The following is a 288,358-nucleotide window of genomic DNA, read 5'->3' on the forward strand; positions in this document are numbered from 1 at the left end:
AGATGCTGACCGTAATAAGCGCCTCTAGTTTTGTAATTGGGCCCGTCAGAAATTGAGGACAAACCCAACGTTTTTCAGTATTTACATGCTGTGGACAGACGAAGCAATATTTACAAGTGATGGTCAGGTCAACCTACACCATGCGCATTATTGGGATGCGGAGAATCCGCACTGGACACTACAGATCGACCGACAAAGACGTTGGAGCATCAATGTGTGGGGTGGTATCATTGGAACACATGTAATTGGGCCCTGGTTTATTGATGGAAATTTAACATCGGGTCTGTTCCATCAATTCTTGACAAAACATCTACCGCAACTGGTGGAAAACATCCCATTTCATGTGCGGCGTAATATGTGGATGCAATTGGATGGTTGTCCAGCACATGCTACTCGTATATGCAGAGGTGCATTAAATACTTTATTTCCGCAACGTTGGTTAAGAAGAGGGTCCAATACTCCTTTCCCTCCTCGCTCTCCAGACCTTACGTGCGTGGACTATTATTTCTGGGCTTGTTTACACGCATAGACCAACTAGGCCTACACCAGAAGATATGAGGCAACGTATAATGACCGCATTTCGAAGCATAGGAGAGACAGAGCTTGAAGCTGTGGTCTATAATTATTATCGCCGTCTGGACCGATGTCTTGCTGTACATGGACGACAATTTCGGTAAAACGTGCTGTGTAAAGTGCACATCTGTTACATAACGGACAGCACCCGTCTCCAAGGTAAATATGATATATCCTTTGTACGTTATGCGATGGTAAATTAGTTCTTAGAACAACGTTAGACGTTTCAAAGTGTTGACTACGAGACGAGACAAGACAACACTTTTCAGTAGTGTCACGACAAAGGACTGAACAGTCTCTGTAGTATTGTACCCGGAAAAACGTATGTTACCAACGAAATATAGCTGTTCAAAATGTTCAGGGTCTTCTCTCCAGCACAATCAAACAACTGCTAATTTGGAGGTAGACCCTGCCTGGATATCTAGAACTGGTTACCGTGGTATGTTGTACTTTTGAAATAATGAGACACTTGTTTTTCAGTTTTTACGTCTGGCTGCCCGTTTCAGATTTATAGGGGTGGCCATATTGTTTTCAATGCAAATTTTGATGACATTTTGACCCGCCGCCATTTGGCATAGGGTGATCGTAGCGAGTTGTTGTAGCTTCTTCCTTTTTACAGGAGCTTTCAAGCGATATACCACTTGACCCCTCTTTCCATTTGACAATTTTGAGTTGGACCCCGTGGGGGACTGTGCGGGGGACCCGGGGACGAAACTTTTTACTTCGCTCTGTTGTCCTTTGCAACTAATGGGATACGTGTTTTTCAGTTTGTACATATCTCAAACCGTTTTCAATTTAAAGGCCTGGTACGGACTAACTAAATCACCCGATATATATAACACACAATACGTATATATGTATTTAAATATATGTCTGGGCAGACTTACCTTTATCTATAACAACATTACAGTGACGTGGCGTGACACTTTGACGATAGTTACCGGTTGCTGATACTACAAGTAACTCTTGTTTCTCAATAACAGAAAATTTAGTAAGTTACTCACTTTTTCTTTCAGAGTATCAACCATTTGAAACTATAGGCATTGGCAAAGGGGTCAAATCCCACTTCATTTACTCTTGACCTTTTTGAACAATGTGACTCTTCAGGTTCTTTCATTTTTTTACTAAATATTATTGAAACTGTCTCTCAATGATCTTAGACATTCTTCAAACTCAACTGTTTTCTTTCTGCAGTAACCTACATCATGAACTTTCTTTTGTAAGATATTAGACAAGATTTCTTATCTTGATGCTATAACAGAAAACAGTTCAAGTAAAAAATTGAAGTCAAAACTTTGAAATGTTTGATAGAATTTTGCTACACAAACTCTGGTTTGAGAATCCTGTTCGTCCGTTTTATCCATCATGGATTTAAAGACTCCTAACAGTTCATCTTTAAAGACATACAACACATCATTTACCCTACTTCTATAGTTCCATACCCTGTGTTTGAGACTGTTGGTATACTTTTGTTGACTAAATAATCCAGAGCATTTGTTCTTTTTGAAGACTTCGAGGAAGAAGAAGCAAGTCCCAACACAATTAAAAAAACAACTTATACCCTTTTCCAGTAGCGTAACTTGAAGCTCAGTGCCCCCGCAACCTAGTTATGCGCCCCTAGTTTCGATATATTTTGCGACCCTGGAGCTCGTGCGTCCCCCCCTCCGCCACGAGGATTGCGGGTGTGCTATTTACGCCTGTCCCTTTTGTATAATCAACGGACTTTTCTAAAACTAAATTAAGTCTATGGGCATAAGAATGAAAATATAATTAAAAAGAGGCTGCAGTTCCCTACCTCACCAACCATAACTGGAGTTTCATCGTATGTTTGAGCAACAAGTTTTCCGTATTGAAAATTAGTCAGTCAAACTGCGGCACGATGAAGACGATTGCACAGTTCTTTTACAACACATCAAACTGCATCAAAGTGCAAATTCAACTAGTAGGCTAGCGGCTAGAGTTGGAAATTTGTTATATCGAAAGTTTTCTATACTAAATTAAAAACAAAATATTTTCAACTTAATTAGCATAAATCCTAAATAATAATAATTACTCGAATTGGAAGGAGCGCGGGCAACATCTCTGCATCGCTCTAATTATTACTATTCCCCTTGCTCTTGAAACAGTTCCCATATAGCACAATGTGTTTCATCGATACGCATTTCTATATATTTAATGACACTTCAGGGACTGACAATATCTTTGCTCCTTCAGGCATGAGACAACCATCTAAAGTTATATACTGTTTAAACAGAAATAAAATCTCAATTTTTTTTTAAATAATGCCCATAAGCTCAAATTAACATTCAATGAGAAATTTTATTTTGAATCAAAGTAAACCTATATTAAATTTTTGTTAGAATATCCTATGGAATATATTCTTCTTGTTCACTGTTGCTGTATTATTCAAATTTAAAGATAACGTATTATTAACATACAAAAGTCGTGTAAAAATGATAGATTAACATATAAATAATGCACTGGAACATAAGTCTCACAGTAGCACGTGTTAAATGCTATTAGTATGAAAAACCTGCTACTTATATTTGTCCGAAATTGTATGCTGTTAAGACAATGAAATAACCTTATGAATACTGAAATTGCATTCCAGTTTATATCCTTAGAATGGGGAAGCAAACGAAACAGTATAGTAGAGTCACCGCCCGCTCGATCCTCTACAGCGAGAGGAGAGCGAATAGACTCCTAAGCGGGTGGTGAGTAGAATATACATGTTGATGATATTCTAGATTCTCCTTGTTTTGACAGGGAACGTTCCTATTTTTTCCTGTTCCACTCAGCCGAACGGTAACATAAGGGCTATTCCAAAAGTCCAAATACGAGCTCGCAGGATGCTTCTGGCTGGCACGCTAAAAGGTGCTTCTGGAGTGAACGAACGCTATCGGGGTTCGCGTTACCTCTGAAATCTGCGGTATCAACAACAGTATGCTCCTATTTGGTGTTGGCATGTTTCATTCGTTCACAATGTAAATGAAGCATAGGCCATCCAAACTTTTTTTTTAAAAAAAAAGAAAGAAAGAAAGAAAAGAAAAAGGAAAATGTAGACATCTTCCCATGTCGATAATGAAATTTGAAGATATATGAAAACAACGAAAAACTGAAATATTTTTACCGTTACCACCGCTAACAGCGGTAATATGCACTACACGTCCCTGCAACATTATATACACTTGTACACTAATTATTTATTCACAAAAAGTAAACACAGTAAGGGCGAATCCTCGTCCTTACATAGCACTTCACGAACAAAAAAAGAAAAAAATCTGATTCCTCGTCAGTTCAACGTCTCTCACTGTTCATTCTGGAATCTTTCTATTCTCTCTTTTTTCATAAAAAACACTCAACATTCACAAACAAACACAATTCTCAATTAAATCACAGAACATAAAAACTACATATGATGGTTTCACTTCTGCCTAGTCGAATGTCACGAAAACATTCATAATTTTCCACTTCACTGATTATAATAACAAACACTGCTCTTCCTTCTAGAGTTCATAGTTCCTAAAAAATCTGCACCATGAGTCTTTTAGAAGGATAGTTTTCTAATGACTGTATCCTTCCCTTTATTCTAACCTCGAGAAACTTCCCTGGAGTTACTGGAATTTCTTGGATCTCGTCATCGCCCACACAGATGGACAATACATCATCTAGGTCATGTTCGTTGTAACCTAACGAATTAGATGATCCAGGCTTAGGGTCCTCTTCATTCCGGACACTGAATTTACCTCTTTTGAGAGTTCTAAGTTCCTCTAACGTACAAAATCTCGGGTCGATATTTGAATTGGATGGTACTAGTTCTTTCCTCTCGCTATGGTCCTCCGGTTTCCTGCGGTCAACTCGAAATAGTAGCTCTAGTTCAAACGGATTGTCTGAATGATGTCTACAAGAAGTATATACTGATCTTCTCTTAGGAAATGTTTTTTTTTTAAATAATACTGCCATGTCAGAGAAATGTGCTGCTTAACCTCAGAGAGACTAAACAAAACTAAAGTTTTCTATTATGCTAAGAATTTTTTAAACTTCCCCTTCCCCTACTGCCTTTTATCAGTGAAAGAGAGTTTTATTCTAGGGGCATCTCTCCCTCTTCCCACCATTTCAGGAGCCCTGTTTACGAAGTCCTCTTTCTGTTCGGGAAGATGTTTCGCAAATTCTGGTGGACTCAAACATTTTCATCTGATCTGTATTGACTTTTACGACTTTGTTAGTAAACGTGTTTCTTGCCAAAAATGTATTCGTTGCTGTTTTAACAAGATATGGACCTAGGTACTTTGGTAATAAACTGCCAGAAATGTTCTTTGGTGCACAGGACAATCGCACCGCTCTTACACAAACTTTCTGCCCAACTTTAAAAGAATGTTGTCTTCTTCCCTTGGCATAAATTTTCTTCGAAGCCTCGTGTCTCTTCCTTTGCGTTATATTTGCGCAATCTTGAGCTGCTTTCATTCTCTTTTTAAGATCCGTAACAAACTTGCTATAATTGTGTTCAATAACTTCATGAGACATCTCGGCTGTTTCAGTATTATCGTAGGAAAGTCCTACCTCCCTCCCGTATGTCAACTGAAACGGAGAAAAACCAGTGGACGAACAAGTTCTAGAATTTATGACAAACTCCAATAGTTTGATATCCTTAGACCAGTCGCTATGTTTCTCACAGTACATAGAAATACTAGTTTTACATTGTTTTACCCATACTTTACTTTTATTCGCACAGGCTCTATATGTGGATATATATATATCATCTTAGAATTTAAAATCTCTAGCGTTTCCTTCCATAACTTACTGTTAGAGATTGCAGGATTGTCGCTCACGACTTTCCGAAAAAACCGTTGTCACTGAAAAAACTTAGGAGGCAATTTGCCACTGTCTTAGAAGTAACCTTCCTAAGCGGATAGAATTTCATTAATCCAGTGAATGCGTCTACTATGACTAAACAATATAAATGACCACCTGTGCTCGATCTACTTAGTGGCCCCAGAGAATCAACGTAGGCCCACTGACCGGCAGCTTCCACTAAGGAACTTGACATGAAGCCGTACTTTGCCTTTCCTGAGTTTTTAAAGATAAAACAAGCTACACAGGCTTGGGTGAACTGTTTTACGTCCTTATACATGGATGTCCAAAAATACTTTTTCCGGATTCTTAGTAGCGTGTCTTTAAAACTTGGGTGTGCAGAGTACGTTTTATTGTGCGTCAAGTCACACACAGCTGCTCTTAACGTATTAGATAGCAAGATTACATCTCTTTCAATTCCCTGAATTTTCACGGTTTTCACTGCTGCACACTGACCGGCGGCTTCCACTAAGGAACTTGACATGAAGCCGTACTTTGCCTTTCCTGAGTCTTTAAAGATAGAACAAGCTACACAGGCTTGGGTGAACTGTTTTACGTCCTTATACATGGATGTCCAAAAATACTTTTTCCGGATTCTTAGTAGCGTGTCTTTAAAACTTGTGTGTGCAGAGTACGTTTTATTGTGCGTCAAGTCACACACAGCTGCACTTAACGTATTAGGTAGCCAGATTACGTCTCTTTCAATTCCCTGAATTTTCACGGTTTTTCACTAATAATCCATTTCTTGAAATAAACGATTTTTTCGCGCTCGATTTTAGCTTTTTAAGTCTGCTTTTGCTAAAATCATATGCATCGTTTCTTAAGAATTTAATTACTGGAGATAAAGAGGCATCTTCCTCTTGTAGTTTCTTAACTGCCTTCAAATCAACTAGGGTCTTATCTGAGTAAATCTCTTTTCTCTAATTTTCTCCTCTCTCTTTCTCCTTCCTATCTTCTTCTGATACTAAACAGAATGGTAACTCCAACAAATTAAGTTTTACATCGTCTTTAATCTCTAATTTTCCACTATAGGTTCTATCTGGTTTCTTCTTTGTTTCTGTAACTTCTTGAATTCCTTCATTCTTTTAGTGTATTCAAGATCAATTAGTAGACTTTTTTTCTTTCTAAAACCGTCGTAATTTACTAGAGAGCCATCTTTCTCTTGAATTTTAAGAAATTCTGGATCATTTTCAGATTCCAAAGGAAAATGTTCATTGGCAAGTTTTGAGCCCTCGAATTCTATTGGTTCCGTATATCCACTATCTATTCTAGAAAGATAGTCTACATAATGTTTTGTTCCCTTTCTATACTTCAATACAATCGGAAATCTCGCTAATCTAGCCGTCCATCTGGTTAGCATCGCAGAAAGCTTGGGAGATTTTATCATTGTTAGCAGCGCTTCATGATCTGTGTAGACATATACAACAGGTGCATGAATTAAATAAACTTCGAATCTTTCAGTAGCTAATACTATTCCCAATAATTTCTTCATGGTTGTGCTATATTGACGTTGTCCGTCAGTTTCTTGGAACCATATGCAACTACACATAATTTATCTTGTTCATTCTTTTGAGATAAAACATATCCGGCGCTGACATTTGAAGCGTCTACAAACAGGAAAAAATCCTTCCCTTTTCTTGGAAGTAAAAATTTTTTGTCTGCAATTAAAGACTCCTTTAATTTCTGCAGAGCGTTCTCATGTCTTTCTTCCCATTTAAATTTCTCTGTCTTTTTAAGAAGATCACTCAAAGGTGCCGTGATTCGTGCCATGTTTGGAATATTTTGTCTAAAATAAGAGAAATATCCAAGGACTGTAATTGTTTTCTAGTTCTCGGTCTTTGAACTTGTCGTGACATTTTCTTCTTTTCTTCTGTGCATGACACCATTCCGCGTTTTATCTGAAATCCCAAAAAATCCATTTCTTCAGCGAAGAATAATGCTTTGGAAGGACTGACGGTTAAATTAGCATTTCTAAATATTCTCAAGACTTCTTCTAAAAGTTCTAACATTTCTTGTCGGGTTTCTGTCGATATTACGAGATCGTCATAATAAGTTATTACTTTTGTGTAATAAAGTTCTCCTAGTACCAACTGCATTAATCGGTTTAGACTAAACGGTAAACCGATCAAACCGTAAAATCCTCGTTTGTACATATACACTCCCTTATGAGAAATGAAGGCTGTATATTTCTGACACTCCTCTGCTATTTTTATATTTGCATACGCATAAGTGAGGTCAAGCTTAAGATAGAATTTCTTATTTCCTAGGTATTTAATGCTTCAAAAATCCCTGGAATATTCGTCGGTTCCTTCTCCGTGGCCCTATTGAGGTGGCGACTATCAAGTACCAGCTTGTAATTACCATTACGTTTTTTATGTAAAATAGGACAGCTTATATAATCCGACGTAGTTTTCTCAATGAGACCTTTAGCTTCCATATCATCCAATAATTTCGACATAATTTTCTTTTTTCCTCTGATAAAGGTCTTAATCGCGAAGTAAAAGGTGTTTTATCTTTTAGCTTTATTGTATGTTCAATTACGTTTGTTAATCCGGGCTTTTCCGTAAAACTTCTTTATATTCATATATAATTTCCCTAAATTGGTCCATCAGAGGGGGTTCTAAGTTAACGTTTTGAATCATACTCTCTATGTTATCTACTTTCTCGCCATTAACCAAGTTTAATTCATTTTCATTCATTCTATTATCTTCTCCCCTTGTATCAAATAGACATACAAGTGTCTCATTGTTATCTATACTCCATCCTCCTGATTTTAAATGAATCGAGATTCCTGCCTTCAAAATAAAATCTCTCCCAACTAAAATAGATTTTATCAGTTTAGGAATCAAATGGAAGGTCTGACGAACCGTGTGACCATAGAATTGAACATTTACGGTTATTGAACCGTTCGTCCTGGCAGAACCAGAAGCTAAAAGTATTTCTAAAGATCCTTTCTTTATTTTGGCACCCGCGCGTATCCATTTTTCGGCTGTCTCTTGGTTAACACATGAAATAGTACTGCCTATATCTAAATACATTTTATCCTCCATCCCCAAAATACTGCATTTCACAAGGGGATCCTTTAATGACCTTCTCTTTCTCATCGTCTTCCTGGTCGAAGACGAGAAATGTCCCCGTTTTTTGTAACTGTGTCTACATGGTTACAAGAATTCTTTCTTGTCCTTCGTTTCTTTCCTTTATTTCCGCTACCAAAAAAATCACCCCTCCTTCTTTGAGGTTGTCAACTTGAGCACGTACCCTAGGGCTATTGTGCCTTTTTCCTTTGACCTTCTGTTTAGAACCATACGCTGTTCTGTTGTTTACTTGTCCCGTTAGGATGAACGAACGAAGTGATAAATTTGTCTTTCTCGAATTTCCATCCACATTCTTTAAGGTGTAATGATATGCCAAGTTTCCGCATCAGGTCCAAACCACAAATTAAGGGAATATTAGTATTACGGAGGACGTAGAACGTGTGTCTAATTTTACGTGTTTTAATACAAAAAGTTGGTATAATTACTGCAACACTCTTCGTATGTCCACTTGCTAAGGTAATCTCAAATTCTCGCTTTTCATAGAAGGCACCCCTTTTCTCCATCTATTCGCCGTTCTCGTATTACATAAACTTATACAAGAGCCGCTGTCTAAATACATAACTTCCTTCTCTCTATAAAAGAATCCATACAAATAAGGCTCAACTGTTTTCTTATTAATATGGTTCTTATCTAGGACTGACGCTGAAACGTTCTCTCTCGCTCGTTCTTTTTTCTTTCCTCGCAGTCATAGCTCTTGTGGTGGAATTTTTTGCAAGAGAAACATTGGATCCTTTTCCTATCTACGTTTTGATTACTTTTTCGCCGAATTTCCTCTTTAGAAACCCTACTGAACTTAGCCGGATCTAAAGTAGAAATTGCTATATCCGCAGTAACTGTCGTTTCACTTTTCTCTCTCGTATTTATAGCTGCTACTGAGTGAGAATAATTGGAAATTCCAGTTCTCGATTGCTGCACGTAATTATATTCACCTAACAGATATGACTAAATATTAAACGATTCTTGCTATAGTTGCTCCAGAGAACCAAATTCCTTCCCATGCAAAAATTGTCTAAACTTCAGATGCGATTTCCCTATAATTTTCGAAATCTGCTCTTTCTCCGCCGGAGGATTTCTGAGTCTCGAAAACAGGGTTGCCATATCTCTTATAAATTTGACCAACGATTCTTTTGGATTCTGTATCTTAGCCGCAATCATGCTCTTTATTTCTGAGTTATAATCAAAACTAAAATGCTCTTGTAAGAAACTATGTTTGAATGTTGCATAGTTTTCGAATGGTCTGCGGAACTTCGACCATCTTCCTGGTTCATCAAGTAATATTTTCGGAAGTACTAGCTCTAATATATCCTTTTCAGCGATCTTTTTCTGCTTCGCGAAATCTTCTATTCAATCTAGAAACTCAAATGGACATTAGTTTTTGGCTCCCGAAAAAGTTGATGTCGATAATTTAATATTAATCATATCGTCTGACTTACTGCAATTACAAGGTATTTCGCTTCTAACCTCATCCTTGTTTGTATTTTTCAATTTTCTAATTTCTTCTAGTATAGTTGACAAATTCGTTTCTTCACTTTCCTCTAACCCCAGAGCGTTTCTAAGCTCTTCTTGACTTATTGTACTCGCCACGACTCCTTTCTTTACCCCTCCTGATCTTAATAACATAAACCTTACTATTATCTATCTATTTATACGCTTCTTCTGAAATCATGAAAAAACTCCGGTTACGAGCCCCCAAATTTGTTGTGGTTTCCTCCTTCCAGTCTGTTACGGCTCTCTAAGGGTACCCACTCACAATTTAAACCACAATCAAATTACTAAAACTTCCATCAAATAGATGGGTTGTTATATTCTCAAATGGAAACTACTAGTCACATCAGGGTAGATAAATATTTATTTAAATAGTATGTAAATCGAAGTGATTCGACGAAATTCTTTAAGGCAAAATTTAAAAAATACGGAACTCTTTCACTTCAGAGCCCTATCCCTTAAGTTAGATGATCATCACTCAGACCAACAGACTTCTACAATTTTCTTAGTCCACTCCGTCATTCCTCCGACTCCACCGATCCGTCATTCCTTCACAGTTTTAACTTACGCCTACCTCTATCAGGAAAGCCTGACTAAACTTTCCGTCCATAAATATGAGATCCTGTTGTCAATGGACATCACTTAGCCCAATGACTGAATCTCTTTCTCTAAAGAGAACACCATCACTTAGGTTTCTCTGACCTAGAAAAAAAACCTAAAGAAAAAAACTTAAAGTGTTTCTGCCTCTGAGGTTAAAAAAATTATAACCTACTTCTCCTCACTAGAAGATAACGGGAATCACTTATCCCAATAAGCAATCATTTAAGCTTATAACCTGACTAGCTAAATGTCCTCCCTCTAGCCATCACTTAGGCCAGTCCCTACTATTTTCATTAAAATATCAGAAAATTCTAACGCCATCACTCAGGCTCCAGAGAAATAATTTATTCTCTGTCATCGGTCATCATTCAGACCGTTCCCTACGAGATAGGAAAGTTAAAAAAAGGTAGGACCTTAATAACGTAGAATGGCTCTAAAAGCCGTAGTCAGCCAGCAGTATCTATCCCTATGCGGCGAGCGGCTTCCATTTATATACTCGATGACCCTTCCCCTTTTTAGTTTACTTAATTTTATTTTCGCTAAAAATCCGCAAAAAAGTCCTTTGAAAACGAGTAACCGTTACAAGCCTCTGGAAAATTCCATCGATCACTATAAGAGAATCTATATGGAAAAAACTTGAATATTGAGTTCGTTAAATAAAGCTGAAAAGAAATCCAAGCAAGAATACACAGCTTAAGCAAATATACACATAGGAATAAGCAATAACCAAGATGAAATTATATATATATATATATATATATATATATATATATATATATATATATATATATATATAATACGTATATATGTAATTAAATATATGTCTGGCCAGACTTAACTTTATCTATAACAACATTATATACATTTGTACACTAATTATTTATTCACAAGAAATAAACACAGTAAGGGCGAACCCTCGTTTTTACAACTCTCTCTTATGAGGAGATTTGTATTATTTGCAATACATGGTGGCGAGGTAAGCGAGATATCCTGGAAGAGTCTGAGAATTTGAAATTTCTAGAAAAGTTACAGAATTCTCAGAATTTCTGCTACTAGTCAGGGAGATTTCAAGCTTCCGAAAGCATAGTGCCGTTGTGTAACAGAGTGGACATTTTTTTATCATAATTTTTCGTCATCGTATTCTTGCAGTATCAAACATTTTATTTCAAGAAAAAATTTCTACTGCTCCTTTAGTCTGTCATTTGGAACCGACAGTAGTTGGCGGAATAATAAAAACAAAAATTTGTGTGGAAAGTTCTGTTAGCATTTGATTCAACAGAGAAAGGAACGCAGATATTGAAAAATAGTTTACAAGACATTATTGAGTATGTAGCTTTTATAATAGTGAATATGTAGGCTACTTTTTATAATAGTTGAGGTCATAATGAAAGGAAAATTGTTATATTTGAATAAACTGAGGAGGGACGTAAATATTGTAAAACCTTCAATACGTTTTTTTATTATTATTTTACTCAAGATTCCTTCATAGTTTGTTATTAAAATACTTGCCAACATATCCTCATTTTATTGTCCTAACAAACCAATATATGTTGATAGTAAACTAGTGTAGATTGATCAAGCTCCTGGGCCTTCAGAATTTCCTGCCACGCCCCCCACACCTTCACGAAATCCTCGCTACGTGCCTGAACTGAGCCTGGTATGCGAGATGGAACATCTTTGGACGGGATTCACGGCAAGAGTGATATTGATGTTGCAAACACCTTGTGTAAAAATTGTTTGTCATGTGCAGGGCAAATTTTGTACCAATTTCTATGTCAGTCTATTGTTTTAATAATTGTTATAGTAATTGTATACAAATATGCCTTGTCTTTACCATGCACACAAGTGAGATGTGAAAGGTGCTTTTGAAAGTTAAAGTTGGTGAAAATAAATCTCAGAGCTAGTTTGTCTGAAGACATTCAGGACACATTTTTACTAATGAGTACGGAAATAGACATGTTAAATTTAGTGTTCGTGGATGAAGTTACTCAGGAACTCTGCAGTTCATCGGAACTGAAAAGAATCTTATCTTCGTAAAATTATTAGTTGTTTAGTGTTTCAGCATAAAAGTGCCGTGTTCATTCCTCAGTCAAAACTTATTTGTTTAATGTTTCAATTTTCAGTAAGCTCTCATGTTCATTTCATAGTAAAAAATTATTGGCTATTATTTCTTTAGTGTTTCAGCTACTATATGGCAATAGAATAATTATTATGAAATATTCTCTTGAGACTTTGTTCCTCTGCTTTGCTGTTTCATTAAAAATTGTTGTGAGTAGTAAGGGGGAACCCTATCTAACTTTTGATTATCCTCAATGAAGAGCCCAAGGCCCGAGGTCAATGGCCTATGGGTACTTAGGACTACCCCGTCTAGATTTTGGTAGGGGTACCTTGGCCCACCCCGTAAATTTTAGCAGGAGTACATAGGATCACCCCCCTTAAATTTTGGAAATTGCCAAATCTAAAAATTTGGTGTGGTAGCCTAGGACCATGGTATGTATCTCTATCAGTATTGGAGTCTATCTGGTTCCCTTTCATGGGTAAAAAATTGCCAAAAAGTCAAATTTCGGGGGCTATTGACCTAATTTATCCCTTTGATGAGGTTTAATTACCCTATATCAGTGGTTCTCAAACTTGATGTTACCGCGACCCACATTACATATTAAAACTATTTTGTGGTTCACCTACTTTTATTCAAATACACATCGTGGTGAATTCCAAACCAATTAAATTTTGGAAGTCATATTTATAATTTTTCCATAGAAAGGTAACACAGATCTAACAATATTCCCAACGCAATGCTCTACCCCGTGACAGATTTTTGACTCACCCATTCTCTTTCCATCCTAATCCAGCATCTCTACTGATTGTACAATCACGAAAGAAAGTATTCTTCCGTTGACAAAATTTGTTTTCCTAATAACTCAGCAAAAAATAACCTATTAGAGTACCGCTTTTGACAAGTTATTAAGTTATAACTAATCTAAGGATAGCAACAAAAAGATCCAAGTTAATTCATTTGTTCCCGAGTTATTGACAAAAGAAAATTTGTCAACTGTCAAATACTTTCTTTCCCATGTGTACAACAATGCGCTGAGCAATCACTTACTCTTCACCTCATTAACAAACGCTTCGAATTTTCATTTCCAGAATGGTACTTACTATATAACATATGTTTCTGCATCAAAATAAAAATTTCATACTTAATTTCTCTCGACCCACAAAAACATGGCCTGCGACCCACACTTTGAGAAACACTGCCCCATATCGTTATATGGGGCGTATACAGGGGTCCATTCCCTTTCATAAGACATGGGTATATTGATGCACACCTTTAAATTTTTGCGAGGGGTACCTTGGCCCACCGCTTAAATTTAGGAAATTGTCCAATTTAAACATTCGGTATAATAGTATAGGACCCTAATATAGATCACTATAAATTTGGGTGGTCCACCAACAATTCTCAGCCTTGAGGATTGGTATGTTTCCTCGGTCGAGTCACACCACACATTAAATCTATAATATTGGATCCATGTAGTTCATTATCGTTGATGTATACTGTTCCTTTATGATCCCATGTAATTGCGTCATCTTGTTTTAAACGACGGAATAGTAATTCCGCTTTCTTACTATACATTTGTGGTATTGCGGCTAAAATTTATTGCTTCGTGATATCATCAACATTCGGAACGTCGCCATCAGGTTTCATTGATGTAATTGTGAGTGGTATTGGTTCTTCTTGGTTACGTATGACACAAAGATATTTCTGTAATATTCTATTGCACTGATTCAATTTTTCTTCATCAGTTGGATACGACGTATTCAATATAGATTGCATTTCTCGATCGAGATTAGATTCTCGTTTTTCACTCACACGGATGATAATGCATGCATTCGTCGAAGCATTTCTGGTTTCACTAAAACCATCTTCTTGCTATGTTCCATGATGTTTATTGATTAAACAAAATACTGGATAACACACTTCCTAAAATAGGTGCAAGTAGTGCAGATAAGAATCCTCCTTGTTGTACAGTAAGGGACACTTCTGGATGGTACAGCCACGAACATTAGAAAGTGAAGGTTGTATATATAAGAAATGTAGCTTTTTCCAGTAACAGCATAGTTTCACTGTATGTCTGATAGTTGGACAACCAACATGACAGCAAATACATGCCCGAAAACATAGCATGCCAGGATATTCATCCACTTGGAGGAAAAAGTATTACTATCTGAGAGCATCACTTAGAGAAACAACCACGAGATAAATCTCCAGAAATTCCATTCACGTTAAGTTCAAAGAGATAGGAATTAATGCAAAGGAAACGAAAAGAATAATACGCATGATACAGAGACCGAAAAAGTATGGAAAGCTAAGCAAAATGAGAAAAGAAGGAAAGAGCAAAAGACATGGGAATAAATTAAATTTTAACACTTAAGGATAAACAGTCTCTGTCTGCCCCCCCTGTATTGTCTTGGTTTTTCTCCCTTCATAGGATAAATCTCTTTCAGTATCAAAGGCGAACATCATTTATAGTGTTTAATTCCTTGAAAAAAATTAACTCAGTCTAGGCTGAGACTCGAACACAGAATCCTTAGAACGACAGTCACACACGGTACTCACTTATCTACACAGGCTCTATCAGCTTCGTTTATAAATCAGCCATTACACGCGCTGTTATCAAACGTGTTAAATCAGCCATTGTCGGTGAGTTATCCCAGTTACATTTGAAGTTTAAATTTTATTTAAGGCATTTAGCCATCTACGGCAACAGGCCCCATGTTTTCATTAAAAGCAAATGTTCTGTAGATTAAAATCAAGAATAAATTTAATCTATTATGAATTAAGCTCTTGGGTGCACTAACACACACACATACATCGTGTATATATATTATCGGATTGATTAAGGATTAAATGAGTTATTTCGTAAATTTACGAAACGGTCTTGAAGGAGGTCGTCGCAACATTAATGACACCTCGTAGCGTTGTTACTTAACACAAGCAATATAAATAAGGCTCAAAACCAGAAGTTACAAGTTCTGCCGTGGGTAAGTGGGTAAGATGTCTACTTCTTGAGTGGAGCAACGCGGGTTCAAATCTCGGATGGTTCACTTTGATTTTTCTTTCTCTCAAAATACATTCCTATATGTTTGTATTTGTCATTAGTAATTGTTTTATTGCATTTTTTGTAGATTACCTTAAATTAGTGGAGGTTAAGTGAACTCAGGAAGGTAAAGATAAATACATGACTACTTTATACGTGTGTGCAGTCCAGAGATGGAGTGAGTCAGTGGGTCAATTGGGACAAGATTTGTAAGTGGGTCGTGGGTCAACAGGATGTATCTCACTGCGACACACAACCCACCGTGACTCACTCTGACCCAACAACCCATTCTGATCCACACTGATCCACTGATCCACTCTGACTCACTAACCCATTCTGCTCAGTGCATTGCAGACAGCTTCTTCTGAGCACTGGTGAACTTGTCTATCTTTTACTTTCAAGGCCTCCCTTTTTCTTCTATTTTCATTTGTTTCTATTGAAGAAAGAATAAAAACGACAGTGTTACGCATTTTACATCTACTTCTTTTTATTATAATAATTGCTGAAATTTGTGTTTATATAAGGAGCGTTCACAGCATAAGGGTATCAGGGCATAAAGTTGTGAGGAAAATGGACATAAAATTTGTACTGTAAGCTTAATTACGTGGGAGTTATAAATTTGTACGCGTCGCTTAATTGTATGGCCAATTTTAGACTTCTCTTTACTTTGGTCTACTTTACCTTGATTTGAGACTTTCAAATTTCATCCTATTTTCCACTGAAAATGTCTGTAAGTCAACAAAGAAATAATTATATATGATAATTAAGTTCAAATTCATCGCAATTTGGCCCATGACAAACACTTTATCATTGTATATTGTAAAGATCAGATCCACCGGTATTGTAACAGAGCGGTGCTTGAGCGTTGGACCGTAGAAATTCAAACTCCGATTACTGATAATTTCACAGCCTTGTTTTATTACCATTGTAAACTTTATTTAGTTTAGAAGAGAGCGTGCATCATGGGTCAGAGTTGATGACGATGGGTTTTGGTGGGTCGGAGTTAGACACAAAGTGAGTGGTGGGTCACAGTGGGTCACATGCTGTTGACCCACGACCCACTCAGAAAACTAGAACCACTTACCCACTCCAACTCTGATTAACGCTTCAATATCTGGAGTAAACAAGTTCTGCCAGGAGACCTTTTTTCTTTCAAAATATATTTTTACATGCTCATATTTATTATTATTAATTACTTTCTTGCATTTTCCCTCATTATCTTAGATTAGTGACCGTGGTTTAGAATAGATTATATAAAGTGAAATACGGTTATGTATGTTTACACTTTCGTTTCTTCCTTTCAAAAACACTCCTATCTGTTCACGTAGTCCAAAAGTATGCATACACCTCTGCATTGATCAACATTCTAGTTTATTTGCTTCGGCTCTTCTGAGCTTAAGATGTAAGTAAAACATATTAAGAACAAATAATAAAGAAACTAAGTTCACCTGATGGATAAAAGTAAGAAATTATATAAAATGCAATGAGCTGATCAGAACGATATTGTATTCTTATTTTTGGGCCACCCTGTATATTACTAATAATTTATTTCTTGCATTTATTAATAACTAGCTGAAATACCCACTTTTCGCATGGGTCAGATAAAATATCTACGGAAAAAAACTGAACAACAACACGAAAAGATATCGGTCATTTTCTACTACTTTTACATATCCCGGTAAACGCCCCCTGAGACCCTCTGGTTCGAAATTTAAAAGAACGCCTCTCGCCCGCAAGCGATTGGGCTGTATTTAGAAGTCAACACCTCTGGAAGAATCATCATTCATCTCAGCGACCGTGAAGACTACAGATTTGACACTAATATTGGCCATTTTGGAATACTTTTATATATTTCGGTACCCCCATCCCCCGGGTGACACCGACCCGCATACAATGGTAGCCGATTTTCAAAGTCATCGCTAATGGAAGTGTCACCATTGATCTCAGCGACCACGATAACTATGAATTCAACACAAATATCGGTCATTTTCTACTATATTTACATATCCTGGTAAACGCTCCCTTCCTTTGAGAAACTAGTTCGAATTTAAAAAAAACACTTCGTCCTGGTCTGGAGCCTGGATAAAGGTATCCGTAACAAAAAATTAGTAACTTTCGGTCAACTCGTCTGATTCCCAGGCCGCACAAAGTGAGACACACAAACAAACTGGTATTTCATACACACAACTGATAGAACAACCCAGAGCATTTTTTTACATAGCACAGCGTACTTTGCCATAGAACGTTGCTATGTTGCTTGCACTCAGTTAAGCCTTCTACTAAGTGCCTAAGGCATTAGTCTTTTATACGTAAACACGTGTATTGAATTTGCCTCTTCTATCGAAGTAATGGGCCGCGTGCACTCCTAGTATTAGCTATTTTGTTGATGTATTGACCTTGAAGAACCAACAAATGGATTTTCATTAAGTCACGAGTCGCTTTTGTGCGTGAAGGTGATATATAGTATAAATGACCTATGCATTATTAACCCGATGTAAAATAGGAAGATTATATTGGTTTTACCTGAACAGCAACAAATTGGATATAACAAGAGGCTTTTCCACAACTGCTTCCAATCCGGCATAAATTTCACGGCTAACTTTTTGAATTATACACAAGAGTATCATTGATATCTTAGTGTTAATAATATTTACGGAACTAGACAGGTTTTAAACTTCCAAACTATGCCGTGCATAAAAGTCCGAAATCTTATAGAGTGGCTTCATCCGTGTGTGTGTGTGACAGATACCAGAGCAAACGCAGTAAGTGATATCGAGAATTGCTTTTCTGCCATTGATTCTGCATCCAAATAGGTTCCATCTAATCTAACTCTACATTCAAGCAAGAAGTGGTTCAAATTAGCTATTTCTAATGTTGCCCCTAGACGAGGTATTTCTAGTGTCTCGTCTCGTTTTCGAGACAGGTCACGAGACAAGACGAGACGTCTCGTCAAATGTCTCGTCTCGTCTTCTGTCTCTAAATCGCAAACACAGTTTTTGAATTTAAAACACACACACAGCAGTCGTAACGTTTTCGATGTTACTCGGATGACACATTAAGATGTTAGAACATTGAAACAGTTACGTTTGCTCTGCGTTTTTTCGTTTTTTAAACGTGACTTAGTTTTTACGGTATATTAAATCCTTATTAGAAACGAGTAAGCACAATCTAAGCATTTTGATAAATTTCGGTATGAAGTGAGGAAGAGGGTTAATTTCTATAACTTTCTTTCTTTTAAGAATGATGACAACGAGCTTGTATGTCTTGTGTTCACATTAAAACGGATGATCTTCTTGAAATGAATTCTTTTTTACTATACTGTATGTAGCATTTGGCTCCAGTCGAATTTTTATAATTTTACATTCATTGTAACATTAATGCACAATTTTACAGTACACATGTAACATTGTATAATCTTACATGTGTACTGTAAGAGGAAGATGAAACTAGGTATATAAATATATTGGTTTAAAATGTAAGTTCATTTTCCATTGTCTTCAAATATCAGTTTTGAAGGGGAGAGGAGGCAAGTTTCAAATAAGTGGTGAATATGACAAAGTGATATCGCGATTTTCTGTCTGATCGAATAACATGAGTTGTTCTTAAACCTTTGATTCACAAGTTTGTTTCTTCTCCACACCAAACTACAGACTTAATTCTCATACTCTGCATTTGTTTCAAAGCAGTCGCTATTACCTGATCAAAGACTTCTGTACAGACTATACAGAAAATTGCCCTCAATAAAAGAGAATTTAAAAAATGCTGGAATAAAGAATTAATATACTGAATTTCAGCTCTCCAAGTTGAACGGCTTGTGAGATACCACATTTTTCGCAAGAATTCGGACCCCCTTAGAATACGTAATATAATGAAACCGATATGCGTATGATAACTTCCCAGTTGGAATTGGGACCTAACTATATACCAAAAAACATTTCATTTGACTTTGCAATTTGGATGTGATGATCACGACACATAGTTACATTCAATTTTTTATATAATAATTCATATATTACACATGATTCAAACATTTTTTCCCTGTAGTTAGCTCATCTAAAAAGTCACAGACGGCGTCTCAAAGCTAAGTAATAAGTCCTATTGCTATTGTTCCAATTGCAAATATCAATATCTAAAATTGCCTGAAGTTCTTTTTTCAATAGAAACAAATGAAAAAAGAAGAAAAAGGATGCCTTGTAAGTAAAACGTAGACAAATTCACCAGCGTTCAGAAGCTGTCTACAATGCACTGAACAGAATGGGTCGGTGGGTCGTAATGCGTTGTTAAGTCAGATTAGATTGGTGGGTCAGAGTGGGTCCCGGTGGATGGTGGGTCGCAGTGGGTCACGTTCTGTTGACCCGTGACACACTGACCCGCTCCATCTCTGGACTGCATATACGGATAAATCAATCATATATTAGTTTTTCAACCTTCCTGACTTTACTTAACCTCCACTAATTTAAGATAATTTACAAAAATGCAAGAAAGCAATTATTAATAACATATATAAAAATATAGATATGTACTTTGAAAGAGAAAGTAATCACTGTACTCGAGACTCGAACCAGCACTGCCCACTCAAAGGGCAGACACCTTACAGACTTATCCACCTCACAACTTGTACCTTTCGCTTTTGAAGCTTTATTTATATTGCGTGTTACATAACAATGCTACCAGATGTCATTACTGTTGCAACGACCCCCCTTCAAGTTGCGTTTCGTAAATTTACGAAATAAATCATTTAATCCTTAATCAATCCGATAATTTACATATCTATATATCTATATCTGTCTATCTATCTATATATCTATATCTATCTATCTATCTATCTATCTATCTATCTATCTATCTATCTCTCTCTCTCTCTCTCTCTCTCTCTCTCTCTATATATATATATATATATATATATATATATATATATATATGTATGTAAGTATGTATGTGTGTGCTGTTGGTGTTGGTGCATCCAAGAGATTAATTAATAATAGATTAATTTATTCTTGATTTTAATCTACAGAACAATTGCTTTTAATGAAAACATGAAGCCTGTTGCCGTAGCTGGCTAAAGGCTGTAGATAAAGTTCAAACTTCAAGTATAACTGAGGTAACTCACAATGGCTGATTTAACACGTTTGATAACAGCGAGTATAATAGCTGATTTATAAACGCAGTTGATAAAGCCTGTGTAGATAAGTGGGTACCGTGTGTGACTGTCGTTCTAAGAATTCTGTGTTCGAGTCAGCCTAGACTGAGTTACTTTTTTTTCAAGGAATTAAACATTATAAATGATGTTTGCGTTTGATACTGAAAGAGATTTATCTTATGAAGGGAGAAAAACTAAGACAATACAGGGGGTAGGGGAAAGACGGAGAATGTTTATCCCTAAGTGTTAAAATTTAATTTATTCCCATGTCTTTTGCTCTTTACTTTCCCTCTTTCCTTCTTTTCTAATTTTGTTTAGCTTTCCATAATATTTCGGTGTCTGCATGATGCGTATTACTATTTCCCTTTGCATTAATTCCTATCTCTTTGAACCTAACGTGAATGGAATTTCTGCAGATTTATCTCGTGGTTGTTTCTCTAAGTGATGCTCTCAGATAGTAATACTTTTTCTTCCAAGTGGATGAATATCCTGGCATGTAACGTTTTCGGGGATGTATTTGCTATCATGTTGGTTGTCCAACTATCAGACATACAGTGAAACTATGCTGCTGCTGGAAAAATCTATCATTTCTTATATATACAACCTTCACTTTCTAATGTTCGTTTCTGTATTCTCCGTCAAAAAAGTTTATGCAGTTTTCCGCGGATAGTATCTTGCCCTTTGCTGTTATGAAAATTAAATACTACACATTGCCCCATATCATTTTGCCAATAGCTGCCTATTTGCTCATAAATTAAAACAGTATTCCTGGGCATCGTGGCAAAAAATGTATTTGCTCTTTCCTGCTTTCTACGAAAAACACGAAGAGTGATCGCAATAAAAACGAAAAAACGAAAAAAAATGCGATGTAAAGTGCTTAGACTCTCGACAAATCACTCAATGTAGTGTTTTTCTTGCAAGCAGGTTTTCATTGCGTAATTGGCAACACCGTGGGCTCAAGTTCACGTGGTACTCAGATTGATTCCGCCTGAAGATGTACTTTTTATTTTCCTCACAGCAATAGACATTTTTTAAAGTATCCAGTCATTCGAGATAAGGAAATATGATCATTTCTTGCAGTTTAAACCCTAGACAATAAGTTAGCGAATAATAATTTAGACGATAAGTTAGCGATAATGTCCAGTGTGTTGTCGTCGGCAGAGCTCTACACGTGGCAAGTTTCTGAGGAAAACAGTGTCCATTTATTATTATTGTTATTATTATTATTATTATTATTATTATTATTATTATTATTATTATTATTAGAATGACAAAAGAAGAAAAGAAGACACATAGTCGAAGCTATTGATAGGAACAGAAGAAATATACTTTATGTCAGATTGTTTTTAGGTTTACAAAACAACGTAATAATATTATTACATTTATGGATTGACAGATAGTGTTAGCTAGTGTTAGCTGGTAGCGTTAATGAATTTTGTTTCGCCTTTCTTCTAGATAGGTTGAGTTGATTTTGAGTTTAACATCCATTTCAGCAGCAAGGATGTATGAGATGGGACCTACTGATTAACGTGGAATCCGAACCACATGAGCTCCTGCCGGGAATTGAACCCGGGTCTTTTCTAGATAGAAAGGTGAGGTGACACTTTGAATAGAATCCTTCTTGTGACTAGAGTTGAAAGTTCGATTACAATTTGTAATTCGTGTTATTCCTTTAATGCTTTATCAATGTTGCAAGTAGCGTTGAAGCTAATAATAAACTTGTTAGCAAAGTCACGTGTAAATTTTGAAGACCGAGTTAGTTGTGTAAATTCGCCACAGATCGAAGCCAGAGTAATGTGCGTATGTCTCTTAAAGAAAGAAATAGTTTCTTTGCTCTGGCCACTCCCCCTCAGAGTATTCGATAGCAAGGCAGTCTGAAGATCTGGTAGTTCAGGGCTGGATTCCCGCGCGCGCAGAACCATTTTTATTTCTTCAGCACAAGTAGAGAAGGAAAAAAATAACCGAGACGCATGAAGTTGAGAGCTAACAAGTAAGACCTAACCAAATGTGTGGGTCATTACGTGATTTGTTTAAAGAAACAGTAATATGGAGGAATTTTTTTTGTCTGTGTAGGAATGGAGTATAAATAAAAGAAGAAACTACACTTCTGTCCAGAATTTCTGTCGCATGATTTTCAAAGTTACATAAATAGAAATAACTCTCTTCGCAACACAACCGGCTCGAGCCGATGGCTCACTTAAGAAGAGCCGAACCGAGCCGGCTCGAGCTGTTGGTTCAGTTGAACCGAGCCGAGCCGGTTGACATCATTATTAGACTGACGATCGCGAGGTTTTCGAGCCCCCGGTAGTACGAAGGGAAGAATTTTAATTGTCCTCGATGTTTCTGAATTCGTGTCTCTGTCGATTCTAGGAGTCCTGAAATGTGATTGAAATAGAGAATAAGACAGGTAGTTAAAAAATGTACAGTGGTCACTTCTGGTGCATAGTGTCCCTGGTTCGATCCCAGCTCGCGCCAAGTGAAGTTTGTGGTGGACACAGGTGTGTGAGGGGTTTTCTCGGGGTTCTGTTTCCCCCCACTTTCTTTATTCCACCATTTCATTGATTTCTCATAACCATCGCCTTCTTTACCCTACTCGGCATAACTATGGGACCCAAAACTTAGATTGCTTATTCATTGTGTTGTTAGTGGTAAATGACTGTAAGTAAAGTACTGTAAATAATTGTGAATAGAATTTTTTTCCTCAGATAAAATATTAGCTTTCAACCCTTCCCGTTGATCTAGCGAGTTGCCCGTGCGTCTTTGGTGTATACGTTTCCGGGTTCTATTCCCGCCAGAACACAAAAAGTAGTAACCTTTTTATTTACTCTTATTAATTGTCTATCATTTTTAATCTGAAGAGCATAAACGTGAATCATTAAACTAAATAAATCCGTTTTAATATAGTCCAGTGATTTCATTGTCTCAATCAACAATTGTTGCGATCGTACTGTATATATGAGGGAGTATGGGAGATAACTAAATTTTAAATGGAAACCCCAATTTTTTATTACACACTTCTATTCTCCAGATTAGTGACAATGATTTCACTCAAAGTTGAAAACAGTGCCTTCACGGATCACACGTGAATCGATCGACATACCCACAAAAAAGGAACGCAAAAAGTTATGAAAATGTGGTAAACTTTTAGAAACATCTTAAGAACCTTGTCGGAGGTATGGAAAATTGACCTATTAACCTTCTCCTCCTACCACATGGTAGTGAAACAGATACTTTCTCCGAAATCAGATGTTGCCAAGAAATTCTAGCTAGCTGACAATTCTCGACCAGAGGAGTGAGTATTCCTGTCTGTCACTTGAGAAAGGTTTTGGCGAAAAAGAAAAAAGTAGCGTAGAAACTCCGAATGGTTTGTGTTGTTTTGTTATTTGACACTTTGAGTTGAAAAATCTTCCTTCTTCCTTCGGAGAGGAACAAAATTCGAACTGGACGGCAGCTCGGCGAAAATAGGGGGTGAGCAAAAGCTGATCTCCTCCGTCACATGAATAAGGAATGGAATGTCTTAAATGTTTTGGCGAAGAAAAAAGTAGTCTGGAAACTCCGAGTGCTTGATGTTGCTTTGTTATTTGACACTTTCAACCTGCTTTCAACAGAATATTTCTTTTTCCATTGAGAAGGAATGATCTATATATGCAGGCAAGTTGGTCAGTGTTTGTTTATTTCCCCCTCCTCTATATAGACAGAAAGAACCCACATGTGTAAGCCATTAATCACAGTGTAATGGGGACCAAAGCTATGGCAACGTCGTTGAACATAAGTTAAGTTACAATGTCCCTAGTAAGAGGATATGATTGTTCGGACAGTTCCGATTACCACCCACTTAGGTTTTCAAGACTCTGCCAGTTCTATATCTCGGCATCTTACTCTGTGGTCATGCAGTTAGTGTACTGGACTGTGAAACCACAGGTCGCTAGTTCGATTCCCGCGCAGAGTAACATTTTTATGTGATTTTTATACACCCAAATAATGAATTCATACATTTTAACTTCGATCAAAAATAATGTATTTGTCCATATTTACAAGAAAATACAAATGGCGACAAAAATGGTATATTTTTGTTGTAAATAACCCTATTACTAAGAACTACTTCATAAAGTTAGTTTGCAAAACAATAATCGAAATTTGTATTCTATGTAACTTCAAAAAAGTATTAATTGAAGTTAAAACATATGGAATTTATTTGGGAAAATAAAAGAAGATTGCCTTGAACGCGGATCGAACTCACAACCTCTGACTCCGTAAGCCAGTACGCTATCTTACGGCCACAGAGAACGGGACTGACAGTTTTCATTTTCATAACGTTTTGGTGCACCACCTTTTATTGTGTGTCGATTCAACCGCCATCTGCCAAGACATTGTTTTCAATTTTGGGTGAAATTACTGTCACTTTTTCTGTAGAATCCAAATATGCAGTAAGAAATATGGGTTCCCGTTTAAAATTTTAAAGTTACCCCCGTACTTCCGAAGGGGGTTGCATTTGGTATCATTTGATAGATTTTTAAAACCAATTTAACACGTGTTATTTTTGTTTTGCTGATCTTTATACTTCGCGAAATATTGGACCGTTCCGGGACTTTACCGCACCCTGTATATATATTATGTGGTTTCCGTTTTCTGTATATTTCTAAGGAGTCATTTAACATTTTCTATCATAAGAAAGAGAGTTATTTCTACTTATGTAATTTTGAAAGACATGCGACAGAAATTCTGGACTGAAGTGTAGTTTATTTTATTTATACTCCATTCGTAGACACAGACAAAACAACTTTCCTGCATTTCATTGTTTCTTTATACAAATCACGTAATGACCCATAGTTTTGGTTCGGTCTTACTTGTTAGCTCTCAACTTCATGCGTCTCGACTTTTTTTCCTTTTCTAGTTGTGCTGAAAAAATAAAAATGGTTCTGCCTGTGCGGTAATCCATCCGTGGACTACAAGATCTTCAGACCACCTTGCTATCGAATACTCTACGAGGGAGAGTGGCTAGAGCAGAGAAACTATTTCTTTCTACAAGAGACATACAAGTTATTAGCTTCAAGGCTACATGCAACGTTGATAAAACATTAAAGGATTAACACAAATTACAAATAGTAATCGAACTTTCAACTCTAGTCACAAGAAGGATTCTATTCAAGGTGTCACCTCACCTTCCTATCTACCAAAAGACCCGGGTTCAATTTCCGGCAGGAGCTCATGTGGTTCGGACTCCACGTTAATCAGTAGGTCCCATCTCATATATCCTTGCTGCTGAAATGGACGTTAAACTCAAAATCAACTCAACCTATCTAGAAGAAGAGCGAAACAAAATTCATTAATACTACCAGCTAACACATATTTATACTCCATTTATGTTCTCATAAAATAATAATTCTACCTGTCAATCCATAAATGAAATAATATTATTAAGTGCATGTGTAAACCTAAAAAGAATCTGACATAAACTATATCTTTTCTGTTTCTATCAATGTGTCTTTTTCTTTAATTCTTTTGTCATAATAATAATAATAATAATAATAATAATAATAATAATAATAATAATAATAATAATAATAATAATAATAATAATAATAATAATAATAATAAGACCAAAACATTATTGGCTAACTTATTGCCTAGAGTTTGAATTGCAAGAAATGATCATATTTCTTCGTGATAATGTGAATACAGTAGTGAAATGTTGTGTTTCTACACAATTTCCTTTTCTCGAATGACTGGATAGTTTTAAAAAACTTCTATTGTTGTAAAGAAAATAAAAGGTACATCTCCACGGGGAATCAATCTGAGTACCACGTGAACTTGAGCCCACGGCATTACTGATTGCACCATCAAGATCTGCTAGTAAGGAAAGTGATATATTGAGTGATATGTCAAAAGAGTCCAAGCACTTTATATCGCATTGTATTTTTTCGTTTTTTGTTTGTATTGCGTTCACTCTTTGTGTTTTTCGTAGAATCCAGAAAAAAGCAAATGCACTTTTGCCGCAATGCCCAGAAATACTGTTTCAACTCATGAGCAAATATTAAGCTACGTGCGAAATGATATGAGACAATGTGTAGTATTTTATTTTCATAGCAGCAAGGGGTAAGATACTATCCCGCGGAAAACATGCATAAACTTTCTTGACAGAGTATACACCCATATGGAGATTTACGGGAAGAGTGCTCCACCAGTTGAGTCCAAAGCATTTGCCGGGAAGAATTGCAACCGAATTAGCTTTAAAAGTAAGTGGGTGGCATAATCGCCAGGCACTGAAAATTTCCGTACATTTGGGTGAAATTCCCACTACCGTCTACAGCATCATTTCTCCAAAATGAGATGAATCTTAGACGTGTAGTTCTTATGCCAAACATACTACTTGATATTCGTCCTATTCGTGAAGATAAAGCTCAACAAAAAATGAAAGTCCAATCCTGTTGCTGTTTGAATGAACACTCTTTCAGTCGTTTGATCTGAAATGACTTTGCAGAACCTGAAAAAATATTCTGTCACTTCACGAGAGGTAGGAAAAGCGAATTCTCCCCTCCCTCAGTATGAAAACATACTTTTAATCAAATGCTTAGCGAGAGTGAGCCCATTGGTATAGCGCTTTTATGATTTGAAGTTTTGCTCCAAAGTCATCTTGTGTCATGGTTGAAGACATAGGAGAATGGGAGGTGCAAATATGATGAAGGAGAAATACACTCACATGTGCAAATTTAGAATTGGAGAAAAAATGATAGGATAGCATCCATATTTGCTCGAAAATTTTTGATTTTGTAAGTAGACACTTAAAAGCTCACCCGAACCTGAGAGCATCCCACTACCAATTGTTGAATTCAAGTGGAGGACTCAGTTAAGAGTATCAGATGATTACGGAGGGAGAGAAACATCTTAAGATACCGGGAACGAAGAATGAAAAAAAAATCCTAACTCCTCGACCGGATTCGATCCATAAACCTCAAGATTACCAAGCAACGCCTTTGCTCACTCATCCAGGAAGCCACACAGAACGATAGACAGTCACACGTCAGGCACAAAGCATTCGTTACAACCAGCGATTTATTTGTAGGAGGGAAGCTTGGGAAATTCCCCGTCTCTAGTTTTTCTTTCACTGGCACTAACGTAATTACTGTTGTCCCTGCCTGGGAAGAACATTTTTCACCTCTCTAGAAAATTTCCTAACAATCTTCATACATTTTTAGCAACACAAAACATTTATTCATGGCTGTTCTGCATAATTGTACTTACAGAAAATAATTACTTCCAATTCTATGAATTCCCGTACCAAATACACAAAAGTATTGAGTAATAAATTCTATATCTCGCGAATAGTTTTGCAGAAAATACCCAAACTAAATTTTCTATTTGGAACAGGAGGAAGCTCATACGCGGGGCTCAGGGAGCAGATTGCCTCATAAGATTTGTTTTGGGGATTAGGGGACATAAATCTACATTCAAATCTCACAATCACACGTTTAATCATACCATAATTTTATTTTTAAGAGCGCCAAATGCGTAGAACGAATGCATTCTTTTTGGCTTGGAAGAATAAAATTATGGCTGAATGTGGAAGTGAACAGACTGATTATAATCAGGAACAATGGATGCTACCAAGCAGAGGAGTAGTCAGGAGGTCTGGAACCCCCGACATTTGTAAAAGTTAGCATAACCGCCTAAGATTGCGATTTCATTCACTTTTCCCGGGATGGACCCTCGGACACCCCCCAAAATGAACGTTTAGCCAGCGGTTCCCCTGAAGTCAAATCCTGGTTACGCCCCTGCTACCAAGTGATGGATTCTCTGTCACATAAGAAAATGCTTGTTTTCTGCGGTATACTATCTTTTGCCCCTTACTATGAGAATGAAATCGGTACACATTCCTTGCTACCACATCGCCATTTAATTAAATGTTTTAAAAGTTTTTAAAGCTCAGTCCCTAACCAAATTGATAACTGCATGATCTATCTATGCAGTTCACAGAAGACGCTATAGAAATATCGTAAACCTTAATAAAAGGAAAAAATGTTCTTTCACAGCGTACGGTTATTGCCATATATTTATAGCGTATGTCTTGTGTATCTTATTCCGTAGCTCATTTGATCCGTGCAGAATTCCCGTTCCCGGGACCCGTGTTGGAATCTTTGTCCCCCTACATTTTTATTTTTATTTTTTCATTGATCAGGTAGGACTCCACTAGAAAGAAACATATGGTTACAGTTTAAGGTGTGATTCAATATTCTGCAAGTATTTATTTATTTATTTATTGTGAAGCGAAAAAATGAAGTAGAATTTTACAACCGTAAAACTGTTCTAGATTTGTCTGCTAGTAAAAACTATGAATAAGTTTACAGCTCAAAAATAAATTGAATTCTCTTCAATTGTAGTTCTTAATTAGCTATGGTCAAAGAAATGAATTTCAGCTGTTTTGTGTGTGATCAGCACATTGACTTCCATCATCCCTATTTCTGGAACTAGATATCACTAATTTTGCTTTTTCGTTTATATATAAAATGCTCAACTTTTACTCCTTAACAAAACAGATTATAATTCAAACTGTCACTGTAGCATTACATTTCATTATATAAAGAAATGAATATATATATATATATATATATATATATATATATATATATATATATATATATATATATATATATATGGTGATCAGAAAAATGGAAACACCTGTAGTTGGCAACACGTCAGATGTATGGGTTGGCAGTGGTGTCGTGGCGCCCACAGCGCCGCACCGCTGCTGGTGGTGTGTTAGGTCGGTCTCCATACTACGTCAGGCGCAGTGGAACAGCAGTGTCCAATGGCTGCAGCAGACGGAGGTAGTATTAAATGGGAGACCTCTCAGATTTTCAAAGAGGGCAAATTGTTGGTGCGCGGTTATGTGTAGTTAGTGTGACGGCAGTGGCTACTGTGTTAGGTTGTTCGCGTGGAACAGTGTCGAAGGTGATGACGGCCTACATAACACACGGGAAAACCACATCGGGGAAGCGGAACAGTGGGCGGAAGAAACTCATGAGTGACAGGTCACGCCGGGTATTAAAGCGCATTGTCACGCAGAACCGTTGTGTCACTGCGAAGCAAGTGACGGAGGAACTCAATCAGCACCTCCCCCACTCTGTTTCGACAATCACAGTCCGCCGCGAATTACATGACATGAACTTACGGGGTCGTGTTGCACGGGCCAAACTGCTCATCAGGGACCATAACGCTTTCGCAGGCCGCAAATGGTGCCGCGACCATGCAACTTGGACCGTTGAGGACTGGAAACGTGTGATATGGTCGGATGAGTCATCCTTCACCCTATTCCCAACACGGGCCGTGTTTATGTGTGGAGAACGCCCAAAAAAGCTTATGATCTGCAGTATCTCCGCCCAACTGTGAAACATGGCGGCGGCTCGGTGATACTGTGGGCCGCCATATCATGGTTTTCATTGGGTCCTGTGGTCACACATAGCGGACGAATCACTGCCAACAATTATGTCGCAATTTTAGTTGATCACTTGCATCCTATGGTCCGGATGTTGTTCCCGGACAATGACGCCATCTTCCAGGATGATAATGCACCAATTCACACAGCTGGCGCTGTTGCAGCGTGGTTTGAGGAACATCGGGATGAAGTTGAACACCTCCCCTGGCCCGCCCAATCCCAAGATCTCAACATAATTGAACATATGTGGTCCGTCTTGGAAACACGACTCCGGCGACGATTTCCACCTCCATCCTGTCTCACAGAACTGGCAGATGCCCTGCACGAGGAATGGTGTAAAATTCCACTTGCTACCATTCATGACCTCTATGCCTCCCTCCCACGTCGCATCAAGGCTGTTCTGAACGCGAAAGGTGGCCCGACACCATATTAATCTGGTAAGTTGCAATTTCGTTCAGGTGTTTCCATTTTTCTGATCCCATCTGTATATTAGGGCGGCACAAAATAATTAATTAATGCAAAGGACCCCGCACTTTTCTTATGGAAAGTGGCTTTCGGCTAATGTTGTTGAAACTTCGCTGGTTGATAGTTCTTAACATGTGGATCAAAAGTCTCAATGGGCACAAAGACCGAAATCCACTCCTTCCCCCCAAAAAACCGCCTCCAAGTAGCTGGGGGGGGGATTGAACTGATTTCAGCATGTGAAACAATTTGTTGTTTTAATCAACTCAACAAGGACCCCAAACAACCACATGTTAGACTATCAAACTACCCCACTTGACACCGCCCTTTGCCCCCCACATCCCCCCCCGCGAATTACCTTACGGATGTTCCATATTACTGTAGTTTATAGTTGCGTGTATGTGTTGAAATATCTACAGTTTTGGTCTCGCCGGCGATATAATGGGTTTCACGTATCGCTGATTACGAATCTGAAGTGAGAGTTCTAGAATTCAAGATGGATGATCAATATGGCGGATCAAAAACACGGATCTCCTGAATGTAGCCACAAATAGCTGTTTACTAGGGTATTTTGGGTCGTTGGTTACGAATCTGAGGTCAAAATTCTTGAATTCAAGATTTCAGATCCAATATGGTGGATAAAAACGTCGAAGCCACAAATCGTAGTAGACTAGAGTGTTTTTAGATCGTCGTTTAAGTACGCAACATTCCTTGATACTTCAGCCACCATGTAGAATTATTCTGCACCCTTGCCCTTTACTAAAACCCACCACAGATATCTTAATGCTGAATGGTGTTAAAATAATTAATCAATTATCTGTTCATTATTTTCATCATTTCGGTTTGCAGCATCTAATGTGGTACTTAGCAATGAGTCATCGGGATATCTAATATTCTGTAAATGTCGTGCATGGCCTAAATACCACAAGACACTTGCAACGTGCGCACATGTACCTAATGTACGAGCACCGCTTTGACATGTACAGTAGTAACCTTGAATAACATTTTGATCATAATCCTGGTCATTGTGTTAGTAGACAGAGGATACCGCGATGCAATTCCTTTACTGGAATATTTAGGAATTGATCATAGAATGCCCGCACTCCTACTACCACGTGAAAGACAACTATCAACAGAAGAAGCGAATACTTCTCGACTAGTTACTAAAAGTCGATGGATACTCGAGGCAAGAAACGGGCATCTAAGATCTGTTTTTAAGTTTCTAGCACAGACGTTGAATCTACAACATGCAAAGAAACTGAATAGTTTCTATCGCATAGCTGGAGCTATTTTGAACAGATACCATCCCGTTATTTTCATGCAAGATGCAACCATTGAATTAGCTAGAGAAATGAGAAATAGGTCAATCATGCCGAACGTTGTTAAAGCAAGAGCGGAGGTAGATAATCTTATTAGAAGGAACGGTCAATGGGTACCGCTGAATGATAAGGCCTAATTGATTTCTCTGCACTTAACTTAAACTACTTACGAGATTTGACTGTAGGCACATATCAAGTAGATCTCTCATCCTCTTACGTCCAAGATAAACTAATACGAGATAAGGATGAGCAATTCCAGCTTGACAACGTAACTGAACCGGGATTCCTGCGCATACGTCTCTACTCAAGGTTCCGCAATGCAACTAAGCATCAAGTTTTCATAGCATATGTAGCCAGTGATGAAGATGACCAGGATTATGATCAAAATGTTATTTAAGGTTACTACTGTACATGTCAAAGCGGTGCTCGTACATTAGGTACATGTGCGCACGTTGCAAGTGTCTTGTGGTATTTAGGCCATGCACGACATTTACAGAATATTAGATATCCCGATGACTCATTGCTAAGTACCACATTAGATGCTGCAAACCGAAATGATGAAAATAATGAACAGATAATTGATTAATTATTTTAACACCATTCAGCATTAAGATATCTGTGGTGGGTTTTAGTAAAGGGCAAGGGTGCAGAATAATTCTACATGGTGGCTGAAGTATCAAGGAATGTTGCGTACTTAAACAGCGATCTAAAAACACTCTAGTCTACTACGATTTGTGGCTTCGACGTTTTTATCCACCATATTGGATCTGAAATCTTGAATTCAAGAATTTTGACCTCAGATTCGTAACCAACGACCCAAAATACCCTAGTAAACAGCTATTTGTGGCTACATTCAGGAGATCCGTGTTTTTGATCCGCCATATTGATCATCCATCTTGAATTCTAGAACTCTCACTTCAGATTCGTAATCAGCGATACGTGAAACCCATTATATCGCCGGTGAGACCAAAACTGTAGATATTTCAACACATACGCGCAACTATAAACTACAGTAATATGGAACATCCGTAAGGTAATTCGCGGGGGGGAATGTGGGGGCAAAGGGCGGTGTCAAGTGGGGTAGTTTGATAGTCTAACATGTGGTTGTTTGGGGTCCTTGTTGAGTTGATTAAAACAACAAATTGTTTTACATGCTGAAATCAGTTCAATCCCCCCCAGCTACTTGGAGGCGGATTTTGGGGGGGGGGAAGGAGTGGATTTCGGTCTTTGTGCCCATTGAGACTTTTGATCCACATGTTAAGAACTATCAACCAGCGAAGTTTCAACAACATTAGCCGAAAGCCACTTTCCATAAGAAAAGTGCGGGGTCCTTTAATGAAGATCATTGCTCTTGCATGTGCTAATCACACTTTCAGTATGATTTCTAAAAAAATCGCACTTCTACTGGTCGCAACTGAAATTTGATTCAGTAATTTTATTATTTTGTAATTTTCCAATTTCTCGCTAGATGGCACCACAAATGTCAGTGTATTTTTGTAAATCAAAAGGTTATGCGTGTAGTTGCAGAATTTTTTTACCACATATTTTAATTATAGTTTATACATATTTTCATTTTTCTCTTGTTTTGCTTTGTTCGATGCAATTAACGCAGTTTTATCCCAAAACTTGCAACAAGCTTTTACCAAATCTTGCATTTATATCTGTACGCCGTTATTTTTTTTATGGAACTGGCCACCTGGAATCTCTAACCAGGTAAAAAATAGGGTATCCGTAGCTGGCGGAGAAAAATAAGCAAGTCACTTAGGTATTCATCCCCATTGGTTTATTTTAGTCGCGATATTCGTACATACGGTTGGATTACTTGCCTCTTTGAGGCTGAGGAAACAACCGTCGAATTATATTTAATACCTCCACGGAGGTTAACGCACCACATTGATATTATCTGTTGACGACCTTGCAATTTCTATTGGCTAAACGATTTCTTAAGTTACTCTCCTCTTCGGAGGGTAGCTTATGCATTTGACATCTCAGCTTCACTCGTCATCTGAGCTCCTATGATGGCTACGTCCAAGTCAGTCATCTCGAAAAAGAAGACCAAAATCCCAACGAAGATAGTAAGCCGATCTCAATACCGGCCTGAGGACTTCCTTGTTCCGCTGGGGCGGCCCTCCACCTCCGGCGCTACTGCCAAGTCACGATCATCCTCGACTAACCGGTCGACGACAGACGTTCCATCCCTTGCTCCACCGCAGGACAATGCCATGGACTTTACCCTGTTTACTACACCCAAGCGACGTCGCTCGTCCTTGGAGTCCACACTGAGCCAACAACATTCATCAGACTTCCCTGCTTTACCGATGAGCAACCGATTTGAGCCTCTCTCTACTCTCACAGCTGACGAGTCTCCTGTGATAGAGCCACGGCCCAAAAGCACCAAAGAGATTAAACCACCTCCTATTTACATTTACGGCATCAAAAACACTTACAACTTTACCAAAAGCCTTTCCAAGACCTTCAGAGAATCGCCTCAGGTTCGGCATAACAAAGAACGTATCGTGATTCAGGTATCTTCTAGGGACGACTTCACAACTATAAAAAACTACTGCGAACAGACGAAAACTGAATACGCTACTGGCATCGCCAAAAGTGACCGACCCCTAAAGGTTGTCGTTCGCAAATTGCCCATTGATACAGACGTCGTTGACCTTCAGTCTGAACTGTTCACCTTAGGCTTTAAGCCACTCACGATTCATCAAATGTCTCGTCGGGGCCCCACTGGTGGAGATAGGGTTCCCATGCCCCTTTTTCTCATCTCCCTCGAGAAAACTCCAAATATACAAGAGATCTACAACATATCAGCATTGCTTCATTATAAAGTTACACTTGAGCCGTATCGACCGCCGAGTGTTCTGCAGTGTTACCGGTGCCAACGCCTTGGTCATTCACAGGACACTTGCAAAGCTCAACCTAAGTGTGTCAAGTGTGGGCAAAGTCATTTTACAAAAGCCTGTGCCAAACCAGATGCATCCACGCCAGCAACCTGTGCAAACTGCGGAGGGGACCATCCAGCCAATTATCGCGGTTGTCCCGTCTTTCGCTCCTACTCAGATGCTCTCAAGAAATCAACTCCTTCTAGCCGCAGCTCCGGTCCTACTGTATCAACTTCACTGGACGATAAGGCACCTCGCAGCGACCGTCCTCCACCACCAAATCAGGATGCTCCCTCTACGTCGAGCACACCAGATAGTGCGTCTACACCATCCGTTAATGACTTTAATCTCCACTCACTCCTCACTTACATCAAAACCTTCAACTTTGGCCGCATTATCTCTCATCTCAAGAAGGGATTTACTAGACTTCGGGAAGCCACGGATCCTGCGTCTAAGGCTGCTGTCGTCATAGAGACATTCGCTGACATGATTGCTGATGGCTGCTTCTAACCAACCACTCATTCATCACACCATAACTGTTGTCACCTGGAATGCAGATGGTCTTACCGACCAGAAGCGTCTCCTAATCCGTTTTCTAGCAGAACATCAGGTAGATATCATACTCATACAGGAAACTCACTTCACTGCCCAGGTTACACACTGGAGACTGCCAAACTACCAATTATTTCGTCTCGATCGAGTTCAAGGACGGAAAGGAGGATTACTGATTGCCCTGAAACGAAGTTTCAAGGCTAGACAACTCCTTTTACCCCCGTTACACACACTAGAAACTCTTGCTATAGAAGTCTTCCTCCCCGGGATTCCTCTCATATTGGTCACGGGCTACCGTTCTCCAGCACATGACTTAGATCCCAATGATTTCGACGCCATCTCGACTTTGGACCCCAAAATCATATTGGCAGGGGACTTCAATGCAAAACATGGGGAATGGCACTCCAGACGTTCCAACGAAAACGGACGAATATTACACCGGTATCTGCACACATCTCCATTCATTGCCTATGGGCCACCTGATCCAACTCACCATCCTAAAGCAGGTGGAGAACCGGATGTGTTGGACATAGTTCTAAGCAAAGATACCATCTTAGCTACACGTCCTTACGTGATCTCAGCACTGGACTCAGATCATGATCCGGTCCTTTTCAAAATTTCGCATCGTCATATATCCCGTCCTGCACCCGCTCATATCTCCCGAACTACGAACTGGGATGTCTATAAGCAGGAATTAAACTCTTTGCTCGACATAGCCGCTCGTCCAAATTCTCCTGCGGAAATTGATCAGGCGGTCGCCCATCTCACACTTGCTCTACGTACGGCTGACTCCCTCAGCACATCAATAATTCCTGACTCGCAGTCCGATCCACAATGTGACTCTCCATTACTTCGTCTTTATATCCATCTCAAACGCTGGGCTCGAAGTACTTGGCAGCGCACCAGACATCCACTCTACAAAACACTATGGAACACCTTCAGCCGCAAAATCAAGACCATCACTAGACGACAAACCGAGCAGTACTGGGAGACACTTTTTCGTGGGGTCACACTTAATGACACTAAAATCTGGCAGTATTCCCGCCTTTTCCAGCGCCGAGAGACTTCTCGTCAAACTCAAATACTGCAAAGTCCGCATGGGGTCATACATGACAACCAAGGGCAAGCAGACCTATTTGCTGCATCTCTAGAGCGCCAGTTTACACGTAATGCGACTCCTGTCGTTCCTCACATTCGGCAGGACGTTCGGGCCACCATGCGCATGCTCCATTTTCAACCAATACTTCCCCTGCCTGAGGTTGTAACACCAAGAGAAGTTGAGCATCAAATTTGTCACTTGCCCAACAAAAAAGCGCCTGGAGTTGATCAGATCCGCCCAGAACTACTGAAACATGGGACACGGAAGCTACTCCTCTATCTTGCTGCTTTATTTACAGGCATCCTTCAGGTTTGCTATTTTCCCCGTGCTTGGAAAGAAGCGAAAGTCATTCTTCTCCCTAAACCAGGTAAAAATCCGACTCTCCCAGAAAACTATAGACCAATTAGCCTATTATCTCATGTGAGCAAACTCTTCGAACGAGTACTTCTCGCCCGACTTCACGAGCACGTCACCACTCTGGATATACTCCCCCACCATCAATTTGGTTTTCGTGCTAACCACAGCACAACAAGCCAATTAGTGAGGGTAGTCGACCACCTGACTACCTCTTTTAATCGACGACAATATGTTGTGGGTGTATACCTTGATATTTCGAAGGCGTTTGATAAAGTGTGGTTACCAGGCCTCATTTATAAACTTCGCTTACAAGGCTTCTCTTTACCTTATCTCAAACTCCTCACTTCATACCTCTTTCATCGCTTTTTCCATGTCTCTGTGGGACGGACCAAGTCTGCTCCCAAACCAATTCAAGCTGGTGTGCCTCAAGGCGCGGTTCTTTCGCCTCTGCTTTACACCTTATACACCGCAGACTTACCCATTGTGCCACACTGTTTTCCTGCAACATACGCCGATGACACTGCTTTCTTTACGAACAGCAGCAATCTTCGTCTTTCCTACCACTACATGCAGCGCCAACTCAATGTCTTTCAACGTTGGGCTACCATCTGGCGCCTAAAAATCAACGCGGATAAGAGCGTTGCAGTCTGCTATAGCAAAAGACGCAGCAGAGCCATCCATCGATTATACTATGACAACATTGAAGTTCCGCACCGTCTGCATGCTAAATACTTGGGACTTATATTAGATAGAGGCCTTACTTTTGGCCTTCATATCAGGGACATTAAACACCGAGCCCTTCGAAAATTGTCTGCCCTCTATACTATTCTGCGTTGCAGTGCCTTAAGTCATGAAACAAGACTCCTCGTCTTTAAAATGGTAATTTTGTCCACAATCACCTACGCATGTCCAGCATGGTAACATGCGGCACTCAGTCACTTGCGCACGGTCGAGAGTGTGCAAACCAGGGCAGCTCGTATCATAACAGGCCATGACCGATATACGCGCAATCGTCAACTTTTAGAGGACTTAAACATATATCCTATCCGGGATGTGTTACATCAACACCATACTCGTTTATGGGCCAACCTCCCCCGCCACGTCAACCCCGCTATAGCAGCCATTGGCACAGCGCATACACACCGACGAACTTACAGGACGCCACGGTTGTAGCATAACTCTTTACCCACACTCTCCCCCTCACTGCGACAGTTGCAGCTGAAGGTCACATGACGTCGTCGTATCTCATATTCTAACTCACCCCCCACAGGTCTAATCATTTTCTTTTCTATAGCTGTCATCGAGTCAGGGACTTTTGTCCGATACTCGACACAAAACCACACTTTCAAGCTAAGCTAAGCTAAGCTAAGCTTTTTTTATGCATACTTTCCCAGCTGGCGTATTACAGCTCTTGTAGCGAGGCATTGTTGCCAAGTCCAGGCTGTGTTTATTGCATACGTATGGACGCACGGTGATCCGAACACAGTTGTGGGCGAGAGGATGCAAGAGATTGAGGGATTCTCCCAAGTGGAAGCTAGCTGAAGTGCACAAGTAGTGCATATTTTGAACCTCGTTTTCACTTTTTTCACCTTCATCCTATACTCGTGCTTCAGATCGGTTATCTTCATCGCTTCATGGATACTGGACAACCTCCTCCACCACCTCTGAAGATGATCGAGAAGCGGAGAAATCGTGATAAGCCGTCCACCGACCCAAGTCCCGAGCGCTCTCGTTCTCCAATCCACGGGCAGAACCCAGCACCATCAACTAGTTCACCACCATCGAAGAAGAAACATACCGACGCACATAGCATATCAAGCTCCGATGCTGATTCCGAACGGCTTATCATCGACGACGATTTTCCTCCTCTGCAGCCTATCTACAGCTCCTATCCAAAGTACAGGAATTCGAAGCTCCTGCTCTAGCAACTCCTCAAGTATCGTCCACGCTCCGAGATTTCACAGATAGTGGAAACACGAAATGGATTCATCATAAAATCAAAATTGGCTAATTTTGCAAAAACCATCAGAGACAAGCACAGTTTTGAAATCTTCGGGAAAACTGCAACCTTAACTTCTCTCACCAACAGCCGCTACAAGCAACCACCGCCACCACGTCAGCCACCCACCATGTCCGTCGTAGTACGAGGAGTTGACCCGTCCATAACCGATGACGAAATAGAGGCTGAACTACGAGAAGAAGGCTACACCTTTAAAAATGCATTCGGATTCGCAACAATCAGGGACCTACCTACATGGTTCGAATTCTGACCAACTCCCAGGATACTATCAACGACCTTCTGGATAATGGTGTCTTCATTTTCAAGAAGAAGCATAGAGTTGAACCATCCCACTCACTACGACCAGTTCCTCTCAGATGTGAACGCTGTCAGGAATACAACGTGCATCCTACTCACCACTGTACCAATCACTTCAAATGTGGATATTGTACTGGCCCTCATCCTACGAAAAGCTGTCCGAATTTGCAACAAGCTCCAACTTGCAACACCTGTCATGAACGCACACATCCGACGTACAGCTACAAGTGTAAATCTCGACCTGCTCCAGAAGAAGACAAGCCAGAACTTGTGGTACCGCTGCGAACTCATGATGCTCAAAACCAAACCGTCGAGACATCATCAGAGCCCGATCATTCTGTTTCCATTCATCAATTATTAGCCTTTGTCACCCTCACTCTTCAAAACGTTCATCCTTTTGCACGCCCATTAATGTTACAACACGTACAGCACGCAGCTCGCAACATCTTTCACCTCGATTTTCACGCAACCTACAATGGCCCGTACGTACACTTTCATGCATCTCCACTTGCAACAACTGTTTAACTTCATCTTGATCATGGATTTAACTATGGCACTTATATTTCTATTTCTTAACATCCGCTCACTCTTAACTCATAAACTCATCTTTGAACAACTCCTACATGAGGAACAGGTTAACACATTCCTTCTTGAAACCCGTCTCACTCCGAAAGAATGAAACCCGTCTCACTCCGAAACTCCATTGCAAACTTCCTGGCTATCAACTAATTAGACACGATAACAACCTTCCTGCAAGACGAGCCAATGGCGGCGTAGCAATAGGATTTTCCTCTCACATACCGTACCGTATCCATTCTCCATCTCTTGCCAACATTCCTGAACATCTAATCATCACTCTTTATTACAAATCCTTATGTGTCACAGTCGCAACTATCTATGTTCGACCAGGTCATCAAATTCCTCTAGCATTCTTTCAATATATTTCTAATTATTTCCGACATTACCTGATCTTAGCTGATCTTAACATACATAGCCGCTCAGACAGATATAAGACAGCTTTTCACAATTTCATTACTACTTCTACTACAGGCATAATCCATCCACTTCCAAAACCTACTCGTCCCGAATCTAACACTACCCCTGACATAGCTATCACATCTTCATCACTTTCACACCGCATCATCATCGACATCCTCGATCCTCTCGGTAGTGACCATGTGCCTATTAAACTCACTCTAAAAGTTTCCACTCCTCCTATCTCAGACTCACCGCCTCCACGACTAATCCCTCGCTATGATAAAGCGGACTGGTCCAACTACCGAACCTACTTAACCAATGCCCTTTCAGCCATCACTCCCCCTTCTACTGAAGATGAATTATACTCCACTCTCGCCTCTATCACCACTCATATACAACTTGCATCCGAGCAGTTCATCCCTCATACCACATATTCACCTCATCGTCCTAAATTCCCTCCTCACTACCTTCCCCTGATTAAACGTTCCCGTCTGTTTTATACGGAATACATTCGCACTGGCAACCGTGAAGCTCTTCAGCATCATAGAGCCCTCCATCGCACAGTATGTAATTACCTTCGAGCATACAAATTACGACAGTGGATTAAAACTTGCAATACCCTTTCTACCATATCGCACCCTTCGCAATATTGGAAACGTTTCAACGCGTTAGCTGGTAAATTTACTAAAACCTCATATCCTATTCTAAGTTTCGATCAGGCATTACACACAGACCGCGAAAAGGCTAACGCTTTCGCTTCCTACTTACAGGAGATCTTCACACCTCTACCACCCGCCCGACATTTTCATCGTCATCCTGTAGACCATTTCAACTTCAATTCACCACACCTTCAACCCAACGAGACACAACCTACCCACTCATAAAGCACTCACTGCCCCCATCACTATCACAGAAATCACTCATGTCATCACTCATAAACGCAATACCGCTCCTGGAATTGACAACATTTCCTATCGACATGTTAAAGAAAGTCCACCACTTCTGCTCACTCTTCTCGCCCTCATTTACACCTTTATCCTCCGCACCGGCTATGTACCCGCTCACTGGAAAACATCCAAAGTTCTCATGTTTCTTAAACCCAATAAACCTCCTGATAGTGTTTCATCTTACCAGCCGATACAACTCACTCCAGTCTTTACAAAAATCCTCGAGAAAATCCTTGTCAAACGCCTTCATGTTCATCTTTCTCATTACCATCTCTTACCACACCATCAAGCAGGCTTTCGCCCACATTTCAGTATCAACGATCAGCTTCTGCGTCTCCTCAACTACATCCATAATCAGTATAATACCGCTAAGCCATCTTGTCTGGTACTCTTTGATTTAGAGAAGGCATTTGATAAAGTGTGGCATCAGGGTCTGCTTTCAAAACTGCTCAACTTTCGCCTTCCCATCGCATATATCCGTTTTATTTATAATTTCTTGTTCGGCCGCCTTGCTTATGTTTACATAAACCAACAGTCCTCTTATCCCATCTTTCTGCACTCAGGTGTTCCTCAAGGCTCTTCACTCTCCCCTTTATTATATCTACTTTATGTAGCCGACATGCCTCCACTCCCTCAACATGTTCACTTATTTCAATACGCTGATGATACAGCATTGATGGCAACTGGCCGCACTATACACCAAATCAACAAAACCTTACAACCAGCAATAGACGCGTTTGTTCTCTGGTGCGATAAATGGCGACTAAAGATCAATGCCGCTAAAACACAATCTATAGTCTTTCTTCCTCCTAAGAAACGCTCCAAAATTCACCGTAATCCAACCTTACTTCAGATCACCGTCCACGACACCCGTCTTACAATCTCTAACACCGTTAAATACTTAGGACTCACTTTAGATAGGCACCTCACATGGAAAACTCATCTCCAGGACATCACCAAGAAGGCATACAATCGACTTAACCTATTAAAACGTCTTACTGGCACCTCTTGAGGTCTTTCTGCGGAGCTACTATTAAACACTTATAAAGTCTTTCTTCGGCCGGTGCTTACTTATGGACATCCTGCTTGGGTCTCGGCACCCCTCTCATATTATCGAAAACTTAAAATTCTCGAACGTCACGCTCTTAGAATTGCATACAGAATCAAACTTCCCAGTCCAACTGCAGAGCTCTATGATCGCATGACTTTTCCCCACATATGGTTCCATTTAGAAAAACTCCGCCTCCGATACTTCCAGCAACTCCTCTCTTCTCATCATCCACTCCTCGTAGATACCATCAATGCTCACACCGATTTCGATATCGCTCACCCATCACTCATTCCCCCCTCTCCCTTCTCTTCACGATGTATCATTATTCCTTACCACCAAATCATCCAGATCTTCCACTCACCCGACCATTCCTTCTCGATCACCCCCCATCGCATATCATACCCTCATCTTCTGCACAGTAACTCCTCTGTCACTAACAGGGCTTCCCACCGTCCATCATTAATGCTTGGAGTAGCTCCAAAGCGAGAAGAATAATCGGCATCTGTCCATTAACAATATCCTATGTGTTGTGTCGTCTAACTGCACCTCATCTCATCACTATCTCACTCATCCCCTCATTGTCATGCAACCTACCTACAGTACTTTCACTAATGTATATAATTCATTGTGCAATTTCCTCTCCTCTACATATGATTACGATGGAAGATCGTAATGTCCTAATATATATATATATATATATATTTAGAAATAAAGTTATATAACATTAATGAATATCCCTTAGCCCATCTCCCATTCCTTTCCACCCGTCCCTTTACTTTACTTCCCTTTCCCCATGGAGGGCGTAACCCTCGAGCGGGTGGCTAGCCCCGGCTAGCTAAAAAAAATTATGAGATGAAAATTTCACTTTGTGGAGGATCAGTCTCTGGTCGACATCACCGTGCTTCTCGTCGGAGACCACAGGGGAGCCACAAGAAAATCTATATTTTTGAAGGAGCTTATACTGTGAAGGATCGTAAGATCGACATCACCGTGCCTTTCTCTTATTGAGAGCAAAGGGAGTCACAGCTAGCTTTATACATTCGACTTGAGGACACCCGCCTCATTAATAAACGGGTTCTTACTTTTAGTGGGAGCAGAACAATTTAATAATCATCTATACTTTCGATTTGAGGACACCTGCCTCATTAATAAACGAGTTCTCACTTTTAGTGGGAGCAGAACAATTTAATAATCATCTATACTTTCGATTTGAGAACACCCGCCTCATTAATAAACGGGTTTTCACTTTTAGTGGGAGCAGAACAATTTAATAATCAACTATACTTTCGATTTGAGGACACCCGCCTCATTAAAAAACGGGTTCTCACTGTGAGTGGGAATACAGCACGCTATCATCAAATATCTAAGAGGGTGAACCACCTCAGAAAAAACGGACTTCTCATCCCTAGTGGGTGTGAAGTATATCTCTTAATCTATTACACTTATATTTAGTTTTAAATTTTTCAAACCGAGTACAACAATTTTGTGAAATTGTATGTATTTCAGTATAGCAAACTAACAGTGATTATGGCTTCATCTTCGAGAGGACCACTGACTCGATCAGAGTCTCACCATTCTTTATTTGGTCAGCCTGAAGTATTTTCTGGAAGACAACTCCCGACAAAGGAAGAAGTAGTTAAATGCTACCTGTTCTACAGAAAAATGTTACCTGAAGAGGGGAAAGAAACACCTTCTACGAGAGATATTTTAAAATATGTGGCGAATGATCTTGTCAGTATCTGGAACAAAGCTAGCATTCCAGTCATTGGATATTCCAGCGTTTTGGGCAAACTTTCAAAGCTCGTACGACTTGCCCAACAGCTCCAAAATTATCCACCTGCAAAGTGCACATCACTTACATTCAAAGCGGACTTCAGTAATTTCAGACAAGTATTTGATATCTGTACATGCAAGTATGTTAGAAACAAAATAATGGACAGCAGTTGTGTAAATGCGCCATGAAAGTACCACAAATTGAGTGGAATTTCTGGGTAGATCAGTCTTCGGGTCGGAAAATGGTAATCGGTTCGATTGACAAGATTGTTTCGAGTTCACTTCAGAAAAAAGCAGAGAGGAAGGACCAGGGAGAGCGGTTTAGGAAAAAGCATTTGCAAAGCCTAACTACGACTAAAGCTACTGCCTGTCAGTTGAACTTTATGGAAGAAAATGAAGCAAGTGGTGTGGCCTTGGAAGATGAATCACCATATGAAGCAAACACATTCCGAAAAACGGCCAGCACAAAATAGGCATCAGTACCAAGCCAAATGATGGAAAGAACTGGCGTTAGTAACCGAGATGCTTGCAAATTAATTAATGCATGCCTGAAAGACCTGAAACTGGATACACCGGAAAATATACTAGAACCAACGAAGTTGCGGAGACAGCGAATTTATTGGAGAGACAAGGGAGCAGAATCTCGTTCGTTTGACTTGCACAGGCTAATTTGTGTTGGTTTTGATGGTCGCATAGATGAAACCAGACTATTTGGACCAGATGGAGGACAACTAACAAAGAAGGAGGATTATTACTACGTTATTATTGCATATCCTAGTGAGCAATACGTGGATCATATTGTTCCACAAAGTGGCAAAGCAGAAGATATTTCAAATGAAATACTCTCTGTTATACGTAACACGGATTCGACAGCTACTTTGCGTGCTGTGGTATGTGATGGAACAAATACAAACACCTGGCGAACATTCTGGAATTATACGTCGACTGGAAACAGTTTTAAATTTGACCTTTACAGTGGCTCATTTGTATATTGCATCTGAATGAGCTTCCACTAAGAGAAATTTTTAAAAATATTGATGGCAAAACAACTGGTCCAAAGGGATTTTCGGGGCATATCCGAAAGATGCTAAGTTTTGATCCACGAGATGTTCCAATGGTTGATTTCCAGCCCGTCACTGAAAATGTCAAGGAATTTTGTGTGAATATCACAAAAGATTTTAGCGTTGATCAAAAGTATTTGCTGAAGGCTTGCATCGCAGTACAAAAGGGAAAGGACAACGCTGATGCTGCTGTTATAAAATTTTTACAAACTGCTTCTCCAGATGCCCTTAATTACGCCAGGTGGTTGACGCTTGCCAATCGAACCCGTCGTTTGTTCATGAGCACAAGAAATCCATCCAAAAACCTATTCAGCTTGTAACCTACATCGTTAGAGTGTATGCTGCAAGTTGGTTCGAGATAAAAACCCATTCCAACTGCACTGATGGATCATGTAACTGCTATTTTATTTTGGAGAAAGTTAGAAATTTACCCGATAGTGAGATGAAGGAAGCTGCAATAAGATCTCTAAAGTTAAATTGTTATTTTGCCCACAGTGAAAATATTCTTGCAGTTCTTGCAGATCCAGACATGAAGGAAGAAAAGATGCAGTAGACAAGATTGTTGTTGCAAGAACGACCAATCAAGCTGGAGTGAGAAAATTTTGTAAATCAAATATTATGATTCATCTCGAAGCAGAAAACTACTACAAGATGATTGATTGGGATGCTTCCGTCACAACGCCACGTCCACTTGTAAACTCAATGTCAAATGAAGAATTGCTGGCAAAGATTGAAATAGGACCACTGGAATTTACAGGAATTCAATGTCATTCACAAGCAGTTGAACGAGTCGTAAAAGAAGTTTCCAGGGTTTCCACAAAAGTTTTTGGTCATAAAGCCAGACATGGAATGATTGCTTCATCCGAGGAATCAAGAAGGAAATTTGGATACTAAGCATGCGTTTCTGAAAGCAGATAATTAAGAAATACTTCTTTAAAAAAAATAATGCATGTTTTAGAATAATAAACCTACTGAACAGAGAAAAAACTACTTTTTATCATATGCCAATAATAGCTTCATTGTTAACTCAAAGTTGGGACCCTTAAATCAAAAGATAAAAATCTGAAATTTTACATACGAAATTATCTTTACCTGTATCAACTTTTAGAACTAGAGACAAAAGCTTCTGTTTACATTTCTTGAAGTTCGCCCCGCCCTAGTGAACAGGTACATAATGTCTTGAGTTTATAAACCGTGCCAGAAAATATCGCAAATACCCAAATGACCTAACTGAAAAAGCTAAAAGGGCATTATCGTTAACAAAGTAACGTAAAAGATGTGTTAGTAAAAAATATGACATACCCACAACAGTTTTACAGAGACATGTAAACCAATATAACGTGAAGTCTCAAGATCGAATACTGTAAAAAAAATACAGAAGAAACAGTGGCGTAGGGAAGGGGGGGGCCCGGAGGGGCCGGCCCCCCCCCAAAAGAGGTCCGACAATGTACTTTGGTACTTTGATGTTTGTAATTTTTTATATATTTTTATGTTTATATATTTTTTGTTTGTAATTTTTCTATATGTACCTATAACAGCACTTGGGCCCCCCCCAAACACACATCCTGGCTACGCTACTGAGAAGAAATGATTATTGATAAAATTCTGGAGTGTGCAGAGTAGGGTTATTCCCTACAAGAGTATGACATAACACTGATGATCAAAAGATATCTTAACAAATAAGGGAAAACATTTCCAAAATTCAAAAATAAGTTTTCTTCAACGTCATTCCGAAAAATCTCAGATATCGATTTCGTGTGTGGCTATCCCGACGTTCCAGATGTGTTCGATTTCCATTTTGGGCAGGTAAAAAGCAAACTCTCGCAGGCAAAGCCTTACTGTAAGGGAATGATGATAATTCATGGCAGTTGCAATGCATAAGGAAAGTAACACAAAAAAATTCATGCTTGTTCCTATTCGCCCCACCTGTTAGTTGAATAGAAAAAAACATTTTAAAAAATAAAAATATATAACTAAGGAAGAGTATTTTAATTTAATATTTGCAACAGTTTCATTGCCTCAATAAAGACTGTCATTTTAGACCAAAACTTTATTTTCATTGGCCAACTAGTTCTAAAATAATTTGGTTCAAATTAGCGCAGTGCTGACCCCACGGCCATCACTCAGGTGGAAATAATTGCACATGAAACGGAAAGTTTTCAATGAATGTATTCTTCCTGTTTTGACATACGGAGCTGAGACATGGACACTAACAAAATCAGACATTCACAGTCTGCAGACTACACAAAGGAGCATGGAGAGATGTATGCTCGGAATAACCCGAAGAGATAGGAAAAGAAATACGTGGATCAGGAAGATGACAGGAGTGACAGATATTATTGCGAAAATAAAGGGACTGAAGTCGCAGTGGGCTAGACATATCGTAAGAAGAACTGATGATAGATGGACAAATGCAGTTCTCGACTGGATACCTAGAAACAGGAAACGCCCAAGAAAGCGTCCTAATACAAGATGGAGTGACGAAATGAAAAAGCACTGTGGAATAGCATGGAAAAGAACAGCAGAAGATAGATGGTTATGGAGAAGAGTTGGAGAGATCTTCACCCAGCAGTGGATCGACATCGGTTGAAAATGATGACGATGATGAAATGATATATATATATATATATATATATATATATATATATATATATATATATATATATATATATATATATATAAACTATTTTTGCTCAATGCATTATATCATTGTAAACAAGAATTGCTAGCAGTGATGGATTGCTGATACAACAGATCCAGAGTCTGGAAGCGTCCACCTTATGTCCAGGGCCTGCACCGAACTTCCCTACACCGAATCTTCCATATCCCCGCAAAAATACCCTTTCTCAATTTGTCCTATTTTTAAAGGACGGTAAAGTCCCTGGACCTCAGAACCTTCATCTGTGTTTCTAGGTCAAATGGCTAAAGCTAGAAACACCAAAGACAAATGTTGATTTTGATGAATGGGAATGAAAGTGAGAATTAGAAATACAAAATTTGATATAAAAACCTTTCACCAAACGTGTATTACGAAAGTAATTTCTTTAAAAAGTTCATGAAGTCGCCATTTTGAATCCAATATGGTGGATAAGAATGTATTTCACAATCGCTGAGGATAGAAATACCAAATGAAATACTCATATTGATTATCAAGATGTGATCACGAAATGATAAATAAAGTGTGAAAAAGTCGTTGTCTTGAATCCAAAATGGCCTCCTAAAATAAAAATCGAAGGTACTAAATTTGGTAGAAATATTCATGAGAATGGGCAGGTAAAGGGAGGAATACCAAATGTAGAAAAGTTCCCATCGTGGATCAGTATGGCGCCCTGAATAAATAACGAAAGTATATGCACAACCCAATAAATGGATGAAGGCAGAAACACTGAATTTGGTATAAATGTGCATTATGATGACTACGTAAATGGGATAATATGAAACTTTGAAATGGTTTTCATCTTGGATTCAATATAGTCGCAATCACGAAATAGGAACTTTTCCCTGCATATGACTTTAATCGAAACAACTACTAATTGGCATCTGAATTAAACCAACAAAATGAAAATACAGAAAAAAGCGAAGATCTCTGAAAAGCCCTCGAAAAAGTGAACGAAAACAAACTACGCTTACATTGTACGGAAATGGTGGCTACTTTGAAACTGTATGTACGGTTGCCATACTGAATTCAAGATGACAACATTTTCAAAGTTTCCAGTGATGTCATCCTAAAATTTTAGGTGGGTATACTCTCTGACATTAATTACACACTCTATAGATGCGGTATATAGACTTCATAAAATTTAGGAAGCCATACAATGGTGTCTCAAAATTGAAGGTGAGTATACGCCGAATACCCTCGTATTCCCTCCATTACATTCTTGGTATTATCCAATTTACCTAATGGATTTACCAATTTATCATAATGCACATTTATACCAAACTCTGTGTTTGTATAGCTTCAGCCATTTGGTTTGTGCATATACACTCCTTATTTTATTTAGGCTGCCAAATAGGATCCACGATGGCAACTTTTTCAAAATTTGGCGTTGTTTCCTTGACTTGCTCATTCTCAAAAATATTTCTACCAAATTTGGTACATATAACTTCAGCACTTTGACTGTACATATAGCTTTGATTTTTATTTTAGGAGGCCATATTGGATTCAAGATGACGATTTTTTCATACTTCATAGCGTGATCATATATTGATAATCAATATTTATATCACATTTGGTGTTTCTATCCCCAGCGACTGTGAAATATATTCTCGTCCGAGATATTGGATTCAAGATGGCGACTTCTTGAACATTTTTTTTATTTTTTTAATGCACGTTTGATGAAAGGGTTTTATACCAAATTTCGTATTTTTAGGTTCAGTAGTTCGGGCTGTGCATATACTGTGCTTATATTTTAGGAGTAAAATTGGGTTCAGGATGGAGACTTTTCCCAAATTTATTTTCTGCTTCTAACCTCCTCGTGATGGTCATTATTTATACCACATTTGGTGTCCCTAGCCTCAGCGTCTAGGCTCTGTATTTTTATGACAAATGCTTTCGGCCATCGTATTGGATCCAAGACTTTGGGAGGTCATAGGGGAGGTCATTCTAAGCAAAAATGTTTATGTGAACATATAGGGTTTCGGAGATAGAGGTGGAGACAACTTTTTGCATCTTGCACTTGCCCACTCTTGTTTCAACACATAGCACACCCTGTAGTTGGTCTTACATTACATATTATAGCTTGTTTTAAAGCTAATGAAACCGGCTTTTACGAGGTCTGCAATTTGCCTCAATACTGCATACAATAGGGAAGTAACGGAGGGATTTTTTAAAAATTCTCTTTTGTAACACAATTTTTCACTGTTCTTGAGTAGAAACTCTGTCAGTAGAGAGAAACTGTTTCTGATTTGGGGAAAACTATACACAGGTGTCAAGTCACTGTTGCCACACTTGGTACAATTGTACCAAATTCAGCCCTTTTTGTCACTCATCGGCCCGTTGGTACCACGCTGGCATTTTCAGCCCCTTTTGTGAAAAAGTTGGTACAATTCTATCCAATTCAGCACCATTAAACAAATGATTGTCAAATTTTCAAAAATGTCAGTAAGACTTTTCCTACATCTCACGTTACTCATACTGTGTGATATCATGAGGAGCGAACTCGGAGATGATTGATTTGTTTCTCGTTATCTATCTATCTATATATATATATATATATATATATATATATATATATATATATATATATATATATATATATATATATATATATATTTCATATATGGCCATAATACCGTTTTGATTTATGGTCACTTTGAAATAGAGGCGCGTTTGGTTTCCTTGCAATACATACCGAAGATGATAACTGTTTTCTCTTAATTTGCGGCCTCTGTTATACTTCTTACGTGCGAGAAAAGTTTCATCTACTTCCACGCTTGTTTGGGATCCTCTCGGCGGCGTAGTAATAGGGTAGACATTGCCTATGAACACAGGACGTTTCGGTATATTAGGGGGAGCCCCTGGTTTTAAATAAAAATGAAACAAATTATATAAATATAGCCCCAAGTTTTCATGGTCCTCACTTTCAAACATGGCAAGAATAAAAATTCCTTCCCCCCTCTCTTGCAGTTTATTACATTCGTGTATCAAATTATTGGCATTACTGTAAACTCGTCGAGGTTATAGCACTGTATGATCAAGAAATTAATCCTCCTGGTAGTTAATTATTACCGTATTAATACGATACCAGTCCTATACTACATGTACTGAAATTCCCTTGCGCAACAGGCTTTCAACAATAACAACAATTCTCCAAGCACCAAAGGTTGGGCAAACGGGCAAATGCACGGGACGCTAACGTCAGGGGCGCCCAAACGAGCACCCCAAAATAAATTTTCGAACATATTTTCTAACATCATCGTAATAAAATGTAAAATATAGGCTAGGACAAGGTTGGGGGGGGGGAGCAAAGACTCATTGGCAGGGTGAAAATTTTGCCTTCGTCCGCTCCTGATGTTGACTGAGATGACGTAGTGTTAAATGAATGAGGACGATACTGACCTATTTAGGCTCTAATCTCAACATTATTGGAAAGTAATAATTACCTGATATAAATACCGACTGCAATATTGCTTACAGCATTTTTGTAGACGTGATAACTTTTTTTCAGTTTCCGAATTTTTAGCCCTGTTTTAGCGGAAAGAAAAATATCATACTGGCAACACTGCCCAAAGCTAGTCAAATGTGGGATGTGGCGCATACGCGTAAGTTACAGATGGTCATACATTGGTCTATTAAATGGGTGAAGGGGCGCCACTAGGTATTTTGCTTAGGGACGCCAAAGGTCATTGTTACGCCACTGGGTCCTGCTATTTGGATGTTTTTAAAAAATAATTTTTAAAAAGAGCACTTTCTTGATTTTAATTTGGAAGAGGGGGGGTTAGAGAACTTTACTTCTTTTAGTTTCGTGTTATAGAACTATGTATTACACTGATATAAAATAATGAATTCAGTCCTTTTTGTTTCAATTTGGTACTATTTTTCAGCCCATTCCAGAGCGAGGATTGTGGCAACACTGTGTCAAGTTGTTATCTTCTTTAGACGCCACAAACACTTCTTACTAATCGGTTTATTTGTTAAATAATGACTTCCACTGGAAACAAACAATTTTGCTTGTTTAATTATAATAATTATTATAATTTCTTCTCTTATTTTAATTGTTACTGTTATTATTGTCACAATTTTTATTGTAACTTGTGTTCCTACGTGGAAATGTAGAGCTTTCGTATGTTTGGGAATAGTATTGTATTTCCAGTTTTGTAGAAAAACGGCTTATTAACAAGTAACGTTTATTCTTACTGTATATATAAAAACGATTGTATGTATGTATGTTCCACATCTCCTACACAGTTGAACCGATTTTGACCAATCTTGGCACAAATATTTCTTGCTACTAGACAACCAACACTGTCGGGGTTAGCCACACCATACTCACCCCGTTGCAGAGGGGGAGGGGGTGGAACACTACACAATGCTTTTTAAATGGCGATATAATGGCATAAATGGTTTTAATGAATTATCTTAAGAACGGTTCGACCGATTTAAACGAAATTTAACCCACATATAGCTTATAGTCTGGCGAATAATAATGTTGGAGTACAACATCCCTAGCGCGTCCAGAGGCAGAGGGGGAGGGAGTGAAATATAACTAATGGTATAAATGGTTTTAATGAAATATCTTAAGAACGACTACACCGTTTTGAACGAAACTTGGCACACGTATAGCTTATAGTCTGGCGAATAATATTGTTGGAGTAGAACATCCCTAGCGCGTCCAGGGGTGGAGATGGAGGGGATGAAATATATATAAATAATGGCATAAATTGTTTTAATAAAATATCTTAAGAACGACTACACCAATTTGAACGAAACTTGGTACACGCATAGCTTATAGCCTGGCGAATAATAATATTGGAGTAGACCACCCCTCGCGCGTCCAGGGGCGGAGGTGGAGGGGTTAAAATATAAATAATGGCATAAATGCTGTTAATAAAATATATCGTAAGAACGACTAAACCGATTTGAACGAAACTTGGCACACATATACCTTATAGCCTGGAGGATAATAATGTTGGAGTGGAACACCCCAAGCGCGTCCAGAGGCGGAGGTGGAGGGGCTGAAATGTAAAATTTGTCGAAAATGACCTATATTAGTGTCGTTTATATAGGTTTTGAGGTCACTTAGATCAATGTTAACACTCCAAACGCCGTAGTAGTAGTAGTAGTTGCCAGGCCCGCAACTAGGGTTTCTGTCACCCGGGGCAAACACACAATTCGGCGCCCCCCAGGTTTAGTCGAAAAGTATCACTTACTTATGGATTGCAACTGTAAATAACATTCTTAATGAAACCAGTTATATCGATTTTTAAGTACTTTAATCAAACTTACTTTAACCACAAAAATATATTACATTCGTTATGTGCTCACAAGTTTTAAGAATAATTTTGTACATACATTTGTTTTAATGTTGTATGAAGAAATCAAAACAAAATGAACTAGAAAATATCTGCCACATTATACAGTTATTAATTGAAATAACACATTTAGTTTTAATAACCCGAAGAATAATTATGAACATACGCTTTCATATTAAAATAAGAAACTAATACAAAATAAACTAGAAAATATCTAGTACATCATAAAGTTATAATTGAAATAACATTTAGTTCTAATAAACCCAAAAATAATTTTGTACATAAGCTTTCATTTAAAAATATAAAAACAATACAAAATAAACTTGAAAATATCTGGTATATTATAAATAGAGCAACCCAAAAGCATAAAAAGCATAATAGCAATTTAGACATATGGTTGGTACCTTGAACATGGGTGTGGTTGTCTAAGGGTCCAGAAGAAACTAATTTTAAAGAATAATAAAGCATAATTTTAGAAAATAAAGCATAAGTTAAAATATATAGCATAATTCTTGGAAATTCTATTTAACTGCAAGTTTAACATATACTATATTAATATTTTTAAAAAAATATTTACAATGCAAAATCATTGAGAACATAACAATGACAAATTAAAAGCTTATTTTTATTTCTGTAAATTTTTCGGTGTAATCCTTTGATGTGGAGAGAAGAAGAAAAGAAAAGAAGAAAACTTTCCATCAACAATGAGGCACACAAGACCTCCACACTATATTGTTATGTGTACCTCTCGAACTTGAGCACTTTCTGTACTTTTTGTGCACCTTTCTGTATTCTTTCCCTTTCTGAATATATGCACGTCTAAGGTGCACACAATTGATAGAAAAAACTGATTCGAGCAAAGCATATCTCTTTACAGTGCATTAACTAGAAAGTTCATTAAATATGAAAGAAATTGCTTCATAAAATATTAATAAATAGATCAAGATATTTAGATTATTTAATGTATAGTAAATATTATACATTATACACGATTAATGTAAAACAATGATTGAAATTAACAATAAAGCATAATAAAGCATAAGTTGGACTGATAGATAACAATTCAAATGCCTCAAAAAGCTCTCAAGCAAAACTAATAGATAAAACTTCATACAGCCTTCACTTGCAAAATCCCTTGGTAGGCGTACAAGAAACAATTAAATACACCGAGGCGTGTAACTTATCTTTTCCGCCACAAAACTGCCCTATAGTTTAAAAACATTACAGCAATTGCGTACGGTAACATTACAGGGGGAGCGTCTGAGCTAAACTCTTCAACTACCAGCAAGCAACAAAAATCGGTAACTTTTCGCCCCCGCCCCTATTGATAACATCGTTTTAAACTTCAGAGCTGTTCTCAATGGAATTATAGAGCTTCTTCGTGGCTAAGCGGTTAGCGTACGCGCCTTTGGCGTGGGAGACCCGGGTTCGATTCCTGACGAGAGCTCATGTGGTTCGGATTCCACGTTAATCAGTAGGTCCACGTCTCATATAGCCTTGCTGCTGAAAGGGACGTTAAACTCAAAATCAACTCAACTCAATGGAATTATACAGACAAACAGCTCCTTGTGGTAGGAAAAGGAAAGGGGGGTGGATTCTCTGTGGTCGCCCAAGGGAACAAATGCATGCAATATTAGGTTTTTAATGTATGACATTACACCTATTTAGATGAGACTCTCTCTCTCTCTCTCTAAAAGAGGTCCCATGGAAAAGGCCAAGTAAACTTTTGATTTCTTTTAACCTCTAGAATAAGTTCCTCAAGGGAAAGGGTGCGATTTTTAAAACAATTGATATACTATCTTCTTTCTGGCGCCCCCTCCAACCACGCGCCCGGGGCACGTGCCCCCTCTGTTCGCCTCTAGTGGCGGCCCTGGTAGTTGCTGTTGTTGTTGTTGGAGTAGTAAGTAGTAGTAGTAGTAGTTGCAGGTAGGTGTAGTAGTAGTAGTAATAGTAGGTGTAGTAATAGTAGTAGTAGTAGTAGTAGTAGTAGTAGTAGTAGTAGTAGTAGTAGTAGGTGTAGTAATAGTAGTAGTAGTAGGTAGTTGTAGTAGTACTAGGTAGTTGTAATATTAGTAGCAGTAGGTAGTTTCAGTAGTAGTAGTGGTAGTATTAGTAGTAGTAGGTAGTAGTGGTAGCAGTAGTAGTAGTAGGTAATTGTAGTAGTAGGTAGTAGTAGCAGTAGTAGGTAGTAGTAGTAGTAGTATAATGTAGTAGAAATAGGTAACAGTATTCCAAAATATTTTTAAGAAACCAGATCTCCCCGTACGAAGTCGGGCCTTAAGGCTAGTAACCTTTAAAAAATAGGAAAATACTGGGATAAACTGCATGTAACGTAAGACCAACTACAGGGTGGGCTATAATGTTTCAAACGAAAATCGGCAAGTGCATCACTAAAAACGTTACCCCCACCCCTATCTCCGAAACGAAGGGGAATAGACCCTATGTTTACATAAGCATTTTTGCTTAGCATGACCTTCCCGATCCCGCCTCTCCATCACATCCCAAAATCTTTGCATTTCCTCACCGGACACCGTGTATACATTATACGAGGGACATTCAATAAGTAAAGAGACAAATTGCTATAGCTCAATAAAGATTTATTTCAATCCTTCAAAACTAAGGCTATTTTTCAATATAATCACCCTTTACAGTTATGCATTTGTCCCATCTTTCTTGCAGCTTCCTAATTCCCTTGGCGAAGAAATCTTTCGATTTACCCCGAAGCCACCTTTGCACCGCTGCCTTAACTTCCTCATTGTTAGCAAATCTTTTTTCACGTAGGGCGTCTTTGAGTGGTCCAAACAGGTAAAAATCAGATGGGGCGAGGTCTGGGCTGTAGGCAGGATGAGGTAAGACCTCCCAACCCAATTCTTGAAGCTTATCTCGGGTCAGCTGGGCTGTATGAGGGCGGGCGTTATCGTGCTGAAGAATGACTCCTTTTGACAAGAGTCCACGGCGTTTGCTCCTGATAGCTGGTTTAGCTTTGTGTTCTAGCATCTCAGAATAGTATAGGCTATTGATAGTTCGCTGATCTTCAAGGAAATCGCAATAGATTGGACCCTGTGAGTCCCAAAAGATGGTCAGCAGCACTTTACCAGCGGAAGGTTGAACCTTGAATTTTTTGCGAACTGGAGAGCTAGTGTGTTTCCACTCCATGCTCTGCATTTTGGTCTCAGGGTCGTAGTGATGGATCCAGGCCTCGTCGCAAGTCACTATTCTTAAAAAAAAAGAAAAAAAAGCGTCTCCTTCAATCAAACTTCGTTGCGTTAAGGCTTGACAAATGGAAAGCCTTGATTCTTTATGACCGTCAGTAAGCTGTCTGGGAACCCATCTGGCACACGTTTTTCTGTACTTTAAAATGTTCCTAATGACATTGTGAACAGTTCCAACACTTACTTGAACTTCCTCAGCTATCATTTCAACAGTAATTCTTCTGTTATCACGAATAAGTCCGTCAATCCTCTTTTCCAAAGAAGAACCAGAAACTTCCACTGGACGTCCACATCGGGGTTCATCACCTACACTTGTTCGGCCACTTTTAAACCGATCAACCCACTTGTACAGCGGTGGACACTTCTAAATGGTACACCTTAGCCGTAAATCTCCATATGGCTGTACCATTTAGAAGTGTCCACCGCTGTACATATACGCACGGTTCATAAAACTGTTACCGTACTGTCTCAACATTCGAGAAAAAATTTCACTTGGTTTTACACCTTCTGCGACTAAAAACCTAATGACTGAGCGCTGTTCTTCTAAGGTGCAATCTTCTAGAAGACTTGCCATGATGAATTGATATTTTTGAAGTTATGTTGACATAAAATTACGAAACAGCAGATCAGAGCATATCCCAAGGTTGCCAGCTAACACCCCTGAAAAAAAAAAATGATTAGTGTTAAAAATATAGACTTTCTCTCTTTACTTATTGAATGATCCTCGTAATATACTTATTGGAAATATCAGTATAATATTTCCAATAAGGGTGATGTTCGTATCAGAAGTGATATTCGAAAAATCTACATAGAAATTTTCTAGAATTTCTGGCATGAGGATCTCTAATAGTGAATTATCACCTGTTCTCACTTTGTGTGGGGTAGATACATTAGACTGTTTATATTGTTCCACTGTGAACTACCGTGGATGATATGGGGAATCAGTATTTTGCATATCGATAATACTCACAGATCCACAGATTCTACTCTATAGCGTCTCACGGTGCCCCCTACACTCAGGGAGTAATCTATACCCTCTCAACACACCCCTAACATCCATCCAAATTTATTTACACACACCCCTGGATGGAAAAGGAATGCTCCCCCAAATCAAATTGTATCAATCAGTATCACTTATCTTATTTATTACATCAAGTTAAAAAAAAAGGTTTAGCGTTTAGGAAAGAAGGCAATATTCTTATTTATTTTATTTCACTTCAAAATACGAAGCGATCTCGTTCTCATGTACGGCTTCGAGAACCACATGACCTCATTGTTTCCGGCCAGTGGCGTATTTACGATTTTGTCTCGGGAGGGGCTTTGCAAACTTTCGGGGGGGGATTTGCCTGAAAATGTGAAAATTCTGTAAGGTATTTCATATACTTTACTATAGTAAGATTTCGGGGGGGCTTAAGCCACTGTTTCGGGCGGTGTTTCGATCGAAACAATTGACAAAACAGACCGCTGATACCTACCCTTCTGGCTCCGCGGTCGTTTCCGAGAGAAAAGATTGATGGACAGATGCAGATGACTGAAATTGGCAACGTCTTGAGGGTTCATCCACCTACCTCCTCCTCAATAATGAAAAAATGTGATAATATAGTAATAAACCTATACCAGATTCAGTTGGTAAGTGCTACTCTGCAACAGCTCGCAACCAGAAAGGGGGCTAGGGAGGGCCTGGCCCTCCCTAAATTTTTCATGTCCCTTTCCAGATCTCAATACAAAATGCACAATTTAGATATTTGTAAGAGAATTTTTAATGACTTGGCCCCTCCTAACATATTCATGGCCCCCAAAGCTGTGTGGCTGGTTTTGAGCCTGCTCTGCAAGTGTTGTATCAACGAACGAACGTTAGAAGGGTGTAGTCAAAACGTGTTTAGAAATGAAGAGATCGGTATTTTAGACTGAGTCTAGTGTTATGCAGGAACGCATTTGACGCTAGCTTAATGTTTTGTAAAGTATATTTTTATTTACGTAAATTCATGAGTGGAACAGGGCTAATAGCGAGTCACTTTTTTTAAACTAAAATTTACTTTTTATTTCAAGTTGGTCACTAAAAGTTACTTTTTCTCAAATTTGTCACTAAAAGTTACTTTTTTTTTAGAGGTAAAGTGAATTTTTCGTGTGATTTATGTTTTGCATTGGCAGTTTTCTAAAAACAATATAAAAACAAATGGAAAAAGGCAGAAACTTGTTACTCATTACTCTTCTGAAAGCTTTAGTACTTGCTGCCACATGTGAAACGTCAGTTTTATTCTCACTTCAGCTTTTATTCTTTCTAAAGCATAGTGGACGGTTGGTAGATGCTTAAGCTCTCAAGGTGGGGTTGAGAACCCTTCTGTGTCTATCAGCGTTGCCAGATCTAGCATAACGATGCTAGATCTAGCATAATTTGCATTCTTTAGCATCTAGCATCTTGCTTTTAGCATCCTGCCCAAATCTAGCATAATTTCAGTAAGTTTATCAAAAAGCCGCAAAACCTGGAGATGAGAAAGAAGCTGGTCGTGGGAAGCAAAAGAATGTCGGAAATGTATCCTTTCCCATTGATTCATACAGTCGGTAAACCATACAGGCAGTCTCATTTTCCGAAGTAAGTTAGAAACGGCTTTTTGTGTGTGTGTGTGTGGCTCCACTCAGGGTTTTCTAATTCTCGAACTGCGAGGCATGGGCAGAGCTATGGGGGCCATTCTCCCCTCAATTTTTTTTGACAACTTCACCATCTTTATTCCTGAAATGAAAGGTCCGAGACCGATCAAAAATCTGCCCCCCAGCAGACAATTCCAAACTCCGCTTATGCTGCGAGGTAATTTTCTTTCAAAATATGTAAACAAACACTTTGCATTCATTTATACGATATATACGCCATTGAGTCTGGCAACGACTGCATTAGTTTAGTTGAGTTAAAGCTTTGGTGCGTGAAGTATTGAGTTCTTCCACGCATTCTTGCGCTCTGCGTATTTTAAGTTACGTTATCGTATCTCAACTTCGTTTTTTTTTTCTTTTAAAATTCCTGAATTAATAATTATGAGGATCTAGCATAATTTGACCAAATCTAGCATAATTTCGATCGAGTTTTGGAATAATTCCGAGCTACGAGTCTGGCAACGCTGGTGTCTATTCTTTCTTCCATCATAACAATCTTTTAGTATTCTCGCGTAATAGTTAACGCTTCGTTGGATGTTGTGTATGTGTGTCTGTGTGGTTCATCATGTTCGTCTTGTGTTATGCTTCTTATATGTTCTTCTTAAGAGTAGGTGGTAAATTTGAATATTTCACGTTTTTGAGAACTCTTAATGCGAAGTTAAATATAATGTCTGGGATGAAGAAATTCGGAAATACGCCAGAACTGGTTCCACTTACTCAGAAGCTTTTTACATTTGCTAAGTCTGCTTACCGTAACTACAAAGCATACTTTGGAAACCTAAGAAAGGAGGAAGCTCAAAAAGAAGTAAAGAAGAAACAAAACAACAAACAAAGAGAGAGGTAATGGAGAAATTGACAAAGGAAAAAAGGGTCACGATGAGATTTTGGCCACTTTTTCGTGTGCTTTTGGCCATTTTTGGTCACTTTTCAACTATTTACAAGATACCAGGCCACTATGAGCCCTGGGATTATTAAAATTAGGGTATATTAAAGAAGACAAAACAGAAAGATACAAAATATTTTAAATTGAAAAACTAGATTTCTGGAAAACAACTAAATCAATGAATAATTTTCTTATGAAAGATATTCAGAGTGAATAACGTAGCCAGGAAGGGGCAAGAACGGAAATTAAGAGATTAAATAATATTACAACAATTAACGTTAACAACAGGGTTAGAATATTAAAACAATGAAATTGGAACTATGTACAGTATTAATTACTAAACGAATGTGATTTCTGCATGGGACGAGGGAATTTTTTCCCAATTAATATTTTGGAAAAAATAACCCACTAAAACTTGCTGGGGATGAATAAATTGAAATAGCAGAATTTTGCAAAATAATTACAATAATTCGTATGTAAACAATTCACATGCAATTACTGGGTAAAATAGTGGAGGATAATTCCTACAGTGAAACCTCTCTTAACGGGCATCTCTCAATAGTGGACATCTTCATAAGAGGACAAACTTTCTTATTCTTCCATGCAGTGGCGGCCGGTGGTTTGTGGTTTCGGGTGTTGCAGTACGAACGATCGGAGACAGAAGATATAAAGTGGACTCATTGACTAATCAGCATAAATTTAGATGCAAATGCTATGTGACATGTTAAATTAAATAAAAATCTGTTTTTTAAAAATAAAAAATGCAGAACATTTAATCCAATTAATCACCTTATTTATTTAGTAAGTTCATTCTTCTCTCTTTGATTGGAACAAATCTGCCTAAGTTAATACATGCTGGTTGAACTCTAGTATTCTTATTGTCAGGTCTTTTTCGATGGAAAGCATAACCAATGGTGATAACCTTTCTTGGGACATTCAATTTCTTGAAAGTGTCAATTCTTTTTGATGTGAAAAAAACTTTTCTTCTTTTACTGACGTCGTAGGTACAGTTAATATTAATTGCAGAAGCTTTGTAGATTCACTAAATATTTTTTCTAGATTTTTGTGAACAATTCATTCTAGCAAACTCAGTCCCTGACAGTGATCCGAATTCCTCTTCAGTGTAGACTGAAGAGAGTTCGTAGTAGAGATTAATGTTATAAAAAAATGTACATTGAACACGCTTTATTCACAATTTATCTAGAAAAATTTCAAATAAATTGTGGAAATGTACCTAGTGCATACAACATTACTGCCATAAGATGTTCTGTAAACTTAAACCGTTTTTTTTTTTTTTCGAACACTCTCCTGAATTGCACTTTGCTTGTTTTGTCTAAGCCTTAATTGTAAGTTTTTCCTCAGTTGAAAGCTGGGTATTTTTTTTTTTTTGTAAGTTATTTACAGAAATCATGATATGCAATTCATTCAGAATTTGTAGGTTATGTACAGAATTAAAGCACACACAATAAAATTAAATCTAATAACTAATAACCAAAACAGCTGATACAAAAGAGATACTAGTATATGAATTGCGAATGTCACATATTCATACATAGGGCTGTAAACTGGCCGGCTTTTCATTGGCCTGGCCGGAAAAATTTATGTTATTTTGATTAAAGCTGGTGACGGGTACAAACTTCTCACCAGCCACTTTATAACCGTTTTTTTTTTTTTCAAATTTGTATCTAGTTCGAAGTATAGATATTGAAAAGTAGCTGTCATTCTGTAAATTCAAAACTGTTACCTTTCACCATGTATCAACGATTAATATATTTTGTTCACCTGTTTAGAAAATTTTAGAGATATGACAGGGACTGTATCAGGGAAATTTTGAAATTTACTTTCAAGGAATTTTATACATTTATTAAGAGTGGAAAAGGACTTCTTAAAGCAATTTCCTATAGTTAAAGTAGAGACTATGTTTAAAGAGTGAATTTCATTTTCCAAACCCAAAATTGTCACGTAAAGATTATTATGCTTTTGTTCATCTGTTTCGATAATTTTAAAGGAATGGTAGTTACTGGTAAATACAATAAATTGATCAATGTCGATTGATCAATTTCAGTTTCTCATTTATAGCACAATGTATCTATTAAGCTTATTAGTGAATGTTCTAAGGACATACAGAATATATGTGTTAATGCACTTTCGTTCACGATAGTACCTTTCTTTTCCATGGATAGGTCCAAACAGAGATACTTCACGCTGAGACCTATATCACAGAGAATTTTGAGGAAGTGTCGGTTTTTTTTATTTTACAGAGTTGGCAATCCTATTCATATATCAACACACACATACATACACACTTGTGCGTAAAAGAAAAAAAGAACTACATTCGAAAACATCCGTCTTGGTTGTTACGCAATGCACGATGAACACAATATATTACCACATGAGGCGAAACAATGTTTATCAACGTTCTGGAAAGCAACCTTGAAACTCGCCAGATATAGGAATAACATGTTAGCTGGGAGGGGTCCAAAGTATTTGAGGAAGGTCCAATACGTCTACGTAATAACGAACCTGTCTTTTACTGTACCCTAAAAGATAAGTAATTCTTAATTACTGTCACCTATATTTTTAGAAAAAATGATAGAACGATTATTTCTATAAGAAAAGAAAAAAGTACATGATGAGCCGTAAAATAAAATATTTAGCTTACATCAATCATTTCTCTGTTAAACAAGTATAGTTTGTTAAGAAAGTCTACAAATGCTAGTCGAGTTTCGAAATTTTGGGGAGGTCCGGACCCGTTGGACCCCCTCGTGGCTACGCCTCTGAGCATTGCTAACTAGTCCCAAATTCAATGTAGCGTTCCCCACCATACAGTTTTATAAAGAGTATAAAATATACTTATTTTATAAAAGAAATATGTATATACTAAAATACTATCCACAGAGGGGGGGGGGTTCTGCATTTGATTTATTAATATTTGTTTCACAAATTACTGTAGAAGAAATTTTCATTATCTATATAAGCTAAGAATTAACTTGTAAATGCGGATTTACTTTCATTCGATTTCTGCTCTACTATATATTTTCTTTTTTATTTTGTAATTCTGCTATCACTTTTTTTAATTGTCATTATATTGATTTGCTTCAGTATAAGTACCGTAATATAAAAATATGAATGCATGAAAACAAATTCCATTTGTTAACTGCTAGTGAAATAACATTTAGAAATCTTATTTAGCGCGAAAAACCTTCTCGTTCACTGGAAAACGTGCTGTGTTGCAGAAGCACTGCAACGACCAGACATTTTAACTTCTGAGATAGGGGAAAGGAGACTTAACATTTGCTCCAATTCCCGCGCTGAAGGAATCTGGTCGTTGCATGCTCGCTGCAACACAATATAAATTAGAGACTCTGTGACGGATTATTTTTCGCTTTTTAAAACGGATTAACGAAACGGACAGTTAGAGAAGTAAAAAAAATATGTTATTTAAAGTATATATGGGAGTATTAGAAAGTATTTTTTCTGTTCTTTACTACTATTGCTAATAATATTTTTTTCTTGAAATACTTTGGTCGTTAAGCAACGCTGCAACACTAACATTAGCCGCCACTGCTTCCATGCCATAAATATGTGTAGTGTGGTGTTATGAGCGAGAACCCTTCCTTTTAGGGACACCTCTCATTTACGGACAAATAATCGGTTCCACCGATGTCCGTTTTGAGAGATTTCACTGTATTACTTAGTTTAGTAGTAATAATAAATGCCCTAATGTATGAACTTACTTTATTGAACCTACCACTGCGAAGAGCTATTATTATTATTATTATTACTATTATTATTATTATTATTATTATTATTATTATTATTATTATTATTATTATTATTAGTAGTAGTAGTAGTAGTAGTAGTAGTAGTAGTAGTATTGCAATAGTTGCGTAACAAAATATACAAAATATACACAATATTTTCTTGTTTGTGTTTGTTTAAAAATTATATCACTATTGTGAGAGCACACCCCCCTTTTATTTTGAACAACCCCCCCCAAGTAAAAATTTCTGGCGTACTTACTGCCTACACTATCTATCTTCTTGCGTAAACCGAATTTGAAAATTCTTCTTCGTTCCAAAGATATTTTGATTTGTCAAATTAAATGTACATAAAAACTCTGTATATAAAAAGTGTGTACCTTTTTTTCTAACTTTATGAAAGTAATTTTTAATGCTGAAATTGTATTCAAACCGCATTCTATATGGTTATTACTTTTAACAAACATTAAGAAAACACCAATAGCTCAATACCCGCAAACTTGTACCTTTTCATACACTCGCACAAATATATTCATTTTCACAAAATTTATACTTGGATTGAAATATTTTTGGTAAAAAAGAACAAAGCAACTTTATGGAGCCTGCGGTGCTACTTTCCGGGTTATTTATCATCTCCCGAACCTGGAAACGGAACGAAACTTTTCTGGTGGAAATTCACGCAATGCTGCTCTTTCAGCGCTAAACAAACTTATTGCTACGTGCTTTGAATGCAGCAAATCGGCCCATTGGAATGTGTCCAGGCTTGTCGTTGGCCAACCTTGTCGTCAGCGATCCAAAATCGATCCCGACAAGCCTGGACACCTCAGGAATATGTCCAGGCTTGTCGTTGGCCAACCTTGTCGTCAGCGACCCAAAATTAGATATGTCCAGGCTTGTCGGGCTCGACCACGACAAGCTTGGACACCTCAGGAATTCCTTCGAGTCTGGCGCAAGAGGATAAATCGAGAAGTGTCCAAGCTTGTCGTCGTCCAACCTTGTCGGGAGCGACCAAAATTAAGTGTCGAGGCTTGTCGTCGTCCAACCTTGTCTGCGTCCCTTTCTTATACTATTTTGTCTTAGTGATTTTTTAATATAAAATATAAATTAATATATTTTCATTCATACCGAATAATAAACAGATCTAGCGGGGCCCCTTGGGCTTGAGTATCCCAAAAATGAAAAAAAAAAAAAAAACACACACACACAAAAACGAAAGTAGCCAGTAATCCAGAATGTCAACACAATGATTAGGCTATTTCTTATACATTTTGGTGCCCCTTCCCCCATATAGGCTTGAGGGACCCCAAAACAAAAACAAAAAAATATTTACTAACGATACAGGCAATTTTAACACTGACAATGATTTTTTCTCACACGTAAGAAGTGAATAACAATATAAGTATTCAGTACTGAGTAATAAACGGGTTCAGCGAGGCCTCTAGGCTTGGGGACCCTAAAACACACACACACAAATACTAAAATTGTTGGCAATTTTAAAATTGACAATTATTTTCTCTCGCATATAAGAAACGAATGATAAAATATAAGTATTCAGTAGCCCACTGAGTAATTAACGGACTCGACGGGGGCCCCCGTGCGTTGCACCGTCCATTGTTACGGCACTGATGGAGTTCCTTTATTTAAGGTGATAATATGCGACGTGGATTTGGGATTAATAACATAAGGTTGTTAGCTGGAACTTTCATTGTTATTGCTTCGAATCCATATCTGTTTAATAATGTTTGTAGCGGAGAAAAAATAGTCTGTCATGATTTTCCTTCTGAATCGACATAGGAAAGTATAAATGCAATTTTCCTGGAATAGTAATTTTATGTGATGTGAAGACATTTGCATCTACTTGTAGGTGCAAGGAACGAGTAATTGTTTGTGACACTTCTTCCTTCTTCCCATGTTCTTCTGGAAAAGTACGCTTCCTTGGATTTTTGAATAGAATATGGAATTACGCTGAAGGTCGATTCTACAAAGTCAAGAAAGTACGTTTTAGCTAAAAATCGGGCCGAAGTCGGCATCTATGATGCGGAAGTAGTGTGAAAAACTAGTATTTTCAAGCTTGAATTTCATAAAAACTATGAAATAATATAAAACTTCATATGCCATGCTCCTAATGCGAGTTGCAAATAGTATTAACTTGCAATTTCAAGGTAATTTTTTCCAAGACCATAGCGACAGAAATAACCGTGTCAATAATGTCCTGTAATTGTTTGAATTCACCTTAACGCTAAGCAGGGCCGCCCACAGGGGGGATGTATGGCGCAAGCTGCGCCATTGAGAAAAATTTTGGGGGGAATTTTACTCTACTTTTGAACTAGCAATTTTACTCTCAGAATAGCATTAAAACACGATTTTGAGAAGCTAATTTTCAAAAATTTTCCGGGGAAAACCCCGTACCCCCTGCTTCGATACTCGATGAATGAAGTACCGCGCAAGTAGCCGTATGAAAGGAAAGGTTGGTTCGTTTTAAGAGAGAAGGGCCGCCCACACGACGGATGAATGGCGCAAGTTGTGCCATCGAGAAAAAAATTGGGGGGGGGGGAATAAAAAAATTGGGGAAGAATTTTACTCTAATGTCGAATAAGTAATTTTGCTGTCGTCAGAATAACATTGGAACACGATGCGACTTTTTTTAAATCTCGAGAATGAATCCCCCTACCCCCTGCTTAGAAACTCTATGAATGAAGTACCGCGCAAGTTGCTATATGAAAGGATGGCGCCAAGTTCTGGTGAACAACAGTTACAAACACTCAAGGAATCACTTTCAAATTTAGATTTGAAACTTGCCTATGTTGTCTGTTGAAAATTATACAGTAGTTTGACATAATTGTGAGCTAGTGGTAACCATACAGACAACAGCCAAGTTTCAAATCTAAATTTGAAGTGAGCCAGTGAGTGTTTGTAACTGTTGTCCACCAGAACTTGGCGTCTATTTTTGTGATTTCAATTTTTTTAAGGCCACTCGTACTCGGCTCTTTTACAGGAATGTTTTTTGTTGGATATCACTTCGTTTTGTAGGATAATTTCGAGGATAACATTTTCTTTTGGTATCAAACTCAATAACGTGTAACTTGCGTCTTACTTTTCGTGTACAAGGCAATTATATCAATATTTTGTAAAAAAAAAAATAATACTACTAATTGTAAAAAAAAGAATACCTGTGCCATACACGGTGTGTAGAAGTTTTTATACCCTTCAATATCCTTATAGAACATATTTATTATTGTACACTACTAAGACTACTAATAAAAGTAATGCCATTTTTATAATTACTACTGCCCCTACTACTAAAACAAGCATTCTATAATACTACTACAGGAAATAAAAACAACAACAAAAATAACAATTACTAGTACTATAAAAACTACTGCTACACTGGACAATTGTTTTTAGAAGACTTGAGTTTTGAGGAGGGAAGAGATTATTAGTTTTGGGGGGAGTGCGCCATCAGCTTTGGGGGGGATGGGCACCCCTGACGCTAAGTAATAACTTATTGTCTTGTATATCTAACTTAACGTACTCCCTTCAGTTGTTGGAGATCGCCTGATCGCTGCTTATTTTCCGTGCAGTTGGGAATTTCTGTTGTTAAAAGTGTAGCCTACGAATGCTGGTCGTTTATGTTGTGTAACGGTGGTTCCTTCTGTGAAGCCCGCGCCAATTGTTCTTGAATAGCCCGCGTGTTTGGACTACGCCTTGCGAGCCTACCTATGCATTTCCCGACTTGGAATTTTGAGGATTATTCTAACAGGAAGAGATACCATGATTCCTTTTGTAACATACAGCACATACATATATCTTATCAGCCTTCTTGAAATTTTTATTTTGCTTATTTTGTTATTATTCTTTCCAGTATTTTTCGCCCCGCTCTTTTTGTCTGTATTTCTGGCAATGTTTCCCTCCATTACTGCGCCTTAAATTATTCTTCATGGCATTTTGTGCGACCGTCAATGAAATTACCGTCATTTGGTTTGCTAGCTTGGTTATGGTTAGATGGATATGAGGATTTTTTGGGGGAGTTATTTGCTGGGCCTTTAGATTGCAAATTTCAAGTAGTTGTGGTTAACTGGTAGTTGACTGTGGTTGGGAAACGTTCTGCAGTAGCGGTGCAGAGGATAAAGGCTGTGAGATTGCGTTTGCGAATAACTAGGTACAAGTTGAGAGTTATGCACAGTAGAAATGTGTGGGGGCTGGCATTGCAGAGTTAAGAGATCGCAGGGTTATTAAGTGCTTAAAGGAAATGTTGAAGGGTGGTGAGGTTGGCCGTAAAAAGAATGAATCGCCTGCAACAATTCCACGTAGCCGCTTTTCCTAATTAGGTCCTGGACTGCTTCCAGAGAATGAAGTTGCTCCTGCTGTACTGGCTGAAAAGCTTCAAGAGCTATTTTCTGTAAAAAGTTTCATTGTAATCCTAATGATAGAAAGTGAATTTTCTACTCATTCGTTGCTTCTGGCATGAGTTTCAAATTGCCCTTCATTTTTTTTTTTTTTTTTTTTTTTTTTTTTTTTTTTTTTTTTTTTTTTAGAAAATAGGCGTCGATCGGTTGTTTCGTTCTGTTGAATTCGAAAAATTTCTAATTTTACTTAGTAAGCTGGTAGCTTTGGACGGCATAACGAAATTAATTACTTTATTTGCTCAAAGGTGTTAAATTGATTTTGACTTTAATTGCAATACCAAATCAAGAGCTATATCCTGCAAATACATTGGTAAAATTTCCTTTTTCTATTCGGCTGAGCATGATTGGAGTATAGCCAAGTGATCGAGTAACATGAAAACACGATCAGGATCATCTGTAATGTAACTGGAATACCTTGTTAAATGAGGCATGTTAAAAGGTATTCGAAAGTTTGCCTATGTCATATTGTCTTGGTTATCTACGTACGTATTCTTTCCTGAACAAGTTATCAGTATAAATACCTGCCAGCCAAACGAATCAATTTGTACAGTTCTAAAGAAATATTATAGTAACGCAACAATATTTCTTGACAACACGATTTCTATAATACTAATTTATGTTACAGTACACTACTAACACACTGCACTGATATTGGTAGTACCACACGTGTGTGAAAAAAATCCTAAGACGGTGTTGTTCTTAAAAATAGAGTTCCGCAGAAAAGTTCTAAAGATACGTCTGTCGGGTAGACCGACGCTTCTACCATGCAAAATTCTGTTCTTTACGGTAGAGCTAAAATATACAGAAATTAGGACTCTTCCCAATCCCCTATTATAGAAGTTTCTTCTTATATACAATAATAATAAATTTTACAGATAGAATATAAATTCCTTTTTGATAACTTCGTGTTCTGCTGGTGAGTCTGTAGGAATCCAATGACCAAGTGTCTTAGGGCGACAGGAACCAAGGCTCCTGCGGCCAAGGTATATGTAGGCACCTCTGAGATGAGGCGTCCTACGAAGTGATGAGGTGTTTGCAGAGGCCAGGCATACGATCAAAAAGAAATCTCAGTGACCAGGCGTCCTAGAGAGCACAGGTTATGATCAATCGGTAGAGACTGATGCCTTCTGCGGTGTGTTGGCTTCTTTTATTCTATAACGTCGGCTGACTTCGTTGATCTTCGTCGTTTGGCAATTGTTGACGATGATCGACGACGTCTTCTTCGTGGTTGTCGTCTGAAGTTTGTGTACAGTCAGCACATGGTGCTGGGAGAAGATGTAGAACCTTACAATATGCAAGGACGAGTGAGCTAAAGTTGAATAGAAGCCTTCTTCAATTGAAGCTTCGATGTCATGCACTTGTTCACTGCCAAGGTCTTTATATTAAAGATGATCGGGATTTCAGGGGGCAGTTCATTGCCATAAGAATGAAACGACTTTCTGTATATTATTGCACCATCTAATACATGTCTGGCACAAGTTCAGACTGTCTAATATTTCCACTGCACCCTGTAATGTAAATGACAATTATAATGAACAAAATTATGATGAGTATTCACAATTGTTAAGAATTTGGCTTTGGAGAACTCTCTCGTGGGTATACGGTTAGCGTATGAGTCAATCCATTCTAAGTGATCTAGCATGTGCCGCTCGACCATCTCCAAAAAATCTAATTTTTTCATGAATGTTTGTCCTATATCAGGGTACTTGAAAACCACAATTATTATTATTATTATTATTTACATCCCATGGCGACACAGGGGCTGGCGCCATTTTGAACTTTTTTCAATTATAGGCGTTTATGTTGTTTTGAATATCTCAGCATGCATTTGTCCCAACAAATTGAAAATTCCTGGACGTCTCCAAATCGTGCAGAGCTAAAACTTTGATCTCTTAATATTTTTGCCTAAAACCACTTGAAGTGGGTGAAATCAGGGTCTGCAGTAGCAACATTTTTCGACATTGAAAACATGTTTGGGAAGAGGAAACAACTTACGAAGAGGTCTGAATTTGTGAGTGCATATAGTCCGAGGTCATAAGTTAAAACACAAAAATTTACAGACCTGTAGCTGGTCTCAAAAGGCCTGAAAAAGAATCGTACAGTTGGAGAATTATGCCAATTTAGCATATTTCACTGTCCAATATCTCCAATGGGCCTTTAAAGAAAAATCTGAAATTTTGGGAATAGTTAGTGCTTTAGTATACCATAGCACACAACAACTATCAGACCCACAGCAGCATTGGTGAACAATACCGCTATCAGCAGAAGGCGAGGAAAGTCAAAATGCACCCTTTACGATTTTTTTTTTCAGGTCTTTGGGAGCAGCTACGGGTCTGTAAATTTTTATGTATTAACCTATGACCCCGGACTACATGTACTTAAAAATTCAGACCTCTACGTAAGTTGTTTCCTCTTCCCAAACCTGTTTTCAACGTCCAAAAAAGATTTGATGAACAAAACACCACCTAGAGTATGACGTCATTACTGAGTACTTGACCCCCTTCTGCTCAAAAGCACGAAACGCGCTTTGTTGTGTGTTGGTATACTAAAGCACTAACTATTCCCAAAATTTCAGATTTTTTTACCCAGGCCCACTAGAGGTATTAGACAGTGAAATATGCTAAATTGGCATAATTCCCCAACTTTACGATTTTTTCCCCCAGATCTTTGGGAGCAGCTACAGGTCTGTAAATTTTTGTGTATTAACTTATGACCCCGGACTACATGCACACACAAATTCAGGCCTCTACATCAGTTGTTTCCTCTTCCCAAACATATTTTCAATGTCCAAAAATGTTGCTACTGTAGGCCCTGATTTCACCTCCTTCAAATGGTTTTAGGCAAAAATGTTAAGAGTCTTCATTCCGGCGAAATTAAAATACCGCTAATTTTACAGTAATTATGTGATATCTTCAAATAGATAAAAGATAATTGAAATATGGAACAAGAGCGTCCTAGACAATATTATTTTGCGTGAGGTACCGTTATTACAAGTCACCTAGTGGCTTTCCGTTTTCAGCTGTTTAGAAACGCGAAAATAAATGCCGATTTTCAAAATGGCTCGAAATCGAAAGCAGATAAGTGAGTCGTGATAACGGTTTTTCATGTAAAATAATAATATCTAGGGCGCTGTTGTTTCACATTTCGATTATCTTTTATCTATTTGAAGATATCACATAATTACTGTAAAATTAGCGGTATTTTAATTTCGCCGGGATGAAGACTCTTAAGAGATCAAAGTTTTAGCTCTGCACGATTTAGAGACGTCCAGCAATTTTCAACTTGTCAGAACAAATACATGCTGAGATATTCAAAACAACGTAAACGTCTAAAATCGCAAAAATGCAAAATGGCAGCAGCCGTTGCGTCGCCATGGGATGTTGTAAAAAGTAATTAATTGTGGTTTTGAAGTACCCTGATTGAGGATAAACATTCATGAAAAGATTAGATTTTTTTTTTTTTTTTTTTTTTTGAAAAGGTCGAGCGGCATTTTTGTTTTTTCTCGATCACTTTGCATGGATTGACCAGTATGTGCCTTCAGCGCGGGAGACCCGGTTCGATTCTCAGTAGGAGCTTAGTGCCGTGGTTCTCAAACTTTTAGTTATTGCGACCCACGTTAAATAATAAAAAAGTATTTTGTGGCCCACCTACTATTATTCAATCACACATTGACATTCTACGTAATGGTTGAGTATTTCAAAACAATTAAATTTTGTAAATCATATATCTAATTCCAGTGCGTTCAATTACAGTCCGTATAAGTGATTAACATGAACTTTATTATGAATGTTGTGAACACCCCGAGGGATCACTAATGTTACAAAGTAGTGCTCGATGCTTAAATTTTAGTAAATTAAATTTTAGTTGGTTTCCTTTATATCTATCGTAAATTTCTCACTTTCAAGCTACATTGTAACGTAAATTTATGGAAATAGTGGCCCTGTCGGTACGAGAATATCAGTCGGTGACGATCGAGCAAATTTAATGTAAATTTCTTTGTCAATAATTGTATCATACGAAATTCTAGGCATGCACAAAGAGGGTTAAAGTGTTACCATAGAAAAGCAATACAGAACTAACACTACTCCCAACGAAATGCCCTAACCCGTGACAGAGTTTGACTCACCCACTCTCTTTCCACTCCTAACCCAGCATCTCTACTGATTGCACAACAAGACAGGTCTATGAGTAACCATTCACTATTCACTTCATTAACAAACGCATCCAATTTTAAACTTCTGAATAATAGTAATTCACAACATATGTTTCTGCATTGAAATAAAATTTTCATAAATAAAAGGAAAATCTCGCGACCCACACTTTGAGGAACACTGGCTTAGTGGTTTGAATCCCTCGTTAAGCTGTAAGTTTACGTCTCATTCAGCCTCAGGGCGCTAAACTCAAAATTAACCAAACACTCAACACACCCAAATTAACCATAACACCTTAAAATTGTTTTTGACCGTTTTCAGTTTCCAGAGCCGAGGTAAATCTCTTACTTACTTTCTGTTATCACGTGAGAAAATTAGCAGCTCTAGAAGCGGCAGGCTGATATTTCCTTTATGAGGTATAGACGGATTGAAATTTAGCGTCCCTTTCACCACCGATGTCTATGAAACGTGGATTTACAGTTTGAGGTGGAATCTGGACTACCATAAAGCGTTCAAAATTCAAGTCTTTGTCACCGGGGATCGAACCAGGGACTCTTTACACCACAGGCGCGCGGACTACCCACTAGACCAGAGGGAAGGGCTTTTGTGAGGTATAGAAAAAATGTGTTCGGAATGGATGAGTCACGTACAACATATTTCCTGCTTATTTCACTTCTGAAAGATTCCAAATTAATATATTTGGTCTAGGAATTAATTCGTGCGGTTTTTAATAAAAATTGAAGCTTTATTTCAAAAACAAAGTAAATGAATACGTTAACAAAAATATTGTCCATCGCTAGCCACTACTTTCTCCCATCTTTCAGGCAATTTACGGATTCCGTGTCGAAAGAATTCCTCATCTTTTGACGCAATCTAATCAAAGATCCATTTTTCGATATTTTCTGAAGAAGTGAACCGCTGTCCAATCAAATCGTTATTCATGCAATCGATCAAGTAGTAGTCAGACGGAGCAGTGTCTGGTGAATATGGCGGGTGGAGTAACACTTTCCATCCGACATTTTCCAAATAGGTTTTGACCGGTTTTGCGACATGTGGTCGAGCGTTATCATCTTGATAAATAAGTTTATTATGCCTGTTATTCCATTCTGGTCGTTTACAGGCCAGAGCTTGCTTCAAACGCATTAATTGTTGTCGATAGCGGTGTCCATTAATAGTTTCACCAAGTTTCAGAAGTTCATAGTACACCACACGTTTCAAATCCCACCATATATACAGCATAACCTTTGCACAATGAATATCTCGTTTCGGTTGTGAAGGACCTGGTTCACCTTGCTTCACCCAGGCCTTTTTTCGTTTAGGATTCTCGTAATGAATCCACTTCTCATCACCAGTTACAATTCGATGCAAAAATCCCTTCCTTTTCTGTCTTTGAAGCAGCAATTCGCAAACGGTTTTTCTTCTTTCAACGTCTTTCTTTTCAATTCATGTGAAACCCAATAAGACATCTTTTGAATCATTCCTATGGCTTTGAGACGTTTGGAAACTGTTGTTTGCTCAACTCCAAATGCTTATGCAAGTTCGTCCTGCGTTTGACACGAATCCTGATCAAGCAATGCTCTCAATTCTTCATCTTCAAATTCTTTTGGCTGTCCAAATTGCTTTTGGTCTTCCAAGCTGAAATCACCACCTTTAAACCGTGCAAACCACTTCTGACACGTTCGCTCAGCTAGAGCATGGTCAACACACTTCCACTAAAATATGATGACTTGCGGTAGCACTTTTCTTCATGTTAAAGCAATGAAGAATAACTCCCCGCAAAAACACTTTATCAGGCACAAAATGCGCCATTTTCAGTTGAAGAAAAAATGTTGTTGTTTCCGCTTCAAGCAACTGACATATACTAAACAAGATGCTCAATGACAGTAGTTTTCAACGCATGTTTGGATCAACGAAACTATGGGACAATAAGCTAGTTACGCCATCTTTTGTAAAACCGCACGAATTAATTCCTAGATCAAATACAACTTAAGGAAGTTACAGCAGTCATGCTTTCTACTATCTTATAACGTTACAGTGAAAGAAAGAACTCTCTCTCTCTCTCTCTCTCTCTATATATATATATATATATATATATATATATATATATATATATAACCAGAACTTACTTTCCTTAGCAACCATGATGTATAGAATCGTGTGTTTTGAAGCCATGCATTTTAGTTTACACTGGGAGTAACGACTTTTTTAACTCATCCATTACCAGATAAGCCATCTATTATTTAACACTTTGTTGGGATATATACTTCAAAATTTCTATAACTAGCTTTAATTCGATAAAAAAAGAACAAAGTAAATGATTAATAACGTAAACAATTTCTATTTCCAATCTCAAACAATATGAATAACAATTAAAGTGCAAATACAAACTGAATGAAAAACTGATCTCACATTGTAACTTTAAAAATGCATAATACTCTACATCTTACGGACAGAAAATGCAGAAATAAAATGTCCTGTGAAAGAGGTTCACCACAAACAACCTGACTGTGTTCGAAAGTCACACAAAGGAGAGGTACAAAAATACTACCGATGGTTACTATTCATGTATATTATCTTCCATACACACACTTATATATAGATCAACAAATTACATACCCATGTTTGTAATAGTATGACACTGCTGTTTCAGCTTTTCAGTGTATTTCAATAACTTACGCACTGACCCAGAATTGCAACAAATGTTTAAGGGAATAGTATGAATAATGAAATACGAACTTAATTGCTTTTGTGTGTCTCTTTCATTTTTTTCAAAACAGACAACATTAGTTAAACATGTAATAAAAACAGTTTTAGTTGCTGATTAGTTAACACTTCAAATTACGAACAAATGCATAAGAATACTTGAAAATGTTAAATCATTTTACAAATACAGAAGGAAAATTCATGATAGTCGCACAATTTTAGTAGTACAAGAAATTAGGAAAAATTATTTTCTTTTTTTAAAAAAACTGCCATTCATCTAAGTTTTAAGATTAATAGAAACACGTATAAAAGCTGGTTTCACACACAGACTTGGAACAAACTGTTTGAAAGAGGCGAAAATTATTACGTTTTCATTTGGTAAACTTCAATCTTCAAAGAAGGGTTTAGAACTTTTGAAAAACTCATGATCATATATCTTCAACAAATCTATCTAAACATAAAAACACACGCATGATATTTGACGCCCAATGGAATAAAGCATAGGACAACTGAAATATTACACATAAATGCATATTTATACTTAAGCTTTCCTCATACCGTTTTTGTTTAATGCAATTTTTTTTAAACATGCATGTGGCGCAACCATATTCTAAACTCATCTGTTAAATCATTGCCAGAACAATTACACGCAACTACTATTATCTTAATTGTTCTTTGTTTCAAATGGTGATCTCTTGAGTCCTAGAATATGCTGTCTCCTTTTGCACAATTAATTCACAGAAAAACATATGAAGGAATTCCTCTCTAAACGTTCGAACATTATTTCCAGACTAAATATCGACTAAGTGCGATTTTCATACCGCTGAAAGATTTTGGATAATTTATATTAGACATTTCTTTAATAATAATGAATTACACACTTATTTAAAACACTTTCATGTGAGTGATTTATTTAATTTTTACACGAGTCCAAAATAAAAAGATTTTAAAAAATTAGAAGCCATGTTGACAAATGACACTCGCCAACTATATGTATACGATATAAATATTACGTTGTGTGAACTGAAATATTCTGCCTCCTTTTTAGTGCGTTCTTATCTAGTTCGGCATATAGAGTTTGTGCAGAAAGGTCTATATATTGCAGTGAAATAAATAAATTGGATAAAATAAAATATATTATTGAGGAACGATGGATAAAGTTTACCAGGCGATCACTCTTTCACATTCCTCTCTTTTATTTAAAACTAAATGCTTCTGTTTTCTGAAAGCACTGTTATTTGTCCGTCAGCTTTCGAAACTAAGTACTTGCAATTCCTTTAATCTTAGAGAGCGTCATTGCATATATATATATATATAAAACCCTTTTTGGGTCTACTATATTATGATGTAACAATTCGACTGTTTTCAGCTGTGTACTTTTTTAAAATAAAATAAAATGCAGAACAGAGGAAATTACAGAAAAAGTGCCATTAAAGAAAAATAAATAAAGGAATAAAATAAAACTATTAGGGCTATTTGAACTCGTTCCGAAATCCAAATGTTTGTTTCTTAACCGTTCTCATTTTGTAAATTTATGTCAACATGGCGAATATTATACATGCATTTCATTATGTCAACGCCGAAATATCATTAATTCAAGATATTTCTCCGATCCTTGTACGCGTACCAACACATTCTTAACGCGCCAGTCGTTCGGTCGCAGAATGGGGCGCATATACCAGCTTCGGTACAAGGTGTTTCAAATCTAAGCTGATTTAAGGAATAGATAGACGAATTATACGACCAAAACTTGAGTTCATTAGTGATGCCCCTCCGAACTTAAGCTATACACAGTGAATGAAACATTATCTTTCTGACTGAAAAAGTTTACGCTGGGGTCATGAATTGTACCGAAATAATAAAAAAAAAAAAAATCATAACATACGATATAGTTCATAAAGGAAATAGAAACTGAAATATAGCTTTTATTTTAAAATATAGTAGAACATAAAAACAACCAACAGAACACTAGCTCACATATATAGGTATATACTGTATATATATATATTCCATGTATGTATGTATATAACATTCAAAAATTAGGAATACGAACTCTTAATTTGACTTCATGCATACGATAAGCATGAGTTAATAAGACTAAAGATATACTTTATTAGCATAATCTTCTAGCACACACAGACAGTGGTATCAAAGTTGATTAACAGAGCATTAAAAAATTGCAGAAGATTCAAATAAAAAATATTACATATTTTGAGCTAACTTGGAATATATACAAATTACTAAAACTAATTAAGATCGTTATTAACCTTTTACTTACATTATTTCTAATTAATCGATTAAAACCAATCAAGTATTAACTACTATTACGAGCTCGTATACATTGGAATGCCTTGTATTTGACAATTTGATTAAACGATTTAGGAAACCTCGAAGGAACTAAGTTCAAATAAATGGAGGCTGACTTGGACTGTTTAAGTTAATGTCACATTTCTTCACTGACGCTATGATATGTGGACCTACACTGTAACATGGGATATGAACCGGGACTCAATCCGAGCTTCTCGCACCAAAGACAAGAACATTAACCATCGATCCACTACGGAGCTAATATACAGAGAAATGAGAAGAGAGGAAGCTTTTATTTTACTATCTTCCGATTAAAAAATGAATAGTTAAAATGTAGTTTTCTGCAAACGAAGAAGAAAGTGGTATAAACTGAAGCAGTCTCTTCACCAGCTTAGAAAGAAATTATTGCTACAAATTCTGAGAGAGAATATGTTTTTGAACGTGATTGTACATAAACATTAAATATTGTAATACACTACGTGCTTCTGTGTACAAACAATGTCATATGCTCCTGTTTGTAAACATCACCACATGTATTTACGTCGGAGTACTACATACCAAGAAGCAGACGACGGACCACCAGTACCTCCTACAAGTCACATGATGACATGGCAACAGCAGCGACATCGCCGCCAGGACGCCTATAAAAATTGGACAGCAACCAGTTTTCTGATCTCAATCATCTTGATTATCTGGAGCATTAGGAGAACCCAACCTCAAAGCCTCTAGTCTGCTGCGAGACTCTTGGGTATTCCTTCCCTCCTGGCTTAGCCTGCTTCGGAGCATTGGAGATTCCTATGCCACTCTGCTTAGCTTGCTTCGGGGCTCTTTAGAGATCCTGTCGACGACAGCACGGTCTTGGGCTACCTAATTTCTACCTCACAATAGAGGAACTTGTACTAAAAGTATTTCTGTAAACACTGTTGTTATTGGAGAATTTTTATAAATAAACCGGAAGTGTGAGTCGATTTCGGACTCTTGATTTCATTAACCTAGCTCTACCTACCATAAATTTTACATGGTTGAAACGTTTTCCGACTGTTTATACTGAATACTCCCCTCCCGGACGCCATTTTTATTAACCAGAGTATCAGACGTATTGACGGTAACTCAAACCAAAAGAATACACAACCAGGTGTGTATCCTTTATACTTCTGGAATTTAAATAAATAATCGATTATTAAGTTAAAATAAATACACAGCACATGCTAGTGTTAAATATTATAATATATTGAGACTCTGAGCTAATATGTTACTAAGAATGCGAGCAGTATAAATTGCGAAAGATCTCGAAAAAAGAAGTATACATGATCCTTTCCCAAAAGAAAAAAAAAATCTGCTTTTTAAGTGTAATTTAATATGGATTTTTCATTCATGTACTTTGATGTACGAGGCAAATCGAGGTCTTCTATGAACACGTCTTTTATGAGGACTTGGCGACGCGCATGCTTCCAGCCAATCATTAATCTGTTATTTAATATGAAATTAACAATGTGATGTTACGCAAAATGCACTCTTAGTAACAGCAAAAAATTTTAATGTTAAGAATGAGCGTACTGCTGTAAAATGTGTTATTTCACAGTTATTCCCGTCAACTATTTAGCGTGCAAAACTCATGATTACAGCTATTCGACAAAAAGCAAGTTATCTTGTAATAGATGTGGATTTTGCATAGAGATTACGAAAACAATCATAAACAGCTCTCTATCTCCGACCCACAAGATACGAAACAAGTTTTTCATATGAATCTTTGATAATACTTATTCGCCAAAATCTCTGGGCCTTCTCTTAACTACAGGATGCGGCATAAGTAACACTCTTTTTAGCTTTCACTGCTTTCTATTAATATTATTATTACTATTTTTTATTTTTTCATTTTCTGTTTGTTTGTTTAGTTTTACAATAAATCTTTTTTTTTTTTTTTTATTGTAGGAATTTGAGATCAGTATGATCTTGCGATTAACAAGGAGCAAAGAGTGAAAGCAGTTCAACTTTACTTCGAAAACAAGAAAAATGATGCTGAAACCGCTCGTTTGTTAGCTGCAGAATTCAACATTCGACAGATGCAGAGTAGAAACACCACAAGTTTAAGAAGGAAATTTGAAATAACAGGTAGCGTAAATGATGTCCCAAGATCCGGTAGGCCAGTTTCAGCAACAAGTATGGAAAAGTATGCTAAAGTAAGAGAATCATTGAATTCCTCTCTCCTCAAAAATCCAGTAGACGTCTTTCTCAAGAGTTAGTATTAGTGATAGAAGTGTTCGTAAAGTCTTAAAGAAACTTAAGATTAGATCTTACATCCCTCGTGTGATACAAAGTTTGCATGATGAAGATGAAGACAGGTGATTTTGTACAATTTTCATGAACAAAGTTAATGAAGATGAGCCTTTCCTTGGTAAGATATGGTGGTCAGATGAAGCAACCTTCAAGTTGAACGAACATATCAATCGCCATAATTGTGTATACTGAAATGGTGATAACCCACATGTTATTTTGGAAAAGATGTTAACTTACCAGGAGTTACAATTTGGGCTACCATTTCTTCAATGGTTATAATAGGGCCGATATTCTTTGATGGCACTGTTAATCAAGATAATTATTTACATATGCTACAAACTAAATTCTGGCCCTGAGTTCACAATCAGAATGACATTTACTTTCAACAGGATGGTGTACCGCGCCACTATGCGTTAAACGTTCGGGAATGGTTAAATTTTCATTTTGAGGGCAGAGAGATAGGATGACATGGAGCAACTGAGTCGCCATCAAAGTCACTAGACCTTAACATCACCTGACTTCTTGTAGGGTGTATTGAAAGATTTTGTTTACATCCTGAAACCGAAAACAATTCCTGAGTTACAACAAGCAATTCCCGACAAATTTCAGAAATTTATGTGAAAATGTGTCGAAAGGTTTGTAAGAAGTTATGCTGATAGGGTTCAACTTTATTAAACGTAGGCATTTTAAAACTGTTAATTAATCTCGATGAGTGGCGTTGTTTTGCTGTTCCCACGGAGCAATACGTAATTTCTCTGGAACTACTGTTCTTTTTTTATACATTTAACCAAGTAATAAATTTGAGTAATTAAAAAAGGGCGTTACTTATGCAGCACTCTGTATTTTCACCTCTTTAGACCTCTGTAAAACTTTTTGGCAAAATTGAACAGCACAAAAACGAAATAGTCTATAGATAACGCAACAACGCTGACATTCATGGCCTAAATCATAGTTGCATTTCTTTGTTGGAGTTACGTAGTAAGGAAAAAATGTGTGTATACTGGCTTGAATTCAATGATCGTTTAAAATAGTCTGAAGAAGTATAGAAAGTTAATAAATTAACTGAATTTCAAATAATTATCGCAATATATTAATTATTTAGATTTCAACATATTAACAGCTGGACAACTTGATGATAGTACAATAAAAAAAAAATGCTAATTGATGTAGTGACTTGGTAGGAAACAGCATATACAATCCGAACAACAGGAATGCCATTAACATTACAGCCATTCAGTAATTACATACGTTTTACATTTAAAATTTATAAGTACGCGATTGTTTACCTCTTCTTACATCAATCAATGCGAATTAGATGTTGTGACGTCATGGTCTAGTATAAATTCTCATAAACCCAACAAGGAGTAGACAGAGCAGACAGAAAGTAACATAAAAGTGTCGATACAGAATGGCAGGCAAACAGGAACCTCGATTTGGAAGTAAATAGCCTTGTAGCTGCACTACTTGAGGATTTGTGACTATCCGAATGTCTGCTCCAAGTGGAAAGGCATGCTCTGACATATCAACCAGTTGGAATGACTATCTTCATTCACAGAAATTGCCTTTACTACTTCATTTCTTCAAGTAAAACTGTTTTAATTACATGTTAACAATTTCTGATTTCTTCTATTTTTCTATAAGTATATTGAAAAAAGTAGTGTGATTGGCACCAAAATATTTCACAGCCTTATAACGTTTTGATCTCGTTAGTTGAAACTTTATTGATTTTGTAATATTATTGAAGAGCTTTCCACAACTTGCTATAACTATAATACCGTATTTCAATACCGATAAACATATGCACAACAATTATTCATGCAATTATATACATTCTTACAAAAATACATTTATTAATATAAATATTTACATTGATAGCTAACAAATATTTAAGGGATTAAACCACAAATAGTGATGATCCATCTATTTTAATAAATATTTACATATGTATATGCATGTCGCATCATATAAAAGGAAATATTATCATTCTTGCACAAAGGAGACTGGTATAATAATTCATGTCAAACTTCTTGAGACCAAAAAGTACCACACTTGACTACACGTTTTTCACATCTTACAACAAATTATTAACTTTACTTGAAAATATTATCTTTAAATATAATTAAAATTATACCATTAAATTTTAGTACACCCACTTTCAGTAATCACAATTCACAGTGGAATTTCAAAGCATTTCAGTACTGGCCCAGTTTCATGATTATCAATATTTTAAATAAATAACTAGGAGTACAGATTGTCACAATTTGTGATGTTGGGAGTCGACAAGCTAACAATCACCCACAACTAGTTCAAGAAGTGATCCTGTGGACTACATGATTAAGCAAATAGTGAGGTTTGCGGAATATATAGCATGAAAAATAATAACCCTTGAGGCACCACACACAGATAACAATTTTCGCTCTTTTCTATAGATTTATTATTATTATTGGTAAATAAGTTCTAGGAGGAAGGAATATTTACTAGTATATAGGGCTATTAAATGGTATTTTTTGGCTGAAATGAAGATACTAAGTTAACACAACAACGCTTCCGTGCTCACTTCAAAACATGCTAGGTACCTCCGAAAAAAAAAGAAAAAAAATACGCAAACTCCATGAAAAAGTTCTCACAGGAGAAACCGGGGATAAAATAGTACTGTAAATTTTTTTATGGGAGCAGTGAATGAGATAACTGAGAATTTATGAGTAAGATTAATTAGTAATTTGAATGTTAGTTTGATGGGACTTATCCTTCTGTATGAATACCATATCCGCATATGTACTACACCAGACCAAATTCTCACAATTAACGTTTCCCGTCATCTTTGACTGACATAGATAATATTTATTTGTGAATGATTAGTATGGCGCAGGATTTATCATCAGTAACTCAAAAATAAATTTACTTTCTAGATGTGCGTATGTTAATAATTTTTAATGAGCTAACAAAAATTCAAATCTATTGTATTATTTTCTTTTATCTTACTTTACTAATGCACATTATTGAAATTAGAGGATCAGTCAAGAGTAACTAGGAATTTATTATAGTGACTGTACCTTGTAAAGATTAGCAACTTTACAAAACTATTAAACTACATCACAAAACTATTATCGGCAACCTAGAAATCAAGAAAATGAAAGATGCACAAGTATCGTTAATATTAATTCCATATTGAGCATTTATATATTCACTATTTTTACAGTAACATCATTAGAAGGTGTCTTTCGTTAAAAAAAATAGTTACAGGGTTAATAAAACTAAAAAAAAATAGTTACAGGGTTAATAAAACTTCGTAAAGCTCATTCCGCTCCACTTCAAACACTTTCTTAACCAGACCATATGAAGTCGTAACTGGATGTCTGAAATGTAGGCAGACGGCAAAAGAACTTTTCATATAATGTATTGAAACTATCTATTTCAATTGACCAATACTAACTAACTAACTAACTAACTCTATGGCCTATGGAACCCGGAGGTTCAATGCCGCGTTCACAAAATCTCTCCACTGACTTCTATCCTTAGCTAACTGCATCCAATGTTCGGGAATCCATTTAGGAACTTTACTGTACTTCCTCGAAATACAAATTGAAACAGAAACTCACTCTTCTTTGAATGTTATTATCATCATTTAAAGTATAATTTGATAATTAAGCACATGCTGAAGATAAAGTAATTTCTCGTATTATTAATTCATTTGTAGTATAAGAATACAGTTAGAAATGTTTACATATAACACTCTTTTGTAATCATTTACAGTACGTATTTTTACTTTAATAATACGAGAAATTACTATATCTTCAGCATGTGCTTAGTTATCAAATTATACTTTAAATGATGATAATAACATTCAAAGAAGAGTGAGTTTCTGTTTCAATTTGTATTTCGAGGAAGTACAGTAAAGTTCCTAAATGGATTCCCGAACATGATTAATCCTACTCCAATTATACCCAAACGAATTGTGCAACTTGCATATAGTTTCCAATAAATTATGCAGAAAGTAATCCACAACAAAACTGAATATTTCAATCTCCTCTTGTTTGATTTTGACAGAGAAGCTGGACTGGTACTTTCTGTAATTACATTCTATATACTGAAACAAATTATACAAAATTTAAGACCGTTTCATTTGACATAATAAAATCTTTAACTGCTCGTTGAAGAAGTGGACTAGGTAGTGTAGTAGTTAATGAATCGGCAGGGAAGTTGAAAACACGGCCAAATCGTGCATGTTTCACTCTTTGAATGTCATTGGACTCGCACCTACCGAGGAAATGTAAGAAAAATATAGTTTCCTCTATTTATCATATAATACAATTTTGCTGTTATTTGAGACTTCGCAGTAACATTTATTGCTACGAAGAGTAAACATATAACGTCTTGTACAAAACATTGTCATCTTTACATACATGTAATAAAATATACTAAAATGCAACATGAATAAAAACTTATTTCACCGTCTCTGCAATAAAAATATGAGAGAGACAATAAATTTAATTCGATTAAATATTTAGTACAAAGCTCATTAAAAAATATACTGTCTCCAAGGCTGTATTAATGAAAATAATATTTTCCTAATGGTATCAAATAAAATGTACCCGAAAAAAAAATACAAATAAATAAAAATAAAAAAAGAATTCAATAGCTTACTACGGTAATCATTGACAAGATTTCATATTTCATAAATTTTAGGAAAAGGATAGCAAAACAACTGATAGTACTTTGGTAGTGTTATATACACCGTATATAATATCTATGTACAGTCCGCAGCAAAAAACCTGCAACACGAGCATGTAAGTTTATAGTGAAACTACGCCTAACAGCGCAGGAAATCAACATAACGTCTAAGTGGCTCGAAGCACGCCAGGGGAAACTTCGGCGTCCTCCACTGTATACTGATTTTGGTGCAAAAGACTTCGTCATTTCACAATAAACTTACATATCATGTTGCAGGTCTTTTACAGCACACTGTACAAGTTTGTATAGAATATGTAATAACAATTTTTTTTTTTTTTTCAGTTTAGATTTTCCAATAGTACAGGAACTGACACATGTTGGGCTTTGTTCTCAGTGTCGGTTATTGACTGAAAATTCTCGTTTTTATGTCCCACGGTCATGCCCTATATGCTAAAGGATGCGAGTGATTGGTGAAAGTGAATGATAATGAGAGTTGGTGGAACGAGAATGTGAGAGGAAACGAAAAAACCCCTACCACGCTGTTGTCCACCACAAACTCATATGGCCTGGATCTAACACGTTCTATTACTGAGCTAGCATGCTCCCCGGTCATGGAATGAAGTTTTCTTTCAGGTACACTATGCCAAAACACTCAGAAAACTTTAATAAAATACACAAGGTAATTCATTAACTACAAACATGTTCTACAGATGTTTCAACTAAACTTCAATTGCGAGAGAGTCCATGAGCATAGTTAAAAGCAATTAAGAAGCTAGATCTAATATGACAAATAGGTTTCTCTATATAAGCTTTTTCTTTTGTGTATGACTAGAAATGTTATAACTCATAGAATTTAACGTATTATTAACAAAAAATCACCACCAACTCTTTTAAAAAACTTCGTAAACAAGATTCAAATTTAATATATAGTCCTTTTCCCATAGTTTAACTCCTTATGTTTTACTCCTTCTTCGATATTTAGAACAATTAAAAAGTACTTTTCATTATCAAATCAAAACTCCAGTCCCACATCTAATTTGTATTTTTTTCTTTTTTTTCTTTGTTTCTTTTAACAAAAGGAACGAACACAAATGCAGTAAAATAATAACTGAAAGCAGAAAATGAGATTACCACGTTGCACCCCACGGACATAGTGTTTGTCCACTGGAAAGCCACAATCTGAAACTCAAAATGACTGGTACAATCTACAAATAAAATAATTTGCGTAATATTTTTAATTTTATTTCTCTCCACTGTTTTTTCCCAATAAATCTGGTCCTTACTGAAAAGAAACCTTGAATGAGACAAATTAAAGAGTGTTTCATAACCATCAAACATAAGGAAGTTATTTCTACAACTATGGGGCTGTGATATTAACATAATACTAAAATTATTAACTTCATTTATATTAATTACCAACATACAGTAAAGAGGTAGTAGTTGAAAATTTGATAAATCATGAACTCCACGCAAATAAAGAAAAAAAATTCATTTATATAGTATAATTTTCGTAAAATGAAATTTGCATTTTATATTAACGTCGCTTTTAGTCATGTATACAATTTTGAATTGGTACTGTTATCTAACCTGTTACGTAATATATGAAAGCTATATTCTGAAGACAAATGAAGTATTAGGAAACAATGAACACACGTGTAATATACACGTTTCGAAGTTTTATTTTCGAAATGTCTGTGTTAAATATACTACGGTAGACATAAACAGCAGAATAGCTACATATTTTACATGTTCTATTTAAGAATACGTTCAAAATTTTGTTACAGTATTTAGTTTGCGATATTTTATATACTGCATACATAGCAATTATATATCTACTGATTAATTTATTTCTGCTGTAGACCCCTCTGTTATCAACATTTTCTTTATGTAGACCTCACTCACATTCATTGTATATATTTACTTTAACTCTAGTATTAATATCGTACTTCAAGATGAGGCAGATCAATAATGGCTCTCATTTTAAAATTTACACACAATTCTGACTACTACTTCTGGAAACAACCAGTTTTGGAATTTATACGTACAGTACGTTTTCCGACTATGATATAGCACTTTAACAAAATTACAGACTCTTTATTTAAAATAATTTCATTGTATTAAAATTTCAATATGCAATCGCTATGATTTATAGCAACACACCATCAATTCAACGAAGTGCAATAAAATCAGTCAATATGATACAATATATTACAAAATATAAATCTATGTTTACACATTTACAAAACAGGTACATGTAATACGTATGTACATCTATATGTAGAACAAGTTACAATTCGTATCTTTAAAAATAGACGTACACAATAAAAATAATTTCTTATATTCCATTATGCACTTATACATTTACAGTGCACGTATTTAAAGGACGTAAAAAAACAATGTATTTGTAGTACATTATCATAATAATATTAAATAGTAGTATCAATACAACTGGTGTTTCTTCTAAAAGTTTTTAACAAACACAACATACAGTGATACAATATTCAAGGCACCGAATATAAATTTGTTATTTTCCCGGGACTATCAACGTTTTCTCCGTCTTTTCTTCACAGATCCAAAGATCAAAGGCGCCTGATTTGGAGTTAATTCTCTTTCAAAATTTCTTATCTCTCGTTCTCGTTCATTTTGGAGTATCTCCTTCGCCATTCTGTCCGACGCAACTTGACTTAACTGAGGACTCTCCACTTTATGCGTTTCTGTCATTGTATGGGACACATTCAGAACCCACTCGTAAGTCTCCTTTTCCGCTGATTTTCGTCTCTGTTTATGAATCCTAGGAGGTGATTTACTATCTATTAATTTTTCATGTGTCTCGTTAGCCAGTTTCTCATCTCCTTTACCATCAGCTTGGACTTCACTTTCAACGATTGTACCATCATCTAGCATTTCCTCTTCTTTCTCGTTAATTGTGTTGCTGCTATTCTTTGTCCTCTGCTGAACAATAACTCTATCATCTTCAACTGATACTTCATTCTCCGATAGGTGCAAGTCTTCCCAGTTACTTCGGACGGAATCGTCTTTATCTACTTTTTTGTCTCTCCTCACCTGGAAATCGGGCTCAAATAAGTTCTGTTGGTAACGCAATTGTCTTGGGCTGTTATTTGATATTGATATACTGGGATTCTGGGTCAACACCTAAAACAAAGAAAGTTAAAAAAAGTAGTTTGTACATTACTGAATAACTTCAGTCTTATCATTGACTCTATCGAACTAGACGACTTTGCAACCATTTCTCGGAAACTAAAATCTATTAAAAACCCTACTTTCAGTTAAAATTAGTAATAAAGTACGCTAAATGATAAATTTTGTAGCAGAAATCGTAAGTATGTATAAGGCAGCATCGCCAATATCATTACGAGATGGCTCATTAAACATGCTCAGGTAACAAGAAAATAAGCAACCAATCCACATCAATAAAAATTCAGTAACCCAAAACCCACTGTAACCCTATTACAGTGAAGCCTATTAACTTGAACACCTCCCTAGTGGCAAACTTAACCTGCGTAACTTAACCCTATTCTTACGAAAACTGCATTTTGCCATAAGATTTGTATTACTTACTACTCTCTAAGTCGGTCGTATGTCTAACTTGGAACTTGGCTACACTGAAGCAACGATTTTCCTAAGCTACTAATGTTATATTTACTTCTGTATGTAGGCCACAAGAATCTTCATTAGTTAGACATACTTTCAGGGTATCTCTTATTACTGTATATTTCGGAAGGTGAATAAGCCCATGAGAAAAAAAGGTTAAACTTGTCCACTGAAAGTAACTTAAAAGCAGGTGGTGGTAATGTTTACTGCTTTTACGTCTGTTGTCGGAGAGTATATGAAGAGATCGGTGGCATTTATATTGGCAAGGTATTTGATATCCAGATAAATTTATTCAGCTACGGATATTCACTGTTTCAACCATGTGTTCAAATTATTTTCCTTCTGGTGGTTTGCAAGAAACACATAAAATGCTGGCAGAATTCATGTTGCGAAGTGTCACAAAGAAAGAAAAATAATATAACAGGAATACATCTATCTGCACAGAAATACTAGACACAACGATCACCGAACATCACAATTTGACCTCTTCATTTTCGATTCTACCTTTGCAACTTGGACAACAACGCTAAACCAGCAGAAAGCTATTATTATGTACCCTCTCTTGCTTTTAGATTGCTTTTCTATACAACAATATGTTGTTGTAAACAAAACCTTGTTGTAAAAGAGGTCACCTTGTATACAATATTTTTCTTTTGCCACATACGCTACCCTGATCAACTACATCGAATAAACTTGTATTTGCTACTTCTTTTCCTTTTTGAGATACGAACAGTTTTTGTGTTTAGGTAAGGCCTTTAAGCATTATTAAGTTTTAAGATAAGAAATACTATCCCCCTTTCTATCATTTCACAGCGAATTACTAAATAAAGAAATCCAGTTCTTACGTATTTTTGGAGAGGGGTATCTCCATAGCATACTCTCCAATCCTCAGAACAATTTTTGTGCACTCTGTCAAAAGTTGCATTTAAGTTACAAAATAATTTTAAACGTCTTGTTTGAAACAGGGGTAAAAGTGAGGGGAAACGCAGTCTCTCCACTTTTGGAAAATATGTGGCGTCCCTCACTTTATAATAATAATAATAATAATAATAAAAAAATACAATGGGCAAAAATAGGCACGAGGGACGGCGTGACGTCATGCATCTCTCCTTTCCAGATCCATTTTTACCACTGGTTTGAAATAATCTTGTTTTATAATACACTGAACCTTTGTACTGGCACTGAATAAGCATACAAAAATTTGGCTCGAATAATGATTAAAGAGGTAGAAAATGCAATATTATTTGAACTCATGAACCATAAATATTGTTTGAAAATTGCCCCATTATTTTTAGTATCACAATAGTTTAAAAATGAGAATAAACAATTCGTTTTCTTTTTGTTAAATTACGAGACGAGTCATCTTTAATATATGATTTCAAATGTATAATTATTGATGGAAAATAATTGAATATGTAGCTACAAATGTACAAAAATTAACAAATATTGCATTACAAGCATAAAGTAGAAAGAATATTTGGTATATATAGAAGTATTCTATATTTAAAAATCAAGAGTCCGATGAAATTAGTCCAGTTATTCATTAAGTATTGACTGAATGCATCCGCTGAATGTGCAACTTCACATAAACGCTTTGTAAACACATAAACGCTTCCGAAATAAACCTCTCTACGAATTAAAATACATTACAATGAAAACAAAAAAGCTGAAATACGAGTAACCATATTTCAAAATACTTTCATTTGCGAGAATTGCTTCAATTAATGAAGAACAAAAATGAGTTTACCACAGGATCGCTGATCCAACTGCAATATGTGAATAATTCACTAATATGATATTCCACTGCACAAACGAAGGCAAAAGATAATGTGAACAACTTCAGAGCGTAATCTTATTACACATCATTAGTGGAAAACACAGGTAAGTCTCTAAATTTGAAGGTTGCAATTAAAAAAGAACCAAACCATATCTGAGATCATCTTAAAATTCTCATTTTAAATGTTTGTAAAATCTCATTCTTCGAAACTCTCATTCTTAAAAGAATTCCCTGACTTTTTCGGGTCTTCTCAAAATTCCCTAACTTATTCCGGTTTTTCTGGTTTGTCGCTACTCTGCTTACGTCATGTTGATCCTGTGAATGCCAGACATCAGGCTGGTACACTGACTGAAATGACATCGGTACCAGCCCGTTCGGTGACACAGGTGTCCTCTATAACTGCGACCACAACGCCAGTACCAGTAGAAACACATACTTAGAGTTGCGATATTTTTTTTGGAAAAGTGTAGTGCATATCGGTCATAGTAAATGTGTTCTAGAAACACATGATGCCCCAGAGAACTCATGTGAATGATGTAATGCGCGGTCGGATTATCAGTAGATTAGAAATGGGGCTAAGTCAACAGAGTGTGGTTACGGACTTGAATGTTTCTCGCAGTGCTGTGTAGCGACTGTGGAATCGTTTCTTGGCTGATGAAAACATTGAATGGCAGTATGGTGGAGGTGGAGGCTGTCGACATCCAACAACGCCATATGACAATCGTTATCTGGTTTTAAATGCCCAACGAACACAGGAGATACACCAGCTCGAGAACTAGTAGCTGCCCTAGGACCCACATATTACGTCAAACTGTATACAGGTGGTTATACAAATGCAAATTGTACACGTCGACCCACAAGATGCATTCACTTCATACAATAACAGCCAGGTACGCCTAAAGTGGTGTATAACCCACAATGGACCCCCATAACAATAAAACAATGTACTTTTCAGCTACGAATCACAATTCAGTTTGGAGATTAATTCCAATCTTTTATTTGTTTGGATGGCACCAGAAACACACTACCACCACTGAAATGTTGTCAAAAGAAGTAAATATGGAGACCTTGGTATGGAGTGGCATCATGTTACAGACCCATACACTACTTCATATGTTCCAGCAGCTGACGGAAACAGCTGAGATCTACAGGAACATCATCCTTGAACAGTATGTCCGACTGTTCCGTAAAGCATACGATCCTTAATTTTGTTTTACGGATAATAATACACGTTCACATAGGGCATAGTTGATGGAGGATTACCTGCAGCATGAACATATCGCGCGACTCGAGTGGCCAGTGCAGTCACCGGATCTCAATCCCACTAAGCACGCATGGGATGTCCTCAGGTGATGTATTGCAGCCTTAACACTTCCACCACTATCAATCGCTGAGTTGCACGGAGAGATTAGGCAAGAGCAGGATGCTTTACCGCAGAGTTGCTTGATAATCTAATCCATACTATGGGTGCACGCTGTGCAGCTCGCATGGATGTTCATGGTAACCATACATCATATTGAATATTTCTGGAAACATAAATACAAACTTGTGAAGGCCAACAGACAGAGACTCAAATGACGAAAGTGTACTCAGATTTTTTCAGTGTTCATGTCACTGCAAACGTTTATTTCGTCTAGAGTTATTTGTTCCTCACTTCTGAGCAAGCAGATTTTTTTTTTTTTTTTTTTTTTTTTTTTTTTTAACTGTCACTGTCATCTGCACATTTCCTTAAGCTTTGGACTTGAGTTTGTATACATACATATAAATATAACACACACATACATACGAAGACCAGTCAAAAAACTAGTTGCACTACTTGAGAAAACAAAACAGGAGCGAACTTCTAATAATAATTTTATTTCTACACAAACGTTCCATACAAAAGCTACTTTTCGACGTAATAACCTCCTTTATTTCAACATTGTCGAGGCGTGGCACAAGTTTTTCTATGCCTTTTGCGAAGAATTCCCGTCGAACGTCCGACAACCATTCTTGGATTACAGCATTCACTCGTGATTCGACGAGTGATATTGTCGCTTTGAAAATTCTTTTTTTCATGTGACGAAACCATGGAAATCACAAGGTGCAAGGTCTGGCCAATAAAGGGGGTGGGGTGGGGGTGATTCCATACTTCCCACTGAAATTTTGTACAGAAGATCACCGGTTAGTTTTTTGCATGCGGTTTCACATTGTCATGCAGGAGAAGATGTCTTTCAAAAATTTACCTGGCCGTTGATCTTTAAGTGTTTTTTCCAATCGTTTTAAGGTTTCACAATAAGAGGATGCATTAATTAAGGTATCCTTCGGCATGAATTCAGTATATACCACACATCCTCTTTTGAAAAACAGCGTCAGAATCACCTTTCCCGCAGTTGGAAGTGGTCGGCACTTTTTCGAGTCAGGAAAGTGGAATGTTTCCACTCGGAAGCTGCGTTTCATTCCAGTGTGGAATGATCAACCTGTTTCGTCTACGGTCACAGTTTTCTCCCAACATCTCTTTCCTGTTGATAACGTTTCTAATATGCATAAGCATTATCAACGCGATTCACTTTGTGTTCTTGTCAATAGCCAACGCACACATCACGCATAATCTTTACGTAATACAAGAAGCTCGGTAATAATTGTATGCACATTTCCATGTGAAATGTCCCATTCATTTGCGATATTGTCGATTCTTACAGGTCTGTTTGCAAGAATGAGTTCAAATTTCAGAATTTGTCGAAGATGACGGTCTTCCCACATGGTAAACGTCATCAATAACTGTACGTCCATTCTCAAATATGGTGCACCACATTGCGATATCTTATCGCAATACTGGATTTTCACCATCACTTCGTGCAGCTGTCGATAAATTTCTGTGCAGATTTACCTTTCTGTTCATAAAAAACGAATCATTGCATGCAATTCCAATTTGAACAACCACATACAGCTGCCGAGACATAGTCACAATTGACTAAAAAGCAAACTAAACAAACTACAACTGCTGCGTCAAAGTCGCTACATCACGCGCTACAGATAAGCTTTTACGAAAGTGTGCAACTAACGTTTTGAATGATTTAGTTCTATACATATATAAATAAATACATACATAAAATAACAATGACACCCGATCGGAAAGTTACCTTTCATTGCACTTTACATTTGTGCTTCATTCACAAATTTGTCTTAATTTTACATAACATCAACAGTTCTGAAGCACTTATATTTAATAAAATATTACGATATAAATATTAATACAAACAAGTACGGAAGAAGGAAAAGGATAGAAATAAAACTGCTTTTTATACATATTATACAACTAAAATTCACATACCTGTGAAAACGAGTAGTCTTTATGGTAATATTCACGGAACACAGTCTCATTTTGAACACACTGCATCCTAATCCATGTGTGGAAAAGTAGTCGAGGAAATCTGGATATCCAGTATTGGACAAATCCATCGGGAATGGAACCAAGAATATGCTTAGTCTCAGGAGGCAATTCCCGATAATGATGTTTCTAATCAAAAGTAAAGAAAACGAAAACCAACATTAAAATAATAAGTAGAATTATTGTGAAGTTTAATATAGCAACTTTAAGAAAATCTAAAAAGTTATGGAAATTCAATAAATACACTATTTTCAAATAAATAAATAAATAACTAATACAAAAACAAATTATTTAAATCACAATTATCTTCTTTATTTTCTACTTTATATTACGTTTAGTTATGCCAACGTATGTATGTTTCTGAAAGTTAAGCAGAAATATATTAGTGTTCGGATTGATTTGTACACAAATAGTTCGGAGTTTTTCAAGTTACAGATTATAACGAAAACGAAAATATGATGAAGCCAACACCAATATTGATTAAACATACGAACAGTTGTAACGCTATGAGAAAAGGAACGGACGAAGTGCAGAATATGTCTGGGTCGAGGGTGCAAATCCTTTTCAATGAGTGGGAAAAAAGGTTTTCACACCGTAAGTGGATTCAGAAAATTCGCATTAAAAAAGCGCTTGTAAATGAATAGCCTCTTTCTATAGAACTTCTATAGTGGAAATTCAGGTTCCTGGCAATAACAGCAATACACGACCAACACACAAAACATAACAGGATTTTCTTCCACTCACAGAGACTAAAAAAACTGTTTCCACAGATTAAAAAAGGATTCTGCATTGCTAATAATAGTTATATTTTATCGTTGAAAGCTGCTGCCTCATTAGTATTGAATTTGCTCAGAAATTCAAATATGCTAATATCTCCAACCGAACAGTTGATGGAATTAAGATTTTTTTTTTTTTTTTTTAATATACAGATATAACTACTGTAAGTAAACTTTTTGTAACTCTTCTTTCCATATTTCTCATCAGAGAAAAGAGGAGAAATCTTTGAAAAGCAGTGCGTGGGTTTAAACGTTGGACATATCTATACAAATAACGTCAACCGGATTATTCTTCCTAGCCCAGTCGCTTTTGAACTAAAAGTGGCCTGAAAAATGAAAAAAATCTTTTAGTTCTGGAAATTGCCTTAAAATCTCCTTTGGGGATTCCATTTAAACATACTAAAAGGCCCCAGTGGTAGGGGTCGGGAAAATTTCGCCATCTTGGATTTTAGGTCCCATTTGCCAGTTTTTACTGAATATCTCGAAACCTATCAGCGTTTGTGTACCATAAGGAAAATTCGCATCCGTAAGCAGGATATTCCAGTTTCAGACCTAAAATATGTTCAATTTACGCTTATCCCATCCATTAACGTAACTTGGATATTTTTCTGGGGAGAGCCATGGCCCCTAAATTCTGAAAATTGGTAGAACCTTTTACACCACTAAAATGGTTATGAGTAAATAGAGGTAAATTTGTCACATTACTTTCGTTCAGTAAAAAAAATTCTGGGGAGGGCCAGCTTTGCTCTTGGGGAGGGCCTAGCCTCCCCTGGTCCCCCTCTAGTTACCTCGCGGTGAATAGACTGGACATTACATTCTATGACTTCTATTCTTCTAAAAGAGATAATGACGGAACACACTTCTATTCGTCTAAAAGAGATAATGACGGAACACACTTCTATTCGTCTAAAAGAGATAGTGACGGAACACACTGAAATGCTGTGTGATCTGACCTGCTCACAACTGCAGACTGGATAACTTTTTTCAAGGTGAACAGACTGGACAGTTAAATGCTGTGACTTCTATTCGTCTAAAAGAGATAGTGGCGGGACACACTAAAATACTGTGTGATCTGACCTGCTCATGCTGCAGACTGAACTTTTTTTGAGGTGAACAAACTGGACGATTAAATACTGTGACTTCTATTCATCTGCTGAACAATCTAGGATACGAAATGGAAGTAACAAGTAATGTGAAGTGTTTTGTTTATGGAGAAGAAGTTAGAAAAGGATGTGATGAAGTGAAAGTTGGTATTAAAGGACTGAATGGTTTGATAGAGTGTAGTTTATTAAGAAAGGATGGACGAGTGAAAGAACTTGCAGGATTTACTAGTTTGGTCATGCATACCTCCTGCAAGAAAACTTACATCAGGAAGACATCTATAAAATCAGCAATTACCTACAAACTACGGATATTTTGTTTTCAAAATACCCTGTTTCGTGTCTTAACTACGGATATTTCGATTTCGAAATGTTACTACAATAACTTTTGTAACACTGGTAATCCTGTTTTAGTCGTGCGTCAGAGATCTCTGAATGCTGCTAACACGACGTAGGAGTAGTGAAGAAACAAAGCAGCCAGAAATACTTCATCATTGTTAACTCAAACAAGCTCCCCCCCCCTTTTTTTTGTTTTTCCATCCCCGTCTATTTTTGCCTGGCAGAAGTCAAATTATTTCTGCTGTCACGTGGAAAATGCCTGTGTTAGACTTTTGAACTCTTGTTTACATTGCAAAAAGGTCTTGCTCATGTTACTGGTGGGACAAAGGACCATCTGTATGTGTGTGTGAGAGAGAGGGTGTTTCTAGCACGCTATACAAACAATATGCGTCATATTGGAAACAGCAAGTAAAACGCGAAGTGTGCAGTCGTCACCAGATATGAGGCACAGTTACAAGAAAAGGTAGGTAGATAAAATTCTTGTTTCTTTTTGTCTCTTTGTTCAATTACGATGAACATAAATAAGTGTCTGCAACTCATGTTCTTTCCCACTGGTAGACACAATTTTTTTAAACAAATCTTTTTATAGAGTAAAAACAGGAATTAGAAAGGAAAGTTTACGTGGATTGTGTCGTCAAATTATGGAAGTCAAGGAATAATAAACACATATTCCTCCTATCACTATATTTGAAGACGGGTGGGGGGAGAAATTTTAATTTCCTTTCCTAAAAGACAATTTACAGTTACAACAATACTAATAACGCATAAAACATTACAAATTTCGTATATATAAATAACACAAATACAAAATAGACATTCGTGAACAAACAACTTTTTGTTTCATGTGTCTTCGATAAATAGGAGTGAAGGAATGGACTTGTTTTTAAACCCTTACGAAAACGCTTTAAATGGCGCCGTAAAAAGGGGCTGCGACATTTAAATTCCTCAGTTGTTGAGCTCAACATCAAGAGCTCAATCTACCCTTTTGAGGTCGACTCAACGTGCATTTGACTACAAACGTAAATGCTTGTACTGCTGTGAGACTATCGACGAATCGTTTTATGCAAAAGAACAAAGAAAAGAGCCTCAGAAGAGACGTCATGTCTACAAAGTAAGAACCGTTGAAATGAAGGAACACATTATTGAAGTAGCGGATCGTAGGGGTGACCAGTGGGCGACAGAAGTGAAGTTACGTTTGGCTGACCCAAATGATTTAGTAGCCAGCGAGGCAATATACGAGTATCACCAAGACTGCCAACTGTCATTTTTTACACACCTGAGCCCTGGAACGTCTAGAAAAAGGGACAGACCTTCGTCTGACTATGTTGAGTACGCCATGGAAGAGATCTATTTCTTTTTAGAGAACAATGATTGCCACTTTTCCCTTGCTGAACTGATGGAACAAATCACAGAAGAACACAAACACGAGCGTACTGTGAAGTCTAAGTTGAAGGAAAAACATGGGAATGGTCTAACAATCACAGAAACACAAAATCGAACTCCAGTAATTCAATTCCGTGGAACTAGAGACAAAATTCTTACTGAGTCTTGGTACAACTCAAGAAAAGAGATTTCTGAAGAGGAGCGGATGCGAATAGTACAGACTGCAGCTGCTATAATTAAGGAAGACATACAATCTGTGGTTGGGAACACTCATACATACCCTTCCAGTGACCGGTTTTTGGACGACATGAACAAAGACATTCCTCAGACTCTACTGTCTTTTCTAGAGCATTTGTTGTCGAGGAAAAAAAAAAATGCAGAGAGCAAAGAAAGAGCCAAAATAAAGACGACATCCATAGCTCATGCTATTATGAAAGGTGTACGGCCTCGAACCATCAGTTCACCTCTTCAAGATGCTTAGGGATCATTCCTTTACAGGAAGTATGGTTCCAGAAACCTTGTATGTTTGCTGCACAATTTGGGTTTCTGTTCATCTTATGACGATGCATGAACATTGGAAGTTTCAGCGATTTTCCATCCCCCAAGCACAATTTCACTTGACACATTTGTGCAATTTATGTTCGATAACGCTGACTTTAATGTTGCAACTATTGACGGGCACAACACTTTTCACAGCATGGGAGGAATCAAGTGCATAACCCCAGGCTCCCATCCACAATGCAGCGGAGAAATAAAGAAGTTGACAACTAAACCATCTGCTTCAGAAATTGGCGCAATGCACTTGGTGTCAATTGCAAATTATGAACACCGTCAGCCTGGTCTAAAAAACATTGTAATTTCAGATTTTACTAGTGCTCTCCCTTGTTCTAAGGAGCTTATGAAGATTGAAGCTGCTGACGTTTTGTGGCTCGTTGCAAAGTGGTTGTGTCTCCCTCAAATACTAGGATGGAAAGCTTTTATGATTGCAGCCAACGCATCGATGAATAGTGGAAAACATGAGGTTGTACCATTAACGTTTGTGAAAGCCCCACCATCAAAATATGACACAATCTTTACTGTGATCAAAATGGCCATGGAGGAATGTAAATCACTGAACCAGGATACATGTATCATCACCTTCGATCACCCATTGTACATAAAGTCTCGCGCCTCAGCTGTTCACGACGCAGACTTGTCAAAAGTAATTGTGAGGCTAGGGGGGTTCCACTTGTTCTTGTCTTTTCTGGGTAGCATTGGTGAAATAATGGCTGGCAGTGGTCTTAGGGAGTTATTGTGCACAATATACGCTCCACACGCAGTAGACAAAATGCTATTAGGGCATGCGTATGCAGGAGCTATTCGAGCTCATTTCCTGGTTCAGACAAGCTTAGCCCATCTAGTGTTCGATCGCATGGATGTTTCGGATGATAAAAAGGAGTACATCAAGAATTTCCTGTCAGATTTTTTAAGTGAAACACCGACTGTATCCAGGATGAATGAAGATCCAGAAATTAAACACCTTGCATCTACATTCAGTAAAGAGTTGAACGTTTACTTACTGACTGCTTCAAATACGAGCTGGCTCCATATCCCATGTCTCTTTTTGAGGACGGTGGCATGAGGAAAACAACCAAATACTCCCTCTACGATGTTTTTACTCCTTTGGAAAACAACATTGACTTGCTTCAGAGCTTTGTGGTACTGGACGGAGGCTTCCTATTACATCGAGTGAAGTGGAATGAAGCTACTAACTATGCTGGAATTTACGATTCTTACATAAAGTACGTCAGGAATCACTTTGGAAACGGGTGTGCCATAGTGTTTGACTGTTACGAAGATGCTTCCAACCGTACAAAAACTGCAGAGCTAAGCAGAAGGGCACGTCTAAAACATGCTGTAGATGTCAGAGTAGAAGACAACCTCCCTCTCACTCTAAAACAGGATCAGTTTCTAACGAATGCAAAGAATAAAGCAAGGCTGATTGCGTCTCTGGTTCCTAAGCTCCATCAAAATGGATTCAAGGTTTTCCAGAGTGATGGGGATGCTGACGTCCTAATAGTTCAAACAGCTATTGGAAAATTGTCAAATTTTCAGAACGTTGTTGTGGTGGGGGAGGATGTGGACCTCTTCGTGTTACTAGTTGCTCTAACTCCACTTGAAAATGAAATTTATTTTTATAAACCCGGAAAATTGAAAGTAGAACCAAAAACTTTCTCTTCAAAACAACGAGAACCCTCGTTTCTTAAAGAAAGCATATTGTTTCTGCATGCTTTCAGTGGCTGCGATAGTACATCAGCTATATACAATCAAGGGAAGATTAAGATCGTCAAAGTTAAAAAAAAAAAAATAATAAATAAATAAAAATAAAAATAAAATAAATAAATAAATAAAAAAAACATGACATTCCAGCAAAATTTTACCACCCTCACACCACACTGGAAGTTCTCACTGAAGCTGGGCAGAAAATGTTTCTTGCTTTGTACGGAGCTCCCCTCAGCGAGACATCTCTAAACGCCTTCAGGTACACCTGGTTCCAGCGATCGGCACGAAAAATCAAGCCTGATTTGGCCTCATTCCCTCTCACTGAGAGTTCAGCTGCCCAACATTGTTTTCGGGTGTATCACCAGATCCAAGAGCTGGGGATGGACCACAGTATCATCCACACTGGAATCCATCCGCACCTTGGATCCTGCCGCTCCTGACAACATTTTAAATATGATATTCTGCTCATGCAAGATTGAATGTGGACGGAGATGTCACTGCCGAAAAGCTGGTGCAACGTGCACTAATGCCTGTTCACAGTGCTCTGATGTGTGTATGAAGAGACCACTGTCGTCACCAGATGAGGACGAGTCTTCTGACGACGACGTCTAGTGAAGCTTACCACCATTCGTCTTACAGAAACACTACTTATTACATGTAACTCAGTGAACATGTTTACTTAATATAATATCTACACTTAATGTGTGACTTTATGTTTATGAAACTGAATAAGTTTTTGCAACTTAACTCTCTTTGTCTCGGCTTTATTTCATTGTATTATTTTGGTTACTGATAAATAAATTATCAAAACAATTACTAACCAAGTATATCTCATTTATCATTTCATTTGCGTCAATTACGTGTGAAAGTAATTGTTCTTCGCATCCTATATGATTTCCCTTTTCTCCTTCCCTGCTCGTTATTTCAACTATACTACCATTGAAATATCACTCGAACGTAATAATAAAGCTACTTAGAAACTGTTTCAAGCTCTGGAACTGAAATATCCTGCTTACAGATGTGAATTTTCCTTATGGTACACAAACGCTGATAGGATTCGAGATATTCAGTAAAAACTGGCAAATGGAACCTAAAATCCAAGATGGCGACAGGTTACCGATCCCCCACCGCCGGGGCTCTTTAGTATCTTTAAATGGAATCCCCAAAGGACATTTTAAGGCAATTTCCAGTTTTTTTTTTTGTTTTTTTTTTTTCATTTTTCAAGACCTTAACTTACTGAGTTTTCTCGGAGTTCTCCCATTTCTTTCCACTTCTTTCCATTTTATCAATGTCATCCATTTCATTATTACCATTTCGCTTAGCCTCGGTGCACAATCATGTGACGATAAAACTATATATATATAAAAGAACTTTTAGACAAAAATTCAAGTAAACATTGGAATCCGCGTAATTGTACTTTCTATCCTTCATAGTTTTCAAATTGCATACGAACATGAGTTTACATGAACAACAGATTTCCCAACAGTCTAGTAGTACATCTTCCCCTCTTTACGCTTTAATGGACCTAATGTATGTGTAACTAAGGAAATTTAGGATATTTGTTAGAATAATTAGTGAAAACTTGAATGAAGTGACTTTTGTTAACACGATTAAACTACATAATTTTCACCTTACCTTGTTTCTCAATGCACGTAAAAGGTCACGGACACTATGTCCCTTGTAGTTACGGTACTTCCGAAGATCTTGGGAAATTTCAGGTTCAATATGCAACCGCCAGTCTTCACGAACTACAATGCTGCTATTTCGCTCAAGTGTTTGAAGGACTATATCATCTTGATCCAGTTTTTCAATACGATCACTAACATCCTAAAACAAAATATGCCATTAATTCTGGGTACATCCACTACCAAGAAACTGAATCCCAGCAATAATCAAGTAAAATGTATTGTAACTTAGATACTAAAAATAGCTGACGTAACTGCTCGCCTATTGTTTATAATATCTGGAAGGCTTCTTGTTAATGTTATGCATGTTTTTTCTTTTTTTTTCTGATCATTACACACTATAACCAGAACTACTACTATTTCCTTTTACTACATTATTATTATTATTATTATTATTATTATTATTATTATTATTATTATTATTAAGAACAGATTACAGAACTCGTGTACCATCAATATAGGTACTGAATCCCGACGAAATATTTTCAAAGCTAATAATATCACTAATCAAGGACAATTACTAAATACGTACATTATACGTACATTAATCTAAGAAGAGTCATGGTGGTGTAACCAATAAGGCACCTATAAACACTCGTAAAATCAGTGTCCAGTGGAAAACATTACATACATTTGCTCTATTTGAAAAGGGCGTAAATTTTAAAATAAAAATATAAATAAACAATATACTACATAGTTGTTGACAACTGAACAGCATGCTTACTACTTCATACAAAGGTTGATTCGTTTATATTGAGCCAAAGTTAATGTGCAAGTGTGCCGCGCATGCGCAACCCATCGCCGTGAGATTGACATGAAGCAAGCAACAGTCACCCATTACAGCAATATGGTCGAGCGCAGTCTGATGCCGTCGAAACTGAACGGATTCTGGGAGGGGTTAACTTAGCCCTTTCTGATGCTAAGTTCACGACGTCACACATCGTACAAATGTGTTAATTGCGTAATTATCATGTAGGTTGTGCTACTGTGAATTATATTATACGGAAATATGCGGCACAGAGTCCTAGGCCTACCACACCGACGCGAGCAGCTAGAAACTGGTTTTATGTGAAGAGGAACCCACCGCTATTGCGTGTGGTTCGACGTATGGCGACCTCCAAAAATCCCCGCTAAATAGTATTAGCTAAATCTTAAAACATTACTTCCGCGATTTCACAGGCCCCAATGAATGAAAACTTCACTAACTATAACTTCTTTCTCTTCACTGTTTATCACTTCTTCAGGATGAGCCACCTTTGCTCTTACTACTGTAACTGAAAAAATAGCAACTGTGTACGAATGAAAAGTGTGCCATCTAATCAATAATGTTCTAATGATTACGCTGTGGTAAGGGTTATAAATTAGCATACAGAGTATCATTGTCACGCAGTCTTATATCTCCTGTTAAGAACCCAAACATATTCATGATTGGAAGGACATTACTTTACTTATGTAATTCTAAATAACGCTACATTACATTCACATATGTTATCAACTCTTAAAGATATAAATAATTAGCCATACCATGTATAACTTCAGTGTCACGTAGAAAACATTCTACATACATGTCTTATTTCTTTCCTATTATTATCGACATACATGTCTTATTTCTTTCCTATTATTATCGACAATAACCTAATATTTACTTGTAAGCAATTCGGACGGCATGCTTATTGTTTAAAATAAATTTATACAAAAATGTTCAACCCATTTTAATTCGCAATTATTAAATTTGAGACGAGAAGTAGAAATATGAATGATAAGAACACGCTAATTAAATTTTGATCACGCTCAACTTGGTTAACATTCACCAAGAGTAGGAATCAAAGCGCGACGATGTAAAAATCAAGATAAACGGTACTTTCATAACGTTTAAACTTATACGAAAGAAAGAAATACATAGATAACAGACACATAAATTTCCAGCCTCGAGCAGGCCGGAGATGGATAATAGACAACAGAAAAAAAAAAAAATCTTGAATATATGGTCGTGTCACTGTCAGCCATTTCGAACTCTTCTTTCAAAATTCGAAGTCTCCTCTCTCTCTAGAATTCTTATTCTTGTTTCTTCTCATCCATATTTTGTCTACTTGAAATGATAAGTTTTCATGTCCGATTCTGAACCAAGCAATCAACAAAGTTTAAATGGATCTAAGATGTCAATAACATAGAAGAGGACTATAACTATGAAATTTATTTTGCATTTAAATCCATTTACATACTGATGGATTACAGTATGATAGGATGACCAGACGTCCCCTTTCTAACGAGGCAGTCTCTTTTTCCACGAGAAAAACAAACAAACAGGACACAAAATGTCCGCTAAAAAACAAGTTCCGTGTTTGGCTCTTAGTTACATAGTATACTAGTAATTTCTTGTATGGTGTCCGATAGTATTTCTTCAAGGAAAGACCAATCCTTCTACAAGAAATTCAGTTATCATAAAAATATGAAGTTAAGAGACAGTCAATTCTGGTTTCTATTAAAACTAAACGATAATTAAAATCGAAGTAAATTTAAATAAATAAAAACTGATTATTTTCTAAAGCTAGAAACTTCTTCCTGACTGCCATGAATAACAACTAACAATGACGACACCCAGTGGACTGTCAAAATATGGCAGTTTGCCGAGTATGTCATTTTTTGATTTTCTAAATCTGACAGTTCTATGCGACGATGATTTATAATTTATCACATTACATAGGTTGGATAAAAAGTAGTGGCAACGTTGTTCTCACGTTGAAGGGTATGTATCACAGTTACAAGATTTCCGTAGCTGATAAGGAATGTGAGGCGATGAGGTATGTCGACTGATAAGACTATGTGTTATTCAGTCAAAAGCAGCGATGCCATAAAGTAAAGGAAGAAAGTGGAAGCGTCGTAACAATATATTTTGGGAAAAACAACAACATGCGTGATCAAGATTGAAGTGGCACATGGGTACAGTGCACAACAACGTTTTCAGGGATTTCGTGAATCTTTTTGCCAAAATAAAGGAGCCACTTCACGGGAAGCACTACGACACAAGAGAAGTCATCATCCATGCTATATGGCGGTTCCTACGGGACATCGACAAAGGCTGACGCGCTGATGGGTGTGACGCCCTTCACACCTATGGTAGAAAGTGATAGAGATGAACGGCAATTACATTGAAAAAAGGTAACAAGTGTTCTTCTGTACATAAAAATACGTATGAATTATAATGATGTTGCCATTACTCTTTATCCAGAAGTGGTGTCAAAAAGTTCGAGAAATAACCAGAAGATGCTACGATCCTCCTCGGTCATGCAAGTTATACTTTGTTTCTTCTAAGTTAAGCTTATAAAATATATATTCGCAGGTTTCCTTAAAAGTATTATTGTTGTTTCTTTTAACAAGTAAATCATTCGAGGCGCAATGATTGACAAACCTAAGGCACGGCACGTTATCAAGTTCCTGTATCTACAGGGGAAATCAGAAAACAAATTCACGATGAGATGACAGCAGTTTATGGGAATGAAAGCCCATCCTATGAGATGGTACCCAAGAGAAAACAGCAATTTTAGAGTGGACACATGACCACTTCGAATGCCCTAGATCTGGGAGTCTATGTTTTACAGATGATGCCCTGATGGGTGTGACGCCCTTCACACCTATGGTAGAAAGTGATAGAGATGAACGGCAATTACATTGAAAAAAGGTAACAAGTGTTCTTCTGTACATAAAAATACGTATGAATTATAATGATGTTGCCATTACTCTTTATCCAGAAGTAGTGTCAAAAAGTTCGAGAAATAACCAGAAGATGCTACGATCCTCCTCGGTCATGCAAGTTATACTTTGTTTCTTCTAAGTTAAGCTTATAAAATATATATTCGCAGGTTTCCTTAAAAGTATTATTGTTGTTTCTTTTAACAAGTAAATCATTCGAGGCGCAATGATTGACAAACCTAAGGCACGGCACGTTATCAAGTTCCTGTATCTACAGGGGAAATCAGAAAACAAATTCACGATGAGATGACAGCAGTTTATGGGAATGAAAGCCCATCCTATGAGATGGTACCCAAGAGAAAACAGCAATTTTAGAGTGGACACATGACCACTTCGAATGCCCTAGATCTGGGAGTCTATGTTTTACAGATGATGCCGTTCCGATGGAGAAAGTGAAGATGATTACATGAGTGAAAGTGCTGAAATAGTTGTTAGTTATGGAATTGTCTGAATATAATTGATGACCAGCTGCGTTTCTAGAAAGTGTTAGAACAACGGGTGCAACGGCTGCTTACTCTTTTCCAGAAAATAATTCGAAAGGAAGTGTCAACGGAAATATTGGATCGCTGTTAGCGTAATGAAGAAGGTTTTTCGGGCGACAAGTCAAATGGGTGAAAGTTGGGTATATCTATGACCCACAAACAAAGGAAATGACCAAGTAGTGAAAACACCCCTCCCTTAAAAAGGCAAAGGTGCAAAAGTCTGCTGTCCGTGTTTTGGAACTATCAGACTACTTGCTAGAGGTTAAACTATCAATAATCAATATTATTCTCACCTTCTGACTCAGTCACGAGAGTATCAGAAGGCCAAATTTCAAGAAATGTTCAGCAAAGAGGTGTTGCTGAAGGGAGGCAATACACCAGCTCATTCAGTCAAAGCATCTATAGCGAAAGCAGTGAAGTTAGAATACGAAATCTTGCCCCACCTTCCATATTCACCTGACCTAGCATGAAATGATTTTATTCTTTTTCCAAAAATGAGCAGTTCACTCAAAGGATTTCATTTTGAAAGCAGAGATAACATTTTTTTGAAGTAGAAATATGGTTTCAAGCCCAAAGTATGAACTTCTATAAAAACGGCTCACACAAGGTAAAGGATCATTGGCAAAACTGTATCGCAAAATATGGCGACGGCGTGGAGACAGACGAACGTCATCATGGTCTCAAAGGTAGTACAGTTGTTTTCTTTCAGACGAACAGACGAATACACGAACTTTTTGATACTCTCTCACGTGTATATATATATATATATATCTGAAATAAAATCTTTCAGTTTAACGTCCCTCAATTATGCATTTTGGCTAAGGGAGACGAATGATTAAGGCAAGTGAATAATGGAGAAAAATTTAGTGGAATGAGAATGTGGGAGGAACGGGAGTACCCCGAGAAAACTCATGGACACGAGTTGTCCACTATGAACTTACTTTGCCGAGGATCGAACCAGGGACCCCACCTACCACAAGTAAGCAATCTACCATTGAACCACTATGCTCTCCCTATATATATATATATATATATATATATATATATATATATATATATATATATACATATACATGGTGTTTCAAAACAACACCGACAACGTTTGGGAGGTGATTCATGACACGAAGATAAGACAAAAAGTATAGACCAACCTGGGTTCACAAATGCTTCCTTTTGGAGTTATAGCCTGCTGCTGAAAACATGAAAAAATGAACTTTGAAGGTCCATAGCTCCAAAATTATAGAACCTACCATAGTCGGGTCAAGACTTCACATAGAACTTGTATATGCCCTATCCAAATATCCACGTTTCAGAATCCTGCGATACTTCCACAACAATTTTTATAGAGGTAGTTGGTGAGTACTTCAAATTATATGCCTGTAGCCAAACTCAAATAATCATATAAGTACTATCTTTTCTTTTTTGTCTACACTTCATTTTAAAACCGTCCAAGATTTGCAAAGCTAAGTATCCATATTAAAATGGAAAGTTAAGTATACATATCCATATCTATATTTTGATTTTGATTTTCATATGCTTACACTGAGGTTTTATGTTCTATGTATATATGCACAAAACCTGAAAATTTCTTTACAAACCTGAAAAAACATAAGAACTTTGTTTTTGTTCCAGAATATTGGATGCTTATGAACTGCAGTTGCAGGAGGCCTCTCTATTGGATTAAAACTAATCATCTTCTCTATCAAGCTCTGAGCTAATAGATCTTCCTCTTTTTCCAGTTCATTCAACCTGAAAATAATAATAATAACACAGGCATTAATGAAACGTACTGAAAATGAAACAGGAATTCGCTTTAATAAATCCCTGAAAGGTTTTAAGCATTGGAAATGTAATTAAATTTACTGAGGATGGAAAAAAATCATGGAATAGATTACAGAAAAATTTAATGTTTAAGTGGTGTCTGCATTATCGACTATTATACGCCTTTGACTCTAGACATGTAATGAGCACACTGCATGATTATACGGACTTATAGCAAACCACTCCCCTAATACCCATAAAAGTTCATACACCTTAGCTCTCAACTTTAAGAAGAGCATTCAATGCTACTAAAATCGGCGCGGTCAAATCATCCTCGAGCGGCTTCAAAGGAAGCGGAACACCATTGACATAACTCACATGTTTCTTTGTTACATGAGAGAAAAATTCCAACAAGTTTTCTGGTTGAGGATGATCTTCCAGTTGCCGTCCTGGAAAAGAAAGTAATGTTGCAGTTTTCTTACCCTCTCATACAGAAAGCGCTGTATAAACTTAGTCAACACGTTGTTTGATCTTTATAGCTCAATATTTTGATATTTAATGTTGGATAACATTAAAATGAGTACTTAATATGTTGTTTCTACGTTATTGATACTATTATTATTATTGATCTATTAGCAAGTTTTGCGGTAGCAACAACGTCTCCCATCGACACCACACTCGTGCCGTTTATGGCTTGTTTGGAGTTTTATTTATGAATATGGTTAGGGTAAATGTTCTGCCTGAGTACAAAGCAAGCCAACTTGGGATGATCTGAACGTTGCAAGTATACTCTTAGTTCCACTTCTTTATTCTGTCTCACAAAAATGTGCACTTAATGAAAGCACTGTTTCTAATTCAAGTTCTGTTACTAACGGCTATTGCTTACTTTCTAGTGTTTATTCAATATCTGCAATCAATTTTTCAATGGGTGAGCTTAAATATTTTACTTCTATTGGGTTTGAATTGGTGTAAGAACACTCAGCACTGAAACACTTCGCTACCTATTGACGTAACGCTTAATTAACTGACGTTGCCTACGAACATACGCTATCTTAAATATTTTTGTAAGAACTTAAATAAAAAAAATCTGACCAAAGCAAACAATTATTATTAATAACTATAATATTAACAATTAATAATAACCTGTGTTACAGTTTCTGCAGTTGATCATTGCCTTTATCAGAAGCAGAAATTGATATAATGTTGACACTGTAACGCAGGTTATTAATAATAAAGGTTTGTTTTTGTTAGATTTTACGTTTATTTGATCCACAGTTCCGAAGCTAGAATAAAACTAGTTGTAATAACTTAATTGATTGTACAGCAGAACGATAAGCTGGAGCGAAAATAATGTAAAAATATTGTATTGTCATATATGTACAAAAATCTGTTTGCATATATGTACGAAAATTTCAGAGCTCTACTTGGTACGAAAGTATGTGAAATTTAAGTTGCGAAATTGAACACTAACAAATAAATACAAAAATAACAATAAAAGCATGGTAATAATAAACAGAAAAATAAAAAATAGTAAACTTTATTTATACAACTTAAATCTATACATTTTGTATTTCCTCCAGCCAATTTTTCACGAGTAAGTTCGTTATATTCATTGGTTTCACCTGTAATCATTAAGGGGATAATTTTATTCATTTTACAAGTCTCTGTTCAAAGTTGTTAATTTGCAGCCTCTAGGGAGGGAAAAAAATCCAAACATCTGATTGTATTTTTTGTACGATATACAGATATGCTATACATATACTAATGATTAGCCGTGGCTCTTCTGAGTATTTTGTTATGAATTTACTTTGTGTTTAAAAATCATTAAACCTTTAAAGATAAAACTATCTTTTCTGTTTTTCACTATCAATCGAAGTCCGTGATTCACAAAATCGAAATATTCTAGACTATATAATTAAAGATCTTGAAGATACTTACGTAGAGGAAATATCTAGTGTAAATTATGATCTTGAAAAAAAAATCCGAAATTATTCGTAACAATATTAGTTAACATTCATCGTTACATCATCATCTTGACGAATGAACATGTTTCCAAATACGAAGACATCAGTGTAAAAATACACTTATAATAATTACTGTTTATTGCTATAGGGTACACACTACAAAAGAATAGTGCATAGATTTGATCTTGAACGAATTTTATCTTAGTGCATATTTTGAGATTATCAGCGAATAATAATTTTTTACTATTGGATATATGATATGGAAGATCATTGACAACTAATAGAAATAGTAAGGGGCCGAGGTTTGAGTCCTGTGGAACTCCCGATAACGCAAAATACTGGTCTGATTTAAGTTCTTTATACCTAGTCTTACTATAAATACTATCCCAAAGTTTAAGTATACTGACACAAAATGGTTAGAGATATTTCAATATCTTAATAACATAAGTTATATGAATGCATTACGAACCAAAATCACAAATAATTATATAAAATGCCCACCATTAGCATGCACACAATGAAGAATTTGGCAGCCGAATTTAAGAGGGGAGAACCTCAATTGAAGATGGCACTTGGGACCATGAAGATCCGTGGAAGCACTAACTCAAAAGAACATTGACAAAGTGCATGAATGATCGGCGAATGACCATCAGGCAGATTGCTAAGACATTGGATTTATCTACTGCAAACGTTGACCGAATTATCACCCAGCATCTGGGAAGGAGTAAGGATTCCGCGAGATGGGTGCCAAACTTTCGACACCTGATCAAAAGCTCACCTTATACAACATTTCAAGAGACAATCTTCATCTCTTCTGGACAAATCCAGATGCCTTTCGCACTCGATCCGTAACAAGATGAGACCTGGGCCCACCTTTGCCAAACAGAATCCAAACAAAGATCCAAGCAGTGGAAACACCCCTCAACCCCCACCTTCGAAGAAGGCCAAGTTAATGCCCTCAGTTTGAAAAGTGATGGCTACATTTTTCTAGGATTCGGATGGGATAGTGAGGGTGGATTAACTTCCAAAGGGGTGAACTAAACACATCTACGACAGCTGAGTGATAATATTCGACAGAAGCGTCGTGGGAAACTGTGAGCAGGTGTGCTTGTGCATGAAGACAATGCTCCTATCCACAAGCCAGTAATCGCAATGGTAGCAATTCACGATTGCGGCTACGGACTGGTCCCCCACCCCACCCCACCTTATTTGTCTGAATTGGCACCTTCTGACTTTCATCTCTTTCCAAAGCTCAAAAGTAAGTTGCGGGGTACTCATTTTGACATCGCTGATTACGTTATGATTACGATAGATGAAATTTTACATGCCTTCGACAAATTATTTTTTACCAGTGGCATTAACGACTCTTGGACATCGATGAGCAAAATGTGCTGACTTGTCAAGGGACTACAGTATATTGGAAAGTAACACCATGCATAAACTCTCTGCTGCTCTGTTCATAGGTAGGCTTAGAATTTTTGTAGGAACCCTCGTACATTAAGTCAACTTGCCATCCTTTATCTAATGGATTAGCTATAAAGTCGGTGGCTATTGCTAGATTAATTCTTGTTGATTTATAGGTAACAAAGTCATGTTGATAGGTTGACATTACTGGTTTAACATAATTAATATTCTGTATATATAAGATCTATTCAAATACTTTCGAAAAATACATAAAAATTGATATTGGTCTAAAAGTAATTATTTCATATTTATTATTAATTTCCTTATCGGCATACTAATGAGAATTTCCATTTATTAGAGGGAGTGCAAGTTTAACTGAGATGTTGAAAGCAATCCATGACGGATATTTAAATATGTCAATACAACCTTTGACAATATATGAGGGTATTCCATCCAGGTCCTGCTGTTTTTTATTGCCATTTTAATTTCGTGTGAATTAATTTAATTAACATACAGCGTTCCTGATTTCATTCTCGTTGCTTGATAATGTTTGCACAGTGACACTCGGGGCTGATGAAGGAGACAAATACGGAAGAGAAGTATTGAGCAAAGATATTTGCCATTTCGTCGCATGGTGGAAGTCCCACCTTTCAAACTTCGATGTGCACAAAGATAGATGCTGAGTCATACTTTTTAAGTAGTCATGAAGTTCTTTCGAATTAGTGTTGATAACTTTATTTCCAACTTTGAATAAACGAAGTATCTCTGCCTTGATATCATTCTTAATGTCTTCATGAAATTCGTCAAATTTCTTTTATGAATTAATTAAGTTGGAAAGTTTATACTTAATATGTCATTTTGCTTTCGTTTTGGGGGTTTTGCATAGTTTCCTTTGTGAACCAGCAGGAATAGTTATAACGTGAGTCTTTTTAAGCGGAATATTCCTACCAGAATGTTATAGATAACATCATAAAAATTTCCCATTACATCGTGAACATTATCATATTTGTGATATAATTCCAATCTAACAACATAGTTCCAGTCGACCATATCGAAAGTTTCTAATACAACTTACTCATTAAACAGTTTTTTAAAGTTGTATCCGAATATATTAATCTTTTACTTCATTTTTGCTGTCGACTGTTGTTTGACGTTTATTACAATGGCCAGGAGATGCACTCTTCTTTCTACTAACTAACACTTCTGACGTATTTGTCAAGATTAAATCCAATGCTCGATTAAATTTAATAACAACAATTCTAAATTATAATACATGATAAAATAACATAAGCTCTTACATTTAGATGAAGTGGTCTCAAAGTTAAATTCACTGAAATTTATCTCTGACAAGTTGAAATCACGAATCAGAAGAATCAAACTACTTTGAGGACAGGTAATTTTAATTCGGGTAAACAATTCATCATAACGCTCGACGTTAGATTCAAGTGAGAAGTATAGTACACAAATAAATACTGTTTTCCCCCTGAGCTTATTTTTGCTAACAAGAAATCGTTATCACCTCTATCTAATAAGCACAGATTGTACTTGGCCAAAGCAGAGATAAGACCCTCTACCCCTATCCTTTGGTTTACCAGTTGTGACGGTTTTACGATCTTGTTTTAAAACTATAAACCTGTTATCAAATAGTTCGAGTCATAATGGGATTCATAATCTAAGTTTTCGTAATTGCAAGCCATAATTACTTGATAATACACCACAAAAGAAATAATTCACTCTACCACGCAAACTATGAGCATTCTGACTTGAGCAGTTTTTGAGTCTCTGAATACAGTTATGAAAGTTCACTTGCATTAGCTGAAGGTAACTTATCAGTTTTTTCACTAACATTTTTTGTGTTGTTCTCAATACCTTTATCTCCGGCTGATCTATTCTTGTATACTTAGGAGTCTTCATAAGTTGGAGGGGAATGGAACAGAAGAACCCTTGCTTTGTCGCAGTTCAGCTCCACGACTGACAGTCACCTGGAGTGAAACAGGTGTTCCGTTGACATTTCCAAAAGCCTCGTTCAGTTCTTGATAGCTTCCCCTTGTACTGCCATCCAGTTCAGAGAGTGTAAGCTCTTATCAGTGAAAGATCCTCAGCCCTTTTCAAAACCCATGCGACTCGAACATCTTTCAACTCACCATTTTAGAGTCGCCGTACACTGTTCTTAGCACCGTGAGAGTCTCCAAACGCGTTTTCCTCACATGCTTGTACAATTTAATGTCTGCACGTGGCTTTTGAAAACCCATATATACTATTTCGCAGCAGCACGATGACTAACAGAAGTACGTGTCGATGCGTTCGCTGCTACTTGTAACGAGAGAAATCATTATAATTATGAGAGAGAGAGAGAGAGAGAGAAGTGCATTTCAGTCAGTGTTCTCTTATTACACGTCCGTATTTCACCGTGTGCATAATTCCGTATTTATGGATTTTACATCATAGAACTAGATTAGCTGTAGTACTCATTTTACATTTGTTACTAAATTTTGTTGTACAACCAAGGAGCAGCACAGTGATATGGTTCTTGCTTCGCAATCGGAAGGTCCTAGGTTCGAATCCGGTGGCCAGTCATTTTAAGGTTTATTCATGCTTTTTTTCCTTACTACCACTAGATGATTACCTTTAAATATAGATCCTGAGCGACTTCCTTCCACTTCTTGTTCATTGTTCTTATTATTAATAATTGTTAACTATTCCAGTATAAATTGTCCCACCCAGCTGAATACGGAAGATGGTTAAATAAATAAATAACTGGTTTGATGCATTAATATATATTCGTTTGTATCATGCTAATTTTTTTAAATTTCGTCGATTTTTTTTTTTTTTGAGTTATAATTATCTTCACCTTGAAAGCCAAGTGTACTTTATTTATTTATTTTAAAGTACATGTTGTGTGTAAAAATATACAAAATTCGTGATTTTTTGGTGTAGCTGAAGAAATTTACTTTCTTTATTCCAACTGAAACTGAACTCCAGAAAATTTGGTACAAAAGAATAACGGTAATTATACGATATGAGACTTGATTACAATGCCTTCCTGCATATAAACCATTGTAATAGAACCATACAAATTTTACCAATAAAGTCAAATATTTATGATTGTTGTAGCAACTGAAATACTTTGAGTTCTTAGGAACATAAAATATTACCTGAATTCTCCATTCAAAATGTTAGCTTGTCTTCTTAAAGGATCTCCAAATGGGTGTTTTCCTAGAGTCAACACATAGTAGAATACACAGCCTAACGAAAATATGTCAACAGCACACGTCTATAAAAAAAGGAGAAAATAAAAATAAGCAAATTTTAAAAAAGTGAAAAGATTACCATAATATGACACAACTTTCATAACTTGAAATCTTGTTTTGATTTTTGGAAACGGTCATTATAGAAAGGCACAGTAAAGAAAAAATATGTACCAAAATATGGGCTTATACAACATACATAATTTACATTGTGCCAAGGTGATAGATAGGAATTACTTAAGCATATACTGCGGACAACAAAATAAAACACACCATCCAAGTAGCAAAAAGGTGGCTGGAAAACGGAGCTGATTTAAGAAATCGAGAAGGTTTAACGACTTAATTTATTTGTGCATACAACATACCTCGATATAATATTCAGATAAAAGTGGAAAAGAAAATAAGGTCTTAATATACGTTGCAGTCGATGAATTACGCAATACAGATATTCGAAACACCAGTACGGAAGGGCAACTCTGTAATGTAGTCAAAAAGTCACATGCCTTCCTAGTGAATACGAAGAACAATAGTTCATAAAAATAATTATGGACATTTATTCCATTATAGGAATGAGGAACGACCTAACAAAATTTTGATTACCCTAATAGAAGTTTGCAACCCTGATTGATGTCCGTAGCGTTAGGTCAAGATGTTTGATGTTACTGATTGTTCATGTATTCTGGCTTGGTTCCTTCTCACGTTAGCCTGCCTCACAGAGCATCCTGTCCTTACGTACAATATAATTATACTTTTAGAGTGTCCTAAGAAACGTATTTTCTTTTCTACCTACCTCTTTGTAGCCGGCGGGAAAGGAGAGGAGGCTGGTTGATTGGTGGAGCAGGAGTCTCGCAGCTTGCGCTGGTTTTGCGTGCTCTACACGAACGAAGGAGAATGAACGACTTGCCTGTCGCGGAAAGAGTGACTCATACCGTTTCAAGGGCGATTGTACTCCGCAGTACATTTTTGATGCATTCTTTGCGACGTTCAAATACAAATTTTTGTGAACGAAAAAATAAAATACTTTATTAATGCAGTTTAACATTTCGGAATTTAATAAGACCTGATGTATGCTAACATAATGTTTATTTCAAGCATTTAGGGGATATTCTTGAACTACAATGTAAATTGATTTACCTTTGAAATGTTACTATAAAAAAGTAATGCGACGCCTCAAACAGATATCTAAGTCTTCCACTTGTATTTCACATAAATAATTCAAAATACCAATAAGTAGAGAATACTCAATTTTCGAATCACATAGGATAGGTTTAGCGCGGAGAAAGCTCACGGGGGGTTTAGTAAATTCGATACCTGCTAGATTTATGGTATCTGACCCATATTTTGGAGCTTCGTCGTAAATACACAATTAGCAAACGCATCTTCCGCATAGGATGCCAAGGTTCAATTCCCAGCAGCAAGTATAATTTAGATTTTACGTTATACAGTAGGTGTACGACTTGGTGCTGAAAATGGTCGATTCAAATTTTAGTTGCTTTACAAACGACCGAAATCGAATGTACTCCAGTTTCAATGCACCATGAAAATATTACTATGTCTCTATTTTACAAGTTAATAATTATTATAAATATACGGATAAATGAAGATAGTTAACTTCTCGATCAATACTTAGTTTTCTGTATCTGTTTCAAATCACATAAGTATGCATGTTAATTATTAAGTGACCAAATGGTTTTTACAGAATCGACTGAGAAATTCAAACTGAAGAAATAGTTTGATTAATGTCGGCAACATCAATATTTTCTACTTCTTGAATAGCTTCAATCATTTATGCTAAGTAAAATATGAAAATTAAGTTAAATAATTATATATGAGGGAAATACACTGGATATACGATTATGTAATGACTAGAGTCCGGATTTTTATGTAATATCAACCCCCTAAATATGTACATAAATATGTAACAAAAATCGCTTAAAAGGTAAGAAATATGTAATTTATATAAGAATATGTAATATTATATAAGAATATGTAATATTACATATGTCACATATTTATGAAAACGTAATATTAGCATGCGTATGAGTATGCAATATTTAAACGAATTATGAAAATAAAAAGGAAAATCTACTACACCTTATCCTGCTTAATGCAAGTCCCCCAGTGAAGTGAAATAATTGAACAGCTGAGACAGCCATACGTCATTGACGTAGCTGATTGCAGGATAACAAAAATCAGACGCGAATGAAGGAAGATGTTAATCGGCTAGAGAGAAACACGAAAGCCCCGAGAAAAGCAATGCATACGGCATTTGTACGTCAGAAATCTCATGTGGTGTGGTGTGGTCCCGTTTCAAATCTAGAACCTTTTACACTAAATGCGCATCCGTCACCACGGCCCAATCTTGAAATGAATTATACGCAATATACAAATTTAAATACTAAAAGCGACTTAAGACGAAATGTATTGCTTTATATATATTTATTTCATACAGGGAAAAGCAGTCCTATATCTTTTAAACAATACCAGCTGAACTAAGATTGAAGAATATTTCCACTAATGAACATTTTTAATTTGAAATAAAGTACTTACAAAAGATGTGCCTGAAGTTCAACCGTGTGTTGTTCCACAATGGGTTACAGGTACATTTCCAAATGGTCAGAAGTAAAATTTTATCGGCGATTAGATAAAATATTCTTGTATGCAGAGAATGATCTCTCCACATCACATGAGGTAACACAAGCGTATTTCAACAGAAGGATGTAGTTGGGGGAAATATCTTCAGGGGGGGGGGGTTCTTGTTACACCACTGAGAATCTCATACACTGCCAATAGGTTGTCGTAACCCGGGTTTCTTTCCAGCACTGCATTTAGTTTCTTTCGAACTTTTTCTCCTACATCTCCACACACACCTTGCAGCAGTCTCTTTGCATCCTCTATGATTTCCATGGATTCCGGAAGAAGCCGCCCAATAGTTTCTAGCTTTTTAATGCTTGTAGGTAGCCAACCAAAATTGCTGTCTATGTATGCGATATCACACGCTGCTTTTGAGTCATTAAACAGTTTCTGAGCAATGCCAACTGACACAGCAGACTCCGATGGAAATGAATGAACAACAGGCTTGATTTTTTTAAAATGTTCATTGTTGAAATGTACTGCCTGTATCCAAGTGCGCCATCGCGTTAGCACAGGCTCCGGAGGAAAGGACACGTCTGGCAGTTATCTCTGTAAACTTGAACACGTTGTGGCGCCTTAACATTTTTTTTTTTTTTTTTTTTTTCGTGGAAGAAACTAGTCGATTTACTTAGCAAAAGTTGTCTCTCACCTCTTCAGCAACATGCTGAAGAGCATGGGCCATACAGGTGAAATGAATTAAGTGAGGTAAAAAAACTGTAAGTGCTCTAGCCGCTTTTAACATGTACGCTGCACTGTCTGTATAGAGAACAAGGACTTTTTCTTCCTGAACTCCTCCCGGCCACAACACTTTAAGATCATCGTTTACAAAGCAAGCAATCGTGGAATGATTCGTGCGTTCCAGCAATTTACTCGCAATAACATAGGATTTAGATGGAACATCTTCACTTAACTTTCCAATCACTAAATTTGCTACATAACGTCCCAAAACGTCTGTTGTTTCGTCCACAGAAATCCAAATATATGAACTACCTATTTCTGCCCTAATGGTATCTATAGCTTCCCTATAACAAACTTCGAGATAACACTTTAGAAGAGTGGATTCGTCAGGAATTCGACGCTTGCAGTACTTCTCCAGAAAAGCACGGTATTTTGGCACTTGAACTTTGTTCCAAGGAATGTTTCCTGCTATCATTGCTTGGCACAAGTCTTTGAAAAACTCACTCACTGAAGTATCTTGATGCATTTGTGTCAAGAGTACTTGTTTTTTTGCAGTTCGCAAATTTTTATTTCTTGCATGGAGTGCACTTCGTACATGTTGTTCTAACTGAGATTTCATTGAACAGCCAATTTTTTTATCACATACTTGGCACAACACCACTCTACCGTCTGTAGTAAACGCATCATCGATAATTACCCACGACCGCAATTTCGCAGATAAAGTTGAGGCAACCGGAGCCATTTCTAACTTCGACGGTCAATACAGAACATGTGCGTTTTGCAACTGCAATACTAGAGTACTGTCCTCCTGTCATTCAGTTGAACAAGCGAAGTTCTTTGAAAGCTTAGGTTACCTGCTATGATATTGCCATTGTCGCCAGCTTCTTGGAACGAACTCTTGCAGTAAATTCCTGGAAGCACACTAGCATACAGTTTTAACTTGAATTGTAGGATTTGCTTGCATCTTTTTTCTCACCCGACCTCCGATAACAATCAAATAGACTTCATTTTAGGAATTTCCTGGTCAGTCGCCTGTCAGGCACGTGATCTGTCTTCCTCCAGAGTTGAGAATAAAGGGCGCTGCTAATGTACCCCGAAGGGAGGATTTTTACTTGTTTCTTCTTATATTTCTTTTGTTATCGGCGAAAATTCTGCGAAAAATGGTTTGACAAAAATACTTTCGGTAAAGAAACGAAAAGATAGACATGACAAAATTTGCACAGTTGGAGAGTTTATTTTTATATTATTTTAAATTAAAATTTCAGTAAACGCAAAATTTTAAGACAGTTTTATGTAAAAAAAAAAAAAAAAAAAAAAAAAAAAAAAAAAAAAAAAAAGTAGAAACCATAGAAATATGTAATATTGGTAAAAATATGTAATATGAAACTTGAGTTGAAGCACTCTACAGGTGTGAATCACAAACATCTAAGGATTTGACGAACCTACATATGAAGGAAAAAATATGTAATTACACACAAATCCGGACATTAGTAATGACAAATTCGTTGTTATCTTTTCTATAATATTTGTAAAAATAAAATGAAAGGAAATTTTAAGTTGTACTTCCCACGGATAGGCCGGTTAGGCTAAAGGAGACGCTATATAATATTTGTATTTCAAATCCAGTGGCGTATGTAAGATTTCATCAAATGGAGGTTCAAGCACTCAATTTCGTATCTTTTCAGGATAAGTGTGATTTATATATCTATTTATTTCATAAATACTAAGAAAAGTTTGAAAATCTAATTCAGACACAGTGTTGACGAATATATTGATATCCTGTTGTAAGGTGATACATCGAAGTGTGGAGTCTGAAGAGCACCAATCAGGTGTCAAAATGTCCACCTTGAGACTGGATACAGGCCTGAAGTCTGGCGGGCCACTCGTCAATGGAATTACGAACAGTGTCGCTGGAGAAGTGGCAGACTGTCTTGACCAGGGTGCGCTACAGGAAGTCCACATTAGGATGCCTCTTCTTGAAGGCAATTGACTGAAGCATTGACCACATTTTGTAGTCGAGTGGGTTCAGATCCAGGCTGCTAGAGAGCCAGTCTGACGTGAGATGAAGTCTGCAAAGTGGCTTGGAGACATTCTTGTGTTGACTTTGCCTTGTACACGGGATCAGAAGGTCCACTGTTGGTTGGGGAACAAACATGGTGATACTCAGTGGTTTCACGATGACCTCCAACACTATGATTTGGTACACGGTAGCCGCTGCCCTCATCCTTTATTCATAAAAATGAAGCCGTATTGTGCAGTTGAAGCTTACATCCCACCACACCATGACATGCTGGGTGAAGAGACCTTTGCACGCTGGAAAAACATTCAGCAGCTTGCACTGATAATGATGCATGCACATAACTATTTTGAGCATTAAAAGACTGCTTAACTGTGAACAGCTTCTCGTCGAAAACAAGAATTGTTCTGTGACCATTTCCTGAGTAACGCTTCAGAAGATGTTTGACTTTCAACACTTGCTGCTGGTGTAACGTGTCAGTCAGGAAGTGAGCTGTACGTTATTTGTAGACCTTGAGTCCTAGTCCTGACTGAATACTAATGATATGGTTGGTCTCGAAATGGACATCTCTCAGAACATCATTGATTGAATCCTGACATAATTTCGCCCAATCTTTGCAGCTATGGCTTTAGCTGCCTGTGGTGTCTACACGCGGACTGCCACTACATTGCCGGCTACTGACACTTCCCGTTTCATTGTAACATGGATCGTGTGGTAGACAAATCGTTCACTGATTTGCAGGATGGCCAAGATTCGTGGTGGTGGCATGTCCACCTTTTAGTGCTACGACTGTCACGATTCTCGATTCTCGTGGTCACCCCACTCTAGGGTTACACGTTCCTACTGCCAGTCGTCTCACCGTGAAGTGAACAGCTAGGGACCCATTGCGCCCAGCTACCCAGATGACACCACTCACTCATACCCAGCATGGCGAAACGGCGGTCAAAATCTCTGACAATATTTTATATATATCTTCATATAATAAATGTTTGTTTCTATAATATTTTGCTCAAGGGGGGTTAAACCTCGAAACCCTCTTGCAGATGTCACTGCTCGCGTCATAATTTTTAAGGTCTTCAAAGTGAAAACCTACTGAAAGCCCCACAGCCACGGTTGATTTGGGGGGGGGGGGGGAGAGGGGCGCAAAGTCAGTTTCACCACCATTACCAACCCACTGCTAGGAAGTAAACTGAATTTATACGAAGTAAAATGAAACTAATTTTAAATACAGTGAGAACATGCCTTGAAAGTCAGAGAAAAAGGAGTAGTGATTTTTTAAATGTACTGCATGAATTGGCAGGTTGTAACAATGAATAGCCAAAGTGGATCTCATGTACAATGTTTATGTTTAGAATCATGATTATGATTAGAATTATGATTAGTTGTTACATGAAGATCAAATAAATACAGTGAACTTACACAGTGAAAATTAATTTAGGAAATAAATTTCGAAATAACCACGAATTTGCTTAGTGGACAATTTCAATTTCCATTGTTTTTAATCGCTTACCATGAAGCATAAAATAAATTATGTATTTAGGCGAAAAACGAATTTTCTCTGGATCACTTTATATGTACTCAATAAATACTAAATAACACTGAGCATAAAAAATAGAATAATACAGAAAAATCTGAAATGCGTGTATTACTGTACGCCAATATTCCTGAACTGGAATATCCACTGTTGTTTGACTAGTTTTACAGAATGGGAGCAGATAGCTAGTCATCAGGAGGTTGGAAACAAAGCGCCAATGCACGGGAAACCTGGTATATCGTGGCAGCTCTATTGCTAGTAAGGGTATCCCGGATTTCAGGATACTTCGGAATGAATATCTTTATTCCAGAATCGGAATTTACAATTTAGTCACTTCGCACTATCGTAATTTTAATATAGCGTGGCATTTTGAAATTTCAGTTTCAAAAACTTTGAATTTCAGAATGTGGGAAATTTGCCCACTATTTGCGAATCTTGGAAATTCGGAATGTTTAACAACGGTATGTTGATTCAGCACATGGGAATGTTGAATTCCCCTACGTGCAGTGTACAGGCAATGTACAGGTAAACGGGAACATGCAATGATCATGATTGCCAACAGGGTGGAAAAAAATCATTTTTGTTGAATTTTTTATTTAAATCGATTTTTTTGATTTAAATCAAATCTTTTTCTTCGTATAATACAAGTCGCGAACTGAAGAAAAAGTATTAGGAATTAGTATTAAATGCTAATTATGCCATTTAAGTGAAAGTATTGGGGTTGAATTTTGAATTATCCCTAATCGTTAACCTATATTAAACCCAAACAATGTTTCTTAACCCTTTTAAATTATGACTCTTTTTAAAGGTAAATTATAGACTTTCAATCAAGCAGCTGCAGCATCATCCCTATTTATCCTAGGATCATGGTACATACATCACTCTCTTTAGAATAGAACAGCTTTTGAAACGGTAATATTCACATTTTCCTATCATGTCCCTGAAGCGGGAAATTTTGAGAGTAATCGGCATTTAAAAAAATGATCCCCTCTGGATTCCCCTGTGTTAACGCACAGATCTCAAAATCAACTAGGAAATACTAAGGGCTGTACTAAATGTGTATACAAAATTTCAAGATTCTATCTTGAGTAGTAAGGGTGAGGAAACTATTTAACAATGGGCTGAGAACATTCCCAAAATGCCCCAGATGACCCGGATGTAATATAAAAATTTCCTTAGACATCCTTATTTATCCTAGGATCATGATTTGTACATTATTCTCTTCAGAATAAAACAAATTTTCAAACGGTACCCTTCAAATGTCTCTGTCATGTATCTGGGGCGGGTAAATCACGAAAAAAGGAATTTTCTGTTTAAAATATCTGTTTTCTTAAATTTTTACCTCTGTGGACCCCTCCCCCTGTTTTAAGGCAGAGATCTGAAACAAATCTGAAAAATACTGAGGGATGCACGAGTAAATATGCAAAATTTCAGTCTTGTAGGTGCAAAATTAAGCATGCGAAAAATAATATTCCCCAAATACCCCAGATTCCCGTATAAAACAAGATCTCAGGTAACAGTTTCCTGAGACATCCCTATTTATCCTAGGAGCATAGTACGTACATCATTTTCTTCAGAATAGAACAACCTTTCAAGCGGTACCATTCATTTTTTCTCCGTCTGAGGCGGGAAAATTACGAAAAAAAGCTATTTTTTGTTAAAAATATCATTTTTCAAAACATTTTCGCCCTTCTGGATCCCGCTGTTTCCTCGCAGAAATCTGAAAACATCTGAAAATTATAAAGGGGTGCACTGAACGAGTGCAAAAATTCAGTCTTCTGAATGCAAAATGTAACCCGCCAAATAATAATAATAATACGCATAACAAAAATTATCTTTTTAAATTTATGACATCATCACACACTATGCCTTAACGCAGAAAGGCATGGAAGCATATGTAACATGTTCTAAAATGCCTCCAGTCTTGAAGAAAACGAAGTAAAAAGCCTTATTGGTACTTTTTTTAATTGAATAATAAAGATTCCACCCTATCACCTAAAAATAGGTGATATAATTTAAAAGGTTAAGCATTAAGGAAGAAGTACAGCAACGTTTATCAAAATGACACTTTTTTTCACAAAAGTTACAGATATTTGGCAGGGGCCTATTTTTAAAAACTCAGAACTAGCTTGCGGCATGAAATAGATAAATTTCGCCTAAAGTTATAAAATTAACAAAAAAGATGGAGAGGGGATAGGACCCCTCTAAATACGCCCTATTATCTGGAAACAAACAAACAGACACGCACAAAAAAGAATTTTCGTCTTAAATGTCGATGGCGATTTCTTCGTTGGAATGGTTAACGATTTTAAAACCCAAACCCAATGTTACGAAAAGAAGAAAGCAGGATTGCTCCGTTACCTGTTCAAAACGGGATTTTTCCTAATCATCCTCTGCATGACACTTGTTTTCATACTATACTGTACATTTGAGTCTCATTGTATTATGATTATTAATTTCCATAATCGAAATAACAGAATAGAAATGGGATTTTGCTTATTTTCACTTTAAATTAATTTATTTCGGAATTTGATTTAAATCAACGATTTTTATTTAAAAAATCAAGTGATTTAAATCGTGATTTAAATCAATCCACCCTGATTGCCAATAAATGGATTAAACAGATACGTGTGGTGAACAAGCTGGATTGGAGCTAAACATTCACGTTATAGGCATAGGAGAAATGCAATATTCAGGCACAAGTCTCCAATTCAACATTCGCTATGCAACTTCCTGACATATATATAATACATGGGATTACAACTGAATACATTGCCTGTATTATCTCCATGTACATGCGAAGTGTGAACCTACCTATATGCAATGTAAAGGCAATGTGCAGGTAAACGGAAAATGTAATTATCATGATTGCCAATAAATGGGTTAAAGAGATGCATGCAATGAACAAGGTTGATTGGAGTGAATCATTAATGTTACAGGTGTAGGAAATATGTAATATTCAGGCACCAAGTCTCCAGTTTGTCATGCACATATGCAAGGTCCTGACACATGTATAGTACTTAATGCGATGTACTTTACATGTATATTCCGCTAACAAGCCCACTAATTCGCTAACACGTGTATTTCACATGTACTTAACATGTCAATTACATTTTTATCAAATGAAAAGCAGCTGTTGTCAGATCCTCATGAGATAACGTATATGTCAAGTACATGGAATATACCGGTTACGTACATGTCCTTCTACTCTCTACATGTTGTTTACACGCATTTTTCACGTTGCAAGGTTGCAACCCTATCAACATGAAAACTAACTGTTTCCGTGAAATGAACATGCAACGATCATGAAAAAAATCGATACCTGTCTCATGAGTTTAAAAGTGTTCCATTTTCAGGCGCATGTACAGGTGCCTGTAAACCACCTGCATTTTCTGTCTGGGTTCGAGTTTTTTTTTTTTTTTTTTTTTTTTTTTTTTTTTTTTTTTTTTTTTTTTAAGTTACAGCTCTCTTAAGTTCATTTTACCCACGCTTTCTGCACCTTATATCGCCGAAACTATCCTCACTCAGTAAAGTTCCAGAGGACTTTTTTGCTTGTTTCGCTGTCAGGAATCAACTCCGGAAGTTTGTTCAAATAGTTTCTTACCACCTTGTATAGTATATGGCAGTGGTTCTCAACCTAATTCCTATTACGACCCCCATTTTATCACATCCTCTTGCCAGCGACCCCCTTATAATTTCTGGTTTGTAATAAGCTTGTGTGGGATTTTTAGTATACCTATTGTGGAGATCTCACTATATAATAGTAGAATCCACTTCTTGTATATAGTGGATACAGTAACTTCCCCAAAAGTGAATGGATTAAAACTAAATTTGGTCAGTTCATCCATATTACAAATACCGAATCCGATCCGTCATACTGTATCAAAATGGAGGCCGTTTGAAAATTTTAAAACTTTATGATTCTCTTAATTTTGGGTCATATGATAAAAAAACCTGTTGAAAATGTTTAGTAGACCTATTTTTTGTTGTTCTTAACCGTATGTATAAAAATAAAAATATACCTATCAGAATAAACTTCGAAATAATATTTAAAAATATTTTCAGGTATAAGATTCTAATTATATTTATCTCTTCCGCTTATCTCCGCGAACCCCCGGTTGAGAAACCCTAGTATATGGCAAAAGTTTAGAATAGACCGTTGTAACTTTCAAACGACTAAAGAGAAAAGGATCATATTTTGTATAGAGGTAATGGAGGTAGATCCACACTTGCAACTGAGTAGTATCATGATGGCGGCCATCTTGAAGTCCGCCATCTCAGATTCAAACCCAAAAGCATCTATCTTCACTATCTCTATGCACAATATGATCCCTGTCTCCTCAACCGTTTCAAAGTTACAAGGGTCTATTCCAAATTTTCGCCATATATTATATATTATAAAAGCATTCAAACGTTTATGTCGCTTGGGGGTCGGTTAAATAAGTCTTCAATTGAGCCAATTTTTTTTCATGGATTAATTTTATCCGACATGGAACCAGTTTAAGGGTTGGGAGCAAAGAAATTCGAAAAAAAAAAAAAAAATCTCCATATAATTAACAGGTTGACTGCCATGAGCATCATATCTGGTGCTCACCTTATTTTTCTCTCGGCCATGAGCACCATATATGATGCTCATCCTTGATATCACAAATTACCAACTTATCCAGGTTCTTGAGCATCATATATGATGCTCATTGCCACAAATTACTGAGAGACAATGAGAATTACATAAGGTGCTCGGCTCCCATTGGTACATTTTCGGGAGAAACAAAATATCGCGACAAAAACGTGATATAACTACCCATAATCGTGCCAAAGGTAAGATGAAGTTTTTGGCCTCCTGGGACCAGTACCCTCAAATCACCTTGGCGGTCAACCTCTTAAGGACCACCTTAGTGTATACATACACACAGGGTGGTAATGAACTATACCGACAAACTGTAAGTGGTGATTCCTCACATCAAAATAAGAGAAAAAGTTCATATGGACCTATGGCGAAAAGTGCATAGTTTCAGAACTAGAGCTGTCCAAAATCGCGAAAAAGCCAAATTTCAGTAGGCCCTATTTCGAAATCCAGAAACTTCGGACGGTGGTCCTTATCAGTGTAAAGGAAGCCCCGCATACACAATCCAAAAGGGCATACTTTGTCAATTTTCAATAGGTACACAGGGTATTCCCTACAGGGCGTAATTCTCAGATATGCTCTCAATAGAGTTTTTAGGTATATTCTGATTTCAAGTAGGGCCCAAAGTAGGCAGAAGGTAAGCCTTGACAACAATGGACATTCAATACTTTGGAGGGAAGTCGAAAGTGTTAGGAACCGGCAGCTCCATGTTTTTTAGTGTTCGGAATAATGTGTGATGCAATGTATTTCGTCACGGTATATTTCACGTTTTCTTCACTTATAAGCGTGAAAGAAAACATTGCAGCATGCGTTTTCCCGAGTACGAGAAACCGTACTGCTGACGATCCTTAACACTTCCGACATCGCTTCAAAGGATTCTGTGTTCACTGCTATCAAGGCTTATCGTCTGCCTACTTTGGACGAATCATAAAGTCAGAGCATATCTCAAAATTCAGCATGTCTAGGAATTTCAACCTGTATGGAATAATCTGTACGCCAACTGAAAATTCATTAAATATGTATTGTTGGATTGCATATGCGTGGCTTCCTTTACACTGATAAGGACCACCGTCCGAAGTTTCTGGATTTCGAAATATGACCTGTTGAAATTTGCTTTTTCGCGATTTTGGACAGCCCTAGCTCTGAAACTATGCACTTTTCACCATAGGTCTATATGAACTTTTTCTCTTATTTTGATGTGAGGAATCACCTCTTACAGTTTGTCGGTATAGTTCATTAACACCCTATATATATATATAATGGTTCTATAGATCTTGCTGCAAGTTAGTTGTAAATTGGGGCCCCGCAAAATGTTCACAATCGGGCCCCGCACCACCTAAGGCCGGCCCTGCGTCAGTGATGCTTTATTACTGCAAATGAACTCTCGTTCGAAATTTGGAAAAATCAATCGACTCAATGTGAATCTTTAATTTATTATAACTTCCTCCTCAACCAATTCAAATGACCTATACACCAAATAAAAGATAATTTAACACTCTTTAGAAAGGCACAGGGCGTCTTTTTCGATTATTTCATCCGTTTACTCCTTACTTTAAAAAATATCAGTACACCCCATTATAAGAAATTCAAAGGTCCAAACAAAATAATTTCTTTCGGTGTTAATTTCAGTTTAGGAAAACACTTTTGAAAATTTATTAAATCTTGTTATCTTCTATGTCGTTTGGTTTTGGAATTGTGAATATTGGACTACTAGTTTAGGAGATATAGGTATCTAAAGCCAGCGCTATAAATTTGCACAGGCGGTCATCTTTGATAATCGCCATATTGGATTCGAGTCACCTGTCTGAATGGGGTTACTTCGATCCCTGGTTAGTTGGATCATGAGAACAATATATTCGAGTCGCACCTTTTAACACAAAGTAAAGCATACTTCCTGTAAGCTTCCCGTAAGCGTTATAGAAACCTTAAGCTTAAAATTAGTTTGGATACACTGAATTGCATGACTTCGGGCGAGTGTACATACTTGAATTCGAAAGGACTGCGAGACATCCAAAAATAACTTAATTAAGGAATTTTTCGGAATCTCAAATTACAGCATTTCGTAATTTCGAAAAATTCCGGAAGTTTTCTATTGATATTTAGTGCCTAATGGATTGTATCATATTGTATCATATATCTTCTTGAGTTGTCAATCCAAAGATAGATTTGCAGTAGCTTTTCAGGCCTCGCGATCTTCTGGTATGGTCAAATAGTTGGGGCAGTCATATATAAAATTATTTAAATAAGTGTATGGTAAATACAGAAGTTGCTTCAACTAAACATCCAGTTCGCTGGTCACAAAGAGTTGAACTGTTTATTATTATTATTATTATTCCCAGTCATGTTATTGGTAGCTCAATTGGTACAGCAGTCGCCCGGCATGCAGGTAATTGGCGATCCATTCTCTCCCAGTTCGACTGTAAGAATGTTCTTGTTATTCTATATACAAATATTATTTAAAAAAACTTGTTCACTCTCCCAAGCGGTAAGATATAGTACATTTCAATATTGTCAAGAACAGAAAAGGACTAAAACTTTTGTCACAGTTTATCTAATTTTACTACTATTTACAACTTGATCAGGGTTTCTATTAATGTCTCAATATTAGGTTCTGTATCTATTAAATTAATTTATCTTGAAAAAAAAAAAAAAAAAAAAAAGTATTACTAACCGTTCTCATTTCACCATTTAACATTTCTGGTGCAATCCAGCCTTCTGTTCCAGTAACTCCAGATCTTCTTGAGAAAGACATCCTTCCAACTTTCAGTTTTTTGCATAAACCAAAATCAGAGATCATTGCTCGTACTTCTCCTTTAGGATTTGCGACGGATAGCAGAACATTGTGAGGTTTCACATCACGATGAACTTCAAATAAATAAGGAAAATATTGTTCAGATGTATATACACAAATAAAATATAAAACAATACTTACTGACAACTAGAATATGTTTTACGAGGTACGTTGCCATTCTCGCAACTCTAAATAAATAACCAGTCAAATTATTCAGCGAGTGAGAGTGTGAATATATTCACTAATTCATATATATCTACACTGCTGGAAACGCATTTAAGAATACTCACAAGCAAAGGTCTGTATGCTTATTGCGCAGATCTGATGCAAAAATACACGTTTGACTGAGCATGAAAAGAAATCGAGATTACAACAATTTAAGATGCTATGGAAAATAGCAAGTGATGTTAGGGAAGAGAAAACTTTGAACGTCGCCGAAATGAGAGAAAGGTAGTAATGACGGCAAAACTGAATATCGTGCAAACAATGAAAGTAAGCAAACCAAAATTAAGACCAACCATAAGAAGGACAGATAATTCAATATAATCTGTATGCAACAGAAAGCAGTCCTAAATGGAAATAGTGTATGGAACCAAAGCAATGAGATTTTGTCTTAAAGGTTTTATTGTTACAGCATATATGACTGGAAGGAAGGACCCGTGTAGTAGACGCGAAAATGTAAACACAACCAGTTAACGTGTGTACTACAAAGTAAAAGAGAGGTGCAATAGGGAGCGAAAGTAGAGGGGGGTGCGAACGTAGACAGTGTGAAGAGAGCGTGGGATGTAAAGGCACGAGACGGAACCACTGCTAGTAGTTGAGGTAGTAGAAGCAAGTGCAAGTGAATACTGGTGTTTCTGTGTAAGCATTCGTTCAGGAAGTTCAGGTAGCATCACTGGAAACATAGTGTGGTGGTGCTTTGGGGGCTGCCATGTAAAAGTTCATTATGTGTACAAAAGTGTAACAAGTTGTAAGTGTGAAGTTGTTAACGGATGTGTTCGGCATGTTCGGCATTTCACAAGAAATACCAACGCGGAAGAAATGTCTCATTGCACAACAGATTAAAACGCGGCTGTGTGAGGAAGAGGTGGCTGTGGATGAGTTTACAACAATAATGATACACGATGATGGCACAAAAGGTGAGAACATTGAAAGGGATTTTGGTGATGATCCAGCGTTACGAGGAGGAACACTGCTGCTGCCAGAACGAAAACCACCAGTCGCTGAGCACCATGAAAGCTATAGATCGTTATATGCTCCATCACCACAAAAGAAAACATGCACTAGGTTACTTGGCCGATGCACACAAGATCTAGACCAATCAACTCAGAGGCACGGAGTCTTTCCTGCTGTCCCCCTGGATACGTCTGAAAATCAATAGTGTTATGACACAGAAACGCAAAACAAAATAAGACAATCTTGCAAAAATTTGTAAAGACATTACAATTCCTTACAGACGCTGCCAATTCTTAGAAGCAAAACTTAATAACGTTGTACGTAAGCATTTCATCGCAATGAGACAACACCACGCAATTATCCACGACTGCACAATATCCATCTGGGTGATGAATATTAAGAAGAAATTTGATCCACACAACTCCGTTTCATTTACAGTGTCCAAATCATGAATCAAATAAAAAAACAAAATAGTTTCACGCAAATTACACATAGTGTTAGTACGAGAGTCGGCGTTGATGCCGCAGCTCTTCAAACAACTGCCGCAGGCTTCGTTAATGAAATTAAGTTTTTCTTTACAGAGCACGAATTGATTCCAGAACAGATCATTAATTCAAATCAGTCCAGATTTGATAAAAAGTTACGTTCTGACAGAACTCTTCCCATAGAGGTCAGCAAGACGATCTTTAGTGCCATGGGTTCAATCGTCGCCATGGTGCGTTCATATATGATTATCCCTGTGATTGGAATATATGGCACACTGCTTCTACACATGTATGCTCTCGTTTCGGAGTGCAGTGGTTCTTTCCAGCGAATATGACTACTGATTTCTCTAATATGAAAGCATCTGCAACTAGATCATCGAATATAACCAAACGAGATTTACAAATCTTCCTGAAATAAATCTTGTGATCCGATTTGCACGGCAAGGATCGTGTTTTGCTTTTGGTTGACTCCTGGGCACCAAACAAGGATGATCTTTACAACAAAACAGCTCTTGACGGTATGAATTCTATAAGAAGCTGATTCCTGCGAAATGTACAAGTCTTGTACAATCTGCTGATGTTCTTTTTTCGTCCATTCAGAAGTTCATCACCGATACATTGGTCTTATCGTTTAACATTAAAGTATGACAACTCGAGATCTTTCTTCGCCTTCAGTTATTTGTTCATTACATTTCCGCAAGATAATTCAAAAACCCGATGATCCGCTTTGCGTTCTTCAAATGTGGTTATTCCAGTTAACATCCCCGGCCATTCCAAATACATTCCGAATATTGTTTCAAAACAAGACTTACAGAGGAATGCTGTAGGGACGCGTATGACCAGCTTCTTTTCATCCACTCTGCTCACTGTAAAAAATATTTGTCTTAATTACGCATTCATTATCAAACTTTACGTCAACTGCAGCTAAATAACAAGGAACATGTACTGTTTCATATTCTTTTCCTCTATTTGTCTTTTCTCGGATGTGATATTCACGCACGAGTATCGTCCACTCTTTTCACGCATATGTAATCAGTCTTTTCTATTGTCTTTTGTGTTATTTATGCATTTTCCCGGTGCCTGAAATGCTATTTTATTGTGCTATTTCTGACGTATCTTTCTGTTGAGTTGGGGATACTGCGTTCCAGATGGCAGTCCTGTTTATGGTCTTTCATAGTCTTTCCTGTCCTTCTTATTGTCGGCAGATTAATTTTGGTTTGCTTACTCTTACCTTTGCAAGATATTCATTTCACCACCTTTACTGCCTTTCTCTCGGCAACATTCAAAGTTTTCTCTTCCCTAGTTTCGTACTCTAGAGTCCATAGTATATATGGACTATATCCATAGACTATATGGACTATATCATTATGAAATATATTCATTATTAAAATATGAATGATCTTTGTCGATAAAATGATTTTTTTTTTTCAAGAAAGAGAGTTTGTGTAGACAAGATTTGAACCAATGTTGAAATGAACATTGGTAGAGAATTCGTTATCACGCAGCATGCCAGTTTTTTACTTTTTCTTCTTAATCTCTACACTATTGTTTATTACTGTTTTCTACACATCATTTGAATATTTACTTGGAGGCAATGTCCAGATGGTCTATTTCTATTAGAGAATAAGTACATTACTCTGTAACAGAATGGAGGAAAAATAAATTTTCCTTGTAAGCAGATCCGAAGGATATAAAGATCTAGGTTCAATCTTTTGGACTTTAGACTCTGGAAGGGAGGTCGGTCTTTGTGCCCACAAGTGCGCAAAATATAAGTTTTTTTCTTTCTTTTTTTTGTTTTTTTGTACTAGTTTAAAAGTTACAAGGGCGCAACTTGTCCAGTCACATCAAAACACGAAAGAAAAAAAAAAAAAAAAAAAGATATGGACCTGTGAGAAAAAGTCCTTGGTTTCATAGCTAGGTTCGTCCAAAAGCATGGGAAGCGTAATACAGTACATTGCTATACGCGATATTTCGAACACGATAATCTGTAGAGTAGCAGTCATATTAGTGTAAAGGAAGTCAGACATACGCCATCTAAAATGCATATTTCAACAATGTCCAATGTGTGCGTAAAGGATTCCTTAACGGGCATTATTACAAGACATACTGCCAATAGAATTCTCAGACATGCTCTGAATTAAAGGTGGGTCCAACTCCAAAGTAAACAAAAAGCAATCCTTGACAACAGTAAATATGTATGCATCGGCAGGAAGTCAGAAGTGTCACTGACCGCCAGCTCCACGGTTCCCTGTGTTCGGAATTTTCTGTAAAAATGAATTACTTCTTAACATAGTATCTTTTGAAATACATTTTCACTTAACAATTAATCTGCAATAATTTTGAAGTATGAAGAAGTTCTTTTATTGGCGATACCTAAAGAAAAATAGTAATAAACGTACAAACGAAAAATCAATGAAAAAAGAAAAGTATTAAAATAATAGAAATCTTGTACGTTACCAATATCCAAGGCATGTAGGTGCTCGAGTCCTAAAGTCGACTGATATAATACAGTGATTGGGTCAATAATTTTCCTATCAAATCTTCCTTCTACATAATCTTGCAACGTCGCAGCGCACAGTTCTAAAGCTATGTATCTGAATTGTTTATCCTGTTCCATGCAAAAATATCTGTAAATAAAACGTAATAAAGTGCCAAAACATGTAAGGAATAAATCGATGATACTTGAGTTTGAATTTGTAAGCGCCTTGAGGCCTTTTTCTTTTAATGCTATTGTTTTCTAAAACAATACTTAAAAAATAAATAAATAAACTACACAAATAAACTACAAGCAACAAAGAGAAGTGGCTCACTTTCCGCCTTCGAGGTTATTACTTCAAGTGAATATTTCCTTCCTCTTTGGGAACAAGTTTTGTATTCTTCATATCAACAAAAATGTAGAATTAGCTTTCAGAAGAAATCTAATTGACGAACTTCACAAGCCGAAATAAGTGTCCAATCACCTCAGACCTAACATTAACTGGGTTTGCGAAATTTGAAATTTACCAGTGGAATTAAATGTTTACCAGTGTATTAAAAAAAAAAAGTAAATTCAGGGACAACCACATAAAACATAAATTAAAGGCAAATTGTGGATTTCCGCATAAATTTTTAATGCGAATAAGTTTTGTAAAAAGCAAAGAATTGAGGTGAAACACATGGACAATTATTAAGGGCAATCAAGGATCGAAATTAAGTCACTGAACAGTAGAAAATAGAACTTATAATTGGAGATGTTGAGTAAGGAGTCGGCGATATAGTAATACAAATGGTGCTGACGTGCTCAGAGAGGAAGGAAATATTCAGTTAAAGTAATAAACAGAGGCATAAGGGAGCCACTTTTCTTATGAATGTGTGCCCTATAGATTCTATAAGTAGATATAAGCAACTAATCTCTTTCGTTTGGTGCGTGATTATTTAAAGATATAAACTGACGCATCTTTTATTTATTTACTGCATCTCACAGTTAATGTACTATTAGCTCCCCAGACACACCCTCAGCGGATCCAGGCAACTCACACGTAATTTATCCTTTATCTTTTTTTTTTTTTTAATTTCTTCTTCCACTATTTTTTAAAATAATGAAAATTTCTTGCACTAGAAGTCTCTTCTTTTGAAACTATAGTTCCTAGAAAATCTTATGAAAAATATTTTTATGAAGACGTAATTTTGTGCTAGTTTGTGGAAATTTTGCTCTGTTTTAACATGCACTATGTGAAGATGCTCTTATAATCTTAAATCTATTGTATGTTAAACATACTTATACGTTAAAATTCGATAATTACACTTTTTAATTGTCTGTGTTACCAAGTACAAGAGGAAATTCTTAAAAGTGAGATTGGTTGTGCGTAAAGTGCTCCGATCTGCTGAAGAAGGTGGCAAAGAATACAGAAAGAGTAGTTATTAGTACATTAAATGTATGTATGTATGTGTGTGTGTTTCCAACCAACACTGACAACTTTTGGGAGATGATTCCTGGCACCAATATAAGACAAGACTATATGGTGCAGAAATGCCTCTTTCCGGTGCAATAACCAACGGAAAATTTATCGGAAAAATGAAAGAGCAATCATAACTCAAGAACAAAATGGTGGATCGAAACCACGTAAACGGGAATGCTGGTTATTATTAGTCTTGGATTTCATTAATGCACAATTGGTTATGATGCAGGGGTGGCACAAGGATGAGTCTCAAACAGGGATGTGAAACACTCAGGTATTTTTAAAAAACTAGCCCAGAGAGTTTTATTGACAAAATTGGGTTTTACTAGGTAATATTGAAAAAATGAAATCTTTAAGTTTTACGTCCCACGGTTATGCCGGTTAGGCTAAAGGAGACGGTGATGATGAGAGATGAGTGAAATGGTGGAATGAAGAAAGTGGGAGGAAACGGGAGAACCCCGAGAAAACCCACGAGCACGGTGTTTGTCCACCACAAAGTTCACTTGGCGGGGCTGGGATCGAACCCGGGACCCCAAGCACCAGAGGTGAACGCTCTACCACTGAGCCACCGCGCCCCCCATAGGTAATATTGAGTTTTATTAAATTTTGTACGGATATTAAAAAAAAAAAAAGTACGAATATTTAAAGCAATACTTAAAATACCGTTTAAGCATTCATGTTCTATTGTAAAAATGAAACTATGGAATTCCGTTGTGGGTCACGGCGGCTCACCTCTAGCGCGAGTTCCTGGTTCGATTCCACCTCCCAACAAGTGGGATTTGTGGTGGACAAACAGTGTGTGCGTAGGTTTTCTCGGAGCTTTGTTTCCTCCCACTTTCGCCATGCCATCATTATCATCCATCTCATCTTCCCAGTCTTCCTTAGCCTCGGTGCATAATCGTGATACACTGAAGTAAACTTAAAAAAAGAAAAAAAAATGTCTTACAAGGGAATCCGTGAAGCCCCATCAGCGTTTCGTGGGCTACACTTTGCACCACTGACACTCGATTACATTTCGATTTCTAGAAAGAAGGAAGTATAAATTTGTAGAGTAACGAAGAGGTGGGTGATTCTATGTAATACAGATTAAGAATAAAATCTTATTTTCCTGGTTTCATTTTCCTAACTCGTGAGATACTCAACTTCGAACAATATCGTGAGATACTCAATTTTTCGCATATATTTTGGCCCTCTGTCCACCTTAAAATGTACATTTAAATCAAAGTAACATGATTAAAATACCAGTTCGAGATACGTGATAACCACATCCAAAAATTCATTCCAAATAGTTTAACCGTTTCCTCGTGATGCGATCACGAACAAGATCCTTACAGCGAATTTGATCAAGCGCAAACAATTCAATGGTATTCTGTTCTGGTGATAAATACATATTTTAAACCAATTTTGAAACTAGACAAGTACTAAGTAGTACGATTAAAGAAAGAAATGATAATCACATTAAAGTTATAATTTCAATCCAAATTCTGAAGTATATTTTAGAAGTGTTCTTTTTTTGTGGGGGGAGGGGTTGTACTTTTTTATGTGTTTACCCCTCTCCCAGAAAAATTCACTGGGGAATTTCGCGCTGGGGAATATTCCAACAACTCTGTCTCAAACGAAGTAGAGAATTTCTGGAGTATGTTATCAAAAGCTGAATTAGGAAAATAAACAATAATCAAGTACAAAATATCAACGAGTGAAGCTCACAGTACGTTGTTCAAGTTAGAAAAACACTGTTAAATCTCGAAAGGAGCGATACATACATTTGACTAATCTACGTATTTTATCTTAGTACAGAATAAGCTCTCGGCGAAAAAAACTCATTCCCATAGGTATATCTTTGAATGTATGACTTATTATGTACAAAATATATTGAAATGAGTATGTTGCGTGGTGAGTATATTGCTTTGCAACTTTTGTGAGTAATTATTATGAATGCCTTGTTCTTAACCTACAATTTACCATTTTTCCTAATTTCTGTGTTCTCACATTTTTATCGTAGAACCTACCTTGGTGCTGGACATTCCTGAACTAAAGTACTATTGAACTTTGAATGGTGTTTTTGCCTTCTCTATTTCATTTGTTTCCTGATTGTGTTTTTCCTTCTTACTCCTTGGAATTCCCATAACATAGGTTCCATAATCGTGAAGTGAAAACGAAATAAAATGAAAATTTTCTGTTTAACGTCCCACGATTAAGTTAGGCTGAAGGAGACGATAAAGAAAGTGAATGATAATAAAAGAACTTGTGGAATGAAAATGTAGGAGGAAACCAAAGTATCCCGAGAAAACTTATGCCCACGATGTTGTCCACCACAAACTTAGTTGGCCGGGGAATGAACCACGCACCAGAGGTAAGTTCTCTACCACTGAGCCATTATGCCCCCTGGTTCCACAGTCATGTTTTCTTCGGGGAGTCCTACAACTTTTGTGTCCTAATACGTTTGTGATATCTTGAATTATGTCAAGGTTACGAATTCTTCACTTGAGTTCTTGTACAATTTTCTTTCGAATTTAAAATATTTTTCGCCAAATATTCTACAGGTTAAGAAATAGTTATTGTGAGTTAGTCAAACATTAACTTAAATTATTATTGTTGTTGACTGCGTAAATCTTTTAAAATGATCTTACAATGCTTGCTAAATGCAATACATCGTAATGTGAAATACACTAATACGAGGGGTGTGCAGTAAATATCCTCACAAACACCCAGACCAGTGGTTCTCAACTTTATTTTACTTGGCGCCCCCTTCGTAAACCTTACATACTTCACCCCTTCCCTCCCTCTCATGAAAAAAGACTAAATGTCACACGCATCAAAATGTAGCGTCTCCGAATTTCACACTTTATTTTTGACAGTAGATTGCGCTCCCTTGATCACTCTTCACGTCCCTAATTTCCCCTACAAGGTTAAGACCACTGGTTTAGACCTTGTCAGATATGAACTGAAGTTACTTGTACTATTTCTCGACGTAACCCCTGTCACTGTTACGTATTTCTGCCATCTAGCTACGAGCTTCTTTACTTTGGCATCGTAAAATTCTATTTATTCGTCTCTCCACCATTAGAGAACTACCAGAATAGTTACCTATGATACTACTAATAATGCTTAAAACTCATGAATAGAAGCTACATGATGTCTATACAGTATTCTCGAAATTTTCAATTATCTACAATTAACCTAGAACAATAGTTCTCAAACCTTTTGAACATTCCCTTACTTGATGGTTCCATATGATCCTCTGTTCCCTTGTACATAAAACTACAACAATAATATATTAAAAGCCACCTTGACCGCGATGCACCAACAAGCTGTCGCCCACCAGTTGAGAATAGCTGACCTTGGAGAACATTCTCACTTTTTCCGGACGAAGAAAACTTATGAATTTTACATTTTGACCGTTAGTACTTTTTGTATATTAATTTGTTTATCACACACTATATCTACTCTACCAACACATCTATCGGAATTATAGTTCTTTCTCTGGATTGGGGACATGGTAGTTCAGTGCGAGGGGACCTTGCTTCGATCCCAGATCATGGAAGTTTATGGTGGACAATATCGTGTTTGTGAGTCTTCCCGGGGTTTTTCCATTTTTCCCACGCTCCCATTTCACGAATTCTTACATAATAATTAGCTTTTATTAATAATCTGTTTACAATAGCTTAATAGGAATAACCATGAAAGATTAAAGATTTTCTTTCATTTTATTTCTTTCTCCGAGACTTTATTCTGTACTGAGACAAAGTAGATGAGTGAAAAATGTGTATCTCTTCTTTCGAATTTTAACAGTGTTCTAACCTGAACAGTGCAACATTACAATAATTTTTACTCGTTGAAATATTGCATTTGGTTGCTGTTTATTTTCCTCATTCAACTTTTCATAAAATACCCCCGGAATTCTTCAGTTTGCGTCTTGCGCCGCGCCTGCACAAAATTTAATTGTACACTAATGGAATGTACTACTAAAATTTATGAACATTTCCGATTTATCCGATTTTGATCCGACATTTCATTCTCGAGTTATGCTGTTTTTGTATTTCTCTAACAGTTTTCGGCTGGTCATAGCGCAGAAAGGAAGCATTTCTGCACCCACATGGGTCTATTCATTTCGTCTTAATTTGGTGCGAGTAATCATATCCCAAATTTTGACAGTGTTGTTTAGAAGCACTATGTATACACGATAAATAGTAACTTTCAAGTTGTAAATGACCTTTTGTTCCTTGACTAATTTCAACCCAAAGAATGAATGAATAAATGAATGAATATATATATATATATATATATATATATATAATTTCATTAAAACGGCAGTTTAACGTAGAACAGATATATAAGCAGGCAACATACACACACGCAATGCATGTCGTATCGAATTGGAGACACCTGATTTTAATTCTACTGATAGCTTGCACATAAAAGCGGGATTTTTCTTTTTAAGTTAAAAGTAAATTTATTTCTTTACTCTTAGCCCGGTTCTAACTCTCAGAGAGCTCCATCGTGGCTACATGGTTAGCGAACGTGCCTTCGCATAGTGGGAAAAAGTGCCATTTTAGTGGCTGAAAATTCGAAAACCGACCAAAATGGCAATACGTAATGAATCGGAGATAGAGAGTCCACGCAATGTTAATGAAAATAATGTGATAAATAAGCTAATGAGGAGTGTACGAGTCATTAAATGTTGACCATATATATATTTTTTCTGTTCGTGTCCAAATGAAGCTATAAACTTCCGTATTTGCGAAAACATCACTTCGCCAGATTGGTTGAGATTTTGAATATTTTGGGGATGTATCAAGTACTTGGTACTTAAGTAGTCCCTTGCATATTGGTAGTCGTATTATTTTATAATTATGACTGTTCGAAATACGTCTTGAAATAACTAAATAAAGCTCAAAATGTGTTTTTATTTATTGTGCATAATTTGTACAAACATTTAGTAACTGATGTAGGGAGATGACGTCTTCATTTTTATTTTGTTTTGATTTACATTCTATAAAAACTTAATGGTGAAAAAATGAAAAAAAAAAAAAAAAAAACTAGCTGCCAAGGTCTGCCTATTAATATATATATATATATATATATATATATATATATATATATATATATATATATATATATATATATATATATATATATATATATATATATATATATATATATATATATTATGTGGAGGGATTAGACCAATCGTGATAGGAAGCACATGGAGAAGACTTGTAAAATAATATGCGGGAGAATTAAAAGTCAGATACTTCAATGCCTTTCTCCACACCAACTAGGAGTAGGCATTCAACATGAGCTGAAGTTGCAGCACATGCTGCACGTATGTATTACTCCTACCCTCATCAGAAGCCTTCCTAAAGATTTATTTTAAAAATGCTTTTAACGAATTAGACCGGAATGCAATGCTCACTGCCGTTAACGACAGTTTTCCATCTATCTATCCTTACGTGCTCCAGAGTTATGCTCAAGTCAGTTATTTATTATACGGCACAGACATTATCTTATTCCAAAGAGGAGTTCAGCAAGGAAACCCTTTAGGTCCTGCATTATTTGCCTTAACGCTACAACCAATCGTCAATACTATAAATACAGATTTAAATATATGGTACTTGGACGATGGCATTATAACCGGAGATCCGGATACCATACTAAATACATTAAATGTTATCGACACAAAGGCATCTTTAATAGGTCTCCAACTAAACTACTCCAAATGTGAGATTAGCTTCCTGGAAACACCTCCAGAACAGACAAATATATTCTTCACTATGTTTAATGAGGTGGCTCCAGGCATTCAATTAATGTCGCCTTCAAACGCTTTTCTCTTGGGTTCTGCCCTTTCTTCTGAAGCAAGGAGATCTTTATTAATTGAGAAGACTGCCAAGCTGGAGAATTATTTCCAACGATTGTCATTAATGTCGGCACACTCAGCTTTTTATTTATTAAGAACTTCTTTTACCATGCCAAGGTTACTATATTTTCTACGATGTTGACCTTCTTGAAAAGAAAAAGATCTACTTGAACGTTACGATGATTCCATCAAATCTGGATTAGAATCCATCTTTAATTGTTTTCTTCCTCATAATGCATGGCTTCAGGCTTCTCTTCCGATCAATTTTGGAGGATTAGGCATCCGACGAGCCTTAGATATGGCTATTCCCGCCTTCTTGGCATCATTCTATGGTTCCAAATGCATAATCGAATTACTTCTCCAACAGGATATAATTTCTCACGAAACTTCTGAGATTGAGGATTGCTCTACAACTTGGTCAATATTAGTTGGCTTAGAATTACCCGAAATCAACACCAGATCAAAACAAATCATATGGGATATGCCTATCATTAAATCACACCTCTCCTTTTTACTCCAGTCAGCAGACAACTTTGAAGACAAAGCCAGACTAATATCTGCTTCCTCCTTAGAAGCAGGTGCTTTGCTCAAAGCCCTACCTTCGCCCATGCTCGGCCTTCACCTAAGTAATGAATGTTTCCGAATAGCCATTGCGTTACGTCTAGGGGCAGATATATGTGAAGCCCACAAATGTCAAACATGTAAGAGCGAAGTAAATAAAAAAAGTTTACATGGCCTTTCATGTTCCAAAAGCGCAGGTAGACACTCTTGCCACTCAAATGTTAATGATATTATAATGAGAGTACTAATCTCAGCCGGCATACCTGCAATAAGAGAACCTATTGGGTGAAGCAGAACAGATGGAAAAAGACTAGATGGAATGACTCTGTTACCGTGGAAGAGAGGTAAAGTGCTAATTTGGGACTTTACATGTTCAGATATGTTCGCTCCTTCCAATCTCCCCTTTTCTTCAATTCAGGCGGGAAATATAGCCAGCCGAAATGAAACGGAATAAAACGAGAAAATACATTAATTTTGCGGAAAAATATCATTTTGAAACTATCGCTATTGAATCCAGTGGTTCATGGGGCAGAGAAGGTATTAACTTTATAAAAGAAATAGGCAGACGTATCACGCAGTTATCTGGCGATTACAGAGCAAGCACTTTCCTCATACACAGAATAAGTATGGCAGTTCTAAGAGGCAATGTCGCCTCAATACAGGGTACCATGCCCAAAGGCAAAGAACTAGAAGAAGTATTCCTACTGTAAGACATTAAAATGAAAGATATGAATGACACGGTAAAACAAACTGAAGGATAATCAATCGTCTCTCTATGAGGAACCACTGACCTTTTCTTAAACATTAGTCTTAATGTATTAGGAAGAGTTTAGTGCGAAGTTCTCCATGAAAAATCCGCAGATTTTGTTGGTGAAAGTGTCGCTCTAGGCATCGAGCTGTTTTATTTATTCACTTATTTTTAAATTCTAACATTTATTATTATATTATTATTGAAGTTAATTATTTATGTTTAGATAATCGTACATTAAAATAGAAACTTATATATCAGCAAATATCGCGATGAAACGTCGGGAGCTATTTTAAGTGTGGCGTAATGCAGACGGAGTTTCGTATCGAAATACCGCAAAACGTCTCGCGAACAAACTTTAAGGAACCTGCTGCATACATTGCTGTATTCTTCAGATCCCGTAATTTCTTCAATCTCACAAACTACTGTTATCTATCGCAGTCATATAGAGCCTCTTTCACCAGATTACGAAACTTATAGTTAGATCCCTTGCTATGTGAGCCTGATGCAGTAACTCAAGATTCAGGCTCTGAGAGTGAATAGGTACGAGTGGTAATAAGTACTATCTATACGTATGTAATGCATAGATACGTATGACATGGCTGTAACATATTGGATAAAATTCTTGTGTATATCTAGGTGTAGTTCGTGTTGAGTGTCAATCTATCTACATGCTACACTATATGTTTCTTCGTTAAATTCATAAAAGGATTCATACTACTAGAAAAAGTACATGCACATAGCACACTATTACGTTACTTCCTTCTCTGAGCAAAGTGGCTATGCATGGATCGCAAGAGTTACGTTTTCCTCGTTCACTTTATGCAAGATTCATTACACTACAAAAACCAAACATTCTGTTTCCTTGAAGTAAGTGGCTATATATATATATATATATAGTTACGTCCTTCTCTAAAACAACGTGGATATGCATGTACCAATACTTGTTTTTTCTTCGTAAAAAAAATTAAAGGTTCATAGTACTACTAATATATCTGCTTACTTTTGTCTCTAGTAAACGTGGGTACATGTGCAAAATAAAATGAAACAAAATCTTTAAGTTTTACGTCCCACGATTATGCCGGTTAGGCCAAAGGAGACGGTGATGATGAGAGATGAGTGAAATGGTGGAATGAAGAAAGTGGAAGGAAACGGAAGAACCCCGAGAAAACCCACTAGCACGGTGTTTGTCCACCACAAAGTCCACACGGCGCTAGCTGGGATCGAATCAGGGACCCCAAGCATTGGAGGGAACGCTCTACTACTGAGCCACCGCACCCTTCTACATGTGCAATAATATATGTGTTTTATTTAGTAATTTCATAACAAATGCTCATGCTAGTATAAAGAGATACATCTCTATACGCAACCATAATGTTAACTCTTTCTCTAAAAGAAATAGATATATATGTAATAATTTGTTTCCTTCGTTAATTTCATATCATGTTCATATTACTACTTAATATGTATACCACCAGCTAATGTTAGCTTTTGCTGTAAAATCAGTGGATATACACGTAATGGTATTGGTTTTCTTCGTTACAAGATTCATACTGCTCCAAAGACGAAAATACGTATTGCTGCAAACTTTGCTACTAGCTTATTTCTCTAAAATAAATGTACATACTGGTAACAATATGAGTGTTTCATTATTTAATTCGCTAACAACATGTTATAGCAATACAAAAAGTGCAAAAAATATATATAAAAACATGCTTTACTACAGCGCAACGAATTTTTCGCTGCTAGAATTACAATTTTTCCCACTGTGCTTCGGTGCAAAGACTCGAGTTCGATTCCCGGTGGATGTAGTTCTGATTTCACGTTACATTGTTCATCCTGTTAACATATAGCCTCGGTGCTGAAAGGGACACTAAACTCTAATTTTACCTCAGGATCAAGTTAATTCTTAAGCATCAACGAAAATCGTAAGGTGTGTTTCATAAGAAATCAGATAATTTCTACGAAATTTAGCCTGCAATATTTTTCTTGAAGTTAATGGTAAACTCAAGCCCGCCTTCTCAGCCTATTTCAACCCCAATGATAGGCACCATTTTGAAGAGTTAAACAAAGCATATGAGTAACGTTATCGGTAATTTTTAGGAAATTATTAGTTAAATGTGTATCTTTTTCAAGACAAGGTAACAATACCCTCTGCTCATGATTGGTTTCAACCCTAAATAATAGACCCCACAGCGTTCTGACCGCTATTATCGTAAAAATATCGTATCTGCATCACTTTCCTCCGTATGTTTACCATAAAAATGTTTTAAATCTTATACGTTCGCTATAATTTTGGAAGTCTCAAAGAGAACAAAAGCAATTTCTATAAAAATCAAAGAAACTTCCGGAAAGTAAAGCTAAACATGTTTTCTAGGTTGGCGGTGAACTCTCCTTGGCTAATTTCAACTCCATTGGGAAATGAACGAAAGTACACGTAATATTTCACGAAAATTAATTAATTTCTCGGGAAGACATAATCACATATCTTTATTATTATTATAGTAATGAGATTTATAGTGGTACAGATTTTTAGATGGGGGTAATTCACTTCTTTACTTTCATCGACTTCATCCCAAGCAATGACAACTGAAAGTCCCCTCCCCCACCAAAGAAAAAAAATATATGCCGAACTCCATCAAATTGAAGAACTTTTACTAAAATATCATGGAAAATTCTTAATCCTTTACTCCTGATGGATTTCAACGTCAAATATTAGGTTTATTTCTTAAATCTTGAAGAAAACACATCAATTTTCATTTAAATCAGTATGCAGTATCATCGAACAAACATACAGACAAATACAAATGCATGTAAAGTCTAAAGGTATAAGTACGCTTTCAATATTTTTTCCCATTAAAACAAACAAACAAAAAAAGTCAATACTACAAGATAATTCAACCTTCAACTTAGAAAGTATAAAATAACTTACCTGACAACATTAGGATGTTCATCCGATTCTCTTAATAAATCTACTTCACGATCTGCGAAGTTGAAGCAATCTGGCAGAACCCTTTTCACAGCTACAGCACGGTTATCGAATTCTCCCCTAGAAATAAACAAAATATAAGATAAATGAAATTACACTTGACTAGAAGTAGCTGTTAAACTACTGAAATGTATACACGAATCACACTAGTTTGATGCAAATGAACCCCAATTCACGTTCGAAGATTCATTAGACTAATATACATTTCATCTACGATTAGTAAATAAATACATCAAGGATTAGTAAATAACATATACATTCAAAATTTATATTGAATATATATTTAATTTTGGAAAACAAATAAAATATGACCAAAGCATTAACTATATATTACTAATAACCTATGTTACAGAATGGACAATTTAACACTGCCATCATTACAAATATTTACTGAATGTTAAGTTGCAGAAATTAACACATGTCATAATTAATATAATAAGTGCTTCGCTGATATGTTATTATTCAACCAATCAATCAGTGCTGTTTGTGATAATTGCAAGACGCGGGTGAGTGTCCAGAAATTTATACCACAGATTTGCTACATGGCTATACGGAAATGAAATTTTTAATTTAACGTCCCACTATCCCACAGTTATGCTCTTTAGGCTAAAGGAGATCGATGATTAATAAAAGTGTATAATTATGAAATTAAATGTTTGTGCTTTCCCACCGGGAACCGAACCCAGGACCACGTGCAGCAAAGGCACGCACGCTAGTCACGAGACAAGCGGGGAGGGCTAAGTGGTTATACAGAAATGACTACAATTTCAAAACTGTACAACTCTGATAGATCACTATAGCATAAAACCTCTATTATAATCAGAGTTTCTGTATGCCTGGCATCGAATCAAACAAGCATTGAATGTGTTCCTGAGGAATCGCCAGCCATGCTGCTTGTGTAGGGGTCAATAAGGTACTGATACTGTCTGTTGAATGATCGTAACGCATAAGCTGCCAACCAACTTCGGTCTCTAGAATTTTCCTGATGTAACGCTCATTGCTAAGACTGTTCTCAATGTGTGACCGTCAACATCACATGTTGTATCCAATGGGACCCCATACCATCACACTTTTGTTCGGTTTATGACATTCGACAATCCACGCTGGCAGACTGCGTTCACTATGATAGCGCTTAAAGTGTGTGCGGTTATCAGTGTAGAACAAGTCAAAGCGGTGCTCGTTCAAAACAACAACTGTCACTAAAAATGTTAGCGACGGTGTTCCCAAGTCCATTCCAGTCTGAGGGTTTAGTAATTTTGGGTCAGTGGAATTTGCCACAAAGGCATGTGTGCCACCAGCCCTGTGTTCAATAGGTGCTATCGAATATCGGCGCAGAGAACACTTATTACTGTGCTGTCCGTCATCGCGTGGTGTGGTCATTCGCTACATATCTTTGGTTCTCTTTTATTCACTGCTTCTACACACTCATCACTGTCGTAACAGCTTTCTCTGCACGTGCATCTATTTCGCAGTACGAGACTGGTCTTCATATGTGGATCAGTTCATATGAAGTGAGCCAATGAGAGTTGCTTGACAATTTTATAATTTTTTTTATTTTGTTTTATTTATTTATTTATTTTTTTGGTCTGTGGACTCCTACATGATTACAGAGTCCAAAAATAATATACTTAATATTTTATCGTTTTCCCAACTCAGATGGCAAACATTTTGGTTTGATAACACGGACTGATCCTTGTGTAGGAGTAGCGTTAACTTATATTACTCAGACTTAATTATTAACTTATATTACTCGTCATATCTAGGATGAAACAAAGCCTATTTTATTCAGGAAAGAATAGCCTATCTTATGTCTAATACATACTTAATGAAATTTGTATGCGAAATAGTCCAAATCCACCCAAACAACTGACATCGAAATTGACAAATTTGCAATGTTCGAAGGCGTATCACTCCCAGAAGGAATGTAATCTTTGGCTTGATTTTTAGCTATCAAAATGTATTATATGGAAAACAAAAGCACGCCTTTTCAAGTTACAATGTTTCAAAAATTGTTTTTTTTAAAATCAAAATTTGTACATCCTATATCTTCGTTGGGACAGATTAAAAATCTGGAATTTTCAAAGATGAACCCTCTATCATGTATTACACTGCTGTACAACTACCATATTTGAGATTTATCTAAAAGCCAAAATTATCACATTTGAGATTTATCTACAACTCAAGTTACAGAACGTTAAAAGTCACAAACAAAAACGAGAAAAACAATATGTTATTCTTATCAAACATGATTTCAACTAATATGTTGTACTATATGTACTTGTGTAACATAAAGCACCTGATGATGTAAATATTAAATGAACGTGAATAATTTGAAGTTCTGGATAGTTTAAAGATTGTTTATGGTCTACTTAGGTTCGAATTAAAGAAGTTTCACTGTATAAAAACTCAGGCATATTTAGTCAGTATTTTATAACTAGTTCGTATGAAGGATACTATTGATAAAAACGTGTTTTGGTTCAAACAAAATTACTGCCACATTATTTACATCTTATTTTTCACTCTTGGATCCCGTTTGTAGATCCACTGTGATTTGTATTCATTAAGAAGTTTTGATATTTCTTCGCTTAACTTGGGAATAATGTATTATGTCCTGCCAGTAGGTGTTGTACGTTCTCAGGCACTTAGTTTCCTTAGAACATTGTTCATGGGCACCCAAGTCTAGTCTTTCTCATTTTTCTTAAAATAAATCCTTGGTCCTGCGGAATAATAAAATGCAAATGCACATCTTTAGGTTCGTCACTTATGTCATTCACCTTTGCCAGACACCAATGACCGTCATCTACACATGCGATGGAATCTCTTCTGTGCATGTGTAATTTGTACAGCTTTTGTAGTGAAATGAATTACATATTCTGTATTTTATGAGGTAATAAATCACTTAAGGTTTCTCTCTGAGACACGGACAAAACAATGAAAAAACTCAATGTGTCAGTAATTGTAACAGTTTGTAAATCGGTCAAGGCATTTACTGCTGTGATATTAAATGATTTCTTGTTGTTATCGAGATTAAATCAGGTATTGCATTTTCACTATGAGTTTGGTATTGATTTCTTAAGTTGTATCAGCGATCTGGACAATTATATATAACATTATTAATAGGCAAAAACTAAGAACTGGTAATCCTAGCGACTGGACCACACTGTTGAAATATGAATGAAAAAAATCACTTATATGGCTAAAATTTGTTTAGTATACTCTCAGTAATTATACATTTTACGAGATACGAAGCGTTTGAAAATATGAACATTGGTCACAACATTAAAATGCTATCATTGTAACATTGGAACATTGTAATTAACGTACGAATATCTATTTACAACCACCATCTCATTGTAAACAACAACTATTCTCCTCCCATCCCACAACATTAAGCCTGAGATTTTATTTCTTCTTGGGTGATATGCCTTCGAATATTGCTGATTTCTCAATTTCGATGTAAACTGTTCAGGTTAATCTGGACTATTTAGCATATAAATTCCATTAAATATGCTATGGACGTACGATAGGCTGTTGTTTCCTGAATAAAGCTGCTTTTGTCTCATCAACTTAGAGTTCACCAGTTTTGAGTATTATAAATTAACGCAAAACCAAGCGAACGTAAGAATTAGCGTGTGTTGTCAAATTAAAAAGTCTGGCATCGGAGTTCGGGAAACGATAAAAAATCAAAATCATTATTTTTGTACTCTAAAATCACGTATGAGTCGATAAACAAAAAAGAATTTGATTATATACCGGTCAAGCAACCAATTACTTTTTCTCTAGTACACTTGGCATGAATAGACCCATACGCCATCACTTGGGCCCAGTCTTCTGTTTATGTTCCACCCTTTGAAGTAGAGGAGGCATAGTGACTCTTGCCAATACCTTCCCTGTTAACTCGTCGATACTCCATTATTTCAGTATTGCGTTAAGAGGGGCATGGTGGCTCAGTGGTAGAGCGTTTACTTCTGGTGCATATGGTCTCTGGTTCGATCCCCGGGCCAAGTAAGTTTGTGGTGGACAACATCGTAGCCGTGGGTTTCCTCAGGGTACTCTCATTTCCTCACATTTTCATTCCATCAATTCTTCCATCATCATTCACTTGCCTAAATCATCCGTCTCCCTTAGTCTAACAGGCACAATCGTAGGACGTTAAACTGAAAGATTTCATTTTTTCATTTTCAGTGTTACGTTAACTGTCATTTCAAGCTGTCACTCCAATCACAGGACGGAGGGTATTCCTGGCCCCACGCATCCATCATCCCTCTGAAAATGTACAATTTTCTGCTGTAGAAATCTCAGACGCAATCCTTCTGAAGTTGCAGTTTTCAGAAACACTCAATAATTGTTTATGGGTTTATACTAGTAAGTTAGCAAGAGTTCTCTGCCGTTATTCCATTGTTTTTGCTTAATTTTGTTGTTTCATGTTAGTGAAAACATGCGTGCATTCTAATTCTGGTCACATTTTGTATATTTTACAGTCGAAACAAGATGAAATATCAAGCGGACAAAGTTCAACATTTCCCCCATATTCTGTTCTTTCGAATTTAACTAAGAATAAGCGCAGTAGGAACGATAAAAACAACTTGTGGCGTGAATGGAGCTAAAGCCATTGCTAAAAGTACGGCAAGGAAATGTTTTTTCTTGTTTCTGACTTAACAAATATTCCACGATCAGGAAGACTGTAAGACTTTGACGAAGATCGCTTAAATGAACTTCTTCATGAGAATTTCAGCTAAATAATTCAGGAATTAGCACATGTTATTAACTGTACAACGATAAATATATCAGATCACTGGTTCTTTTTTATTTATATTTGAGCCATTAAACAATACACTCCGTCTTTTTATTGATTCCATTTATTTATATTTTGTATCTGGTTGCCCCTGACAACCTGCTATCCAAAATCTTATTATTTTAGAACATTTGAATATCTTTATATATATTGACAATTATATTGTTTAAAACTTTTCTTTCTCTTCTTCTGATAGTAAAATCAGCCAGCCTAGTACATATTTAGAAAATCTTATTGCCCAAAATTACAAATATACAATGTACTGTTGTATATTATGGCGCCCGACGGACTTTTCTTTTTATTCATTAACTTCATAAAAAGAAAAAGAATTCTGGACCGTCTACGTATACATGTTAATCATTCGAGTTTTCGAATGCACCTCGTATGCTTGAAAATTACAATTCATATATTTATACATACATATATATTATATTTAATTTTATAACAATATTATTATCATATTTATCATCATATTTATTTTAAACTTTATCATCATTTTCATTTATTTATACATTTCAACAACGATAAGGCACATTCAAAATTTGATTTACAAGTTGTTTGACTTTCAAGTCCTTTTTCGGGTCCATTAAATGCTTGCTACAAGATAATAATTATTTATTTGGGCATCATGAAGAAAGTTTTGAAAAAGAAAGTACGATATGTTTTAATGTTTGTTTTTCAGTACAAAAAAAAAAATATGTCTTATCTAAGAATACATAGATTATCTGTAGCTATCATATTTGTTCCAAAATAAACATCGGACAAATAAACAATATCATTCGGGTCTTTAACGATTTTGAGTAACAAAGTAAAATCTGTAGATAATGTTGCTACCACTCCCAAATTTACCGGTACTAGCCATGACTTCCAACAATGTATATTTATCCAAACTGGATTCAAAACATTCTTCATGAACATAGTCAAAGTGGTTGTCAGCCTCGTCGGATATGTCTCCTTCCGTCTTATTGTGTGTTATAGAAGAAAAATCTCGTCCAGTTCTTTACCAGGAGGTAATGTGCCTAAGATCGATGACACATTCCCGCGCTGGATGGCGATGCTGATACGTTGGAAAAGGAATGCAGTCGCTCGGGGGTCACCAGTTTTGATTGCTATTCGATGACCAACTTCATTAATGAAATTAGATCCTTCGTGACCCCAAGACCCACTGGTTTCTATTGCTACTGTTACAAATCAATATTTGTCCAATAGGTTTGAGTATTTTAGTCTTTTGTCTGATTCTCTGTGAGCGGCGACGAGACCTGCCTGAATTGAAGAATGGGATAAGTTGGAAGGAGCAAACGTATCGGAACATGTGAAATCCCAGACTAGTGCTTTTCTATTTTTCCATGGTACCAAGGTCATGCCATCAGGCCTTTTACCATCAGAGCGGCAACAACCATTTGGTTCTTTTATTGAAGGAACTCCCGCTGAAACGAGGGCTCTACAAATAATGTCGTTTACAATATGATGTCGAGATTGCCTTCCCGCACTTTTTTTTTTGCATGAAAGGCCATGTAATCCTTTATTATCAACATATGCGTTGCAAGCAGGACAAAAGTGAGGCTCACAAATATTAGCACCTAAGCGCAGAGCTGTAGCAATACGAAAGCTCTCATTAGAAAGGTGTAGGCCGAGTGTGTGAGAAGGTAGGGCTTGAAGCCATGCTCCGTTTTTGGAGGAAGAGACAGCTAACAGCCTGGCTTTGTCATCTGGGTTATTAGTTGATGATAGGAGTGAAGATAAACGAAGCTTGACTATAGGTTCATCCCAAACAGACTGAACATGTCTTTTTGTCGATAGGTGGGGGATCCATTCCAACCAGACTAGTCCATTTATCGGTGCATTCTTGTACATCTCGAATCGAGTCTAAGTCAACCTCCTGTTGAAGAAGAGATCCAATTAGTTCTCGTGAGCCATAGAATGATGCGAGGAAAGAAGGTATGGCGATATCCATGGCTCGACGAATCCCAAGGCCTCCATTCTCAACTGGTAAGGAAGCTTGTAACCATGAACTGTCTTTCAAAGAACAGTTTAGAATGGATTCCAGTCCTGTTCTAAGAGTGTGGTCGAATTTGTCAAGTAATTTATCATCCTGCCAAGAAGGGGAGCAACGGAGGAAATACAGTAATCTTGGAAGTGAGAGTGAAGCTCGTAGTAAATAATAAGCGGAGTGTGCAGAAAGTTTTGATAATTGAGAAAAGAATAATTCTAATTTTGATATCTTGTCCAATAAAATTTTGCTCCTTGATTCGGTAGAGATGGCAGCCCCTAAAAGTTCCGCATTGGTAGGTGATAAGAGTTTGATACCAGGTGCTACTTCGTTAAACTTTTCATAAAGGTCATGGACTTCATCAGCTCTGGCGCTCAGAAAACTCACTTCACATTTGGCAGAGTTAAGAAACAATCCAATAGAATAGTTTGAAAAAGATGTATGTGATATTCATATAGTTGTTCTTTGAACACAAAAATGATCAAATATAAGATATAGTTAAACAAAATATATATATTAAGATTGAAATATTGATAATAATCAGAACATAAAATAATGATTAACATCTTATTAACATCATAACATGAATAATGTGATTGATATTGCATTTTGGCAATCATAAGAAAAACACATAAATAGTATGAAACACAAATATTAAGTAATACACAAAACATTAAGGCATATGCTGACATCAATTGAGTAACTGCGATCATAGATTAAAAACATAACTCAAGATTAAATAACATAAAGTAAAATACAATAAACTGACTCACTTTGTATCTAGGGCTTTTAAATCAGTCTCACAATCAGAAAGTTGATACTGGGGGCAAGTATATTACTCACTGAGTGAGTAGGTGTTGTGTCAAGTATAGTACAAATATACTATTTTATTTAACAGCATGCTTTTGTGTTGATTACTTCCTGCAGTATTGTAAACATAAATAAAGATAGCTTGATTCACAAAGCTCTTCGAACTTACGTACTGATCCTCTCTCTCTCTCTCTCTCTCTCTATATATATATATATACTGACCAGGCAGACTTATGATTACCCGCAACTTTTTAAACAAAGTCGTTGGGCTGACGAAACAGGCAAGGGGCGCAGCAGAACCGCTCCCAAACGGTAACAAGGAACAATAAGTGTGATGCTTATGCGTAGAATGTGGAAGGACGGTGATAAATTAGAGTTTAACAGGGGTCAGAGTGTGATGTCTGTTTTCTAAAGGTGTAAAAAGGACGGTGAAACCAGCATTAAACCACATGGCATAGGGCGAGCATACCTCATTAAAAATGTTGGATGTCACAGAATAAGAATCGATGTTGGTACAACAGAATAAGACGCAAAATGTGGCACAAGTAACAGCAGATTTTAATAGTTGACAACGAACATGTGCGTCTGAGCACACAGTTCACTGTACACTGTTAGATATGGGTCGCAGTAGCCGACGTTTCACGTATGCCAATGTTAACTTCGCGGCACCATCAATAACGACTGGAATGAGTACGTCTTCATAGTCACTGGACCGCAGAACAATGGCATAACGTTGCATGGCCCGATCCAACAAGTCACGATAGTGTCTTTATCACATTAATGACTAGGTCAGAATCCGTCGTCTTCCAGGGAAATAAATGATCCAGAAGTGCGAAATAGGATTATGACAGGCAGGTGGTGGTTCCATTATAATTTGGGATATCTTTACATGGCCATCCATGGGCACAGTAGTGCATGTAAAGGGCAGCATGCAGAGTCCTATCAGCAGGTCATTGCTGATCACGAATACCCATTCATGTTGCCCATATTTCCAGCTGGAAATATTATATTTCAGGAGGACAACGATCCTTGTCACAAGACCAACGTTGCTGTAGTGGTTCAAGGAGCACAGTGGTGAATTTCAATTGCTGTAGTGGGCCCAAAACTCACCCGATCTTAACCCAATTGAATACCTTTAAAAAGTCCACCCGGCCTGTACCAAAGTAACATTGCTTCCGTGTCTAAACCCACTCCTGCTATCCTGCGAGCCAAAAGTTGACATATTCGATGTTAAATAGGTAGTCATAATGTTCTAACTGGACAGTGTCAAGGTGGCAACAAAAATTACGGAAAGAATTTTATGAATACGGTATTTTCCCTGATATTTAATTACCCACACAAACTTACCCATATTGGTGAAAAAACATGACCAATGAAACATGACTAGGATGATAAGTAATACAGTGTGTCCGTAAAGTTGCGCAACCCAAAGTTTGATTGCGTATATCTTTTGATCTAAGAATGATACAGATCTGAGACTTGAAACAAATGTAAGCATGTTCTGTGTAAATATTTTTGAGATCATGACCAATGCTGGAGCCTGTAACGTTTCTGTGTAATAGCGAAAGAAATTACAGTAAGTGTAAAATAAAAAATATGCAAAATGAAGACAATCAATATTCAATTGCAGAAAAGTGATTTCCTGCGAGTGAATTCCTGTGTATATGTACAGTATGCATCAACATTTATCCATTGGTGCGAAAATGTGACATGGTTGATGCAGTGTTGCTATATAAAAAGGCTATTTAATACAAGTCCCTAAAATAGGTGTTTTTTGACAGAAACGCGACCCCTGGCAATACTGTTGTCATAAAATTACTGTAACAGGTGTGTTTTAGGTTAATAAATGATAAGCAATGAGAATTTGCACCTAATTGAAAACATTATTTTTTTTTCAAAATTTGCGATCTTAATCTCTACCTTTAGTCATATGATAAAAGTTTCATCGAAAGGACTGAACGTGATATTGGAAAAAATGAAATGAAATCTTTGAGTTTTACGTCCCACGGTTATGCCGGTTAGGCTAAAGGAGACGGTGATGATGAGTGATGAATGAAATGGTGGAATGAAGAAAGTGGGAGGAAACGGGACAGCTCCGAGAAAACCCACGCACATGGTAACTGACATACTTATTATCTGCACAGGAACACTAAATACAACAAACACCGAACACGACAACTACAACATTTCTTCATTTTCGATTTTGTCTATGCAACTTACACAATTACGCTCAATCAGCAGAAATATGTAATGTGTGTGTGTGTGTGTGTGTGTGTAAAAAATTAGGGTGGCCCATTTTGATCTTTCCACGGAAATATCTCGAAAACGGTTGAACATAAATGAACCGAGCAAAAACTCAAATAGGGAATGCGAAGGGGCACATCGAATGGTGTTGTTGCTGTTCCCCCTAGGGTCGCCCTAAATGGAAGCCCAGGGCCCAACCTCAAAATTTTAAATGGAAACATGAGTCGAGTGATACCTCGTTCGATAGATCTTTAAAAACTAAAGAGCGCTGTGGCAAAAGATTTTTCATTTGGGTCGCCGTTTTCAAAATGACCACCAAGACATGGTACCTGTATCAGATAAAACGTCCAATGCCCATAGAATGAAAACGGGATAAATGACCAGAAGAAAAATTCGAATAGGAAATCACAGAGGTATTTATCATTCCACGGCTCGAGAATATTGCACTAGAGGAAAAAATTATTACAGTAAAAGTGCCATAATGTAAAGAAGGAAATCTAATTCCTAAAAAAATTATCGCTCCAAGCTCCCTTCGTAAGTGAGTGAAGCGAGAAGGAACGGTGAAACTGCAAATGAGAATCGTAGTTTTGCTTCATTGCTTTACATACCAACTTTCGTGAGTGTACCGCCAGGGAGAAATGACCACCAAAAAACCTGAAAAAAAAAAAAAAAACGCGAACTTTACCCTCCCCTCCTACGTAATACCTCCACATACATAAAATACATATTGGGGAAAGCTTCATCCTTCAGAAATACATTGATACCAAAATTATCTTCCTTGCTTAATTAGGGGTTCAAAAGCTTGACTATTGAAGTTTAAAGCCTTGATGCTGCATCTGCGTCAATGGGCATTTAAAGGTTAAAACCTCTGCTTAGCATTCCAGTTGCTTCTTTTTTCCACATCAAATCACGGTGAAATTCGGTTTGGAGAGTAACACCCATTTGTATTGCACAGTGTATTTTTATTCATTACAGTACCAGTCACTTGTACACACAAATGTTTCAGACAAACTATACCTATTGCAAGTAAAAGTGGGGTTCCCACTGAGATTTTACTATTCATTCTCGCTTCACCCACTGACGGAGGGCGGTTGGAAAGATAATTTTCTACGAATTAATTTCCTCCTTGGCATTATGTCAGTTTTATTTTAATTATCTTTTTCTCTCTTCCATCATTCTCGAGCCGTGGAATGGTAAATACTCTCGGTGATTTGCTATACGACTTCTATTCTGTTCATTTACCTCCAACCGTTTTCATAATAGTGGTACTGGACGTTTTATGTGATACAGGTACGATGTCCTGGCGAATATTTTGAAAATAGTGACCCATATGAAAAATCTTTTGCCACAACGTTGTTTAGTGTGTCAAGATCTATCGAACGAGGTATCACTCGAAAAATGTTTTCATTTAAAATTTTGAAGCTGGGCCCTGGGCCCGTTGAAGGGCAGCCCTGAAGGTCACCGCTACAACATCATTCGACGTACCCGTTGGCATTTCCTATCTGATTTTTTGTTCGGTTCATTTATCTTCAACCGTTTTCATATTAGTGGCATTGGACGTTTTATCTGATACAGATACTATGTCTTGGCGGCCATTTTTGAATTCGGTGATCGATATGAAAAATCTTTTGCCACAACAACTTTTAGTTTGTAAAGATATATTCAGCGAGGTATTACTCGCCCCATATTTCTATTTAAAATTTTAAAGTTGGGCTCTGGGCCCCCATGAATGGCCGACTTGGGGGGTATAACCGTCATCAGGTTATAGAAGTATTTTTTGTGGACGCTCTGTATATTTCGTAAAGACAGTAATTATTTTTCGATTTCTACTTTATTCTGCGACGCAAATAATTTCTTTCTTCGGTGGGAATTGCTTCTTTCCCAAGCAACAGAACAAAGAACTCTCTTATCGTTCACTCATATATATATCTAAAACGTTGCTTTGTGGTGAGAACATTTTAGTGAGCGACGAAGCTTCTCAGTGTTTCTTTCTTACATATTCATATGCAAAAGCTATGTTCTATAGTTATTTGGAACTGAATTAAGTGTATCTTCCAAACATTTATGGAAATACTGCGACCCAGAGCACACCAGGTGTCTGAGCACTACAGCGACGCCAGCCACATCGCTTTATCAGTTCGTTATCTAAACGTTCCTGCACCCCAAGTTATCGCAATGGTTTGTGCGTCGTGGCCAGTGGACTAAAATTAACGTTAATTCTTTTTTATATTCTATTTGAATGTACATACAGGTGATTTAACCTGAGTGCTCTTGAGAATAAACTGCCAATATTGATCAGGCGATCAGTGCAGCTCGTATCTCGAACCCCTGAGTTCGACGAGTCTTACTCTGTAACTATGAGCAGCAACCACGTACGTTGCATCGGGCATCAAGCATGATGTTGTGCTAAGGGGTGTACGTTATTAGCCAGTCAACGACCTAGTCATGGCTATCCCCAATCAGTGAAATCCCAGGTTCACATACCTAGTGCGTCTTAGTTATAAACGCGCTCTCCAACATTATCATTCCATTTTGGTGATTACCTATATACTTATGCTGAAGACTAACGTCGACCTTTAAGGATTTTTTGGAGCAGCAACCATACTACTTCGTGGGATCATCCCGATATTACTCCCACAGTGCTAATTCCTCATGTGCATTAACGGTATGAGAAAAGTATTTATAGTGGAATCCCAAACATAATCTTCCATATATATATATATATATATAAGTGATAAAGGGCTATAGTGTAGTGAAAAAGCAAAGTGTGATCTTATTAGTGAAAATAATTATATATATTCAGTGTTCGAGTGTTGTGGTTGTTTTTCTACTACGTCATTTTTTTTAAATAGTATTTTAATAAATAAGCATAGTGTCTGAAGTAAGATTTGAAGCTTTCCTGGCGGCGTATATGATAAAGTTCTTCTCGGGCAATCAGCCAGGTGAAAACTGGTGGATAGGCCAACGTTTCGAGAGCTGTCATCGTTCTCGTCATCAGGGCAATTATGTAGAGGTCAGCGGATATAAGTAATATATACTCTGGGCTGGAGAAAATGCTGGTTCCTGATTGGCTGGTTCAATCTGAAAAACTGGAGCTGTGATTGGCTGGCTATGTTCCGTAGTCCGTGCTATTGATTGGCTGAGGGTTATCTGGATGTTTGTGTGTCGTTTTCTTTGCTGTGGTACTGATGACCCTGTGAATGCGGAAAGGCCTATATAGGACAAACAGGACGCACCATTGAACAACGTTGCAGAGAACATGAAAATTACATTAGATTATTCCATCCAGAAAAATCAGGTTTAGCTGAACACAGTTTAACAGAAGGCCATAAAGTTTTATTTAAGGACACATCCATCATTACCAAGAGCACCAGTTACTGGACCAGGATAGTAGCCGAATCTCTTGCCATAGTTCATGAACCGAACAACGTTAATAGAGACACTGGATTTCAACTCAGCCCCCTGTGGAACCCGGTCATCAGTACCACAGCAAAGAAAACGACATACAAACATCCAGATAACCCTCAGCCAATCAATAGCACGGACTACGGAACATAGCCAGCCAATCACAGCTCCAGTTTTTCAGATTGAACCAGCCAATCAGGAACCAGCATTTTCAGCCAATCAGGAACCAGCATTTTCTCCAGCCCAGAGTATATATTACTTATATCCGCTGACCTCTACATAATTGCCCTGATGACGAGAACGATGACAGCTTTCGAAACGTTGGCCTATCCACCAGTCTTCACCTGGCTGATTGCCCGAGAAGAACTTTATCAAGCATAGTGTCGTTTAATCCAGTGTGTTTTTGTTGTATGTATGAATAATGTTTGTGTGCGTTGTAGTCTGAATGACCGTCTGATCGTCCGTGAGGTTTTCGAGACGAGACATCCGAACCTCTCGGTGCCTAATGCTCATCTCGTTATTGAGACTGACGAGCAATTTGAGAACGATTTTGTAATTCCTTTTTGGAGATGTCCTTCAACGTCTTCCCCAAGTAAATCCAGGTCTCCGGAAAATACTCATTGGCAGGACAACGGAGGACAGACCCCGGAAAACGATTATAGGGGCACCGCAACATCATCATTCACTGTGCCCCATAACATTTCCTATTTGAGTTTTTGTCTGGTTCATTTATATTCAACCGTTTTCGAGATATTTCCGTGGAAAGATTAAAACGGGCCACCCTGTATATATATATAACTACATAAAAAATGAAACACGATCATGTGCTTAATTCACGAAAGCGTAGTATACATTCATTCTCAGAATGCTAGTTATTCATTTGGAATTTATTTTAATAATGTCTTTGTTACTTTGTATTAACTATTAGGTTTGCACATTTGGGTATTTATAAAATTCTGTTTTCTAGCAACGAATACTAAATTCCCACGCCAAAAAGCGAGCGCAAAAGGGATTGTTCCTGAGAAAAGTAAAATCGTGTCATGGAACATTATTTACACTGGTGAAAGAATAAGAATTTAACTGGTGAAGCAAATTTGAACTTTCACAATTCTCAAAGGCGCCTTACGGTTATTGACAGACGAAAGCTCGTTGTTTAACATTTATACTTAACATGAAACCATTACCATAACGTCCCACAAACAAGATAGTAATTACTGAGTTAATGATATCAGAATGAAAGGAATGTAAATAGATTAGGAAACGGAAGAGCCCCGTAAAAATCCACCCGTTATTGATTTATTACCAAACCCATATAGTGCACTCTTGCTTTGAACGAAGAAATGTTGGTGCTAGAAGTCAATACTCTACGACTAGAACTTGAATTTGTGTTTAAGTTAGTACCAGCATGCAAAATATTTCAAACCCGCATAACGACTGAAACATGATCGATCCGTTGATCAGTTTTCTTCATTCAATGTAACACGTGATAATGAACCACAAGTAAGAAGGAACATGTTTGCTTCCCTATGCCAAAAACCCTAGGATTTTGAAAAACAAGATATAGAAGTTACCACTTACATTTTTTTTCCTACAGGAAAGGTATGGAAATGTCTACATTAAAACAGAAACTGCACATCATGAAACATCGTTACTCCCACAGTGTAGTGGAAACAAATTAATTTTACAAGGATGAGTCGTAAGCTTTGCAATATTCCCATAACCCAAAGAGTACGCGCATGTATATGTCGTGATAGACTGTAATTACAATGTCAAACTAGCCCAAGAGGTAGTGTGGTATGCAAACTATTTAACACGGAGGCCGCCACTCCGACAGTATATTCATGCAGTGGCAGTGCCGATAAGTGCTCAGCTCTGATATGTGAAATGTTACAGTACGAGTTTCTGAACTCGACATAACAGTGCGGCTGCAACCAAAATATTTGTCATGCGAAAGCCAAGCTAAAGTGAACCACATCACAGCAGTTTGTTGGTTGCAGAAATTTCGTGCAAGTTGTAAAAATGTACATCAGTCAATGTCCAGCCGGTCCAGGGCGACAGATTTTGTGATAATACAACACGCCATTGAGGAAATCCATCCACCAGCACACAACGATTATCAAACCAACTCGGCATGTCAAGTTCCACTGTAGTGTATTAGGAGCTGACGCACTGTGCCACATGTGCTGACCTCATCTCAGGCCCAGAGGAGAGTACATGCGTGCCGACAACTGCTCTAAAATTAGAGTGACAAGCGACTCCCGAAACAGATTATCACATTCTACGGAAAGTGGACTTTTTCCCGAAGTCCAAATGTGCAAAAACTGGTTGAGCAAGGTTCAACTTGTATAATGGTCGTCGATGTCATGCTTTGTGTGTGGTGGAAACACGAGGGGGTAATTCATTTCCACATCGTTCCTAACAGTCGCATCATCAATGCCGATATCTATTCCGAACAGATTCAGCGGATGTATGCTGCGCTACGCCGAACACATCCCGCATTGGTAAATCAAAAAGGCGCCCTGCTGCAACAGCATAATGCAAAACTACTTTTGGCTCAATAAATGCAATAACAAATGCAGAAACAATTCTCTGTTTCAGAGTAAGAAAACACTCAAACGAAAGTATGTCAAGTGCGTCACAGCAGCGTAGCCAGCAGTCTGCGCTTCCATGACACATTTCCTGGAATTATGATCCTTTATCAACCAGCCACGAGAAGGAAACAGCAGTGACTCGCTTCTTTGCTTCTAAAAGCAAGACGTGGTATCGACGTGGAATCGAGAAACTTGCAGGAATGTAACTGCACACAGTCTAATATACTTTGAATGTTAACCTGCTTTCACTGTACTGTAATAAATACACATATGTTGTGTACCAGAATATTGCTAGACTAATGACTCACTCTTATTACTTGCGAAAATTCTAGTCGTCCCTTTTTCTTTTCCTTCATGTCACTGCGAATTGCTAAATAAAGAAATGAAGTCTTTGTTACATATTTTTGGAGAGGGGTGCGCCCCTGGAGCCACACCCTTCAATTCCCTGATTTTTGTGCAACCTTCTGAAAAGATGCATACCAGTTACACATTATTTTTTTACATGACTTGTCTAAAAGAATTGTGTTTTATAAATCTCTGAACATTTCTATTGGCATTGAAAATGAATACAAAAATTTCGCACGAAGATTGATTACAGACAGAGAGAGAATGAAACTTTATTTGAACCCATGTACCACAAATATTGGTCGCAAATTTTTGCGTCATTTTTAAGGTCAGAATATTTTTAAAATGAAAATAAACAATATATATATATATTTTTTAAAGTTATCAGACGTATCATCATTAATAAATTACAAATGTGTACCTATTGATGGAAAATGATTTAATAGATTTATATGTATTTATAAATGTATAACTATTAATAAACAATGCATTATACGCACAAAATAGAAAGTACAGTTTGGTATCTATAGACGTATCCCCATTTAAAGATCAAGTGCCCGATTAAATTACTCCGGCTATCCTCTAAGTATTGACATAATACATACACTGATATGCAACTTTATCAGCGATTTTCGTAAACTCACAAGCATTTCCAAAATAAACCACTTTGTGAACTAAAATACATTATAATGAAAACAAAGAAGCTCAAATACGAGTAATCATATTCCAAAAGGCTTTTATTTGTGATGAACTACCTTCATTTATTGCCAGGGTTGGCAAAAACCATGGTTTTTATTGAAAAAACCAAAAAACCAGGTTTCTTGGTTTAAACCCGGTTTTTTTTTTTTTTTTTTTTTTTTTTTTAACTAATTTGCTCTATGTATTTATATCACATGGCTTATTCCATGTGAAATGAACCAATGCCATTTGCCCTTTTGTCATGGATATTCTTCATATTTTTTCTTTGGGTAGATACCCATGAGAAATGACCACAGGAATATTTGCAGATTTTTATCTCTTAAACGGACCTCAGGAAAAATAAATGAAAATCTGGCATTTTCCGAAACTTCTGCCGCGGAAAAATCGACACGTAATGTTAAAAATTACGTAACTCCCTTATTTTTCGGCCAATTGAAGTGTTTCTGGTGTCAAATTAAAGCTAATAGTCTCTACTATTCAGAACTACTGTTGAATCAGAAAAAGTGGTTCATAGAAAAGAGATACAAACACTGAAACACAATTTATATGATTTATATGTGATTTTTAAAAAAAATCATATCTGCTAAATCACTGAAAACACAACCTCCACATTTTTACCTCAGATTCACCTAAATATGTATGTTCAATAGTGCAAAAATGAAAAGGGTGTTTTTTGTGGTTTGTCAGTAAGAAATTATAATGCAGGGACACGACTTATGGCACGTTATTAACATTTAACATTAACATGTTATTAACTATAGAAATGTTGCATTTTGTTGGAATGTTTACTACATTGGTTACATTTGGCTTGGTTGAGATGAACGCGTAACGTGCAAAAATTAATATATTGAAACATTATTTTATGAATACGGAAGGGTATCATAAATATTGAAGGAAGTCAATTGCAATGACATTCTCGCTCACTCACTCCCCATCACACATACCCACGTTACTATTACTAGTGGCTCTAAGGACCAGGTGCCTCACGTGAATTTCAAAAATTGCGCCGTATAGAGTGGATGGCCGCCATTTTGAAAAAGTTTGCCGCCATTTTGAAACTGTACATTGGATCACTTGATTGTTAGATACACTAAATTTTATGTCTTTTGCTTCTATTCTCAAAATTTCAAGTCAAAATACTGAAAATTACGACCTGTAGTGTAGATGGCCGCCATTTTAAAAATCGACCGCCATTTTGAAAGTTGACATTGCTCCACTTTAATGGTACGCACAGTAAATTGTATATGTCCCATGCTTCTATTCATAAAATTTCAAGTCGAAAACCCGAAAACCGCCCTATAGCGTGGATGGCCACCATTTTGAAAATCTGACCGCCATTTTGAAATTTTACTTCTGTTCTGTACTATAAAGCAAATTTCTAGCGTCTCACGGTTCTTACCTCAAAATTTCGTGATATTTTGTAATATTTTCCTTGCTTTTTTTGCTAAATACACAGTGGTATTGAAATAAGACACTGTGTCTTGGATACTCCATGATTCAGGGACAAGGGTTAATATTTGGACTTTCTCATCAACACTGCTGGCAGAAAACTTTGCGCTAAGTCTCTCCATCAGACTTTCACAATCCTTGCATTTTTTGTCTTCATCCACCTCATTCTTACAGGACTGGGGCCCTTCAGTACCAAAAGCGTTTGCTGCTAACCCTGTGAAACTGGCAGCAAGACGACTAGCCTTATGTGTTAAGTATGTGCCTCTTCTGTCCACTTTTCTTTTGGTAGCTTTCAGTGGTGAACAGTTAAGTAATTCACACGCTTTATTAGGTTTTTCTGAGACAGATTCATCTGGTTCGTAAGCGTCATCAGAATCAAAGTTGATTTCACTGTCCGATTTGCTGCTGTTTGCTATCACTGCTTTCCTGCAAGATATACACAATTTTGTGCCAGGAATTAGTTCAATATCTGTAAATCTTCTGGAAAATGCCAGCGAAATAGATTTTAAACTTTTCACTACCATTTTCTTATGCTTTAGAAAAGGATCAATGCATGTTCTCTGCCTGTCTTCATAAAGAGATAAATACTGCTTTAAATGGAAATCACAAATAAATTTCAAGTCAGAACATTTGGCTCTAAGTCTGATAAGTTCCACATCACTTGCTTTCATATCACACACGGAAGTTACTTTCCTGTCTGGAACTTCCTCACATTCCTCATACTGCCTGCAAACCGAACACTGGTCACCTGGTTCCATTTGTAACATTGTTAGAGTAAATTCGAAATACCAAATAACAGTCACTCAGTAACATTATATATATATATATATATATATATATATATATATATATATATATATAAACTAATTGCCGAACGTCAGTGAGGCTTCTACTTGGACTCGATCTGCTTTTGGATTTTCCTGTGTCTGTCTGTTTGTATGTCTGTCTGTACCACGCTACAGGGCGCAATTTTCGGTATTTTAATACGAAATTTTTAGGATAGGACTACGAGATACCCTAAACTTGCTGTATAGATTTTGGCGGTGATCAAAAGTAAAATTTCAAAATGGCAGCCATCCACTCTTTACGGCGCAATTTCCAGTCTTTTAACACGAAATTTTGAGGTAAAAACCGTGAGACGCTCGAAATTTGCTTTATAGTATAGAACAGAAGTAAAATTTCAAAATGGCGGCCAGATTTTCAAAATGGTGGCCATCCACGCTATAGGGCGGTTTTCGGGTTTTCGACTTGAAATTTTATGAATAGAAGCATGAGACATATACAATTTACTGTGCGTACCATTAAAGTGGAGCAATGTCAACTTTCAAAATGGCGGTCGATTTTTAAAATGGCGGCCATCTACACTACAGGTCGTAATTTTCAGTATTTTGACTTGAAATTTTGAGAATAGAAGCAAAAGACATAAAATTTAGTGTATCTAACAATCAAGTGATCCAATGTACAGTTTCAAAATGGCGGCAAACTTTTCCAAAATGGCGGCCATCCACTCTATACGGCGCAATTTTTGAAATTCACGTGAGGCACCTGGTCCTTAGAGCCACTAGTAATAGTAACGTGGGTATGTGTGATGGGGAGTGAGTGAGCGAGAATGTCATTGCAATTGACTTCCTTCAATATTTATGATACCCTTCCGTATTCATAAAATAATGTTTCAATATATTAATTTTTGCACGTTACGCGTTCATCTCAACCAAGCCAAATGTAACCAATGTAGTAAACATTCCAACAAAATGCAACATTTCTATAGTTAATAACATGTTAATGTTAAATGTTAATAACGTGCCATAAGTCGTGTCCCTGCATTATAATTTCTTACTGACAAACCACAAAAAACACCCTTTTCATTTTTGCACTATTGAACATACATATTTAGGTGAATCTGAGGTAAAAATGTGGAGGTTGTGTTTTCAGTGATTTAGCAGATATGATTTTTTTTAAAAATCACATATAAATCATATAAATTGTGTTTCAGTGTTTGTATCTCTTTTCTATGAACCACTTTTTCTGATTCAACAGTAGTTCTGAATAGTAGAGACTATTAGCTTTAATTTGACACCAGAAACACTTCAATTGGCCGAAAAATAAGGGAGTTACGTAATTTTTAACATTACATGTCGATTTTTCCGCGGCAGAAGTCTCGGAAAATGCCAGATTTTCATTTATTTTTCCTGAGGTCCGTTTAAGAGATACAAATCTGCAAATATTCCTGTGGTCATTTCTCATGGGTATCTACCCACAGACAAAATATGAAGAAAATCCATGATCTAAGGGCAACCATAAAATCTGATATTGGTTCATTTGATATGGAATGAGCCACATATGGACGGAAGTAAGCTTGTTTCGCCTTAGTGTTAGTATGCAACAACCGGGTTATGCTGGAAGGGGTCACATAAGCTTAAAGCGAAATCCAAACCGCTTCTTGGCTTACATCCAAGAGAAATTGTTCTCCATTTGAACTCGAAACCGGGACTAATTGGCCAAAAATGCGATACGTTTGCCGACTCATTCACGAAGGACTCCTGGTAAAAATACTTTGACCAATTTACATATTTACATATTTGTTAATATAATCGTCAAGAGTCATTAGTTCAGAAGGACAAAAAGATAAACAATTGCACAAGTGGATCCATTATACAGAATTACATATGGACAATTTCAAAGTACTACAGAGTACAGAAGAATTAATTTAGTCCAAGTCAGTTCACTACGACTTTTATTAGTCCAAGTTAAAGAAATATAACGACTCACTTTGCATATTAGTAAGAAAAGTGAATAAAGATACGAATTATTTGTGTCCACTTTGGCTCTGACCCATTTATATATAAATAGTTACCAGAGATTCTTGTTATTTCAATAATTGCCTCTCGTGGGGTTTGTATGACCCCTTCCCCAAAAAGTACGGCATTTCGATGTGTTTTATCAATAGTAAACATTATTAAAACAAAACAATATTTATAATTTTCCTTTGGTTGCATAACAATAATAACAAACTATAAAAAAATCAGAAAAGAAACATCCATAAAGTTACATAAAAAAAGTTCCTTTAGTAATATAATCTCTTTGAGTAAAGAATGGGGAATTTAGGTCTGAATATAGTACGAATAATATATGGGAGTGAAACGTGATAACCCATAAACGTGTGTTCATCAAGATTTTACGAATAGTTACACTTTTACGAACATTTTTCGTTTTTTGGTTTAAACCAGTTTTTTTTTTTTTTTTTTTTTTTGGAAAAAAAAAAAGCTGGTTTAAACCAGCCAACCCTGCTTAATGCAGGATACAATTCCAACTAACGGGAATGGAAAAGGAAAGGGCTTGGAATTATGCCTGCGTTGAAAATGAATCTACCATTGCAGCGTTGATCGAACAGCATTTTGTGGAGGATTCACCAAGATGATATTTCATTGTACACTCCGCATCAAAAAAATTGCAACAGCTAACGCCGTGCAACTACGCCACCAAATATAAACCTTCTTATCCCATAATCGTGTCTGGTAAAGAGACTCCCTCCCTCTCTTCCTTTCTTCTCTCCCATACTAAAATTAGCTAACAACATGAACACAATTCTAATTTCAAACTACACGTGTATTAGTATCGATAAAATGAAATAACAAAACCGAGACGAAACAAGATTCATAAGTTAATTTAGGGAGAAACTGAAACACACACAATGTAAAATTGAAACCAATGGATGTCTATTTCAAAAGAGGTTCAGAAACGAGGCAGAGAGAGAGAGAGAGAGAGAGAAGAAGAAGAAAAAGAAAAGGGAGAACAGATAAATATGTGGAATTTTAAACTTAGTAAGAAAAGAACCTAATATTATAAAGTTCCGTTACAAGAAATCCAACAGTAATATAGAAGTAACGTTTGTTTTTATATATTTTTTCAGGACTATTCGAATATATAGAGGATGCTTGAAACATTCATTAAGTTACTTTCAAAAAGGATAGCATACTCAATTTCCAGTAGAATTGTAGATCTCACAGACACATCTAAGATAATGTCAAAAGTTTAACACATGCTTTGTTCTCGCGTGGTTCGGTTGTAAATTCGGTAGTGTTCATTGGACGTACTGATGCAAACTACATTCTAATAAACCCAGTAGATAGCGTAGGTCATATCTTCCATTCCAGACTACTAATGCAAAGTGAAAAAAAAAAAAAAGTAAAAGGAAGAAAGAAAGAAAGATAAAATTGAATGAGTGCTATTTTACTGGTAAATTCTTATCAGAAACATGTTATATTAAAAGTCCAAACCGTATCATAATGAAAAGTTACAAATGTTCAAATGGAAAATTGGATGTTCCTTATAGATGTAGCAGATCTTGCATGTTTCAAATTTCAACGTGAATAAATCACATTGAATTATGAGATGGAAACAAATTTGTGTCGAACTAGTATAAATAAAATTTTGTTTTCAAATAACCAGAGATATTGCCATTTTCTAGTCTTTTCCGAAGATTTATCTGTACCGAACATCCAGCATTACTTTCATCTCTTGCGAATATAGCGTTGTAATTTGCACAGAGAGAATGAACACGCTAGAGCTCAAACGGATCATAGTGTCAGTCGGATGATGTTGCTTAGCTTATGGGCCACCACTGAGTTCAGGATTCAAACCCGTAGTGACCCGGTAATTCGACTGAGACTCGGTAACCCAGATTATAAAAAAGATATTTTACTTATTCCCTTGCGTGTAAACAGTATTTCTTTCAGAGATGACCAGGACTGGAGATGTTATGTCCAGAGCACGAAAACTCCACGCTGAAGTTGCCAGTTAATTACATTCTCCAGACCAGGTCTATCGGTCTCTTGCTCCGTTTTAACTTTGGAACACGCACACGCACGTGAAGTGTGTGTGTACGTGAAAGAGAGGGGGGAGAAGTGAAAGATGCAACGATAGGATAGGGAAACGTCAAGAAAGAGAGAGAGAGAAAGACGAATATAAATATGAAACATACTTATCATTACAGCGTATGATGAAGAACGCACACACTGTTTATTCGAATTCTCGCCAGTGATGCTTTGTAAGTTCTCCAACAAAAGATAAATCTCTGTTTGCAGCCATTATTTTATGCGAAAAAGTTATACTACCCGGTAGAGAATCGAACCCTCGTTTTTCGCTTGGAAGTCTGGTACTTTACCACTACACCACCGATTGCTTTACCCAAACTTAGTTCAACAAATGATGTAATATTTCTTTCCGAGAACGATAACACGAAAAGTGTTTACTGCAGATCAATGAAGTGTTTCGAATATCCTGGTAAATCCCTTGCCCTTTCCCAACCAACATTCGTAAATTGGCTCTATCATGATAAAGGTGTTTGCTTCCACATTCTTAAGCATTGCAGGTATAATATGAGAAATCGATTCTTCATTGTCACTTTGTAAAAAATGTAAGCTTGGCGTGAATAGGATTTGAACCTACGCTGAACAGCTGTATTAGTCGTAACTCCATTACGTTACCGCTATACTACCATGCCACCTGAAGCTAAACGCCAAATATTACTTATTTTAGCCTTGATCTTTGAAACGATGAAGCTTCTTCCTGTAAGTTTATTTGCACCTAAGTGCACAACGAAATTCATTTATTCAACGACCTAGCGTGTTCATTCTCTCTGTGCAAATTACAACGTTATATTCGCAAGAGATGAAAGTGATGCTGGATGTTCGGTAGAGATAAATCTTCGGAAAAGACTAGAAAATGGCAATATCTCTGGTTATTTGAAAACAAAATTTTATTTATACTAGTTCGACACAAATTTGTTTCCATCTTATAATTCAATGTGATTTATTCACGTTGAAATTTGAAACATGCAAGATCTGCTACATCTATAAGGAACATCCAATTTTCCATTTGAACATTTGTAACTTTTCATTATGATACGGTTTGGACTTTTAATATAACATGTTTCTGATAAGAATTTACCAGTAAAATAGCACTCATTCAATTTTATCTTTCTTTCTTTCTTCCTTTTACTTTTTTTTTCACTTTGCATTAGTAGTCTGGAATGGAAGATATGATCTACGCTATCTACTGGGTTTATTAGAATGTAGTTTGCATCAGTACGTCCAATGAACACTACCGAATTTACAACTGAACCACGCGAGAACAAAGCATGTGTTAAACTTTTGGCATTATCTTAGATGTGTCTGTGAGATCTACAGTTCTACTGGAAATTGAGTATGCTATCCTTTTTGAAAGTAACTTAATGAATGTTTCAAGCATCCTCTATATATTCGAATAGTCCTGAAAAAATATATAAAAACAAACGTTATTTCTATATTACTGTTGGATTTCTGGTAACGGAACTTTATAATATTAGGTTCTTTTCTTACTAAGTTTAAAATTCCACATATTTATCTGTTCTCCCTTTTCTTTTTCTTCTTCTTCTCTCTCTCTCTCTCTCTGCCTCGTTTCTGAACCTCTGGGAAATAGACATCCATTGGTTTCAATTTTTCATTATGTGTGTTCAGTTTCTCCCTAAATTAACTTATGAATCTTGTTTCGTCTCGGTTTCGTTATTTCATTTTATCGATACTAATACATGTATAGTTTGAAATTAGAATTGTGTTCATGTTGTTAGCTAATTTTAGTAGGGAGAGAAGAAAGGAAGAGAGGGAGGGAGTCTCTTTACCAGACACGATTATGGGATAAGAAGGTGTATATTTGGTGGCGTAGTTGCATGGCGTTAGCTGTCGCAATTTTTTTGATGCGGAGCGTACAAACGAATGAAAAAAGATAATACAGATAAGGTTCTAAGTTAAGCTGCCAAATAAAATAACACACACTTAACCACCTCTGAAATATCTTAAAATTTTTATTTGAAATGTTTTTAAAACCTAATTCATAGCAAATCAAAAATTCCTGACTCTGTGTATATGTGTAAAATGTTTCTTCCTACTTCATTCCCACCCTACCTGATGAAGTATTTTAGCGAAAACTCCTATAGTGTACTTTCTTAGGGTGTGATGGTATGTTTTGACAATTTTTCTGCAAAGTAACTGATTTTCTATTTCCGATTCAGGATTACTTCATTCCAACTATATTGCTATAAATCACTCACACTTTATTAGATAGGGAGCTGAAGAAAAGAAGCCACAAAAGTGGTGACTGAAAATAGTTATCACTCTTTTCCTTTTATTTTCTTTCTACTGCACACACTGATAAGAGCTCTGTGCAAACGTTTACGGTGTACCGAGATTTTTACTATTTTTTATAGTATTTTCTTTGTACTTATAAAATATTACCGATCATCAGTTAGTTATAGAATATTACCTGTAAACGAAAGTTCCTTCGCAGCCTTTACCCAATATATCATCGGGATAAAATATTATCTTTCCCACACGTATTTTTCCAACACCAATTTCTTCCGTTTGAGCAGTTGCTGAATATGAATTGGAAGTAGTAGAAGAACTTCGATTCGAACTTTGTGAATGTTTTGATAACTGCTGGAACTCCCGAACCTACAATGAAACATATAATAAGAACAAGGTCTTCATAATAACTAAAAGCAGAAAACTTAATTGCAATGAAGATATCTTTAGCCATATGCATACTTGGCAAGTGAAACAAAATTATAAATATCACATTGTAAAATTATAAATACCGTCACATGCCAGCGTTACAAAATAGCAATACTTAAAACTGTTAACTGGCCATACTGTCATTCTACAACTGCCACGACCTTTATCATTTACGACACGTTATCTCGTAGGACAAGTTGAACTTCAGCTAGTTTGATGAAGGCAAACACTGAATTATCAGAATAAGATAATGGCATAATACTGGATGCCAGACGGCTGAAATATTACACTTTCGAACTCTCAGCGACACTTGGCAGTACTCAATCCACGGTGTCTTCTGTATATCGTAAAGATAATTAAGTTATCACCGATGACAACGCAGTGACCAGATACGGGTGACTAATAACCGTAACGAGCGCCGTCTGCTTTCAGATATCCATAGCAATCCAGTACAAAAGACATCGTTCGCATGTATGAGGTCAGCCTAGCATTCTTTAGTTTCCACGGTATGGGGACTTATGAATCTTATCGAGTGTTTCTGTTAACACCATGACACCGGATGTATTATTTGAGTTCATGAATACCGTAACTGGACTTCGGAGGGCTGATCAAATGTGTCGTGCTGTAATAATCACGGTATTATTGTTTCGGGCTAATGGTAAGGTTTCGGGGTTGCGCAAAATTTATACGACAGTAAAAAACCAAACAGATTGATGATGCTAAACACTGGTATTAACTGTGTCTACGTTACATCGCTTGCCCCTTCTAGTCCACCTATACATGTCACTTACCGGTGTCTGCTAAACTGCAATGTTTATGACCACTTGCAGACTATCGTGGACTCTAAGCTCAGACTACGACGGAACTTTCCAACAAGATAATGCACTATTATCGAGCGCTAGCTCTAGAATTGTTTCGAGAACCATTCTGGCCAGTTCAACAATGATATATACTACTAGGTTTATTCAACAAAAAGTTAATCGGGCACTTAAGAGTATTCTACAACAGTCTATTCACATACAAACTGCACATATAAATATCAGGAGTCTGACATCTTATCAGAGGACTTCGTTCATATGTGAAGTCAATGGCACGCTGACGACTTTTTGCACTTCGTTGGCTTTAGGGTACTGAAGACTAGGATAAAATACTAGAAACTATCCCATTACTTTTGGGTTTGGCACATAATACTGACAAGACTGAATGCTATAAAGCTAAATTTTGTTAGATATCTTAACTTAAAATATCAGAATTGTAATCACTAAATTTATAGAAAATTCATTAACTGATTTTACAGTCAAAACTTATAATGCAGAATGAATATTGTGTTGTTGACTCACCTGGTTATGTAAACTCCACAGCATTCCAACTATAACTAATGCAAATACCGAAACTGCTATCTTTGTAATTAAATTCTCCTGCTGGAAAATCCAAAAATCAGCAGCATCATATAGGAAGTACCAGAAATTTTTCGAGAATAAGAACGAGATATTGAAGGTTTTAATCTGATTCCATCCTTCCACAATGTTTGTAGGATACACAGCTTCAGTTTGCACTCCAACTGTTTGCTTGTAATCACTTTTATCAGAATCATTTGTATGCAGGGAGATAATGCGCGACGACTGAATTACTTTATCTCCAATATTTGCTTTTCCAGTGATCTGCAGCATTGGTGTAATTTTAGTTCGAGAATTATCTGGAACACTATAGTGACCTGGAAAAGCGAAAAAGATGCAAGAAAATTAATATTAAAGAAAAAAATAATTTTGTGATGTGAAAAGTACAAGGTTGAGAAAATTTCGGGTATATATTGGGTGTTTCAAAACAACACCGACAACGTTTGGGAGGTGATTCCTGACACCAAAATAAGACAGAAAGTATAGACCAACCTGGGTGCACAAATGCTTCCTTTCGGAGATATAGGCTGCCGAAAACATGAAAAAATGAACTTTAAAGGTCCATAGCTCCAAAACTATGGAACCTACCGTAGTCGGGTCAAGACTTCATTTAGGAACTAATATGTGCGCTATCCAAAAATACATGTTTCAGAATCCTGAGGTACTCATACAACAATTTTTAAGAGGGAGTTTGGCTACGGGCATATAACTTGAAGTACTCACCAACTACAACTTCTCATGCTTTCGGCAGCCTATAACTCCGAAAGGAAGCATTTGTGCACCCAGGTTGGTCTATACTTTTTGTCTTATCTTGGTGTCAGGAATCACCTCCCAAGCGTTGTCGGTGTTGTTTTGACACACACACACACACACACACACACACATATATATATATATATATATATACTATGACTTTCGGTAAACTGAATCTAATTTTAAAATTAGTATGTTAAATTATTTCACTGTTATGCATGTCTCCAATTTACTTTCAAATGTTGTGGTCAAAAGTAAATCAAAGCCTAAACTGGTCAAAAAGAGTAGGAAAGAATGTCCTTTGGAAATACATATCAGAAGAAGGAAAACAATCAGAATGTCTAATTTAGTATATACCAAGATAGTCATACGATAGCCGTAACTGAAGATTTAACTAGAAATAAACACACACACAAGTTGGTAATTCGCAGGATAAAATTTGACGAAAATTCGAATCTACTTGACTTCCCCATCGTCTGATAGTAGAAACGATCTTACGTACCATACATAAGTCTGTTATTCAAATATCAGCATAAAAAATTAATTAATGAATAAATAATAATAATAATAATAGAAACGGGTTATTTAAATTGCAATGCACTTCGAACAGAAGATCGAGGATGAATAGAAAAAGCTACACGTTTCTGAAGTACAGATCAAAATGTCGAGACGTCTAAAATGGATGAGAATGGTGATCGCAAGGTCTATAGGATTCTGTGCAGAGAGATCAAGAACAGTAGGGTAATATACACAGTAAGAGGTATTACAAAAAAATGGGTAACAACAATTCTGATGGATTGGCTTTGTTTATGGAAGTTTCAATTGTGAGCTTTAGTTTCTGCAGCAACAAATCTTGAGATAAATCACACATTTATCACGAAAATATTAGACAGGATACCTACTTGGAACATACAAAATTCGAATGATTGCAAGGTTTCATTCAGTTTTAACAAATTCACGTAAATCTATGATAATACGTAACTATCATCATTTCTTGACTTCGAAACGAATATAGTTTACCTTCGCAGAAAAATCAATAAGATTTTTTTAAAATGCAAAATAATATTTTTAGCCATTACTTGGCGAACTAGAGAAACAAAGTAGAAAGTAGATAAATCTAGTTGTTTATTTTAAGGGTGGGGGCTATTTTAAATCATTTCAAATTCAAAAAAATGTTAATTTAGTTCAAAATTATAGTTTTCATACAAAAGGGACGATCCTCAGTTTCTTCTTTCAAACATTACAGCATAGAAATTTATCGAAATTTAACAAGAATTCAAGGCTTCGTATGAACTTTGACAATTTTGTTTTAAATCTGAAATGCTGAGAATGAAAAGTAAATAATTTCAGATTTTGAAATGCTGCTTATACTTCCAACTCAATTAGAAAATCGAATTAAATTTCAGAATGATAGAACAAATATTGCTTACTTTCAAATATTAACATACAAGAGAAAAGCCCCAATTTCTACAAAGATTAAATATCGTAACCTTCCAACACTACGTCACTCTATATGATGCATACCACATGTTTGAGAGTAGATTTTCGACGGAGAATTCTCTTAACTTTCCGTAATACAAAGTTAATGATCTTGATATTTAATAGACACTAAGTAAATTGCTCATTTATAATGAATTAAAAAGTACAAATCAAATGCTGCAATTTAGCAGATCTCAAAACAAAGAATGAAACGTACCGAACATCATAATTTGCGATTTCTCTTTCGACGATGTGGTAGTACGTGGCACATCAATATCAACGTCTGGTGGTATGTTTATATTAAGATCTGGGCTTTCCATATCGGGACCTTCCAACAATGGAACTCCTCTCTTGGTCGGCACAATGGTAGCTGTATTTTGGTCCACCAGTGACGGAAGGGCGTACATGCCATGTTTATACTCCCCAACATATAAAGTAGGGCTGTGAAAGATAAAATGAATAAAATACAAATTTGGTACACTGAACTGGCCAGCGTTACAGATTAAATTGAATTCCAGCTATTCGTAAGAGACTCGCCAACACGGTGAGTTTAGATATTTAAAAAATCTGTCTTTTGAATATTTAAGTGACTTTTGATTGTTTACATTCAAAATTTGACTACGCTATCTTGCTACCAAGTATATATAATAAAAGATAGGAAATCAATGCATGGAGTGCAGAGCTAATGTTTTACCAATGTAAAAACTGAAGTACAGATAGTAAGTTTTACATAATATATATACAGGGTGGACCATTTATCTTGATACGTCCTTGTAACTTTTAAACTAACGGACACAAAACGCTAAAACTTCGTACCATGCAACTATCTGGAGGAGGCCATTGTTTGGCATATCTGTGATACTACAAGGTTAACGGTGTTCTTAACCAAGTATTTTTTTCAAATGGCACTACGTCAGACCATTACAAATTTCAAATCTACATATAAAACGAAAGCTTGCAGTATCACATTTATTATTCAGTGCAGCAAACTAAGCACGTTACAGTATTACAAAAATCAACGTTTTGGAAATCTCTACAAAAGTAATAATGCAAGTGAGACGGACGGGGTAATGTGATCCAAAGTATCTTGATGTCGAATACTACGGTCATCGTATGACATATTTCGAACAAGTAGAAACAAAGTTACAAAGAATTAAAATTTGACTTTTTCAAAGATAGTTATTTCGAAAAAAAGTTTAGATAAATATCACATCCAATCACCTACATGATCGTTAATAGACATAAAGATCATGATGCCGTTTACAGCAATTTGATATATCTTATAACCATTCGGGTGATATACAAAATTTGTAAAATTGAATATATTGCTTAAAATTATGTATTTTGGGGAATTTTTAAAACATTTTTTTATTTACTTTGCTTCTATAACATTAATGTTACAATACTTTCTGGTAGATGTAATTACAAGTTCTAAACATTACATAATTTTAAGCAGTGTTGCAAACTTCACAAATTTTTACCAGATTCCAGAATGGTTTGAGATATCAAATTGCTGTAAACGGCATTGTGATCTTTGCATCTATTAAAAACCATCTATGTAATTGAATGAGATACTTGTCTAAGCAGTTTTTCGACATAGACTTTCTCAAGTCATAGTATTACTTAAATGATCATAGTATTACACATTAAAATACTTTGGATGTGCATTGCCCCATCGGTCTCACTTGTGTTATTACTACTGTAGCGGCCACCAAAATTTGGATGTCTGTGATATTGTAGTACCTCTACTTTGCAACACTGAATAATAAATGTGACATTGTAAGTTTTCGTTTAACACGTAGATTTGAAATGTTTAATATACTGTACTAATGTAGCGATATTTGAAGAAAACATATTTATGTTGAGTTAGCAACACTTAACCTTGTGGTTTCACAAAGTATTCTAAACAATGTCCCCCTGTCGATATTTGTGTGGTACAAAATTTCAGCATATTTTATCCATTAGTTCAAAAGTTACAAGGGCGTATCAAGATAGATGGTCCACCCTGTATATATATATTTCATTTTAGTTTTTGCGTAGCAAACTGCTAAACAAACATGAATTTGAATAGCAATTCAGAGATTTTGTATCGCATTTGAATTCATGAAACACAAGACTGACCAAATCCATAATGTTCAATTCCATTTCATATTATTATTTTACCTTGATATGAAATAAAAAAAATAAAATAGTTTTGATTATCTTAAATAACACGACTAAGAAAATACTTAGAAGAAAAGTACTTTCTCGGTCTACAGATCTTATAGCTAGTCTTAAATGTGCGTATATAGACTTTTACTTTAAGTGCTGAATTCGTTATGTTATCAAGAAAGGAATGAAATTATACAGTCTACGTAGTTAACCTTGGTTTTTTAACAAAAATCATAATACTTTATTTCACACAATGTGTATTCAATAAATCACATTGTCGGAAAGTTACACGCGAGTCTAGTTCGTTCTTAAAACGAACGTTCGTTCTTATGAAGTTGTAAGCCCAACGTTAATTTTTCGTCGTCATTCCAACGAAAAACAAGAGAATATAACAAAAATAATATTTCTGCTAGTAGACCGATGTTCTGAAATAGCTACATGTGGCTTTCCTGAACTCATCACTGTAACTTGAAATATTTGGGAAATGATTAAATGGTGGAATGGGGGAAAAGTTCCTTCTTTTTCGCAGTGATTTAGTTTACCGAAAAGAAATATGGACTCTGCATTTCTGGATAAACAAAGCACAGTAAGATTGTTTCTTTTCAGATGCAATATACAGAACTCCCAGCAGGACATTGAAAAAATATAAGACAGTTTGATTTATAAAATAGGACAGTTTGGTTTATACAATGGAATATTTAAAGCACAGAAAAAATATAAATGTATTGTAAGAAAAGGCCACCCTTCACCTCAATAACCAACTGGAAACAAGATCTAGATTAATACAGAATAAGAGTATATACAACTTTTTATTTTTTAAACTTAGCAGACCTGCTGTAGTGTTTTGAAAGAAAAAGAAACCGATTGAAATAAAAGATTTGATTTACTGATTAAGAGAAAAACTCTTGTGGTCCGAGCTGCCTATGCCTTTCCCTCGATCCATCACTATTATACATTTTACTTTTACATTTTAAAGATACAATAATGAACTAGTACACGTGTTACTTTTGCGACACCTTTGTTGTGGCATTTTTAAGCCTTTTGGTTCCAGCCTCAATCAGGGCTTGTGCAGCTGACACGTCATCCATGAGCCAATGATTTATTGTTTTCTGAAGCCAAATGTTTCCCCTCTGAAATTAATTTTTCAACTTCGTGAACTTCAACACACGTTTTACTCCACTCTTTTTCTGGTACTCACTTTTGTTTTTTTCTGCTGTGATCTTATGCTCAATGGAATATGTTCTAAGTTTTGTTTATCTCTGTCCATATCCTCACGATATTTCTTATGTGCTTCTTTGTAGTACATTAACATTTCTTTAGTGATATTAACTTCTTTTACATTTTTACCCACTGTCTTTAATCATTCGTAGCCCATTGATGGTTTCTTCATTCAGTCCTTGTCCATTGGATGGCATCACGTTCTTATTTATCGAGAAATTACATTCAACAGATGCCTACCCGTGTGAAAGTGTTAACACTGCTTTCACAAGTTTAGTAATTGTTTGACAGCTTGGTTTCCTTGTATTATTTTCGAGCAGCATTACTTTGTTCCAATACAGTCAGCACTACAATCAACAAAAAAGTCATCGCGTATGCTCTGATCACACACATAAATTCGCTACTCGTCTACGGCTTTGTCAATTTCCTGACTGGTCAGCACCTAAGGCACACAAGACGCTAATCGTTTCTAAGATGACAATATCTTATCTTGCTCTTCCCTTGCATGTCTAACAGCAGGGTGCAAAATCTGGCAATGTTTCAAAATCAGGTTGTTTAGCGGCAGCCTTTGCTGAACGTAACTTGTTACTTTTATGAAGAATTTCTTTGTATTTAATGTGAATAGCTGTTGTTGCACCTTATCGATTTCTTTCGATGCCAACCGTGCGCCTTAGTCACCGACATCAATTTTTTTTACCTGGCAGTAGATTTTTTCTTTTTCCACTTTTATATTTAGAAGATCAGAAGTTTTCTCATTGTACAGATCAAATACTACAACTCTTGCCATTATTCTTTGAATTCATCATGCAAAATGTAGATAAGTGGTTCCTGTTTTTGCACAATCACAAGTAATTTATCACAGTGCCTACACTAATAAGAAAATGTAACTATGCTAACGTAACAGGAAATCACAAATTCTAACGGATTCCCTTGTAGCGTTCTGACTGTAATGACATTTGATTTTGCTTGGGAAGGAAATTAAAGAAATATTCTGTCAGTGATGACCACAGAGAGACAATTCTTAAGCAACCACGATTTTTACCGTTTTTCTGCTTTCTATGACTTTTCCAGGGCGTTTCTACGACACACTTTTATTTCCAGGTTTTCCAGGACGCGTGAGAACCCTGCATATTATGTACAGCATTATTGGAAGGCTGGTGAATACCAACACACCTTAATGCCTAGCCAATACTGCTGCACAAACACTGCTGAAAAAAATGCTAACACAGTTTGCGTTATAAGAAACTGGAGCATGGCAAGGTTCCTCAGCTAAGCTTCATAGGGGAAGAATAAGCACATAGGAAACAAAGAAAGAATAAAAGAAAAAGAGTGGACATAGGAGGATAGGGAAAAGCAAATAAAAAAATAGTGAAGATTAATGACTAATCCCTCAGAAAAAAATGCTACGACACAGTTAGCATATTACTAACATGTAGTAATTTAAATCATCACTGGAACTGCCCTTGGCTTGTATTTTTAATAATTCAATCACTGAAAAATATAGGAAATATACGACAAGACTAAAATATAGGACAAATATACACAACTTTCCAAAATATAGAAAGAAAAAAAAAAGAAAATAGGACAGCTGGGAGCCCTGAATATACTGTCAAGTGTACAGTGTACATGGTCAGTCTGTTGTCAGTTTCTCAACTGTACTCTCAGTCTTCAGTGATACGCTGTAATTTGCAAAGTATCGGTCTGAGTTGTTGAAACCTACAAGAAGCAACTCAAAGTGATAATATCGGATTTACAACGCAGCATTTATAGCTGAAGTTTAAATATCTGAGATCAGGAAAGAAAATTCTTTTGTCATGAAGATAAGACAGCGCTTTATTCTCTTCTGTCGGAAAAATTGTTTTTTGGAACTCTATATATATATATATATATATATATATATATATATATATATATATATATATATATATATATATATATATATATATATATATATATATATATATATCTATCTCTGTGATTCTGTGTAACCAAGTAGCAATGCCATACTGTTTAGATAAAATGTCCTAACACTGAATATTGATGTATTGTAACTGTCCTCTGTTAAGTGCTGTGTTGGGTGATACTTACGTTAGATATACGTGCGGAAGCGTAATATGGTTACATGTATGCAATAGGCCAGACGCTGGTGACTGGAAAATGGAATACTTCCTTAATTTACAAAGATGGCAAATTGTGATTGTGCAGTTCATTGAAGTAAGAGTATCCAACACTACCAATGTGTTAACTGAATCAAGATCAACATTGTCCACAATGATGACGCCATATAGAACTCGAAGGAAGATTTCATCAGAAAAAGAAGACTAGTGGACAAACTGATTGCAGAGCTCAACCAGCATCTGGAACGACCTGTTCCTACAACCACAGTGCAACGTGAGCTGAGTAAACCCAACTTTCGCACTGCTGCTGCAACTAAAAAATTAGCTCTTTGCTTCTAACGATTCCCATCTTTTCCCTAAGCTCAAAGAATTACTAGGCCGTAAACGTTTTGGAAGTGCTGAAGAGCTGGAGAATGCCATGACTACCTTGTTTAATGAATGGGCGACAGAAGAGTATAACATGGGAATTCTGAAGCTCGTGAACAGATACAACAAATGTAATGTAGGTAGTGATTACGTAGAGAAGTGAGGGAAGCTTCAGGTATGTAACAGAATTGTATTTTCCAATAAATATTGTGTTTTTTACTTTGCATAACTAAACAGTCTTTATTTTCTGGATGACTCTCGAATATTTATTCAATACATTCAAAATTTCACGATTGTCTTAGATGCTGTAGTATACGTTTAATCTGTGAAAATGTCTAATTCGCCCAGTAACAGTCCTACACATCGTTAAAAAAGTCAATGTGATACAACTACATTGTAATAATAATACACTGTAATATTCACCATTATACAAGCTTTAAAATTATATAGTATAATTAATTTGTAAAATAATCATTGGGCAAACCCTACGTGGGAGGATAAGAAAAAATGTTTAGACAGAGTTTTTTGTTACGTACACGTAGTTGAAGGCGTAAGATTGAAACGAGTTTCTGGTTGAGTTTTTGTCCGTTAAGTTAGGTATGATTCAATAATGCTACAAGAGGAGCAAGCAGAGGCAACCTGTTATTCGAGAGGGGAAAGAAGTAATGGATTTTAGGATTTAGATTTCTGGGCATTCAGCATCTAACGCCATTCAGCCCGTCATGTATGAGGAATGACGTCCCTCGGCGAGCACACTATCCGCGGAAAGGAAAGGAAAGAAGCGGCCTGAGACCTATAAGTTAGGTACGAACCCGGTATCTCTCTGGTGTGAATGAGGAAAACCCAGGAAAACCTCATTTAGGATGGCTGGTCTGAAAAAGCTTTTCACATTTTTTTGACCGAGTGCCCCCATCAGGACCGCTCGCACCGAAGGCGAGAGAGGTAATGGAACATGGCTGAGAGGAAAAGTAGTGATACAAAGCACGGATAGTTTCCAGAGGTGTTTATTGGAAAGTTCTGATAGTTGTAAATTAACAGTGGGAGATGATGGATAAAATAGAACTGAAGTTTCAGAAGAGATTAGATTTAGCTAAAAAGGAAATCAGCGCGAGATAGAGTTTAAGAATTATTATATATAATTATTTTCAAAACTTTTTTCTCTTGATTTATTATTCTTTTGCTAACCAAATCATTTCTCTTGGCTAGTTGTTTTGCAATTTAACTTTCCTTTTTAGCATTAATGCTATAGCTTAACATTGGATCCTTCCCCCATATCAAAGGAGGTAACGGATAAGCAACGAAACATAATATTTGCAAGTAGTACTATTTTTAAGACCAAATGATAAAACTCAGTAGGACCATACCCATTAATGATTGCTATGGTAATCTAGACAATACATATCAACATATTTTCAATGATTTTACTTCAATGCTCCAGCAACTAAGAAGCCTTCGTATAAGAACTGTATAGTTTTAATGACAAAAGTGTATGAAACTTAAGTTCTTCAACAGGTTCGTCAAAACCAGCCATTATGTTCATTAGAAATAAGTGATTAAAATAGTAGTACTATGTACTCCACTTGTAACTTAATTTTGAAAACTACTGTATTATTTTTATTTAATAAAATATTTTATTTTTATTTGTTTACTTTCTGCATATATAAATTTAGAAAATTTTTCCTTTTCCTTTTTCCCTGGCACTTACTTACTTTGGATTAAGTCTCAATTGATTATATATATATATATATATATATATATATATATATATATAACATGATTAACACCCTCTGAGTTCGTCTGATCATGCTGATCTACTAAGTTGTTTAAGGTGTTGTCGAATACTTTCCTTTCGCATGAAATGATTTAATTAGTAGAATTGTTAATATATCCTCCGGTATTTCCGCAACAATTTTTATAGAGGTAGTTGGTGAGTACTTCAAATTATATGCCCGTTGCCAAATTGCCTTTTAAAAAAATTGTTGCGTGAGCACCTTGAGATTCTAAAACATGTATTTTTGGATAGAGCACATATTACTTCCTACACAAAGTCTTGACCCGCCTACGGTAGGTCCCATGCTATGGACCTTTAAAGTTCATTTCTTCATGTTTTCGGAGGCCTATAACTCCGAAAGGAAGTATTTGTGCACCCAGGTTGGTCTATACTTTTTGTCTTATCTTGGTGTCAGGAATCACCTCCCAAATGTTGTCGGTGTTGTTTTGAAACACAATGTATATATAAAGGAGTTCTAAACTGTTTCACTCTCTTCCCTTGATGTTTGGCTAAAACATGCCGATCGAAAATTTAGTCACTGACTACTTATTTTGATTTCTACATTTTATATATAGAACCATTCAGTATCTCTGTTATATTTCATGTAATAATAAGTAAATTAATAATTACGGTGATAAAATAAGTTTAATTAAATTATGATACCAATTGTTAGATATTATAATGGATTTGGTTTCTCTGTCTTGTACCTTAGTTAAGGTATAACAGTGTGAAGACAAAATCAACAGTTCAAAATGGTTTCCAAATCAGTTCACTCAATATTCTCAGGGCTCACACGGTACTACACGTACAGAAAGTATTGTGGGGCGACTCGGTTAGTCGGGGGGCCGTGTATTACAGTAGAAAATAACAGTTAATACTTACTTTGAAAAAAGTTTTACAAGGAAAAAGCTCTCTTTCATTCCCATCTCCTCTTTACAGGGTAGAAAATTTTTGCGTGCTCACAAATTATACGAAATTACAACTTCGTGTGGGAAGATAATAATTACTAGAAGATAACGTTTTACAAAATACTGATAATTTTATGAATAAAATTTTCATAAATCAAATTCGATACGAATTACATGTCATAAAAAAAGCTCTAATGTAAAACTGTTTACACCAACAAATGCTTTTATTATAACCGTCTTTCCTTCATTTTTTAAAGGGTCTTTCTAAGTAAGATAGTGAAATCGGCCCTTGATCCAAATTGGGTCGCTATTGACCCAAAAGGTTACCCTTGACCTAAAGCTACCTCCAAAAAACCTCCCCTTACCGAATTATCGTATCATACATGCTCAAAATTGGATAATTTTTAATTTTTAAAATTTCACAGATTGCAGATACTATCTAGATGTAAATGTGCATTTTTTCCAAAACCATCGATGCGTATTTTCTTCATTTTTTTTGCGTATTGAAAAATTAAAAAAAAATTTCAGAAAAAATTTTTTGGGGGGACACGTCGCTGATTTTTTGGTTAAAAAATTTGTTATACCCTTAGGTACAACATATATTTTTTCGGGACCTGAAAGTGATGGCAATATTGTCAAACAGAAATAAAACTGAAAACAAACGTGTTTTTCGCACAGTTTTCCCACCATTTTAGAGCCCTCAAGGTGAGGGCTCCTTTAAACAATACTTTGCCAAAGTTCACAATTTTCATTTCTCTTGCGTCCCTTCCGCTTCTGTCGTTCTTCGGCTGCTTCGGTTGTGTCCATTTCAGAATAGAAACACAAAATGTATCTCCGTAACAGTGCTTCCACTTCAACCGACTCTTGCACAACAAAGTTACACATAGCTCGTGGTAGAGAGCGCCACTGTGTGCGGCCAGGGAAGCAAGCACTGATAGCTACGAGTAGCCAATGCCAGGTGTGTATAACTTCGTTGTGCAAGAGTCGGTTGAAGTGGATAATTTTCACGGAGATATATTTGGTGTTTGTATTCCAAAAATGGACACAATCGAAGCAGCCGAAGAACGACAGAAGCGAAAGGGACGCAAGAGAAATGAAAATTGTGAGCTTTGGCAAAGGATTATTTGAAGGGGACCTCATCTCGGGGGCCCTAAAATGGTGAGAAAACTGCGAAAAGCACGTTTATTTTCAGTTTTATTTCTTTTTGACAATGTTGCCATCACTTTCAGGCCCCGAAAAAAATATATGTTATGCCTAAGGGTATAACAAATTTTTTAACCAAAAAATCAGTGGTGTCCCCCCCCCTCAAATTTTTTTCCTAATTTTTTTGACAATTTCAACACGCAAAAAATAAAGAAAATACGCATCGACGGTTTCTGAAAAAAAAAAACTGCACATTTATATCTAGATAGTATCTACAATCTGTGAAACTTTCAACATTTTTCGACCACTCCCACCAAAATTAAAAAATATTCAATTTTGAGTATGTATGATACGATAATTCGGTAAGGGTAGGGGGTAGGGGTATGTAGTTTCCATTTTTATTTTTGTTAACTTCTGCTGTTAAAGATAAGACAGGCTGAACTTAAAATAATGCCAGTTTATTACATACTACAACTTCATGTCACTGCTGAGTAGTCTCCGATTGCCAGCATTGAACTGAGACAACAAATGGTCCAGTGTTTCCTCCGCCACACTCGTGAAAGGGACAGAAACCAAGCCATCTTTCTCCAGAAGATAAACTGCTACAACAGGTGACTGATAGTCGTTCTCCCACAGCAATGTTCCAACTCTGCGATTCAGAGTAACAATCCGGCCTGACGAACTGGCGGTAAAATGGACCATTTCTGTTATTGCGAAATAAAAGTAAAATGAGAAATATTAGTTCATGTATACAAAGGCATTTGGTACCGTAGCTATGTTTACTCAGTTTTTGTTAACATGATCTACATAAATCTCACTTGCAACCTATCTCTTCACTCCAGCTCCTAACTTCGTTTTCCATACATCTTTAGAACTACACAGAAAAATAAATAGACAATACTTTTGCTCTACTGGTTTGTTACATTCTCCTAGCTATCAACTAGAGAATCAAATAAGAACTCATCGTGTAGCTGTCGATTATGCACGTAATTCTTACCTTCCTGTGTCTCTCCATCTACACATTAATATAATATAATAACTACTTATGAAGCAGCATTAACATCATTCACATCGGAGTTCCACAGCATGATGTAGCGACTGTTGATTGAGAGCAAGCGAAAGACTATTTCTCGGATTTTGCAATTGTTACCATTGTTGTAATCTCATATTCGTATGTTTAAATAGTTGGGAGAGTTGAAAGAAAACATTACAATATTACATTAGTTTTAAACTCACGTCATCGAGAAATTCCCTACTACAATTAAATTGAGTGCATATTTGAACAGTGGGATTGATAGCTTCGCATCCGTTTAAGGATTAGTTCTTTAGGGAATTGCTAGTTACTAAAAAGAGCCTTCGAAGGCGACAGGGGGCTCGCCCCTCTGCGTACGTGGTTACTGATGCGAGCTACCGAAAACTTGCTTGTTCCTGGTGTTAAACTACGACCTGTTCCCTGGCAGAACACTACGACAAACAAAACAATATTAGTCATATTACTGGAATAGCATAGCAGTCATACTCATATATGCCAGAATTAAGAACTAAATACTAGTTTATAACTAATTATCAATATTTAGGCCGCTAACTGATGACGCGAATTCGATGTCACTCCTATCAGCCTAACACTATCTCTAATCGCTCATTTTCAACGTGAATCAATGCTCTCAAATTATCAACCATCACGACAAAAAACTAAGTTCAAATTATTACACGTTGAACATGTATTTAAGTATAGATTGAAAGATAAATAGAAGTTCCAGTTTTGATGTATTATAGTACATTAATCCTATGGTTATCTGTAAGTCGTACATTCGTACCTCCTAGTATTTTCAATCTTTTATTTATTTATTTATTTTATTATACATGATCAAATTATTTTTATTGATATAGTAAATCTGACAGTTGACCTAGAAAGCTAGTTGAGCGCAACTGGAATACATTTACGGTAAAAGGCACGTGTCTTTAATATAATGTAAATATCTTTTTAACATAGAGCTGTGGTAGCATAAGGTATGATGGTATGACTAAGGACTTGCATCAGGTCTATAGGAACATGAATGCAGCACATACTTCGCATACGGTTGGAAGTATGTTACCTGTTTGTTTATTGGACTTTCTCAATTCATTGTCCTACACTCACCCGTTTGTGTTACCATTGTCTGAATTATTTACAGTATAAGGTATTTCAAGTAAATGGAAAAAAATAAAAAAATGTTTCTTATTAGCTTTCTACTCTAAATGTTTTCAGTTTTTATTTTCAACTTTCCACCTAAGCAATATGAAAATTGACACAGCGGTTAATCCACAATGAATCATCCAGCTCACATTAACTGTCTACCACACATCTCAGATTTCTATGAAATTAGTGTATTTATATGAAAATACAAGAACCTTTGTTCTTTATTTTCCGCATATTACCTCTGATTAATTTTGTACAATCTCCAAAAGATAACTATGTTCGAAGGTTTTGTGAACGATACAATGGAAGAACGCAACGACATGTCTCACTTCAACTAAGCAGTTAAAGATTGTGATTGAAGAAAAAATATTGAAATTCATTTTCATTACTAAAAATTTTATGAAAATTTTGAAAATGGGATGTAAAATGACATGAAGAGAGTCCTAATTCATGAAACAACTGTACAAAATGGCGGTAGTCGACTTGGAAACGTACATACACATTCATTTACCAAAGTCGGCATAACTTTTATTTATTTTTATTATTTATTTATTGTCAAGATGTAGGACATTGATGTAAATATAATTTCAAAGAGCAGGCAATTTCCTATTAGCGATTAAATGTATCGTTGGGTATTCACGTTAGCAATTTACAAATGCAATACTGTATTTATCACTTCAAATAAAAAGACTCGCTTATTTCGTTTAATGATACTGAATTGCTTGAAAATTAGGGAAAGGGTGTGTGTAATACATTTTACTCTTTTAAACATCACTATTTTTAAAACATACCTCTGAGGTAATCTCTAAAATGTAAATATTTTTAAAAAGTTAAAATGTAACATACCCCTACAAGTATATATGAAATGAACATTTTGACAAAAATACCAACAAGACGGTCATATAACGAACATTGTGTACACCGTTTGAAACATGAACAGAAAAAAAATATATCGAACCTTTCATTGAGTTATGTTAAAATCATACGGAAGCAAAATTAACTTTAATCTCTTATAAGGTATTTTGTTTCAATGTTTTTAACACTGTGAATGAGTTTGTACTGTATTCGGCTGGACTATATGATAAATTATGAAACGTTTATCTTATATTGAAATACCAGCAAGAGTAAAACATAACTTGTCTTCAGTCTCACGGTTTTCGTCTCCGGCTAGCAAAACATACGAAAAGGCCATTAAGAATGCATAAATGTAATCCATGCATCTTCTTCTAATTTAAAATTTATGTAGCACTTCCCTTCGATATATAACTAACGTAGGAATTTATCTGTAGAGCTCAATATCGGTCACTTGTGAAAAGTTGCACTTTACAAAAAACATTGCTACTCACCCACATTATTGCAATATCTGTTTTTAATAATGAATTAAAAGATACGGTAAGAACGGGCTTCTGGCACAGTTTCATATGGAAAACGAAGTCTAGATTAGCGAAGGCATTATGTTCCTTTATGAACTCAAATGTCACCTTTGAAAATTGTTGACTGCATAAACATGACATCTTTTCTAGGCTGTAAATATTTTATCTTTGTAAGGACTCTGTGTGTATCACTTCTTTTGACATTACATCTATACCATCACAAGAGAACCTTCTGAGACTTGGGAATGAAATATCTCAATGTTGAAATCATTTTAATAGCACAAGTTTACCGAGCTTTTATTATTTTTGTACTGAGAAGTTTATTATCGGTGACGTATTCAATTTTGTTAACATTAGGATGTCGTTTTTTATGAATTGATGGACTCTTCTCTACACTTCATAAGCAAAGATAACACCATGTTTCCTGTAATCTGATATAAAACAGAGATTCTTTTTATGTAAACCAGCATTTTTACCTAAGTACAATATACCTGGGTGAACAGCACAGGATGAGTCTGTTTAATGATGGCACTGTTTTTCATCCTGCAAAATGAATAAACAATTTTCTCTGGATTTCACCAGAACAAGCATTTCCTCTAAAGAAAGATTGTATTTCCTGGCATGTTGTATTGTTTTGAAATACATACGAGCGAGGTACTAAAACTTCAAATTGTTGAATGACACAGAATGAAGTCAGAGTGAGCGGTAATGTTCGAAGTTGGTTTCTGTCTATAGATAACAACTGAGAAAATTGTATTTCCTTTGTATCATCAAAATCCACACAAAGAGCCTTATATTCCACATTTTGGAACGAGGTATACTTATCACATATTCTAAGCATGAACTCTCGACTATTTCTACCATAAACTGATATAGCAATAGCTCACCTAGTTGAGATTTTCCTAAATTCTACTTAGAGTAGAAGGGAATTTTGATGTATACAGCGTATGATGTACGCAAACAGAATGTGTTCCTGGTTGTCTGGTTGTTACGCATCATCTGCCATCTCCAAGTTCGTCCCCCAATCACTAATCACCATTCCTCGTTTAAAGGAAACATACCGAGAACCGAACTTGTGTCCACAGAGTAAAAACGGCTCATTTAACATCTGTGTGCACCCAGGAGGAATAGCATAGTTAATAAACAGGAAATAAACAAAACGAGCCCCCAAAGTATATCTCTCTCTAAGCAACGTACTCAGATTGGTCTATGATGCATCGGGTTTAAACAAAGCTTCAAAACACACCAAAAAACAACAAAAAAGTTCTAATAACCTTTATAGGAAGATAAAAGGAAAATGCCCAAGGATTAACCTTTAGTAAATCTTTATTCATACTAAGAGAAAAAGAAATGTCTCGGATCATTTATCTGGAAGTAATGAATCCAGCCCTTTATAGGAGAGAACCATTTATCGCGCATATCCCCCAAAATTGTCGGAGGAATACTAAAGAATCGCAATTTTAACTAAAGCATCAGATTAGTCTAATTTCGCCTCCTTCGTGAGGCGTCAATCGGGACTCGAACCCCTAGCTTCTCCTCCCTCTAAAGGAGTGGCGTGGCCCAAAACCAGTTAACTTTGTGGTGGACAAACACTGTGTGCGTGGGTTTTCTCGGGGTTCTCCCGTTTGCTCCCACTTTCTTCACTCCACCATTTCATTCATTACTCATCATCACCGTCTCCTTTAGCCTCACCGGCATAATCGTGGGACGTAAAACTCAAAGATTTCATTTCATTTCATTTTTTCTAAATCTATATTAACTAAGACTACATAAGATATACAAGAATAATAAACAAAATAGTAATTACAAATATTAATAGCAGCTCCCTAAGAGGGGACTGCACGTTACTTACGTTTCCAAAAAATCAATAAATAAATAAAAAAAAAACACAACTTTGCACTTATAAGGAGAAAAAAATGAAAGAGCCATTAGTCCAAATCACTTGTTCAGACTCTTTTAGTCCTTTTAAAATATTGAAAGACTTTTTTTTTTTAACACACACAAAAATACAAATAATCGAGAGCCCATTGTCCGCAAGCGTGCGCTCTCGGCGGTCCTTTTCGAATATATATATTTTCACCAAAAAAAAAAAAAAAAACTCTGATGTGTCCAAACCTTCGAACACTTCACAATTTGGAGTTTCGGCCGGTGACAGTTCTTTTATTCTCAGAATTTTAAACTCTTCTTCGCCGGGCAGGCTTCCCAATGGTCCCCGTCATTCAATCCTTTCTCCGGAGTGAGCGGGAGTCCCTCGCCATCAGTGAAGATTTCTATGTAGTTTACTGGCTCATCCTCCTCCGGGGAACTTGCCGACGGTTCAGAACTCGAACCCGGAGCCTCCGCTACCGATGCACGCATCTTTCGTAGCTTTTCACATTCTCTCAGGTCATTGAGAGAAAAATTGCTCGGGTCCCCTTGCAGAACACGTTTTGGGTTCGGGTCCGACTTCTGTCTCGCGGCCTGGTATTGGTCTCGCTTCTTATTACTTTTCTTATCGTCGATATTAAACATCAACTGTAGTTCGGTGGGATTCCAGGCTTTGGTCTGGCCCCACAATAAACACTTCTAGTGGGGGCTTTTAGCTTCTTGAACTTGAAATCCATCTGGAACGGAGCGCGGGCAACAAACATGGAGAAATCTTTTAAAAGACGTTCTTCTTTCGCGGAGCTGAATTTAACTGATCAAGTAAAGTATCCCTTCCTTGTTCATTCCCATTTTATTTATTTTTTTTTTAACTCTCTCACTCTCACTCTCTCTCTCCTTCCCTCTTCCAGCGTGGTCAGCCCAATCTGTCACCATGGGTCAGTGACTTGCTCTGATGTTAAATTAGCCACTAAAAGCGGAGTTCCAGATCTCAGCGGAATAGCCTGAAACAAGAGCTTTAAAATAATAATAATAATAATAATAATAATAATAATAATAATAATAATAATAATAATAATAATAATAATAATAATAATAATAATAATAAAAATTACGAAAAAATAAAGAAAAGAAGAGCCTTTTGTAGCCTAATCTAAATCTTCGGAAATCTAACACACGAGATCTGTTTTTGCTTTACATTCCTGGCAAAAGCAGGGGGTGGAATAACCCTCTTAAAGGAATCCACATTCGCTTTTATCTCTCCGTTACTAAGAGTGTGTCGTAACATAAATGTGTTCTCTGCTAATTTCTTACAAATGACGTATGGTCCCCAATATTTTGCGAGCATTTTTGCGGTTATTCCCTTGCTGGCATCAGAAAATCTAACTGCACGGAGCAAGACAGAATCCCCCTCTCTGAAAGAATGGGGTTTCCTGTTCTTGTTGTATTCTCGACACATTTTTTCGTGTCTTTTTTCCTGAGTTCTGTTGGCTACTTTCATGGCTTTTCTTATGCTCTCGATTCTTTCCTTTACAAAGTCAGGGATCGGATTCCCACCTTCCCCCACTACTTCCTCACTCTTCAGGGTTTCAAACGGCAATTTTACATGTCTTCCTATATGCAAGAAAAAAGGTGTATGGTTTGTGGCTTTCGAGACTCTGCTCTTAATGGCAAAGGAAAGAAAATCAAGGTTCTTTGACCACTCCGAGTGTTTTTTACAGTACATGGATACGTTTCTTTTAAAACTTCCTTCACCCCACTCTCGGCCCGATTCGCTTTCGGCCGGTATGCAGATATGAACGTACCTTTTGTTCTTAAAATTGCGAGCAGGTTTCCGTAGATCCTTCCCGTAAAAACACTGGTTGTCGTTCACAATGCGATCGTACCACCCATTTCTCGAAAAGAAAATTAACAAACAATTAGCTACAGACTGAGCTGTGACCTTTCGAAGGGGAAACAAAGAAACAAAACAACTGAAAGCATCAAGGATTATCAAGCAGAATTGATAACCTCCCCCCTTCGACCTAATTAAGGGTCCCATAAGATCCAAATAAGCAGTAGACCCTGGCTTATTCATTAGACTGCTGGTCATAAAACCAAACTTACTATTTGACGAGTCCTTATAAGTAGCGCAGGGAACACAGAATTGACAAAATCTTCTAATATCCTTTCCCATCTTGGTCCAAAAAAATTGTCTTTTTGTCCTATTGATGATTTCTTCGATGCCTGGATGTCCCGAGAACTCTAAATTATGAGTCATCTCAAGTACTAAACCCCTCAAATCTCTGGGTACGCACACAACCCGCCTTTTTTCGCCATTTAGTTCGATTTCTTTTTCTAAGACTCCATCCATGGACAATCCGGCACTGGAAGCAAAATTCCTAATTTTCCTTTTTTCTGTTTTGCTACCAGCTAACTTCTTGGTTGTGAGAAATAGGATTACCTTTCTCAAGAATGAGTCAGTTTCCTGAGCTTCTCTTATTTTTATTGGGAATAAAAGTTTCTCATATTGTTCAGAATTTTCCTGCTGCTCTTCTTCTTCCATTAATATTTCAAATGGAAGATTTTTAAATAGATCTCGCTTTTCTCTCATCGTGCTAGGGAGAGTCTCAACGCTGGACACGTTCTGATCTAATTTTTTTTCTTTATAGCCTCTCTTGAAATCCTTCAGAGCTCTGCTATTATAAAACGCAATTAGATTAATTTCCTCCTTAGGAATATCACTCATATCCGCGATTTTCCCGTCTTGGTCCATTATTTTATATATCTAGTGTCACTAGCACAGTCCAGAGGAAACTCTTCTTTTGCATGCTCAGTCCCCTCCAAATTTTGATCCTCAGTGTAGCCTGTCTCGATTCTCGACACAAAAAAAAAAAAAAAAAAAAAAAAAAAATCCAACCGGTGGGTCTTGCCTTTTCTATATTTGAGAACCAATAGAAATCTTGAGATCCTAGCCAACCACCTGTTCACCATAGCTGGAACCTTGCTGGCTTTGAAGAGTGGAATCAATGAAGCGTGATCAGTGTAGACATACATACAAGGGGAATGTATTAGGTACAGCTCGAATCTCTCTAAGGCGAGCAGTACCGAGAGGAGTTCCCGCATAGTGGTGCTGTATCTTCTTTGGGATTCAGTTAAGCGTTTCGATCCGAACGATACAACATAGAAGTCGCCTTTTTATCCTTCTGTCCGAGAAGATAGCCAGCGGCTATTTCAGAGGCGTCGACAAAGATATGCATGGGTTCTCCCATCCTTGGTAGCATCAGTTCACGGTTCTCAACAATCGCATCCTTTAGCTCTTGCAGGACCTGGTCCTGTTGTGGCCCTTAGGACCACCTTACTCCTTTTTTTAATAGTGACGTAATCGGAGAACAGATTTTTGCCACATCTCTAACGTGGTTTCGAAAATACTGAGCAAATCCGAGGGTTCTCTGTGTAATGTACCATTACAAATCATGTAATGTAATCTCCGCTCGGAGGGGTCCACTAATTTTATCACGTACTGTACCATGCAAATTTTTTCAAAATATGTTTTGATTCATATATGATATCCAGTTGATTATAATTATACTCAGAATTAATGTGGAAGCTCGGGATAATTTAGTAGCAACTATATTTTGGGGAATAATATCTTTATTCGTACGTTATTTCATGATAATATTTTGCATATGGGTATTTCAAATAGAGAAAAATTGAAACCATCGTCTTAATGCTATATGAAAAACTAGGCCCGCTATTGGGCAGGAATTCTTGGAATACGCTACAATGTAAATTCTGGCAGAATAATTTAGAACCCCTCGTCCTTCTTGAGATGCCCATATCCTTTCTGAAATCCGGTTTTATCCAGATTTTACCATTTTCTATTCGTTTTCATATTCTCCGCCGCCAAAACTCTCTGTTTTGATTGGGACTATTTCCGGAAATATGGTATTAAGACGCGAGAACCTTCATTCCAGACCCGGCGTTGATCAAGGACGCAGCATATAATTTCGTTGAGCAAAACTTTTTGTGTATCTGAAGAATTTAGCAGCAGAAACCCAAGTAAAATTAGTTCTTTTTCAAGTTAAGTCGTTGGAAGAGACTGGGAGCATAAAATTATTAAATTCTTGAAGAGAAAATAGGCTGAAATTGCTAATTACAGAATGCTGCACGATAGACGTCATGTTTCCGCCTGAACAGTAACAGTAGATAGGAATAGTTCAAAAGTGTTGGAATTTTAGTGTCGAAGATCCTTACGTTGTTTCGATAAATCAGTGATTTGAAACAGTTTAAATTTCCTTTTCACCCCTCCTAAAACTATTCCGGTTAGGGTTATATAGGCCTGTCCTCAATATAACTTGAATGTGCTATTATCATTATTATTATTAACATGGCGGTGCTGTAATGTGTAAAGTAGTTAGAGTAGTTTATATGATGTCAGTGTAAACAAAAGGTGAGGGGCTCCCATCTACTCCTGATTTGAACATCGTTCCAGTAAAAAATGGGTTGAACTAACTTCTTAGGGATTCTTTACCTTACAGGAAGAGGGTCCTCTCTTCTATTGATAGCTGCACAGTTCCTTATGTAGATAGTTAACTTAAGAACCACGCATTAATCTGTAACAGGGTCACTTGGGCCCTGATTCATTTCAATCACTCCCTTCCCAATATGCAGAGCCGATTACTAATATGATAAAAACTGGATATTGTTTAATGTACCATCAAATCGGGTACTAGTGTTGATTAGCGTGTATAATAACATATATTAATCTTTGTGTTTTAGTTTACGTGGAATGTAGTAGCATGTATATGTGTGTACTGTAGTATTCTGACAGTGGAAGTAGTGTGTGAGTGAGACTATGACATGTTTAAGTAGGGACAATGTATCATTTATTATATGATTTTTCATACCTTGTTTGTAGTAATGATTATTGTAATTTAGTTGAAATCCATAGAAATATCATATAATGATTTGGTGTACAAGGGTACATTCGTCGTGCATACATTATTTAGATACTACCAACGCCATCTCCGTCGTGTTCAAGAGCTAGTGGTTTGTTGCTCTGAACAGTAACGATTTAGTCAACTCGAAAATGACCCTTTTTTCTAAATAAATTATGCGTAAATATCATTTCTGGAATATATAAACAAACAGTTAGGTAAATTGATTCCAAATTGAACCTTTCTCAAAATTTCGACGTTCTGTATGGATCAGTAATTTAAATATTAACAAAAATAAACTTTGCGTTCGTCATTTAAGCAGAAGCTAGGATATATGATGTTATTTTTCCGTTCTTAGATTACGATGCAAAATTTTTTCTTCTTTTTTTTATTCGTGCTGTAGAATAAACCTCGTTCGTTAAACCTATATGCATTTCTAAACTGTGAAGTGGTATATAGTTTGGTTTTGGTTGAAAAAGGTCTGGGTTCGTGAGATGTTTCTGTGTATTGGTCCGTGCGTGATTATTTGGTAGTGGCGTATTGCAATTATATTATATGACTGCTTCGAACACTCTTTAATATATTTAAAGCATAGGGTGTCCACTGATGAATCTTCGTTACAGAGTATTATAAAAATAAATAAAAGGTGTATGTATATATATAGATAGATATTAAAATGAATGTGAATGAATAATAGGACATCCCTAAATGTATGTGTTTAATGTATTTATTTGCCACGAGGTAAAGTAACGAGTATTTAAGTATAACGATAAATATTTCGAGCACTGACCCCTACACTAGAATTTCGCACGAGGATGTAGGTGTGGTTTAGTGAACGGACTATTTTAGCACTTCGCAGTTTGGCGATCAGGAGTAACAGTATCTATTTGTTGAGAACCAAGTCTAGCGGGGTAAATAGCATTATATAACAAACAATTTGAGATATTTTACAATTAATCACGAAAATATAATAGTTGTCTGAAAACTTGGTGCTGCTGAATTATATGTATTTGTTTTGAGGTTGACTTGCAACGTTAATTTTTTTCCAAGTCACCTATTCCGACTAATTACTCTTGTTCGTAGAGGTGACGGAATGGATAGAGTCAAACAATTTCGTAAATTAATTACAGTAAACTTTGATACTTTCATACCCAGGTGTCGACCCTCTCTCTCCTGCAGATATTTTTCATTTTTTTCTTGGTTTCAAATTAGGTAAGTTATTGAAATTAATCGACACCTCAAGACGTGGCGTTCTTGCGAATGTGGAGCCACTGGTGAGATTTGGCCAATAAATTACCAGTACAAAATTTTAATTATTATTTTTTTTTTTTTTTTTTTTTTAATTTTGGCAAATCCCTAGTTAGGATTTCTTCTAATTTATCGACTTTAGTTTTCCATAGTGTCCTCGGAATTCTTAGTTTCTGAGGGGTCGGATAATTTTTTTTAAAAAACTGTTCTAGAAATTTCAAAATTCAGGCAATGACACCTTGCCCTTCCCTCTTTTTTCCTTTCCCTTGTTGGTCTGGGCCGGATTACGGTTACTAAATAATAATTTCACAAGCAGTAACTTGTGAAGTTCTTATTTACAAGACACAGACTTGCTCCTTGGCAACAAGACTTCCCCTTTGGGACACGCATTTGAGTAGGCCACATTTTTCGGCATATATAAGTATATTTGGCTCTGGAATGTTGTATATGTGAAAATTCGACCACTTACCTGTGTAGTTTTAGTCTCCTAACTTATTTTCCTTTGGCGCGCCGCTGTTTTTCTCCTTCAGTTATTTCTCTTCTTCAAGATTAAAAAAAAAAAATTAACCTCCCCCCCAAGTATTGAACTTTACAAATATTGATCATTTAGTATATAGCTCTTGAACATAATTTACTAACTGAGGGACGTCGTGAGACATGATTCGTGGAGTTTTCATCGACGTGAAGTAGCGAGGGACTGGTTTTCCATCGTATTTGACCCACCGCGGAGTGAGTGATGGTTCGGTACACTATAATGTTTTGTTTTCGTTTTTTCATCACTGTCCGTCTGAAGTTCTCTATCAAACTATCAGCTACTTCTACTTTCCTACTATGGAGTATAATAAGCGCAAAGGTTGTAGTATTTTGGGCCCAAAAGTAAAATTAACACTCTAGGTTTATAAACATGTGTACGTGTCTGCCTCATACATCAAAGGTCTACTGTTTAAATGAAATATATCGAAATTCGAATTTTGTTTATGCGCGGAAATCCCTCGATTATAGGGGATGTCGGAAGTTCTCATTTGTTAAAAGTGTTGCAACCTATTAGCGAATTATTTGTCGGGGTCTTTAAGTATGATGTGTAAATAATTATTGAATATATATGTATATGATGAGATATAAATGTATGTGAAACGTAAATATGATATCGAAGTAGAATGTAGAATTGATTTGAAAAAATGAATATGTATAAAAGGTTTAGTACCTACCCCGAACGATCATTGGTATACGTAGTTCGGGACATAAGACGAATGTAAAAGATAGATTTTAGAAATACCAAAGCATACAAAAATAATTTTGTTTATGTCATGTAGTTTCGCTGAATATTATATGTGATCTTTAACCTCATTGTTACAATACAAATTGCATGTAATACGAAATGAGGTGCAGGTAGTATTTGTAACGCTAAGGTACCATCAAGTCCACTTTTGAGTTCACAAATATAACATCTTTGTACCAACCTTACATATAAAATCTGTTCATCTTATCCGAACCTTTTTCCATCCAATCATTGTGTGTTACCCTAACCCCTGTGCGTAGATATAAGTGAAATTCTTTGCGAACGAAAAAGAAAAGAAGAATAATAAAAATTTTAAATCTCTCACAAGTCAGGAATTAATGATATAAGTTTATTAGTGTGTGCGTCTACCGAGTGATCTAATAATTTAGAGTTGGTCTACAATCTTACTAGTGACTGAATAATAGAGGATGTAAAATAGCCTCCATAAGTGAGAAAACAGAACTTTGATTTTATATAAACTGAATTGAGAAAAATGTCATAAATGTTCCTGCGAATAGTTCGTAATGAGCAACATACTTATATGAACGCACATAAAAATATGATAGTGAAACGAATGAACGCTGTAAAAGTGCCTAACAGTCAAAGTGATACTGACACTCATCTTTGGTAGCGATAGGACTCGTAAACTAAGAAAAAAGGAGAGAATGAACAAATATAACATAAATTTTCATATATGAGAAATGACTCATCCAAATTTTTACATACTTTTTTTCCCCCTAAAACCAAATAAAATGTAAGATATACAGGGTGAGTCAAAAGTTCTTGGACACCTGCATAAGCTTGAAAATCGACGGGAAAAGTAAAAAGTGATGATGGGAACAGAGGTTTGATGAGGAGCCGCAACTGTTGGATTGTATGTCATCCATGGCCGCCGTCTTGAAATCCGCCATTTTGGATTCAAGTCATTTTTTTAAATGGGAAGGGGGGTGTATGACACATCAAATAACACTAGCTTGAGCTCAGGAATTTAGTGGTGTAATTTTTTTTTTTTTTTAATCTTGTACAGTTTAGAAGTTATTAATGTTCAAAGGTGGGAAATTACCTTGATACTGAATGCTACAACAATGTTCTACGTGTTGTCCATCCCGTGAAATGCACAACTGTGGACGCCGCAATCACTCTGACTGCACACGGAGAATGTCTCCTGAAATTTGGTCGCAGGTTTGTTGGATACGTTCCTCCAGCTGTCTCAAATCACGGATTGTCCCAGCATACACTATCCACTGTCTGCTTAAGATGTCCCCATAGATAAAAATCAAGGGGCGTTAAGTCAGGGGATCTGGGCGGCCACTCCACGGGACCACGGCGACCAATCCCCTTCCCTGGCAGTTGTTCATCCAACCATTCACGGACACAAAGTCTATAGTATGGAGGGGCTCCATCGTGCTGAAAATAAGATGGGAAAATGCCGTCAGCGTTCAGTGTGGCAGGGAACACAAGGTCCTGCAGTAGCATCAGATACTGTGGTGCAGTTAAGGTGTTGTAAATGGAAAATGGCCCAATGATGCGGGTGTCCCATATGCCACACCACACCATCATCTTCGCTGGAGTATGTTCTCGACTCGGGTCAACCCAGTTCGGATTTGCGTCACACCAGTATCGACAATTATGTTGATTAACCTCCCCGTTCAAAGTGAAATACGCCTCGTCGCTGAACAGTATGCCCTTGGCAAACGCAGGATCCAGTTCGTGTTGTTCAGTTGCCGACATGCAGAACTCCAACCGGCGATCACGGTCATCCTCATTCAGTTTATGTTGCATGTGCAGCTTGTAAGGATGCCACTGATTGGCGTGCAATATCCGGACAACGGAGGATTGGCTTATTGCACATGCTAGGGACACACGACGAGTACTCCGTTTAGGACTTTTCACAAACGACGCAACAACCGCCGTTGCAGTTTCCTCATTGGTGGCAGTCTTTGGTCGCCCAAACGTGCCCTATATTGAACAGAGCCTGTCTCCCGGAATTTGGTGATCACGTGAGCTACCGTGCTGTGCGATACCGGTTCTCTCTCTGGGTGCCGTCTGGTGTAGTCAGCTGCTATTGTTTGGTAGCTGCGTTCCCCTGATATAAGGATGATTTCGATCTTCTGTTCACGTATCAGACTCATTTTAGATCACCTGGAACAAAGAGAGAACTGGGTCAGTATCAAGGTAATTTCCCACCTTTGAACATTAATAACTTTTAAACTGTACAAGATAAAAAAAAAAAAAAAATACACCACTAAATTCCTGAGCTCAAACTAGTGTTATTTGATGTGTCATACACCCCCTTCTCATTAAAAATATTGACTTGAATCCAATATGGCGGATTTCAAAATGACGGCCATGAATGACATACACTCCAAAAGTTGCGGCCCCTCATCAAACCTCTGTTCCCATCATCACTTTTTACTTTTCCCGTCGATTTTCAAACTTATGCAGGTGTCCAAGGACTTTTGACTCACCCTGTATTCCTATATGTGAATGAACATTTTTTTTCGTACCATGTAACCCCTAGCATTTATGTAATTGCGTATGTAGATAGCAGAATTTAGAATGTTACCTACTAATTTTTTTGTTATATATATATATATACGTCATTCAGACGTTGCTGTCCAATCTAGTATGTATATTGTTACATTTTTTTAATGTTCTAAATATGTCCTTAACAGTTAATGTTATTTTTTTTTTCTTTCTCTAAATGTAATAAAATGTATAGTAAAATGTAGTTAGTGGTTTCCTTTAGAATATTTTATCCATGTTTATATGGTGTCCCGTGTGTATGTGTGTGTAACTGAGTCACAATTTTTAACTTTAAGTAAGTTGTAACATTAACATTTGTTTATTGTAATGGTGTTCGTAATGCATGACGAAGGCCATGAAGGATAAATTCCAAACTAATCTCAATCGCCTCTGGGAGAAAAGCCAAGATAACAGGATGCGCCTAAATAAACGATGATTTTTCAGAAATATCAAAATTTTCATCTGTGAAGAATGTATGCATTACTTTATTTTTTTTCCTGGCTGATTTAAATGTGTGATCGATCTCTGATTTTGGAGTTCAAAGACTGGATACTGGTTAACAGTCGTTCCGAAACAACGGACAAATAATAAAGCTAAACTTTCTCGTTACCCGGGATGGGTCAGGGCAACTCCCACTGGTGTAGTTGCCTGGATCCAGGTCGGGGCTGTATGGGTAAACATGTCTCTCTTCCGGATCACTTTAATATTGATCCTCAAGCAATAGCTTTTTGTGTACAAACTACCCTTCGGTAATTATTCAAGGTTCTTCACCGTATTCCCATAGTTATCCAGTAATTCCTTCTCCCCTAACTTCCTATCTTCTTCTTCCTTTCCTTCCTTCTTCTCTTCTACCTTCTTCTTTCTCTTGCTCACTCTTCCTTTCCCTATGTCTACTAAGAAACCTGAAAAGAGGGGTCGTGACTGGGAGTTGTCGCTATTGACACGGTCATTAAAATTCTTTTAACATTTCTTCGGAAGTCCGATCAGAATTGGTCCACCCAACAACAAGCATTTCGAAATTAGAATGCAATAAAATCCATTTATTTTATTCATACTTAATTAAATTGTTCTATTCAAAGTTTTACAACTGTTTTAAAATTCGGAAAAAGGGTTAACGACATCCCCTTCGCCCAAACTCGATTACTTTTATTCTCTTTTCATCTGTAATTGCTTGACATTCCTGGGGGGATGCAGTTTTCTCGCCATTTTAAGCTTCTGAGGTGTACATGACACTTTGCCAGGTGTCACACGAAAACCGAGGAAATCTATCGTAGCAGAGAATAGCACCGACTTTGACGGACTGAGACTTATATTCGCATCCGCCATTCTTTTCAGAAGTTGTTCCATTGTGTCCAATAAATCCTCCGGTGATTCGCCAATAACTGTGAGATCATCATAATAGCTCGCCCAAGACAATTTGTATCAATTTGCAGAGGGTGTAAGGCATCGATTTCAAGCCATATGGGACTCGTATACACTGGAAAATTTTCATTTACCAGAGCTCTTTTTATGTAAAATGGGATTACTAAGATACTTTGTAGAGCTCCTTTCGATCAAGTTTTTATCTAACATTTCTTGCAGCAATTGTCCCAGAATTCTCCTCTTATCTTCCGACATTGACCTTAGTCGAGTTGAGAAAGGCTGAGGATCACTCAACTCAATTTTGTGTTCATAGAACGTTGGTTTCCCCAGGATCCTCAGAAAAAAAACTTTTCGTACTTATAGAGGAGTTCTCTCAATTTTTCATATAGGTCTTCAGGAAGCTTGACCCTCTTCATTAGTTTTTCAATGACATTATCTTCATCCTAGTAATTAATTTCTCTAGTTTCTAGCGTTTCAGAGTAATCAAATTCCCTATAAGGAATTCCCCTACTCGGAATTTCCCATCCGAAAGGACTGAATTTTATTATCATTTTTGATGAAAGAAGAAAGTCTCTGCCCATGATAATAGACCTCGAAAAGCCACGAACAAATGGAATTTCTGCTCTAACTAGAGTCCAAAAAAATCGAGAGGAACAACCATAAATCCAATTGTCTTCGCCCCTCCTCTGGCAAAGCTCACATTTACAGAATGATCATGTAATTTTATTCCGAACTTTGACCATCTTTTCGCAATCTCTTCATCTACAGCCGACAGCGTGCTTCCCGTATCAATATTCAATTGATAATTATCATTAAAAATAGAGGTATTTATTAATAGCGGCCTCGAGGGAATGGAACCTTTGTCTCCCCTTCCCCCCCGTCGGTAGAGCCATTCCCGTTTTTTGAATTAGTTTTCCTAACTTGACTAGCTTTGGTTTTCTTATTTAAAGGATCATTTTTGCTGTGGTCTGGGAAAAGTTTTCTTTCTTCTTCTTGTATTCCTCTCCAAAATGATTTTTTCCTGTTCGCAGGTCTTGATTTACGACGCGGACACTATTGGGTGGACTGTCTGTCCTTTTCCTCTCCCTGACCGCTCTTCTTACCCTTACCCCAGTACCTCCGTCCTGTTTTATTTCCAACGACCGCGGTAGGGGCGGGGATGATTGACAGCATGTGGTTTCCAGCTAGAAGTTCCTCACTTTGGTCTGTCGGATAAACAAATTGTGTTCTTTCTTTTTCATTGTTGAACATCCAAGATCAGTTTGCCATATCCAAACTTATTTTTGTCTTTCTCAGATCTTGACCAACGATAATGGGAGTTACGAGACCGTCTAGTACGTAGAAGAAGTGAGAGAATTTCCTTCTCTTGATCCAAATATCTACAAATATCTTTCCCACAGTCTTTACTTCTCCCGTTGCTAGGCTTAGGAGCAACCAACAAGATTCGAACCGGGCCCCTCTCCGTCTCCACTGATCCGCTACTCTCTTATGGATGATGCTGATTTCAGATCCAGAGTCAAGGTAAAAATAATAGCGTCCACGATGTATAAAACCGTAAATAAAAGGGTTCTTATTTCCCTTTCCTCTCCTTTCTTTTTTCCCCTCTCTGTTACGCACTACAGCCGAGACGGGTCTCGAACCTGTATCTTTTTTCTTTAGAGCACAATCCGCTGCTCGGTGATTCAATTCTCTACAACTGTAACATCTTATTGTCCTTTTCGACTGACTTTGCCCCCCACTAGGCTTCATATCCTTTTGGTCTCCCCTTCGGGACCGTGCTGGATCGAGAGCGCTTAATGGCGGTATCGAATCTCTCGAAACTGCTGTTGCATCATGTCTCTTAAAATCCGGGGCCGAATATCCCTGACGACCTGTCCGACCATGTAAGGACAGTTCCATGTAAGATAGTTCTCCCAAAAGAATGGACCGAATATGCAGGGACTCTATTTCCAATGCCTTAACGTCCTCAAATTCTCTTCCATACAGGAATTGCCTAAAACGAGGATGCGTCTTAGAAATTATCCTTCTAACCTGATCCTTTTGAGATGGAACAGATTCTAACCTCTGAAAAAGTTCACTCATCTTTCTAATAAAAACGGACAGACTTTCGTCTGTATATTGAAGTCTATTGGCAATCATATTTTCAACTTCCTCGGCATAGTTGAAACTGAAAAACTCCTTCAAAAACGAGTCTCTGAAGGTCCCAAAAGACTCAAATGGCCTCTTAAACTCCCACTACCTGCAAGCTGGGCCAAGGAGTAGCCTAGGTATGAGAATATCCAGCTGATCACTTTCGCCGATATCCTTCTGAGAAGCGTAAGACTTGAGCGCTTCTAAAAACTGAAAAGTACAATTATCTCCTTCACCACTAAAAACCGGAGGTTCTCACTTAACTTCCTCAAGACCCGATTTTTGGGAGCAACACCCTGTATGAGACGACCTATTTTCAGATCGAATTTTTAGTTTTCTGACAGCGTCTACTGCTATATCAGAATTTAGTTCGATGTTCCTTTCTATATCCAATAGGTTACATACTGTTCCCTCTTCAATCGCTATGGTGTTCTGTCTGACCATTGAAGCAGCATTCTTCAATCTCATAATTTCAGCCAAAATAGTCTCCCGATTCAATTCCTGTTCCTCAGAAATCCCTAGGACCTCCCTAAGACTATCTACTTCAATATGAGAGTCCATCTTCAAAAAAGTGCACCTTCCTGATCTCAAAAACATAAACGTAAGAATCCAACGGAAAATTAAACAAAACTCCCAAGAGAGATAACCAAAAAACGATAAAACAAATCCAATCCCGGACGAGCAAACTCACTTTATGCCACCTCCAAGTTCGTCCCCCAATCACTAATCACCATTCCTCGTTTAAAGGAAACATATCGAGAACCGAACTTGTGTCCACAGAGTAAAAACGGCTCATTTAACATCTGTGTGCACCCAGGAGGAATAGCATAGTTAATAAACAGGAAATAAATAAAATGAGCCCCCAAAGTATATCTCTCTCTAAGCAACGTACTCAGATTGGTCTATGATGCATCGGGTTTAAACAAAGCTTCAAAACACACCAAAAAACAACAACAAGAAAGTTCTAATAACCTTTATACGAAGATAAAAGGAAAATGCCCAAGGATTAACCTATAGTAAATCTTTATTCATACTAAGAGAAAAAAAATGTCTCGGATCATTTATCTGGAAGTAATGAATCCAGCCCTTTATAGGAGAGAACCATTTATTGCGCATATCTCCCAAAATTGTCGGAGGAATACTAAAAAATCGCAATTTTAACTAAAGCATCAGATTAGTCTAATTCCGCCTCCTTCGTGAGGCGTCAATCGGGACTCGAACCACTAGCTTCTCCTCCCTCTAAAGGAGTAGCGTGGCTCAAAACCAGTTAAAAAAAAAAAAAAAAAAAAAAAAAACGGTTCAGGACTTGATTCGCATTCCCCTTCACACAACCCTCTTGCTGTGTGGTACAGTTTACAGACCAACAATCTCCGTAGCCCTCCAGACTCTCTTCCTCTTAAAAGAGTTGTGGTCTGAAAATATGTCACAACTATATTTGATGCATCCCAGCGATACAGCCCTCTTGCTGCATCGTGTCTTCTCCAGCCGCCTCTTCGACCGAGAAAATAATAAGAATTCCAGAAAAAAGATTCCGTCCCATCTTGGACAGAATCCCAACCATGTACCTCTTTACACGGCCGAGCTGGAATCCTCTTCCACCTATGATTCTCCTGCTCTTATATAGAATTTACAGCCAACGGTCACCAGCTAGACGCTTGGTTTAAAATATTTTAAAATTAACGAAAATAATAATAATAATAATAATAAAAAGGAAGATTAGCGTTCGTTTCTGGCTCTCCCCTAAGGGAGCTGTTAAAAAAAAAAAGTCCTGTTTTGGAAAGAAGAACTGTTGTTAGTTAACAATTAAGCTACATAAAACAAAATTATACTAAAGACAAGAATAAATATAGATTATGTATACTGTAATAATTAATTTACCCAGCCGGGATTTCTTTCTAAATCTATATTAACTAAGAATACATAAGATATACAAAAATAATAAACAAAATATTAATTACAAATATTAATAGCAGCTCCCTAAGAGGGGACTGCACATCTTAACTGTAGCTGACAAAATTTTTTAACATTCCTATCTTGAGACCGGACACATTTCCTTGATAGTTGTATGAAGTTCTCTAAAATTTCATAGTAGCGACAGATTTTATTATACTAAATTTGTCCTTTGTAACAGGTATATGTACACTTTATCGTTAAGATTTTTATTTTCTCTCTTCTCGATGAACACTCAGTTTGTTTTCAATTTTGTGAACTAGATAATCAAGATTTCTGGCTTTTTTTTTTTTCAAAATATGATTAGATATGAAAGCAAAATCGATTTGCTAGAAAACGAAAAATACGTTAAAAGAACACCAAAAACAGGTTTTCGAAATTTTGGAAAAAAGTTTCATTTATTTCTAATAAGTGAAACCGAAAACCCGGACTTTGTGCCCACCGCTATTCGAAATATTTATGTTATGAACCATCATGGCGTCTGGGTGATCTGTATGAATAATAAGATAGGGTGGGGACGCTTTGGCTCCTTTCAATGAAAGGCGCGTGCACTTTAGAGACTAAACTACGCATGTATCGATTCTTTTTACTTCAGTTTCAGGAAATACAGTGTCATTTAAGAAAATAGAAAGGTTTTTTTTTTTTAAGTTACTAATACATTATGCCCGTGTACTTTGCTAAGAATAAATATCCAACGATATATATTTAATCCCCTAATAGAAAATTGTGTGCTGTTTCAAATATCTACATCAATGTCCTACATCTTGGTAGAGAAAACAACTTTGGTAAATTAATGTAAAATACATACGTTTTAAAAAACAAGTATCGCCACTCGAGATGGATATGTCATGGTTTACGGATCCCTTCATGTTGTTTCACACATTTTCGAGATCTTCATAAAATTTTCGGTAATTTTAGGTGAATATCAATACTTTTATTTCAGTCATACGTAAGTGAAGTGAGAGATGTTACAATTTTTCACTACATTGTTCAAAAAATCTTAAGGCACAGTTATCTTTTTTTAGGATATAAGAAATTAGCCAAAGACAATATAGAGAAACACATATATGGGTTCTATCTCTACCTAGTTGCGACTTATCAAGTCATGGAAATGTGAGATGTGGGATGGACACGTGGAATGAAACGTGGAATGACCCAAAAGCTACTATCTTAAGTACGCAAAACTGATAAAACAATACTTGAAGCTTACCATAGTTGTTCAACGACTCTGAGGCCATTGCCGCAGATGAATATCCAAAGAAAGTAACATTCCACTTGGCTTCTTTTCTCTTACTGTCCACCATCATAATCGTATATTCTTAAAATATATATTAAAAAGAGAGAGAGAGAAGAAATAATTAGAGATCTTCGTGTTTTGTAGAAATCAAATCAAAGCAACACAAACACAAAAACACTTAGTATGAAAATAATATCAGACAAATTATGTTTTAAAAATTATACCTCTTAATATATTTAATAACTGCTTTGAAAACATGAAACTAATCTTACTTTTAAATTAAAAAGATAATTTACCTGTTCTTCCAATAAAGATAGCGTCTGGATTTCCAACTGGACATATTTCAGTTACTTTGTCAAAACTCACTGCTGGCTTTTTCACTCCTGTCTTCGGGTCCACCATAAACCACGTGTCTACCTTCTTTCCTATATAAATATAACAAAAAAAGTTGAGAATCTGTAATATTTTGAAAATTGTCTGAAATACTTTGTCATTTCCTCAATAAAAGTTTCCGTTTTCATATTTTGACAATGCAAAAAAATTGCTAGAACGGATTTTCATTTTTTTTTTAAATTTTTATTTTTAATCTGCCAGACTTCGACTTTAGCCCCTGCATGTTGGAAATACATTTACATATACAGATACTTTTCACTAGAATAATATAAACCTCCTGAAGCTACTGCAAGTCAAAGTAAGCTAATATATATTTATTTATAAAATGAGTTTATGACTATTCTCTCATCTTTCAATGTAACAATTTTCAATGTACTCTCTTCAACGTAGCTAACGTAGCTATCCTAACATTTTTCTCCTAAGTAATTAAAGAATTGCATCTACTTATTAGATTGCATACAGTATCATCAGTTGTGTTGATTTGTTAGCATTTAAACACACGCTTCATTATGTTTTTATTGAAATCTCATAATCACGGCTCGAAAAAATGTTCTTCTGATCTCGACGTCGGTTCTGAAAATCAGGCACCAAAATAATACAAATCCAATTTTATATATTAGACCTATATGTTTTGGCCTTAAATTTTAGTTCCTGGCGCAAAAAGTACAGCATACCTTAGTGTATAGGCTATCGATCCCAGTTAGCAGCAAATGACGAAAGTTACTTAAAGTTTTATAAAAGCAGTAATATGTGTTTCAGTTGATGTACAAGTTTTGTAATCAGAGCACTGAAATATCGATTGTCCACTTTTCGGAATGGGTTAAAATCCTCTAATGATGGGCTATTCATGTCAACGAACTTCACAACAAATTTATTATAAATTGTTCTTCATCCATCCAAGCACATAAAAATCAGATATACTGGCCCGAAAAATCTAACATCAACAAAAGCTAAGCGCCAGACCCGTATTTCCAGTCACCATGGTGACCAAGCGTCCGGTATTTTTTGACCTCTGCTCATAACTATCACTCTTGATATTCAAATTGATTTATAACAAGTAGTATATACTACACTATTTAAGTATTTCTTTGCTACAGTCGTATTCCTGGATTTAAACTTAATAACGAGCTCTACTGGAACAGACTTATTTATAGTGACCTTTAGTTCTAAATTTGTGGCACATGATCACTAACCCGAGGTACAACAGGTCTGTGAGTCACGCAACATTTTCTACAAATTCTATTAAAAAAAATAAATAAATAAATAAATAAATAAAAATAAAAATCTCACCAATTCGTGTTGCAATAATGTATGTGCAAACTTTATGGTTCGATACTTGTATTATAATCCAAGTGATGGAAAAATGAGCAAAACTTTATCGAACACATTTTACATATTACTCAACCGCGTTTGACGTTAGTTATATATACTTTATGTATATCGTTGGAAAGATCTAGATTATACAACAATAATCCAGAAACAAAAGATAAAGTTATTATAATGTTAAGGAACTTTCTTATTATTTCCCATTCACTTTAACGGACTGGAAAAACGAAGATAGAAAACTAGGACTAAACTCACTTTCCATATATAGGGGAATGGAGAGGACAAATTTTATTGCTTCGCTTGAAATCCCTTTTATTAATTCTTTAAAAACTGTATCAACAAGTGTTTAGTCAATAGCTATTTCAGCCAATAGATTCACATTCGATCAAATAACTTTTCTATAACAAAGGAAAAGGTACTTTTGAAAACGTTCTATAACACAAAATAAAGCTAAAAGTAATGTAAATTGAAGCACGAAAGAAATGTTTAGATTTACCATTCATGGTAATGTCTGGAAACAAATAAATACCTACTATCCATTTCATAAAGATAGGCCTCTGATTTTGCGGTATTCACCCAAAACATTGCATTGTTGTACCTCGTTAGAATTGTTGGAATGTTGTCTTTTCAATAATTAACACACAAAAATTTCTTTGGTGTGTGTAGTGAGGAATTAATGAATTAATAGGAATTAATGAAAAAGTGCGTATTTCATCGTACTTTTTTGGTAGATCAATGTTTATAGAACTATATATCGAAAACGAGATCACGTGAAATAATTTTCTGTGCACGATATGTAGGTGCATCTATTACCTGTAAGTTCTGAAAATTTCATTACTCACCACTGAATAATTTTCTTATTATTCCGGTCCTTGTGATCTTAAAGGACCTTTTTCAACCAAACTGTTTCAATTTGTTTAAAAGTTATAAACAATGACAAATATGACAATATAATTTTCTCTGCTCTGCGCCTTTCGCTATCGTTCCACATTTTCCTGGCGCGTATTTAATCGTGGTAGCTGGGTCGTGCGAGGGAGATGTGTTGCGGAAAAAAAGTGTCCATCGTTTGATTCAACTATTGGTGTTAGTCATTCGTTTGTTTTGTTACGTATTATTATCATACATCATTTGAGAAGTTCTGAGAAATCAATGATTATTAAAGCCCGAGCTTAATTTGATGGAGAGAAAGAGCAGGGTATAATTAATTGTATATCTTAACCAGTGAAACGTACGCCCGAGTGTCTTAGTATTAGTGAGCGAAATGTGAAACGCGTTACAAAAGAACAGTGCGAAATTGGGGAGGTTTCATCTCCAAGGAAAATTCCGGTAGGCCAGAAAAATACATATTGGATGAGTTTATGGAAGGAGTGATTAGGAGAAAAGTGTGTGATTTTTATACGGTTCGAAAATTCCCTATGGTAAGGCGTGTTTTGGAAAACTTGAAAACTGATGTGAATGATTTTCGGGATATGAGCGAGACATCTCTTTGGCGGCATATGAAGAAAATTGGGTTCAAATACAGAAAATTTAACAAAAACCAGTTTTAATGGAGAGCTCCAGGATAGCAGGGGAGAGGGATTCCTTCTTGCGAGAAATTACGTTTTTGCGTAATAATGGATGGACAATATATTATGCGAACGAGTCATGGTGCGGGGCAAACCATTTGACAAAATATGGGTGGCTAAAGCAGATGATGCCGGATATTTTGAATGAAACATTCGATTATCATAGGGGAACAGTACAACAAGTTAATGGATGGAAAAGTGGAATTCGAACTGGGAAAAAGAGTGATTATGTGTCACATTGGAAACGAAGATGGATTTCTGGAAGATACAGAGGTATGCTTTATCGGATAGAAAGGGGGTTGAGATTATCATTCAGAAATTAATGCTGAACATTATGAGGAATGGTTTTAAAAAAATTAACAGCGTTCCGACAAAACCAACCATTGGCATTGATCAAGCACCATATATCATCATGATAAACCCAGAAACGAGAAACCCATCTATGAGCTTGAGAAAGGCCAATATCATGAAAGGATGCAAGGACTCATATGAAAGGATGAAATGGTGCACAACAACTTGACTGAGGAAGATGTTGACTGTTCATCCTCTATTAAGTGTCCACCAAAACCCGTGAGTTCATTAGCAGTATTCGCAGCTGAGATATCATGGCGAACTTGTAGACGAATGATATGTGCATGATAAATAAAGCCGTACTCTCAGCTCCACTCCCTTACCGACATAACCGTCCGCTACATGAAGGGAGACATTTCGTATGGTGCTGGTAGATATAGACAGATGCAAATAAAGGAAAATGAAGAACAATTAACTCAACAGGAAAGAGAAATCATATATGAAAAAACAAGCCTGTATTTGTGTTTTAGTTTATGAGTAGAGTACGTTCTTATATAATTTTGTAATATATATGTAGGATGTTTCCGTGACCTGGGGACAAACTCAGAGTAATGACAGACGATGTCAAAAGAAACAATTTGAGAATACGAACAAGTATCCGGAAATATGTCATTTCGGAGAAAGAGGCCACCGAAAATTTGTCGGAACGGGATAAAAATGGCCATAACTCGAGAATGAAATAGAATGTTGTTGCTGCCTTTAAATGCATTGTTGTTATCATTACTATGTCAAAGAGAATTTGTCAGTTATCAACGATTCTGTGATACGTTTTAGGCTTACCGCTACATAGCTGTGGAGAATGCAAATTATCCTATTATACACAGGTATATATATATTTTTTTCATTGTTGCTAACTTTGACTTGCTGCGGCCTTTAATTGTATTGTTTCTATCGTCAATATGACAACAAGAGTGGTCAGTTATCAACGATTCTGTGAGTGAGTACAGCGAATCGAAGTATCAGCGATTCTGAGTACAATTCAATATGTAATTCGATCTTTCGATAGTGGCTCGTTCCACTTCTTAAAAAAAAAAAATCACTATAAACATCTTTATTATAAATATTCTTCAATGGCTGCAAGTGTTAAACAACTTTAATAAATATATAGCAGATAAATACATTTGTGCAGGGGGGCAATGGAGAGGCAGGTGCACGTTTGGCGGGAGTATAGCCCTATTTGGTGGTCTACCAGGGGTCACACTGAATCTTTTTACATCACATCGTATACATTTTCATCTATAGCTAAAATACGTTTTTCCTACTGTTTAGTTTTCAATGTAGAGTTCAGACGTAATTATCTCATCTTCGATTTTTGTACTATTTTTTGTTCCACCAACTCAAATAACTCAAACGTAATTTAACCTCTCTGATTCTTGTTTTCACATATTATTAAATTATGTTTAAACTGCTTTCTCTTTTTTTGTATCATGTGTCTTTAAAAATCACATTCTTGTAGTACAAGTCTTAAAACACAATACACATTTCGCTATTTTTAACATGATTGACATCCACTAAGAATTAACTGAAGTTTCGCTTTAAAAAACATAAAAAGTAATTTGATTTGCAGGAGAAATAATATGATTTAAAAAAAAAAGTTTTCTCTAATGATGATTATGTCTACTTTAAACCTGACTGTACAGTACCAGGGTGTCCAGCGATCATGATTTTTGAAATTTCCGCTTTTTTCTTGCACATTTTACGAATTTTTCCCGATTAAATATTGGAAGATTTTTAATGAAATTAATATGATCACACATCAACAGAAATTCTGTACGTTACTCATAAAACAAAGCTTACTGCTATAAGGGGCATGAAAAACTGAGCTACACTGAACTGTATTATATTGAGCTTGTTACCCAGACAATACAGTTGAACAATACCAATTCAACCAGTATTCTGACACAAGATAATATAGCCTCTCATCACAATTATGTACATTTATCACAATTTCTAGTAACACGTCCTGCAATTTTAAATTTGTGCCGTCACTCTATCGTACTTTTTTCTTTTAAATCTTCTACTGGCTCTTGTATTAGTGCTACTTCCCAGGTAGTTAGCTATCGCTTCTTTTTAGCTCCAACTCTTTAATTGCTCTAGCCTGCTTCTCCTTCTCCTCCAAAATTTGTTTCTTTGTTCTCATTTAAAGTCCGCTGTTTTTCGTGGGTCTCTTTGTAGCGTGAGAGTTTTGAAATGCTTGAATCATTCCCTTTGTTACATCTATTTTTCCCACACCGCCTACACAGTTCACTGCTTCAATAATATGCCGTAGCGCTATCAAAGAGCGTTTCTTTTGGATCGGAACCACTCTTTGTAAATTGAGAATACACCCTCAATATTGGTATTGCGATGTGACAATATCAACATCATTTTAACCAAATTAGAAAGATTTTCAAAATAACTTATACAGCTAATTATATTCAACCAGAATATGTCTAAAGTATATTCTTTGCTAGTAATGATTTAGTGGCTTCTTTAGTTTCAGGCTTCGAAAAACATAGTGCTTTATACACTCGTGAGACTTTATCAGCAACACAATCTGGCATTTTATTGTTTTTAAGAGAGATTTCCAAGCAAGACTTTTTTTAAAAGAAAAAAAAAGGGTCTTATATGCTCTGGATTTAGGCCCTCTAATTTTAGTTTCATAATGGAATTTTCCTTTTCTCGTACGCTAGACACCATGAGAACATCTAACTGAACCTCATTTCTCTGCAAGAACTATATGAAGTGAATTATAAAAGATTGGAACCGAAACAAGTAGTAAAGTGCCACATATTAACTGCAATAAGATCGGATCTGGGTTATAAGACTAATCAATGATACTCTCAAATAAAGTATTTAGTACTGACTTCCGCTTATGATAATTCGAAATATTTTGATACTTCTGATATTTCCTAAGATTTTCAAATTTCAGTTTGTGAAAATTCTAACATGATGAAGGTATTCTATATTAAATTACTTAAACAGAACAGTATTTATATTACCATTTGCTACGTGTTTACCTGTGTAAAGAATCCCATCACTGCTTCTACAAGGGGAGGTAGCAACTAATTCTGGAATAGTCAACGGCAACTTTTTCAAAGCATCCTTTCCTGATCCACCAAGAATATATAGAGATCCATCTTTCGGATCAGGCAAAAATAACGGCCTAAAATAACGACCAACAATTATTAAAAATTATTCGATAAACAAAAGTTCAGTTAATCTAAAATAAAAATGGCTTTATAACTTACGTTCGAAATTCGTTAATACTAATTTAAAAATTACTTACAACTGAAATTTCCAATTTACTTAAATATACAGTGCATTCAGAAATTCTATGCAGAATCAATTGCCAAATGGGTATGAATATTTAAATGACTGAAAATGAATTACCAGAAAATCGTGAAAACATAATCATATACACAAAAACACCTTAGCTGAATGCTTAATTAGACAGGGTGGGAAAGAAATACGAAAAATAAATAAATAAACAAAGAAATAGCCGAGAAACGTCCAGATGGAATTCCGAAGCGGAAAGGAAAAATGAATTCCCAGAAAACAGAGAGCATATAATATATATATATATATATATATATATATATATATATATATATATATATATATATATATATATATATGTATATATACCACCAGTCCCATGCATTTTTCTCAGCTCGTAATGCACGTAGATATTTCAAACACAAAATTGAATTACCAAATCATATGTGAAGAATCAAATGGTGATGCTTCCATGTCTAGTGGCGTAGCGGAAATACAACTACGGGGGTCAGCTTCAAAATTTCAAATGGAAAGTGGTATCAATTTCGATTTCTTTGGAAGCACTACTGAAAAAGAAACAACTTTTACAGAAAACACTTTTTGTTAAATTTTACGGTTTGGCATCTACGTCTGTTATTTGTTGTAAAATTGCTACAATCAGACCAGCCGTCCCACGCATTTTTCTCAGCTAGTAGTGCACGTAGACATTTCGAACAAAGAGATTTGGTGCTAGACAGACTGTCAGAGTGAAAACAAGGAATGAAATTACTTTTGCACTTAAGTTAGGAGATTCGAAAACACTTTTTCCGGATATGTATGAAAAAGAGCTGAAATGCCATGCAGCCACCCAAATGTAAAAGGAAGTATCTACATTTTGCTTGTTTTGAGAACTACTGCAAAAAAGGTAATTTTGATAATTAACGTTATTGTTAAAGACTTTGTTTTGTCAATGGTCACTAAGTGTTCATTGACGCCGAATAGAAAACAAACTCTTTAACAGTAACGATCAAAAATCACCTTTTTTGCTGTTATTCTCAAAAGAAGCAAAATGTAGATACTTCTTTCACCTTTGGGCGGCCGCATATGAAACAGTTAGCTAATCGCTTAATGCCATTATCACGAAAAGAATACCTGAAGCTTGTTTGACTTAGCCGAAGAACTGGAAATGAATCACAGTTTCAACAAAGATAAACAGAGTTCTGTGAAAGATGTTTACTACGAGTTTATGAAGTGACATCCCAATTTGTTTCTTAGAACTCCTGTGTCTACAAATATATTGAGAACAGCAACTTTCAATAAGGAAGAAGTTGCAAAGTTCTTTTCGAATTAGTGCACACTGATGGAGAAATATTCTTTTCCATCATCACAAACATTGAACGTCGATGAGACTCGTGTATCATCGTATCATCCTAAAGTGATACGTGAAAAAGGGAAACGAGTTGTGAGCAAGTTGACGTCGGGCGAAAGAGGTCGAAATATAACGTTGATGTTCTACATGAGTGCTACTGGTCAGTTTGTACCAGTCCTCTTCATATTTCCGCATCAGAGAATGAGTGAGATACAGATGGTTGATGCTCCACCCGAGAGCATCCTGTAGCAGAAAGTATTGGTTGGATAACGTGTGATACTTTTTAACTTGGTTGCAACACTTGTGAAATTCTGTCTTCCTTTCTCTCAGAACTCAGTTCTGCTAAATGTTTATAAACATGGCAGCCATAAAAAACTGAAAGTTATTCAATATGTGGGGGATCATAGTATTCAGTGCTCAGTACTTCTCCACATACCACTCATAAGACTCATCCCATTGACAGGTGTTTAATGAACCATTTAAAGGTGCATACAATTAAACTTGTTCACTGTGGATGCGCAGGAATGCTGGAGTAAAGATAACAGAATACAATGTAGCGCAACTTGTTTCAGAGGCATACCGAAAGATGTGTCGCATGGACATTGCTCTCAACTGACTTTGCGTGCACCGGAATATATTCACTGAACCCTCAGATATTCACAGACAACGACTATCTGTCCGCAGACGTGATTAGTGTTGCAAGATGTTACACTAGGCTTGCCTGTGAAGACCCACAACCTTCAACTTCGGCATCGGTTGAGGAAAAGGGGGCTACTTCTTGTTTGTCGTCTGCAGCGGATCCACGTTTTCCACATATGACCGAGGAACCAGAATCTTCTCGTCCATCAACTAGTAAAGAGCTCTCAGTGAATAGTTATCATCACTAACGGAAAATCGTAAGAGACGTTTAGCGTCACGAACCAGAAGAACTGGAGCGAGTGCGATATTAGTGTCTTCACTATATAAGACGCAATTTGAAAGAAAAGTGACTTCAGCACACGAACTACCAAAGGAAGGTCGCAAAAAGCTAATGAACCACCACACCCACAAAGAGAAAATACCACCAGACGAAGAGGAAAGCAGCACTGAACGCATAATATGTGGTGAAACGTTCAATAAAGGCGGGTGCAGTATGAATCTTGCGATGACTAGGATCATGAAACTGCACCCCTATCGAATAAACAGATATCCATTACACATGTGATCACTGTCAGCTTCGTGGGTAGGTGTTATTATTGTTTCTTCTAAATGTAGATTATAATGTTTTTTAAATAAGGTAAGTGCAGGTAAATACGCCATGTTAAGGGTGTTTGATTTTTTATGGCTATAATTTTCATGAAACACAAAGAACAAGACATGTGTGTTGCAGAGTAGCCTTTTCTGCGTGTAGAAGAAACTGTGGCAATGATGCGACGCACTTCTATTTTGTACCCAGGCTAAAAGAAAAATAGTGTTACAAAGTGGCGTATTTACTAACACGTGAATTTAATTACGCGAAGTCTAGAATACTACTAGAAACCTGTAATAAATCTTGCAAGTGCATACATCATCTGGATTATACGAACTCATGTATTACTACACAAGATGGCTGAAGCAAAAAAATAGAATAACCAAAATTAGGGTTGCCATATTTCAAAAAATGCAAATCTGGGACGCTACTGAATTACAAAAATCTCTGAAATGATTAAAATGAAAAGAAGTTTTATATATAAATTTACTTTCTTCCATTAGATAGAGTTGTTCAAATATTACGTTATCACATTTTTAGTCATTTCACTATACCTTCTCCCTAGTTAAGCAAACGTAAGCAGATGATTTACAGACTGAAATAGTAATGTCGTCATTTCCTCTCCGATACCATGGTGATCACCATGTTTTTTTTTTTTCTATACAAACGCGTGAAGCGAACGGTGTATTTTAAAGTCTAGTACAAACAAGGAAAACAAGGACAACGGCTGTAAATTTATTTACAATTATAAAATATTTTAACGACTAATAAAGCTGGTGAGAAATGGTACAGATTTAGAAACTGGAAATGCGTTTAGGGAACTACGAATAAAATCAAGGAATTTCATAAAGAAAGACTGACATCTAAAGAACTTATTTCTGAAAGCGTCACATCTCTAAGTGATAAGGTATAAATCAAATAATTAATATAAACGTCTTTATCATGTAATTCACCTTAAGAAGCAATTAAACACAATATAAACTCAATAACATGCAGATTGACAAACTGTCGGCACAAGGAAAAGTGTAACAATATACGACTTTCTTAAAAAAAGAAAAAGTATCTTTTAGAACAATGTTCATTCTATTGGTACATTTACTTTTCTTATATCCAGTCTTCATCATGGAAGTGCACAATATTAGTGCCTACAACATTAAAAAAGAAGAAGAAGAAGCCTTTGGAAATTTTCAATCCGGACGATCAGTGGATCGTAGGTCAGATCTTTCCTTATATTCTCTATCAACTTTTTTTTTTTTTTTAACTAGAAACAGTATAATAAGAAAACATCTAATTATGAATGGTTTTTAGTTTCATTAATTAGAAATATTTAAAAAGAAACATAAATATTTCATTCAGTCTAATGTTCGCAATTCAGAAATATTTCATCACTATTTTCGTCTTGAATTTAGGTAATTAAGTATTTAAGCTACTTGTTGTTTAGAAAATAAAATGACGATCACCATGGCAACGAAAAGGATGTGACGTCACACTATTTCACTCTACTCCCTCCCTCTGGTAAGCAAAAAAAAAAAAAAAAAAGTCCCTCAGGACCTGTTATGTTTCGTGATTTTCAGAGTTTGTTTCAGCTCATTCAAGGTATGATGTTTCCTTTCACGTTGTATACTTTTCTTTTTAACATATAGAACGGTTAATTCATTGGAAATATGTTCTGGCGGAGTTTGTTATATTATATTCTCTTGTAAGCAAACTATAATATTCCCTTCTTTTCTTCTTTGCTGAGATCCGGGACATTTAATCTTCCCGAGAAATATTTTTGAAACGCCGGGAACCAGATCTCGATTCCGGGACAAATGGCAACCCTAACCAAAGTGCAAGATGAAGATAAAAAGATATAATGTAAAAACTATAATCTCCAAAGTTGAAATGAAGTTCCAAACTGAAAAATTCTAGTCCATAAGAAGATAAACAAACAGTGTCACTATACTATGACTTAAAATAATAATAATAATAATAAACTGCACCGATATTACATGGAACATGTGAGACAAATGAAAACATCTTTGTCTTCTGCAGTCAGTCCTACATAAGCCCTGGCGTATTTCGCTGTACCAAGCTTGGTATTAATTTAGTAGCCATGGAATCACAAATACTGAAATTATACTTACAAAACAAAGTGTTCCTAGACAGACATGAAACAAAGCGTACATTGCTGTAAACAATCGGCAATGTTCTGAATTAGCACGGTACTAATAACGGATTCTTCCCTCTAGTGAAATAATAACGTCCTTTCACGGAATCTTCCCGAAGCAAACAACACTCCACGTCGCGTCGTAGTGGGTTGTCTCCCGGAGTATTCGTCAAATTGGACTTGTACAATCCGCGGCAAAAAACCTGCAACATGAGGATGTAAGTTTATTGTGAAACTACGCCTAACAGCACAGGGAATGAACATAACGTCTAAGTGGAACGAATCACGCCAGAATAAACCTCGGCCTCTTCCCGTGCACACTTATCTTGGAGCAAAAGACTTCGTCATTTCACAATAAACTTATATGCTCATGTTGCAGGTTTTTTGCCGCGGATTGTACAAGACCGTGGCACATATTGGAGGCGCATTTTAGCGGATTTCGTCGGAAAGGTCCCAGTACTGAACACTTGGTGTATTTAGCTGCACTAGCGTACATACCTGCAGTTACCATATCGCACATGTCCGGTTGTACCCGCCAATATTCGAAATATGTGAAATGTAGCGATTTGTATTGTCACTTGTTTATTTCATTATTTTTGTATTTATGTCGATATCTTTGGTTTGTTAATAAAGTTCACATTAAAAATAAGTATTTTTTCAGGCTTATTTTAGAACAATTTTACACCTTATTACCAAGAGGCAATTCAATGTGTTAAAATGTCGGGGGCTACTCCTTTTCCTCTTAGAATGTGAACCAATATTCGCATGTTTAACTTGCTAGATTTACTTTCGGAAAGTACTTTGGACTCTTCAGTAAAGTACTAATTTGTGCAAAATAAAAAGTTGGGCGCCATTAAATTCCCCACCTGAAATTAGGGGAGGCAATGCCCCCGTAAATCCCCGTTCCGTCTTGTTGCGCCACTACGAGTCCACCACAGGCTGCCAGTATGGAACAGATAATTAGTCCCGAGTAAAGGTCAATAATGAGACCAAAGCTGCAGCAGTCACTTGTTCCACTCTTGAATCCAATTTATAAAATATGGTTACTTCCTTTTCCATCAATTCTACCTGATTTGCTGTATGTATGCGATATGCATTGTTAAATCAGTGTACAAAAACATTTTTTCTCGCTACAAGTGAATGCTATAACAGGTCAACGAAAGATACAAAAATCGTACCAAAACGAACTACACGAAATCAATAGGATCAGTTCAAAAACAATGTCACAGGTAAAATATAGACGTTATCAATATGGTTGTGTAACATACGGAAAACAACATTTTAGATACTAATGTCCAGCTAGGGTTGCGCAATGTAGGAATTGCAACGAATATAATCCTTTTGCACAGTATTGTCCAAAAGAAGCACACGAATAGGTACAAAAAAGAATCAATGAATTATCTGATGAAGACATTCAGGTGGAAGACAAGATCTTCATCCTTACTGAATTACAACAAGCATTAGATAACCTAGAAGGAATTATGAATGTAGAAGGTAAACAAAACTTTAATTCAATGGAGATTTTATGTTAAGCTCCATTCAGGTAGCCAATACAGAGACAAAAGTGGTAACTCAATTTTATGTTTGAAATGTCTACGTGGATTACGAGCTGAGAAAAATTCCTGGGACTGGTGGTCAGATAATAACAATTTTACAACAAATAACATGTAGATGCCAAACCGTAGAATTTAACGAAAAGTGTTTCCTGTAAAAGTTGTCTTTTTCAATAGTGCTTCCAAAGAAATCGAAATTGATACCACTTTCTATTTGAAATTTTGGAGTTGACCCCCCATAGTAGTATTCCCGCTACACCACTGGATATGGAAACAACACCATTTGATTCTTCACATAAGATTTGGTAATTCAAGTTTTGTTTGAAATGTCTTCGTGCCTTACGAGCTGAGAAAAATGCCTGGGACTGGTGGTAAGATAATAGCAATCTTACAACAAACAACATGTAGATGCCAAACCGTAGAATTTAACGAAAAATGTTTCCTATAAAAGTTGTTTCTTTTTCAATCGTGCTTCCAAAGAAATCGAAATTGATACCACTTTCCATTTGAAGTTTTGGAGTTGACCCCCGTAGTAGTATTCCCGCTGTGCCACTGGATATGAAAGCATCACCATTTGATTCTTCACATACGATTTGGTAATTCAATTTTTTGTTTGAAATGTCTACGTGGATTACGAGCTGAGAAAAATGCCTGGGACGGGTGGTCAGATAATAGCAATTTTACAACAAATAACAGACGTAGATGCCAAACCGTAGAATTTAACGAAAAGTGTTTCCCATAAAAGTTGTTTCTTTTTCAATAGTGCTTCCAAAGAAATCGAAATTGATACTACTTTCTATTTGAAATTTTGGAGTTGACCCCCTTAGTATTCCAGCTACGCCACTGGATATGGAATTGGTAATTCAGTTTTTTTTTTTTTTTTTTTTTTTTTTTTTTTTTTTTTTTTTTGAAATGTCTACGTGCATTACGAGCTGAGAAAAATGCTTGAGACGGGTGGTCTGATACACCCTATATTATATATATATATATATACCATAAAACACACACCCTATAAGATCTTTCGGTAAAAGTTTAATCACATAAGACGGAAAGAAGTAGGGAAAAAGAAAAGAAAAATTATACAACAGAGGAATAGCTACGAAGGAATAACATGATTGTATTACCAGGCTTAAAGAAAATGGAATTTAGTGGAAGAAAATGAAACAGTGAGACTGGTGGGTCGATAAGAATACAGGGAAGGGAAGATAACTGAAAAAATACAAAAATAAATAAATAAATGGAAGAGTGTGGGTAGGCTACCATGGACGGTTAAGACCAGAGGGGCGAGTCTCGAATTAAACATTAATATGTCTTTCCGTCTCTTCGTAATGAACGCGTAAAGTGTATTTTCGACTTAGATTATCCTCAAAATTCTTTCCACACGCTTTTCCATATTCCTCAGAAAGATATTATAATATCTGCGAACTATTCCTTGGTCTTCGTCGACTACAACATCGTACCTCATTACTCATTCAAGTTCTCCATTTTGAAAATCTTTTACTCAAATCTTTTCTCTCTAACGTATTCTTTTCAGTTAACTTGTATTGAATATTATGTCTATTTAACTGATAAATATTGACCAATTATGACTCCAAACTGGAGTCACCACAAGATATACTACAGAGACGAACTACTTGTACATTCTGTATAGTTTCTTGAATCACGTACATTAAAAAATGGTAGTATTTTTTATTATATATATATATATATATATATATATATATATATATATATAATGCCATTCCTTGTTCCATCGAAAGATTCAGGATAATTGCTTCGAAGTATTGAGCTCATGAACTCAGTTCACGGTTATTTCCCATTATTTGTTTCTTTACAGGGAACAGATCACAGGCACTACATTACAAAATCAACCACAGAAGCCATTTTGATAAACATGCCAACGGTCAATGCAGCCCCATCTTTCAGAGAAATCGGTCATACCAGACATTAGTCACGGGAACCATATACGTGCAATAGTGCCAGACCTTTTCTTCATACATTCTACAACAACATAGTGTCCGTGGCTATTCTCGTTTCCTCCCACATTCTCATTTCACCAAATTTTCTATCATCTTCACTTGCCTTAATCATCCGTCTCTCTTAGTCTAACAGGCATAATCGGACGGACATTAAATTAAAATACTTTCATGCATTCTATAGTCGGTCATTTTTTATGCCTTCCCATCACTGGAATATATTGTGTGTGTAATTACTAGCTTACTGAATTTGCAAAAGTGTGTGGGGGGGGAGGGGGGAGAATTAGTTTACCGTAGCATCTCGACGTTTGCTAACATGTTTTTATAACATTAGAAGACCATTTCTGTAGAACAATGAGTAGTTGTTCTCTACACTATTCTTTATCTATATAGTGGGAGTAAAATTGGAAAATCTAAATCTTCTTTCAAGATATTCCGAGATTATTTCTGCGAAGAAAGAATAAATTTATACTTTGGCAATGCCGCACATATGTGATTCGTCCGTACTACGAGGGTGAGCTGATAAGTTCTCGGCCCGATCCAGAAGGACCTGAGCTGCAGGCATGAAAGTATGAGGCTATTCAACATAGTTCCCTCGAAGGTCAACACACTTGGCACTTCAATGCTGCAACTTCTCCAACAACAAAAAGTCTGCAAAAAAACTGTTCCGCAGCTGTTATCACCTCTTCATCACTGTGAAATTTCCGTCCTTTCAGTGCTGTTTTGAGTTTTGGAAACAGATAATAATCAGAAGGGGCAAGATCTGGTGAGTAAGGTGGGTGGTCAATGCACTGAAACCCTAGGTCCCTCAGAAAATCCATGTTCTGCCAGCCTTGTGGACGGGAGCATTGTCCTGCAAGAACAAGACACCTCGTGTCAACTTTCCCCGGCGCTTTTCTTTAATAGCGTCCTTTACCTTAGCCAGCAGACTGTAGTAATACTCTGCAGTTATGGTTTGGCCCTTTGGAAGGTAGTCTGAGAGCAAAAAAACATCCTTATCCCAGAATATTGAGGCAAGCACCTTCCCTGCAGACTTTTGTGCTTTGAATTTTTTGGGCCTTGGAGATGCTGAGTGGCGCCACTCGCATGACTGCTGTTTGGTTTTCGGATCAAAGTAATGCAACCACGTTTCATCCTGGGTAACAAGCCGATTCAAAAAATCGTCCTTGGAGTTCGCAAAATGCCGTAAAATCACCTGCGATGATCTCACACGTTCGCGTTTCTGATCCGCGTTCAAACATTTCGGAATCCATTTCGCAGAAAGCTTGCGCATGTCCAACTGATCATGGATTATTGACCCAACACGTTTTTTGGATATGTGCACTTTGTCAGCTATCTCCTGAAGCGAAATCTGTTTGTTGCTCAAAGTCAGGTCATGAATCTGGTCTACTTTTTCCGGAGTTGACACTGACACTGGCCTGCCACACCTGTCACCATCTTATGTTCAAAATTCACCACGCTTGAAGTTTGCACACCATTTCTTCACAGTGGAGTATGAAGGGCACTGTCCACCCAATGTGTCTAGCATGTAACCATGGATTTCCTTGGGCGACTTCTGTTGCAGAAAGAAGAACTTCATTACACCTCGCAACTCCTCTTTGGTGAATTTGACACCTGGCTCCGCCATGGTTCATTCAATTACTTGTAAAATAAAAACCGTTCATGGTAGAATCGTGAAATTTGGTACTTTAAATATACAAAAGATCAACATTCCACATGACATCAATTACATCAGGGTAGTACATTCGGAAGGGGGTCGGGCCCAGAACTTATCAGCCGACCCTCGTATGAGTGACTGCGTCTGTGATCTGTAGCTTGTATGACTAACTTTGAACTTACTTGTGTTATGTGGCTGTTATGACATGTGGTGGCTATGACTGAACGTGTATAAGGCTTGTACAACCAATTTCTCTTGAAATGCAGTGACTTGGGGTCTATGACCGATTTTAAGAGGTCTCGTCTGTGACTTAGATCCTCCTTATAATAATTAATTTTTAACCTGACAATAAATAGTAACAATAATAGTACTTACATAACTTCTTTTTCAATGTCAACAGGAACTTTCACTACAGGTTCTGAAAAAATAGAAAGAAAGGAAACTTAAGAGCACTTTTTTTTATAAATACTTTATTTTTATTTACACGTATTTATTTATTTTCAATCTCACATATGTATGTTTCTCCGGTCAACTTCAAACCTAGAATGACTGAGAAAAAGGAGCATAGTAGGAATGATAAGAATCAAGCTTGCCACCTTCGGAATACATATAAATATTCTGACTGAACATTATATGAAACTTAATAATTCTATGTTTACTTTATGGAAATGCATCCCTTTGAATCTATATTTCTATGAAGCACTATGCAATAAAATGACTTTATTTACATTTTACTTCTTTTGTAAAACCGACATTTCACTGAAATACGAGGTAAACACAACGTTTGAAGAATGATGCACTTAAAATTGTCCGAATCTCAGGAAACTTACATGTAGTGCCTCCCTGCCTCCCTATATACTAAACGCCCTTTTAATTGTCTTGAGACACACCCTCGATTTCTGCACTAAAAAACTGTAACAATTAATCATCACCATCGAACTTGATTCCCTTACGTTCTTCCTTAGCTGTTGGAAGCAGAATGTACTTCATGGAATAGGAAGGATATGACATTAATTATGTTTTCTTTTTAGCCTAGAAGCTGATTCCTGAAACTTTCTTCATGGATCTAGGTGTTGATCAGAACTTGCTTTCAATATCGAAGTAGTTGTGCCCACAATGAACTTCGCATAAATTCATTCTTTCTTGTTATTAAGTGTCTGGGTAATATCCTTAAAAGTTCAATCAATACCGTGTTCAATGCTGCCGATCCAACTTCAGATCTTTCTCTAATTCCTAACAACTTGAGTATTTTCTTTCTACTTTTCCACAAAAGTAATGTATCAAGAACGAATGCTTCCGCAAGTCGTAGTCTTTCTGGGTTCATCAGATCGACCTTCAGAATTCTCAAAACCAGCTATAAACTGTTGCTTTCGAAAGTGTGTGACAGTTGCATCTTTACCATTTATTATTTAATTTTTAAATAAATCTTTTTAATTCAATTTTGCATATAATTATGAACAAGTTTAGTGAATATCATTTTCATTTTCATTTTTGTGTGTTTAAAGAAGCAAAGGACATTCTTTAAATTTTCCTTTACTATCCGAGAGTAAGATGTTTTCTTTTTTTATTCGGTATACCTGTCGTTGCGGCGAGGACATTTGAAAGACCCTTCTATTGTCTCTTAATACTGCTGCCTAAGCCACATGCGTAGATCACACATACAGAGGACCCTCCGTGAGCTCAAAAGAAGGAAAACAAAACAGCTTTTAGCATCTTTTTGCGAAACGGAAGAAACATAGTAAAGTCTGCACAAGTTGAAAGAAATCCAAGTGGAAAATAATCTCTATGAATTTGTCAAACGCGCGTACTCGTCACTTTGGCTCCACGTAGAACCTAGATAAAATTTTGAAACAGGTCTGTAACTTGGTTCAAAAGCACCACGAGACTACGAGGCGCCGAATCAACCCCTATAAAAATTTTAGATATAATATGTGAAATTTAAAAAAATCACGTACGTTGGAGAGACGACGCTCGAACACCGTGAATAGGCGGAGACCAAGAAAATAAAAATTGAGGACACCAAAATAATCTGACCAATGAAAGAAAATTAGGGGGAACAAAAAACGCAGTTAGAGGCGTGTCCAAACCAATCGAGAAGTTGAGAATTCGAAATTTTCAGTCAGTCAGTGAATCGTAGTCAAGAAGCAGTGTGTTCAAAAAAAACTTTTACCCGGAAAACACAAACAAACAAACAAACAAACAAACAGACACACACACACACTCACTCACACACTCACTCTACACTAAGTTAAACGTCAATTAAGAAACAGTATGCAAGGCTAGGTTAACAAGTAGCCCGGTGGACGACAATTCAGCAACACTAAGGTATAGACATTTATACTTAGATTTTCTTTTAAACAACAAAAACTTTGAATTCCGAAATCACGTAAACGTTTATATACATTTTGTGTGAATGATATTTTTTCTTACACATACATTTGTGAAAAATCTTGCACACCAAGCGTTGATAAACTGATTTCGCTAAGACGCTACGATTTCTAACTAGACGTGAAAACGAACGTGGCATACACACTTTCAAACAGCAGTTAGACTAGCCCTAACAATACGAAATTAGTTTGAATTGTCATGCACACTTCATAGAAACATTTAACATAATTAGTCAGTGCGACACAACACTCACGACACAAAGAGTGATGGTGCAGTGTAATAATTGGAATTTTTAGTGGAGAAAAGTGCATTGTTGGAGAGATGAATCAGCGGAACAGTGCTTATTTCAATGGACGTCGCCCCTGGCAGTTCAGAAGGAAGACTCAGGAGAAGTCTGAGGACAGAACTCAGGATCCAAGACATTCGACGCGCAGGCATGGAAAGAGGAGACGTAAGGACCTCTGTATGTATGGTCAGCGCCGTGGAAGCAACGAAAGTGGTCAAGGCAGTGGTGACGACGAAAGGTAGGATCCATCTAAATTATTTATTGGAAGAAAACGGAAAAATTCTCAGCTTTAATTAAGAATGCAAGACGTTCTCTCTATGAAAATTAAAGTCCGGAAATAGTTTAGACTTCCAAACATAATTTCATTGCATTGAAAAGAAACATTATAATTCGAACTTGAGCTATCAACGATTAGATTTTTTTTTTAACCTTAAAGTCAGCCTACATTGAACTGTAGAGACGCTTTGCCAATTTTACTTATGTAGTATGTGATATTAGTGACCGCATCATTCTCATTCAAGATATATATTAATCCCTATATTTTTTGTTTTTGTCACTTAGGAAGCATAATTGCGGAAGAAAGAAAAACTAAATGTAAACAAAATATATGTAGACTTTTTAGTGGCTCGAATTGTGCAATTCTTGATAATATATGACTATTAAGTATTCAAATTAGAATGTTTAAATTTGTATGCAGTGAAAATGCGTCTAAGCCATTGACAGGCACTCTTTTTAATGTAAGATAATTAAAAACCAAGCTTGACAAATTTTTTTAAAGTGTAATCAGTGTATTGTCAAAATTGTATGGAATCACTGTGTCTGTAAAGTCATTTATAAAGGAGTTGGTAACTGAGTAAATTCATTTCAATCAATATGGTAATAGGAGCTTTACAAAAAGTCTGTATCATGTTTCAATGAAAGTATTAGACGTAGAGAGCTTAAATGTTAATTACTACTCCGAAAAACGCGAATAATCTCACGAATAGTCATTTTTGTTAGAGATACGGAATCTGTTATTAAGAACGGAACAGCTGTTAGATTAAATCATGAAAAGTATGTATTGGTAATAACCATGAAGTAGGCTAAGCAAAGCCGCATTGAATGAATTATTCTGATCCTCAAAACAATAGAGTGATCAGAAGTCTATGCGCATAGGCCACACTAATTACGACAACCTACGGATACATGCGTATGTTACTGTTGCAACATAGGAGAAATCATGAAAAATAGATACATTTGTCTAAAAATATCTTTCGAAAGACGTCATTGCATTTATTATGAATATTCTAGTATAGATTGTATTCTGTGTATTTATGCATACTTATATCTATGATTTATCTGTGTATATTTGTGTCTTTATATTTTGCTATATTCGCTAATATGTGTGTATATATGTGTTATGCATGGTTAAGTCACAATATTAATCACATTGATATTATGTATGAAATATTCTTGTTGTTTATGATGATATCAAATTTAATATTAGGTGTAATTATCTCTAATTCTCAGTGATAACTAAGAACAATTAGAAGTCAGGCTTAGGCTTACTCATTTTCTTTAGCTCATTCTACTTTTCTCTCAAATTTCTCACTAAATTCTAAATCAAAGTCATGACTTAGTCCAACTTATTTCGACCTATTTCAACTTATTTCGATTTATTGCTATTTCAATGTATTTCTACTTATTCGGAAAAATATATTAATTTTACTTAGCTTATATCGTAGGTAATTAAATTCAGGTTCCATCACATTTTACAAATCTTAAATTCATAATTTTAGGAATATTATTAATCATAAAGTATCAGCTGATCAACGCTAATCTTTTATTATCCAATGTTACGTAAATAGGTAGTTTCAAATGTAAGGTCGTAAATTGGTAGTTTCAAATGTAAGGTCGTAAATTAACCAGCTTGTATTGTACTCGTTATAAAAGGATAATCAATCGTAAATTTCAATTATGACTGTTTATGTATATCGATCTCACTAGTTTGTTTATGTATGTCAAGTTGCTGGTAATAAGTCATTCAAACTGGAGATCAAGAAAGAAAACAGATGTAATTCACTTAAATTAATTTTGGTGCTAAGGCCTTTTGCCTTATTTTTCACACTTGTTATCAATATTCCAAATGCAGCGTTAATTTTCATCATACTCGATTTTTTTTATCTAAACATTTTTGTTTGTTTTTATTCATTAAAGCTTTTATTGTTTTGTTAACCTAAAATTCGTGAACGTTTTCTTTCATAAACAAATTACATCCCTAACCTCAACGGTATTTTTTTAAGTCTGTTAGGCCAAACTGTTAAGGCAATATAGGCAATTTTCTAATTCCATCTGCAATGGACTGAATTGAACTGATTTTCATGATCTTTCAATCAAAATTTTGAATTCAACATGTTTGTTTATTTCTTGCATTATTATTATTATTATTATTATTATTATTATTATTATTATTATTATTATTATTATTATTATTATTATTATTATTATTCAATTTTCATGGGAAGTGAAAATCAGTCTAGTTCGTCCCTACAAACCAGAAATTAGAGCAAGATTATTTTTCAGCATTGCAGCATGTGGATACATGGATACAGGTGCGAATAAAATTAATTTTCGTCTGCTCTCGGTTTAGGGGATCTTATTTCCCTAAAGCCCTGGGATACGCGGGGAGATAGGATTTTCCAAACCGTGAAATCAGTTTTTATCGAGTCATAAACCAGTTAATTCAGAGAGGGGAGACTTTAACGGTGGTGTACATGATAGCAATGGTGACACCCGGAATACGAACCCAAAACCCCACTCAGATAATTTTTATTTTTCATTTCGTCTAAGTGCACTCTATAATCATAAATTATTGCAAGAAACTGCTCTTTATTTAGCTCCGTGAAGCTCCGCTGCCTATTATACTATTCCCCGCACACAGCTTGTCTGAGCATGTACACCAGAGGAAATTTAAAAAGTCACAATCTTTAACAAGAGTTAACTACTACTACTATCTTTTCTCAGGTCATCTTATCTTTTCTCGCCTCTTTCTTCATAGCAGTCTAGCACTGAAATTTAGACAGAAAAAATAAGCCGGGAGACAGATAATACACACCACACGGAACCATAGGCTAATTTAATGTACAAATAGCCAACCCAAAAGTGCTAAAACAAAGATGAGATAAATATCGTTATTATATCAGTATATACTACAGTATACTTTATATTAACTTACAGCAGGGAGCAAATAAGCAACGAAATTTCACTAACCCAAGAATGAAAGCTAATAGCCCATATCCCACAATAGAAACCATTTACTTTACCTTCGGTATTTTAATACTGATATTAAAAACTCGCCCACACCGATGAACCACTCGCCCCGGGCGAATGGTTATTTGCATCCCTGACTTACAGCTAGTCATTTAGATTTTTGCTATCCTTTATATACGATGTCTTTTTTTCGTAATACAGTATTTATATACAGTGTTAACGAAATTTTTAGTTTTAGGTGAATGAAACGAAATGCACTTCGATCGAGCATGCATATACTAAAGCAAGTAACATCTGTATTAAGGAGTTCCTTCTTGAGTATATGGTTAGCATAGTTCAGTTCATGAGAGCTCATGTAGTTCGGATTGAATGTTAAACTGCAGGTCTATGACTTACACAGCCTTGATGCTGAAGAAGGACGTTAAATTTGAAACCAACCAACCAATTTGCATTAGGATTTATGAAACAAGATACCCGCTACAACATTTCTTAGCATGTGTTGTAATCCTATGATCCTATACAATATTACAACGTGAGCACAACTATTCTCAGCAGGAATACAGATTAAAATATTTTACCAAAGTGTCTCGCGTTAGTCTCTTCTTTCTTCTTTCCAAACTGTTACGCATCTACACCATATTATATCTATCTATCTATCCATCTCTATATATATATATATAGCCTTAGTTTTGCGTCCTTATGCAGCACCGAGATCACGAAGAACTATTAACTGAGCTTCTTCAAACCAAAACCAGGACTTGAACCACATGTAGCTGGCGGGTGCATAAACTATCACGTAAGATGAGCTCTCACACTATACGCAGTTCCCAGTTACACTAACCGCACTCTCTCTTCTCCATGAGAGCTAGATTACAGGATCATCTCACCAGCATCAGTAATTATGCACGTTACAAGGTTTAAAAAAAGAAGTAATTCTACGCATGCCCGTTGTATGATATTTTAATGCCAAATTGGGGACCATCAGAAAGAGCAGATAAGAAATTTACTAAGATCAATTCAGAACCAGGTATATGAAAGGTTTGCATACCATCATATTCTCAATTAAGAATTTTCTACTCCAGAGGAATTAAGAGTATGATACGAAGTCGCCTCTCTATCTAAGTTTTATAATTATTTGTTCACTGATCTTGACTAGGGGCTGCAGCAAATTACCAATCGATGTTAGGATTTAAATTGAGTTTTAGATCAATATTCTGTCTCTGCGACAGTGGCGTATGCAGAGGGCTATAACACCCCCTTCCCTTTGATGCTCGGGTATACACTGGATAAAATTGGCTTCAATCTTTCTTTACATTGGATAAAGCGGTAAACTATGGTTTAGCCCCTCCCTGTATCATATCCTGGATCCGCCACTGTATACATATAAGAGGCGATCAACTGAAACCCGTTCGTTCCATGTATTATTGGTATAGTGTAGAGGAGGATATTGTTTGTCTAATAGTGTGTAATGGCTAATGTCCCTGTGTGTTGGGTGTAGGAATGTTGTTGGTATGTGTTTTCGTTTTGCAGGTATAACGAGTGAAAGATGGCTTTCAAGATCCCCAATCCGTCCAAACAGGACCAGCATGCCGTCATCCAGTTTCTGAGTGCCGTAGGTTGTCAACCAGCTGAAGTATTCCGGCGTATGAAAGACGTCTATGGTGATGCATGCGTCTCCAAAACAAGTGGTGGACTGGGCCAGAATGTTTCAGAAGGGGCGTGAACAAACCACTAATTATTCCCGTCCTGGTCAAGCCCATGTTGATGCCACAGAAGACACGCGTGAAAAGGTGAATGTGGCTATAGCAGCGAATAGACGCATTAGTATTTGGACCTCTAAAGAAGGCATTGAAAGGTCAGAGATTTCAGTCTGACGCTGAAGTTCGGGACGCTGTGCGTGATTGGTTTGATAGTCAGCCGTCCAAAATTTACATGGACGGCATTTGTATATTAGTGGGACAAGTGTCTCAACGCTCATGGAGACTTCTTCTGAACAATATTTTTACTGCACGCTAACCATAAATGCCTCTAGATAGTGTACAAGTTTCCGCTCGAAATAAAATTTATTTTATGAATTATGACCACTGAACGGTTTCAGATATATAAGTAGCGTCTAAACTTACCATCTTGCAGCTTCCATCTCACATTCCCAGTTTTCTGCCCCACACCCACGAATGACCCATCTAGGGTAGAGAGCAACAGAAGCGGATCACTTTGATCATTAAGGAGGTGAGTTGCAGGAACCTAGAAATAAAGAATTTATTTACGCTAGAACTCATATATGAACACGTAAAATATTTTATCCAAACATCTGCTCAAAGTTTGAACTCCCTCGGCCGGAACAGCGCATCCACTAAACAGAACAACATCCAATATAATTGATATGCCTTCTACCATGTACACTTCTTTAAAATTCCTCGTTGCTACTACCAATATACCAGGGATGTTTTGTTTAAAACAAAATATTTAGAACAAATGATTAAAACTTGTTTTAAACAATTGACTTTGTTTAAAACAAATTTTCTATACGTTTTAAACACATGTATTTTTTAAAACTTGTTTTAAACATATGTTTATTTTTATTTTTGTAAAAAAATCAGCCAGAGAAAGAAAATTATCAAAAAGTGCTACCCCTTCAGAAGACTTGTTTTCTTCCCATGTGAATGTTCTGATTTCTCGTGGCTACAGCAGGTCAATGTGGTGATCTACAATTTGTTTTGTCTCTTTTTTCCCTTGTTTTTAACGTATATTGTATTGTTTAAATGCTTCTTAGTTAACTTGCGAGAAAGTGTCGTAGTCGAAGGTTGGACTACTTGTAGAACTGATATTAAAAAAATAAATAAAATAATTATCATGGAAACAAATTTTTGTATTGTATTCAGAAAACAAACAAAAGGCTATTTGCTAAATTGCGGTTCTAAAATTAAAATATCGCAGACATTCGTTGATGCAGTTCATGTTGGTTCTCAGTTTCCGTACAATTTGGAATCGTTTGACATTACTTTTACAGGAAGAAAAAAGGACATCATTTGGAGCAAATTTATTAACTCAAACTCCATCAGATAAGAAAATGACCATACGAGCTCGTTGCAAAACATGTAAGAAACAAATCGTTGGTTTAGTTCAAAGAATGAAGAATCATTATGAAAAATGCAATACCGTGAAAAAACTAGAAACTCAAACAGATGATAGAAGTGTTGATCCGAAAAATGCTTCTGATAATTCTAACGTCAGTGATGTGGTTGATATACAACTGTTAGCTTCAGGCAAAACTTAATTTTATATCATCAATTTCTTTTTCATTACATTATGAAAATTTTACTTCGTCTCTCTTCCCTACCTCGGTTCTAAATTTTCTTAAAAACTTTACATAGCTGGCATAGGGACCAGATGAGAAAGAGCACGGTCTGGCAGTCACCCACGTTACTAACCATGAAGGCGTGATACTTATTGTCATATCATTGCCGAACGTCAGTGAGGCTCCTGGAACGACTTGATCTACATTTGTTCGTCTGGTTGTATGTATGCACCACGTTACAGGGTGCAATTTTCTATCTTTTAACATTAAGTTTTGAGGGTAGGGGCAGGAGACGTCGGAATTTGCTGTATAGATTTTGACTGGGATCCGACATAAAATTTCAAAATTAGTGGTTCGGATCCCACTTTAAACTAAAAGCCCTGTGTTATATAGCCTTGCTACTGATGCAAGACTGTAAGCAATCGAACTAAACAAACTAATTTTATGCGTTTCGAACAAACTTGGATTGAGGGATAAATTTGGCTCCAACTCAGTTTTTATAAAATATTTTTAAATATGGAGCGTTCAGAGCACAAGGGACCCAAGTCCATTTTCAGAAAAGTTCACTTTTGCTCAGCAAACGTAGTATCTTCGTAGCTAAGGGTACGAAATAAATGAAACAAAAAACACGTGAAAGGATGTAGTGTGAGCTAGTTTCATAGGACAACCGCTAGTCAAAAGCGTTGATGGAATGGGGAAAGAGGACTAATTTCCAAAGCAAAGATGTCCGAAACGATGCTTGATAGCACCATCTGATGTATCAGACCACTTCCAAGTTTCATCATTCTCTCTCAACCCGCTCTCAACACACAAAGATGGTGATGGCTTTTGTTTCACCATGTATATTGATAGATTGTGTGAAATTTCTATAGTAGGTAGATTTTAAAATCTACCTAAAAAGCTCATTACAAGCAAGAAAGTGCTTACGAGACCCACTGGCAAGAGGATGTAATAAAAGAGGGTCGTGATATGAAATAAGTTGAAAATAACTAATCTATACTGAAATATTCTGAACTCAACACAGTGTAATCTTAACGAGAATAAAAGATCGGTTGCAAGAGCAAAAAGGTCTTAATAAATTCGTTATTACATGATTTTGAAATATATTTAAAATCATGTTTTAAACTGTTCAAAATGTTTAAATCATGTTTTTTTTTTCGTGTGTGTTTTAAAACATGTTTAAAACATTTAAACACCTTTTTCATGTTTTAAACACGTTTTGTTCTTTTTTTTTAAAAAAAAAAAACTATTTTTTCCAACCCTGCAAACTACTGATGGTGAAGTTTACAGCTAACACTACTAAGCCTCGCCGTGGAATTGTGGCATAGAAATCATTAATGTTGTACCACTCCTCATGCTCCGCTAGGCAGGATGGAGGAGGATATTTGTTTCGCAGTCTGAGCTTCGGAACTGACGACAGGTATTCAATAATGTATTGGGCGGGCCGAAGAGATGATGTAGTCCATCCTGACGTTAAAAAAACTACGCCTCAACAACTTCAGCAGTGTAAATTGATGCATTGTCATCTTAATCATTACGTCATTGGCCAGAAACAACATCTGATCATAAGATACAAGTGCTCACCTAAAATGTCCACATAATTATTGGCACTGATACGTTGTGTGAGTGTAATCACAGGACCCTCGGACTACCAAAAAACTGCGGCCTACATCACAACTATTTTGCCGCCATGTTTTACGGTTGAGAGGACACAGTTCCGAACATATCTCGCTGGACGTTCACAATATATAAACATGTCCTGTTGTTGGAAATGCGGTGAAAAAGAGCTTGTCGGACGATGTTACGCATTTTCGATCTCGGGAATCCACTTCACATGTTGTCGGCAACATTTCTACCACACTAAAGCGTTACTAGCGGCAATCAACGGTTTGGTAATCGCAATTCGACCGCTGATGTTCAAGTTATGCAAATCGCTTCGGAATGTGATTGCCACAATAGGTCGTTCTAGATGCTGATTGAGTTCCGCAGTCACTTTACGCCGCATTCGCGCTACGGTCGTTGGTGACAATCCTTCGCCATCCCGATTACTAACGCTTCTTTACTGTCCATCACTCAAAAGCCGACGCTGTTTCGCAAGCTTCGAGTTGTGTCGGCCGTCATGACTTGGATAGTTTTTCTTGCGACACACTTAATACATTGGCCATACGTACCAGAATCCCTGGATCCCGGTGTTCCGAAAATAAGTTTCGGAACGCATTAACTGCCCCGGTTTTCGACGAACAGGAAAAATGGTTTATTTTTTAACTTTTTTGTAAAATCATCTTTAAGGGTTAAACATAAAGTGACAAGCTCATAACAACATTTATTGTGATATTGTCGGCATTTCTCTTTGCATCGGTCTAGTGATCAAAAGCTGATATTTAAAGCTTGTTTTCTGTTACAGCATTGCCGTCCACTAATTTATCTTTGCATTTATGGGGCTGCTGTGCCCAACAAAGGAGAAAGTTATAGTTTATGTTAAAAGATTTAAATAGCATGTCTTGATTAAGTTTTCAATAATGTCGGAAACGCAAAATTGGAAAATATTGCAAAAATAGAATGTTGTAGCATTTTCGTCTATAGTAGAATTTTCCCTTGCTCTTCCTGGCACCAACGCTTCCATGGAATTTGCAAATTAATTACGGACAGATGAAAGGAATATATTGGACATTGACATAATTGAAACATGAGTGACAGTGGAGGCCCATTTTATCGATTTGTCATTGTACAGTTTCACCAGAAAACACCTAAAGACAAGAAATATTTTTTACAACTGGATGATTCAAGCAAATACTCATATTCACGTACCCAGAGAGATGAAAATGAAACAGGAGCAATAACATCTTAATAACATGAGACAAGCATTTATTTATATCAAGTTTGGTGCTGATCAAGTTTAGGCACACCACATATTGCAAAAAATTTACAGGTAAAATTCAATACTCTGCATGGAAAGATAAATTTCTCCAGGTGGCAGAATTAAATACTAAGTAATACAGCTGTATTTTGGTTTCAGAAGTGTAATGTTACCATGGTTAAAAAAAAAAGTTTCTTTTTTTTTTAAAAAAAAAACGTGTTTAAAACATGAAACAGATGTTTAAAATATTTTAAACATGTTTTAAAACACATACGAAAAAAAAAAAAAAAACATGTTATAAACATTTTGAACAGTTTAAAACATGATTTTAAACATATATTTCAAAATCGTGTAGTAACTTATTTGTTAAGATTTCTTGCCCTTTACTAGCAACCAGTGATGTTAATCTAATTTTTTAACAATCGGTTCTGTATATATACATACATATCAGAGAGAGAGAGAGAGAGAGTGTAGATGGATAGGTAGATAAATAGAAATAACTCTCTTAGGAAACAAACCGTACAAGGTAGACAAAAGCAATTTTTTACTGGATACCACAAGTGACAAGAAGTGACCTACACAGCATTTTAATACAAGGTGGTGTGACGAAATTAGGTGCTACTGCAAATATCTAGGAAACAAATTACCCAACATAGATGGTTGTCAAAAAGTATTGGAAAGACCTTAATATAGCAATGGATTAGCAAGTGTTGATAATATGTATGCGTTTCAAATATACGTAAATCATCCTTATCACTACACTCATGTGATACCAGTTTTCATTTTTGATATCTGAGCATTTGAGATTAAGAAATAAACCGCTTATACTTTGATCTACGGAATCATTTGGTTAACTCTTTAGCTGTGAGATTTTTTAAAAAGAAAGATAGTTAAATTAAAATTTACTGTTCCTGGGTATAACTGGATAAAATTTACTATTATGTCTGGTTATAAAAAATGGTTCTGCGAACTCGAAATATTTAACAACCGCGGAATCGGCTGATTAGCACCACTGCTTGCAACCGACTTTTTCATTTATTTTATCCCGGTTAAGACTACGCTGTGTTGGGTACAGAATATTTCAGTATAGAAATACGGTTGTGCGGTTATTTAGGCCTAAGACAATTCATTTTGGGGTTACTGTTTCTGAACGTTTCCTAGTTATGCCCTTAGAGGCTAAACTCACGTTTCGTGGAGGCGGGTGAGATTTTAGTTGCAAAATTTGATTACTATTTCAGAACACTGATGCTAATAAAATTATTTTAAAATAATAAATTTTCGAAAAGTAATATTTGAAGCACACTTCACGTTGTTAACTTTAGAATATTTTCTGCAAGCCTATGTAATTGGTTGCTTTCTTTTTCAATTCAATAATTTATTGAAGAAAAGTAATATTTGGGGCGTTCAGAGCACAATGGATCCAAGTCCATTTTCAATAAGATACAGTTCTGCTCAGCAAAGAATTCTATTTCAAAACGTAATATCTTCGCAGTCAAGAGTCCGAAACTAAATCCACGTGAAATGGCGTGGGATAGTTTCATATGACAGCCACTAGACAGGGGCGTCAGTGGGGGCAAGAGGGCAGCCTACCATGGATCTCAGATTTTGGGGACACTAAGGGAGTTTTAGAAACCTTTTGATAAGCAAAGTTCAACAGAACAAGTTTAGGGTCCTTACACCGAATAAATACGGATGAAATATACATGATCAAAACTGGAAAGTAGTGAAACCTTTGGAATCCTAGGCCAAAAAATATACTAGAGAGCAATTTAGGTATATAGTTCCTTACGGTCAATAGATATGGTGATCAAAGTCCGTATTTGTTCGGTGTAAGGACTTCAATTTTTTTCTGTGGACTTTGCTCAGGAAATCTGCATTACGCTCCCATCTGAAATTCTGGGTAAGGGCGTATAACCTCTAAACGGACGCCCCTCTCCAGCGACAATCATATAAGACTAGATTGACCTTGTGACGTAGTTTTTCTTTCTTTTATTTCGGATTCTTTCTTTCTCTAAAGTATGTATGTATAGAAACTGAAAACCCACATGTACTGTGTCAACGAGTGCCTGCGATATTTCAGAAGCACAATTTAGAAAATAACCCTTTGTTTTCTGAATACAACACAAGAACTTGTTTCCATGATAATTCTTTTATTTATTTTTTAATATCAGTTCTATAAGTAGTCTAACCTTCAACTACGACACTTTCTCGCAAGTTAACTGATAAGTATTTAAACAATACACGAAACGTTAAAACAAGGGGAAAAAAAGAGGCAAAATAAATTGTAGATCACCACATTGATCTGCTGCAGCCACAAGAAATCAAAACATTCACATGGGAAGAAAATAGTATTTTGAATGAGAAGCACTCAGGCCCATAGCCAGCCTGATTTCTTAGGGGACAAAGTGAATACTGATTAAGACATGACACAACACCATAAAATTGCATAGGCCCTACATATTTATTATTTACAGAATCTGTAACAGCTATAGTTTCTTTTATACATAATATTCTGTATTGACAATATTACAGTACACAAATTCAGGATTAAGAACATTGATTATTAACATACAATTAAAAAAAAAAAAAAAAAAAACTACGATGCAATACAATTGGGGTGCTTGGGGCAATATAATGCTATGGTAAACGTAGATGAGGAACGTCATTGTACGTCGCATTTATACCAAACAAAAGCTAATTAACTGAATGTTAGAGTGGGCACACGTCCCATTAATCAGGATTGTTCCATTTGCAGAAAAAATATATTATAAATAGAATATTTTGACATGGACTTCTTTGTCACAACAAAACACTCTAAATAACTTTTATTGAATAATGGCATCATTATATGTTCATTAAAATTGATTTATATTTCTATCTATCTAAATAAATAAATAAAAAACACTATTTTCCTTCACATTCTCATTTTGTAAAAGGCCAACTTGTTTGTTTGTTTGTTAAAATTTAGCATCTTTTTTTTCAGTATTGAGGCTATAAGAAACGCGAAGCTTGCAGTTTAAAGTGGAATACAAACCACCACATTGCTCTCGATTTCAAGAATTCCACGGGTATCAAACCCCAAGATCACATTCAAACACGCGCTCTCTATTCACTAGACGAGCGGTAAGGGCCATTTTGTAGTATTGTTTTACAAATTATTAATTTCTCGTAAGCCTTTACTGCAGCTTTTTGTTTGTATGAACTCCTACGAATGATTAGATAAAATTCTGAGACCAAAGCACTTGCATTTATTAATAGAAAAACTTAAAAGATAATATTATTATATATGTATAATCGAACGTAATTTTTTTGTTTCGTCTTTGTGCTTAATACGAGCTCTTTGTGAGGTACTTTGTTTCATATTAATTAAAACTGAAGTATTTATTTTTAAACATTAGAACAAAATTATATTACAGCAACTTTAGATTATATAAATACAAAACAGAAGTATATGTTTTATTGAACGTTTATACTAAATTTTCTACCTTCCAAAATAAGAGAGACATAACAGTTTATTTATATTCACAACTAGGGCTGTTCCTAATTCCGGAATTTTTCGGAACGGAAATTCCAATTCCGGAATCGGAACACAGTTTCAAGACGTTCCGGAATTTCGAAACATTCCGGAACTTATTGAAAAAATAATTTTTGCTGTTACCCCGAACTGAGAGGTGTGCGCAAAGCTTAGCTTTGAAACTGGATATTGATTCCGCTGTGCTGAAGGAAGGAGTTTTGGTCCACGGCAACTGGTTTGTTTCATTCTCTAGATCCGTTCACTGTGAACGATTGCGCATAAGATTTGGAACTTTGTCTGGTTATCCATAAAGTCTCAATCATAAGTGATTCAGTGTAAATTCCGTGATTTTGTTGCAGAAATCGGAACAGAAATTCGAGCTAGTTCTTCCCTTTAGTTTGGTTTATCTTCCAAGAAACACCTTTTTTATAAACTACTTTGTATATTCTTTTTTAAATGAATACCGACTGTACCTTTTCCATTTATACGAGGCAACCCTAACAAGAAATTGAACTGCATATCTTTTAATGTATGGCCATTGTTAAGTATAAGTACCTGAAGGAGGGGCACAGAATCATTTAAAAGAAAATACGATTTTCAGTAATTAAAGGGATAGGATAGTCTGAAATATTTGAAAAAAAATTTGACCAGTATTTCCGGTGGCCCCACACCCCTGCTTACTGGGAGGGAAGTAGAAATTATTTGTCAATAATCTAAAGAGGAACATGATTCCCAACCCACCGACGTCCGTGCTTTGTTGCTAAATTTTTTTTCTTGATAGTTGGTTGATGGCTTGGCATTTTAATTTGTGATAATCTGCAATAGTGCACAGAATATTATTTTGCTAAGTCAGGTGTTTCCGTTTTGTGAACAAATAGATCACTTCGTTGACTAAAGCAAGCCAACAGAATATGTACATTTTCATACAAAGCTGCAATATGAAGGGTAGTTATGCATTCAGATGAAAGGGTCTGCACCAATGACTAACTAACAACAAGAAAGGTAAATGTTCAATTAGTATACCCGAAATTGTGACTAGCGATGGTAAAAGTTAAAAATGAAAGAAATCATTTCGTAAATGTTAATATTCACATTAAAAGTATTAGCCTAATGTTTATATTTCGCTCTTACGAAATAATTAATTTGTATCAAAAACTATTCGTACTTCGCGTAAATTGATCTTTACAAAAATTGATGTCTTACTTTCCTTGAGTAGAAAAGTTGGCGAAAACTTTCTTTCTCTGATTTCTCAAATAAATCAGATAAAAAAGATCAATGAGATGAAAGAAGTTTGTTAAGCTAAAAGTCCCTAAAGCCCATTTTATGCGATGCAACTTTCTATGCAATCTTGCATGCTAAGAGTCATGCGTTCAAATTATTTCGTGTAATAATAATTAACATTCAACTTTCCATAGTAAATTGCACGTATTTCACCTTGTTCGGAGATAGAACATGTGCAATCTACCATGGAAAGTTGAATTCTAATTTTTATTACAGGAAATAATTTGAATGCATGTCTCCTAATTTTGCATACATAATTGCCTTATCCAATATCGTCTAAAGTCTACTTTCCCCTAATTTTTAAAAAAATCATCTGGGCATTTATATGAAAATTGACATTTAATACATGCTCTTACAATATTTTATCCACATCATTGTTCTCTAACAGTATTATTTTGTAGCACAGAAATTTTGCTTTTTCTTTCAATAGTAATTTACATTTACATTTTTGTTGCATTATTTGATGACGTCTCGGGTAGCATCAGTTATACCATTTCAGGGTTTCAGTTGTCAAAATTTTCATAATTATGTATTACTCACGTGTACTCCTTGTACTTTAGATTAAAAGTTTATTAATATAATTCCAAATGACATGACTACAAATGTTTCGTGTGCTCTTGTACTGTTTGCTTAATAGTAAAACAAATATTTTGGAATTAAAATGCCAAACATGTAAATTGTTTCCTTGTTGGTATTTCAAAATACAAAATGGCAATGATTGAAAAAAATGTAAAGGATAAGATAAAATGCTGTACTTTATTCCAATAATTGTAAATACGAGAATGCATAACTGTTTAAGACATGTTGCTACTATATTCATAGATACCAAAGTAAAAACGAGAAAGTATTTGCGAGTAAATTTGTGGGATTAAAGCCTTGTAACAATGTTTGAGAACCATTGCCTCAGGACTGTTTCGAACTTTTATATTCAAACTTCGAACTAATATTAATATTACGATTCCAGAATCAACAGTGAGCTTCAAAATTTCAGTCTTGAAAACAGTTCCGAAATTCATACTTCTGAGCATTCCACAATTCCAAACTTTTGGAACATTCCGGAATTTCGAAACGTTCCGGAATTAGATGAATTTCGAATTCCGAACACCCCTATTCACAACTAACGTTGTGAACTATGTTACTGTTGTTTGGAAGTGCACCTGGTATTCTTGGATGCTTGTCATGGTTGCAATAACATGGCATGGTTTCAAATTCTTGAAATGGGTAAAGGCAGTTGAAGTTGTTTGGTGCATCTAGCAAAGAAACATACTTTTACTCATAAATGGGTAGAATTCGCAAAGTTGAATTTAATTTGGTAATTATAGTAGCAAGAATTTCACTGGTTTTGGGTCAGTTTGAAAATTCTCTTCAGCGTGTTTTTTAATGGGGCAAAAAATAATTTAGAGGGGGCACGGCCCCCTCTAGCCCCTCCCTGGCTACGAGCCTGGAAGCACTTTTTGACCATTTTCTTTCTCTGGCAGATTCTTTTACAAAAATAAAATAAAATAAACACATGTTTAAAACAAGTCTTAAAATATACACGTCTTTAAAACAAAATGTTTAAAATGTATATAAAATTTGTTTTAAACAAAACAACCTTGCAAGTTACTAGTGTAAAATCATTACAAGTACTTTACGACATTAAAATAAGTAAATGTATATGAAAGATGACTGTATTCGATTTTCCACTGGTGGAATATTTCTGCACAGTGAACAAAACCTGCATTTTATGTTTACACGTGTTCCGGTACTAGTGTAAAACCATTACTAGTGATATTGGAACTCATATCACCGCGAAAACCCAATGTTTTTTACTACACTTCCTTTTGCGTACACTCACCATTGCTGGCCTGCCTGCTGTCTTTGTACGTATTCCTGCCCGCGCTTACCAGCGTCAACCCATTCTGCATCGGTTAGACAGCACTGTACTTTTTATGGACACCTAACACGGTTTGGTTTGATTTGTGCACTGTAGCTTTTCTCCCATACATCCGGAAGCTGTATTTACGCGAAAATTGTAATCGTTCAACAATTACTTATGGTGGCCCCTTTGAATTTTATCTATGCGAACTGGGGTAATGTTTTGTCAGCACTACTCGAGCAGACGGTCCTTCCAAATTTTTACATTTTCAAGATAGACAGAGCTTTGTATTTCTTTGAGCAGAGCATGCACTGATGAGGAGCTCCATTACTAGTTCCAGATCGACCTCAGAATGGAATCAGTATAAATACAGTGTGGACGTATGGCATAAAAACTACTATGCATAGAACACGAACCAACTTGTGCTAGGTGGCCACTAAAACGCAAGAATGCTATCTAACCGACTCAGGGCAAAGCGCAGAAGGGGATCCGAGTGGTAAAAAAGGATAGTGAGCAGGGCAATGGTTTACAATAGCAACTTCTCATCTCCCGTGTACATCCTAGATAGTCAATCAAGAATTCCTAAAAGTATGGCATTTCTCCTCCTTCGCAAAACGGGAAGTTCGTATACTTCAACCGGGACGGTAAGTGGAAGACCACGCTTACCCCTTCGTGTATGCAAACAGAAGTTATTTTTTTTCGCGTTTTATTCGTACGCCGAAGAATTATAAATCCTGCAAATTTCGTTGGGCAAGTCTTTAATTTGCCCATTTTATGTCGAGAAATGAACCCAACTAACCCCTGCGGGGCTTCTAACCCGTTCCTACTATTTAAACTATCTATCCGTATTGTAAATCTCCACGCAGGTCAAGTTCAGACATACCACGCGAAATAATTGTTGAAAAATTATGGTTCTTTTACTAATTTATTGTCCGAAAGAGTTACGGTAAGGGTTCTGCTCTTGGGAGTACGTAGGAGGAGTTGAGTGATTGCAACGAAAGACTGATATTTTGTATCTCCCCCAATCTTGCACATATAAGATTGACAGTGTGTTACTTACTTTACAAAATATAGCTGAGCTAGAGACAGCTAACGAAGGGAGTTAGAAGCACCCAGAGCCCTTGTACTTCTACTTTTATCACAATTTAGACAAAAACAAAGTACTCGGTTCTGGAACCATGAAAAGAGTTGGGGGAGATGCTAAATGCCATCCCCAAATTTTTCCGTACATTTTACAATCTGTGGATCCGCATAGTAAAACTACATCTTGACCTGTACGTTGTTTTCATTTAATAATCATTTATTTGTTAAACACTTTATTGTAAGTTTTTACATTTACTATACCAGCGAAAAGAAGTTATTTTTACTCCTCGAATTTTATTCATCTTAAAAATAAAAACATCTAACATTAAAATACGTTAGATAGCATAATTATTAAAATTATTACTATTTAATGATGCAATTTTTAATTCCATCTGGTATGGTGTTCCAGAGCACGAATACCCACCTCAAGCTTCTCATTGGAATTGCTTTCTGCAATGACAGGCAAAAAGCATATTGCAATAAAGATTAACATTACTTTGCGTTGCATTGTTCATGTTAACATTTAGTAATTTATGTATTTATTACACTTTGCCAGCAATTCTTCATACACGTCAACATAACATAAACACCCATCGTAACAGTGTACAATCTTTCATCAGTGATGCTAGGTTCTTAGTCAAAATTTCCCTCGGGAATGCTGAAAAATTCCCTTTTTAAGATAAAATTTCCCTAATTTTAGTTCACACTATATATTGTTTAATTGTTTAAAGACAACATTATTGCGTATCTATGGATTATTAAACTAGGTGCTGATATCTCTACAATATACATTTGTGCTTTTGATCTTCTGTTATTACTTCAATCTTATATTGTATAATGACATCCTCAAGCCAGGCAGCGGAAGGCTTGTGGGAAAAAAAAAGTTTGTCCCTGTGTGTGTGGGATTCTGGAAAGAATGCCGCCGTCTTTCGTCATGCTGTCGCAATATTTCCCTACATTTTATCTCACGTTCGTAAAATTTCCCTTTTCCCTTCTTAAAATGTTCTTTGCTAAATGTCCCTACGGCACGGCAAAATTCCCTCAAACTAGCATCACTGGTGAATACTCTTCTGTCTTATAAATAAGGTCTAAGGCTAGATTTAGACGAAGGCATTTCTCTTAGGAGATGTGCTGCCAAAAATCTCGTTCTATGGCATCAAAAGTATGTGGTGTATTTACACGGTAGCATTTTGATAAGCATCCTGTCGTGACGTAGCAAGCAAATCACTGGAGAAGAGCGCAATTATGGCTTCGAAACTAAATCGTGAGGTAGCTAAACCTATAGTGCTTTAACAACAGTTCTCGCCGGTTATATTAAAAAACGAAAACCACAAAGAAGTATGTGGGCAAAGAGCATCCCTACTCCTACTCATTTTTCTTTACTACAATTCAATTTCCCATACAAAACAAAAAGCATAGATATTTGGCACAACACCTTTCGCTTCCTATTAACACACCACGGCTCTGCATTCGGACCAGAAATGTTGGGGGAAATGCTACGAAATAGAGCAGATTTTATCGTCAAGAAATGCCATAGGATATGTCATGTCATTCGAAATGCTATAGCATTTGATACTTTATACTGTAGGATATCGATGATACGATTTTTGCTACGATAAATGCTTCTGTCTAAAACTAGCCTACGGGGCTTGGACACAACATCCTACCGGTCTTCTCAAAATCTTCGGATAAGACATCGCAAATCATCCGAAAAAAAAAAAAAACTATTATAATACCTATCCCAATATCACAATTTAAAACGTTGACGCAAATAGCAAACCTCTCTTTTTACGGAAACCTACGACAAAATTTGGAGCCTAAGGCAACGCAAACAAGAATTATAACTGCTCTGTCAATTATTGCAAACTAAACACAGATTTTATGTTGTGTTGACGCAAATTTCTTACGAATGTAGTCTCGGACCTCATTCGGTATTACTCTTTACACAATTAAGAATACAGTGGAGTTTCGATTACACTGATCCGCATGGGTATTGTTGTTTTGAAAATTTCACGTGAAATACATGTTTTTGAGGTCGCTCATTCAGAATCTGGCATTAGTTTTTTCCTATCACTCTAGAATTACTAGCAATTCACTATTACGCTCCATTGGGTGGTGCAAGGAGGTTGAACAGGATCTGGACAAAAAAAAAAAAAAAAAAAAAGTGGTAGTGATTTGTTATGTATCTGTGTCAGAAGAAGAAAAGAAATTATTAAGCTTAGGACAAATTTAAAATCAAAGAGGACAGATTGAATATGGAAGAAGTTATTTATTCGGTTGGACAAGCCATTAGCCAGTCAAGCACGTAGCCAGAATTTTTTTCGAGGGGGGACAACCAAGTTAAAAAGTATATATATATATATATATATATATATATATATATATATATATATATATATATATATATATATATATATATATATATATAGAGAGAGAGAGAGAGAGAGAGAGAGAGAGAGAGGAGAAGGTCTAAATACGGGCAGTGGTCTAAATATGGGCTAGGTGACGTTCTAGACTTCTGTATGCTTGTGTAGTACTAGCACATAGTGACAAAGGTGTGAAAGCATTATTCAAGAACGAAGGTGCTGGCGTGATTCAGTTGGCGACGAACAGTTGGGTCTGGTTGATCAACTTGTATGTTTTGCCTGTGTGCAATTGTGGGAAAGTTTTATCAGGTATGTGTTTTGTATTATTTTTGACCAAAGAAAATCCAGTTTGAAAAATTGTAACACGTAAGTTGTATTATGCAGGGATAGCACTTGTAGTTCGTAGAAAACAAAAGGTAAATAATATTGTGTATGAGTACTGTTGCGTGACAAAGCAAAATCTACGAATGGTCTAAATACAGGCTACCTTGCTAGGTCTAAATATAGGCTAGTAGCCCATATTTGGACCATCATTGTAAAATTCTCAAAACTATGTCTTTTGTTTCAGTATGCCAAGATCGGAATCCAGATACATTCCAAAAGGCAAGAGAAAGATGTGGAAGCAAGAGGACATGGCGAGTGCTATTTGCGCCGTAAGAGAAAACTGCATGGGGACGCTGAAAGCAGCAAAGACTTTTAATGTGCCACGTAAACTCTGCAAACATTAAGTAAGAAACACAATCTAACTCCTATTGAAGCAGCAACGATAAAACTGGGAAGAAAACCGATATTAGGGGACGGGCTTGAAAAGCAATTGGTAGAATATCTACTCCTCATGAAACAAAATTTCTTTGGATACACCAGGAGCGAGTTGCAACGATGGCGTATCAACTAGCATCTCGAAATTGTCTTCAACATCCATTTAGAGACACAGAGGCTGGAAGATCGTGGTTTGATCTTTTCCTTCGTCGGAACAAAAACGTTATTTCGCTTCGTAAACCATGTGGAACGTCTTTTGCTTGCGCTTTTGGTTTCAACAAGGAAAATGTTCAGCAGTTTTTTCGTCTGCTCGAAGATGCTTATGAAAACTACAAATATCCTGCAGAGAATGTCTACGATGTGGATGAGACGGTCCTTACAATTGTTCAAAGCAAATTCCCGTCTATAATTGGAAGGAAAGGTAAAAGACAAATAGCAGCTCTAACTTCTGAAGAGAAAGGTGCAACAATCACAATTATTGCCTGTATGAATACCGATGGACAATTTGTGCTTGCCATGGTAATATTTCCGCGAACGAACATGAGTAGTCAGTTAATGAAAGGAAGTCCTCCAGGTTCCATTGGCGTAGCGCATCCTAGTGGATGGGTACAAGCCAATTTATTCACCAAGTGGTTTTCTCATTTTGTTGAGAAAGTTCGTCCGACTGAAGAATCACCGGTTCTCCTGATTCTTGATGGACACTATAGTCACGTTCGAAATATTGACGTCATTGAGATGGCGCGTAATCATCACGTTACCATAATTTCATTGCCACCACACACAACTCACAAATTTCAGCCACTAGACAAGACCTACATGAGTGCCTTAAATGCTTATTATAGTGAGGAGTTAAGGCAATGGCTTCATCATTCGCAACGACTTGTTATACCTTATGACATCATGGAGATATTTGGAAGAGCATACCTTAAAGTCCAAAGTGGGGAAATAGCTGTAAATGGTTTTAAGTCCACAGGAATTTTCCCATTGAATCCAAATATTTTCAGTGATGCAGATTTCATAACTTCTGAAATTGAAGCACAAAAAACATGCAACCCAACCCTTAAACCTACTGCGGCCCAAGATCCGAGCCAAAACAACAATGCCCAAGATCCTGTCCCTTCTACATAATCGTTTGAAGAGTTTCCCTGCCTCACATAAAGATACTCACAACACAAATCTGGTACTTCAAATCTAGTAAGTCCATTTCATATTTCAACAGTTCCTATAATTAAAAAAAAAAAGGCTCAGCAATCGAGGTAGAAAACCAGCACGTGCTACTGTTATAACGGGTACTCCTCACAAAGAAATAATTCTTACTTCCTTACAAACGTCCCATTATTGTTGACTACCGTTGACCACAAATCTGCAAATGTAAAAAGAATACATCTGGACGGAAAAGAAGACAAGGATCTCTGGAATTTGTAAGACTCAGAATCAGATTCAGAAGAATGTAGGATGGTGATTTCTGATTTAGATCTTTGTGATGATGAGGATACTAACTTAGATATGCCTATTGGATACGAAAAGCCTGGTGATGAAGACACAAATTGTATATTCTGCGATAAGAAATTATCTGAAGATACACAAGGGGAGCTATGGGTTAGATCTATATTGTGTTCAATGTGGGCACATATCGAATGTGCTGGTGGGGAAAAAAAAGACTACATCTGTGACTTTTGTAAATAGACAGTCATCACCTCTACATTATTCTTTCACCTTATTTTGTACCTTCAAGCATTTTTCTTAGTTCTTTGTGGCAAATTTCGAAGGTAGCCCATATTTAGACCATACTTTCAAAACTTAACATTATGGCCTCTCTCAGAAAACTGTGTTTATTATTGTTAGTCTTGGAATTTTCTGCTATATTTGTAACTCTGTTATAAAGTTAACGTCTCTCAACATCTTTGGAGTTGTTATTTCGTACATTCCTTAGAACATTTTATTGATATTCGAAAAATAAAAATGGTAGCCCGTATTTAGACCTTCTCCTCTATATATAAAGAAAGAATTCATTAATCAACTGCACAAAGAACTTTATTCTGCATTACAAACAGTGTATTTTCAACATATAAACCATACATTAACCAATTAGAATCTAATATGTATGATATTGCAGTAGATATTGTATTTACTACAAGAATATAATACTGTAAAAATGTAAAAAAAAAAAAAAAAGTATTTAAATGCACTTGAAGTCTCAGGCAGTCTTGGGAAGTAACGTAACGCAAGTAACGCGTTACTTTTTAATTAACGTTTCCTAGTAACGCGTTACATTATTTCCAAAGTAACTGTAACGGTAACGCGTTACAAATTTTTAAGTAACGTACCTAGTTTGCGTTACTTTTTCGCGTTACATTTCGGATGAGTAACTACAATATATGTATATTTTTTTTCGGAAACAAATGTTTCTTTCCTGTAAGTGTAAGTAAAGGCTTGCAAATGCATTCATAGATACAATTTGATTTGTTTATTTACATAACAAAATATAGTGCCACTTTCTGCTTTTGGAAGATGAGGACTGCCTCAGGGAAATCACGTGTACTGATTGCAAGCACCTGGAAGATTTTGTCTTAGATTTTGACAGCTCCAAATCAATATATTCAGTGAGTGAACTACGAGTGCAATGGTACTGGTAGTCTATTTTACTTCGAATTGTGTTGTTTTTATAAAGATGGAGAAAGAAAATATTTTATCGTTCGAACATTTGAAAGAATACTTTTTCTTAAAAGCTGAAGATGATGGTGAACAGCAGTGGCGTATTTAGGGGTGGGGCTTCCGGCCTTAAGCCCCCCCCCCGAAATCTTACTTCTATAGTAAAGTATATAAAATATCTTACAGAATTTTCACATTTTCAGGCAAAGCCCCACCGAAACAAAATCGTAAGTACGCCACTGCTGAACAGAATTTAAAAGTAAAGTGGTGCCCCGGCGGGAAATATTTATCAACAATTAGGGTGCCATAATGAACGACATTCAGCAAGGGTTTAATATGAATAAACGGTGTTCTGATGAGCAGGTCTAATTTATTGATGTAATGTTGATGGTATGTAATATTAGGGTTCTTTTAGATCAGTTTGCATATTCTAAAGTCCCGTTGATTATAGAGTTTGGAACAACTAGCTTTAAAAAGCATGTATCGATTTTAGAGTTATTGCCAATTTTGATTCACCTCCAGTTCATGTGTTCTCATTTCGTCAGTTGTAGTGTAATGTTTCTCTATATTCTGTATTTTTAATTTTACATAGCAACATTGTTATTATTATATAATTAGTTTAGCAGAATAATAATAAGCAACCATTTTTTCTAACGCATAGGGATGGGTACGAGTCAAGCTAAAACTCGACTCGAATCCAAGTCGAGTTTCGAGTCGAGTCAAAAGTAATATTCTCGAGTCGAGTTCCAAACCGACTCACTGTTTTGGCGTCGAGTTTTAAGTCGAGTCGAGTTTGATAAGTGGCTCGCTCGTTTTAACTCGTTTTGAAATCATGGGCTGATTACACTGGAAAGGGAAAGCCATGAGAAATGTAAGTTAAGCAGTAATATGGAATACTTTTAGTGTTGCTCACGAGAAGGGACACTGCTCCCATCTCGTCTCGTCTCGATAGCGAGACTACAAGTTTTTTTTTATAACAAGCTAGCTCGGCTCGGCTTAACTAAGCCGATGGCTCGAACCGGCTCGCTTGGGGTGAACCATCGGCTCGAGCTGGCTTGGTTGAGATAAACCATCTGCTCGGTTCGACTCAACTGAGCGAAGGGCTCTACCTGACTCGGTTGGGTGAGTTGTTAGCTCAGCTCACTTCTCGGTTTGAGTCGATAGTGAATGAGCTGTGAGCCGATCTGCTCGAGTCGTTGACAATTCTAAACCCGGGCCGAGCAGTTTTGAAGATATTTGGCCAGTGCCCTATAACTTTTAACAACGTTTGGCTCGAGCCCGAATACTCAACCTAGACCCTCAGCCCAAATTCAGAAGCTCGTGAACAATGTTCTTTACCCCTAGACTTCACGACTACCGAGGTTGCCAATCAACTACTTTTTTAGTATTCATATATAAACCGCCTATCTTTCATGTTTATACACAGTGTTGTAATAATAATAATAATAATAATAATAATAATAGAAGAAGAAGAAGAAGAAGAAGCTGTTGTAGTAGTAGTACCATTGATAATAATTATATTGTCTATGTAAGATACTTGAAGAGAGTACTCGAAACTATACACCAGATTTGACTCGACTCGACTCGAAACTCGACCCGCATTCGAGTCGAGTTGGAGGAAATTTTTCAAGCCGAGTTCTCGGGTCGAGCTCAAAGATGTCTGTTTCTAGTCGAATTGAGTTTCAAAGAAAACTTGCTCGAGTTCACTCGTGCCCATCCCTACGAGTAACGCAGTATGGCATTTTAGTCAATGTTACATTACATTAAAATGTTCATAAAGTTGTCAAGTAAAAATTTGCCCTTGCATTTACATAAATCGATTCAGAACGTGCAATAATAATAATAATAATAATAATAATAATAATAATAATAATAATAATAATAATAATAGCGGTAGTAATAGCAGTACGGAAAACTGAAGTAATAAGTTTTTTCCACATATTCAAAGTTTCGGACCTAAAAGTAACGCGTTACTTTCGAAGTAAAGTAACAGTTACTTTTTTAGGCAAGTAACGCGTTACATTTTAAGAGAAAGTAAAGTAACTTGTAACGCGTTACATTTTTACAAGTAACTTACCCAACACTGGTCTCAGGTAACCCCCTGATATTTAGTGTTACCGTACTCAAAAAATTACAGTTAAAGAAGTATTTTTCTCTCTCCACTGCTAGCCATCACATCAATCACCTTTTCAACATCAGGCGATAACTGGGAATGAATGGATAACAATGCAAGTCCTGTAAGCCGTTCACCACCCATCTTGTTTCGGAGATATGATTTGATTCTTTTCAATGAAGAAAAGGATCTTTCTACTGATGCGGGCAAGCAAGCGAAAATTCGGAGTAGCTTGCTGATTGACGGAAAGAAGGCTGGATCACATGCATCCATTATATCGAGAGGTTTGTTTGGTTCCGCTCGCCATTTTTCACACAGTCTGTACTCTGCTTTGATGACAGGTTCAGAAACAAAAGTTACCCAATATAATTCAATATTTGAAAGATCTTGCAGCTTTCTTTCATTAGCATTTTTTGGAAGCAGCAGAAAATCTTCCTTTGAGACCAGAGATTAAATCATCTAAACATGGTAAAAATATTGATCTTCTAAAATACTCATCTGGACAGCAGCTTGGTCTCTTCATTTTATAGGCAGGTAATGTAAGGCACAGGGGACATACCCTCTTCTTACAAAAATTTACTTCACTTCTTCTTTTGAATCACTAGTGAAGAGCTAAAAGAACCGCATTTTATACTGCTTCCAACAAACTTTTCACTAGAGCTAGCTCTTGTGTTTTCAGGACTGTTCGAGGAAAGTCTCAATGTATTGTTTGCGCCATATAGCGGCTCCATTTGTCTACCAGTTATTAATTGATGGGATTTACATTTCTCCTTAGTGCGTGAGAGTTCAAAGGGTGCAGCTCCAAGTATTCAGCAAAAAACAGTACCCATTGTTAAGGCGCAAACGTCACGATTTGGACGTAGGAAACAGCATTTCTTATTCGTTTTTGAAATAAACTATCTGACCAAAATTTTACATGCTATTATTATTATCTAATCGTATTCTATTGTTATTACAAAAGACAGAATTCATTATAAAGCATATTGCAATGAATTTTGGGTGATTTATTTTAAGAAAATAATTTTGAAAAAAGATTTGTAATTGGTAAAACATTTATAGATTCCTAAAATGTGTTAATGAAGATGGCAATGAATAGTTAGTATCTGCTGAAAGTACATTCTTATATTATTATTATTATTATTATTATTATTATTATTATTATTATTATTATTATATACTAAATATATTCCTGAAGAAATGATGGGAAACATTCACTTGTCCAGTTGCACAAAATACCAATAGACTTGGACGGGCACATTCCATTAATCATACTAATAATTTCTCATTCCCTACAACAATCGCTTTGTTCCCTTTAAAGTTCATATCACTAGCGAAACGAAACCAGATGAGAGGCATTTTCGTGTTCTCCCTGTTGAAGTCCAAACTTAGTTTTCAGCAATCTTCTTTTACAAAAGGAACCATCCTTTTTTAAAAACGGAAAACAAAAAAATCGACAATAAAAGCAGTATAATTTTCTTTCGATAGTTGATGAGACTATTTTTACAATTTGCCGCTCGTCTTTCTACTATTAAGATTATCCTCTTTTACTTGAAAAAAAGAAGAAAAAGCTACACTATTCCTGGTTCTGCTAGACTTCCTCGTAACTAGTAAGTTGTCAAATATTCCCGCTAAAATAATATACCCTAATAATAATAATAATAATAATTTATTTATTTATTTATTTATTATAAATGATTGAGACCACAGCCAAAGCCATAATGGTCATATATACAATTATGTACAATGAAATATTACAAGAAAAATACAAGCAAAATAAAGAGAAATTAAAATACATGAAGTCATCACAACCAAGTACAGAAAAAAGTAAAAAAAAAAATAAAATAAAAATAACACCAGTTGAATACAAACTAAACTATAAAATAAAATTACAAACATATCCTCAATTCAGTAAATAATCAATTAAGCAGGATGTATTATTAATAATTTACATATGTTGATCATAAAAATAAACAAATTAGAAAAATATTAGTAAAAAAAAAACACATGGACAAATACAAACCATATTGGTGAAAGGAAGAAAATGAAGATTCAATAGACAATATACAAACAAAGGTTGCATTTTGAATATTAATTAAATATAACAATCCAAAAACTGTCTTCTAAGCATTGTAAAATTCGAATCAAAGAAATCAATTTTGAGTGACATTTTATTTATGTTGTCAACGCAAATAAATAAAGGAGAACCAACTAATTTACTATTACACAATATTGAACGGTAAACCCTAGATTTATACAGGGGAACTTATACATAAATATTCAATTAAGTTCAGTCTAGCATGTATTATATCATGAATAAATTTAATTTGCTTTAAATTAGTCGAACTTCAAGAACAAGTAAATCCAATTTAGCAAGAATCTCCCTATTAGTCAGATCGTATAATTTAAATTTATATTCTAACCAAGCCAAGAAGGAAATCTGGACTGACTCCAGAATTTGACTAATACTAGTGAGATTACGGTTCCAGATTAAACAAGCAAATTCCAAGTGGGATCGAACATATGCACAATATAAGATTTTGCATGTTGTAATGTCTTTAAAATCTCTAGCAACCCACTTGATGAGTCCCAGATTCCTTCTAGCCTTGGAAACTATGGTAGAAACATGATGGTCAAATAGTAATTTAGAATCCATCATAACACCTAAGTCTTTGTTAATTGAAACAGGTTGAATTCTATGCTGATTTATTGAATATGAAAAATACGATATATTCGTTTTCCTGGAGAACGCTATACTTTTTATTTTATTCATGTTCAAGGGAAGTAAATTTTGTACAGACCATTGATAGACTGAGGTAATATCGGCTTGTAATTTAAGGTGATCCTGATTACTTGTTATTTCAGAAAATATCTTCAGATCATCAGCGTACAGTAAAAAAGGACAAATAGTTACCAATATCATTCACATATATTAAAAGTAATAATGGACCCAAGTTGGATCCTTGAGGAACACCCGAAGAAATCTTGTACACAGATGACTTACAACCCATATATCTAACTACGAATTTACGATCAAACAAGTAGGAAGCGAACCAATGTATCAAGGATTTAGGAGTTTCAAAGAAATGAAGTTTGTTAAGAAGCATATGATGAGATATTTTATCAAAGGCTTTAGCAAAGTCAAAATAGATAGTATCAACTTGACCACGATTATGCACAACCGGAGAAACCAAAGTCAAAAATTTATTCAAATTAAGTTCAGTTGATTTACCCTTCAAAAAACCATACTGTTCAGGTATAATAGAATGTTCAACGGAATTGTAAAGATAATTGTAAATAAGCTGATCAAAAATGTTTGGTATTACATTAAGAATAGAAATAAGTCTATAATCAGTTACGAACCTTCCATCAGTTTTCGGAATTGGAGTTACAACAACAGTTTTCCATACATTAGGATAGGAATGAGATGCTAAACTCTGTGTCGCTTAACTATAAAACACTTATATAATTAGTTCTCTATAATATATATATAGTTGATAATATATTACATATATACTTTCAAGTGAAAATTTCGCTCCTTCCCGGTCTAATCCGGGGAAAAAAGAATTTTAAAAAAATCCTAACGGTTTCCTTGAATAGAGCTACACAAGTAACAGGAAAAATATAGAGACTATTCAATAACTTGTGAATAAATCTTTGTATTTGCGAAAATTAAACATAAAAAAATAATTATCTTGGTTTTAATTCTTTAATGAGTTCCCTTAAATTCTTTACAATTTTTGTACAATTTTTATACAATATTAATATTCTTGTTCTTATCAAATTATATTCTTCGACCTACTATCTTTTAGGCCGTCATTTCATTTAGCCGAGCGGCCAATATCCATTCCGGAAGAGGACTTATTCGATCCCCGACCGAAGCAAACCTAGTATTATATTTGTCGCCAGCTTACTCGACTAGACGACTGTTAAAAAATGGGACCTAGTAGAAGACTCACTCGATCTTTTACAGGTTAAAAAAGAAATTACTCTTTCAGCTTTAATTCAGCTGTTCCTACTTAAAATTTCTTAAATAATAGAAAAAATCCGCAGCTATTCATCACTCAGATAGCTGGGTTTAAAAAAAAATTCAATCAGAAATGTCCCCTCATTTAAGAGACAATCAAAAATGTTTATCTAAATGCCCCCTCATTCAAGAGACAATTAAAAAATTAAAACTCTAAATGCCTCCTCATTCCAAAAGCGGTTCCAAAAAAAAAAACCTTTATCCGGTTCGCCGTATAACGACCGCCATCACCTATTAAAAAAAATAGCTAAATTTTATCTCTATCAAACCCTCTTCCAGGCTCACTTATCCCGAAAGAAGAGTTATCATTATTAACTTAAAATGAACAGTCTCTATCATTCAAGAGAGCTGCCCAAATAAAATTAAGCAAAATATTTTAAAAATACTACATCAAAAAATAAAAGGTAGACTCCCTTATAATAGGAATCTAACTAAAAATCCTTAATTCATCCTATCTAAAAATATCCTAATTTCCTAAGATTTAAAAAGAAATGATAGGGTATATCTCAGAGCCGACTACTCATTGTGTAAGTCCGCTTGAGTGGTAGAAAACTTCATCCCTGCGTCCCTTCACTATTGGAGGCGCAGAGGGGTAAGGATCTCTGGGAGATGTGAAGAAGTTAGTGGTTGAGAAGAGAGTGCCTCCCCCACACAACATGGACCGTATTTATACGATCAGCCTCCCAGCTCACCAAGCATCCATATGTTTATAAAAAAAAATCTTTTCCCACGGCTACTTCTTCTAAGGAGAACAGTAACTAAAGTGCAAAATACTGTATGTGAAAAATCTTAAAAAACAATTAAAAAAATTCATGACAATTAATATAATCAATATACTATAATTATTTATGTAAATTATACAAAAATTAATGTGTAGATTTTTAAATCAACACAACTCCAATTAAACAATGATGTCAAAATTGGTGCAATTATTTCAGATATACCTTTAATTATAAAAATCGGAATTAGATCAAGACCTACAGAAGCTTTAACATTTAAAGATTTAATAACATCAATTACCTGTTTAGTAGAAAAGAATATTTGATCACTACAACATTGACTAGCCATAAAAGTAACATTATCATCATTCACATTAATATCATCTTTATGATAAACAGCTGCAAATTGTTTGGCCATAGCTTCAGATATCAGTTGAGGATCAGAGAGAAATTCGTCGTCAACTAATATTGCCTTATGCCCATCTTTAGCATTTATTTTATTATTTGTATACTTCCAAAATCTTTTAGGATTATTTTTTAAACTATTCTCAATCTTATGATAATATTTATTTTTATCAATAATAAATTGCTTCTTAAAATCTGAACGAAATTTAGAAAATACATTATAATCTTGAAAAGATTGGGTTCTATTATACTTCTTATGAGCATTATTCTTTTTTTCTAAGCAAGTAAATTAAATTAGGAGAATACCATCTCGGATATTTAGAAATTGATTTGGTTACTAAAGGAACATTATTCCTAATTGCATTCAATATAACATCATTAATATTTTGAGCAACAAGGTCAATGTCTGTATTCAACAAAATATTGGCCCAGGGAAACCCTTCGATTTCTTTATATAAAGAAAGATAATCACCCTTTTGATATAACAAAAAGCTATCTCTTGGTATCTCCCGTATTAGAGATAATAATTTAACAGTAATCTCAATCGGTTCATGATACTGATCAGGCGGAACCAAAGACACAACTGAATTATTAGATTGAACATAAGTGTTATACAAAATTAAATCAAGACCAGATGTCCATGAAACAACGTTCAAATTCATATAATCTAAAAAAATAAATAGAATTTTAGCCTTGGTTTTAGAATAATAGTTTATATCATTTGATAGATTTCTATTCGTCCAGTCTACTTTGGATATATTAAAATCGCCAATAATCACTGTTCAACAAATTTTGATCGAAAGTATGTAAATTCTTTGAAATTGCGATTTTTACATTCATTTAAGTATAATATAAAAGGAAATGATAATAGAAGAATTTTCTTAGCTCAGGTTGTGAAAAAAAACGCCCTTGTACAAAAGTAGCTGTATATATACAAATGTATTAATATTTATAGAACATTTAAGCAAAATCCTTGTAAAAACCTACATTTCACTTTTTTTTTATCTATTTCACTGTGATGCGATAAGCGGGGGAGTTAAGAAGTACCCTAACCTATAGCTTTCTATACCCTTGTACTTCCTTTTTCAAAATTACGCAAATACCAGTTTCACAGCGATACAGAAAATAAAGTAACCGTGGTCAAGTTGAACATTAACAATTCTGTAATAAAAATCAGTATTAACATCAAAACATGAAAAATATGTACAAATACCTTTTTGTGCAAGAACTACACTGCAATGTAGACAAAAGTTTCAAGTGATCCCTTGTACAGGATTATGTTTTTTTTATTTTGAGCGTCTTCGCTTGGCTTGCGTTTTGTAGGTTACATCTGGAGCATCCCTTGCAATAGTCCAACAGTAGTCGGCCAATATGTTAGAACTCCACTTTCCCTCATATCTCTTCTCCATGGCTGCTTCTTGATGGAAACGCTCACCATGTTCGTCACTTACTGCTCCACAATCTTCGGGAAAGAAGTCTAGATGTGAATGAAGAAAGTGGAGTTTCAGAGACATATTGCAACCAAGATTTTCGTAGCACAATAACAATTTTGTTACCAGTTGTTTGTAATTTGTTGCTCGGTGCCTTCCCAAGAACTGTGAACAAACACTCTTCAAGCTTTCCCACGCAGCTTTCTCCTCACCTTGGAGAATTTCGTCGAACTTGTGATCTTTGAATAGTTGCCTAATCTGTGGCCCTATGAAAACACCCTCTTTAACTTTGGCATCACTTAATCGAGGGAATTGTCCTCTTAGGTACTTATAGGCCTCATCCTCTTGGTTCATGCTCTTAACAAAACTTTTCATAAGACCTAATTTAATATGTAGAGGGGGAAGCAAAATTTGGTTACGATCTATCAGTGGTTCATGCTGCACATTTTTCACTCCCGGCTGAAGAGTTTCTCTGGTACTCCAATCACTTTTGCGGTAATGAGATCCACGATCTCTACTGTCCCATTCACATATAAAGCAACAATACGTTGTATACCCTAACCGCATACCTAGCAACAGTGCTATTACTTTAAGGTCACCACAAATGAGCCACTAAAAATCGTAATATTTAATGGCTTGAAGTAAACGTTTCAAGTTTTCATAAGATTCCTTCATATGAACTGCGTAACCTACAGGAATTGAAGGAAGTTCATTTCCAATATGTAAAAGCACTGCCTTTAAACTCACCTTGGACGAATCTATAAAGAGCCTCCACTCCGTAGGTTCGTAATTAATTTTAAGTGCCCTCATGAGACCATTTACATCTGTACATGCCAGAAGTGTGTCTTCCATAGTAAAAAATGAAGTGAACATCTTCTCCCTATTCCGATACACTGAAATATTTACTTTTTCCTGCAATAAATTCCATTGCTTTAAGCGTGACGCTAAAATTTCGACTTTGCTGATCGAGAGGTCCAAGTCACTGATTAGATCACTTAGTTCCTCTTGAGTAAGTCTATGTGGTTCACATGGAGGTTCTTCTACAACAAACGTAGGGTCCTTCGAAGCACTTGATTCAGGAGCTTCAACTTCTTGATCATCATCAGAAAAAAGATCGTATTCTTTAGGTGGGTCAGGAACAGGTAGTTCTTCTCCATGTGGAACAGGGTGCATTGCAGAAGGAATGTTATTAAATAGGATAGATCAAGGCCCGCTTCTTCTTCGTGGAAATTCCCTTCTTGACGGAAGGAACAATACAAAAATAAGAGTCTCTGATCTGGACGCTTGGCTCCCTCTAAATCCTGGGCACTGCAAAAGGCATTGAGCGCCCCTTCCCATTAATCCAATTTCTTAGATTGCTGGCACAAGTGTTACACACAATGTGGGGTGCCCAAGATTTATCTTGGTCTCCAATTTTACAACCAAAGTAATTTTGATAGACTTTTCTTATTAGTGGTGTTATAGTCTGCTTTTGTGAGGAAAATGTCACTTCCCCACACATGTAGCAGAAGCTATCCGCACTGTTTAGACAATTTCGCGGCATTTTTGTTTATTGAAATCCTCAAAATGTCACTTGAAATAGTTCCGACAACTATTTAAAAATATACATTCAAAATACCAGTATTTTTGCGTACTTGTAGTTGTATTTTTATGTCCTGCACTACACAAACGTCACACCCAAAACGCTGATAACTGCACTAAACCTGTCTTTCCTAGCAATAGCAGAACACTACTGAGATAAGGAACACAATGAAACCAAGCGTTCATATAGTTTCTGCAGTGTTGCCGGATCAGTGTAACATTTTACCCCAAACAAAGCTAATATATTTATTTTTAAAGCGTTATTATTAGACATGCCTGTAAAACGAAAAGTAGAGCTAATATTCGAAAATAACTTTCAAATTCGTGATCAGCACCACAAAATCAATAAAAATTAGCTGATTTTTTTCAGTTTACATTTTCGTTGTTGAACAGTGTAATCACTACTTCATAGTTCAAAAAGTTCTTTTTGGAAACAATATAATTAAGATAATTCGTAAAACTTGTAACTGAATAAGTTGGATGAAAATAACAGCATGCCACTAATAATTTTTTTTCCATTAGACGTATCAATCTCAATCCAAACACACTCAATTTCAGATTTCAAGTCAAATCTCCTTTGACAATTTATATTAGTTTTAACTGCTAGCAAAACACCACCACCACTGCTACACTGATCAGTAGTATAATTCCTATCAGAGCGAAAACATTTATAATAATAATAATAATAATAATAATAATAATAATAATAATAATAATAATAATAATAATAATAATAATAATAATAATAATAATAAACATTGTTTTATGTGGAAAATGATTATCTCATACATGGAGAAATATATTTATTTTTACGTTTTCCAAGCATCTTTTGGCCCAGGGCGAGATAGGAAAAAGGGAAGGAATCTCCCATAGTCTTATTCGAGGTAATATTCTAGACCATGTCTAGTATGCTGGTATGCCAGATAATAACTCAAAGTAGGCCATAGGTAGGTACTGAAAACTGACCCTTAAATGCCTAAGTTTAATATTTAGAATGTAACTTTTTTTTTCTAATTTATCTTGCCCTACTTCCTTTTTTTAGTGTTTTACCTCTTCTTATTTTTTATCTTTATGAAAATTTTGGGGGGGACATGTCCCACCTGTCCCCAACTGGCTACGTGCCTGAGCCAGGTTGAAGATAAAGAAAAGTCAAGTCAGATGGGTATGGACCATTGTTGATGAGGAGTGGACACTGCTCTGGTCTTCTCTTTCCCCTATTATAGAAGCCTGTAGAGAATTCGTTAAATGCAGTTGCTCTGGATGTACTGCATGATGCTCTTGTTCAAAACCCAAAATTCCAAGCACGCTGCTTTGCACAAAATATACTGGTGGTAGACAGTGCGACAATAAATACAATGAAAGGTTGAAAGAAGATGATCAAGAATCATGAGAGCTGTACAGAAGCAGTTAATGTTTTAGTTGTTTGTAAAGATTTATCACATTAATGTAGCATTTCTTTTAAAAATAATTAAAATCACTGTTTATAAAAACGAGTCTTTCTTTACATCTACGGAACCTCCTGGGAAAAAGTAGATATTAAGAGAAAAGTCACTTATCAATGAAATTTGTGAGTAAAATCAAGAAATTCTGGTTTTGAAAAATGTGGAGAACCCGTAAGGTATAGAGTTGAATATCAAAATCATATTTGGCAAAAACATTATCAATAAATAAATGTATTTTTCAGGGTACAATGTGATCGCATACTCTTCTGGGGTCTCTCTAGAGGTCCTTAAACTTAGAAAAATATATTTTTTCCGGAAAAATTTCCAATTTCCCCAAACTTTCCCTTAACAAGAGCTTTCGATGGTTTTACAAGGCGTCACTAAATAAGGTATGAATGGTGTTTGCAGGATGCATGAACAACACTCTGGTATATTTTTATGGTATGTTTCGTACTTTCGTCTGGAGTCGCGCACTTTTACCTAAGAACATCTAAATTGGACAATTAGTAGATAAGATACAAAACAATTTAGAGAACTTCTTAAATGTCATGAATAATTCCATAAGATTTACCTCTCAATAAATTTGGGGGCATAAACTTCCTTTTTTTTCGTATGCCATGGGGTGTTATGGACAATATTACATTTGAAACATTCCCTCATTCTAAAGAGAATGACGTACTAACCACAAAATTTGGATTGTTAGAGTTCTTTCCAAAAATTTTATATAGTAATTTTCCCTACTTGTATATATACTTTACTTGCAAGCAGGATTTGAAAATATTTTTTCACGACGTCACTAAGTAATATATTGGAATGGTATTTGCAGGGACCATTAACAATACTTCTGCGTATTTTTGTGGTATGTTAGGGTTGCGTACTTTCACCTGGGGCCATTCTAAGAGGATCCAAACGTCTAAGAAAAGGAGTTTTTCGAAGAAATTTCTCGCTTTTCCCAAAATTTCTCCTTTCCCGTACTTTATCGGGACAAATACAATATTTCATTTGAAAGATCGGATCATTCTGAAGAGACTGGCGTACGGATCATTAAATTTGGATTTTAGAGGAATCGCTCAAGGAATTTTAGATCGTAATGTTACGTATTGATTTTTCTAATTTCAAATAGGATTGGGATATATTTCTCTCACGTCACTATATTTAAGATATCAAAATCACATGTGGCAAAAAACATCACCAATAAATAAATGTATATTTTAGGGTACAATGTGATCGCGTACTCTTACCTGGGGTTGCTCTAGAGTCCCTAAACTTCAAAAAGGGTACTTTTCTGAGAAATTTTCCGATTTCCCTAAATTTCTGTTTTCTCATACTGTGGCGACGTAAGGCAAACTGGGGCCCGGGGCCAGTGAAGTAGGTTGGGGCCCCTTTTCAAACAATCGTATTTATATACTTCTATTTTTGACATTCGTTTACATAATCATTCTTTTTGTTTGCTCCTCCTCCTTTCCCGTTGGTGTGGGTGTTTAGATCATTATAATCTGGGATATATTAAACAAATAGGGCTGACATTCAGCATCCCTGTCTATTTTTTAAATGCTTAGAACCGCCTTCAGGCTGGTATCTACAAATAAAACTGGACCACGATTATCATTGCATATTTTTTATTATTATTAATATTATTCATTTTTAAACAAAGGACACGATAGAAAAAGGATTAGGAACGGAAACTACAACCCACAACAGAAATAACAATCTTAAGAACAAACAAAACGTAACAATCAAGAATCCAGAATTTATCCTACACCTATACTACCGTAGTACGCGTACTGTAATTAGATGGAATAGTGGAAGTAATGCTCCTAATAATACAGTTAGAGACAAATTTACGTACAAAATGTAACAATGAGCTGCTATTGCAAAAATTGCAAATAATAATATAACCGATGCAATTTTTAAATGTAAGTTCTATGTTTTCTAGAATATTTTTGTTCGGTTCTCGCCTTTGGTGTTTCTCCTGCGCAATTTCTCATATGATTAAGTTTATTCATAGTTTCTCACCTGTCTGAATTTAGATGGGTTTTATTTGATTAGATTTTTCTTCCTACAATTAGCCCCATTCACTTTAACATTCGGTTTCCCTCCAGTGATAACGTACGATCTATTTAGTCCCGCTGCTTTTGCCGAAATATCAATGAATAGTTAAGCACTAGAATATTTCTCTCGTTGTCTTTTTTATTATTGTTTCTAGATTTCGCACTTGTTTTATGATTATATTATTTTGTATTTAATAATTCAGTCATGTTTATATTCTGTCACTTATGATTATTTCCATTACCATTTACTAACATACTTAGTATTAGAATATATTATAACGAAAAATCCTGAATATATTGAATAATTGTGGATATTACAGATTAAATATATGAGCACAGAATTCTACTACGGGTTATACCATCCTACTTTTCATTACCACCTATCACCAGTCAATTGACAGATCTTGACATTTTTTTAAAATTACTCTTTTGGTACTTTTGGGGGCGCGGTGGCTCAGTGGTAGAGCGTTCACCTCTGGTGTTTGGGGTCCCTGGTTCAATCCTAGCTCGCGCCTTGTGGACTCTGTGGTGGAAAAATACCGTGCTCGTGGGTTTTATCGGGTTCTCCCGTTTCCTCCCACTTTCTTCATTTCACATTTTCATTCATTTCTCATCATCAGCGTCCTCTTTAACCTAACCGGCATAACAGTGGGACGTAAAACAAAGATTTCATTTTCTTTTGGTACTTCAGTATTTTTATTGCCTTTACTTGAAACATGAAACTACTTTCGACAGTAGTTCCACTACCATATTAGCCTATGTTCCACCAACATTCAGAATGATACCTTCCTTGCTTTGGTAGCAGCGAAAGTCTCAACTATATTACCAGAATCCAGTGGATGTTATTTCATTTTCGATAGAAAGAATGGACAGATTCGTGAATCTTTCCTGACTCATTGTGGAACGCAAATATGGTTTTATCAATTTCAAAACCTTTCGCATGATGCGACAGATATGGGCAGTGTTAAAATCTGAAGAGCGGTTGCTAAACTTTAGTAAATTTCAAGCCCCATTGAAGATACATATTTCAGGATATCTTGTGGTGAAAAGTCAAGTTGTTCTTTAGCTTTCTGAGCACACCTTAGTGAACGGATTAAATCCTTCCAATCCTGAAATAATAATAAGCCATCCAGGTCATTCGGGTAGAACAAAGCCAAATCAGAGCAACATGCTTTTAGCCTTTCCTCGCTCTATCCAAATCTGTCGTTCAGGTCATGCATCTGAGTAAAATGGTCATACATTTGTTGTCTCATCTCATCTAGAATTCATTGATAGAGCGCTTCATTTCGCCTGTGCAGTCAGGCTTCATTCTTTACTTCTCCAGGCATGCATCTCCTTCTACTGTGTGTACCCACAGTTATGTTCCATGCCCTGCAACTTCTTTCAGCTGTGGATATGATTTCCTTGTCCAGCTCAAGTCTCCAGATATTAATGGTGGTAACCAGGCTCTGTAACTGAATAAGAGTTTGATTGAAACTCATATCCTGAGATTGAAGGCATTTTTGGATCCGATCAATATATGAGAGATTTGAAGACCAGAAATATAGCAAAGCGATGAAGTTAAATGACTAGATGCTTGCAAGAAGAAGATCAGCATCTCTCTAGTATCATGCGTTTCAATCGAAGTGTCAAGCAGATCTTCCAACAGATCAATTACTTCACCCAATTGACTAGAGAGTGCCTTTAAAGCTTCTGCTTTTGAACTCCATCTAGTGTTATTTTCACGTTTCAGACCAATCTTTACGTGATTTTGCAGCACATTCCATCGGTGAGTAGATCTAGAGAAGAATACCAACAAACGTTTCATTTCTCCCAACAAAGTCACCGCCAGAACGTTAACGTGTGTAGCATGTAAGCCACAAGATTCAATGAATTATTGTTACAAGGAATGAAAATGGCCAAAGGACTTATATTCCGTATCAAAGTTTGAACTTCAGAACATTGCCCGGCCATTGTAGACTGATTATAACAAGACTGGCCTCTGGAATCTTAATACCAAGCACATCACACTGAAGTTTCTTCAGTATTTCAGCAGAAATAGTCTGAAAATTCGAGTTGTAAAGGACAAAAGAATAAAGACAGAAGGAAAACAAGTGAATCAGCGACTATAGCGTCTGCACCAAAGAGCTTTTAATTAGGAACAGAATGCTAGTACACTAATAAAGCATTATATACGTTGATCCCTTCTTTCTACCCTTCTCTTGAACTGACATATGAATAAGTAAATAAATAAATAAATAAATAAACAGTGATACTTTAGGAAGCAGGCTAGCAGACGATGTCCCATTACTTGCATCATAAGACCTTAGAAGATAAATAACACAATATACTTTGACTTTCATTATATTTTAATCTACACTCAGCTTTTCCTTTAAATTTCTCTGTGGTTATTGAACAGAGTGAAACTTTTATTTTATTCATATTTTAATCCACATACATTTTTCCTTTAAATTTCTTTGGGGCCCCAAGAGAGTAAAACATTTATTTTATTTATTTTTCACCTACATTCAACTTTTAAAAAAAATCTTAGGGGCCCCATGAAAGTAAAACGTCTGTTTCATTTTTAGCCTGCATCCAGTCTTTTCCTTCAAAATTCTTTGGGGGGCCCCCAAGAGTTGAAACTTTATTCATTTTTGTTTATTTTTTTTATCTACATTCAGTTTTTTCTATAAAATTTCTTTCGGGTCCCCAAGAGAGTGAGGCCCGAAGCTTATAGTTTGTTTAGCTTATACGGAAATCCAGCACTGATTAGCTTTATTAGACAGATATTTCTGTTGTTTCATCCGTTGGTGTAGGCCCTAATATTCATTGACAATTAATTGCGTTTACATTTAGAGAAGGTGTGGATTAGAAACCTTGACGGCCCTTGTACGGCTCATGCTACTAACAAGGTTAATTAGTAATTATTTTTTACGTACCGTCTCGCCCCGCCCTTACGCCGCCACTGTTCTCATACATTATACGGACATGCGCGATTATGCAGTTGAAAGACTGTTTTATTGTTAAAAGAGTGCGGTACTAATCATTAAATTCGGATAGTGTTGAAGCAATAGCTTCTTTTTTTAAAAAAGGCAATAACGTGGCTATGGCGGCCATCTGGAATAGTCACCATTTTGGTGTTCTACACGTATTTTGAAGTGGATCTTCTTATCAAATGTTACATTTTGACATAAACTATGATCACAAAAAGTGGCATATTCCATTCAAAAAGTACAGCATTATTTGGTGTACCCAACCTACTACTGTAGTGTCAGGAAGTTTAATTTAATCTATTACATGTATTACTTCGTAGTAGTAGTATTATCAGTATCTCAATACTGTGTAGCTAAAGAAAATAGAAAAGAATTTAACTTCTGCTTTATCTGTCTCACCGGCAATTCGCCTCACCTCTGTGTTCTGAAATATACACCAAACATCATGTTACAAAAGCCCATGAAACACTCTGGCTGATCCTATGGTCCTCATTTCAGCCGGTGACGCCTCAAAGCACATTTCTTAGTTATAGCACAGAAAAAAATATTGTGCAAGATGGTTATTTTCTCTGTGGTTATAGCAATTATTAGTGCTTTCCATGACATATTTCTCGCTATATCATTGATCAGCATTGCACTAATTACTGCATTTGGGGAATTCGTGTCTATGTTATTTAGATTTTTTTTTTTTTTAACTTTCAGATCTATACTACTGTATTATAGAAGTGACCTGCTCATCAACATAAAGGCCGTACTACTATAGCTAGAAAGATAAAACTTGGACAGAAAACTCTTTTGCCATGAAAACAAATCATAAGAAAAGATTTTTAAAATACGTATCCTAAGGGAAGCTAAAGAGGGTTCAATTTTTTTTTCAAAGGATGAAATATCTGACATTACGAAGATAAAACTTGGCATGTGAGCTTCCCATTTAAAAAAAAAAAAAAAAAAAAAACTGAAATTCTGTTTTAAGGTATTTTGAAAATTCCGTTCTTAAATAGGGAAAATGGGGCAAATTGTGTCTTATTTCGACTCTATAGTTGAAGTGTTAAATGCGAGGATTCAGTCTAGTTAGAAGAGTGGAATTCGATATTAAATTCTTAATTAGAAATAAGAGAATAGATATTTCGACTATTCAGCTCTATAATGGGGAAGGGGAACGATTCTATAATATTCAAATATCCCATTCTTTATTCAGAAAATGCTTAATGTGAGTATTCGCTTAAATTGAAACCTTGAAATTCGGTAATAAGCAAATAATAAAAAATTCGTAAACATGTGTTCAATTTCTTTGGGACAATTTCGCTTCTAAAAGCTAAAAGAGGGACAATTTTTACAATATTCAAATTTCCAGTTTTATATTAATTAAAACCTTATTCTTTGTGAGCGTGTGTCCTCCCTCACTCCCATTCCATTTGTTTAAATTCTCCAGTCAGCCCAAAAGCTCTATGCACAATACGTTGACACAAACCTTGTATAATAGTGCTGTTCTTTAACGTGTTGGCAACACTTTACCGTGATGACTTGCCTTACGTGCTCAGAAAACAAAGTAATGTGAAGTGGCTATGATCTTTTCTAAAAAAGTAGTTTCGTAAAACTTGTCGTCATCGACATTTATTTCTATTGTTTTTGGTATTTTGATTACTTTATTTAAATGGTAAATAGGTATAAAACTTAATAGTACACATATTATCTACAAATGAATGTTTTCTGATAATATTTTAATATTACTCACTGCCATTAATAGGCGTAGGAAGACGAACACTTTGTGTCGAAGGCGCGAAAGGTTGGCACTGCGACACCATCACCAGAAAAAGGAACAAACATGTAACTCGAGTGTAAAGAAAATCTGTGATTAAACCAGTCATCCCCCACGGTGTTGTGAAATTAACAATATAAATATTTTCTATAGTTAACGCAGTTTCACGACGTAAATATTATGGTGAAAGTTAGTGAATATATGTGAAAATGATACAACTTAGTTAAAACCAAGTGAACACACATCGTGAAAATCTATTGCGTACATGTCTGGTCGAACAGCAAATTCAATCTTTGCAGTTAATCACGTCAATATTAATCGTAAGATAGTAAAAGATATGTGGAAAGACAAATTCATTTGTCGTACTATCAATTTATTGTATATGAAATAACTTCACCGTAAATCGTACAATAAGAAGGTGCAAGTTGAAGTAACCCGGATGGAGCCTTAAATTCATCGTCGGAATAAGAAGACAAAACTAAAAGGATTTCTTTTCTATGGAATTACACTAAATCCCCCTTAAAACCCCCCTGTAATCAATGTGAAAAGTGATGAAGTGTTCAGTGAACTAACGTGTGCTAAGTGGTCGTGCACCACTAATCTTAATGTAGGCCGGCAATGAAAACATAATTCCATTTTAAATTAATTCTACGTCTTTTTTATTTTTTCTTCTATATTAAATGGGCTAGAAGTTTCTGAAAATATATTGAAATATATGTATCAATAGAAGTATACTAGTGAAAAATACACGTAAGTGTGAAATGTAAATCACCTACTAATCAAGTAAAATTTATCCTATGCATTTATTTTGTTTTCAGTTATGTTTTCCACGTTTCTTACATAAATCAGTACAGGAATTCTTAGCATTTTGTGTTGGTATTCATACATACTCTGTACGCCTCAACGATTGATGCGTCAGGGATGGTGGGTAGCTACGAAAGCAACCTCCGCATGAGTTCATCTTGGTTTATGATTTGATTAAGAGCTACATTTAACTTTTGTTCTAACCATTGCCACCTGCAGAGTTAAGTACATGTTCTTACTGACCACTAAATCCGTTTTCGGATATAAAAATTAACGGCCCGAACATGGGAAATCTTGGCCGGTCATAAGAATGGCGCTCCGAACAACGACAGAATTCCTGCACCGTTAAATTGAAAGTAGTGATTTATGTTCAGAAACGTAAAGGTAAAAGATAAGTCTGACTCGTGTTTAGGATTTTTTTAGTCGTCCAAAATGGATGAAAGTAATGTTAAGTTATTGTTGAACGCAATTAAAGCAAATAAAGATGAAATGCAAATTTTACGCGAATCTCTGGAAAATAAAATAGAAAAGGTTAATGAATCTTTGGAAAGCAAAATAGTCGAAGTTAGTGAACAAACTAATAATGTACGCGAATCTTTAGAAAGCAAAATAGAAAGGGTTAACGAATCTTTGGAAAGTAAAATGTTAGAAATCAGTGAAGCAAAGAAAAAAAAAACAAATTGACGATAAACTCGAGGTACAATTAGAATTAGTAAGGAAAGAATGTGTGGGTAGATATGAACAAATATCTAAGAATATAGACAAGAAATGCGAGAAGGTAAATAATAAATGTGAGGAAATGTGGGGAAAACTTTTCAAAACTGTAAAGAACTTGAGATGATTACGGTTGATTTGGGTATATGTGAGGAAAAGGCGGACCGAGCATTCGAAAAAATTGGATCGATTGAGGAGTCTGTAAATAATATTGAAAGTAATTTAGAAAATGAAGAAAAGATGTTAATATCATTGAGTGACACGACTCATAAGTTAGAAAGAAGTGTCGCTATATTGCACCGTAGGGTTGATAGTTTGTCACAGAATACTATTCCTCAAGGTATTGATGTAATAAATATGAATCAAGACATTGCTTTAATAAGTGATAGATTGTCAGGTTTGGAAATAAAAGTGAATGAAAGTCAAACGAAGTTAACTTCCTTAGCTGAGAGCGCTAACAAAGAGGGGAGTGAACGTAATTTGTGTAGATCAAGTGTATCGGGCGATGATAGGAGTAGCTATAAGTCAAAATGCAGTAAGGAAGAAAGTAGTACTTGCAACCAAACGATTCTAGTTCCTCGACATCAAGCGAGACAACAAAATTGAAAAAACGAGTCAAAGTAAGAAAATCAGATAGGGGCGATGTGAAAAATGCTAAACGGCTAACATTACGTCACGGTGACATTGAAATGTTTCCAAAGTTTTCAGGTTTAGAAGATGACGAGTCACCAAGTTCATTTTTAAAGCAGTTTGAGCACGCGGCGCATGCTGTAGATTTACCTGAATCTCAATACTTAGATGTACTAGGATTTATTTTTACCGGGAATGCTCGTGAGTGGTATAAGTCAAAATTAGGTACATTTCGTTCATTCCAGGAATTTACTGAAGAATTCAGAACTCAATTTGCTTCCGAACAAGTTATTGCGAGTAAATTATCGGTGTTGCAATCTCAAGCGTTTAACCCGAAAACTGACGGTACTGTTACCGACTTTGTTTATAAAAGATTCAATAAGATGCGTGGTTTGTCATCTGGTATACTGGAAACATTTATTGTGAACACGATTAAAGAGCTGATACCCATTTCTTACCGACGGCAGTTGGCATTGTTCCCAAATGTAGATTTTAATTCATTTTTAACTGCTATACAAAATCTTGAAGCGTTGTATCATGATAGTAGAAAAATTAATGATAGGAACAATTTTCACGGTAGGACTGTACGTGTTAATCAGGTAGATGAAGTGCAAGACAACATGAGAAGTACAGTAAAAAGGGAAATTATAGTAATGAAAACCGTGAAAATTTAAATAAAGGGAAGTTTAAAGGACCGAATCAGAAGAGAAATTCGAACAAGAAAAGGTTTTATTGGAAGAAAGGTCAGATTAGTCATGCTGGGAGTAATGATCGTAATCAAGGTCAAGGTAAGAATCACAATAATTATGAAGGTGATCATGACTATGAAACTTTGAATCAGAATGAAAGAGTTAGTTTTGTAAATAGTAATTAGATGAAGGTATGAACCGAGCACACAGTCAATGCCTACATATGTCAATCTGCACCACAATTTCCATACTTTAGCCCAAAAGTTATGTTCCCACAAAATAAAGATCAAAATTTAAACTAACGTCACTCTCCAACGCGAGTGCGGTTGGTAGAGATGGTAATGTAAATGGTAAACAAGGTACCCAAAATGGAAATGCACTCAAAAATGATTCTCAATGAGAGTTTGTTGTGATTGGAAAAAATGTAGTTAATGTAGTAAGCTGGGACGTTGATTGACCTGAAAGTAGCGATGAAGATCAAAAGTTTAATAGTCAATGTAGGTCAGCTGAGATAAAGGTACAGATTTTAAATCAACTAATAGTAGCCTTGTGTGACTCTGGAGCATCTGTTAGCCTTTTGTCTTTAGAGGTAGCGTCAATAATTTCCCATGCTCACTTGCGACCAGCCCCACATGTTTTGTTGGTGGATTTTTCAGGTAAGAAAAAGAAACAGGTGCAAGGTGAAACGATATTGTGGAATGAAATAGGGAAAGTTTGTTTTGACGTACGTGTGCTAGTTGCTTCCGATTTAAACGTTGAATGCTTATTGGGTAGAAATTTCCTTACTCAATCTAAGGCGAAAATAGATTTTGGTAGAAATTCTGTTACGGTTGAGAGGGAAGGGGAAGTCGTTAAGGTACTTATGCTAAGTGGTCAAGTTGACAATATCAAAGTTACTAAAATTTTAACTAAAGGTGATATACAGCAAAAGGTAAACTTTGTGTCTCAAGCTGATAATGAAATTAATGTAAATGTTGTTAGCGACAGTGATGATGAATCGGAATGTTTATTTGAGATTGGAAAGGCAAATGTAGAATCTCACATAGTAAATAATTTGGTAAGTGAAAAGCGTAAATTAGAAAAAGAATGGGTTAATCATGTTCTTTCTAACCAAGCTTACGATAAAATTCGAAATTCTTGTAGTGATAAAAAAGAAATGAAAGTTTTAAATTTAGAAATTGCCAATGAAGATAAATTTTTGTTCGATTATTATTCACAACAAATTTCAGAGATTGATAGCGAGATCGAAAAATCGCATTGTAAATCGTTAGATAGAGTTGCAGTTTGTAATACGAATGATAGTCAAACAGAAAGTGAATTTGTTTCAATTTCAGAAATACGGGAAAAAGTTAAGGAAGCAAAACTGTCTGATTTTGAGAAGGAAAAATTGCTCAAGCTGTTGTTGAAACATAGGAAAATTTTAAAAAATATTCCCGGACGCTGTAATAAATTTGAGTACGCTATTGAGGTAGATACTGATCAACCTTTAGTTAAAAGGGAATATATATTACCATACAAATTCAAATAACATATTGGTTCACAAATTGATGAGTGGTTACGATGTGGAGCAATAGAACCTTATGTATCAATTCATTCTCATCCAATTTTCTATGTCCCAAAGAAAAATACTAGTAAGATGCGTGTAGTAGTGGATTTAACGGTTTTGAATTCCCATGTAAAAAGAAAACAATTGAAAGTAAACAAAATAGATGACTTGTTGAAGTTTCAGGGTGCAAAGTATGTAACAAATATTGATCTAGTAGGAAGTTACACGCAAGTTCCAATTTCTGAAAATTGTAGAGATTATACAGCCTTTTCTTGGAATGGAAAGATGTATAGATTCACATCCATTCCTTTTCGATACGCAAATGGAGGCGTAGGATTAATAGCTTGTATTTTGGTTGTGTTAGGTCATGCATTATTTGATAAATTGGTCACGTATATTGATGACATTTCTGAACCAAGTTTTTCTTTTGATGAGCAGTTAGAAATTTTGAATATGTTGTTTACGAAATTAGAAGAAGCTAACATGACTGTAAATTTAAAGAAATCTTCATTTTGCAACACGAGCTTCCAATTTCTTGGTTTCGTAGTCACACCTGAAGGCGTGAAAAAGGATCCATCATACGTCGAAACAATTCGAACAATGCCCCGTCCCAAGAATGTAAAGGAACTAAAGCGAGTATTAGGTTTATTTGAATGGTGTTCCAAATTCATATATCATTTCGCTCATCTAGCCAATCCGTTGTTTGAACTCTTGAAAAGAATAAAAGGTGGATTTGGACCGACAAGTGTGAGCAGAGTTTTGTTAAGTTAAAAGAATCTTTAGCAGAAGAGGTGTTGTTAAATCATCCGTTGTTAGATCACGATTTTTGTTTAAAGACCGATAGTTCGTTAGTAGCAGCCGGAAATATATTATTTCAAGAAGTCAATGGTGAAAAACACGTACTTGGTTTTTACAGTAAGACTTTGAATAAAGCATAAAAATTTCACTATTACTGAATTGGAAGCGTACGCAATTGTAACTGCAATACGAAAAATGGGGACATTTGTTATATGACCACCATGTGAAAGTTTACGCAGACCATAACTCGTTAGTGTTTTTAAATAAAATTCGAAATTGGAACTACAGTTTGGCTCGGTGGAGTCTCGAATTACAGGGATTTGATTTAGAAATAAAGCACATTTCGGGCAGTGAGAATGTTGCCAGTGACGCTCTGTCAAGAATAGTTTTGGCCCCTCCCAGTGAAATTTTGGATATAAACAATTTGGAAGTTCTCCCTTCATTTTTCAGAAATCTCACACCAGGAGAGTTAACCGAAAAACAAAAGGAACATCCTGAATACGATAAAATTATCAAGTTTTTAGAAAAACCGAACGATCCTTACAGTAACATCAAAAATAGAAATGTAGAGAAATTCTATAAATTGGAAAACGGAATTTTGCTGTATAAGAACTTTCATTTTCTTAACAGTTGGAGGATTTGTATTCCACCTTCTTTAGTAAATTTGGTAATTGAAGAAATGCATAATAACCGTGGACATTTCGGATGTGAAAGAACAGTAAGTTTTATCAGTAAAATTTGTTATTGGAAATCAAGGCGGCGAGACGTGATGAACTATATCAATGACTGTCTCGAGTGTAAACGAACTAAATTCGACACCCGATCTCCAGCTAGACCTTTAGAAACCATACAGGTGAAAGGCCCTAGAAGACTGATTTCTATTGATATTTTTGGAACTCTCGTTCCATCTCCTTCAAAATGTAAATTTATACTTTCAGTCTTGGACGTTTTCACTCGCTACCTTGTTCTTTATGCGATTCAAAATACTACTACGAAATGTGTAGTTAAATGTGTAGAATCATTGTACTTTGTGCATCTAGGAATACCTTCGGCTATATTGGCGGATAATGGTAGTTGTTTTATTTCTAAAAACTTCAAGCAGAAAATGGAAGAATATGGTGTTAAAATATTCTATGCAACGCCGTACCATCCAGCCTCGAACGCAGTCGAGAGAATCTATCAGAATACGAACAGGTTATTTAGGTTGTTTTGTAAGGATGATCATGCTTCCTGGGAGAAATTTATACCGCAAGTTGTTGTGTTATTAAATTATTCAATCTCAAGTAGTCTTGGAGCAAGTCCAGACAGTTTATATTTGAACATTCAGGCTGAAAAACCTATCTTCGAACATTTTGGTATTTTTACGAATGATACAAGCAAAAATGATAGTAAAAGTTGGGACAATAAACTGGTAATGGCACATTTTAAAAGAAAAGAAGTCATTCGAAAGCGAACTAAGAGGTACAACTCACAACAGGAGAGTAAACACAAAATAAAGGTAAATGATTTGTTTTTTCCAAAACAGACAAATTTAAGTTCCGCCACGGATAAGAAAATTTCGATGTTCTTTAATGTATCTAAGGGACTCTATCTCTGTGTCAATAAACCATCAAATTCAGAAAAGGTTTTCGAATTGTTAGATCCTTAACTGGTAAATAGATCGGTTCGCATTCTGTAGACCGACTTAAGGTGTGGAAACCTACGAAATCAACGCGAAAGATTTGGTTAGATTTAGCTGTTAAACACAGTTCTGGTAAGTAACACAATGTAATTTCAGGTGAGTTTAAAAATTCAGATTTAGAAAATAGTGTTGAAACTGTTCTTTGCAATGCCCTAACCACAGTACCTGTATGTTTGTATCAAAAGGTTAAGTCAAGAAGTAATAATAAACGGATAAACAAAATTCTAGAAAAAAATGTTGGATGTTGATAAATATTTGAATTTTTTGTACTGTAAAAATCTATGTTCATCCCATGTATTGGAATTTGCGTTGGTAAATTTGCAAAATCCTTACACCTTATTGGACGAGCGAGTTCAAGATATATATATATATATATATATATATATATATATATATATATATATATAAGCCCATTTCAGATGAATAGCCCTTAAAAATAAATAGACTATTTACATTTGTGTAAAGTGTTAATGAACCATAATATATCAAGAATTAATATTGCAAGAAAGAGGAGTAATCATCAGAAAAATATATTTTAAGAAGAGGGATATCTCAAGATTCCAGGATTCTCATAATCTTCGATGAAGATCATCGTCCCTCCCGCGCGCCATTTGTGAGCGTGTTTACAATATTCAAATTTCCAGTTTTATATTAATTAAAACCTTATTCTTTGTGAGCGTGTGTCCTCCCTCACTCTCATTCCATTTGTTTAAATTTTCCAGTCAGCCCAAAGGCTCTATGCATAATACGTTGGCACAAACCTTGTATAATGGTGCTGTTCTTTAACGTGTTGGCAACACTTTACCGTGATGACTTGCCTTACGTGCTCAGAAAACAAAGGGATGTGAAGTGGCTATGATCTTTTCTAAAAAAGTAGTTTCGTAAAACTTGTCGTCATCGACATTTATTTCTATTGTTTTTGGTATTTTGATTACTTTATTTAAATGGTAAATAGGTGTAAAACAGAATATTATAAAACAGAATATACACATATTATCTACAAATGAATGTTTTCTAATAATATTTTAATATTACTCACTGCCATTAATAGGCGTAGGAAGACGAACACTTTGTGTCGAAGGCGCGAAAGGTTGGCACTGCGACACCATCACCAGAAAAAGGAACAAACATGTAACTCGAGTGTAAAGAAAATCTGTGATTAAACCAGTCATCCCCCACGGTGTTGTGAAATTAACAACATAAATATTTTCTATAGTTAACGCAGTTTCACGACGTAAATATTATGGTGAAAGTTAGTGAATATATGTGAAAATGATACAACTTAGTTAAAACCAAGTGAACACACATCGTGAAAATCTATTGCGTACATGTCTGGTCGAACAGCAAATTCAATCTTTGCAGTTAATCCATTGAGATAATATATAGACCTAGAGGTGCCCTAACGCGAGATCTTTGATGGTATCGAACTCGCAAAAATCGAATCGATCCGCCATATTGTGAAGGGAATAAGAGATAATGATAATGTGTATTTGTGTTATGTGTTGATTATCTTTGTTCTGAAGAGAAATTTATGCCGAATGAATAAACTTTCTTTGGTATTTCATAATATTTCAAAGGTAAGTTATTTTCTTTCCTTTAAGGTTTAAATAAATAATAAAACGTGATTGTGTACTTGTAATAATATTGGGTAAATAAGCATATGCATTGCATTTACACTGTCAAGAAGCTCGTAAAGACTACTACTTAGAGAATTGTCAAACTGTTATTAAGATTGCTTATTTATTAAATTGTATGTTTATGAGTTGTTGGTAATTTTGCCAAAATTATAGAACCTACAAGTGTTCTGTGACACCTTGGCAAGGAAACTGTATGGTTGTGGAGGGAGTAGGCTTACTTTGCCTATGTTAAAAATTGCTAACGATGTCAATTACTGGATAAAATAATCCTCACTCATTGTTAAAAGCAGCAATAGACATATCTCTCATACAAGTCGCGCGTTATAAATCGATATTCTGGACAAAAAAGTTATTTGTAAATGGGTTCACGTTCACTTTAGCAGACGGTTCTACCAAATTTTTACACAAATCTTACATTTTCAGGATAGATTAAAGCTTTGCATTTCTTTTAGCGGAGCATGCACTGAATTAGGAGCTCCATTACTAATTGTAGATTGAATTCAGGAGGGCTCTGTATAACAGTGTGTACGTTTGGCATAAACATTGGGCAAGGTTCTAGAATACAGGCCCCCCTCCCATTTAGCTGTAATAAAGACAGAAATCAACGTGCTCTGCGGGGCTCTAACCCGCCTCCACTCGCTGGCGCTCGCTCGGCAATACTCTGTGAATTAAAATTTAAACTTTGGTACAGAAAGGAACCAACCTTGCTACTAACCTATATGGAGGACTTGTGTTCTAGAACTCTCCCTTGCATAGCATTCGTGCCATTTAGTGGCCACCTAGCACAAGTTAGGGCTATTGTTTAAACTTGGGGAGACCAGCTTTTTCACCTACTTTTTTGCGAATTTTATTCCGATTCGGTTTCATTCCGGTCGTTGTATGGTTGCATACCTTAAATTAGGATGCATAGCATATGTAGTAGTAGTAGTAGTAGTAGTAGTAACAGGTTAGAAGGCCCGCAGGGGTTCGTTAGGTTCTGTTCTCGACATGAAATGGGCAACCACTACCACTTACCTTTATAGTTGGAACAGGTCCCATATTGCCTACATAAAATTCTGTACGATACTGTCTTGACTACTTGAACAGCAGTATCAACTCATGTCTCCTGTAAATTATAGAGGACTCTTGTATTTTGCCATTCTTGGCCCCCCAATACTAAACATTTACCCAAGTTTGTGTTTTATGCACTGCAGATTTTAGGGAATGTTCTAAAACACAGGTCCCCCCATAAAGATTAATACCTAGGTTGGTTCCTTTCTTTACCAAAGTTTAAATTTCAATTCACAGAGTATTGCCGAGCGAGCGCCAGCGAGTGGAGGCGGGTTAGAGCCCCGCAGGGCACGTTGATTTTTGTCTTTAATACAGCTAAATGGGAGGGGGACCTGTATCCTAGAACCTTGCCGCTATGCAACCGAGTCTGAGCATAAGCGCAGCAAGGGGGCTCGAGAGGCAGCGAGAGGGTGCTTCCGTAGGGAGCAGGCGCGTCAGCGACAGAGGGTATACGCATAAACGAGGACAGTGGAAGAGGACACTTATACATACAATACTTTCACTATAATTAAAAATGCATTTCAATATGCTGTGCACTGCCAGTAATTACCTATACTCACACTTCCATTCCTTCACGAAAAATGTTTCACCTATCAATTTTCTATTTGGTAGAACCGTCTGCTTGAATAAAACCTTTATATTTCATGTACAGTATTATATATATGTTTGTATTTGTGGTATTTGTTAGTTAAAAATCACAGGATTTACGATTTACCTTCAAAAATAATAATTTCTGATTTAGTGTTGTAGAGCGTAGAACGGATAACGTAAAGGGTTGTTGCATTTGGTATTGTTCAAAAGCTACGGTAATTTTTAGGCACTTGTTCCAAATTTGCCATCCACAGATTTTCTTGACTTCACTTTTCTTTCATCTGCACCATTTGAGGGATTAAACTGAGTTAAATACCTCAAGAGCAGAGCGCTGAAAAATATGACAAGTAATACAATATATGGCAGAGGCGTACATAACTAGCCCATCATATGTGTACCATTAGTAAGTGTAGTATTTTCTAAAATGGAAAGGACCAAAATATTACTTATTGGCAAGTTTCCCAGGGTTGTTGTGAAGTTCACGCACTTCTCACATACAGCATTGCCTATGGTTTTGTATTACAAATTAGAGAGCTCCCAACTGGGGGGTCCGCATCATTATTTATACATATAAACAATAGTGGGGGTTAAACACGTCTTACTCCGACTACTGTCACCCACTACACGCTTATAAGACATTTGAAGTCCTTCACACTTCGACAGAGTTGACAGTGTAAATCATAATAATGTAGCAGTTTTTTACTGTGTTGGAATATTTTTTCTTGAAGAACACTGGCAACACTAGTCGATCTTAACGCCACTACTGGCTATGAAGCGAAACAGTAGGACATCGTAGCTCAGTGGTAGAGTACTCTTAAAGGTAGGGTCCCTAGTTCAAATCATGTCCAATTCAAACTTGAGCTTTTAGTGGACAACAACGTGCTCTCAGGTTTCCTCCCACATTCTCATTCCACCAATTCTTTCATCATTCTCATTCACATCCTCAGAAAAAAACACGAGGTTTTTCCGGGTTGGACTCCTTGAAACCCACCTGGATTTTTGATATTTTGGTTAGTATATTATTGATACAACTAAGCTGACCTCATTGAAAGTGATTTTTACTAGATTTTGGGAAAATACATGAGTAAATAAAGCTGCATTTTCGAAAAAAAAAAAAAGTGCTCGTAAAATATCCGTAATTGAACGCACAAAGTATCGGAAGTGAACTTCCAACTATAAAACCATTTATTTTACAAAACATAAATTTAATTTGGTGCTCAAAATCTCATGGCACCTCTATAGACGTAATTATAATTTTTATGTATTGATTTTTTTTTAAATATCAACACTATTGATTTTTGTTACATTGTTTCAGGCAACAAAAAAGTGGAAATCTCCAAACGTCCGATGTGTAGATTTTGAAGATCAGAGCATTCAGCGTGAGATTATTCAATCAAGCAAGTTAATTCCCAGACAAGACAATCGTAATATGGTGTTGGAGTCGTGTAACACAACTTTACCTACCTTAAAGCAGCCTTTCCATGGTGTTTCTAATGTTGATATGCAGTCACTTGACCCTTCTTGCAGTGGAACGGAGTTAACACCACGAAAAAAACTGTTGAAAAGGAAGTTGTTTGAAACAGAAACCAAATGTATGGAATCCAGGAAGAAGATGAAAGCATTGTACTTGAAGAATAAACGTCTTAGAGAAAAATATGCAAGTATTCAGGATATTGTGCACTGTCTTAGAGAGAAGTGTATGATAACAGAAGGTACTTTAGAAATGTTAAAATCAGTACCCCTCAGTGTTGAAGGTAATGCAGTGGTGAAGTCGCTCTTGATTCCGTCGGGTAACAAAAAATTTGATCCGGCTCTCCGAAGTTTTGCGTTAACACTTGACTTCTATTCCCCAGCTGCATATGCGTCTGTTCGTAAAACATTTAACTGTGTGTTACCGCATCCACGGACTTTAAAAAAATGGTATTCTTCAGTGAGTGGAAATCCTGGACTATGTGAAGAAGCCTTCAATGCAATGAACGAAAAGGTGCAAATAACGAAACAACAGAACAAATGCATTCAAGTGTCATTAGTTGTAGATGATATGGCAATAAAACATGTCGAATTTACTGGAGAAGAATTGTCGGGTTACGTAGATTGCGGTACTGGGGTGAGTGATAAGACTGTGCCAGAAGCAAAAAACGCTGCGGTCTATATGGTTGTGGCTTTGAAGGATTCGTGTTAAATTCCTTGTGCATATTACTTCATAGATTCTTTCAATGGAAGTGAGCGTGCAAATATTACGCGTAAATGCGTCAACAGATTGTATGAAATAGAAGTTGAAGTTCAAGCATTAACATTTGATGGAGCTTCATCAAATTTCAGTGGTGCTCATGAAAGTAATGAAGCACTAACTGTTTATCCTTGTCATGTATGTACTGATAGAAGTAACGATAGCTATACATTGTAAGTCCTTTATTTTCTTGCTGATATAATATATTATAGGATGTTCGTGCTACTCACGAAATCACAGAAAAAAGAGCTTGTCCTTCACGTATATACCAATAGAAATGCTGGTACCAATGATGATAGCTATGCATTGTATATTCCTTTTTTTTTTTTTTTTTTTTTTGCTGATATATGAATGCATTGTTTATTGAATGATCTGATTCAATTTCTTATGCTTTTCGAAATGATATTGCTAGTGTAAATTTTTCATTAACTGGTGACCTTGACATGTAGAATTCAAGAAAGGCTAATCAAGAATTTATTTTGGATTGTTAATATTACAAGGACTAACTATTTGTATACTTATTATTTAGCTATTTTCAGTTATTTTTTTCTTTAAATTGAAAGATTGTATGAAGTGTAGGTCAATCTTATGTAAAAAAATCAAATCTGATAGAAAGGAAGTGAGTAAAAAATTTTTAAAGCCTACTGACTGTCATGAAAACCGAAAGTGTTCATGGAAGCAAATATGTCGTATAAATTCAAAGTTCAAGGGTAAACCTATGTAACTTCTTAGGGCTCGAATTTTGTAAAAATCTGTTCATAGTACGCACCTGCATCACAAAATGAACCTACTGATCAAACGTAATGATTCTAGCTACGGTGGTTTTCGCTGCGCGTTGATCAGTGCGTAAATCCCCCAGGTACCCTTTGAGGCTTTGTAAAATCCGTCCTTAATACGTCTGTACATTATAAAAGGAACTTAATGCCCAAATTTCATGGTTCTAGCATCAGTGGTTTTCTCTGTTTGTTGATCAGTGTGTAAATTCTGTCCACCCCTCCTTATTTACCTCCTTAGAGTTCGATTTTTTCAAAAATCCGTTTTCAGTACGCCTCTACATTATAAAATGAACATACTGTTCAGATTTCATGCTTCTAGCTTAAGTACTTTTTGCTGGTGGTTGATCATTGAGTGAGTGTGTCAACGAATCTGTATTTCGCTTTTATATGTTTAGATGTATATGGTTTATTGAACGCTTCATACAAAAATTGGTGTAAAGCATTAGAAAACGTCCCAATTGACAAAAGAGAAAAATGCTTTATTTGTGGGGTTCTTTCTGTGACTTTCTACATCATACACAGATGTAATATTTAAAGCTTTAGCTTCACATTTATGACATTTGCTTGCTTTTATGAACGCTCATTAATAATCACTTTAATAGGCTAAAAAGGCCGATCTTTACGCACCCCCCTTTAAAGTGGAGAATATGTGGCAAGTATAAGACATTATAATCTGTTTTAAGAGCGACGACATTTCTGAATTCTTGTATTTCTAAGTCATTGTATAGTAAATGTACTCAAACCGAGATGAACAACTTAATAATGAATATAACCATTATGAAAAGTAAATTATGTATTCGTTTATTGATGTATATGAATTACTTCTATGAACCAAGTTTATGGAAATACATTTGCCAATTTAGCTTCATTCTAGTCGTTTTCATAGAAACAAAATGTAATTACAGTGAATCAATTGCTATGACAGTATTTAATCAGTAGTGAGTGTAGTAACTGAGATGAACGAAAAATTTGCGCAGCTTTGCCACTAATATAGCTCTGCTCATGAAAATCCTATGGAATGCATAACGTACTGTAATAGTGTACAGATATTGCAGAATCATGTATGGTACTCAATTTAGATTACTGCATTGTGTGTGAAAATAAGCATTGATTGCCAGCGGGTAAATCCTGGGTTCGTTATTCAAATATGTGAAAGTAACATTCAGTTTTCTAAGAGTAATCCTTATGGTTACGAGGAACCTAATTCCTGTGTTCACTCTCAATTATTACGTCATTATGTTGGGATTGGGCTTCGTAGTGTTTGTAAAGTTAAAAAGGCTGAAGTTGTCTCCGTGAGTTCCTTTTCTAAGACAATCTAATACAAGGTAGGAAATTTCAATAAAGGAAGGAGGGTATTACCTCATAGCGAGAGTGTGATTTTTGCCTACGAAATTCTTAAAATAGCAACGAATTCAGAGAAAGGCTACCTGCGACGGATGTAAATGTGCGATTATTTCTCATTTCTTAGTTTTTATATACAGATGGTGATCAGAGAAATGGAAACACCTCAACGAAATTGCAACTTATCAGATTAATATGGTGTCGGGCCACCTTTCACCTTCAGAACAGCCTTGATGCGACGTGGGATGGAGGCATAGAGGTCGTGAATGGTAGCAAGTTGAATTTTACACCATTCCTCGTGCAGGGCATCGGCCAGTTCTGTGAGAGAGGTTGAAGGTGGAAATGGTCGTCGGAGTCGTGTTTCCAAGACGGACCACAGATGTTCAATTATGTTAAGATCTGGGGATTGGGCGGACCAGGGGAGGTGTTGAACTTCATTCCGATGCTCCTCAAACCACGCTGCAACAACGCCAGCTGTGTGAATGGGTGCATTATCATCCTGGAATATGGCGTCATTGTCCGGGAACAACATCCGGACCATGGGATGCAAGTGGTCTCCTAAAATTGCGACATAATCGTTGGCAGTGATTCGTCCGCTAAGTGTGACCCCAATGAAAACCATGACATGGCGGCCCACAGCATCACCGAGCCGCCGCCATGTTTCACAGTTGGGCGGAGACACTGCAGATCATAAGCTTCTTTGGGCGTTCTCCACACATAAACACGGCTCGTGGTTGGGAATAGGGTGAAGGATGACTCATCCGTCTATGTCACACGTTTCCAGTCCTTAACGGTCCAAGTTGCATGGTCGCGGCACCATTTGCGGCGTGCGAAAGCGTTATGGTCCCTGATGAGCGGTTTGGCCCGTGCAACATGATCCCGTAAATTCATGTCATGTAATTCGCGGCGGACTGTGATTGTCGAAACAGGGTGGGGGAGGTGCTGATTGAGTTCCTCCGTCACTTGCTCCGCAGTGGCACGACGGTTCTGCGTGACAATGCGCTTTAATAGGCGGCGTGACCTGTCGCTCATGATTTTCTTACGCCCACTGTTCCGCTTCCCCGATGTCGTTTTCTTGTCTGTTGTGTAGGCCGTCATCACCTTCGAGACTGTCCCACGCGACACACCTAACACAGTAGCCACTGCCGTCACACTCACTCCACATAACCGCGCACCAACAACTTGCCCTCTTTGAAAATCTGAGAGGTCTCCCATTTTACACTACCTCCGTCTGCTGCAGCCACTGTACACTGCTGTTCCACTGCGCCTGACGTAGTATGGAGACCGACCTAACAAACCACCACCAGCGGTCCGGCGCTGCGGGCGCCACGACACCACTGCCAACCCATACATTTGACGCGTTGCCAACTACAGGTGTTTCCATTTTTCTGATCATCTGTATATCCCGGATCGGAAAATAACCACCTTTGCTCGCTTCGCATACAGACTTAGGATACTCTATTTCTTTTTTTCACACTGAATCCGAGTGTCCATGATTTTCTCTGTTTGAAGTGAGATGGCCTTACCGTATTACGCGCCTCTCGCTACAGTAATTCTTCCAGCAAGTAGTCCATGGATTCAGTCCTCAAAACTTTCAATGTTTAGCACGGGGGCGCAAATTACTGCATGTTTATGCATTTAATGTTCAAAACTTACTACGTATTAGGGCAGATTTTATAGCGTTTAATGTTGTGTACAATAGTCTTCTACGTGAAATGTTTTATTAATTCAGCATTTGAATCGTTTATTTTTTGGAACAACGTTAACTCCAGAGACCACATTTAGGTGATTTTTCAATTAAATGTAATGAACCGTCTTCGGGAGAATATTGAGGCACGTTCATATAGAAACCTATCTTTTATTTATGAAAGAACGTAACTACATTTTTGTCAGAAAGTTAGTTATGAGTTTCAGATCATTATCCTGGTAAAAAAATTGATTCTGTTTAAAATTATTTTTCTCTCCTGAAAAAGCTTTGTCTCTGGAGTTTTTGTTTCATAAATTAGCGATTCGAACACAAAATCAGAGGACTGAATTAAAAACACATTAAGGAGGTGTTGAACACAATATTAAACGCTGTGAGTTTGCTTTGAAAAAAAAGGGGAAAGTTTTGAACATTAAATGCAGAAACATGCAATAATATACCCTCTCTCCGAGATGTTCAGGTTTCTTTTTTTTTTTTTTTTTTTTGTATGAACTACTTAGGAGAGTAATTACTGCACCGAGACACTCCTACCTTATTTAGTTTCTTAGATTTAAAGGAAGGTCCACACTGGAAGTGAGTCACTTACCATTCTGCTCACAAGAGTTTGGACATCGCTTGATTTCCTGTTGAACGGATTTTCCATATCCTTCCCACTCCCCTCACCTCATGACTCGAGATTGGGCATGTTGAAGGACGCAATTTTCCTAACATATAACTTCCTACCACTACACCGGTGTTAAGACAAAAAAGATTCGGCCATTTGCTTTGTCATTCTAGCAAACCGTGTTCACTAACATGTTCATCGATGCATATATTCTTCATAGGACCACTTTGAAGAATATGTGCAACATAATGTTCAACATTTTGAACACATGATATACAGGAACGATTCCTTGTAAATTTACAATATGTATTGAGTTGACATCCATTTGCCAACCTTTCTTATGTTTCATTATGTTGTACAATAAATAAATAAATATCAACGGATTTCAGTACTGTTTGTTTTGCCGCACACAGTAGAACAAGATGTTAAAGTTTGTGACGTTTGGTTACAATGAAGCCTACTTTACATTTTTTTAAGAATAGATTTTACAATTGATTGCAGTAAAAACAATATTGAAAAGGTATTGAACATATATATTACCGTCCTATGAAAACGTCTGACAATCATTAAAAGAAACGATATGGACGCCGAGTAGCCAAGCATGGACATTGTGAGTAGCAATGATTTGTACGACAATGTATGTTCTGCATGAAGTTATAAAACATAAAATTTCGAACAACAAATAGTTACAAATGTACTGAAAGAAGTTTATTTACTGTGGTAAATTTCTTAAGAATATAATAATCAATAACCGATATTAAAACTTCACATTGTTTGTTAGAATATTTGGCGCTGCAATATCACAGATATTTGCTCTATGCTTACTTTCAAAATAGTTATCATAGTATGAATGCACAGAGATAAAGATGGAATAAGGACTAAAGTCAAATTAGCAATACAAACTGATCAGTCATTAGAAGAATCATTGTTACGAGGTGGATCCGGTGACAGAGAACGTTCCTGGTTTTCACATAATACGCACGCACAAGCCTTTGTGTGACACATACACGTGGACACTCGTCTGTTCTAAACGTTTTGGTCTCTGTGCAAGAACAGCTAACCATTTCCAATATTTCTTAAGTAGTATTTTCTGTTGTCCATTTTATTTGGGCCACTCACCACTTGTACATTAACACTAAAGATGCATTTCTTGATTCTAAATGTTTCACTGCTTTTCCTGCGATGATTTCTTTTTGGACTATAGCTATAGTCAATATATCCTACAACTCTAGGAAAACTAGCCATTTGATGAAATTGAACTTGAACTGTCCTCAAACAATCAGGAATGGGGAATCAATCACATATATCAGGCGACGAGCAAAGACTGGTGATACTTTCCTCACAAGCTGGCAAATTGTTGGGTGGTTCATGAAATTGGTTATCTTCAATGTGTATCTGTAAAACAAGCACAGAAATACGTTACATAAAAAATTCAGAAATATTCTTTTTGGAATCTTGTTTGCTAATTTAGCAACTTCAAAATTTATTCAGATGATAAAACTGAAAATTATTCAGATGCACCTTTCCCGTGAGAAACGACGCTACCTATAATTATGGCAAGTCACATTTGTGTTTACTTTGGATTTTAGGAATGAGTAGATGAAAAATGGTAAAAGATTAGCTAATCTATTATATAAAAGAGAACGCACAAATCCTTTGTTAGCTCATCACGCTAATACGGCTGAACCAATTTCTTTTATTTTTGGGGGGTTATTAGGATTTGGACCCTAGATTGTTTTTATCATATCACTTTAATTTTTAATTACCAGTGTCTTGAGATAATTGACCATTCAAGTGTCCATAACGTACAAATCCTTTGTTATTAGTTCATCATAGGTAAAAATAAACGTATTTATATGCAACCCGCATGACCGTGTCACTCGGCGGGTTAACATAAATGACAGGCGATATAATGTTAACATTTACTGCAATCTACTATGGTTTTTATCATATCACTTGAAAGCGAAAAAGTAAAAATTATCTAAGTAACAAAGTTTATTGCGTTCCGGGGTGACCGCAGCGAAGCGGGGTGAACGCTGCTAGTTTTTAATAAAATCCCTTTTGGAGCAGCTTCAATTTACAACTCTAATTTACAGTTTTTTGTTTATTATCTGTAAAATAAATTAAATTAATCAGAAAATGAAAATTATAACTAAGTTTCTTAGATTATGTTATTTTGCATCAAATGCTGTAGCTGAGACTCACCTACATAATTTTATCAATTATCAATTATGAAGATGCAATGGGAGAGTAGGAAGGAATACCTACGTGTATATTATTTTCTTTAACAACTTGTATAGTTTTTTATCTTGTTGAAAATCATTGAACCATGAATAAATTGATTTAATCTGTTATTTTTGTTCTGAGCTAATTTCTAAAAGTATGATATAAATTAATTACGAAAGTGACTTTCATATTAACAAACAGTATTGCGAATTATGCGGTTGATTCATCAGAGATAAACTTTGATATCTAGCACTGAATCGTGGTTTCCAGCTGCAAAAGTTTCAAGAAAGGAAAAGAGCAATTATGGAAAAGATTAAAATATTGATTATTAGGAAAAATAAGACAAAGATAACAGTATAAACCCTTTTTGTATAATTCGCCATTAAAATAAAATCACATAATCGCTGGTACCTACTGTTTATGTGACAAAATTTTGCTGTGAAATGTTCAACACCATTAAATAATCGAAATTGCATCGTGTGTTTGGTGATGTAACATTTTATTGGGGACTACAAAGCTTTATATTTTCTATTATACGAAGTGTAACCCAGTATACAGCGTGTATCAAAAAGAATCATCCGGTTTTAAACAATAATATCTATTCTGTCTTTTCAGAGATGTGAGTGAACAACGTACTTTTGGAAAGAGGAACGTATCTAGTTGTACATGGTTTTCGCTAGGTAGCAGCACTGTGGTTGAGTGAACGCCCACTACGGTTCTGGTTAAAATGGCATCTGGAAAACAGAAAGCGTTTTGTGTACTACGTTTTGCGGAGTGCAAGTCAGAGATAACTGTTCAGCATGACTTTCGTACTAAGTATGGTGTGGATCCTCCTACTGCACAGAGCATTAGACGATGCCATGAACAATTCCGAACAACAGGTTGTTTGTGTAAGGGAAAATCATCGGGACGTCCTCGAGTGCCCGACGCAGACGTGGAGCGCGTCCGTCAATGTTTTACATACAGTCCGCAGAAATCCGTTCGTCGTGAAGCTCGACAGCTCAACATGTTCTCGATGTCCGTCTGGCGTGTGTTGCGTCGTCGTTTACACATGAAACCATACAGAATTCAGCTACTGCAAGCTCTTTGTGGAGGTGACAAAGAGCGACGTATGGAGTTTTGTAATTTCATTCTTGGCAAGATTGCAGAGGACGACAGTTTTGTTCAACGCTTAGTGTTTAGTGACGATGCAACATGCATTTGAATGGAAATGTGAACCGCCATAATGTGCGAATATGGGGAACGGAACACCCACATGAAGTTGTAAAACGTGAGAGGGACTCGCCAAAAGTTAATGTGTTTTGTGCAGTTTCCCGAAAAAAGGTGCACGGTCCATTCTTCTTTGCCGAGAACACTGTGACGGAAATAACCTACTTTGATATGCTTCAGTACTATTTTTTCCCACAGTTGGAGACTGATTCGAATGATTTCATCTATCAACAGGATGGGGCACCGCCACACTGTCATGGGAAAGTGCGGGGATTTTTAAATCGAATGATTCCACAACGATGGATCGGTCGCACTGGACCAAATGATGCAGCGTTACATTACTGGCCTCCAAGGTCACCTGACCTTATGTATGTGATTATTTTTTGTGGGGGTTTATAAAAGACTCCGTTTATGTGCCTCCGTTACCAAGCACATTGAATGAACTGCGACATCGCATAACAGCAGCTGTGGAAGCTGTAACTGAAGACATGCTAGCTGCAGTTTGGGACGAATTTGAACACTGCATGGACATATGCCGTGCATCTCACGGGGAGCACATTGAACACCTATGGACAGGCGCAATAAAAACTTTTTGAGTTTCACTGTCATGCAAAACAAAAACTATTTGTATATGTTTATTAGTTTCAGAAATACAGACTTGCCAAAGTGGATGAATCTTTTTGATACACCCTTATAATAGTATGGTCTGAAAATAATGAAAGAGAATCATGATTTTACTACTGGTAATATTGAGCAATAAAATATTAAACTAGTTTTTGAAGAAAACATAGTGAAAATGGCAAACTACACTTTTAAATTCATATGTTATGTGCTTCAAAGAAAATAGCGCCTACCTGATAGTTCCCATTCACATAGAATCTTAAAATCATGAGTACTTTCAGAATTGCTGGTAGTGAACGTTCCCCACAAAATAGTATTCTAAATAGGATTCTAAATCGTCTCCCAGTAATGGAAAAATTTGTCTCAGAAATATTACTTTCGAAAACCTGAAACTAGAAAAGAATTTAGTTTAAAACGAAAACCTGAAACGAGAAAAGAATACAGTTTGAAACTAAAACCAAAATCGACACACTTTCTGTAATAAACCTATTATCAACAGAAATAAAACCTAACCTAAACATTTCCAGTTAATACTTGAAAATCAAATGAGCGTGTTAGCGGACTTTAAAGGTGGAAGACAGGCCATGACCAGTTTGGAGAAGGAAAATAAGTGTGGTGTTAGTAGTTAGGTTAGGTTACTGTCGTTTTATTTCATACTTCAAAATGAAATTCTACATAGAAGTCATGCTAGAGAAATGACTAGGGCGAATATATGAACAATGGAAGCGAGACCGGTTTTTGAGTACATGAACCTTTGTACAATACACATGTGCAGGAAACATGCTACAGAAATAACCAGGCGCGGAGATATGGACAACCGAATAGGCCTTTATGTCCGCACCTCATAATTTCCGTAACATTATTCCTACACAGGTGTATTCTGTGAAGGTCCCTGTATCTCTGCTGAAAATTTCATTAAAAACGAGGAATATCACAATGGTAAATGACACTCAAGACGAGCAGCGTATATGTGACGTACAAGAGAATGGAGCAAAACATAGCTTCAAAAACTACCAACCGTCACTGACGTGCCTGCTCCCTTCGGACGTAGCCCCGTGCTACAGAGCGGGACCATTAGTTTCGCCCTGCTCTGACTCGTTTATATAGCATTCGTGCTTTTTAAAGGCTATATAACACAAATTAATTTTCGATTTTTGAACTGTCGTTTCTACGGCATGTCTGCACAAGGTATGTCATATAATGTTTAAGTCCCCCCAAAGTTAATCTATACACATGAATGCAATTCCCTCCATAAGAAACAATGGAGTATGTTTAGTACAAGGGGTCCAGAAGCACGTAAAAACACAAAATTTATAGGAGAAATGAATGATGCAAGTACTTAGACGCAAGTACAAGTACTTAGTACAAAATCTAACCTAACCTAGCATAAACTATCCTAATATTAGTCGAAATAAGCGAAATTCCATCATTTTTTGGAAAATTATACAGGACCATTACACTAATATAACACAAACTAAACTAACCTAACCTATCCTAAACTAACCGAATGTGAACAGAAATGACCAAAATTGTAACATTTTTTAGAGAAAAGAGCTGAACCCATTCTGCTAAACATAGGCCGAAACAATTTACAAGATCCATTTCCAGACCAACAGAAGTCATAATTAATGAATTCAAACATGTATACTTAATCCGGAATAGTACCAAATTTTGAAAATTTTACATTGTGTACAATTAATGCCTGCCTAACCTAATCTTGTGTCTACTTCGGTAGCAAATCGTAAACATCTTACATTTTATGTAATTAGTGTCTGCTTCCGATTTGCATTATACTTTTTGGCTAAAGACAACAAAACACTACCTTCTTAATCTAATGATACGAACGTGCCGATATAGTGAGATACAAGTTGAGCACGTAAATAATTTCCTTCTGCCAATTTAATTTTACACAAACACAAACCAGTATCAACTATAAAAGTTGTTTACACAAGTAATGAATTTTGGTAATAGACTATAAAGTCTACTTCCCTTTCTATTCATGTTCCTTGGTTCCTGAGTTGCATGATTTTCTGTCTTAGCCTTGTGCAGCACCCATGCGTGTGGTTCTTATGTTATTGTATCTTGCACTAGATGTATTACAAGGATCTGCTGTGAAAATTAAGTTATCCTAACCTAAACCGCCCTAATCTATTTTGTTATTGCAGTTAATTTTTAAAATAATATGTAGTTATTGTGTTAAGAAGTTTGCTGTAAACTTGAAACTATAAATTATATTTGGGATTGTTTTAGACATAGGCTAAATGAAAATTATGATTAGAGCAATTTAAACATAGTATACAACGCCATGAAATGAACGTTTCTTGGTTCAAAAAGTGTGACGAAAAAGTTAAAACG

The 288,358-nt window shown here is 36.3% G+C and overlaps 4 protein-coding genes across 5 annotated transcripts; 3 read left to right on the forward strand and 1 right to left on the reverse strand.

The window, feature by feature from the left end:
- Positions 1-39,896: 39,896 nt before the first annotated feature.
- LOC145665323 (uncharacterized) lies at positions 39,897-41,135 on the forward strand. Its single transcript, XM_081732623.1, has one exon. The coding sequence runs from the start codon at positions 39,897-39,899 to the stop codon at positions 41,133-41,135; it is 1,239 nt and encodes a 412-aa protein (XP_081588749.1).
- Positions 41,136-80,384: 39,249 nt separating this feature from the next.
- Ire1 (serine/threonine-protein kinase/endoribonuclease Ire1) lies at positions 80,385-241,494 on the reverse strand. Of its 2 annotated transcripts, XM_081731223.1 has the most exons (18): positions 241,303-241,494; positions 229,111-229,231; positions 221,440-221,482; positions 210,895-211,040; positions 204,557-204,685; positions 204,234-204,341; positions 182,664-182,898; positions 172,738-172,961; positions 170,232-170,605; positions 168,644-168,831; positions 142,960-143,076; positions 131,381-131,550; positions 127,143-127,336; positions 112,892-113,010; positions 106,206-106,356; positions 100,326-100,517; positions 92,774-92,959; positions 80,385-87,224 (listed from the first exon to the last, which is right to left on the reverse strand). In XM_081731223.1, exons 1-18 carry the CDS (start codon positions 241,384-241,386, stop codon positions 86,613-86,615), a joined length of 3,393 nt encoding a protein of 1,130 aa, XP_081587349.1. In that variant the 5' UTR covers positions 241,387-241,494; the 3' UTR covers positions 80,385-86,612. The 2 variants fall into 2 exon arrangements, with proteins under 2 accessions (XP_081587349.1, XP_081587350.1); XM_081731224.1 differs by lacking the exon at positions 204,234-204,341.
- A 2,629-nt stretch (positions 241,495-244,123) lies between these two features.
- LOC145665325 (uncharacterized) lies at positions 244,124-245,131 on the forward strand. The gene has a single exon (XM_081732624.1). It carries the CDS (start codon positions 244,124-244,126, stop codon positions 245,129-245,131), a length of 1,008 nt encoding a protein of 335 aa, XP_081588750.1.
- A 27,401-nt stretch (positions 245,132-272,532) lies between these two features.
- On the forward strand, positions 272,533-279,086 carry LOC145664502 (uncharacterized). Its single transcript, XM_081731225.1, has 2 exons — positions 272,533-273,590; positions 276,607-279,086. The coding sequence occupies exons 1-2, from the start codon at positions 273,552-273,554 to the stop codon at positions 277,471-277,473; spliced, it is 906 nt and encodes a 301-aa protein (XP_081587351.1). The 5' UTR covers positions 272,533-273,551; the 3' UTR covers positions 277,474-279,086.
- The last annotated feature ends 9,272 nt before the right edge of the window (positions 279,087-288,358 follow it).

Source organism: Thermobia domestica, chromosome 11 (genome assembly GCF_964235325.1).
Source record: "Thermobia domestica chromosome 11, izTheDome1.hap1.1, whole genome shotgun sequence".
Lineage (NCBI taxonomy): Eukaryota > Metazoa > Arthropoda > Insecta > Zygentoma > Lepismatidae > Thermobia > Thermobia domestica.

Bases quoted from the DNA above. Each gene is read 5' to 3' on its own strand.
- LOC145664502 (XM_081731225.1), top strand. From the start codon at position 273,552: ATGAATAAACTTTCTTTGGTATTTCATAATATTTCAAAG. The intron at 273,591-276,606 runs GTAAGTTATTTT...ACATTGTTTCAG, and splicing joins TATTTCATAATATTTCAAAG to GCAACAAAAAAGTGGAAATC.
- LOC145665325 (XM_081732624.1), top strand. From the start codon at position 244,124: ATGGCGTATCAACTAGCATCTCGAAATTGTCTTCAACATCCATTTAGA.
- LOC145665323 (XM_081732623.1), top strand. From the start codon at position 39,897: ATGAGGAACAGGTTAACACATTCCTTCTTGAAACCCGTCTCACTCCGA.
- Ire1 (XM_081731223.1), bottom strand. From the start codon at position 241,386: ATGCAACGCAAAGTAATGTTAATCTTTATTGCAATATGCTTTTTGCCT. The intron at 170,606-172,737 runs GTACGTTTCATT...TCGCTTTTCCAG, and splicing joins ATCGCAAATTATGATGTTCG to GTCACTATAGTGTTCCAGAT. The intron at 92,960-100,325 runs GTAAGGTGAAAA...ACTTTTGATTAG, and splicing joins TACGTGCATTGAGAAACAAG to AAACATCATTATCGGGAATT.